Source organism: Geotrypetes seraphini, chromosome 10 (assembly GCF_902459505.1).
Source record: "Geotrypetes seraphini chromosome 10, aGeoSer1.1, whole genome shotgun sequence".
Classification (NCBI taxonomy): domain Eukaryota; kingdom Metazoa; phylum Chordata; class Amphibia; order Gymnophiona; family Dermophiidae; genus Geotrypetes; species Geotrypetes seraphini.
Genome location: NC_047093.1, coordinates 39,659,969 through 39,898,268, shown reverse-complemented (window position 1 = coordinate 39,898,268; position 238,300 = coordinate 39,659,969). Strand labels below are relative to the sequence as shown.

Genomic DNA, 238,300 nt, shown 5'->3' with positions numbered 1-238,300 from the left:
ATGTTGCACTGTGAGGGAGGAGAAATGACCCAAAGAAGGGAGAGATGTCAGACCACTGGAATGGGAAGGAGAGAGAGAGAGAGAGATGCCAGACCACAGAATGTAAGGGAAGGAGGGGAAAGAGAGATGCCAGACCGCAGAAAGGAGAGGAGTGAGATGTTAGACCTCAAGAAGAGGGAGAGAAGGAGAAAGAGATGCCAGACCATTGGAGAGGAGAGAGATTTCAGGCTATGGGAAGGAAAGGAGAAAAATGCCAAATCATATGAGGGGGGAAGGGGGAAGACAGAGATGTCTGACCATGGGAGAGGGATGAGATGGTGCATAGGGATGGGGGGAAAGGGGAGACAGAGGAAGAAGATGGTGCACAGTGATGGGTGCGACAAGGAAGAGATAAGAAATGCTTCTTATGGATAGGTAGGAGTAAGGGAGAAGAAAGAGGGAGGAGATGGTACATATGGATAGATGGGAAGTGAAGGCATGGAAAAGTAGATTTTAAGAAGAAAGCAGAAAAATGGAAGAAAGTTGAATGTTAAAAATTAATGCTAAAGACGGATGTATCCTTATGAATAAGTCAGGGTTGAAAAATATCAAACAAAAAGAAGCCAGAAAAACTTTAAATATCACACCAAACTGGCTTCAACAAATACTAGTCCATAAAGTGTGATCCGAGTGACTATATAAAAACGCTCAGAGATATGAAACTCTGAAGGGAAGGCTGCTAAACCTCCCTAAAAAAAGAGTTCACCTTCCAGTCATTGCAACTTCATAAGTCAGTTGGGACCCCTCAAGTTGCACTTAAAGCTAAGTGAATATAGTGGTGCAGTTCTTTGCTAAGAAAGAGAAGATATGATCTCCTACATGTTGAAGTATTTTAAGAACATTAACCTTCTTTTTTAGACAATTATTCTCAGAGTCTTAAAGTGTGACCACTGACTTATGAAGTTGCAATGACTGGAAGGTGATATTTAAAGACAGATATATGGCAGAAAGTGAAGGAGAGAAAAACAGCAAATGGATAAGGTGGCCCTGGATACACAGTTAAGAGCACAGACAGGACGTGCAGCCAGAGATTGGGAAAGATGGTTTGAAAACCAAAATCACCAGGCAATGAAGGTAGGGGAAATGATTTTATTTTCAATTTAGTGATTGAATTGTGTTAGTTTTGAGAAATTACACCTGCTGTCTATATTTTGCACTGTTCAGGAAGAAATGCATATGTTTCTATTTCTCTGGGGGTTGTACTGCATGCAGAGTCTTGCATCTTAGGGTTTTGTTTGTATATATTAATACTTTTAGTTTAAACATAGAAACATAGAAATAGACAGCAGATAAGGGCCACGGTCCATCCAGTCTGCCCACCCTAATGACCCTCCCCTACCTTTGCCTTCTGAATAGATCCCATGTGTCGATCCCATTTGGCCTTAAAATCAGGCACGCTGCTGGCCTCAATCACCTCCAGTGGAAGACTATTCCAGCGATCAACCAACCTTTCAGTGAAAAATAATTTCCTGGTGTTACCTCGTAGTTTCCCGCCCCTGATTTTCCACGGATGCCCTCTTGTTGCCGCGGGTCCCTTGAAAAAGAACATATCCTCCTCCGCCTCGATGCGGCCCGTGAGATACTTGAACGTTTCGATCATGTCCCCCCTTTCTCTGCGCTCCTCGAGCGAGTATAGCTGTAATTTGTCTAACCGTTCTTCGTACGGAGATCCTTGAGTTCCGAGACCATCCGGGTGGCCATTCTCTGAACCGACTCCAGTCTCAGCACATCCTTGCGATAATGCGGCCTCCAGAATTCCACACAGTATTCCAGGTGGGGCCTCACCATGGATCTATACAATGGCATAATGACTTCTGGCTTACGACGAAACCCCTGCGTATGCAACCTATGATCTGTCTTGCCTTGGATGAAGCCTGCTCCACCTGACTGGCAGCCTTCATGTCCTCACTGATGATCACCCCCAAGTCTCGTTCTGCTACCATTCTAGTTAGGATCTCACCATTAAGGGTATAAGTCTTGCATGGATTATGGCTGCCCAGGTGCATAACTTTGCATTTTTTGGCATTGAAGCTGAGTTGCCAGGTCCTAGACCAGTGCTCTAGTAGGAGTAGGTTGTGCATCATGGTAAAGATGTTGAATAGGATCGGGCCCAAGTTTGTGGTCCTGTATTTGTATAGAGGTTATCTTTGTTCTGCATGTGTGACCAAGGCCAGGTCTTCTGGTAAGAATGAATGTTGAGAAACATACGTAGTTTAATTTTGTGGTTAACCATTATGTATTGTTAATAAGATTATATTGTGTGTATATATTAAAAATGGATGGAATAAAATGGTATTACAATTAGTACTATTATGGGGCGGGGTCTTGCAGATTGTGCACTAATGTTCACATTAGAGTACATAACCCCAGATTCTATATTTGGTGCCCAAAGATGCGCATACAAATAAATTGGATAATGAGCTCTAAATTAGCAATACTTGGGTGCTAACAGTCAATTATTGATGTTAATTGGCATTCATTAAAATTTGCACACACATCTGGATGTGCATTATTCTATAAGGCACAGCATCTAACTCCCATGGTGCGTATCTCAATAAAGTGAGGAGGCCATGGACTAGGGTTACCAGATGTCAAGGAAAACTCGGACATGTCCTCTATTTAGAAGACTGGCTGGATGCCCGGACGTTGCCGGGTTTTGGAAGGCCCCCAAGCTCAGGCTCGCTTCTGGAGAGCCACTGACCATGCATGGATGTGATGTGATGACGTCACATGTATGTGCACATGCGTGTGACATCATCGCATCACATCCGGGCATGCTTGGAGGCCCTCCAGACACAGCCCGATCTCAGGAAAGAGACGAGGCTTTTATAGGGGCAGGGCTGGGGTGGAACAGGGCAGGGCTGGAGGCTGAATGGGGTGGGGCTGAAGTTGGAACAGGCGGGACCACATGTCTTATCTGCAACAATCATGACTTCCAGGGGCAGAAGCCTAAGAGAGCATATGCCCCTAAGTTTGTTATCTGATGCCATGTAGGGTTAAGTGACTTATCCAAGATCACATAGAGGGGCATCAGAATATATAAATTTATGACTCTGTCGTAATAATTTTATGGGTTCTAGAATAAAAGCAAACCGCTTTATTAAGAATAGTGACCAGACACTGCCCTATAAGCAGCTGAATTCCGTTCTGGACTGTCCCAGCCGGCCCACTCATGAACACGAAACTACCGACCCTTCCAAGCAGAAAACGGCGAAAGCCTGCAAGCCCCAGGGTGCGTTGCGAACGGCTGCGCCTGCGCAGTGCGCTGCTGACGTCCCGCCTCGCATGCAGAGGCGAGCCGGTTCGTTCTCTGCAAGCGAAGACGAGCCGAGGGAAGCGAGCGACCCGTGCAACCGCGCGGCCGATGCAAGAGGATCCCGTGGCGGAGGGGATCGTCGGGGCTGGCGCCCTGGGTGTAACGTGCACGATGGGGCCAAACCCTCGTTTACCGTGAAGGATGTAAACTGCAGGCAAGGTCTTGTCGTCCTGCGCTGCGGCTGCCCGGCTTTCCCTCCTCCTGGAGACATGTAATTGCGGAGGAGGAGGGGGGTGGCTGCTGCCTCTTTGCCTTTTTTTTTTTTTTTTTTTTTTTTGGGGGGGGGGGGTGCTATTGGTCCTGTAAAGCGGCAAAACCATGAAGAAGCAATTCAATCGGATGCGGCAGCTGGCCAACCAGACGGTGGGCAGGTAAGGGCTGCTTAGCTCCATAGGCAATTGCCTGTAACCTCTAGCGCTCAATGGCTTTCCTCTTCCCCTGGATTACATTTTACTCGTGCAAAATTTGCAGCCGAGACTTGACCTCCCGAGAAGGTGAATTCAGCGGGAAAGAGAGAGAGGCCTGACGGGTTTAAGATGCACATTGTAGACACCAGGAACAGCTGCAGGGTTTATTTACATGCTTGTCTGCACAATTGGTGCATCTTACTGTAGTCTGCACTTGGGCTGCGATTTGCGAGGCTGCTGCAGTCGCGCTACTGCCGATCTTGCAAAATAAATGGAGTGCTTTACTCTGATTGTTTATTTAAGGGTTTCTTTCCTCCCAAAGGACGGGAGAACGTAAGCTCCAAATCAGCAGAGCCCTTCTCTTTCTAGACCAGCCTAGTCCTCCTTTTGCTGTTATTGTTCCTGATCCCCCGTCTCCTCCTTTTGGCTGTTGACATAGAATCCCGATTTTCCTAGCGAGAGGAACTGCTTGGCCTCGGGGCATCCTGAGCGGTGCCGCAAACACTGCAGAGAGCAAACAGTCAAATGGGACTTTGCCGCAGGCGTTGGAGCACAGGAACCCCTGCGTAACACGGTGCCAGCGCATTTCTACATGCTTGCAGAGGAAAAGTGAGGCGGGCTGTTTCCACGGATTGATTTGGATCTCCTGCCGTGCACGTTTGAACCTCAGTGTCTGAAGGGTTATTTTGAGCATGCAAAGAATCTAAGGAGGGGGGGGGGGGGGAGATTGCAATCGTAAGGATATTTGGGAGAGATCCATTGGTATGGTGGTTTAAGGCAGAAAAAAAACCCCAACTCAACTTTCACGTTGATTTCATGGCATATCTCTGGTGGATGACAGAATGTCAGCAAAAAAGATTTTGAAGTAAAAAAAAAAAAAAAAAAAATAGCTGCTTACAGCCTAACCTCTAAGATATCGAGAAATTTCTTGGGGATTGGGGTCTTGACTATTTGAGATTCTTTTTGCCCTCATCAGTCTCCTAACCAGCCTGTTCAGATGATCAAACCAGATCTTGGAGTAAAAGGCAGAAGGAGGAACTGCAAAGGACAGGAGGATATGGATTTAAGTGAGCCTGACTTCATGTGTGCTCTGGGACCGTGTCCAAATGCATGGTTTTATTTATTGTTGTAGATTTCTCAGCAATTTTGCAATAGCTTTCTTTTCATAAAGCCTGCTGGACATATTTTCTTTTGCTAATGAAATGTGCTCTTGGAGCTGAAGGGTTATGGGAAGGCGAGTAGATGGAATCTCTTTCTGCATCCTGCACATAACAGGCCTCGTACTATCACCCCCCAGAGTAGCATATTTAGGCTCGTAGATAAATATTTCATCTTGGAATGATTATATGTGTCTCATGTTTTGGGGAATTCCATTTTTTGTTTCATTTGCATGTTTGGGGGGGGAGGGGAGGGGGTTAGAACAATTGTCTTCCTAGTTGGTGTGCGTGCATTCTCATGCTTTTGACAGCCCATTCTAGACTTTGGGGTGGGGGTGGTTTGGATCTGTTCCGCCTAGAGTCAAAGCAGTCTTGATCTGAAATGCTTTATCTGCAGCACATTTTAGGCTTTGCTATTAGCCTGTATTTAAAAAATATATACATTTCCTTATCTAACTGGTATGTTGATCTGTCCCGAGAAATGCTTTTTGAGGAAATGAGCAAAAATGGTCTGACTTCAGTTCAAGAACTCAAAAAGGAAGGGCCCAGTGTCCTTTTGGCCCTACCTCCGGCCAGTCAACCCTGTGTTTAGATTATGGACTGTTCGCCTGTAGTAGTTGATATACACATATGATGTTGATATGCACATATTATTATAAATTAACAAATGCATTTTTTTCCTTACAAGATTATACCAATATGTTCTTGGTATGACTCATTGATAAAGGCTGGAAAAATATTTTTGCAACAAATTAATTGTTCTCCATCATTCTTGGGTCTTCATTAATATCTGGCCTTGCGAAGGTTTTCATGGTGGTCAAACGTGCACTGCACACAGTCTACCAGATCCCTAGAAAGCATCTCTGAAATCATGTTTATGAAAGACTAGAGGTTCTGATACCTAGTTTTAGATTGATATGAAAATGATATCCAGTTGGTTGACCCTGAGCCTAGATTATTGGTCCCCAACCTACCTCTAGCCAGTTAGGTGAGGAGGATATCCACAATTGGACAAATTGGCTTACAGTGGAGGCAGGGCTGGCAGATTCATCTCATAAATATTCATTGTGGCTATCCTGACTGGTTGTAGTCCCCCAGGATAGGTTTGGGAACTACTGGTATGAATTCTTTCTTCAGATGAAGGAATGTGGTGGACATTGCTAGTGAATTGAAATAGCTCTTTTTTTTTTTACTAGTTCTGCCCAGAGCAATGAAATTCCTAGAAATTCCCAGGAAGTGTGGTTTGTAAGTTAAAACTATTGCAGCTAAGTGTGAGTATTCTGTATTACTAGTTGGATTCCTGTCCTTGTAAGTAGTGCAGTGTGCTATCGTGACAGAAACCTTTTAAAAGAAAAACAATACTGTGGGGTGGTCAACATCACAGAGACGGTCCTAGCTCTCACAGCAATGGACCTTGGTACCACAGAAACCAAAGTGTCCACAGTCGAAAAAATGTGGAACCAATTCCTGGATTTCGAAGAGTTTTAAAAAGGTGTAGTTTATTAGAAACAATTGCAGATATAAAATCCATAGTGTATAAAAACCAAACACATTACTTGCTGCAATCTGATGACCAGACCCTACATAGGCCGTGTTTCGGCAGTGTTTGCCTTCCTCGGAGATCCTTAAAAACAGCTATGAATACAGCAACTTCTCAGAGACGTCTGTGAAGAAGTCCTCTAATTCTCCTGGTCGTGCCGGCTCACAATCCAAAGATTACAGCAAGTGACTTTATTGTTTCTGTAATGTGTTTGGTTTTTATACGCTGTGGATTTTATATCTGTAATTGTTTCTAATAAACTACACCTTTATTAAACACTTGCAAGTCCAGGAATTGGTTCCACACAGAGACAGAAACAACATGATGGCAGATAAAGGCCAAATGGCCCATCCAGTTCGCCCATCCGCAGCATCCACTATCTCCTTCTCTCCCTAAAAGATCCCACGCTTTCTTGAATTCCACACAAATACCACCATTTCTCTAAAAAAGTATTTCTTTAGATTACTACTGAGCCTATCACTTCTTAACTTCATCCTATGCCCTCTCATTCCAGAGCTTCCTTTCAATTGAGTCTCGCCTCATACGCACTTAAACATCTTTATCATATCTCCCCTCTTTGGCCTTTCCTTCAAAGTATACATATTGAGATCTTTAAGTCCTTCCTCCTGTTATTCACACCTTCTCCATTGCAGATTTTAGTATAATCCGCAAAAAAGGGAATCTTACCTGACACTTACAAAAATGTTAAAAAAGAGCAGGCCCAAGAACAAAACCTTGAGCCACACCACTGGCAACATTCCTTCTCCTCAGAGCGACCTCCATGGAAAACTTTTGATGCTGAATGAAGAGGCAGCAGATCTTTCCACATATTCTTTTCAAACCAGTCACTAATGTGCATATTAAGTCCCAGGTGGTCAAATATTCCCCGTTTCCCAAAAATGTGTGCTTTTCTTCTGTTTCGTCCCAAGTGCCTCAGTTTTTGGTGACTTTTGCAGTTGCTTAGCTCCATTACATGCCTCCATGGTGATTCCTCTACTGTTCTTACAAGGCAACCTACAGAGAAGCCCTTTTATCTCGGAAAGCATGGGGGGGGGGTCAAGAGGGAGGTTGGAAGGAATGGGGGGGTTGGAAGTGGATAAAAACTGTTAATGGTAAGCAGAGAAGGATCAGAAGAAAAAGGGAGAATTTTCAGTGGGACAAAATTTGGCACGGAGATAAAGATGTCCTTAAAGTGCAGACCTATAAACAACAGTGTTTTCAAGTCTGTAGTGAGTAACGGTTGCATGAGTGTGGTTTGTGAAAAGTCACTGAGATAGTGATGTAAGGACTGAGGTGTAGGCTGAGTTGCCTTTCTACAGTCTTTCCCTGCTCTCCCTCGTAATCCTGACATATTGGGAATGAAGAAGCCAGAGATAGTGACTTTTCTCTTCCTGTCATTAGACTGTTGCTTAGCAACAGACTCCATGCCTCAAATTGCACACTGTGGCCTCCTGTGCACTATAAATACTATAGACCCGCTTTACTTCTGAAAAGGTGAAGGTTCTCCTCTGAATAGTGGTTATAGTAACCCAGTTTCAATCAGTCAGGCTGTAAGGTGAGATAAGATTTTCACAGCGATGGTGCAGAATGAGAAGTGATATTGCAGAATGTATCTGTCCAGTGAGCCTGAAAATGGTGGACAGTGTTAGCAAGAATCCATTTTGAAGACCTGTACAATTGTTTGGTGATGCTTTGGAAAGAAGATGAGTTAAATGATAGAGACTAGCCAAGCTGCTGAGAACTTCAAGTTAGAGGTCTGCACGGGAACGGGGATCGCGGGAATCCCCTCCCTAACCCACGGGACTCCCATGGGGGCCCCCCTCTGGCCCGCGGGACTCCCATGGGGATGGAAGGCTTTGGAAGCAGGGTTCATCCATATAATATAATGGACATGTCAGCCTTAGTAAAAGAGGGGGTTTATAAGTTAATTACCTGAACAGAAAACAAAAAAAGGGTTCCACCAAAGAGATTCCACAAGGAAAACAGCAATACAAACACAAAAGAAACTGTGGAATTGATGATCCTGTCAGAAGTAATTGCTGCTTTTTATGGGGACAGGTGGGGATGGAGGTAATTCCTTGTGGGAACGGAGAGGATCCTGACGGGGACGGGTGGGAATGGAGAGGATCCTGGCGGGGACGGGTGGGGATGGAGAGGATCCTGGCGGGGACAGGCGGGGATGGGTGGGATTTCTGTCCCCGCGCAACTCTCTACTTCAAGTCTGTTCTGAAATATACAATGTGAGAAACAACTGTGCTGGTCTAGACCAATGGTTCTTAAACCTGTCCTGGGGGGACCCTCAACCAATCGGGTTTCAAAGATATCCCTAATGAAAATGCATGAGTGAGATTTGCCTGTAAAGTAGGCCGTTGGGCATGCAGATTTCTCTCATGCATTTTCATCGGGGATATTTTGAAAACCTGACTGGCCGGGGGTACCCCAGGACAGGTTTAAGAACCATTGGTCTAGAGCAGGGGTGTCCAACCTTGGCCCTCGCCATGTCGGGTTTTCAGGATTTCTCAAATGAATATGAATGAGATCTGTTTACATACAATGGAAGTAGTGCATGCAAAATAGATCTCATGCAAATTCAGTGGGGAAATCCTGAAAAACCGACTGGAATGCAGCTAGTCTAGAGCATTTACTGTCTTGCGTTGAAGCTGTGGGGAGGGATATGAGTTACTGCTTATTTGATGAATACTTTCCTGCTGGCTAGTTACATGTTAATGTGGAGTGCTGTGTACATCTTGCAGTGCTATGGAAATGATAAATAGTAATAGTTCTTGTACGAATTGCATCATATACTTTTCCAATGATCAGTTGCCTGATGTGGTTGGAGCTAAACAGCAGAGGGCATAATTTGAGGTTGAGGGGTGGTAGACTCAAGAGCAATGTAAGGAAATTCTTCTTTACGGAGAGGGTGGTGGATGCCTAGAATGCGCTCCTGAGGGAAGTGGTGAAGAGGAAAACCATGATAGTGTTCAAAAAATAGCGTGGGATGAACACAGAGGATCTCGAATCAAAAAATAATGGGTATATATAGAAGAACTAAGGCCAGTACTGGGCAGACTGTACTATGGCCATTTGGTTGAGGATGGGCCGGGGAGGGCTGCGATGGTTTAGATGGGCTGGAGTGAGCTTCGACGGAGACTTTGGCAGATGGAACCTAAGCTCAGTACCAGGCAGATCTTTGGGTTCTGGCCCAGAAATAGCTAAGAAGAAGGAAAATTTTAAAGTAAATCAGTAATTTAAAGAGTGGATGGACAATTCGTGTCTTTATCTGCCGTCATCTACTATGCTACTAACATAGTCATGCTGGGTTGCCTTGGACAACCTCTGGGAAGGTGTTTAAGAAACTAGAATAAATAGAAATATAACAGGGGTGGGGGGGGGGGGGGTGGAATTCTTTAACTTGGTGCCATATTATAGCTCTAATTCTGCAATATAATGGCAGATGCACCAAAGCTGTTATAGAATACCAGTGCAAAGCCGCATTGGTGTGTCAAAATTTAGGCAAAACTACTTATGACAGGTCAGTGGTTGGTATAAGTTGCTGCACCACAATGTGTTATGCAATGCATGCAACTGATATTATTTTGTAAGTTGCACATGTTGCTAGGCGACATGCCCGTGCCTGCCTGTCTGTACACCCCTTGCATAGCACCTAGAACGTTTGTGCCTATATCCCTATAATTGACGCCTCTGATGCTGTAGCCCAAGGCAGAAATTAAGGAATGGGCCTCTCAGTTCCTCTCCTCTCTGCCCCCTCCCCTGATTTCGCCACCCACCAAATGCCCTCCCATCTAGCATCTTTCCCTTCATTTTTAGAATCAGCTGCCCAATGGGCTCCTGCGGGCCGGGATGCCCTTCCCTTCTCCCCACCTGGTTCTGAAGGCCCCCCTCACTTGTAAAAATACAAGGAGACCACTGGTGGGGCAGTGTTTCTCTAACGCTACTCATGGCCTCCTCGGTGCTATTCCTCCGCCATGGTCTGTCAAAATGGAAACAGGAAGTTATATCAGAGGGGGGGGGGGGGGGCAAAGAAACGGTGCCAAGGTGGCTGCGGGCAGTGCTGGAGAATTGCTGCCGTGCTGGCAACCTCCTTGCATTTTTACAGGTGAGGCGGCTTCAGAATCAGGTAAGAAGAAGAGAAGGACATCGTGGCCCAAGAGGACCCCTGGAACTGTTGGAGGGTAGCTGCCCCTGATTGCCCTCCCCCCCCACCCCAGACACTGACCTGCCTCTGATGCACATAAATGCTACCATTCTATAAACCATGTGCACTTAGCACTTAATAATAGACACCAAGTTATAGAATGAAGAGGAATATGTGGAGACCATCTAGGACAGGGATTCTCAACCTAGTCCTTGGGATAACCTGACTGGCTGGGCATTCCAGGATACCCATAATGCAGTGCTTCTCCTACTTTTTTTTTTTTTTTTTTTTGCTCCAGCACACTAAGCAAATGTTTTTCGCGGCACATTATATTTCAGATTATAAAATTGCAAAACCAACAAAAAATTAAATTTGAGAGTTCTTTAATCTATGTATGGGCAATTGTAACAACGGTGAAACTAAAGTAGATAGAATAGAATTGCTAATCAGTGCGATAGATGTGCTTGTTTTTGAATGCAAATTAACTCAAAATGCGGCTCGATAGTCGACAAGCCAACACGCATTTCATCATCCACCATCTGCAGTCATTCTCTGTTTTTTCGATTTAATTTCTATCAGAGCTGGAAAAATCCAAGTTTGCAAGGATGAGAAGATCCAAACGGTAACAAAGCCTCGATTGCTTTGTTGCTCAAGTTAGGATAACTAAGGCATAAAAATGAAATTACTTGCTGTTAGCTTTCAAAGTTCAATCACATCACAAAGAATGATGCTAGTCTGGGCGGTTGTATCTTCTGCACACAGACACTCATAATTTTGACAGACTCTTACATATGTGACATACATATCATGAAGGGAATTTTTTAAATATAAAGTAAAATTCTTGAATCTCTCGTAGCCCACCCGGGCACAGTTTGAGAGACACTGCCATAATGAATATGCTTTAGATAAATTCACTTGCATTGCCTCCATTGTATGTAAAACTATCTCATTAATGGTGGATATCTTGAAAAAAAAAAAAAAAAGGAACAGAGGAGCAGCTTGGTAGACAGAGCATCAGGCTGAGAGACTGGGAAGCCAGGGTAGGGCTGCGGAGTTGGTACACCAAACCCTCCAAACCCTCCGATCCTGCCTCCAGCTCCTACTATGTATAGCAAATCTAATAGAAGTTGGATTAATTACAGAAGCAGAGGATATTTATTTATGTACACAATTAGGACTAATAGACTACAAAATATTTGAAGTTTGGACAAAGAACTTGAACAAAAAAAAAATGCTATCAAATGAAAATATGTGGTAAGTTTATGGGCTCCTTTTACAAAGCCGCGCTAGGGCCTTAATTCGCGGAATAGCGCGCCAGCCGCTACCGCCTCCTTTTAAGCAGGTGGTAGATTTTCGGCTGGCGTGCGCTAATCCGGTGTGTGCGCTAAAACCGCTAGCGTGGCTATGTAAAAGGAGCCCTATTATTATTATTTTTTATTTTGAAGCTGGAGTCGGTGCATTTTTACCAACTGAGTTTACTCAGAATTGCATCCAACTCCAGAGCCTTGAGCCAGGGTTCAAATCTTACCTTTCCCACTGATGCTCCTTTTGACCTTGGCCAAGTCACTTTCTCCTCTATTGCCTCGGGCACAAACGGAGAGCCTGACTTACTAAGGCTTCTCTCTCATCCTTTGCCTACAAGGGAAGACGTTTAGCAAACCGGGCTCGTAGATTGTAATTCCTTTAGGGCAGGGAAATTACCTGATTTGTTATTGGTTTTGAGCTTGAGTTTTGGGAAAAGGCAAACAATTTAATCCAGTGCAAAAGCTTCATGAAAGGTCCAAACATAGCTTCATTCAAAGTAGTGGCCTGGGACTAAGAATTTGCGGTCATGGCACAAAAAATGTAAGTCTGTGTTCATTTACCACTCTTTTTATGCAGGGGTGGCTCGACCATCTTTTGCACGTGACCCTGCTGTTGAACCCCTTCTGGCACTTGCTGATGAGACCCTGCAGTGAATCTCTGTCCAGGGCCCCACATCCCTTCACATTTTCCTCTGGCTGCCCTTGTGTTTCTGTAAAGGTTTGATGATAAGTTAGTAATATAGAGCCATATTCCATTCATTTGACTCAAGCCACAACATGATTCTTTCCAGAAGAGCTGCAGTCCTGGCATGTCATTCCTCAGTGGCAGGGAGGTCTGGGAAGACGCATCCATGCCTGAAACATTAAAGACAATGGATTGCAAAATGGTTCATTCTGACATTAGCCCTGGACAATACTGTGATATATTAGCTCTGTAAAGTGCTTAAAGAAAGGTTCGGCAGCCACTGACATAAATGGAGTATTTCTTCCAGTCTTACTGGACAAGAAGCTTGCAAATTAAAAATAAATCAAATGATGACAGGATCCTATTTATTCAATTTAAATGTGTGAATTGATATCTTGCTTTTCTAAGCACAAGATTAAAGCGGTTAAAACAAAGCAGTATAATTATAGAATAACATCATCCAGCCTATATAGCAGGGGTGTCAAAGTCCCTCCTCGAGGGCCGCAGTCCAGTCGGGTTTTCAGAATTTCCCCAATGAATATGCATGGGATCTATTTGCATGCACTGCTTTCATTGTATGCTAATAGATCTCATGCATATTCATTGGGGAAATCCTGAAAACCCGACTGGATTGCAGCCCTCGAGGACACCCCTGCTATATAGTGAAATATTAGTCTCAGTGTGTCTAATGTCTATAGCAGTAGGGTCACCATGTCAAGGGAGTGATTGAATTTTGTTGGCAGCATGAGTTTTTGCTTTTGTCCAAGGGATTATTTTACTCCAGCATGAAAAGTCTTATCCTATACGCTCTCCAGTCGGGACTTTAATCATCTGTTTCAGCTCCTGAGGAAGATTCGAAACGGAGCTCTGTCGAGCTGTGATGAGCTATGACAAGGTTCAAGGTTTAAGGTTCAAGGTTTATTAAATATTTGATGAATCGCTGAATCTATTTACAAAGCGATGTACATAATTAAAAATAGGATAGAATTAAAAAAATACAAAATACATAAACATTGAGATTAAGACAGGACAAACATTAGTTGGAAGGGGAGGAGGGTAAAAAGATACCTCTATTATATTGAGAAAGACAAATAAGGGAAAAAACAAAAGGAAACAGGATAGTTAAAAAAAAATATTATAAAAGTCGAAAAAGCATCTTTAAAAAGGTGTGTTTTCAAGGATTTCTTAAAAGAAGGGATATCTTTTTCGTTTTTGATGTGTTGAGGCAAAGAGTTCCACCATTGGGGACCGATTACAGAAAACATGTCTGATCTTCGTGTACCTATTATTTTTAGAGAAGGAACAACTAATAGATTTTGAAAAGATGATCTGAGTGTTTGAATGATTCTTTGATTATTACATTTTTTAAAAAGAAAAAAAATCTTTTGAATAGTTTTAACATAACTTTATTCTTCTATACCGCCATAATCAAACAATTTCTAGGCGGTTTACAACAGAAGAAGACTGGACAATCAGCGAAATACAATTAATTGAAATACAGCAATTTTCCTAAAATATTCAGTATAAAATTTTAGTTAACAGTAATGTCCTCATTTAGGTAATAAATTTGTCAAACAACTTTGACTTGATTACTTTTCGAAATGCATCATAAGACAACACATCTCCACCAATTCAATTACCCACCAGGACTGCTGCTTACTTGCTTGAAATGCAAGAGTCCTGTCCAAAAAGGTGTTATATCTGCAGCCAGTAATTTTTGGATAGGCAAATAAATTGGAATTCCTAGTTATCCTCGTTGGACTATATAACACAAAGGGCTCCTTTTACAAAGCCGCGCTAGCGGGGTTAACGTGCGCAACTTTTCATCACGCGCTAACCCCCGCGCTGGCCAAAAACTACCGCCTGCTCAAGAGGAGGTGGTAGCGGCTAGCGCATCCGGCGGTTTAGCACGCGCTATCACGCGCGTTAAACCGCTAGCGCGCCTTTGTAAAAGGAGCCCCAAATCAAATAAAAGGTAATTTGGGGGAGAGCCCCAAACAGCCTAAAACAAATGCACAAAAGTTTGAACAACACTCGTGCTTCCACCAGGAGCCAATGCAGCAGTCAATAGTAAGGACTAATATGGTCAATTTTCTTCAACCCAAATATCAGTCGGACAGCCGTTTTCTGTACTATAAGGGGAAGCGTTTTTGAAACGCCTTTTTGTCCCTTCTTTCCCTTCTTAGTTCTTCCGTTGAGTGTTTATTGAGTTTTCTATTTGATATTGGATTAAAGGACTACATGATGCATGGGGCAGGACTTATGAAGGTTTGACAACCTGGTGCTGGTCACCTATACGTTTCCTGCCTGGGGCTTAAACTATTAAATGATTACAAATTTATTTTTATAATTCAATTGTTTGGCCCGTACTGATATGCCTTTTCATTTAAATTTAAACTTGCCAGCTCTCAGCGTATTTGAAGGGTTCTGCCAATTATTATTTTTTGTGTAGATACTTGAAGTATTTTTGGCAATTTTGTTTGGTTCTTTGGTAGCCTAAGGGGGAGGGGGAACATATTGAGTCATTCCTAGCTTTGCCAATTTGCATGCAGGGAAATGTAGTTTATTTGCAAAAAAAAAATTATATTCCAATCTTAGGCAAGTAACATCCTTTAATAATATATAAACAATAAAAACACAGAAATTTTAACATAAAATTTGTACAGCAGTAAAAACACAGACTATACTACAAATGACATTCTAATATCTTAACTAGATAAATAAAAATCTCAACTTCATGACCTAAAATACTTACTGCCTTTAACTAGGTAAAAGACCATGGAAACCTTACTAAGGAGACCTTTTACTTAAATGCACTAACTGATTTAGCACATGCTGAATGCTAAGACACCCATTATATGATTCACTAAGCAAACCGATTGGGTATAGATCGGTTTGCAACCCCTTTGCAACCCGATTTCCCTCTGGCCCGATTCATTAATTTCTCCTGCGATCCGCTTCCGATCCGCACATGCAAATGAGGGGAATGACATGCAAAGTAGGCAGGGACCCGATTCACTAATGAAATCTTGCTGATCAACCCAAGAAGCGACTGCTGGGGACCAGTCGCAAACATCCTTTCCAACTCTCCAGCTCCATTGCTGCCCTGCTTTCTGCACGCCCTGCTCTCTGCTGCCCTGAATCTCTCCTGCCTGCTGCCCCGAATCACCACCCTGCTGTCCCCCGAATCTCTCCTGCCTGCTGCCCTTCTATCCCCTGAATCGCCATCCAGGACTAGCTTGCTACACACATTGACCTGGATTTTCTAAATGGTGCCGTTGTTGGCGGCCGCCTATCACGTGACAACACCATTCAGAGAATTGCGCCTCCGGCAAAGGTAGGCATTGAAAATATAGCCCAGGGTTTTTAAGGCCTACATTTCTGGCGTCTACCTTCGACGTGAATCATGCCTGCGTAGGCACTTTATGGTGCCTAATGCCACTTCCGGAATTACGCCACACTTACAGTGGCATTACGCACCGTTGTTTAGGTGCTGGTGAGCATCTTGAATTTTCTTTTAAGTCCTCTTTTAAATGGCGTTTTGGACTTAACTTAGCTTCCAGTAGGGCGCCTACTGGTGCCTAAGTTAAGGTACCTTTTAGAGGCTATGGGCCTTTGTAACTAAATCAGTTCCTTATATCTTGTTTAACTGTGTAAACATATTGTCACCTCAAACTTGTATTTTAGTTAAAGTTTGTTCTCTGTTTTTACAAATTTGTACACCGCCTAGAAGGCTGATTGGGCAGTATAAGAAATTTTAAATAAACTTGAAACTTGCCTTGAGATTAGTCTCCCATCTATTTAACCTTGCTAACTCTGCACCACCCATCTTGTCCTCATCTAATATCTTCACTTGACCCCTCAGCTATATGATAAACTGCATTGTAGAAATGCATTAGCGTCATATCTGTGTTATTTGAATGTTCTGATTTATGTCATTAGGTATTATGCTGACGTATTACTCTTTTTGAAAATGACCAATTATTTTTTTTTTTTGTAAGTTTCTTGTTGTAATACATCTAGGATAATTCTTTTGTAATCTGCCTTGAACTGCAAGGTAATGGCGGAATAGAAATCCCTAATGTAATGTAATGTATTATATCTCTCATATTTGAATTGCAGTGCTGTTAATAAATATAGTTTGGAACTGTTTCATCGTAGTCCTAATATTAAGTTTCATTTTGCTGATTTTGAATTTACCTCATTAATGTTTATATTTGGTCTTTTTACTACAGTTATGCTGGTAACAAATCTGTAAGCTTTACATAGGTCCTTTTACTAAGGTGCGGTAGCTGTTTTAGTGCGTGAAAAAAAATTAGCACGCACTAAATGCTAACGCGTGCTAACGCGTCTGAATGATATAATGGACACGTTAGCACGCGCTAAAACCGCACCCGCACTTTAGTAAAAGGTCCTGTGAATTGTACTTGCTGTACACCACCTTGGGTGAATCTCTTCATAAAGACGGTTAATAAGTCCCAATCAATAAACCATACAGCATGCCAATACTAAAAGTAAGATATAGATCAGCCATCATCACCAAAGCCTAGCCTGAAAAAGTAAGCCTTAAAACATTATAAAATGATAACAGGGTTGTAATTTCTTGTGGCAATGCATCCCGTAATAAAGGTGCAATTGAAAATATTTTGTGACTGGGAGTCATCGTGCTGCGATTTCATGGCAGCCAATCAGCTAGCGACGTTCCTTCGCGCCTGCGCAGAGCCACCAGCTAATTGGCTGCCATGAGTTCTCGTGGTCCTGCAAGAACTTGCAGCAGCCAGTTAGCTAGTGGGTCTGCACGGGCAGTAGCAAAGGAAGGTTGCTTCCGCCGTAAATCACTGCTAGACCACCAGGGTACTACTAGACCACTAAAGGTACGCGGGGGAGGAGGGAGGAGGATAAAAATAATTGGAATCGACTGGGACAAGAGGCGGGAGGGATCCCTCCTGTCCCGGTCACTGCTGAACCACCAGGTCTCATGGCAGGCCCAACAGAGGCCTGCAAACAGGATCCGGGAGGGGGGAAGGCGGGGGTCAGCGCTAACCTGAATATAAACTGAGACCCCCATTTTTTAGGCTATTTATTTGGCCCCAAAATCTCTAATTATATTGAAGTATATGCACGGTATATCTCCCTACATGCAGATCTGTACTGGGGTCCCCAAGGCCAGTGTGCATGAGATCATTTTTATATAAAATCTCCAATGCATGTAAATTAATCTCATGCATATTCATTATGGATATCCTGATCATCTGAGTGGCTGTGGGGTTCCTAGAATAAATTTGGAAAGCTCTGAGCTATAGGCTGTCCATAATCGCTGCATCCACTCCAACAAAATCATTTTCAATAGATGCTAATCATTTAGTGCTGCCCCTCCTTCAAAGGCTTATGAATCTACAAGGCATTCGGCCTTCTTCTTCGCACCAAAATTGTGGAATGAATTGCCCCACTCAATCAAAGGTCTTCCTGTTTTCATTAGCTTTAAAAAAGGCTTTGAAAACTTTATTTTGAGCAGAACTTTAATTAATATTTGGTGCTGCCTTCTGACGATCCTCCGGGAGAACCAAGCTGGGATATGGTTAGTTTTTAAGTTTAGGTTGTGAACGTGGCTCTTGATTGTCCTTTAATTAATGGAGTTCCTTTCTTCACTGATGTAGGTTGTACACTGCTTTGACCATCTTTGGAGTTGCAGTATAACAAATGTTTACAAAAAAATATAAATGTGGGAGCAGCACCTTGCTCAAATCGCAAAGTTCTGTCCCTTTCCAAAACATTCACAAGTAAGATTTTTAGTTGAGAATAGAAGATAATATTCTGCCCAAGTAAGCTTGGTGCCTCAGTGAGTCCCTTGTTTCCAAAACTAATCCATTTCTTAAGAAGAATTATTTGAACTGGTATAAGAAGGAAAAATAGCGGGAAGGAAAAATAGTTGTGTTTTCAAGCTTTATTTCCTGAGGCTCCAGTTAGATTTTGATCAGACTCTGGATGGTTATTCACAGTGTCTTCCTTTTCAGATATAACCCTCCTCTTGCACTGCTACCACACAGTCTCAAAGGAACTGTGGCTTTCTTGTAATTGCACCTGTTTGTCTCAGAGATAGATAAGAATTGATTTCCTTGGCTGCCATTTTAATGTACTCTCTCTTCTTGGCAAGACGTGAATCAAGCCCATCAGGTCTCCAGTTTGTAAGCAGACTTATAGCTGAGCTCTGCATTTACTCTCTGCTTCGTTTTGCATTTGAGTGTATTTTGTATATTTTTGATCTGGAATATTTTTCACCTGTACTTTTGAGCCTCCAGCTCAATCGGACCTATCCTGCGATAGGCTATGTTGCCATGAACCTTCATTTTATACTCACCATGCAAATGAATTTTATAAAAATCTCTTCCACCTTCTTCCGCACTCTCATCCCTAGCATTGCCAGATCCTTATCTTAGGCGCTAACCCCCAAGGTGGACCCTAGCATCCAATAACTGTGATTTGGGTTGTTCTTCCCAATGTGCATCACTTTGCATTTGTTCACATTAAATTTCATCTGCCACTTGGATGCCCAGTCTTCCAATTTCCTAAGGTCTGCCTGCAATTTATCACAGTCTGCATGTGCTTTGACAACTTTCATCTACAAACTTAAGCACCTCACTCATCGTTCCAATTTCTAGATTATTTATAAATAAGTTAAATAGCACTGGTCCAGAACAGATCCCTGTGACACTCCACTGTTTACTCTCCTCCATTGAGGAAAATTAGTCCTTGGTTAGGGCTCACAGACCACGGTCTCATATAAGCGCGCCCTAATTCCAGCCTGAAAGTGACACTGTTGAGCAATGAGTGAGACAGCCTTTCTTTTCCCTCTTTCACATATGCCTCCATACCATTTCCAGGCCAGCAGGGGTCAGTGCAATGTTATTAAGTGCTCTGAACAAAATTTTAGCCTTGCGTGCCCTTCAATTAACTGTCAGGTCCATAGCCCTCTCCACCTTGAGATTTTATAATTAAACTATACAATCATGATATCCCAAACTATTATTATTATTTAGGTATTTATATACGCCTATCAAGGTTATCTAAACAGTTTACAATCAGGTACTCAAGCATTTTCCCTATCTGTCCCAGTGGGCTCACCATCTATCTAACGTACCTGGGGCAATTGAGGATTGAGTAACTTGCCCAGGGTCACAAGGACTCTCCACCGAATGATCCTGTAGAAACACACAATTGGACATTATACTTTAGAAATTTTCCCCATTTACACAAAGTATATGATTTTAAATATCTTTTATAGCAAAAATTTTATAGCAAAAATTTTCCCCATTTACACAAAGTATATGATTTTAAATATCTTTTATAGCAAAAAAGCACAAAGGACCTCAACAAACAGGGACTTGTCTTTATTAACCCCACACAAGCAGTGTTTCAGTGTACAACATCTGTATCGGGGTCTGCAAAAAAAAAATAGATATATATATATACATACATACAGTGGTACCTTGGTTTACGAGCATGATCCGTTCCAGGAGCATGCTCGTAAACCAAAACGCTCGTTTATCAAAGCAGAGTTCCCCATAGGATATAATGGAGACTCGGACAATTCATTGCTACTGCTGCCAGTGACCGACATAAACATAACAGAACTGGGGCACTGGGCTCTTTCCACAGCCAACCAACCTCACTGGGGCCTTGCATCTTTAACTTCTTTTTCGTTCAGTGCTTACATTCATGCCGGCTTTCTCCTCCTTCAAGCCGCAGTGCTCGTTTCAAGCTGCGGGCAACAGTTCCCATGTTCCCCCCACGGCCGACCCGGAAGCCCTCACTGTGCCGCGGTGCCTACCTTCATGCCGCAGTGCTCGTTCCAATCTGCGGGCAACAGTTCCCATGTTCCCCCCATGGCCGACCTGGAAGCCCTCACTGTGCCGTGGTGCCTACCTTCATGCCGCAGTGCTCATCCAAGCTGTGGGCAACAGTTCCCATGTTCCCCCCATGGCCGACCCGGAAGCCCTCCCTGTGCTGCAGTGCCTACCTTCATGCCGGCTTTCTCCTTCTTGCCGCAGTGCTCGTTCAAAGCGGTGGGCAGCAGTTCCCATGTGCCCCCCACGGCCGACCCGGAAGCCCTCCCTCTGATGTCGCAACGTCAGAGGGAACGTCTCAGGGCCAGCCGCAGGAGGCATGCAGGAGCTGCTTCCGCGGCCCAGAGCGAACACTGCAAGGAGGAGGGAGCCGACAAGAAGGCAATCATCCAGGGGCGGCAGACGGAACAAACGCATTGCCGTCGAGCGGGACGCATGGGGCAGCAGGTTGGACACCCTAAAAGGCAAAACTGAAGTGAAAGAGCATCAGAAAGCGTGCATTGCAAGGTATGGAGAGGGGGATGTGGGATGTTTTACTTTGGGACATGCTCGTATAGTGAGTCAAGCTCGGTTTACGAGTCATAAATTTTACAAATGTTTTGCTCGTCTTGCAAAACACTCGTAAACCGCGGTACTCGTAAACTGAGGTTTGACTGTATATAATTTAATAAAAAACAAATACCAATAAAAATTGATTATATTGTTTTAAACAAATGGAGGGGCATAATCGAAAGGAACGTCTTAAGTCCGTTTTCGTCTAAGTCACAAGTCATTCAAAGTAAATAACAGCTTAGGACACATTTTCGAAAAATACGTCCAAATTTTTTTTCGTTTCAAAAATTGTCTAAGTATATGTCTTGCCAATCTGATCGTCCAAATCGCTAAATCGTCCATCTTTATGCCACATTTTTATCCAACTTTCCATCCAAGTCAAAAACGCCTAGAACAGGGGTGTCCAATGTCAGTCCTCGAGGGCCGCAATCCAGTCGGGTTTTCAGGATTTCCCCAATGAATATGCATGAGATCTATTAGCATACAATGAAAGCAGTGCATGCAAATAGACCTCATGTATATTCATTGGGGAAATCCTGAAAATCCGACTGGACTGCGGCCCTCGAGGACCGACATTGGACACCCCTGGCCTAGAACAAGCCCTGTTGGACGTGGGAGGGGTCTGCAAAGTGATGGACTGAACACCCAGACATGGCACCATGTCTTCATCTCACTACAGCTCCCTTATAGGTCATGGTGAGCCCCCCCAAACCACCTCCAGAATCCCCTAGACCAGGGGTAGGCAATTCCGGTCCTCGAGAGCCGGAGCCAGGTCTGGTTTTCAGGATATCCACAATAAATATGCATGAGATAGATTTGCATCTCAAGGAGGCAGTGCATGCAAATCCATCTCATACATATTCATTGTGGATATCCTGAAAACCTGACCTGGCTCCAGCTCTCGAGGACCGGAATTGCGTACCCCTGCCCTAGACCCACTTATCTACCAACCCAATAGCCCTTATAGCTGCAGGAGCCACTTATATGCCAGTACAAAAGGGTTTTGGGGATGTTTAGGGGAGTGCACATGTTTTAATATCAATGCAGTGATTGCAGGGGCTTATGGGCATGGGTCCTCCTCTCCATGGGTCCCTAATCCATCCCCAAGATGGCTTAAGACGCCTCTGTGCAGCACGACTAGGCTTTCCTATGTCGGGCTGCCAGGTGATGATGTTCTGGAGGCACAATTTTCAAGTTGTGATTAATATTTTTATGGGGTGAGGTGGGGGGGGGGTCAGTGATCACAAGGGTAGTGTGTGGGTGTTTGTATTATGTGTTTGCAGTGCTTATCTGGTTACTTTAGGTGGGTTTTTGTGACTTAGACCATGTTTTAAATGGTCTAAGTCACAACATCCAAGTTTCGTCGATCCTGTGCTGTATAACTTTCGGTTATACATGCAGTAGGACTAAGTCTAAGCCTGCCCATGTCCCGCCCAAATCCTGCCCTTGACATTCCTCCTGACACGCCCTGTTTAGCTATGGTCGTTCAGCAGCACTATGAAGGCCTAGGTCGTTTATAAATACGTCCAAAACCTGTTTTTTTATTAGCACTTGGACGTTTTTGATTGATGATCGTCCAAGTGCCAACCTAGGCCGGTTTTTGGACGTTTGTCTCTTTCGATTATGAGCCCCATGGCGTTTAGAGAAGGCATGAAAAGTAATTCAACCAAAAATTAAAATCATAGCATTAATGGATATCGTTATCAAATGTGAACAGTGTGAAGGAAGACTACTTAAGTGGCGAGTTGTAGAGAATTAGAACTTAATGCAACGATATAAGAGATAAAAGATTTAATGTGATACTCAATGTGAGTGAGAAATAAAGTAAATGTGAGATATGATTCAAATCAATTGTCAGAATTTTACCGGCCAATGAGCAAAATGTGATGATCAAACTTCGTGGATCAGAATTACATTTCATTGGTGTCTTCTACACCGCCAATACCTTTCAGTTCTAGGCGGTTTACAAAAGAATTGGCCTGGGCATTCACAGAGAAATTACATGGTTGATAGTTGGAAAAAGCATTAGGATCTGGGGATTCAAGAAGGTTTAGTTAGATCAATTGATAAATTTCTTGAATAGCATGGTTTTCAGTTTGTTCCTGAAGGTTTTGTAGTTGAGCATTGTGGTCATAAGATTGGAGAGGTGGTGGTCTAGAGTTATAGTTTATTATAGTAAAAGACACATTACCATTAATCCTCCTCAAAAAATACTCCTCCTCACTTTGAACACACTTATCCCATCATTCTTGCCACTTTCTGAAGCAGTTCTTGAAGTCTTCTTTCGTGAGTGTCTTTAGTTGAGTTGTCATGACTGTGTCGATATATTGAATCGATTCAAAACGTTTACTTTTCATGGTCATTTTGACTTTGGAGAAGAGCCAGAAGTCACATGGTGCTAGATCTGGTGAATAAGGTGGATGAGGATGCACCGTAATATTTTTATTTGCCAGAAGCGATGTGTGACACGGAGCATTATCATGATGGAGGATGAAACCGTTTGTTCGTTTCTCAGGTCATACTCACTCGACTTATATTCAAATCTGTTGTTAAAATGTTTTGACCAGAACCATAAGAGATGTTCAGATCCTCAGAAATTTCCCAAATAGTCAATCACCTGTTTGATTGAATCATTTCACTTACTCTCAACATTCTCTGGTGTTTTTATGTTGAAGAACTGGATGGCGCTTGGCAGCAGCATTCACTGTATTTTTTTTTCACACCTTGAATATATAGTTCAAATAAAAAATTGCCAGCTAAAAGGATATATTCCTCATATTTTGGCTCAAGCGTAGTTATTAGGGGAAGCAGCTTCAGCAATCAGAAATAGTGCTTAAAGCTGCCCAGGGAGTCAAAATCATTGGATGTTGTTTCAGGAAAGTGTAAAATCCAGTTAAAAGGTTTAGCTCAAACATTTTCACATTACAAAGCAGATCAAGCAATCTAAACTTGCTGGTACTTACATTAAAGCCCCGTGGAATTAAAAAAAAAATCACCCGAAACACAGATTCAAACACAGTCTACCTTTCAGGGTGGTAGGGGAGGGGGGGGGGGTTTACACAGCTTGAACCATAATAGTAATTACAACACAAAGCGGTCATCAAAATTCAACTGAATGAGTAATCCTTTAGGGTAAATAGGGCTCCCCCAGGAGCATAGAAAACAATCTTAAAGTCCTGAGTTATTTCAGCAGGAAATTGAAAGTAAAAAGGTGGGCATACCTGCTAGTGCAGCAGCCTCAAACTGAAACCCTTTGCAGGGCCACATTTTGGATTTGTAGGTACTTGAAGGCCTCAGAAAAAATAGTCAATGTCTTATTAAAGAAATGACAATTTTGTATGAGGTCAAACTCTTTATAGTTTATAAATCTTTCCTTTTGGCTAAGTCTTAATAATAATATTGTAATTTATAGCTAAAGAGACATATGATCAAGAAACTGTTTTATTTTACTTTTGTGATTATGATAAACATACCGAGGGCCTCAAAATAGTACCTGTCGGGCTGCTAGTTTGAGACCACTGCTATAGGCTAAAGCCCTTTACACCTGCATTGTGATGTCATAGAACTTTATGGTTATGGAAACAAAGTACAAAAAATTGCACCCTCCAAAATACAGGACAGAAAAGTCACCTTTCTTTACAAAAAGGGAGAAAAGACCTCAGTGTCTAATAGGGGCTCATTAAGCTTCCCATGTAGACAGGCTAGTTTTAAACAGAATTTAATCCTAGCAGACACATCCTTGGTCAGAAAAACTCCCAATTAGTAAGTGAACCTCTATTCTAATTTTCTAATAGTTTTATATATTTTCTTATAGTTTTATATATTTTTAAAAAAATTTTTCTTCAAACAACAATTGTCAAAAATAGAAGTCACTTATCTGAGCACTTCAATATTCAGGTGTAGTCCTGGAGTAAAGCAAGCAGGAAAAACTGCTCTATGGAAAAAAGCTATCAGTCAAAACATTCTTCCAAAATATCCAACAGGGGCCCCTGTTTCGCAACAAAATGCTTCGTCAGGGATTTGAGCGATCACACACCCGCTGACTGAGAGATCCACCACCATAGTAAACCAAGGCATTCTGTGGAAAAAGTTCCTATTTTATTTAAATAAAAAGTTCCTCTTTTATTTATTATTAGCATTTATATACCACTTATAGCCTAAGGAGGAAATTCTACTGACGCCTAAATTAATTGAAAAATGCAATTAGAAACGGCAAAACATGGCAAGGTTGAGGCACCTACTGACGTCTAAATAAAAGGTGCCAGAATTGCACCTAAGGCCACCAAATGCCAAAGCAGGGGGTATTTATTTTGCAAAATAATTATGTAGCTATAAATGTCCAAATTTCCTTTCATAATAAAATTGTCAGACCTTCTTAAAAGACCTAAACCTCCCTTGGTCGAATACTGAGAGTGACATCCTATCCTTTGCTAGACCAAGGAAGTATCATCATTCACCATTAGGGGGGAGGTATATGTGTAAGCAGAGTACTGATGTTGCAGAAAGGTCAGAAGCCACAAATGCAAAGCAGGAGAGGCTTTGGGCTATTTTGAGGCAAGCAGTTACCTTGCAGCACCGGCAGGCAAGAGATTGCAAAGGGCAGGGGAGGAGGGCTTATTGCTTATTTTCTGGTTTACAAAGCTCGCTTTCCTCCTCTGGTGACATACGTACCTGGCCATGTCTCTTGTCACATCATGCCAGTCCAAGTGCCATGCTCATCCTGTTCTAAATCTGTCCCCTGCTTGCTGCTGTCCTGCTGAGCAAGTGTAAGAAAGTGCCAGTTTGGTCCTCAGATAAGAACTGTTTAGGCCAGCAAGACTGTCCAGCAGCTGTCTTTGTCTCTCTAACAGCACCTTGGAATTCTGTCATCATTTTGGTTGCTAGAATTTTCCAGCGGGTGATTCCAGGCTCTCTGCCTTCCTCTCAAAAAAGGGGTTTTCCCTCATGTTTCTTTTGAGCCTGCTTCTTCCAGCTTTATTTCATCCCCCTCCCCCCGCTTTTCTCTTTCTGCATAATCTGCTCCTATTAAACACTGTAGCGCTTGCTCAATAGCACAACTCAGTAGGCCTCACCACCTGTGACCTCTCTGAAAAGTGGGTCTGATTCCTCTTAAGCTCCCATCTACTACTTTTATGTGTTATATGCCGTTTTGTTTAATCATTGCTCTCTTTGGCAAAGAGTTGGTAAATACTGATTTTGATGGAGGGTTTCAGGGTTAGGTGGTTTTGGGAGTGCCTAGAAGTGTTGAACTACCCAATAGAAATGTGATGGTGGGGGTGTGTGAACAGATGAGATATAGAATGGAGCGCACAGCTGCTCGAGGAATTAAAAAAAAAAAAAAAAAAAAGACCGAGGTGGATATAAATGCAGGAATGTGAATTCTCTGCCAGGTTTATAGCCGTACCAGCTGTCCTGAGCTGTTTGGCTGGCATGGGATGTGTAGAGAGAAGTTTTAACCAGTGCAAGATGGTATAAGTATTTCTCTTCCTTTTTTTATTTTAGGATTTCCCTCTGTCCAGATTCCAGCCATTCCCACTCTAGTCCTTCAGACTGTAGCTCTCTTTGGAACCTGGTATGTGTGTAGCCTGGACAGGAGATGTCACTGTTGAGCAATGACTGGGGGGTTCTCCTTGTCCCCCTCTCCTCGACGCTATGAGCACTGTCTCCTTGTCACATGCCAAGCTGGGGAGTCCACCCTCATGACACTGAAAAATATTCATGGAAAAAGGGCGGGTGCATGAAACAGCCTCACAAGTTAGATGGTGGAGATAAAAATAGTAACAGTTCAAGGGAGCAAGAGATAAGCACCAAGGATTCCTGCCTGTGAAAAAAAAAAAAGATAAAACTAGACATCAAAGGATAAATTCTATGTATATGGGGCCTACAATAGTGCTGCTATTTAAGCCACACTTAAAGTTAGTCACAGTTTATAGAATGGTGCTAATGATTGGGATCCACAAAAAAGGCTAATAACGTTGCAGAGAGAATTACTTAATAAATAATAATGTTAAATGAAGGAAAAAGATCTCAGAATTGCCACTCCAAGGATCATAATGATATCATCCATTGATGGAATCGTGGTGTGGATATCTTTCATTGATCTAAAAAACCTTCATATTATTAATTAAGAAGATGTAATTCATCTTATTTGTAACAAATTTTTAATATAAATGACTTATTTCGTCAGAATTCAACTACTCAATAATTTAAGTTTCTAAAATTCAAAATTCTATTTTTCTGTATATTTTTTTCTTTTTTTCAAGCAGTGCAAATAGCAGCAGAGCAAAAGAGCATGTGCAAATAGCAAAAATCTTAGTGCAAATTGCAATAGAGAAGTGTGCAAACAGGCAAAATAACTTATAACATGGCGAATATTGAGCCTTAAATAAGTAAAGCCTTAAAACAACACTTATCTTTTTTTTAGGAATGCTCAGGACCCAACCATGCTTCTCCCCCCTTGCCACGCCCCCTCTGAGGCGTGCACTATAATTTGCACATGCTGCTTTATAGAATACACAAAGAAAGTTGTGCATGCAAATTCTAATTGGTGGTAGTTATTACTGATTATTACTGGCTAGTTAAGTGTCTTATCAGCACAATTAAGTTATGTGCGAAGCAGGCAATACGCACAGATTTGCTTGTGCAACTTTGGTCGCACAATACAGAATCGGGTCCATTGTTCATAAAGTATGCATGTACCTCGCAACTCTGCCTGCAACATTGCCCGATGCCTGTGCGCAACCCACATGCAAGTAAGCATGTTATTGTTGCCATGCAACTGCCCATTTTGCCAGTATGAAAGCAGCCACAACAGCAGTAATACTTTTGGGATGACAGATGAGAGGCTCAGGGAATGAATAACCCACTTTCACCCTCAAAAGCACTGGCTGCACCTCACCGAGGTGACTAAACCTTTTAGGCAGGTGCGTCTTTATATGGGAACAAAAGTCTATTTCAGTATTTGTTGCATAAAGGGACAAGCAGTTTAACAAAGCAGAAACTGTTTCAGTTGTGCAGAGAAATAAACCCAACTGCGCTTGAATTGTTTGTCAAACTGGTTGAAAACAAGGTCGAACTTCCCCCCTCCCCCCATCCCCCCATAGTTGTCCTCTTACCAGAGCCTAAATGTGGACCAGTGGCCTTTAAAAACAAAGGACACAACTGAATACTCCAGGGGGATGGGGTGAGACCTGTAACATGGGAAGCCTTTCTCTCTGTTCTTAGGTTTTTAAAGAGTAACATTGGCACGACTCGCTGTTTATGGAAACATGAGTAGATTGGGAGGAAAAAAGTTGGCTCAGGTTCAAAGCTGGGTCCAGAGCAAGATATACCCCACCCAATGAGGGCTGAGAGCTGTTATGTGCGATCACAACAGCTTTCAGGGCAGCTTCTGGCTACGGTTTTCATTCTGTAGTGTTTTAGTGGGTGCAGCTTGGATGTGCAGTGGTTAAAGCTACAGCCTCAGTACCCTGAGGTTGTGGGTTCAAACCCATGATGCTCCTTGTGACCCTGGGCAAGTCACTTAATACCCCCATTGCCTCAGGTAGATTAGATAGATTGTGAGCCCGCCAGGACAGACAGGGAAAAATGCTTGAGAAACTGAAAAAAAAAAATTCATGTAAACTGTTCTGAGCTCCCCTAGGAGAATCTTATAGAAAATTGACTAAATAGTGTGAAACGTTTTAGCCTCTCATAACCTCTGATGTCATAATTCCTCATTCCACCAGTGTCTAAGAGCCAACCTCATCAGTGATGTCACAATGGCTTGATTGCCCTTTACTTGGCTCACTTTTACTATATTTTGATTTCTAGAGTGGCGCAGTGGTTAAAGCTACAGCCTCAGCACCCTGAAGTTGTGAGTTTATAGAAACATAGAGTATGACGGCAGAAAAGAGCCGACGGCCCAACAAGTCTGCCCACTCAAGAACCCTCCCTCCTTCGAGAATCCAGTTTTTTAAGCATACCTCTGGAGCGACCCCACCTGACTGTCCCATCGTCCCTTGAAGTCGAGCGTGGTACTGGCCTCGACTACGTGACGTGGAAGACCATTCCATCAATCAGTTACCCTTTTGGTGAAGAAGTATTTCCTGGTGTCCCCATGAAATCTTCCCCCCCCTGAGTTTCAGCGGATGCCCTCTTGTTGCCATGGGACCCGTAAGACAAAAGATTTCTTCCTCTACCTCAATGCGGCCCGTGATGTATTTGAATGCTTCTATCATGTCCCCCCCCTTTCTCTGCGCTCCTTGTGACCTTGGGCAAGTTTCCCCATTGCCCCAGGTACATTAGATAGATTGTGAGCCTGCCAGGACAGACAGGAAAAAATGCTTGAGAAACTGAAAAAAAAAAATTCATGTAAACAAGGGGTGTCCAACCTTTTGGCTTCGCTAGGCCACATTGGGCAAAAAAATGTTTCTGGGGCTGCACAAACATGCAAACGCTGGAGCAAGACAGAGGAAGGAGCCGGCAAGATGGTAAACACCCGGGGACAGCAGAAGAAAACACTGCATCGCCCTTGACCAGGGCTGCACAAAATACTTCACTGGGCCACATGCGGCCCTTGGGCCGCAGGTTGGACACTCCTGATGTAAACCATTCTGAGCTCCCCTGGGAGAACGGTATAGAAAACTGAATGAATTAATGAATGAATCTTTATTTGCAATGTGTTCTCTGATGGGCTAGTAGCTTGATTGATCAGCTGGTTGCCAGTGACCATTTAACTTCTCTATCTGTATATTGTGTAGTCTTTGGCTGAGTAACATTATTACACTCTCTTCAACCTACTTCAATTTCAGAAAATTGGTCAAAACGAGTTTGTTCAATCGATTTGTAAACTAAGAATTTTTATAGCTCTGCTATTCCAACCAGTAACCTTAAGGACTATATAGCTTTCCACTTCTTTCATTATGTAAGATTGTATTGATGAGTGAATTGTGATCTCTTCGCTGATTGTCCAGCACTTCTTGCTGTAAACCGCCTCGAGCTTCATGACTTTGGCGGTATATAAGAATAAAATTATTATTATTATTATTATACAGATAAGAGTGTAATTTTCAATAGATTGCCTAGTTGGAGCCAGGATGATGCGCGCTAGGTGTGGGTTTTATAACAGCAATTGCGTGCACAGCTGCCATTATAGAATACTAGTGCAAGTCTGCATTTGCATGCCTAACTGTAATTAAACTAGTTCGATGGCTGGTGTAAATGCCCATGCCAACTGTAAGTGGTTAGGTGTGTAACTTACAGTAGAGTAATTCAGAATACTGCTGCAAAGCTGATCTTTGGAAAACGTAAATTTGACCATGTGACCCCCCTTTGCTTCAGAGTCTTCGTTGGCTCCCAGTTTATTTTAGAATTCAATTTAAATGCTCTTGTATTTCATTTAAAATTCTACATGGTATCTTTAATCCTCTTATTCCTTTATTTTGGAATGTTTACCGATTCTCCTTTGCAAGAGGTATCCAACAATTTAAACTCTCCCTTCCTTCTAAAAAATGGATTAAAGGAGCCAAGATCTTCAGTCAGTCTTTGGACTTTAAACTCTCTCAACGCTGGAATGATCTCCCCTTTTTTTTAAGGAGTTCCAGTTCATTTCAATTTTTCCGTAAATCTTTAAAAACTACTCTATTTGCCAAACATTTTGAAAATTAATTCTTTTGAAATTTTGCTATTATTTTCTATTTATCATTTATAAATCATTCCCTGTTTATTTAATTGCTGTAAACCGAGTCCAGCTTTCTCAGAATGATGACTCGGTATACAAAGTTAAGCTTTAGTTTAGTTTAGAGCAGTGTTCTTCAACCTTTTTACACCTATGGACCGGCAGAAATAAAATAATTATTTTGTGGACCGGCATCGGTCTGTGGACCAGCGGTTGAAGAACACTGGGCTAAGTCGTGGATCAGACCCCGCACATCTCTACCCAATCTCCACCCCAGCCCCCGCCCCCATAATAGCACTAATTGTAACACTATTTTTTCCATTCATTTTTCACAGATAAACAATATAATCTTATTAACAACACATAATGGTTAACCACAAAATTAACTACACAAAGCACACTGACAGCAGATGTAAATTCTCAAAATTGACAAAATTCAATCACTAAATTCAAAAATAAAATCATTCCCCCCTACCTTTTTTGTCTCCCTCCCTCCATGCTATGCCTTACCTTCTGGCCTGCTCCCACCTGGCCATTTTATGTCGTCCCCGGTGTTATCTTCAGGCCAGCTTCCTCTTCCTCACTGATGCAGTGCACAAAGCTGTGGGCAGCGGCTCCTTGCGTGTCCCGTGCTACAACTGGAAGCCTTCCCTCTTACGTTGCAACGTCAGAGAGAAGTCTTCCGGTTCAGGCGCCGGACGCACGTAGGAGCCACTGCCCGTGCTTTGTGCACTGAATCAGTGAGGAAGAGGGAGCTATCTCGAAGATAACACCACATAGATCGCATCATGGACTGGCGGTTGAAGAACAGTTTTGGGCCTGATGCAAGTACTGGCCCTGTGGACCGGCAGGAAATTTCTGTGGACCGGCACCGGCCCTGTAAGGTACCCCACTATTTAGGTGGCATGTCTGGGTTTCAGTCCATCACTTTGCAGACCCCCTCCCACGTCCAACAGGGCCTGTTCTATGCGTTTTGGACTTGGACGAAAAGTTAGATGAAAATGTGGTATAAATATGGACAATTTAGCAACGTGGACGATTTAGCAATGTGGACGATCAGATCTGCAGGATGTATAATTAGACAATTTTTGAAAGTAAAAATATTTTGGACGTATTTTTCGAAAATATGGCCTAGGCTGTTTTTAACTTTGGACAACTTGCGAGTTGGATGTAAACGGACTTAGACATCCCTTTCGATTATGCCCCTCCATGGATTCAGTTTTATAATTGGGTGCCTTATTTAGGTGCTCCAAGAGTGTGCAATAATTGCATATTCTAGAAAGAAACTCAGGCACTTAGGTTCTAGTATAGACTTCGAGTGTGGGTATTAATGCACTTAATGTTTATGTGTGTGCCCTTATGCCAGCTCTAGATCTGGATAAATGTGCCAAGCCCCTAAATGCAGGATAAATGTGCATAACTTACAGTATTTTGTAAGTGGGAGCTTCCCCTATGTCCTGTCAAGCTCCTCCCCTGTGCATCCCCTATATCATTCTCCCAAGGGAGCTCAAAACGAATTGCATGAATTTATTCAGGTACTCAAGCATTTGTCCCTGTCTGTCCCAGCGGGTTCACAATCTATCTAATGTATGTGGGGCAATGGGGGATTAAGTGACTTGCCCAGGGTCACAAGGAGCAGCATGAGCTTGAACCCACAACTTCAGGGTACTGAGGCTGTAGCTTTAACCACTGCACCACTCTAGAAATCAAGATGTAGTAAAAGTGAGCCAAGTAAAGGACAATGAAGCCATTGTGACATCACTGATGAGGTTGGCTCTTAGGTATTGGTGGAGTGAGGCATTGTGATGTCACACTACCAGCTCTGGTTATCAGAGGCTGAAAATTTTCACACTATTTCTTTATTCAATTTTCTATACCGTGCTCCCAGGGGAGCTCAGAATGGTTTACCTGAATTTATTCAGGTACTTGAGCATTTTTCCCTAACTATCCCATTGGGTTTACAATCTATTTAATGTACCTGAGGGAATTGGGGGGGGGGGGACTAAGTGACTTGCCCAGGATCACAAGGAGCAGCGTGAGTTTGAACCCACAACCTCAGGTTGCTGAGGCTGTAGCTTTAACCACTGTACCACACTATGTGCTAAGTAAGTTAAGCAGGTACTTGCAGAATAGCACATAGGCATTATGCCAGCTTTTATGCGTAGGAATGTGCACATATGCAAGCACCTATGCAAGTACAATTTATTTTTATTGAAATTACAATCCAAGTATCCACTTGTACAATAAAAATTAATGTAGTTAACAGGTTTCTACTGTCTTTGCCGTTGTTCTGTTGGTTATTTCTGCATTTTCCATCATTGCATATACTCGTTCATGCGTTTATAATTTCACTCTTGAATTGCAGTTCGGTTTACTGTGGTATTTCTTCCTACCAGCTGTGACGACTTCAAACTCTCCAGACTTTTTTTGTACAAAGCGAAAAGACACGGTTGCATTTCCCCATTCCTCACGCTGCTTTTCTGGTGGCCAATACAGTTTCGCACTTGGTGTAAAATTCTAATCATTGCACATACGAGAGTGCATCATTTAGGTACTCTGTCTCCTCCTGACTTTTGTGTCTATTCTGTATACACCATCTCATGTTCTCCGGTCTACGGATGCCCATCGCCGACTCCTGCTTTCACCAAAATATGCCCAACTATGAATCGACCATGAATTTGGTTTACTGTTTTCTGGCACCAAAAATTTGGAATGATCTCGCTCCTATTTGTTGAACACTCTTCTTTCCAAAATCTAAGACAATGTTGAAAATCTACTCTTTTCAGCTTTCATTTGGATCTTCCTTTGTTTACTGATACAATGTCAGGTTATTGTTGTTACTGTTTGAAACTGAAACAGCTTCTTATGCGGTGTATTTTAGAGTGAACATCTTATTTACATTACATTACGGACTTCTATTCCGCCTATACCTTGCAGTTCAAGGCGGATTACAAAAGAGCTAACTGGACATTTCCAGTGAAATTACAACAGTTTTGGGTTGTTGTTTTTTTCGGTTACAAGGGAGGAGAGGTAGCTGGATTAATTCCGGAAGAACTTGCAAATTGGATATTAAATTGACTGTACGTTACTGTGTGATATAACAAATAGATTACAGTTAGAGTGCAAATAAGATTTACTATTTTTATAGAGTTCCATTTAGTCCTTTTATCCCAGGACAAGCAGGCAGCATATTCTTAACGCATGGGTGACGTCACCGACGGAGCCCCGGTACGGACCTTTTTAACTAGAAAGTTCTAGTTGGCCGCACCGCGCATGCGCGAGTGCCTTCCCGCCCGACGGAGGAGTGCGTGGTCCCCAGTTTCTTCGTTTCCGCGGAGCGAAGAAGACGCATGTGTTTTCAACGGCCGTTAAAAAACTAATTTTTGCCTTCCCGCTCGCGTATTTTCTCTCTTTTTTCCTTTTTTCTTATCGGATTCCCTTTATTTTTGTTTAAAAAAAACCAAAAAACTCATCGAGTTTTCTTTATTTTTTCAGGCCGGCCCCGGTGGGGCCTGTTGCCACCATACAGGCCTCCGGATTCAATTTTGCGGAGCCGTGTTTCCCTTCATGCCCCCTCAACCGGGTTTTAAGAAGTGCCAGCGGTGTGCACGCCCGATCTCCCTCACCGACCCACACAATTGGTGCCTCCAGTGCTTGGGTCCAGAGCATCGGGCTGACACCTGCACCCGCTGTGCTATGCTTAAAAAGCATACTTTGAAAAATCGGCAGATCCAGCAAAATATTTTGTTTGGTACCGGATCTGCCATGGAACCGGCTGCGACATCGACGGCACCACAAAAGTCGGCTCCGATGACATCGACACCACCGGACCCTTCCTCGGGGTCATTGGGCCCAGGTAAGCCAGCTAAGAAGCCTCCCACTTCCCTTGAGCGCCCTCCTGCCACGGTTGCGACACCGGCCCTCCCGGCGCCGCACCGGCCCCGCAAACGCTCCGCTACGATCTCGGTGAGTGCCTCATCATCGGCCTCCTCATCGCCGGAGCGTAGAGCGGCACCTATGGTACCGAAGAAGAGAAAAGTGGTACCGGTGCCTCCCCTGGATGACCGCATCGCGGCCATACTCCAAACACAGTTACAGGAGCAGCTGCAACAACAGCTCCAACAACTGTTGCCGGCGTTGCTGGCACCGCACCTTCCGGTACAGGACCGGTCCGAGCCTCACACTGTCCCATCGGTGTCGACCCCCTCGGTACCGATTAATACTTCCATGCCGGTGCTCTTGGCAGAAACACCTACAGTACGTACCCGTGATGCTGCCGACCCTGTCCGGTCCCAGGAACGACATCGGTCTTCCTCACCCGGTACCGCCTCGGTGTGCACAGGCAAATCTCTTTCAAAGACCCGCCATGCCGAGCCCTCCACACCGATGTCCAAACGTACGCACCCCGACGTTAGGGACCCAGATTTGTGGGAAGACTCCCCTCACGGTACCGAGGAGGACGCTTCATCAACCGATGAAGAACCCTCCATGACCGACACCGTCTCCAAACCAGAGCAATCCTCTTTCTGCAAATTCCTTAGGGAGATGTCAGCAGCTCTTTCCATTCCCTTGGAGTCCGACTCTAAAAAGTCTCAGGCTTTCCTCGATGCCCTAGACTTTGAGCAACCTCCCAAAGAATTTCTGAAGTTGCCCGTCCACGACATCTTACGGGAAACTTTCTATAAAAACTGGGAAGCTCCCCTCACGGTTCCTGGAGCCCCTCGTAAATTGGATAGCTTATACCGGGTTATCCCAATCCCAGGGTTTGATAAATCTCAATTGCCCCACAAGTCCCTCCTGGTGGAATCTACCTTGAAAAAATCTCAGGGTTCCAGTGTATATGCCTCCACCCCTCCTGGCAGAGAGGGAAAAACCATGGATAAATTTGGTAAGCGCCTTTTCCAAAATGCCATGTTAGCCAATAGAGCCAACAACTACACCTTCCACTTCTCCTTCTACATGAAGCATCTGGTGCAACAGCTCTCCTCCTTACAGAAATATCTTCCTGAACGTAAGGTCCCTCCTTTCCAGCAACATATTTCTAGCCTCCTCCAACTCAGGAAATTCATGGTTCGCTCCATCTACGACTCATTTGAGCTGACCTCTCGCGCATCCGCCATGGCGGTGGCCATGCGCCGTTTGGCATGGCTGAGAGTCTCTGACCTAGACATTAACCACCAGGACCGCCTGGCTAACGCACCTTGTCTGGGTGATGAACTCTTCGGAGAATCCCTGGACTCGACCACCCAGAAGCTCTCGGCACACGAGACCAGGTGGGACACTCTGATCAAACCTAAAAAGAAGACTCCACCTGCTCGCCCCTACAGGCAACAGTCTTCTTACCAACGCAGGTTCTCGGCCAGACCTCTCAACCTGCCTCAACAGCAGCCACGCCGACCTCGGCAACAACATCAAACCCAGGCTCGCTCTCAGTCTCACCAACCTGCCAAGCCTCTACCTCCGTCAAAACCATCTCAGCCCTTTTGACTCTTTTCTCCAGGGCATAGCCAGTCTCCCAACATCATTACCTCTTCCTCAGCCTATCGGAGGTCGCCTCCAGCATTTCCTCAGCCGTTGGGAGGTCATCACATCAGACCAATGGGTCCTCAACATCATTCGCCACGGCTACTCTCTCAACTTCCAGACTCTTCCACCAGACAATCCTCCCGTAGAGTCTGCTTCTCACTCCTCCCAAACCCCCCTCCTCCTGAGGGAGGTCCAATCCCTCCTTCTTCTCAATGCCATCGAAGATGTGCCTCCGGACCAAAGGGGTCAGGGATTCTACTCCCGCTACTTCCTGGTTCCCAAGAAGACAGGAGACCTCCGCCCCATCCTCGATCTCCGGGACCTCAACAAGTGTCTGGTCAAAGAGAAGTTCAGAATGCTCTCCCTGGCCACGCTTTACCCTCTTCTCTCTCATCACGACTGGCTATGTTCCCTGGACCTCAAAGAGGCCTACACTCACATCCCCATCAGTCTGAATTCAAGTCGCTACCTCCGCTTTCAGATTCAGCACCGCCACTATCAGTACAAGGTACTACCTTTTGGCCTCGCATCATCGCCCAGGGTGTTCACCAAGTGCCTTATTGTGGTAGCGGCCTTCCTCAGGTCTCACAACCTCCAGGTGTTCCCCTACTTGGACGATTGGTTGGTGAAAGCAACTACGTCTCCACTTGTGCTGCAAGCCACTCATCACACCATCTCTTTCCTCCATCTCTTGGGGTTCGAGATCAACTACCCCAAGTCACATCTGCTTCCCACACAGCGACTTCAGTTCATCGGAGCAGTTCTCAACACCACTCTGATGAGGGCGTTTTTCCCCTCCGACCGACACTGGACCCTGCTCCACCTCTGTCGTCAGGTGCTCCTTCATCACACCATCCCAGCTCAACAGATGATGGTCCTCTTGGGCCACATGGCCTCGACGGTCCATGTACTTCCTCTGGCGCGACTCCACCTCAGGACACCTCAGTGGACTCTAGCCAACCAATGGTCACAGACCACGGATCCTCTTTCTCATCCCATCTCTGTGACATCGTCTCTTTAGCAATCTCTTCAATGGTGGTTGAACTCCTCCAATCTTTCCAGGGGTCTACTCCTTCATCTACCCCCTCACTCCATGATCATAACCACGGATGCCTCCCCCTATGCATGGGGAGCTCACCTAGGAGATCTACGCACCCAGGGACTCTGGACCCCTCAGGAGCGTCAACATCACATCAATTTCCTGGAACTCAGAGCCATGTTCTATGCTCTCAAGGCCTTCCAGCACCTTCTCTGCCCTCAGGTTCTTCTCCTGTGCACAGACAATCAAGTCGCCATGTACTACATAAACAAGCAAGGCGGCACCGGACCTCGCCTCCTCTGTCAGGAGGCTCTCCGCATCCGGACCTGGGCCACGGACCACAGTCTCTTCCTCAAGGCTGTCTATATCCAGGGCAAACAGAACTCCCTGGCCGACAATCTCAGCCGCATCCTTCAACCTCACGAGTGGACTCTGGACCCTCCAACACTCCGCTCCATCTTTTCTCGCTGGGGCACTCCACAGGTGGACCTCTTTGCAGCTCCTCACAACCATCAGCTGCCCCAGTTCTGTTCCAGACTCTTCTCTCCTCACCGTCTGGCCCCGGATGCATTCCTGCTCGACTGGACGGATCGGTTCCTCTATGCCTTTCCTCCACTCCCTCTGATGTTGCGGACGCTATACAAACTCCGCAGGGACAAGGCCACCATGATTCTCATCGCCCCTCGGTGGCCTCGACAACACTGGTTCTCCCTTCTGCTTCAGCTCAGCTCCAGGGAGCCCATTCCTCTTCCTGTGTTTCGTACTCTACTTACACAGCAGCATCAGTCTCTACTACATCCCAATCTGTCTTCGCTCCACCTGACAGCTTGGTTTCTCTCGGGCTGACCTCTCCAGAGAATCTGTCTCAGCCTGTCCGTCGCATTTTGGAGGCCTCCAGGAAACCGGCCACTCTTCAATGTTACCATCAGAAGTGGACCCGGTTTTCCTCTTGGTATCTCCTGCATCATCACGATCCCACCTCATTGGCGGTGGAAACTGTACTGGACTATTTGCTCTCTCTGTCCGATGCTGGCCTCAAGTCTACCTCAATCAGAGTCCACCTCAGTGCCATCACTGCGTTTCATGAGCCTATCCTCGGAAAACCTCTCACGGCTCATCCTCTGGTTTCCCGGTTCATGAGAGGCCTCTTCCATGTCAAACCACCTCTGAAGCCTCCTCCTGTCGTCTGGGACCTAAATGTGGTTTTATCAGCCCTCATGAAACCTCCTTTTGAGCCTCTTGCCACGACTTCGCTCAAACTTCTAACTTGGAAGGTGCTTTTCCTCATTGCCATCACCTCTGCCAGGAGGGTTAGTGAGCTGCATGCACTGGTCGTCGATCCACCGTTCACTGTTTTTCACCATGACAAGGTGGTTCTGCTTTTCACCTCATCCAGTCCATTGTGTTTGCGGTCTTTTTCCCTAAATCCCATTCTCATCCTGGGGAACAGGCGTTGCACACGCTGGATTGTAAGCGTGCCCTTGCATACTACCTTGACCGTACCAGGGCTCACCCGCTCGTCTCCTCAGCTCTTTCTGACCTTCGATCCTAACCGTCTAGGTCGTCCTGTCTCTAAACGGACGCTTTCCAACTGGCTTGCTGCCTGCATTGCGTTCTGTTATGCTCGGGCCGGTCTCTCACTGGAAGGTGCTGTCACGGCCCACGGGGTCAGAGCTATGGCTGCTTCTGTGGCTTTCCTCCGTTCCACGCCCATCGAGGAAATCTGCAAGGCTGCCACTTGGTCCTCAGTTCACACGTTCACTACTCACTACTGTCTGGATGCCTTCTCCAGACGGGATGGACACTTCGGCCAATCTGTGTTACAAAATTTATTTTCCTAATGGCCAACCATCCCTCCTCCCTCTCTGTTAGCTTGGAGGTCACCCATGCGTTAAGAATATGCTGCCTGCTTGTCCTGGGATAAAGCACAGTTACTTACCGTAACAGGTGTTATCCAGGGACAGCAGGCAGATATTCTTACGTCCCACCCTCCTCCCCGGGTTGGCTTCTTAGCTGGTTTATCTTAACTGGGGACCACGCACTCCTCCGTCGGGCGGGAAGGCACTCGCGCATGCGCGGTGCGGCCAATTAGAACTTTCTAGTTAGAAAGGTCCGTACTGGGGCTCCGTCGGTGACATCACCCATGCGTTAAGAATATCTGCCTGCTGTCCCTGGATAACACCTGTTACGGTAAGTAACTGTGCTTTATGTGTGTTTCCTTTTATAAAGCTTTATTGTCAACCGTTGTGACAGTATATCATTAATAAACTATAAAAAGAGTAAATGCCAACATTCTAAACACATGTATAACGTGTATAAATGTCTAGGTTATAGAATTAGCCTTTGTGTGCAGCTAATGTGTTTGGAAACTGAATGTAGAGTATATGCTGACCTTTTCATGCTGTTGTTTGAAACTTACTTTCATAGTAAAATGTTATTCCTTTTCTAGTCACAATGAATGCCAGTAATAGCATTTGCGATGCAAATTTTTGTGTTGGTGTTTTAAGACAGCAGCTTCTGACTAAAAAAGGTAGAAAGTAATTGATTCAGATTAGTGCTTCAAACAGTAAGAATTGTGTGCTTGAAAATGGGGGTGTAGTGCATGTGCCGTGCCCTCTCTCTGGCTATATTCTCATTTTTCCAAAAAGCCCAGCTTTTAAAAGATGTTTTCCAGTCTTAAACCCTGAACTTTCCAGATCATAGACTTCTATAATAAGTACATTTCCTGAAGATTCTCATTTGTGTGGGGTTACTAGACTATAAGCTCCATGGAGCAGGGCACTATCTCTTATATGAACGAAAGTATAAGACCAATGATCCCTCTAGCCCAGTATCCTGCTTCCAACAGTGGTCAATTCAGGTTGTAAGTACCTGGAAGAATCCCAAATAGTAGCAGGATTCTATTCTACCAGTGCCAAAGGAGAAATGCTGAATAAGGTATTCATAGATTCTTATTCTAGTGCAATGTGTCTAGAGGTCCTGAAACGATAGGGTTCTGCATCTCAACTCACAAGTTGGTTGCAGAAAACAGTCAATCATGTTTTCAACTCCACCTCCTTCTCAGGGAGCTGCTCCTTCCCCCTCAGTTTGTTTTCTGCAAGCAAGTTGCTCAGAAGTGCTTCTGAACTACTCTGCGGTTTTATTATTTTCAGGTATTTTTTTCTCAGTGTTAGTGTAGAGCAGGGGTGCCCACACTTTTTGGGCTTGCGAGCTACTTTTTAAATGACCAAGTCAAAATGATCTACCAACAATAAAATAAAAAAAAAACCACAAAGCACACTGTATGCATAGAAAATGTTAATCATCATTCCTATTCCAGGGTTTTTCAAAGAGGTCAAAGCAGATGACTCTAAGCACTATCACCTCAGTAACAACCATACAAAAATAGACAAATATACCCCCTCCCTTTTTACTAAACCACGATAGCAGTTTTTAAGCGCAGGGAGCTGCGCTGAATGCCCAGCGCTGCTCTCGACACTCATAGGCTCCCTGCGCTAAAAACTTCTATTGCGGTTTAGTAAAAGGGGACCTTAGTGTAAAATATAGACAGCAGATATAAATTCAGACACATTTTGATCACTAAATTTAAAATAAAATAATTTTCCCTACCTTGTCTGGTGATTTCATGAGTCTCTGATTGCACTTTCTTCTTCTGACTGTGCATACAATCTTTCTTCCCTTCTTTTAGCCTGTATGCTTCTTCTCCTCCAGACCTCATTCCTTCCCCCCAACTTTTCCTTCCTCTTCCCTGCCCTTTCTTTCTCTCTGCCCTCCCCCAAGCCACTGCCACTGCCATTACCATCGGGGACCAGGACCCAAACGCCACCAATAACAGGCCCCAAGCTCTCCCTGCTTCGGCCAACCAGCATTCCTCTCCCCGACGTCAATTCTGCCGTCGGGAAGAGGAAGGCTGATCAGCCCAAGATCGTGATCAACCTATTGGGGGAAATGCTGCCGGGTCCTGCCTTCGCGGAAACAGAAAGTAGGCAGGACCCGACAGGAACAAGAACAAATGCTTCACTAACCTGTCTCCCGCATTAGCCCGTAGCGAACGCTTGCTTCAGGGCTCTCAACATGTGCGTGCAGGCTTCCCTTCTCCCCCCCTTCCCCCCTCCCCGGACATAACTTCCGGTTTCGGAGGGAAGAGAAGAGAAGCCTGCACGTACACGTTAGAGCCCGGAGCGTTCGCTAGGGGCTGAAATCTCCAAGCCGTTTTTTTGGGGTTTTTTTTTAATGTTCAGCAGCGGCAGATGACAGTTGGGCAGACCGCCCAGCTAAAAGGCCCTAGGGAGAACACTGGTGAGGAAGGCTGATCGGCCCGTAGATCAGGACGGCAACACAAGTGCGATCGACTCGAGTTGCCTTCCTGAGCTACTGGTCGATCGCGATCGACGCGTTGGGCACCCCTGGTGTAGAGCCTTGGTGCCCAGAGGTTCCCATTTGTTGTAACCTCTGCCTGGGAGAAGACACAGACTTATATACATTTTATATATTTTTATCACTCTTAGGGCTCTTTTTACTAAGGTGCACTAGCATTTTTAGTGCGTGAAAACCACACGCTAAACGAAAAATACTAACGCAAGCTCTATAGAGGCGTTAGCGTCTAGCGCACGAGGCATTGTAGCACGTGCTAAGCGCACACTAAAACCGCTAGAGCACCTTACTGAAAGGAGCCCTTAATCTATTATTCATAAACTAGTCTTTAAGCTCGATACATTAACGGGTGGTAGAATAGATGTGTGTGTCTGTCTTTCTTTCTTTCTCTCTCCTTGGCCGCTGTCTTTCTTTCTTTTTTTCTTTCTGTCTCTCTCTTTCTTTGGCTGCCAACCATCAGCCCTTGCCTGCTCCCCCTGTCCAGCAGTAGGCCTTCTCCCTTCCTTTTACCTCCCCCCTGTCCAGCAGCAGCCCTTCTCCCTTCCTTTTACCTCCCCTCCTGTCCAGCAGCACCTCTTCCCTGATCCCCCTGTCCCCTTCTCCCTTCCTTTTACCTCCCCTCCTGTCCAGCAGCACCTCTTCCCTGATCCCCCTGTCCAGCAGTAGGCCTTCTCCCTTCCTTTTACCTCCCCTCCTGTCCAGCAGCACCTCTTCCCTGCTCCCCCTGTCCAGCAGTAGGCCTTCTCCCTTTCTTTTACCCTCCCCCCCTGTCCAGCAGCACTCTTCCCTGCTCCCCCTGTCCAGCAGTAGGCCTTTTCCCTTCCTTTTATCTCCCCCCCTGTCCAGCAGCACCCCTTACCTGATGCTCCTGTCCAGTAGTACCACTTCTCCTTTCCCTGCTCCCCCTGTCCAGCATCCGCTAGCCTGGGCAGCCTCTAGGCTTTTGCTAGGCCATCCCACCTCGCATTATTGAAGTGGGACGGCCTAGCAAATGCCCCGCGGCTGCTGTGTTTGCTGGTCCGGGGGTGAGAAGAGGGTGGCAGCGGCAGTGCAGGAGTCAAAATGTCACCGCCGCTCAAATCTTTGCATGCGCTGCAAGTTGTCGTGAGCCACCCCACGCGCCGCAAAACAAATTCGGCATGGAGGCACACAGCATGGAGGCAGGGATCACAAAACCCTAAGCGCGCATGTGCGCTTAGGGTTTTATTATAGATGATACACTGTTTTTAGTATATCTCTTATTCATCATTACTTATTATTTATCGGTCTGCATACTTGGGGGGGGGTGGGGGGCAGGGAATAATGTAGGGGATTTTGAACCCTTAGGGCAGGGGTGTCTAATGTCGGACCTCGAGGGCCACAATCCAGCCAGATTTTCAGGAATATCCCCAATGAATAGGCATGAGATCTATTTGCATGCACTGGTTTCATTGTATGCCAATAGATCTCATGCATATTCATTGGGGAAATCCTGAAAACCCAACTGGATTGCGGCCCTTGAGGACCGACATTTGACACCCCTGCCTTAGGATGAGGGTTTTGAGTTCTGCTCTCTTTTATTTAGCTTTTTATTTCCATTCACTTTTCGCCTTTTCCTCTTTACTTCTCTGTTGATCTTGGCAGCACCTCTGTAGGATGAAGTGGACCAACATGAGAACCCCACAGCCATTACTGAAGTAGCACCACTACAAGTCAGCTTCTGTTCCTTATTTTTACTGCCGCATCTCTTTCTAGCTCTTCTGTTGACTGTTCAAAGGAGCAGATGAGTGCCCTGGTACATATGGAATAATTAATTGAGCAAGAGAAGGCAGAAGCTTCTAAACCCTACCTCCCCCACAAAAAAAAAATCTTATGGGTTTAAACCAATATTTTAAATAAAATTCTCTAATGGACCGACAACCAATGATAATGCAAATATAATGGGGTCACATGATCAAAACAATATATTCTCCCCAACAGATGAATTGCAGTTTGTAATTCTTTGAAGATTGGCGCTGGACAGACTGTCAACACCACATTACCACTGCCTATATAGCATAAATTTCAGGGACCTCATAGATTGCTGGAGATGAGCCCAGCTGGTTTTGGCTGAAGCTTCCTCTCTTTTTTACACCAAGGATATCACTTGTCATTCCAGGGGAGGGTGTGAGAGTATTCCCTTATCTTTTTTCATTTAGAGATAAAGTGGGTTTATGAAGCACTTTTTTCAATGTGCAAGTCACAGTGACTTTTGTTACTTCCATAGCAGAAGTAGAAAGTACATCTCACTGGGGCTGGGAGGACAGAACTTCTCAGACTAGTTTCACAAATTTTTCCCCGTCCCCGCAGGAACTCAATTTCCCCGCCCCGTCCCCGCAGGTTTTGTCGCTATCCCTGTCCCTGCCCTATTCCTGTAAGCTCTGCCTTAACTGCACAAGCCTCGAACACTTATGATTTTAAAGTGTTTGAGGCTTGTGCAGATGAGGACGGAGTTTAGGCATTGGTGGAATGAGGTATTATGACATCACAGTCTGAGCTCTAGAATGTTGCTACTTATGATTTTAAAGTGTTTGAGACTTGTGCAGATGAGGACAGAGCTTAGGCATTGGTGGAATGAGGCATTATGACATCACAATCTGAGCTCTAGAATGTTGCTACTTATGATTTTAAAGCGTTTGAGACTTGTGCAGATGAGGACGGAGCTTAGGCATTGGTGGAATGAGGCATTATGACATCACAATCTGAGCTCTAGAACGTTGCTACTTATCATTTTAAAGCGTTTTAGGCTTGTGCAGATGAGGACGGAGCTTAGGCATTGGTGGAATGAGGCATTATGACATCACAATCTGAGCTCTAGAACGTTGATACTTATGATTTTAAAGTGTTTGAGGCTTGTGCAGATGAGGACGGAGCTTAGGCATTGGTGGAATGAGGCATTATGACATCACAATCTGAGCTCTAGAATGTTGCTACTTATGATTTTAAAGGTTTTGAGGCTTGTGCAGATGAGGACAGAGTTTGCAAGATTGGGGCAGGGACAGGAAAAGAATTTGCTGGGATGGGACAGGAAAATGAGTTCCTGCGGGGATGGAGAAAAATTTGTCCCCCGTGTCATTCTCTACTTCATTGTACAGAGTGCAGCAGCACTTTATATTGATGAAGATCATTATATTTTACACAGAGACATGACTACGAGAGGTCCTCGGAGGCTTGGTGTCCTCTCTTCTTTTGGGCTCAAGCTCTCTCCAAAATTGTGGCGCCGGTTCAGTGCTGGTGGCGATGCCCAAGCCTCACCAGCTGAAGATGCCCGCTGCTTGAGCCTCGCGTTGCCTTTGCATTGCGAAGTTGCCAGCGTGCTTCAGCCACTACAGCCAGCACTCCTGAGCATGCTCAGTTTAGTTTGGCACTGGAAAAACAAAAATCAGTGCTAAGAGTGATTCTATAATAAAGGATGCTGATTCCTGCACCTGACTTTAGGCGCTGAACTTGGGCATGCTGCGAATCACACTGAGGCAGCATTCTGTAAGAACGCACGTAACTGTGTCCCTCCCATGGCCATGCCCCAGCTTGAGTAACATGCCATTAGAATTAGATGCTCTGCCTTTTAGAATAAACAATCAAAAATTTCTTCAAGGATAAAGTGAAGATAGCAGCAGCTGAAGACGATAGTTCACATGCAAATTTATGCCAAAAATAAGGCTAATGTAAATTAAATTGGTGATGGGAGGGGGGGAGTCCTCAGTATACTCAACTACAGATACCAGAAGAACGTCGGTTGTCACTCATGATACTCATATAGAGTTAAAGAGGTGTTACATCCCTGGTCTCACTCCTGTAGTGAATTTAAAGTGCACAAAAGTGCCTCAAAGTAAATAAAGTGTGAAGCTAATAAAACATAATCGTGATTAGCTGGTACTATGAACACGCCTTGGAAAACTGGGACTGTTCACCCTCGAAAAGAGAAGACTGCGTGGGGATCTGATAGAGACTTTTAAAATATTAAAGGGATTTGATCAAATTGACCAGGAAGCAGCATTACTGACATTTTCAGATGTGATGCGGACAAGAGGTCATAGCCTAAAACTGAATGGCATCAGGTTCAGGACAAATGTCAGGAAGTTCTGTTTCACACAAAGAGTGGTGGGCGCTTGGAATGCTCTCCCGGAGGAGGTGGTGGCAGAAAATACTGTGCTGGGTTTCAAACGCAAGTTGGATGCACACCTTCTTGCAGATCATATTGAGGGATACGGGAAATCCGGGTCTCCAAAAAGGAGCACCTAAATGGGCCTCCGCGTGTGCGGATCGCCGGACTAGATGGACCTTGGTCTGATCCGGTGAAGGCGTTTCTTATGTTCTTATGTTCAGCATACATGATTCAAAACAAGCCATGGGTGAAAGAGTCCAAACATTAGAGAACTGGGATTGCTAGTAAAAAAAAATCTCTCTGTACTTATCTTTTTATCTAGCAGTTGATGATCGCTCCATTTATTACAGCTATATAAAAAGATAAGTACAGAGTCTGGCTCCGGACCCTGGCTTTCAGATAATAATAATAATAATAATTTATTTTTATATGCCGCCTAACCAACACTTCATAGCGGTTTACACAATAGGTACTCAGCATACAATATAAAGGGACTGACCCTGTCTTTCCTATTGTCTTGCTGACAGATCCCCTTACAGCAGTGGTCTCAAACTCACGGCCCGGGGGCCACATGTGGCCCGCCAGGGACTATTTTGAGGCCCTCTGTATTTTTATCATAATCACAAAAGTAAAATAAAACAGTTTCTTGATCATATGTCTCCATAGCTATAAATGACAATATTATTATTAAGACTTAGCCAAAAGGAAAGATTTATAAACTATAAAGAGTTTTACCTCATGCAGAATTGTCATTTCTTTAATAAGACATTAACTTTTTTTTCTGAGGCCCTCCGAGTACCTACGAATCCAAAATGCGGCCCCGCAAAGGGTTTGAGTTTGAGACCACTGCCTTACAGTGTGTCTTGTTTTAAAGGGGAAGGCTCATGCTTCACACTTAAGTGCTCATTTTCAAAGCAGATGGACATCTTAAAATGCCTAAAAAGAGGTAATCTGCTAAAAACATCTAAAGCCTGATTTTGGAAAGTTAAAATTTGGAATTTTCATACTGCAGGCCCTCCAAATTGCAAGGAGGTGTGTTGTGGGAATGTTTTGGGGGGACAAGGGTGGGCCCAAAAGTAGGACACTCAATAGCAAATTTATTTCTTTATTCAGTTTTCTATACCGTTCTCCCAGGGGAGCTCAGAATGGTTTACATGAATTTATTCAGGTATTCAAGCATATTTCCCTGTCTGATCCGGTGGCCTCACAATCTATCTAATACACCTGGGGCAAGTCTGACAAAGATGGCAAAACAAAGTTTACAAAGCATGGTAAAAATATAATATGACAAAACATGGTATGTGAGACATGGCATGGCGAGCATAGTTCAGCAAAACATAGCACTGTAAACATAGTATTACAAAGATTACATGACTAGCAAAAATGGTTAGGCAAGCATGCATGACAAAATATATCATGGAAGACATGGAACGGCAAACATGGTATGAGTAGATAGGGATGTGATTCACCAAATAAATTTTGTGCTGGCCGATCAACGCATGAAGCGACTGCTGGGGACCAGTCGAAAATATCTTTCCGACTCTCCTGCTCGCCCCGAATGCTTCCTTGCTCGCTGCCCCATCTGTCTCCTGCCTGCTCGCACCGAATACAGCCATGCTCTGCCCCGCACTACGAGCCCGTGGTTTTAACCCGTGGATTAAAACCACGGGCTCTCTGGGCTACATAAGTAAAAAACAAAAAAAAAGTTAAAATAAAAAACTCATGGCTCACAGGGGTCTTGACACATGTGCAGACCATCTACAGATGATCTGCACATGCACGGGATCGCACAATAGCAATACATGTAGGCCAGATGAGGGCATTCCTCCGAGCGCCCTCATTTGAATGTTTCCATTTTGTGAATTCGTCGGACCTGCTCGGATTGGGCCCGGATTGGGCAGGTTCGTGAATCTAGGCCAAAGTATAAGAACATAAGAACTGCCATCTCCGGATCAGACCCATGGTCCATTGAGTCCGACGATCCGCACACGCGGAGGCCCAGTCAGGTATACACCTGATGTAGTTTTAGTCACCCATATCCCTCTATGCCTCTCGTAAGGAGATGTGCATCTAATTTGCCTTTGAATCCTAGCACAGTGGATTCCTTAATAACCTCCTTTGGGAGAGCATTCCAGGCGTCTACCACTCGCTGCGTGAAGCAGAACTTCCGGACATTTGTCCTAGACTTGTCCCCCCTTAGCTTCAAACCATGTCCTCTTGTCCGTGTCACGTTGGACAATGTAAATAATTTATTTTCCTGCTCTATTTTATCGATGTCTTTCAGTATTTTGAACGTCTCGATCATGTCCCCTATACCAAATATGCTTGAATATAAACTGATCCAAATATAAACCAAGGTATCCTTTTTATCCCTCCAAAGAAGAGGAAAAAAGGCCGACTTGAATATAAACCGAGATTAGAAATTTGTGTTATCCTGGTGAGCCAATCTATAAAGACTGCTCACCCTCCCTATCAGCTACCTTGCAAGTCACTAAACATAATACAAATATCTGTGATGAATATATCCCAAAGCGAACATTCACAAGGCCCCTACATAGGAAAACACAACTACGGGCAACCACAAACTTAAATAAATGTAGACAAAAATCAAACTTAAACCTCAAGAATCCATATGCAGCTCAACACCAGAGAAAAAGAAACAGCACGCTACACTTTGGAAAATAAAAAGAAAGTAGTGTAAATTTACAGTAAAACTGCATTCTCTGTTCATGAAATTAAAAATAAAATGATTTTTTTCTACTTTTGTTGTCTGGTCATTTTATTCATGTTTATCCCAGTTTCTGCTTTCTTCTCTCTTTTCTTAATTTTCTTTCCAGGGTCTGCAGTCTGCCTGCCTTTTCTCTCATTCCTGTCTTCATATCCTCTCCTACATTCATTTCTGACTTTAATCTTTTCCTTTCAGTTTTCCTCCATTTATGCTGCTTGCCAGTCGCCGGGAGTAAGGAGTAGACATAGAATGGTAAATATGGTGTGTAGTAGAGTATAATAGGACAAGAATGGCGAACAGTGTGACAGAGTGTGGTAGAACATTGGATGATAAAACGCGGCATGGTCAGATATTTGAGACTCGAGACAGTGCAAAGTTGGGCTATTTGTCAGAAGGTCCAGGGAATTTGGGTTGGAACATTCTCAAAGAGGGTCAGAGGAAGAGGTGAGTTTTTATTGCTTTCCTGAAGTTCAATAGACCTAACAATCTAGATAAGTAGTTTGTTCCAGAGGCCCGGTAGGTAGTGCGAGTAAGATCTTTTTCAGGCGTTCTCAAGACAGAGGGCATATCCTGAGAGAGTGCATAGTCGCTTTTCTTCTTGCAAGCAAAGCGGACGGTTTGGGGCATAGGGCGGAAGTTTGGAGGCCATATAGGCAGGTACCATGTCGTGGAAGAGTTTGGAGGCCATCACTAGGCCTTTTAATATACATCGTTTGTCAATCAGCAGCCAGTAGGCAGCAAGCCCCACGGAGGTGAACAGGTCTCGTATGCAGAAGTTCTTCAGGAGTCAGATGGCGGTATTTTGTGCTTGTTGTAATTGATGGAGGTTTTTTGGTAGTGAGGCCATTTAGGAACATGTTGCAGTAGTCCATACAGGAGAGGACAAAGGCGTAGAATAGCTGTGAGAAGTGTGGTTCCGAGAAGTATTGTCTGATTTTCCGTAGTTGTCGGAGGAAGTAGAACGAGGCGGAAACTACTTAGGATACATGGTCAGCGTTTCAGATGGGAAAAACTGTCCACATCTAAAAAGGTCGTTTTTATCTAGACCTGTTTCAGTCACTTTGAAGTTACAAAAAGTTGTTGTAATTGAGTAGCTGACCACCGGAGAGATTAAGGCATGGCCACTCCTTAATCCCCCCCAGTGGTTGCTGTCCCCTTCCAGTTTCACTTTCAGGGGAGATGGAAAGGAAAACCAGGATCTATGACTGCTGCAGATTTCCAAAGTATTTAGATCAATGCTGTCTTGTTAAAATGTTTATTTTATTTTTATTTTTCCTCTAACTCTACTTTTCACTTCTCTATTACCCTCCAGGTACTTTAGTTAGATTGTGAGTAGAGAATGACACGGGGAAAAAATCTATCCCCGTCACCGCCCCGTCACCGGCCCACCATCCTCTGCACCGCCCCGTCACCGCCGTTCCCTTCACCGCCCCGTCACCGTCACCGCCATCCCTTTCACCGCCCCGTCACCGCCACTGCCATCCCATTCACCGCCCCGTCACCGTCCCCGCTGCATCCATATAAGCCTTAGTACTGTAATATTTAGCTTATTCCTTTCTTATAAATCAAAGTTCCTGCTGCTGAACTAGAGAAAGAGATGTTCAGCTGGCAGGGCTTTGTTTATAAATTTTTATCAACACAACTAATATACTATTTTATCCTAAAGCAAAAAATAAATAAATAAATATAATTTTTTTTTCTACCTTTGTTGTCTGGTTTCTGCTTTCCACATCTTCTCATTGAATTCCTTCCATCCACTGTGTGTCTTCTCTCTGCGTCTTCCATTTGCTGTTACTGTGCCTCTCCCTTAACCCCCCCCCCCAATTGGTCTAGCACCCATCTTCTTCCCTCCGCTCCCGCATAATCTGGCATCTGTCTTCTTCCCACTCTGTCTTCCACATTTCCCTTGGGGGTCTGTTCCTCTCCACCCTCCTTCAATGTCTGTTCTATTCCTTTCCACCACCACCCTTCCCTCCCTCCTTTACCATCTGTTCCTTTCTACTACCCTTCAGCTCCTCTCGCGTGGCCTATCTACCTTCCTTCCTCTTATTTTCATGGCACGTTACAATGTAATTTGTGCAAGCCACTGGAACCTGCAAGCTCGGTCCCTGTCCCATCCCCACAAACCATCTCGCTTCTGTGCGCCTATTTTCTCCATTTCTAATATCTCCCCTATGTATCTGTCATTGCCCCCCCCCTGTGTCCATATACCATCCCCATGGCATGTCCCCTTTATGTCTCTGTCCCTATGCCCCATGCACATAATTTCACCTCTTTCTGTTACCTTCCTGTGTCCAGATTTCCCCTATCTTCCTCTTCCATACCAGTGTGTCTCTTCTTTTCAACCCCATCTAGCTTTTTTCCCTCTTTCTTCCCCCCCCCCCCCCCTGCTTCTAGCATCTGGCTCACCTGCCAGTCCTTCCCTTTCTTTCCTGCTGTGGGTTTTTCTTTCCGACTTCATCCCCTTGGCCCAGAATCCTTTTCCCTTTCACTCCCTCCTTCCAATTTGAGCCGGGAACACTAGCGATCGCACGGTCCCCGCAGCCACTACCTGCCTGCCCAATCGATCCTAGTGTTTAGCCAGCTCTCTCCCTTCTCCTCACCTTAGTTTATAGGTTTTATTTTTCGGCGACCTGCACGCTTTCCCAAAGAGCCGCGCACGCGCGGCTGCTCAGTGTTCAATCTTCTGCTCTGCTGCAACTTCCTGTTTCCGGTTGCGTCAGAGCAGAAGATCGAAACTGAGCAGCAGCGCGTGCGCGGCTCTTTGGGAAAGTGTGCAGGTCGCCGAAAAATAAAACCTATAAACTAAGGTGGGGAGAAGGGATTGGGCAGGCGGGTGTGAGCTGCGGGGACCGCGCGATCCTTCATGCCTCACTGCGGGGACAAGACCATTCACCGCCCCGCGGGCGGCGAATGGCCTTGTCCCCGTCGCCGCAGCGACTGCTAGTTTTCTTCCCCGTTTTCGGCGGGTGACCCGCGGCTAAAATGCGGTGGCCGCGGGTAAACCGCCACCGTGTCATTCTCTAATTGTGAGCCTTCGGGACAGTAAGGGAATTTTTCAAGTACCTTTCTTAATTCTAATCTTAATGTATATTTTCTGTAAACCGCTTAGAACCTAACGGATGTAGCGGTATATAAGAAATAAATTACATTATATTACATTACATTTTATGATTTTTCTGAACAAAGCAGTAAGCAGGTTGGAGAGAGAGGTAGATTTGTGGTTAGTGCAGTGGATTGTGAACCAAGGGACTCAGGTTAATGTCCCACTTCAACTCTGGTATTAATCTGTGGAATTCACTGGTAGGAGGTATGGGAGAATTGTGATACACTGCACTTAACAGATTTGACCTATCCACTATTGGAACCAATTGTAAGAATGGATTAAAAAAATATATAAAGCAGCGTGATGATTGAAAACGGGTGCTGTTTCACTATTGGTTGAAGAAAAAGCACAGAGAGCTACATTCTAGCCATAGCACTGCTATTTTGAGTATTTTAATGTGACAAAAAGTTACAGCATTTACGTTTAAGAAAAATGCATATAAAAACAGTAAATTGTTTTGGGAATGATGTTTGGAGTATTAAAGATGGAGTGACCAGAACTGCCCACAATACTTAAGATGTAGTTGCATCATGGAGCTATACAGAAGCCCCAAATGGAACTGGTCCTGGCTACCTAAACAACCACCTAATCAAAAAAAAACAAAACCCAAAAACAACACATCAAGACCAATGAGAACACAGGCTCTCTTCACCCAACCCCCAGTAAAAGGCATACAAAGCAAAAAATTATACGACGCACTTCTAGCCACTAGAGCAGCGAAAATAGACCGCCACATCTCCAAGCTATTGACCAAGACGACCAACTACAAAACATTCAGGAAAGAACTGAAAACTATGCTTTTCAAAAAATTTGTAAAACCTTATAAATCCCTTCCCCAGATTCCATCGCTCGTTCTATCCATCAGTTCTTGTAAGCTCATTTTATATGTTCAACTTTGTAAGCTCCCTGGGAATGCCCAGACCAATTCATCCTGTAAATCGCCTAGAACTGAAAGGTATTGGCGTGATAGAAAACAGTACTGTATTTCCCCATATGTAGGCTGCGGCCTATACATGGGTTTTACAAACCCGTGTATGGGGCGTGGCCTAGTTATATGAGGCGGCCTATGTACGGACTTTACATCATCCCCCCGCCCCCGGTACATTTATTGGAGCTCCCGGACGGTGGATGGCGAATCTCCAGCGATGCAGGGCAGCCGTGATCTCTTTGGCATCCAGCTTGCCCCCGCACCGCTTGCTGAGTGACTGACGTCAGTTCTTGCGAATCCCGCAAGAGCTGACGTCAGCCATTCAGCGGGCCGTGCGGAGGCTGGTCGGATGCCGAAGAAATCGCGGCTGCCCTGCACTGCTGGAGATTCGCCTTCTGCCATCCAGGGGGTGGAGGGGATGATGTTAAAAGGCAGGGGAGGTACCGGAAGATAAGCCGCGGCTAATACCATGGGGCGACTTATCTTCTGGTTTTTAAACATAGGCTGCCCTTTTCTGAGGTCTATGCAGAGGGGCGGCCTATATGCGGGGAAATACGGTAATGTAATGTAATAACATTATCACTTTTGTTCTTCATTCTTTTTTTGGAAAATCCCTAACATTCTAGTTGCTTTTTAACAGCCACAACACATACAGCTGAAAATAACCAGCTTGATACCAACAATGGTTTTAACGTCTTTTCCATGGGTGGGGACTCCTAACTCTGAACCCAGCTATTTATACTTATAGTTGGGATTCGGTTTTGCTATTTGCATCTCTTCACACTTGCCCATTTTACATTGAATTTGCTATATAGTTGTCCGGTATTCTAGTCTCACAATATCCATTGTTTGTTCTACAAACCACCATAGTCTTTCCATGTTCTAATGAACATAAGAACATAAGAATTGTCGCTGCTGGGTCAGATCAGTGGTCCATCGTGCCCAGCAGTCCGCTTCCGCAGCGGCCCTTAGGTCAAAGACCAGTGCCCTAACTGAAATTAGCCATACCTGCGTACGTTCTGGTTCAGCAGGAACTTGTCTATCTTTGTCTTGAATCCCTGGAGGGTGTTTTCCCCTTTGAATAATTTTGTCAAATCCAACAAAATACTCTGAAATGACTGGTTTTGACCTCAGCTGGTGTTGCTGCATAAAATCATGTGCAGTCTATCACACCGCACTCTTCATCAGCCATTTTCTATAGTTTAGTGTTACTTTTAATTAATTTAGGGATCCTTTTACTAAGGCACGCTAACCTCTTATGGGCATGGCCTTAGACACATGGCCCAATCAGGCCTTAGGCCCCTCCCTGGTGCATCCCACAATGCACTGGGAAGGGGCAGGCCTGCCTCATTTCGATGGAGGCGGGCCTGCCGGCTGGACAGTAGGAAGACCTGTCTGTTTGGCCAACTTGTAAGGTTAGTGGTGGGTCCGGAGGGGTGTTAGCTGGGGGGGGGGGAGGGCTTCTTCGTGTGTGTGCTTTGTGGCAGGAGGGATTGGGCACCCTCCTGCCAGTGAACTTTGGGGTAGGTGGGAGGGGTGGGGGTCTTCCGGCATGAGAGGTTGGGCACCCTTCTGCCGGTGAACTTTGGGGGGTGGGGTTTTTTTTGGCAGGAGGGGTTGGGCATCTTCCTGCCGGAGATCATTGGGAGCGATTGAGGGGGGTCTTCTGGGGAGGAGGGATTAGGTATCCCTCCTGCCTCATTCATTCAAGGGGGGGGGGCACATCTACTTATAATGTAGTCCAGCATTTTGCTGGCCTACATTGTAAGCGTCTCCCGCTCTACTAGGGAGACGCGTACTGCCACCTACGTTCACCTAAGGTGACTTCTGGGGCAAACCAAACCCACAGCTAGCCTTAGGTGAACCTAGGCGGCCATGCGGGCCTTCCTAGGCTCCCAGAGGTGCCTCCAATGCAGGTGGCCTGCCTGGGGAGCATTTTTTTTAGAAAACGTGCATCCCAATTAGCTGGTTAGATAGCTGTAGGACGCCTACAGCTGCCTACAATTGGGATGCCTTTTACAGAATTTGGAACTATGGCCCTGATTCTCCAAAGTGCATCCCGATTTTAGGCTTACAGCTGTCTAATCAGCCAATCGGGATGCACGTTTTTTTTTTAAAAAAATGCTCCCCAGGCAAGCCTGAAGGCACCTCCGGGAGCCTAGGGAGACCCGCAAGATGCCTAAGCTCGTCTAAGGGCCTTAGGCGGGCCTTAGGCTGAACCTAGGCGGCCCTACGCGTCTCCCTAGTAGAGGATAAGCTTAAAATGTAGGCCAGCAAAATGCTGGCCTACATTGTAAGTAGACGCGGCCGCTATACTTATCGCGGCAAGGGATCTCTCTGCTGCTATAAGTATAGCAGGCTGCGGCCCCCTGACCAGGAGGGTGCCCAAACTCTCTGCCCGAAGACGCACCCCCCCGACACTACCGACCGCCCCCCCCCCCCGACATTACCGATCTCCCCCCCCGACAATATCGATAGCTGGCAGAAGGGTGCCCAATCCCTCCTGCCCGAAGATGCACCCCCCCCCGGCGCTAACCCCCCCAAACCTCCACTCCACCAAACCTTTTCTTAGATGGGTCTTGCACGTCTTGAGCCGGCAGACACGCCTCGTCGAAATGAAGCGGGCCCGCCCCTTCCCGGCACATCCCGCTGAAGCCTAAGGCCTGATTGGCCCAGGCTCTAGAAGCCTGGACCAATCAGGCCTTAGGCATAGCGAGTCCGCCCATCCCCACTTAATCTAAGGCCTGATTGGCCAAACAGACCTTAGACTTAATCTAAGGCCTGATTGGCCAATCAGACCTTAGACTTAATGTGGATGGGCGGACCCGCTATGTCTAAGGCCTGATTGGTCCAGGCTTCTAGAGCCTGGGCCAATCAGGCCTTAGGCTTTGGCGGGATGGGCCGGGAAGGGGCGGGCCCGCTTCATTTCGACGAGGCGTGCCTGCCGGCTCAAGACGTGCAAGACCCATCTAAGAACAGGTTTGGTGGAGTGGAGGTTTGGGGGGGGTGCGTCTTCGGGCAGGAGGGATTGGGCACCCTCCTGCCAGCTATCGATATTGTCGGGGGGGGGGGAGATCGGTAATGTCGGGGGGGGGCGGGCGGTAGTGGGGGGGGGGGTGCGTCTTCGGGCAGAGGGTTTGGGCACCCTCCTGGTCAGGGGGCCGCGGCCCGCTATACTTATATCGGCAGAGAGATCCCTTGCCGCGATAAGTGTAGCGGGCCGTGTCTAATCTAACCCTTTTCTCTAACCCGCATCTGTAACATGGACGCCGGTTACAGAATCGGGGTTTAGTTTAGGCCGATTCTGAATAGGACACCTCTCCCGGGCGTCCTATTCAGAATCATGGCCTAGGTGTCTTGCGGGCCTCGCCTTCAATATAGGCGGCCTGCCTGGGGAGCATTTTTTTTTTAAAACGTGCATCCCGATTGGCTGATTAGACAGCTGTAGGATGCCTACAGCTGCCTAAAATCGGGACGCACTTTTAGAGAATCAGGCCCTATGTGTATATACGTAGGTTGACTGATTATGGCATAAATGTGTCTGTATTGAAAACCATCTCAGAAAATACTAACTCTGTATTGTAACACCATTACAGAATCTCCTATAAACCGCTCTGAATTGACTCCCCAGTCATTAGTAGTGGTATAGAAGCTTTTAATTAACATAAAAATAAACCTCACTTGCCACTTCTACAGATCCTTTAAAAATATGCTAAACCACAAAGGTCCCAGCATGGACCACAGAGGCACTCCACTAGTGCCACTTTAATTGACCATTCAGCTCTATTCTCTGATGCCTCTTTTAACCAGTGTGCAGTTCCCAAAATGGCACAGGGCTCCTGTCTTATGTGAGAAATTTGAATTTTGTTGTGAAAGTCAGTTGGTATCTTTTTTTTTCTCATAGAATGGAAAAAAATCTCTGGTGGGTTTAGAGATAGTTCTCCCTGTGGATCTGGGTTACGTGTTCTCTCAGGGTTTCTGCAGTTGGAATTGTGCTTGTCGTAGGTTTCCAGGTCTCGCTGCATCTTGTCAGGTAGAAACTGACGTTTCAGCCACTATGTTGTGGCTTTCTTCAGGGTATGCTGTGAGGTCTGCAGTTTGTCTTTGTAAATAGTAGGCTCACTGACCTGATTGGGAATAGGGCAGTCCAACAATTTGAATTTTGGCGGGAAAGTCAGTTTCTACCTGACAAGATGCAGCTAGAGCTGGGAATCCACAACAAGCACAATTCCAACTGCAGAAACCCTGAGACAGCATGTAACCCAGTTCTGTGGGGAGAACATATTTAAACCCACCAGAGACTTTTCCGTTCTATGGAAAAACAGACCAACTGACTTTCACAACAAAATTCAAATTTCTAACCGACTGACTTTCCTGCCAAAATTCAAATCGGTGGACTTCCCTGTTCCCAATCAGGTCAGTGAACCCACTATTTACAAAGGCAAACTGCAAACCTCAATGCATACCGTGAAGAAAGCCACACAGCATGGTGGCTAAAATGTCAGTTTCTATCTGACGACGCAGCAAGACCCATAAACCTGCAACAAGTAGAAATTTCATGTTTGATCTTTTTCATGACTTGGTGGTGAATGCTGTCTGGTCCCGGTGATTTGTTGCTCTTGAATTTGCCAGTTTATTCTATACCTTCATTTCCTTTGGAGAAAAACATGTTTATTTTATATTAATAACCACACCAAGTTGATATTCATATAGTTTTACTATCAGAAACAAAGTGCCATAAACTTTTCAATTTTTTGAAAACGGTAAAGACCTCAATGTTTCTCAGGAAAAATCCTGTGAAACTATCTATGACAATAATAATACCGTCTAGAGAGGAATATCCCTATCTAGATAAGACTGGATTGAAATTCTCCAAGTGTGGTGGATTGATACCGCGCTAAATCGAAAACTGCAACTGCGGTGATTTTGTACTGTCAGAAGGAAACATTAAGATAAGTGCATACTTTTCACAAAATCTTGCATGATAGTAAAAAGCTAAACAGAAAAAGCTAAAAAGTAAAAAAGTGAAATAATATAAATAAGTGAATTTGGAACGGTAATACATAAGACCAAGGATGTATTTCTCTATGACGGTATTATTATTGTCATAGATAGTTTCACAGGATTTTTCCTGAGAAACACTGAGGTCTTTACCGTTTTCAAAAAATTGAAAAGTTTATGGCACTTTGTTTCTGATAGTAAAAACATATGAATATCAACTTGGTGTGGTTACAAATTTTGAAGATATTCAGCTTGTATTGTGAATATTGATTATTTTGTATTAATGCCTTTCAGGTATCTCATCAGGTATCTTATCTCCTAACCCCCTCCCCCTCTCCAAATCCACTTGTTTGTGGTGTATATGCATGCAAACGCTGAAAATGTGTGAATGAGTGTGTGTAAGAGAGAGGGATGCAGTTTGTAATGCTTGTCTAGGTGTACATGCTTCTGTCAAAGCTTCCCAACCTGACTAGTAGTGTAATGGAACTTACATGGTAGGTTGTTTTTAACACAATGCATGGACACCTCTCACTACTATAAAGGCTTCATAACAGCTTGGAGGAATAAGACTGTCAAACCAACTGGGAGGTTTTTTTTGTGTGTGTGCATTTTTTTAAAAACAGGATTCAGGATTTACATTTGCTGCCTGGTGTTACATAGGATTTTCCATGCTGGTAGAATGGGAAAGATTCCAGGAACTACAGAGCAGGTGGGAGGGACACACGGAAAAAAAAAAAAAAGCATCTATTCTTTTATAACCAGGGAAGTCAGGGTTCAAAATCTGCTTCTCCCGCTGATATTTCTCGTGTCCTTGGGCAAGTCTTTTCACTCTCCATTGCCTTAGGTATAAAACATAAATGGTAAGCCCTCAGGGACAGGAAAATATCTACTGCACTTGATTTAAAATGATTCATTTTTAGGTCGGTTTGGAAATGGTAAGTGATGGAGTGGACGAGTGACCTGGGTACCAGGGGAACCAGAATTAATTCCCAATGGAGCTCCCTGTGACTCTGGGCAAGTCATTTAACCCTCTGTTGCCCCAGGAAAGTACCTGCATATAATTTATAAACTACTTTGATAGTAACCACAGAAAGGCAGTATATCAAATCTCATCCCCTTTCCCTAATTAAATATATGTAAATCATAACTGAAGGGTAATTTAAATAAGAGTGGTGAAAACATTCACAGTCAAGCTTCTGAGACTGTCTGTGTTTTCAGAATCTCCTGCCCCTCTGCACATTCATCCAATGGCACCAGAAGAGGTACAGATAAGGAATGAGCAGAAAATTCCAGTCAGATTAAAAACTAAACACTATCTCCTCTGCCCTTTCATTGTACATAGCTCTCGGCTTGAAAATGAATATGATTTCCATGCATGAATTATTAAGCAGATGGATATTTTATTTAACAGAAGCTACTGTGTATGCGCTCTGGTGCATGTGTCCCTTGGCCGACCGATTCTGTGGATTTTTAAGGAGTGTGTAGGCATTAAAATAAACCCATCGTAAAACATCGTGGTCACCCTTAACTCATATGTTCCAAAAACGCATGTGCACGCCAGCCTTGCCCAGCTGGAATTTATTTTAAGAATCATAAAAAAGTAATATAAATTTTATGCTTTGTTTTAAACCCAGCTTTTTGTCGCCAAGTGTCACTGGAGAAGAAAATGGTGAACACCTGTGGCAGAAATGCAAAGCAAAAATTTGGGCTCTTGGACAGATGAACAAATAGCTCTCATCCCAGTCCTTTGGGACGGCGTAACTTAACCTCACTTTTTACAAAACCGTAGCACAGTTTTTAGCTTCGGCCGTGGCAGTAACAGCTCCGACGCTAATAGGAATTCTATACAGTTCTCATTTGAAGTTGTAAACCTATGTGCACAGGGACAACAACTCAGAATTTTGTAGACTTCAATCATATGTCCCCTCAGCCGTCTCTTTTCCAAGCTGAAGAGCCCTAACCGTTTTAGTCTTTCTTCGTACGAGAGGAGTTTCATCCCCTTTACCATCTTGGTCGCTCTTCTTTGAACCTTTTCTAGCGCCGCTATATCTTTCTTGAGATCAGGAGGCCAGAATTAAAAGCAATACTCCATTTACTATGTTATAAGGGTTTCCAAGTTTATTTAAAATTTTATATCCTGCCTTAGGGGGAGCCTTCATGGCGGCATACAGTCTAAAACAAATAATAGTAGCAATGCAATATAAAATAGAAAGCGACATCATACATAAAATTAAGGTTCAAGGAACGGAAATACAAAAAACTATAGCAAAGTAAAGAAGGGGGATAACGTTATGGACGTTCTTCTGTTTTCCAAAATACCATCAGCGCTACCTGTTAAACCTGAGAATATGCATCAGAAAAAAGGTATGTTTTCAGATTTTCCTTGAACTTGTGTCAAAGGTCTTTATCTACTGTCGTTTGAACATAAGAACATAAGATTTGCCGCTGCTGGGTCAGACCAGTGGTCCATCGTGCCCAGCAGTCCGCTCCCGCGGCGGCCCATAGGTCAAAGACCAGTGCCCTAACTGCGACTAGCCTTACCTGCGTACGTTCTGGTTCAGCAGAAACTTGTCTAACTTTGTCTTGAATCCCTGGAGGGTGTTTTCCCCTATAACAGCCTATGGAAGAGCATTCCAGATTTCTACCACTCTCTGGGTGAAGAAGAACTTCCTTACGTTTGTACGGAATCTATCCCCTTTCAACTTTAGAGAGTGCCCTCTCGTTCTCCCTACCTTGGAGAGGGTGAACAACCTGTCTTTATCTACTAAGTAGAGAATGACACGGGGACCCTTTACCGTGGTAAACCGCAGGTCACCGCAGTAAATCCGCAGGAGTGGAGACATTTGCAACTGGTTTACCGCAGGAATGGGGCCAAGATCTTTCACCTCCCTGCGGGAATGGGGACAAGACCTTTTACTGCCCCGTGGGAGCGGTGAAAAGTCTTACTCCTACGGTAAAAAAAAATTGCGCCCATGTCAGACTCGGCATCTTCTCCCCAGCTCCTCTTGTGCCTATTTTACCTTCATGAGTCAGCCATGCCACAATGAAGACAGAAGGAACCTAAAACCAAAGCCTGAGACCAATGTGATTAGAAGAATAAAATTACCAGACAACAAAAAGAAAAAAATAAATTTATTTTATATTTTGTGATTAGAATATTTCAGTTTTGAAATATGTATCCTGCTAGAGCTGGTATTAGACATAACTGGGGACTGCAAAGTCTAGACTGTGCGTGCTTCTTTAGCTTCCAGCTGGCTTAGGGCTCTCTCTCTGACAAGAGGGCAGTTGCCCTAGTTGCACTCCCCTAACATTATTCTTGCCATATGTGACTAAAGTATTCTGTTAGCTTGATTTTTCTATGTAACATTCTGTACTAATTTGGTTTGTTCAGTATTAACAATAGTGAAGGGGATATTTGTGAAAGGGAGGAGAGATGGGTTTTGTTGAGCCTTGCTCTATTTTATTTGTGTTTATAAAATGACAATTGTCAGAGGAGAAGCTTCCGTCCACACACACGCAACTGCAGGGCAGCACAGGAAGGCTTCGCCGGCATCAGTTTCTTTTTTAAAGCACCGTGAAGGTAAAGGGGAGGGAGGGAGATAGATTTGGCTGAAGGTAGGGAGGGAGGGAAAGGGGCACACGCACAATCGGTGACCGCGTGCCTTCCCTCCTCTAAGTTTTTTTACGCCACGAAGTAAGGGGGACAGAGGGAGATTTTTGAGCCACTGAAGGGCAGTGAGGTGGCGAGAGGGAAGGATGGATGCTACGGGGATGGGGCGGTGAAGGGACAGCAGGAATGGGGCGATGAAGGCATTGGCAGGTTCGGGGACGGGGCGGTGAAGGGGACGGTGGTCTGGTGACGGGGCCGTGTCATTCTCTACTACTAAGTCTATTCCCTTCATTATCTTGAATGTTTCGATCATGTACCCTCTCAGTCTCCTCTTTTCAAGGGAGAAGAGGCCCAGTTTCTGTAGCTTCTCGTACGGCAACTCCTCCAGTCCCTTAACCATTTTTGTTGCTCTTCTCAGGACCCTTTCGAGTAGTACTGTGTCCTTTTTCATGTACGGCGACCAGTGCTGGACGCAGTATTACAGGTGGGGGCGTACCATGGCCTAGTACAGCGGCATGGTAATCTTCTCCAATCTGTTTGTGATCCCCTTCTTAAGCATTCCTAGCTGTTTGCCCTTTTCGCCACCGCCGAGCATTGCGCGGATGGCTTCATTAACTTGTCTACCAGTACTCCCAAGTCTCTTTCCTGGGGGGGAGGGGGGTCTCTCCGAGTACTGTACCAGACATCCTGTATTCGTGTTTAAGATTTTTGTTACCGACATGCATCACCTTACATTTATCCACGTTAAACCTCATTTGCTGTGCCACAGCCCATTTCTCGAGCGTGTTTATGTCATGTTGCAGGTCTTTGCAATCCTTCTGTGTCTTCACTACTCTGAATAACTTCGTATCGTCTGCAAATTTAATCTTCTATGCTTTCTGCCTTCTTTCTACTAACATGGACCCTTAAGCTCTTCTGCTTGAATTTTGCAATGCATTACATGTTTTACTTTCTCTCTCCACATTAAGAAATATTTAATTCTTATGAACTGGTAGCAGCTTCCCCCCTGAGATCTCTTTTTTTTAACAGGAGGGCATATCTCGGGGGAGTCCTATTTCACAGGTAAACAAAAGCCGCTTTCGAAATCACTCTTCCAGGCGTGCTCTCTATTGCTCTCTGGTTGTCTTTTCACTTGACGTTTACAACACAGGATGATAAACTGAAATCTCAGAAAAAGGTCCTCAGAATTTTGTTGATTTTCAAATCTGGTTGTTTCTAAAGTCAGAGCTGAAAGTGGCTGTGGAGGACCAGGCCTTCCCCACCTCTGTTCTTGATCAGGGATGCCAAATTCTTCTCTAGAAATGGGAGTATATCAGTGCCATGACTACTACGTACAAGCTCAATGCCTGTTGTCAATCAGCTTCTTTTGATGTCTTTTGATTTGAGATTTCCTGTTGAGGAAACAAATTGAAATTATATTTAATTTCTTTTCCTTCTTTTTTGGTTTGAAAGCTAATAACTAAAGCTCTACTCATTTCATTAATACAAGTCATTGTTCAGTCTCCTCATGGCTGCCTCCGGGCATTGATATACGCACACGGAACGTTCTCTATTATGGTGAATGTGCAGGAAGTGTTCAGACTGAGACTGTGGATTCAGTGACTTCAGGAAGTGATATAAACATCAAAATGACGGTCATAAAATGAATGACCCACATGAGCAGAAGGTTTTCACGGGTGGCCAGTGCTGGACAGGCTTTTTAATCTCTTTGGCACATCAACCTAACTAACTCCCTCTTTTACTTTGGTGCGCTAACCGATTCGCGCGTGCTAAACGCTAACACGTCCATAGACTAACATGCAGGGGAGAGTGTGGCGCAGTGGTTAAAGCTACAGCCTCAGCACCCCGGGGTGGTGGGTTCAAACCCACGCTGCTCCTTGTGACCCTGGGCGAGTCACTTAAACCCTCCTCATTGTGCTCATTGTACATTAGATAGATTGTGAGCCCGCCGGGACAGACAGGGAAAAATGCTTGAGTACCTGAATAAATGCATGTAAACTGTTCTAAGCTCCCCCTGGGAGAACGGTATAGAAAAGTAAATAGTGTGAAAAGTTTCAGCCTTTGATAACCAGAGCTGGTATTGTGATGTCATAAAGTCTAAGAACCAGCCTTATCAGTGATGTCACAATGGCTTGATTGTCCTTTCCTTGGCTTACTTTTATTTCTAGAGTGGTGCAGTGGTTAAAGCTACAGCCTCAGCACCCCAGGGTGGTGGGTTCAAACCCACGCTGCTCCTTGTGACCCTGAGCAAGTCACTTAAACCCTCTTCATTGCCCCAGGTACATTAGATAGATTGTGAGTCCACCAGGACAGACAGGGAAAATGCTTGAGTACCTGAATAAATGCATGTAAACCGTTCTGAGCTCTCCTGGGAGAATGGTATAGAAAACGGAATAAATAAATAAAATAAATAAATTTAGCTCGTGCTAATCAGTTAGCGTACCTTAGTAAAAGAGGGCCTAAATTGATTCTGGGGCTACATTGGAATCTGAATGTCTTTTTCCCCATTTCTGAGTATCAAAGGTTGGGTGATCGTAGCCTCACCTCAGTGCCTGTGTCCTTTTCTTTAGCGGAAAACTGGAAGTGATTAATGATAATTGTTCACATTGTTTCTCTCACACTCATCCCCCCACCCTATCCCTGCCAGGCTTCCTTATTTAGACCCCGATGCACTAGAGAGTTGTACGGGGACAGAAATCCCACCCGTCCCCGCCATGATCCTCTCCGTCCCCACCCGTCCCCGCAAGGAATTACTTCTATCCCCACTCGTCCCCATAAAAAGCAGCAATTACTTCTGACAGGATCATCAATTCCACAGTTCCTTTTGTGTTTGCGCTGCTGTTTTCCTTGTGGAATCTCTTTGGTGGAACCCTTTTTTTGTTTTCTGTTCAGGTAATTAACTTATAAATCTCCTCTTTTACTAAGGCTAACGTGTCCATTATATTATATAGATGAACCCTGCTTCCAAAGTCTTCCAACCCCGTGGGAGTTCCGTTGGCTATAGGGGGGTCCCCGTGGGAGTCCCGTGGGTTAGGGGGGATTCCCACGGGAATTGATGATCCTGTCAGAAGTAATTGCTGCTTTTTATGGGGACGGGCGAGGATGGAGGTAATTCCTTGCGGGGATGGGTGGGGACGGAGAGGATCCTGACGGGGATGGGTGGGGATGGAGAGGATCCTGGCGGGGATGGGCAGGGATGGTTGGGATTTCTGTCCCCGCGCAACTCTCTAGCCTTCAAAGAAGATCGCGGTGTTAGCGATGTTTGCAAACAGCTTCGAAGCTGTTTGTAAACATCACTAACACCGCGAACTTGTGTGCAGGCTGCTCTTCAAAGGTAAACGGGTACGGGAAAGCCAGACGCCAAGGGGGGGAAGCGGACGCCAGGCAGGAGGAACTGGACAGCAGCACTTCGCGACTGATTCTCCCCCCTTGCCCTCTAAAGCAGATGCGGCAGCGGCCGGCCAATAAGAGCAGAGCTGATGCTCCTGCTTTAGGGAGGGAGGGGGGAGGGTCAGCCGAATCGGGAAGCCGATTTTTTTAAAATTTTAAATCGATTCGAATCGATTCATCCGAAGTGAATCAGTGAACCGATTCAAATCGTGAATCGGGCAGCACTAATATTTACCCCCCACCCTCCCACCTAATATTCAAATAAAATAAAAACCTTCAAGAAACTATCCATAAATTCCCTTAATCAAATTCCAGTACAACTCCCTTCCCCCTCCCTCTCACCCACCCTGGATGTGTATGTTTACAGGTCAATGAAATACAATCAGTTATCATTCCTTACAAAATTTAGCCAATGGCTCCCAAGCAAATTAGAATTGCTCTTTTAGAACGCCTGAACTTGCGATGAGTAATGACTGGAGAGGATAGAATTGTTCCCAGAGCCTTCACTGGCACCCTGATGCGTTGCTTGATGCAGGGAAAAGAAGTGAAGAGTAGCCAAAGGAAACTTTGATTATAAAGGTATTTGGAAGGTTCATTTTCCTATAGGAGTTTACTTTCAACCTTCCAACACGTTTCCTGTTTTTCTTTAATCATGATGACAAAGACACACAGTGTACTGCTGGTGCAAGGGAAATCTTGCCTTGTGTTTCCTTCCTATAGTTTTCATTCTGGCGAAAGGTGCAGGGTTGACAGTATGAGATACCAGACTCCTCCTCTTAAGACACACAAGTGATACTGTATATCCCAGGTCTTGTAGCCTCTTTTCATGGTTCATAGACATAATCGCGGAAGACAAAGGCGCACGCCGACAACTGAGCGCAAGACGGAGGTGCGCGCCAAAGAAAATTACTGTTTTTAGGGGCTCCGATGGGGGGTTTTGTTGGGGAGCCCCCCACTTTACTTAATACAAATTGCGGCGGCGTTGTGGGGGGGTTTGGGGGGTTGTAATCCCCACATTTTACTGGAAACTTAACTTTTTCCCGAAAAACAGGGAAAAGTGAAGTTTTCAGTAAAATGTGGGGGGTTACAACCCCCCAACGCCCCACAACGCGGCGCGATCTGTATTAAGTAAAGTGGGGGGGTTCCCCCCCATGCACCCCCTTCAGAGCCCCTAAAAACAGTAATTTTCTTCGGCGCGCACCTCCGCGCTGCGCTTAATTGTCTGCGCGCGCCTTTGTCCCGGCGCGCTTTTGACCTGACACCCTTTTCATAGCACCCAAGCAATGGGTAACTTGTGAGAGCAGCAGACCAAATCTCATTGGATAAAAGTTGACAAAGTCATAAAGGACAATCGGAGGATCATTCATAAGAACATAAGAGTTGCCATACTGGGACAGACCGAAGGTCCATTAAGCCCGGTATCCTGTTTCCAACAGTGGCCATGATAAAACAGATCTTATTCTGCTTATCCTAGGAATAAGCAGTGGATTTTTCTGTCCATCTTAATAATGGCTAATTATCCAAACATTTTTTTAAACCTTTCCAAGCTAACTGCTTTCACCATATTCTCCGGCAACGAATTCCAGAGTTTAATTACACACTAAACCCCCCCTTTTATGAAGTTGTGTTAGACTTTTTTTTATTGCCGGCCGCAGCAGTATTAGCTCTGATGCTCTTAGAATTCCTATGAGCATCAGAGCTAATAATACCACTTTGGTCAGTGATAAAAAAAAAAAAGTCTAACGTGACTTCGTAAAAGGTGTGGTGGGGGAGGGGATAAGTGATGAAATATTTTCTCTGGTTTGTTTTCAATTTACTACATAGTGTTACACTGCAACTCTGAAACCTATATAGAAAATCAATGTAGGGGTCCTTTTACTAAGGCACGCAAAACGATTTAGCGCACGCCAACTGATTTTGCGCCAACGGTTTGTGCGCCTTAGCAAAAGGACCCCATAAGTAATAAAAGAGCAAATTGCAAGTATTATTTTCTGTATTTTTTATTGATTGCAATATCTTCATTTAAGGAGGCATTACTTTTCCCTTGTACATAGAATAGGATGGTGGTTAAGGGCCATAAGACTCACCTCATCCTCTTTTTTTTTTTTTTCCTTCTGCGGTGCCATAATCCCCAGATAATCAGTCTCTGCCTTTCCCATCACATTTCAGTTCTTCCTGTGCTTGAAGAACTCGAAGAGCAAGCTCAGCTCATTCCAGGGATCAGAAATTAGTATCTCCAGCTCTGTTTTAGATAAACATTTCCAAAAACTGAGCCCACAACATTTAAACAAATTAATTAATACTGATGAAGGGTAGGAATTTGGCTGATACTGACATTCAGAATGAATAATTGCCGTAACAAGAAATCAGCACCAGTCATGCAAATTAGTTTTAATTACAGCATATAATTAATCATCAGATTTCTTTTCTTTCTGGTTTTTTTTGTTTTGTAGGGGTCTTGCCAGCTCTGTGGAAACATTGCCAAATTTCTACCTGGGAATTTGATGCCTTATGGGGAGTATGTGGCACAGTGGCTAGAGCTACAGTTACAGCTTCAGCACACTGAGGTTGTGGGTTCAAATCCCATGCTGATCCCTGTGACCCTGGGCAAGTCACCTAGTCCCCCCATTGCCCCAGGTACATTAAGAGTGCAAGCCCACCAGGACAGACAGGGGAAATGCTTGAGTACCTGAATGTAAACCACTTAGACCAGTGGTCTAAAACTCGCCGCCTGGGGGCCACATGCGGCCCATCAGGTACTATTTTGAGGCCCTTGGTATGTTTATCATAATCACAAAAGTAAAATAAAACAGTTTCTTGATCATAATGTCTCTTTAGCTATAAGTTACAATATTATTATTAAGACATAGCTTGTGGAGATGGCGCGGTATACAAACCTAAGGTTTAGTTTAGTTTAGTTTATAAAGTATAGTTTTACTTCATGCAAAATTGTCATTTCTTTAATAAGACATTAACTATTTTTTCACATTATACTGAAAACTTCACTTTTTCCCTAAAAAACAGGGAAAAAGTTAAGTTTCCAGTATAACGAGGGGGGTTACAACCCCCTAAACCCCCCACAACGCCAGTGCGATCTGTATTCAGTAAAGTGGGGGGGGGGGTTCCCCACCAACACCCCCATCAGAGCCCCTTAAAACACTGTTTTTCTTCGGTGCGGGCTTCCGCCTTGCGCTCAGTTGTCTCAGCGCGCCTTTGTCGCCGCGCACTTTTGACTGAACTGAAATAAGGCTAGTGAGTGCTGATGTTCAGCACTGTCTGGATAAGCGCTGCTGCATATTAGTGGCTGGGTGGGTACAAGTGATTTAAACAAGCAGAAGGCTCGCCTGCCCATTTAAATCACTTTGAATTTCAGCCATACAGGTTTTTTTCGAATTACGGCACACAAAGGGCCTCTTTTACTAAGGTGCACTAATCGATTTAGCATGCATTAAACGCTAATGCCTGCATGTTACCCCCTCTTCTGTGAAACCACGCTAGCAGTTTTTAGCGTAGAGAACCACGCTGAATGGCCCGCGCTGTTCCCTATGCTCATAGGAACTCAATGAGCGTTGGGAGCAGCGCAGTCCGTTCAGTGCGGCTCTCTGTGCTAAAAACCGCTAGTGTGGTTTCGTAGAAGAGGAGGTTAGTCTTTGGATGCGTTAGCATTTAGTGTGCACGAATTCGATTAGCGAGCGCTAATCAGTTAGCGCACCTTAGTGAAAGAGGGGGAAAGTTGATCATTGCACGTAAACCAAGGGCTCCTTTTACTAAGGTGCGCTAGCGTTTTTAGTGAGCGCTAAACAAAAAATACTAACGCAAGGTTTATGGAGGCATTAGCGTTTAGCGCGCATGGTATGTAGCGCGCGCTAAGCGCGTGCTAAAACTGCTAGCGCAGGAGTCCCAACTTTTACAACCACATATTTTTTCCAAGCCAAAGCAAAAAAACCTCCATTATGACCAATATTCAATACTCATTTTCATAATATATTTTCTTAATGTTTGAATCAAAATTTCAAATGCAAGTTAAGCTGGCCACTTCTTCAGGGGATCCAAGTGCTGCATTTAAAAGTATTAAAAAAAATAAATAAATAATAAAAAAAAAAACAAAAAAAGTATTAAAAAAAAATACTTCATACGCTGAAACGACAGGAATAAAAAAGACACAGCAACTTGGAAAAAAACAACAACTGTGACCTGGGAATCAATGATAAACACTGACCGTGCTGCTCCTCGATAATTTGCAAAATACTGTTTAAGCCCCGCCTCTGCAGAGGAGGAGCTTGCCTCTCATTAACAAAAAGCTGCCCATTCAATGCTGGCATTCAGATTTGTTGGTTCGAATGTATTTGAGGTATAAATCCATTTCTGCTCACGTTGCAAAAGATATTTAGCACTGTCTCTTCCCCGCTTGAATGGAGAAACCTCTTCAAATGTAAAACAACAGTAGTCTTCAAAAGAATGCGGTAATGCTATACTGTGTGCAATTAATGGTTCTTCCAGTCTTTTCCTGGTAACATTTGAGCGGTGTTCATTAATTCTTACATTCAACGGTCATATGGTTTTACCCATGAAAAGTGCATTGCATTTGCACTTCAGAATATAAACTACACAAGAAGATGTACGGGTTGTTGCAAATTGACAATAAGTTTTCCCATCAAAAGGATTCACAAAACTAGATAAGTCCACCATATTGTTGCATGATTTGCAAGCAGCACCATCTATGGTGCCCTGGATGTACTGCACTAATGCTGCCAGAAAAAAAAAATCACAGGTAATTGTGCTGGATTTGATAACTCGGCCACTGAACAAGTTTTCATAATATCCCAATTTTACTTAAGGGTTCTGGCCACCTCTTTCCCTCCCGACGAATACCTAAAAACACAGGTATTAATGATGTCTGACGTGTTGTCTTTGGACAGATTTATGTTTGTTCATCCTATATGTGTGTATTTAGCTCGTTTATACCCTGTACATAGAACTCCTGCAGGATAACCCCCTTTTTTTGTAGATCTAATACAGTGGTCTCAAACTTGCGACCCAGGGGCCACATGCGGCCTGCCAGGTACTATTTTGAGGCCCTCGGTATGTTTATCATAATCACAAAAGTAAAATCAAACAGTTTCTTGATCACATGTCTCTTTAGCTATAAATGACAATATTATTATTAAGATGTAGCCAAAAGGAAAGATTTATAAACCATAAAGAGTTTTACCTCATGTAAAATTGTCATTTCTTTAATAAGACATTAACTATTTTTTTTCTGAGGCCCTCCAAGTACCTACAAATCCAAAATGTGGCCCTGCAAAGGGTTTGAGTTGGAGACCACTGGCCTATAGGAAGAGGAGATGCAAATGTTAAGAGCCTTAGCCAATAGGGAGAGGAGGAGATAGTGGATGCTGTGGATGGGCTATTTGGCCTTTATCTGCCATCATGTTACTATGTTTCCATAACCATAAAGTTCTATGACATCACAATGCAGGTGTAAAGGGCCTTAGCCTATAGCAGTGATCTCAAACTAGCAGCCCGCCAGGTACTATTTTGAGGCCCTCGGTATGTATATCATAATCACAAAAATAAAATAAAACAGTTTCAATACAATATTATTATTAAGACTTAGCCAAAAGGAAAGATATATAAACATTAAGTATTTTTTTTCTGAGGCCCTCCAAGCGCCTACAAATCCAAAATGTGGCCCTGCAAAGAGTTTGAGTTTGATCTAATAGTAATCTTTTGGCCTGAAATTTGAAGTCTTTCTTTTCTCTGCAAATTCTCTTTAGTTCGTAACAACTGAGAGTAGGGGAGACTATTTTTCAACATTTTTGGATGACTTCCCTCATATTGTAGCATTGTGTTACGATTGGTGGGTTTCTTAAATTCCCTACACTCCCAGTCGTGCCCTCCGCTCTTCAAACTCTGGTCTACTTGACCTCTCTTTCCACTTTTCATCTTACAATCTCATGCGAGACTGTCTTTGGGTACATTGGGCCAAAGCTCTTGAACTCCTTCCCTCCACATCTACTGCTACTAGTGAATGTTGTTCATGTGTATGGACTTTATAGATATGCAGATAATGTACGTTGCTTGTGTTTGTTGATTTTATGGAATTTTATGAATGTTTTTGTTGTTAAGAATATAAGAATAACTGGAAGAGGTATGACAGACTAAATTACACGTTTTGGTGGACAAATGTATGTACCACGTATAAATATGAAAAAATGAATACAGAGTGTTTGGGGTTTAGCAGTACATTTAATAGAGTGTGGAGTCCTTTGACTATATTTGTAACATCATAATAATTATAATGTTTTTTTTGAGGTTGGTAGAATTCCTTACACATCCGGGGGAGGGAAAGATATTTTGTTTATTAAAATACTTAATTATAATATTATAATTGCATAATTTGTCTTATTGTAGTAATTTGGTAAGAGGGGGGAGAAAATGATTGTTCTAAGTATAAATTGTATGTTTAATAATGCGTTTTATGAAATATTTATGTTCAGATAATTGTATTGCATTGTCAAAGTTTAAAAATCAATAAAGATTTATATATAAAAAAAAAAAAGAATATAACAATAGCCCCACTGGGGCAGACCAAATAGTCCATCAAGCTCAGTAGCCCGTTTTCACGATGGCCAACCCAGGCCACCAGCACTCAAGAAGCGGAAGCACTCCACATCACCGATCCAGGGCAAATAGTGGCCTCCCCCATGTCTTTCCCAATAACAGAACATGGATTTTTCCTCCAGGAAATTGTCCAAACCCTTCCCAAAACCAGCCACGCTATCTGCTTCCACCACAACCTCTGGCAATGCGCTCCAGAGCACAGCTACTCTTTGAGTGAAAAAAAATTTCCTCCTATTGGTTTTAAAAGCATTTCCCTGCAACCTCATCGAGTGTCCCCCAGTCTTTGCAATTCTTGACGGAGTGAAAAATCGATCCACCTGTACCCGTTCTACTCTACTCAGGATTCTGTAGACTTCAACCACATCTCCCCTCAGGCTAGATTTTAGGCGGTATACAAATGTGTTAAATAAATAAATACTATTTATTATTTCTATAGCCCTACCAGATGCATATAGGCTGTGCATTAAATATGCAAGAGACGGTCCCTGCTCGAAAGAGTTTACAATCTAAGTTATGACAGACACACAGGACATAGAGTGGATCAATATATGGTGCCCATGAATGGACAAACAAGGGAAGATGAGATAGTGAGGGTAGGGGTTACAGAGGGAATGAGAACAGATATACCCCCTCTTTTACTAAGGTGCGCTTGTATTACAAGCTCACCTGAGAAGCAAACTCTCTGTCTACAATTTCAAATCTTTTCTCAAAACCCATCTCTTTCCAGATGCTTTCAATCTTCCACTAACCTGACCCTGAAACTTTTTCCTCCCTTTCCTTCTTTTCTATTTGCTGTTTTAGTATTTTATTATAAACTGTATGGAGGCCATTGTTGGATGTGTTGTAGTAAATTGGTCAATTCCAAATTCGAATTCTGGCTACTTTCCACACATCCAGTTCTTAAAACTTCATTCACTTAATTATTAGCAACACATTCAAATACATAAGATAAGGATCATCAGATTACCACCCAGGTAGTATAACCCAGGCTGGTTATAAACCTCATTGATCCCTATTACCAACCTTTCCTCTCTTCTTTTTACTTAACTCTTATTACTCATTAGTCTTTAACCCGTTACATTAACGGGTGCTAGAATATGTGTGTGTCTGTCTTTCTTTCTTTCTTTTTCTCTCCCTGGCCACTTTCTTTCTCTCTGTTTCCTCGGCTGTCCACTACCACCCCTTGCCTGCTCCCCCTGTCCAGCAGGAGCCCTTCTCCCTTCGTTTTAAGTCTCCCCCTGTCCAGCAGCACCCCTTCCCTGTTCCCCCTGTGCAGCAGGAGCCCTTCTCCCTTCTTTTTAAGTCTCCCCCTGTCCAGCAGCACCCATTCATTCTCCCCCTGCCAAGCAGTAAGTTTTCTCCTTTCCTTTTACCTCTCCCCCATCTAGCAGCACCTCTTCCCTGCTTCCCCTATCCAGCAGTAGGCCTCCCTTCCTGTTATCTCCTCCCCCCCGTCTAACAGCACCTCTTCCATGCTCCCCCTGTCCAGCAGTAGGCCTCCCTTCCTGTTACCTCACCCCTGTCCAGCACAACCTCTTCCCTGCTTCCCCTCCCAGCTCCCCCTCCCTGCTCCCCCTCCCAGCACCCCTTACCTGCTCCCCCTGTCCAGTCCGGCGATCTCCAGCCATCGGGCCGGCTCCTGCAGGGAGTCTCGTTCCTGCCCTGTCCCCGCTGGGCGTGCAAGCCTGCTCTGCCCCCTCCCGACCTGCCAGGAATATTTGAATTGGACCCGACGCTTCCTGTTGAGGGAACCACTCCTTACCGGACTCAGCGGAGAACTCCAGCCATCGGGCCTGCTCCTGCAGGGAGCCTCATTCCTGCCCTGTCCCCGCCGGGTGTGCAAGCCTGCTCTGCCCTCTCCCGACCTGCCGGGAGCATTTGAATTTGGGTGCGCCGGGGAGGGGTGCGCCGGGGGGGGGGGGAGCGACGATGGCAAACTCTGCCAGACATCACGGGGGCTTTCCCTCTTGCTAAATCGCTATAGGCTCTGCCGGTCTCGATCCCGCCCCTCAAAATCAGGAAGTAATTTCAGAGATGGGCAGGATCGAGATCGGCAGAGGCTTTAGCAATTTGGCAGAAGGGAAGAACCCAAGGCATCTGGCTTTGTTATTGGCAGCCGGTTTAACAGGGACAGGACCGAAGGCAGGACTGGTGAGGAGCAGAGGCCGGAGTCGGGCAAAGGAGGAGACTTACGTTTGAGGGACGGCAGGACTCCGCGTTCACTCCCTCTGTGACGGTTCGTCTTCTGACAGTTTCATAGTAAGCACGCATGCGCACTCGTGCGGCCACATCCCGACAGAAAAGGGATCAGGGAACACGCGTCGCAAGTGCGCATGCGCGGGCTAGCATTTTATTATTTAAGATTATAATTTTTTCCTATTTATTATTATTATTATTATTATTATTATTAGGTTCTTATATCCCGCCATACCCAAAGAGTTCTAGGCGGTTCACATCCGTTACATTAGGATCCGGTCTGAACACGGATTTACAAAAATTTTGTCGGAATTGCAGGTAGCGCGGTTAGTTCTTACCTTGATCAATTTCTGTGCTGGTTTTTTTAAAATATTTTTTTTAATATATAAATTGAGAAGCCGTGAACTTAACTTGCAGCAGCACCACCTCATCCTCCAAAAATTATAATGGATAATAAGAGTTAAGTAAAAAGAAGAGAGGAGAGGTTGGTAATAGGGTTCAATGAGGATTATAACCAGCCTGGGTTATGCTACCTTGGTGGTAATCTGATGATCCTTATACCTTATGTACCATATTTTTCGCTCCATAAGACACACCTCACCATAAGAAGCACCCCAGATTTAGAGGAGGAAAACAAAAAGAATCCCATTCTAAACCAAATTGTGCAACCATCCTCCCTCACTCCTTGCAAGACTCTGCATCCTGTCCCCTCTCTCTGCCAGGCTCTGCACCCTGTGCCCCTTTTCCTGCTAGGTTCTGCACCCCATCCCCCCTTCCCTGACCTGTAACCTACCATCCCCCTCACCTCTGGTGGTCTAATGGTAGGCTGGTACAGGAGGGATCCATCCCAGCTGACTAACAATTTTTTCCCTCCTCCCCCCGATACTACTTTTTAAAATACAGAATGCCTGCCAGCCCTTCCTTTTAAAACACCCCCACCCACTCTTCCTTCCTTCCTTTTAAACACCCCCCGCCCCGCAGTACCTTTTTAAGTGCCCCTTAAGCCTGGTGGTCCAGCAGTGTATGGACCGGCAGGAGTGTACTGTCTGCACTGCTGCCTGGGCCTGCCCCACTTTCAGAATGACTGTGTCAGTTCTCGCGGGCCCAGGAAGCAGCGCAGACAGCACGCTCCTGCCGGGGCGGGGGGGATGTTTTAAAAGGAAGGGCAGGTGGGGGTGTTTTAAAAGGAAGGGCCGGTAGGTGGGGGTGTTTTAAAAGGAAGGTTGGGCGGTGTTTTAAAAAGGAACCGGGGTGGGTGGGGTGTCATCTTCGCTCCGTAGGACGCCCCCCCTTTTCCACCCCCTTTTTGGGGGTGGAAAAAGTGCATCTTATGGACTGAAAAATATGGTATTTGAATGTGTTGTTAATAATTAAGTGAATGAAGTTGTAGTATATCGAGCATTTTTAATAAACAAATAAACTCACATCCCTGTTAAGTGCTCTTTGGGGAAATTTGGAGACTGTGGTTGCCTCTTTTTCTGTCTGCCTTCTTCTTTTGATCCACAGCAACGTCCAGTAGAAAATAACACCCGGAACCTGTTTATAATGGGCCTGCGGTCTTATGTATGGAAAGCGGTGTGTGAGCGTGCAACTTCTAATGCAGGGATTGTCTCTTACAAGTTTAATGTATAGCGCTGTGTACGCCTGGCAGCGCTACAGAAGTGATAAGTAGTAGTAACGCAAATGTGATGTGAAAATTTTGCTCTGTGATCCAGGAAGCTAATCATTGCTAAATCTGAAACCCGCAGAACTTGTGCCCTAATCTGTGCAAAGCACACCAATATGTGCGCATTCCTGAAGCATGCACACAAAGTTCGGCATGAAGGGCATGAAGTACATGTCCGAGTAAAATGAAAGTGCCAGCATATATCTGCCTACTTAATAAAATGGTATTGTGGAGATAAATTGTGACGTCAAAAAAATTTTGTGTACATAACATTTTTAAGATGCAGCTTTTTAGATGCAAAACAGCTTTCCAGCAAATGTGCAGATAGATTTTTTTTCTCTTCATACTTCTACCAGCCTTCCACTAGGCCTTTATCTGCCATCATGTTTCTATTAATCTAAGGAAATACTTTTTTACAGAAAGGATGGTAAATGCGTGGAATAGTCTCCCAGGAGAGGTGGTGGAGATAAAGACTGTGTTTGAGTTCAAGAAGGCATAGGACACGCATGTGGGATCTCTTAGGGCAGTGGTCTTCATTGCAAGGCTCATGAGCCAATGGTGGCCCACAGAGACCTCCTGGGTAGCCTGCACATTTGTCTGGGGTTCCCTCCCCCCCCCCCCCCCCCGAAACAGTGGGATCTAACACGTCTCCTTCCTGGTAGTTTGCTCTTTCACTCTTTGGGCCGACAGCAACGTGAGTAAGGTAAACATGTTGCTTTCAGTGACCTGGAAGCTTTCCTTCTGCTACTGCTTCCTGTACCCACATAGTAGGAAGCAGTAGTAGAGGGAAAGTTTCCAGGCTGCTGAAGGCAGCATGTTTACCTCACTCATGCTTCTGGCGACCCAAAGAGTAAAAGAGTGACTGCTGGGAAGAAGGGTGATCGACTACTAGATCCTGTGGTGGTGGTGGGAATCACAGGTGGGTTATTTGAGAGATCCTGAACTGCCGGGATGGGGAGGGAAAAAAAGAAGGGGAGAGGGAAGGGGAGGACAGAGATACCAGAGCACAGTAGGGAGAAGGGAAGGGAAGGAGGGGTACCAAACCACAGGAAGGGGAAAGGGAAGGAGAAAAATGTCAGACTACTGGAGAAGGAGGAAAGGCGAGAGGGAGAGAAGCCAGACCAGGTGAAAGGAAGGAGGAAAGAGGGAGATTCCAGACTAAGGAAAGAGAGAAGGGGAAGGTAAGGACATAGAGATGCTAGACCACAAACGGGGAGGAGGGAAGGGAAAGAGGGGAGATGCCAGGCTGTGAGAAGGAAAAGAGAAAGACGTTGGACCACCGGGGGGGAGGAGGGAGGAGAGAGAGAGAGGAGATGCTACACAGGGATGGGAAGGGAAGAGAGAAGGAAAAAATGATGTTCTAAGGAAAAGATGGGAATAAGGGAGGAGATAGTACACATTGATAGAGAGGAAGGTCAGAGGGAGGGAAGAGATGTGCATGTGGATAGATGGAAAGGGAAGGGAAGACATGGAAAAGTAGATAGATTTGAGAAGGAAGCAGAAAAATTGAAGAGTTCAGTATTAAAAGTTAATGCCAAAGATGGACAGATGAGTATTACTGAAATAAGCTATAATATAAAGAGATTTTAAATGAGAAAAAAAACTGTAAGATATATGAGAAAGGAATAGTAAAATATATTAAAAATATTAAAACATAAAGATGATACAGTATAGAGCTTATGGCCAATGAAGATGCTGCTGCGTTAGTCTGTTGAATAAAAGTTCAGATTTCAACAGCGGTACAGCTGAGGTCATTGCTCAAGTATTTAATTCATTGGAGTTTGAGATTTGAAAGCTTTGAAGTGTATCATACTGTATCATCTTTATGTTTTAATATTTTTAATATATTTTACTATTCCTTTCTCATATATCTTACAGTTTTTTTCCTCATTTAAAATCTCTTTATATTATAGCTTATTTCAGTAATACTCATCAGTCCATCTTTGGCATTAACTTTTAATACTGAACTCTTCAATTTTTCTGCTTCCTTCTCAAATCTATCTACTTTTCCATGTCTTCCCTTCCCTTTCCATCTATCCACATGCACATCTCTTCCCTCCCTCTGACCTTCCCCTCTATCAATGTGTACTATCTCCTCCCTTATTCCCATTTTTTCCTTCTCTCTTCCCTTCCCATCCCTGTGCAGCATCTCCTCTCTCCTCCCTCCTCCCCCCCCCCCCCCGGTGGTCTAACGTCTTTCTCTTTTCCTTCTCACAGCCTGGCCAATGAAGATGCTGCTGCGTTAGTCTGTTGAATAAAAGTTCAGATTTCAACAGCGGTACAGCTGAGGTCATTGCTCAAGTATTTAATTCATTGGAGTTTGAGATTTGAAAGCTTTGAAGTGAATGTTTGATATTTTGTAACTAATGAGATACTTCAGAGACAAAGATAAAGGTGCCTTTGAGAGAAAGATGGATGTAGGGCAAAAAGTGAAGGAGAGAAAAACAGTCCATGGATAAGAAGGCCCTGAAAACACAGAGCACAGCCAGAAAAGATGATTAGAAAAATAAAATCACCAGACAACAAAGGTAGGAAAAATGAATTTATTTTCAACTAGCTGATGCCCCGGCGTTGCACGGGTATTTAATTATAGCAATAACACAGTAAATGGATTGAAATAAAGATACTTTATAGTGGTGAATGAAATTATTTTTTTACAGCTTTATAAAAAGTACAATATTCAAATTATAATGTGAAATATTTGACAAAATGAATACAATACTAACACAAAACTTGATTATAAACAACATTTTTAGTTTCACCTCCAGGAGCAAGAACATATAAATTCATGGGTGAACCCACCCTTGAGCAAGCAACATAGAGTTGTCCATGGGAAAAACAGGGGGATCTTAAATCCACTCCACAGTATGTAATAGTCTGTCCCTGTGATTTGTTGATTGTGATAGAGAATGCAAGTCTCAGTGGAATTTGCAAGCTCTTAAACTGAAAAGGAAGATCTGTTGGAATAAGTGGCATCCAAAAGTTTCAGTATTGATTTAAACAACTCAATATGTGGAAACTGAGGTTGAAAAGAAACTCCATGCAGTTTTTTCCCGGTTCAGAATGGAACCTGTGTTCCTAGTTCAGGATATGTGAGTACTCATGTTATGTAATAACATTATGAACTGGGGTGCATGAAGGAAACAGTTACAAACACAGTTAGAACATACAAACTCTATATGTATGGTGTCCGTGGTAGAATAGAAACGATGTCCCTAGTGGTTATAGTGTCATACAAAGTGTTTTATAGTTGGAATTACTGTGAGAATGGCAGCTTTTTACATTTTTTCCATTGACATGAATGGGTGAAATCTGATTTTATGTTTGTAGCTCCGCCCACGTGTGCAGGTGGGCCGCGAGACCCCCAGAACATATCACCCCAGGTAGTGAGGGGTCTGCATACCAAGTTTCGTTCAAATCGGTCAAGCCGTTTTTGCGTGATCGCGGCACATACACACATACACACCTCCGATTTTATATATATAGATTTAGTGATTGAAATATGTCAGTTTTGAGTATTTATATCTGCTGTCTATATTTTGCACTGTTTAGGAAGAAATTTATTTGTTTCTATTTCTCTGGTGTTGTACTGCATGCAGTCCGGCATCTTAGGGTTTTTAAACCTAAAACGGCCCTTGCTTAAAAATTAGCAAAGACCACTGTTTTAGGACGACATGGAGATAGTGGATGCTATGGATGGACAGACTGGATGGGCCATGTGACCTTTATCTACCATCATGTTTCTATGTTTCATTGTTAGCACACTGCTACCAAAATGAAGCTCTAAATCATAAGAACATAAGGATTGCCTTACTGAGACAGACCGAAGGTCCATCAAGCCCAGCAGACTGTTTCCAACAGGGGTTAACCCAGATCCCAAGTAGTAAAACAGATTTTATGCTGCTTATCCTAGGAATAAGCACTGGTTTTCCCCATGCCATCTCAATAATGACCTGTGGACTTCTCGTTTAGGAAATTAGCTAAACCTTTATTTAAACCCTGCTAAGCTAACTGATTTCACCACATTTTCCAGCATTGAATTCTAGAGTTTAATTTTACTTTGTGTGAAGAAATATTTTCTCTGGTCTATTTAAAATCTACTACTTAGTAGCTTCATCACATGCCCCCTAGTCCTAGTATTTTTGGAGAGAGTAAACGATTCCGTAACTAAAGCACACTGGACATTGGTGCGCTGACAATTGCACGCCGTTGGTCCCACCAATTTAAAGCCTTACCGTTAGCACTATGTGGGGTATGGGGGGAAGCCCCCCAATACATGTAGAAGTCCTCACGTTCCTGTTGGGGAGGAGTTTGGGGGGAACCTCCCCAAGTACACTGAAAACTTCCATTTTCCAAACAGTTTTCGGTACATGGGAGTTTTTCAGTGTAGTGGGGGGGGGGTTCCCCCATCTCCAGCGGAAGCGCAAGGACTTGTATATGTAGTGGGGGTTCCCCCCCTCACTCACACACCCTCGCAGCGCTAACATTACAGGTTTAAAGCGGTGGGACCGGCGGCACACATAGTCCTGCAGGCAATTGTCAGTACGTCTTTGTCGGAGGGCTTTTGTCCTGCGCTCAATTGACGGGTCACAGAGTAAACAAGTGATTCCATTCTACTCAGTATTTTATAGACCTCTATCATATCATCCCTGAGCTGTCTTTTTCTCCAAGCTGAAGAATCCTAACTGCTTTAGCCTTTCCTGATAGGGTTACCAGAAAAAAAGAGGACAAATTGAGATATCCGGGTTTTACTTCCATTGAAAGCAATGGAAGTAAGGAGGATGGATAGATATATATAAGTTTTACTTCCATTTAAAGCAATGGAAGTAAAACCTGGATGTCTCAATCCATCCTCCTTTTTCTGGAGCCATACGATAACCCTACCTTATATCATTTTTGTTGCGTTTCTCTGTGCCTTCTCTAATTTCACTACATCTTTTTTGAGATATGACGACCAGATGGTTCTTACCTCTGTGACTTTTGTCTTACTCCTCAGAATCTTTTCTTTTTTTTTTTGTTTTTGTTCTATTCTTACCCATTTGGAGAATAAAATAATCTACCTTTAATAATGGTCTCCTCATTACCTGTTAAAAAGTCTCTTTTCCTCTGACGTCTACCTTCCAGTTGTTCATATTGTAAATGTTCTCTGCTTGCACGTTGCTGAAGCTTACATGGGCTTGCAGTGAGGATCAGTATTGAGTTGCCCCTTCATAGCCCCCGCCCCCTGCATCTAGATCTAATGCAAAATCTGAATGGTAGGAGGGGGGTAAGCAGCCAAAGATTTCAAACCCTAACAGAAGATATAATAAATCTGTCTATTGGGCTGGTGTAAGGGGATGGAAGCCCAGACTGTAGCTCAGAGCCCTTGTGCTAGAGAGGGTGTTAAATCTGCTTCAAGCTGAAAGCAGTATAGCTAGAAAGTGGGCTTTGTGGCCCCCTTTCCAATTTCTGTCCCTCCTATCTGTGCCCTTCACTTCAACTGCCAACTATAGACTCCGTCCCTTCTGTTTTGCTGCGCCGTATGCTTGGAACAAGCTGCCCCAATCCCTAAGTGGTAGTAGTAGTAGCAACAACTGTCTCTTGAATATTTTAATGTACAGCGCTGTGTACATTTAGCAGCGCTGTAGAAATGATAACCAGTGGTAGAAGTAAAACCCCCCACAGAAATTCAGCGCTGAAGCCCCCATAAGGCCCGGCATTGACTTTCCAGTTTTGGTGCTGGTGGCGAACAAGAAAACGTCCCCTGGTGGCTGAATGTTGGCCTGAGTGTCGTTATTACATTTTAACAACCTACGATTAATATTATAGCGCCATCTTATGTTTAGAAGTGGAGAAGTCAGCAGAGCATCAGTTTAAGCCAGTGGTCTCAAACTGAAACCCTTTGCAGGGCCACATTTTGGATTTGTAGGTACTTGGAGGGCCGCAGAAAAAAAGAGTTAATCTTATTAAAGAAATGACAATTTTGCATGAGGTAAAACTCTTTATAGTTTATAAATCTTCCCCCCCCCAAAGGCCTACATGTTCCCCCCTTCTTTGCAGCATCCTCCAGCTTCCCCCCTGGTCTCACGGTCTTAGTTTCAGCTAATTACCGCAGCCTGCAAAGAGGATCGCTGGTGCTGTAGCGTTCCTTGCAGGCTGCCATCAGCCTCCGCAGCACGTTCCCTCTTCTGCAGTCACGCCCCTCCTCTGACGTCAGGGACAGGACAACAGCAGAGGGAACATGCTGCTGAGGACGGCAGCCTGCAAGGATCACTACAGCAAAGGCAATCTTCTCTGCAGGCTGTGGTAATTATCTAAAGGTAAGAGCGGGAGGCTAGGGGGGAAGCCGGAGGACACTGCAAAGAGTAGGTAGCACTAGAATAGACAGCACTAGTATAGACCGTGGGCTGCATGTGGTCCCCGGGCCGCAAGTTTGAGACCACTGGTTTAAGTTAAGTAATCATTCAGCTGCTAAGAGGAGGCAGTGGAAATAATGCAGTTTCTTTGTACTGCTTTGTAACAACTAATTAAAATGGCTCAGTATTCTAGTTTCTTGTGTATTTGTTTCATTTTAAATCCCGTTCTCCCCAAAGAGCTCAGAACGGGTTACACGTTTACACCATGTTTTGCTATGTGTGCAGAGTTATGGCGTTGTGCATCGTCACACATTTTGCTTAGCGGGAGCCCTGAATGCAACAGATAGAAGTTGGAGTTTCCCAAATTATAAAGGAACTGTGATTTTTAACTGATAAAATTATGTTCTGTATATTTTCATTGACTGGGGAGCAGGGGAAAGGCATAATTTTCAAACCTTTCTATGCCACAATGGGCAGAGCAAGAACAATTCTAATTCATTGAGACATAGAGAAGGATCTGCAGGTTCCGAAGGTGACCAGTTCTCTCCGGGTCACTGGGTACAGATGTGACTGCTCTGCGTTTTCCTTCTCTGCATCGTTGAATTCTGGAAATAACCACAGCTCTACGCATTCCCTGGCTTAGAAATTATTTTTTTCTTTTCTTAAGCTTGTAGGAGCAGTTATGGCAAACCTTACTCTCTAGAACCTATTTCCAAAGGTGAGAAAAAATAGTAAAAAGTCTTTTAGATAAGAAGAGAAAACACGTGGTCTTTCTAATAGCTGCCTGAGAGATAAAAACCAGCATTACATAAGTGTGCTGTACTGAGCAGGATTGGAAATGATTTTCAGGGCATGGTGTGTGTGTACTCCTCACTGCCTGAGTTCTGACTCAGTAGGGCTGTATTCCTTCCCTAATGGATCTCAGCCCTGAGCTGCAAAGCTCAGGGCATTCTGGGACATGGTAGTTTTCCCCAGTTTACAAGTTTAAGTTTCAAGTTTATTAAAAAATTGTTATACCGCTTAATCAAATTTCTAGGCGGTGTACAGAAATAAAAAATATCTTAAAAACAAATTAAAGTTAAAATACTAAACAGAACCGGGTTAGGTTAGTAAATACATGCCAAAACATGTACTAACTACACACAGTTAGGAAAGAAGGGCGAGAACTACCTAATGCCCCCTGCTGCCCAATGGCATAACTGCAGTCTTAGTGAGGGAAAACCCCCGAATCTCATCCATGATGACATTATGAGCATCATGTCTTTGTTATATGAATATTCTTCCATGCTACTATGGTATCATTTGTATTGTACTTAACTTTGATCATATTTCTATTATATGATTGTTTTACATCACTGTTAAATGTGTATATTTCTGACACTACCATGTTAGTTCTAGTATTAGGATTCAATTTACAATCTCCAAGTTATTTTTATGGTTTTACTTGGTCACTTTATGACTGTTAGGCTGTTAACATAATTGTAAGTTTATGTCAAGCTATATGTGCTGTACACTGCCTTGGGTGAATTTCTTTATAATAAATAATAATAATTTATTTCTTATATACTGCCAAAGTCGTAGTAGTTCGAGGCGGTTTACAACAAAGAAGGACTGGACAATCAGCGAAAAGGTACAATCAGCGAATATAGGTACAACAAAGAGGGGGCTGGATAGTTAGCGAATATAAGTACAATCAGCAAATTAAGATACAGTGTATATGGGTAAGCAGGATACCGGTATAATAAAAGGGGGCATAGGTCGGGCATAGAGATCTTAGGTTATAAATCGGTTAAATAGTTTAGCTTTTAGTAATTTCCTGAAGTTTAGGTAGGATGAGGAGCGTGAGATAATATTGTCCAGCCAATTATTAAGTTGACCTGCTTGGAAGGCGAGAGTTCTATTCAGGTATCTTTTGTAAAGGCAGGCCTTTAGAGTTGGATGGCTAAAAGATGAGTTCTGCGTGTGGGTCTGGATTGGCAGTCTAAGATAAAATGGGGTACCAAGTATAAAGGGGCCGAACCAAGGATGGATTTGAAACAGAAACAGGCAAACTTGAATTGCACTCTTGCTTCCAAGGGTAGCCAGTGGAGTTTTTGGTAGTAGGGAGTTATGTGTTCCCATTTTTTTAGTCCAAAGATCAGACGGATTGCCGAATTTTGGATGATTCGTAGTCTTTGAGTGTTGTTTTTTTTTTTTTTTTTAAAGATCCCAGGTAGATGATGTTACAGTAATCGAGCAAGCTTAGGATGGAGGATTGCACAAGTAAGCGGAATGAGGAAGCATCAAAGTACTTTCTGATGGTTTTTAGTTTCCATAAGGCGGTCGGTGCTTCAAGGGTAAGGTTGCGGTCTAGTGTCACTCCTAGAATTTTTATGGAATCTGTGATAGGGAAGACTTGACCATTCAAGGAGATTGATGAATCTTTGATTTTGTCGTTCGGACTCGCCAGGAAGATGTGCATTTATTGTTTTGTCCCACCACCTACATCTGCAAATATGTTCTGTTGTAGCAGATACCTTGCAACACCACATTTTATTCAAAACTGAATATAAATATGTAACATACAGAGGATAAACACCACTGATGCCAAACGGAAATAAACAGAACACTTCTGTGACTGTAGCAGAAGGGGAGGGACTGGAAAAATACTCAGGCTGCATCCATGCCCAAGGATACAGAAGTATAAGACATCGCACTTTTCAGATACCGCCAAGCTGCAGTCAAAAGCCCTGGGGGGGTTCTTCTGTCAATAAATTAAACATCAAAGTCAGGGCAGCGGGAATTCATTTGGTAGACCAAAACTTGAGCTTCTTCTGGAGGGGACAGTGCTTTTGCCCAATTAACACCGCTGTGCTCAGCCTCTGCCCTCCTTTCATCTCCAAAGAATCTCACCAGCCAGTTTCTCTAAAACACTGCATGGGATAAGCAAAGAGCTCTTCCTTGTGTGGAATCCAGGATGATGCCAGAATTCTAGAGGGTCCAAGGTAAAGGCATTGGTCAGAGAACACAGGCCTTGCACTCGTCAGTTAAATACATCTATCTCCATACCCAAACAACTGGATATGCAGCTACAGTGCCGGGTTACAGTTTTCTGTCCCCATTTAAATCTTATTGTGTTCTGCCATCAGGAAGAGAACAGGCTTCCAGGAATTGTGACTCTCAAGTGAGGACGTGGAAATGGAGAGTTCATTACAGAAACTAAACTAAAGCTTAACTTTGTATACCGAGTCATCATTCTGAGAAAGCTCGACTCAGTTTACAGCAATTAAATAAATAGGAAATGATTTAAAAATGATAAATAGAAGATAATAGCAAAATTTCAGAAGAATTCATTTTCAAAATGTTTGGCAAATAGAGTAGTTTTTAAAGATTTACAGAAAAATTGAAATGAACTGGAACTCCTTAAAAAAAGGGGAGATAATTCCAGAGTTTAAAGACCAAAGATTGACTGAAGATTTTGACTCCTTTAATCCCCTTTTTAGAAGGAAGGGAGAATTTAAAATTTTGGATACCTCTTGCAAAGCTTTCTGTGCTTTCAGCTGTATTCATGTGTGTGGCATTTGCACAAAGCTCCATTCTAACTGTACAGAAGCTTTTGCAAAGTAGGACAAACATTTACAAAGAGAAAGAAGGAGACACACATAGAACCAGGGCTGGACGGAATAAAATCAAACTAGGTGTATTCAATGTTTTAGTGGAGTGGGGGAGGAAGAGAAGTTCTGTAAGAACTTGATCTGGCTCTGGTCAGTGTGCTAATTTACCTGAGAGAGCCAGGGTGGCCGCAGTTTGCAAGTGTGTCAAATTTACCAAGTATGGGGTGAAGAGTGAGGCACCAAGAGTCTGAATAGCTTCCCATTCATGTGTCGGTCTGTTTCCAGTCAACAAAGATACAAAATCACATAGAAGGTGAGTGAGACTCTTGTGCAGTGAGATTCTGCAGAAACCATGCTTGTATACCATAAAGCTATATACCTCCCCCTACCATAACCTCTCTTCCAATCTCGTCATCTGTCCAAGACATAGCTCACAACCTGCCACTCTGTTTCTAGTCCCGCAGCTCGATGCTTCCAGTTGATGTCTCATCTAATGATTTTGCTCCTGCCCAGTTGTGGCCTGCATACCGCGACAGTGTGCTGTATTACTCTGCTGCTGTCGCCACCTGCTGGTCTAAAGGAAACACTGGCCTACCAAAGAAAGTAAATCAAGAGGAACCTGGGAACTTATTGGACAGGATGTGAACTAGCAGACAGGCAGGGAAGAGATTTGGGAGGGGGTGAGTTTGAGGAAAAGGGGATGTTATATTGGGATAGTATGTAACAAATACAGTGGTGCCTCGCATAACGGACGCCTCGCACAGCGAACGCTGCGCATAACGAACTTTTTGTCTTGCTCCCTATAACGAACTTCGTTTCACACAACGAAGTCGCCCGAGGGGCCCGGGGGGGGGGGGCGGAACTACTCTCGCCGCTTCCTAATGTGAGCCGGGAACAGCAGCACCCTCACCTTACCTCGGATGACGAGTTTTCCGGCTTTCTTTTTCGGCCAGCCACACGCTTTCAGGGAGCAGCACATGCGCGCATGCTCTGTTGTTCAATCTTCTCCTCTGACGCAACCGGAAACCGGAAGTTGCAGGAGAGGAGAACATTGATCAACTCCAGCAGCTGCGCGTGCACAGCTTTTTGAGATCGTGCCGGGAGCCAGACCCGCTGATGCACAGCAGCAGTGAATATTGTGCAGACAAACTAACCTGCTGGTACAGCCGAAGAGGGAGGAAGGAAAACTGTTGAATTTCTTGGGGGAAAGATGAGGAGTTCTGGCCAGCAGGGGAGGGAAAGCTGGACAGTACGGGGGAGGAGCAGTAGGGAAGGCAAGAGATCACTGCCCTCTCCAGCCAAAATTTTCCTTTTCAGAGGGACCCCGACATGGCAGCCATTCTCACAAACTGCCTGCGGCTGCCCCGAAGTTTTCCCTCTGCTGCAACTTCCCGTTTCTGATAGGGCAGATCGCCGCAAAGGGAAAGCTTCGGGGCAGCTACCGGCAGTTTATGAGAACAGCTGCCATGTCGGGGTCCCTCTGAAAAGGAAAATTTAGGTGTTTAATAAAGAAGTTTGGATCGCAGGGCCCCTTAGATCTATGCTCCCCCCTCTTACGCCAGCCCTGGGACCCTTCTAACAGTTTCGGGCCCTAGGCAAGTGCAGAGCTGCACTCAAGTGGCTAAAGAGCCACATGCGGCTCGCGAGCCGCGGTTTGCCGACCACTGACCTAGGACAACTGGAGGGTCAGGTGATTTGCCTAGAGTCACATGGAGCTGCAGTGGGAACTGACCCAGTTCCCGAAGTTCTTAGCCTCCTGCAGATCGTGCGGCTGGGTGAGGGAGAAGGCTGGCAGGCTCTGCATGTGAGGTGAGATGGAGGGAGGGAAATGTAGGGCTGCAGAACGAATTATTTTGTTTTACAGGTATTCTTATGGGACAACAGGGCTGCAGAACGAATTATTTTGTTTTACATGTATTCTTATGGGAAAACGCGTTTCACACAACGAACGTTTCACATAACAAACTTGCTCCTGGAACGGATTAAGTTCGTTGTGTGAGGCACCACTGTACCTCCACTCAAGAATAGAAACATGGTAGCAGATAAAAGTGAAATGGCCCATCCAGTCTGCCCATCTGCAGTAACCATTATCTCTTCTTCTCTCTAAGACAGGGGTGTCAAACTCAATCACATAAGGGGCTGAAATCTAAAACACAGGCTAAGTCACTGGCTAAATTTTTTATTAAGATACTTAGGACCTCTTTTACAAAGGTACGCTAAGCATTTTAGCGTGCGCTAAATCAACACGTGAGCTAACTGCTAACGCATTCATAGGATAACATGTATTGGTTAGCATTTAGTGCATGATTAGCACACACTAATATTTACCGTGCGCTAAAAAGCATAGCACACCTTAGTAAAAGAGGGGGTTAGTCTAAGTAGAAGTATAGGGTTACAATATCTCCAACCCCACGTCTGCTCTGTGGTGTAAACAAAATAAATAAAAAAGACTTTTCTTCTTATTTAGGTCCTACTTCACACTTGCTATGTAACACCAGCACTGACAGGGCACACATTTCAAATCTGACATATTGTATTCACAAAATAGAAACTGAAATTGTTTGGTCATTATTCAAATCATGTTGGTCCCATGCTCTGGTTTCTCTTTGTCTTTTGATAACTCGCTTGCCAGGGTCTCCTGCCCATTTATTGTTTTCTTCTTTCTTGGTGCTAACCATCCATCTTCCATCTCTGTCCTCCACTTCCGTTTCCCTTCCCTCCTCTGGAGGTCTGGCATCTTTCCTTTTTTTTTTGTCTCCATCCCCGCAGCTGCAGCAATGGACTCCACCATCCCCAGATCCACCATCTCTCCTTTTCTCAACTACCCTTTCATCCAGCATCTCTCCCTCCTTCCCCACCACCCCAGGGTCTCTCCCTTTCTCGTACCAACTACCCTCCTATTCAGTATCTCTATCCCCCTTCCACACCATCCCTTGTGTCCAACTTCTCTCCCTTTCTGTTCATTCCCTCCCTCCATCCCATTTTCCACCATTTCTCTCCCTCTCCTCTGTTTTTAGACCCATTATTTCTTCCCCTCCTCCACCTTCAGTCCAGCATATGCATGTATCTTTGGACCCCCCCCCCCCTTCCCTTTCTCAGTGTACTTTTACACCAGGGCCCACCTATCCCATTCCTTCTTGAATTCAGAAACAGTCTCTGTCTCCACCACTTCTTCTGGGAGACTGTTTCATGCATCTACCATCCTTTCTGTAAAAATGTATTTCCATAGATTACATCTGCGCCTATCGCCTCTTAACTTCATCTTGTGCCCTCTCATTCCAGAGCTTCCTTTCAAATGAAAGAGACTCCACTCATGCACATTTATGCCATGTAGGTATTTAAACGTCTCTATCAAATCTCCCCTCTCCCAGCTTTCCTGTAAAGTATACATAATGAGATCTTTAAGTCTGTCCCCATACGCCTTATGACAAAGACCACGCACCATTTTAGTGGCCTTCCTCTGGACCGAACCCATCCTTTTTAGATCTTTTTGAAGGTGCGGCCTCCAGAATTGTACACAATATTCTAAATGAGGTCTCACCAGAGTCTTATACAGGGTCATCAATACCTCCTTTTTCCTACTGGCCCTACCTCTCCCTATGCACCCTAAGAACATAAGAAGTTGCCTCCGCTGGGGCAGACCAGAGGTCCATCCTGCCCAGTGGTCCGCTCTCGCGGCGGCCCATCAGGCCTAATTGCCTGAACAGTGCCCCTGACTAATTTTGTAACTGCCTCTAATCCTATCCCTAATACCTACCTCTACTTCTATCTGTACCCCTCAATCCCCAGAATCCTTCTAGCTTTCACCATCACCTTTTCAACCTGTTTGGCTACCTTAAGCTCACCACATACAGTCACATCCAAGTCTCGCTCTTCTGTCATGCACATAAGCTCTTCACCCCCTAAACTGTACCGTTCCTTCGGGTTTCTACAGCCCAAGCATGACCTTGCATTTCTTAGCATTAAATTTTAGCTGCCAAATTTCAGACCATTCTTCAAGCTTCAAGAATGGTAGAACTTTAGTGGTCCCCCCCCCCCCTCATATGATTTATAGTGGGGCTGTACAGTCTTCAGTCATAGTTCCTGTGTGTGTATGGGGTCTTATTTCCTCATTAGGATCTTTTGCAAATTCCAGTTCATTCGTGTGACATTAGCTGTGGAGATTAATCTAGTGGTGTTTCCAAGTTCATAGGCGTTTTAAAAAGTATAATACAAAGCGGGGGGGAGGGGGGAGGAATATGTGCTGCATTTGTTTCCTGGGGCTCACCAAAGCATTAATCATTCCCTTAAAATTTCTGTATATTTCCTCTTCTATTGGTGAATGTTTTATCCTCAACTTCTTCCCTGATAGATTTTAACTTTGACCTTAAACTTTGTATTTCTTATCCACCTCTAACAGGGTGGAGTACTATAAAACAGTGCAATAAACCACTGTTTGAAAACTAAAGCTAGGAGGGCACAGTTAGGCACTGTGCCATATACATAGAATCATACTGCAATGATGGGGTAGGATTAGAACCCAGATCGTGGTGTAACGAATCAAAATTCCAGTAAAGGACCATGCACTCTTTGGTCTTGGCAATGAACAAATTGTGCAGCAGCTACCTCCTTACTGTGAGAAAGTAATTTCTTGTGACGTCAACAGTATAGTATAATAATTGCTGGACACACTTGGAAAGCATTTTGAATAAAGGGATTCTCAACATAAAATCATACACACAGTCTTTGCTATGCCAGTAGCACAAGTTTCCAGTGTACAGTGCTATGGTTACTCATGAACCAATCAAATTGCTCTATTTTAGCATTCCATATTAAAATAGGACACTGGTTGGTCTCTGAGGGTCTGTCTTTGATTCTGACTATTCCAGGACAGAATTTGATAGCCCACGCCCTGTAAACAGTGCTATATTTAATTTCAAAAGGCAAGTACTGCAATCTTGTATTTTTTCTAAGGGCTTTTCACAAAATCAGCAGAAATTTTCAGAAACCACCTAGCCCCAGGCAACAGCATCCCCTGTACTTAAGCCATCCTCAGACAGCTGACAAAGAACACTGCTGACTAAGCTTTTCTGCTGCTGAAATCCATTCAGGGCCATTTATGACCCCCCCCCTCCCCCCCCAGACCTAGCATTTTCCAAGCTCAGAAAGTCTTTTTGGCAGTAGGGTGCCAGGTTTCTAGCAAGCACAGCAACCTGGTATGGGAAGGGCCAAAAGGAAAAAAAAAATTCAGTAGGGAACTGGGGGCTTTATGATAGCATACTTCTTGCAAATAATCACTAAAGGGCAAATTCTATAAGAAGCACCCAAAACTTAGGCGCCCTGTTCAGCGTGATTCAAGTAAATTTGGGTGCTGTTTGGTGAATCACCCTGAGCGGCACCTATTTTGGAGGCGCCCATTAAATAGACCATCTCTAGGCACAAAGTTAGGCGTCCATGCGAGTGCTTAAGCACGCTTAAGAGCGGTGATTCTGTAAGAAGGCGCCCAACACGTAGCCACCTATGCATAGCGCCTATTTTTTTGAAGGCCGCCTAAATTTTTAGAGGCGCCTTGTTACAGAATCGCGCTTTCTTGCTAGGCGCCTATGTTTCAATCAGTGCTGATTAAAAAGCTTAATTGAGCTTGTTGTTGAATTTAGATAGGCGCCTATCTAGTTGGGCGCCTCCGAAATAGGTGCTTAAGTTTAGGCGCTGGTTACAGAATTTGGGCTCAACTGTTTGAGCTGACTAGGGTTACTATATGGCTCCAGAAAAAGGAGGACGGATTGAGATATCCGGGTTTTACTTCCACTGCTTTCAATGGTACTTGATGAACTCCACTATGACTTTCATCACCCATACTGAGTTAAAAGCCCAATATTCAAAGGATTTATGCTCCTAACGTGGAAAGTTTTGCTCACAAAATAGCTGCTTTGAACAGTTAGGAAGAACAATGCCTGGAGACAGTGGCTTAGCCAGGATAAGTGGCACACAGGGCGGTGGCACCCCTCTTCTTTGCTCCTTCCCGACCCCCCCCCCTCCTTTCCCCTCCCCCGTACCTTTTAAATTTTTCAGGCACAAGCAACAGCATCAACTTCCTGTCTGCGTCGTGTCGGCTATTCCTCTGATATCACTTTCTAGGCATGGGGCCTGGAAATGACGTTAGAGAGAGGCGACACCCACGGGGGCAGCAAGTTTGTAATTCTGCTTGCATAGCGAAAATTAAAGAGGTAGGAGGGGAGGGGTGCACATGTGTGGCAAGGAGGAGGATGGGTGCCTGCGCCACTTACAAAGACCGCGCCCGGGGCGAATAGCCCCCCCCCCTTATTACGCCACTGCCTGGAGAGTTTGCATGGCATGGTCCATTCATTAACCCCCTGTTTTACTAAGGTGCGGTAACGGATTAGCGCACGCTAATTGAATTAATACACGCTAAACGCTAACACATCCATAGACTTAACATGCACGCATTAGCATTTAGCGTGCGCTAAATTGATTAGTGCGTGCTAATCGGTTAGCGCACCTTAGTAAAACAGGGCCTAAGTTGAAAAGCCGATGAGGAAAATTGCCCTGTGCGAGAATTTGAGCCGAGAAATTGTGCTTTTGAACTTTGCATGTTCGCTTCACCATTTCCCTGTGCGTAATGTAGCGTCTGCACAATCAACTGCAGTTAATGCAAATCAGCTCATTAGCAATTCACTAAGAACTAAATTCCTTGCACAAAATTTTGGCACATACTATGCTACATAATATTTATAGAAGAAAATAAATAGCTTACAACAGAAGGACTGCTAGATTTCTTTGCTGCAATTAGTGTTAATTCTTATGTCTAAATGTATCGGAGGAGAATGTGGCGTCGTTGTTACCAGTGATCCGCAGCTCAGCTTTCCACACTGTCGTTACTGACACTTTAATAGCGCTCGACCCAGAGTGTCCGTGCGCGCTTTGCCCACATTCAAGATGGACTCTTGATCAAGGCACAGACGCCGAAACACTATCAGGGTCGAGTCTTTGAGCCATTGTGGCATATCTACTAATAAAGGGCTAGATTCACTAAGCAAACCGATCATGTACCGGTCGGTTTGAGAGCCCTTGGCAACCTGATTTCCCTCTGTCCCGATTCACTGACCTCTCCTGCGATCCACTTCCAATCCGTGCATGCAAATGAGGGAAACTGCATGCAAAGTAGGTAGGAACGCGATTCACTAAACAAATTTCCCGATCCGACTTGGCTGGCCTATCAACCCAAAAAGCGACTGCTGGGGGCCAGTCGAAAACGTCTTTTCGACTCTCTGCCTTGCTCCATCTCCCGCTTCCCATCGCTCCTAGAACTAGCAACCTGCCCTTAGTGAGTTCTTCTTAACCATTAGTTGGAGAAAAGGAAGCGCAGCTAAATGAACAGTATCGCCTTTCCCAACGCTTTCTCTTTCCCCAATGTTTATCCTGCAACTGGAAACTCCAATTCCTCTCGCCTCCCAGACTGATCTCTGCCGCCTTCCCTGCAGTGCGACCTGCGGGTTTAAAGCGGGGCTGCTCGCCGCAGTGCAGCCCGCTTTAAACCTGTGGGCTCGCACTGCAGGGAAGGCGGCAGAGAGCAGGTGAGTGGGCGGCAAGATTGGCTGGAAGGGGAGAGCAGGAGAGCCAGCCCGAGCGAAGGAAAAAGTTCAAAATTTTTTTAAAAAGTCGCGGCTGGACGGGCATGGTCTGCGTATGCACGGGAATCGCACAACAGCGATCCGTGCCGGCAGATGGGGGACGTTCCTCCGATCGCCCCAACCGGCATATTTTAGCTTGAAGAATTCGTCGGTCCTGCCCAGATCGGGCCCGATCGGGGAGGTTACTGAATCCAGCCCAAAGTGACTTTTTGAACCATACACCCTCGGCTGTCTACTTGACATCTTATCCTCATAACTCCTTTGTTGCGTAGCTGTTAGTGCTACACCCTCAGCAGCCCTAGAGTGCCCCCCTGTTCTGCTGAAATGTCTCCACGGCCACTCTGCTAAAATGCTGACTGCTTCTACCGCCCAATAATTTGTTTGTGTACGTTTTTCTTTTGGACGTTTTGTTTTGGAAAATGGTCCTAAAATATACATGGGTTAAACTCAAAAACATCTGAGAGAAAGGTCATTTTCAAACCCCCCAAAAGTTAGACATTTTTCTGATTTGAAAATGGTCATTCTCTCTACTGGATTTGTGGACCTCTTTTCCTAAAACATCCAAACTCAGACCTAGACGTCCTATCGAGAAAGCACATCCACATCAGTTAAGTACAATATGCAACACTTAAATGGCTATGAGTTACTACATAAAGATAGGATTAACTTTTATGCAGTTAAGGGGGACAGGTTTAGAACCAATGCTAGGAAGTTCTTTTTTACCCAGAGGGTGGTGGACGCATGGAATGCTCTTCCGGAGGTTGTAGTAGGCGAGAGCACAGTAAAAGGGTTTAAGGAAGGTTTGGATAGGTACCTAAAGGATAAAGGGATTGAGGGATACAGATAGAAGCAGAGGTAGGTTATAGAAGTAGAGGTAGATTATAAAGGTCAAGAATTCACTTCACAGGTCAAGGACCTGGTGGGCCGCCGCGGGAGCGGGCCGCTGGGCGAGATGGACCTACGGTCTGACCCAGTGGAGGCAACTTCTTATGTTCTTAACCTGGCTGGTTAAGTGCTGAATATTGGCATTTAACTGGCTAAATGCCGTCTCCACTCCAGAATGCCACTAAAACATTATTTCTTGTGTACGTGATTAATTAGTTACTGCTTCTTCCATTATGAAATCCATACCTCACTCCCTATGTTATAAAGGAGGACAAAGGAGTGATATCTGGCAGGAGACCTTAGGAAGTCTTATCAGCCCTGATTAGCTGCATGCACTCAATATCCAACACCTCCCTTTCCCCCGATTGCTTTTCTAGAGCTTGTGCATGCTCCAGGCTTCAGGACTCTGGGATTTGAGTGCACGGGGAGGGGGGGGGGGTGTTGCCAGCTCCTCTTCATACTCTTGCTGTAGTGTCCACCTACTCATTCAAAATTAGCAGAAGTGTCAATCAGTGAAGGACTTGGCAGCATGCTAGTGCCTCATGGTGTCTGTGTTGTGTATAAAAGTCAGGGAGTTCTCCAGAATGTCTGTGCCAAATACTGTTAACGGCCAGCAGATTATTGCTGCAAGTATTTCTTCTGTTTTAGAGACTCTTCTGAGTTTTTGTTTTCTTTCTTTCTTTTTTTTTTCAGGAGGGTCTCATTTTCTTTTGTTCTCAATTTTTAGACATGTTAGAAATGAAACAAAACATTTTGTGTTCCCATTCTTTATTCGTTTTAAAAGCCAACACAATGTGCAACAGATTAGCCAACAATTGGTACCAGACTCAGCATTCATTACAATCAAATAATAGGATAAGTACTCATCCCTCCCACCCACCCTTCCTGGATGTGCATAACACTCATTCGGAAATCAAAGGGTAATATTGATGGATCAATTCGAACGAAATTTTGTTAATGGATCCCAAACCTCTTTGAATTTATTATAGTGGTTCCAATTGTAGCGAGTTCATACATTCAAACATAAACTTGGCATAAGGTTTCCCACCAAAAATGATTATCCCATTTTTTCCAGTTTTTCGTAATTAGCTGCATAGCAACTCCTGTCATGATAAGAGGTTATCTATTCTTATTTGCATTTATTGGACTCTTGGGCATTGATAGTGTTCCAAACAACACTTACAATATTATATTAATTTGACCCCAAATACACCTCCAAATTCTAAGTATCAAGGGACAAGAAACAAAACATTTTTTAAAACTAATTTTTTTGTTCCATCTTTGGCACAAATAGAGGGAAATCCCAGCATGGTCATGACAGCAAACCACAAGAATTGAGTTGGTAGTGGAAGAAGCGGTCTTTTTGGCACCGACCACGTTTAACACAACTGCCAGCATCAGGGGTCACCAATGTCCCAAAAGAAACCAAGTAGCTTGACCACCATCAGGCTCACCTAATTGACAACATCGGGTTTTGATTGTGGACAATATATTTGTTATTTTGTGTCCAATCATCAAACCGATTTTGTTGTTAGTTGCTTTTTTTTTTTTTTTTTTGGGGGGGGGGAGGAGAAACATGCTCCGATGTTAATATTAATTGATTATTGCCGATAAAGGCAGTTGTGCAAAATTAAACAGAAGATTGTCAATACTTCTTCACAAGAGAACACCCTCTTTGGGGGGAGGGGGGAATTCTATAATTGGTGCTAGTACCGGTGGCCGCCGATAGCATGTCAATCACGAACCAGCACCGATTATAGAATTTTGCTTTTACACCAGCGTCTTAAATGTAAGCCAGTATTTTAGAAGCCTACATTTAAGGCGCCGGTGTTGCACTTACGGAAGTGGCTGGGGGCAACTAAGGACGCCTAAGGCCACTTCCGGCACAAGCCACGCCCATGCCGGCCTTAGACTTCCTTATTACCCCTAAGCGCTTCTGCAAGCGTGACACTGGCGCCATACATGAAGTGCTTCTGGATTGGTTGGTTAGCTGGCAGTAGGGTGCCCTACTGCTGGCTAACTTTCGGCACGTCTTCAAGAATTCCCCCCCTTTGTAATTAAACTGCGGTAATTTTCATAACTATGCAGGTAGTTTCTTCCGCTGATTTTACACTGGTTCTTAAAGGAAACTGAGTGTATTTTTCATTTGAAAATTGCCCAAGGAATGAGTATATGTAGAGATCTGTAACTGTTTAAAAGTTCGGCCCTGCAATTATGCTCTTCTCAAACGATGCTGAGTTATTTTCTCTTTGAAGGTGACTTGTGCGGTGACAACTCGCTCTCAAGCTTTTAGCAATGTCGCTTCTGTTGTCTTGAATCAAAGGCTGAGTGGAGCAATAACATGAGAGAGACTTTGATTAAAATTAAAAAAAATTAATGCACACAAATTGACTTAGGGCTTCTTTTACAAAAGTGCGCTAGCGTTTTTAGTGCACGCACCGGACTAGCGCGCTCTAACCCCCGCGCTACCTGAAAAACTACCGCCTGCTCATGAGGAGGCGGTAGCGGCTAGCGTGCGTGGCATTTTAGCGCGCGCTATTCCGCGCGTTAAGGCCCTAACGCACTTCTGTAAAAGAAGCCCTTAGTTCAAGTTGATGCATGGCTTAATGTGTGTTAACTAAGCCTACTAGTGCCCACAATCAATTTATCATTGCAGGCTACCGTTAAGACATGTAATTTTATCTCTAACCCGTGCTATTTTAGCACAGATCCCGTTTTATGTGGTGAGATCTAGTTACTAGTAAAATAACGCATCTTAATGGTAGTCCATGTTGACAGTTTCCACCTTAAATATTTTAAGATAGTGAACAAATCAAATCTGTGCGGATAAATCCATACCCCTTATGTTCACCTGTACACACACTATTTTATTCCCTGATACAGTCACACCCATAGAATGCCTGTTTTTAATTTGCTTGAATGTATGCATGACATGGAACTTGTGTGTACTTAATCTGCCTTTGAAGTAGACAGGTTTTAGTCAGGTTATTTCACCTAGGTAAAAATATATGGAATAATGCTTTTTCTCAAACTAAACTAAACTAAACCTTAGGTTTGTATACCGCGCCATCTCCGCAAGCATAGAGCTCGGCACGGTTTACAGAGTTAGGATACAAAGGAACTTCAATGAAGGGTTAAAGGAAAGGAACTAAGAGGGTATAGAGGGGCAAGGGTATCAGAGAAGGGGGAGGTGTTACATTTTTGAAAAGAGGCAAGTTTTCAGGTGTTTGCGGAAAAGTTGGAGGGAGCTTGAATTCCTGAGCGGGGATGTAAGGTTGTTCCAGAGTTCTGTGGTTCTAAAGGGGAGGGATATTCCTAGTTTTCCTGCGCGGGATATACCTGTATAGCCCTACAAAAATGTTAGAAACAAGCCATCCTAGATGTCCCATCTTTAGATTAGAGGAATACAGTAATCAAGGATGTTTCGAAAATACAGTACTTGCCATTTGAATGCACTTGTCTATGCTTATTAGCTTACAGTAAGTATAGACTGGAGTAGAAAGTGATTGTCTTTTAATTGTCATCTGGTGGTTTAGTAGCATGCACAGATCTACAAGAAATACTGTTCTCTGCTGTATATTTTATTTATTTTCAAATTTATATCATGCTTCATCCAAAATTCTGGATGGGTTGCATTAAATATACATGGAGGGGCATTTTTGATAGGATGTCTAAGTCTAGAAACGTTCCGGACGTTTTAGAAAAAATGTCCGGAAATCCAGTAGAGAAAATGTCCATTTTCAAAACAGCCAGATGTCTATTTTATTTTTGAAAATGACCTATGTAGACGTTTCAGTCCTTAGTACGTCTATCTTTTTTTAACCATTTTCAAAAATAAAAATATCCACATAAAAATCACACAAAAGCAAGTTTTGCAGACGTACCCAACTTCCTTGTCTGATCACGGCTGGGGGAATCCCCATCACCTGAGCTGGTTTTGGGGATTCCTGCTGGCTCATCTGATGGGAATTCCCCCTGCCAGGATCAGCTGAACTGGCAGGGAGATTCCTATCTCCCTCCCTCCCCTCACAGGCACCAATCCCCTCCAGTATACCTCCAAACTAACCAAATTTTAAAAAAGCCACTGAGCTTACACCCTTCTCCCAACATCCCCCCAACATCCCCCAACATTCCTGGACCCCTCCCCTGCCATTCCCTCCTCACATCCCCCAACATTCCTAGACCTCCCCCCTCCACCCCCGTTACCACTGTACTTTCGGATGACAAAATGGCAGGAGGGAAGCCCATTCCCTCTTGCCTATAGAGCTGCATATTCAGAATGACAGGCCTTCCCCCTCTCAATTTATCTTGGGATGCAGTGAAAGGAGTCTAAGGCCCTGATTGGCTCAAAATCACAATTTTTGTAAATAATAGGAGTGGCCATGGTTGCTATACATCTCAATATTATAAAAATGTATAGTGCTGGAAAAGATTTATTGATGATATTTCCTTAGTTTGGGATGGAGGGTATGATATTTTGCAGAAGTTGTTTTGTTTTACCTTAATCAATGTGATTACAATATAGATTTTCAATCTACTATATCATCCAGAGAATACGTTTTGTTTTGGTTTTTTTAATAATCTTTATTCATTTTAAAATACATTTTATTATGGATGGGGGCAGGGTGGTTTATAAGTTTAAAATATGTCTAAGTGGATAAATGTGTAATTTTATGTTTAAAATATGTAGTGAATTACGGAATTATGATAAATTTATAGATACTTGAATGATAAAGAATAGTTTGGGTGGGGTGGGGTTATTGATCTGTGAGAATACGTTTTTTGGATGTTGAGATTCAGTATAAACAAGAAAATTGGTGTACATCTATTTTTAGAAAACTACAGACCGTAATACAATTTTGCATGATAAAAGTCATCATCCAAGAAACTTACGTCAGAGTATCCCAGTAGGACAGTTTTTGAGTTTGATGAGAATTTATTAATCGCAGGTAGATTTTAACCAACATTCATGCAGAGAGGTTATCTAATGAAGGTAATAAAGCAGGCATACAAGAGAGCTAGATATACGCACAGGGAATGATTGATGGATGAGAACAATAAGGATAGTAAGAACATAAAAAAAGCCTTACTAGGTCAGACCAATGGTCCATCTAGTCTTGTAGCCCATCCTCAAGGTGGCAAATCCAGGTCACTAGTACCTGGCCAAAACCCAAATAGTAGCAACATTCCATGCTACTGATCCAGGGCAAGCAGTCTCAATAACAGACTATGGACTTTTCCTCCAGGAAATTGTCCAAACCTTTCTTAAAACCAGCTACATTAACCACTCTTACCACAACTCTGGTAACACTTTCCAGAGCTTAACTATTTCTCTGAGTGAAAAATTATTTCCTCATATAGCTTTTTAAAAGTATTTCCCTTTAACTTCATCGAGTGTCCCCTAGTCTTTCTAATTTTTGACGAAGTAAAAAATTGATCCACTTGTACCCATTCTACTCCACTTAGGATTTTGTAGACTTCAATCATATCTCCTCCCCCAAGCCATCTCTTTTCCAAACTGAAGAGCCCTAGCCTTTTTAGTCTTTTTTCATATGAGAGGAGTTCCATAAAACCTTAACTTGTGTGTTACTATATTCTAAGCAAGCTATAAGAGTTAGGCAAGTCATTAAAAAATATTGGGGAATATTAGATTTATATCCTCAATTGCAGTCTTCTCCTATGTTTGCTTATACTCATGGTAGAAATTTGAGATATTGTCACCCATTATGAATAAGATTAATGAAAATTGTGCTAGGAGCGGGCATCTTAAATGTGGTAAGTGTGTATAATGTAGGTATGTTTGGGAAATCGAACACATTATATACCCGAATATAAGAAAAATGTTTTATTTAAATACCTATATAGATTGCTCTACTAAGCAAGTGATTTATATAATAACTTGTCTGTGTTCATTATTTTATTTTGGACACACGATCAGACCAGTTAAGTTAAGGATAGCTCAGCATTAAGTAACATCAGACCGTGTAAGGAAGAAGCATCTTTGGGCCTGGGCTTCCTCCTGCCGGTGTTGTCGGGGGGGGGGGGGGGAGGGGAGGGAGGAAGGGGGGAGAGGTTCCAGGGATGTGCCTCGGCAGGAGGGCCTGGGATCCTTCCTGCTGGTATTCACGGGGGGGATGGACAGTTCAGGGGTACCGTCTTCGCTAGGAGGGCCTGGGATCCCTCCTGATGGTATTCGAGGTGTCAGGGGTGCGCCTCAGCAGGAGAGATTGGTCATCTCTCCTGCCAGTATTCACGGCAGTTCTGGGGGAATCGTGATCGCAGCAGAGGGTGGGCAGGTTGCCGGGGCTGCTGAGCTGATCAAGGCAGCCGCAATCAGCTCAGCAGCCCATATTCAGAACTTATACCTGTTTTGACTTGGTCTAAGTCAAAAAGTATAAGTTCCAACTGGGCAACCTCGTTAAACTTTTGGTTATACTTGCTGTAAGACTAAGTCTAGGTCGGCCCACTTGCTGCCCACCTCCCGCCCTTTCCCCTCCTCCAAAAATGCCTCTTTTTGCTCTAGGCGTTCAGAGGCAGGGGAAAGGCCTAAGTTGGTTTTAGATATGTCTAAAACCAGCTTTGATTATCAGTACTTGGACGATCTGTCTTTATGATCGTCCAAGTACCGATTTAGGCCACTTTTTGGACGTGGTTTTGGTTTTTTTTAAAATTATGAATCCCATAGTTTCACCTTCTGAAGTGCATTAGCAAAACAGACCTTTGTCGGGTTGGACAAGAAAAGATTGCATGACAGTTGTGGAACCTCACTTAACAAAATTTTGGATAAGTGATGTAAAGAGAATTGAGTCGGTTCAGAGAACAGCCACAAGGATGGTCTCAGGACTCAAAAATCTTCCATATGAAGATCGTCTGAGCAGGCTGCGCTTATACTCGCTCGAGGAGCGCAGAGAAAGGGGGGACATGATAGAAAACTTCAAATACATAACGGGCCGCATCGAGGAGGAGGAGGAAATCTTTACTCTTCGGGTCCCACGGTGACAAGAGGACATCCGCTAAAACTTAGGGGAGGAAGATTTCAGGGGGACACCAGGAAATACTTCTTCACCGAGAGGGTGATTGATAGATGGAATGGTCTTCCACGTCAGGTAGTCAAGGCCAGTAGCACACTAGACTTCAAGAGACGATGGGACAAACATATGGGGTCGCTACAGAGGTATAATAGAGGATAGTTTCTCGAGGGTGGGAGGGATCTTGATTGGGCAGACTTATTGGGCCGCTGGCCCTTTTCTGCTGTCATATTCTATGTTTCTAAGTTGAAAACAGTATATCCAATTTAAAACAATGTTGGTTGTGTTAAAGCAGCTTTGGATTTTGCCATTCTATGACTTTTGGTCTTTTTTTTGTAAGGCAGCTTGGTGACTGCCTGTGAAGATCAAGTGGATTTGTGTCATTTCCATTGACCTACGTACACAAGAACTGCGATGTATTTTAGGTTTATGGGGGGGGGGTTGGTGAGAGGCTATTTTTGAAATCAAAGCGGTTTTGCATTTATTAAGGGATCCTTTTACTAAGCTGCGCTAGCGGTTCTAGTGCGTTTAGTTTTGGCATGTAGCGCGGGGTTAGCATGCGTGGCAATGTAGCGCGTACAAAAACGCTAGCGCCCCTTAGTAAAAGGAGCCCTAAATATACTTTACAATATACATAAAAACAACTTTTTATACTGTAGGGAAGTATTGATATTATGCAGGGTTAATAAATTTATGATATGTGCAATTTAATGTTGTGAGATTATTTGACCTATTAGCATGTTTAAGTAATTTTAAGAGATAAGGATTTTTTTTCTGTATCACTAATAATAAAACCCTAAGCGCGCATGCGCACTCTTACCTGCGTGATCCCTGCCTCCGTGATCTATAACTCCGTGGTCGGCAGAGAAATGTTAAAGGGTATGGCGCGTGCACACTTTCGGAGCTCACATCGGGGAGAGAAGGAGGCGGCGGCGATCGAGCTATAGAGCTAGGGGAGGGAAGGTCATAACCACTGCCGCTCCCTGGTCGCACGGTCTTCTCCTCTGCCTCCACTCTCCCCTCTGGGTCAGAGCACCGTTGCAGCTCGCAGGAGCCGTGCTCTCTGCTCGCCCAGCGGTGAACCAACACCCCTTACCTCTGAATTTGAGTTTGTTGGGCGGATCGAAGATGAGGATCTATTTATTCGCTGCCATGGCGCTGGAGGCTGGTGGCGCTGCCGCGGACAGGAGGTGGGGTGGGCTGGGGGAGGGAAGGGAGGAGGCCAAAGGAAGGGGAGCGGGGCGCAGGCGGGGAATGGGAGAGAGGGAAAGAGACAAAAAGACAGACACATACACAGACAGCGGCCAAGGACAGAGAGAGAGAAAGAGACAGAAAGACAGACAGCGGCTAACGAGAGAGACAGAAAGACACACAGACAGCAGCCAAGAGAGAGAGAGACAGAAAGACAGACAGACACAGAGAGGGCGAGAGAGAAAGACAGACAGACAGCGGCCAAGGGGAGAGAGAGAGAGACAGACAGACAGACAGACAGCAGCCAAGGAGAGAGAGAGAGAGACAGAAAGGCAGACACACACAGAGAGCGACAGAGGGAGACAGAAAGACAGACAGACACACAGACAGCGGCCAAGGGGAGAGAGAAAGACAGAAAGACAGACAGCGGCCAACGAGAGAGACAGAAAGAGACAGAAGACACACAGACAGCAGCCAAGGAGAGAGAGAGACAGAAAGACAGACACACACACAGAGCGACAGAAAGACAGACAGACACACAGACAGCGGCCAAGGAGAGAGAGAAAGACAGACAGACAGCAGCCAAGGAGAGAGAGAGACAGAAAGACTTGAAGGGTATTAACGTAGAACAAAATCTCTTCCAGAGAAAGGAAAATGGTAAAACCAGAGGACATAATTTGAGGTTGAGGGGTGGTAGATTCAGGGGCAATGTTAGGAAATTCTACTTTACGGAGAGGGTAGTGGATGCCTGGAATGCGCTCCCGAGAGAGGTGGTGGAGAGTAAAACTGTGACTGAGTTCAAAGAAGCGTGGGATGAACACAGAAGATTTAGAATCAGAAAATAATATTAAATATTGAACTAGGCCAGTTACTGGGCAGACTTGCACGGTCTGTGTCTGTGTATGGCCGTTTGGTGGAGGATGGGCTGGGGAGGGCTTCAATGGCTGGGAGGGTGTAGATGGGCTGGAGTAAGTCTTAACAGAGATTTTGGCAGTTGGAACCCAAGCACAGTACCGGGTAAAGCTTTGGATTCTTGCCCAGAAATAGCTAAGAAGAAAAATTTTAAAAAAATAAAATAAAATAAAATTTTTTTTTTAATTGAATCAGGTTGGGCAGACTGGATGGACCCTTCGGGTCTTTATCTGCCATCATCTACTATGTTACTATGTAAGACGGACATACACAGAGAGCGACAGAGGGAGACAGAAAGAAAGACAGACAGACACATCTATTCTAGCACCCATTAATGTAACGGGCTTAAACATTAGTTGAGAATAATATATTAAGCTTCACTGAGTCATGTTTTAATAAATATTCATGAGATAATTTGAATGCATGCTACCTCGTGTTTATGAGTTTGGGCTATCCTGAAAAACTAACAGGTTTGCGGCCCTCAAGGATCAGTTTGGACTTTGGAACCTCTTTTCTAGAGCATTCACCTAGATACGCAGGAAGTAGTTCTTTGCTTTGCATATCCTTTGTCCCGAAACCTTGTAATCTAAACTAGAATATGGGAAAGTTAACCCCCTCTTTTATCAAGCTGCGCTAGATGTTTTTAGCGAAGGCCAGCGAGGTAAGTGCTCCAGCGCGCATAGGAATTCTATGAGTATTTACCGCACCGGCCTATGCTTAAAAAAAACTCTAGCACAGCTTGATAAAAAGGACTGTAAGTGACTTGTTGAAAGTTTAACCATGCTTGGTGGGGCACAGGGGGGTCTAGGTTGTTTCTGATTTATAATTTTTATTGATTTTATTTAAAACTTATACAAAGTGCAAGAAAATATCATAATAACATCGAACAAACAGCACTTTATACTACATCAAATTCTTAAAACAACCCAAACTTCCTCCTACCCAACCCCCCTTACCCCTCCTGGATGTGTGTAAAGAATATGAATAATGCAATAAATAATCTGAATAAAATAAAAGAAACCATCATATACCGCAAGTCTTTAACAAACATATCCAATGGGCTCCAGGTTGTTTCATTGCTGAATCGGCCACGATGAATCTTCCAACCTATCACCAATAGTAGAAGTACCTCCCCCTTGCATTCCCCCATGTACCTGATGTTTTGTGTGTATGCTCCCCTGCCCCTTCACAAGGTGGAGCGCCCAACCCACATCCCCCCACTTAGCTGACATCTTGGGGGACTGTGCCCCCTCCCAAAGTAGAAGCACCCCCACATACACACATCCCCTCCAAGGTAGGAGCGCCCCCCTCTGGCCTGCATACTTGTAGAAACCAAAAGACACTGTGGAGTGACGATGTTCCTGAAATGGACTTTATTGAACATTTAAAAGTTCCAAAAGGCAACGTAAACAATCCACATAAAAGTAAAATGATCCACATAAAAACCTTAAGGACCTAGTCCACTGAGAGCGTAGGACCAGTTCGCGTACAGTAATCAAAATGCACCAGATAAATAGCACACCCATGCCCATTCTCCGCTGCTGACACACCCTCTTCAGACAATAAATAATGGGTGTGCCCTTAATATAATACCACAGAGTGCTTTCCAGGTGTTAGGTCAAACTCTGCGCAAGGTGAATTTCTCGAAATAGCGAAATGTCATCAGTGAAGAATATTTGTGTTTATTGTACATTTGATATCCCGCTTAATTCAGAAGGTCAAAGCAGCTTTATAAATTAAAAAAGAGTAAAACCACATAACATAACATTACAAAATTAATACAATAGGCACATTGAACAACCCTCTCTGTCTCTCTGAAAGACTTTTTTCCTAAGAAAATATTTATCGAGTCAGTGGATAGGGACCACCAGCTTCTGTAACCTCAAAAGCACAGCGGCCATTCAAAACATGCTACTACTACATGACCTGTGAGACAGATGGGGACAGGGGGAAGTTACTGGACCCCGAAAGGGAAGTGAATGCACCCACTACAACGTGTGCAAACAACTCACAAAAACAGTTCTGCAGTATACACTTCCCCCTCCGAATCCGCAGTTTCAGTATCTGCGGATTCGGTTATTTGCGATTTATTTTTTTTTAATTGTTTTTAATTTGGGGGGCTATTTTTAAGCCCTATGAAACTCCCCGGAACCTTAACTGGTGGTCTAGTGGGCTTTCGGGGCAGGAACTATCTTCCTATGCTCCTGCCCCCGTGCAGATCACTGACTACGACGGGAGCTCACGGCAGCCATTTCCTATGAGTGATCTGCACGGGGCAGGAGCGTAGGAAGATCGCTCCTGCCCCGAAAACCCGCTGGACCACCAGGTACGGTTCCGGGGAGTCTCAGAGGGCTTAAGGTAAGGTACGGGATTCCTGGGGAAGGCAGGGGGGGGGGGGGTCAGAACTGGCCCGAATATTATTCGCGGTTTTTTAATATTCGCAGGCCAGCTCTGCCCCTAACTCCTGCGAATATCCTCCGTATCTGGCGAAGGACGTAAGAAGACTTGAGGCGGTCCAGAGGAGGGCGACGAAAATGATAGGAGGCTTGCGCCAGAAGATGTATGAGGAGAGACTGGAAGCCCTGAATATGTATACCCTAGAGGAAAGGAGAGACAGGGGAGATATGATTCAGACGTTCAAATACTTGAAGGGTATTAAAATAGAACAAAATCTTTTCCAGAGAAAGGAAAATGGTAAAACCAGAGGACATAATTTGAGGTTGAGGGGTGGTAGATTCAAAGGCAATGTTAGGAAATTCTACTTTACGGAGAGGGTGGTGGATGCCTGGAATGCACTCCCGAGAGAGGTGGTGGAGAGTAAAACTGTGACTGAGTTCAAAGAAGCGTGGGATGAACACAAAGGATCTAGAATCAGAAAATAAGATTAAATATTGAACTAAGGCCAGTACTGGGCAGACTTGCACGGTCTGTGTCTGTATATGGCCGTTTGGTGGAGGATGGGCTGGGGAGGGCTTCAATGGGAGGGTGTAGATGGGCTGGAGTAAGTCTTAACAGAAATTTTGGCAGTTGGAACCCAAGCACGGTACTGGGTAAAGCTAAGAAGAAAAAATAAAAAAATTTAAATTGAATCAGGTTGGGTAACTGGATGGACCATTCGAGTCTTTATCTGCCGTCATCTACTATGTTACTATGTTACTATGAATATTGAGGGAGAAGTGTACTCTTATTAGTAGAACTTAAGAATAGCCATATTGGATAAGGCCGATGGTCCATCTAGCCCAGTATCCTGCTTCCAACAGTGGCCAATCCAGATTACAAATACCTGCAGAAGTAATCATTTGATCAGTAAATAGCTAACGATAGCTGCTTTAGTTCTATTTCTTGATATGATACATATATGATAATATCTGTAGTTTAGCCTCCTGTTCAAATTCTTTATTTAATTTGTGATTTCTTTCTCATTTTTATAGGGCTGAAAAAACTGAGGTCCTAAGTGAAGATCTTTTGCAGGTAAACCAGTATTCTCATCATTATTCCGAGAGTCTTGTATTGCGCAGATGGGGGGGGGAAATCCTAGAGTGCATTGACCGCATAGGTGTTCCTTACATTGGGGTAAAGTTTTCTCAATAAAAACTTCCAGTATGGACACTTCAGGATGTACAGTATATTTGGTTGGGTTGGCAGGATATACCTGATTTTAAATAAATAAATAAATGTATTGGGGAAGAAAGGTTGATGCTATGTCACGCTCTTAGTAATATGAATAGAATTGTCAAATTTGACTTCGTGATTTGAGGGATATTTTGGCGCATAACGGTGATTTTGTGAAGTCTTATTGGAATGCACTACCCTGATAAATCTTTCTATAACAAAAATTTCTTTTTAAAATTAAAATATAGAACTCTTATATTTAAGTATGTGAGTAATAGGTTCATTAATAGTTATTGAGATTCTGTCTACCTGTCAGTTTGTCTGTCTGTTCATCCTTGTATGGAAAGTGGTTGGTTTTCATATCATATGTGGAATTCTTCCCCCACCCCCCTCACTCAATAGTCAGCCAGCAGTGGGCAATGCTATTATTGTCTGTCACCAGCGTTGAACGTGGATATTTGATGCTAGGCCACATTCAGTCACTGGCATTGAATATCTGGGGGGTTTTGGGTTTTGATTTTTTAAGCTGGCTAGTGCATGTGCGGTAACTTGATATGCGGAGCTATTTATGTGGTCCTGTTTATATGGTAACACTAGATGGTTAGGTCTGAATATCGGGAGCTAACTGGACTCCGCCCCTGAAACGCCTCTGGAATGCTCCCAACATAGCTGGCTTGCTCTTTGGCAGTAACCAATCATTTTCAACAACAAAAAAAACTGGTTAAATGTGGCTGAAAATGATTGGATGGCCGCCAAGAAGCGAGGTAACCCGTCGGCAACTACAGTATTCTACCATATTGTAGAATACTACCATACTGCATTAGTACCAAAACCCTTATCCACACCCTCATCACCTCATGCTTAGATTACTGCAATTCGCTACTCTCAGGTCTTCTGCTCTGCCATCTTTATCCCCTTCAATCCATCCAAAATTCGGCTGCACGACTCATATTCCATGAGAGCTGCTATATTCAACATTACCCCTCTCCTAAAGTCACTTCATTGGAACTACAGCCTCAGCACCCTGGGGTTGTGGGTTCAAACCCCACGCTGCTCCTAGTGACCCTGGGCAAGTCACTCAGTCCTCCATAGCCCCAGGTACGTTAGATAGATTGTGAGCCTACTGGGACAGATAGGGAAAATGCTTGAGTACCTGATTGTAAAAACCACTTCGATAACCTTGATAGGCGGTATATAAAAACCTAATAAACCTGAAACCTCTTACTGTCCTACACATGCATTCACTCAGCTGCCCCTCATTATCTCTCTTCACTTCTCTCCCCCTATGTTCATCCCCCACCCCACGAGCTCCACTGAACTGGTAAGTCCCTCCTATTTGTGCCCTTCTCTTTCTCTGCCTCCAGACTCCGTCCTTTCTGTCTTGCTGTGCCATATGCCTGGAACAAACCGTCTGAATCGCTATGGCGGGCTCCTTCTCTGGCAGTGTTCAAGTCCAAGTTAAAAGCTCACCTTTTTGAGAGTGCTTTCAATTCCTAACTCTTTTATCTTGGGTTCTGCATCCCCAACCCTCTATGTCATGTCTGTCTGTCCAACTTAGATTGTAAGCTCTTCCGAGCAGGGACTGTCTATTTAATGTCAAATTGTAGAGCGCTATGTACACCCTTCAGCGCTATAGAAGTGTTAAATAGTAGTAGTCAGTGGCATAGTAAGGAGGGTGTGAGGAGGGGCGGTCTGCCCTGGGCACAGCCTTCCTAAGGGCGCAGAGGCTCTTCTCTACCCCACCCGCGCACACCCCTTGCCTTCCCCCATACCTTTCCCTGGCATAAGGTTGCTGCCTGCATCGGCATCGGCACGCTCTCTGATGTCACTTCCGGGATCCTCACCTAGGAAGTGATGTCAAAGGGCGAGCCGACACCGACGTGGGCAGCATGCTGCTCACACCGGAGAAGCTAAAAAGGTACAGGGAAGGGGGAGGGGAAGAAGGCAAGGGAGGGGCCACCGCCCCAGACACCGCTCACCCTTACTACGCTACTGGTAGTAGTAGTAGTAGTAGTATTTCCCAGCCGGTAAACTCGCTTTGAATATTTGTCAGATTTCAATTTGTTTCACACATTCCTCTTAATAAAATGTTTTAATGCATGTTGGAATTTCTTTTAAAGTATATCACATTGATTTAGCACACAGCCTGTGGTCCTTTTACAAAGGTGCACCAAAAAAGGGTTTTAGCGTCCATTCCCCTTCCTTGGGAAGGGGAATGGACTTTGAATAAGCTAAGTCTATTATTTATTATATCTATATAAAATAATTGAAATAAGTAAATAGTTGGGAAACAGTACTTGGAATCATGAAGAATCCCACCACCTGTATCTATCGATAAGGGTGGATATCTGAATTCCTAAGATGTATTGCTGTAAAGAAACTGGACTAAGAAAGTATTTATAAAACACTGATATATTATCTAGCGCTATTATACTATTTAAGCTGGAGTGAACTGTTTTGGTGTAAAGAGTGAGATTCTCTTTATATATACTATAAATATTGAAAGATGGCTCAAATGCGCTAATGTTGCCATTAGTCCATGGCCAGTTTTTACAATTCAGTTAACACACTAAATTGAAATTCCCTAGTGGGAAAACTTCACAAAATATTATAAATCAGACAATTCCCACTTATAGTCGAGTGCAAAATCTATTCTGTCTACAGGAGACGGCCTCAGTAATGGAGCCTACGCGTAGTCGTATTCAATGACTGGGATATTCAGCATAGTTGTATTAGCTCCTTTTTCTCCAATCATTGGCCTTACTCCAGTATCTTTTATTTATTCTAAACCATTAAATTCAGCCTATTTTATTTATAAAAGTTTCACTTAACTTATTCTATTTATCCCATTTTTTTGAACCATTTATTAAAATTCAATCTTCTATTATTATAAAGAAAGATAAATGAAAGAATGTGGTCTCATGAAATATGAAAGAGTGTAGAGAGAAAGTAAACGCTGCAAGATAATAGAAGATTGAATTTTAATAAATGGTTCAAAAAAAAATCAAAAAAATGGGATAAATAGAATAAGTTAAGTGAAACTTTTATAAATAAAATAGGCTGAATTTAATGGTTTAGAATAAATAAAAGATACTGGAGTAAGGCCAATGATTGGAGAAAAAGCAGCTAATACAACTACGCTGAATATCCCAGTCATTGAATACGACTACGCGTAGGCTCCATTACTGAGGCCGTCTCCTGTAGACAGAATAGATTTTGCACTCGACTATAAGTGGGAATTGTCTGATTTATAATATTTTGTGCAGTTTTTACAATTACCACGTGATCCTTTACCGCGGTAAGGTCACATGCAGTATCCCCGCACTAAGCATGTGCAGTTAGCATGCGGTAATGTTGATGCTTTAACTGGTTAGTGCAGGAATGCCCATTCTCTGCCCCTCCCCCGACAATGCCCCCTCAAAAAAAAAGTACATTTTGAAGTTAGCGCAGGATGTCTGAGCGTGTCCCATGGTACTCCATATTTAGGTGCGTTAGGCATGCACAATGATGTAGCAAGGGAAGGAGATTCCTGAGGCAGTGGAGCCAAGCATCGCACTGTGTGCCCCAGCACTCTTCCCTGCCGTGAGCACCCCCCCCCCCCCCCGTGAACCCCTTCAAATTTTCACTAGCAGCGAGCTGCCTCTCCTACCTGCTGCTTGTGCCGGCTTCAGCTCTCTCTCTCTAACATCACTTCATAGTCCCACAACCAGGAAGTGATGTCAGAAGGAAAGCCGAGGCTGGTGCAAACAGCAGGTAGGAGAGGCTGCTTGCTACCGGTAAAGATGGGAAAAGGTGGGCAGGCAGAGAGGAGGAGAGGTACCAATGCCCCTGCCAAGACAGCACCCGGGTCAGTCTGCCCTTCCCCTTTGCTCCCCCCTCGCTAATTACTGGGCATGTGTTAGTGCCTAATACAGCTTAGTAAAAGGACCCCTGTGTTTTATAAGGTGCATTAACAAATGCACATCCTTACTGAAGTAGGAGTAGTGGCACTTTGTTGTGCTTCATTGAGCTTTTGGAAGTGGCTGTGCGCTGTGTGTATGTGGGGTGGGGTGGGTCTCAGGTAGGTGAAACAAAACCATCCTCCCTGCATTGCCTGTTCCATACACTTTTGAACTTATCTGTTTTACAGACCTGGTTTTTTAGCATCTCTGGAACAGCTTGGAGGATTTCAGACAAGCTGCCTTTACCCAACAAGATAATCCCTAGGCCTTCCTGTTTCTGATCCCTAAATGTATTTACCAGATATCTGAAAAAAAAACCCAAAAAAACAACCCACCACAATTGCAATACAGACCCTCAACTCTAACCTCTGGGGAGTTCACTGGATTGAGTTGTGGAAAAGGGGTTTCTCTCATTTTTAGTTCATTAATTTCAGTTGTCACAATTTGTCATTGAGATACAGTCAAAACCCACCCACAGGTGATTACCCAGTAAGCATCATTTTCAGCCCATTTCTGTTCGTAAACCAGCTTGTCTCCCATACCCCACAGCTTTTTTCAGATGGTGCCCTAACTGCTCCCTTATTAACCTCTGTGAAATTACAAAGCCTTTGGGAAAGCTTTTTCTCTTCCCTCAAGACTGATCCTTACATTGGTAAAGATCCTCATTGGTTCCCATTTACTTTTTTTAAAGTAAAGAAGAGCTTTATTTGTAAATTAGGTTTTGAGGATCTAGGCCTCTGCTAGCTGAAGATGCCTTTTTCATTTGGAGGCCCACCTCCCATCTTGGCAACGGTACATTTCCTGAATGACTTGGGATTGTAGACAAACAGTCATAATACTTATACAAGAGCTTAGTTTGCAAGGAACCAGGGAGAACATCGTTTTTCTATAAATAGATGATATAACTCTTCTTTATGATTAGTAATCAAGCAAACTACCCACTACCAAAATCTGCTGTTTGAACAAATCAGTAATTGGTGATTAACAGATTAAGGTATGTGACTTAGATATAAAAAATAAAATTGTGTGTGCAGGCTAGTTTGATCAACCTCCAAGGGAGGGTTGTTATTTTTTTTTTCTTTTTTTGCAGATTCTTTATTTAGATATTAGCAGATTACTGTAAACCATTTACAACTGTCCCAGCATTTCCCAGAGCCTGAAGCACTGGTGTCCCACATGCCCATCTTAACAGTGCCTCATTCCTCCACTTATCCCTGCTTCCTTCAGCCCATACAGAACTATTGCGGCCATTTGCTGGATCCGCCGACTGGCGTAGGTGGAGCAGCTGTCTTGTCCCAGAGCCTCTCCATCCCATATGTTTGTAGGAATTAGACGGGCACACACATTGGCAGAGTGCATACACGTGCTGGCGCACACTGCTGGTCATTCAGAGACTGATGCCACCATCATCGGTCATAATACTATCAAAAGTGTGATGCAAATTTTAAATCTAAAACCTGCTCAGAGCCTGTAGTTCTTTTGCAAAAACTATTAGGGCTTCTTTTACAAAGCGCGCACGACTTTTCATCACACGCTAACCTCCACGCTAGCCTAAAAACTACCACCTGCTCAAGCGGAGGCGGTAGCGGCTAGCACGGCCGGCGGTTTAGCGCGCGGTATTACGTGCGTTAAACTGCTACCGCGCCTTTGTAAAAGGAGCCCTTAATTCACACTCCTAGCAACCTTGAAAATTTTTTAAAATATCAGTTTATTGAGCCTCAGCCCTACCACTCCACCACCTCAAATAACTTTCATAGCGGTGAGCTTTATGTGGTATTATCGTCACTGGCTCCTTATTATAGTTGCATTCTACTTAATCAATTTCTTAAAAGTGCACCGTGCTTCGTGCTACATAACTCAGAACTTCTCTTAAAGTGCTTAGTGCTTGATCACTCTATATTCAGTTCATTTCATAGTCATATTCCACTAACTAAATAAATAAATAAATAAACTTAGCTTTGGTAGCAAATTTTCTTTCTAAGATCGATTCATAGATTCATTCATTCATTTAATATAGTAACTCGGTTCAAGAGGGTTGGACCCGACATGTTTCGCATAGAACTTCTTCAAGGGTTCTCCCTATAAAACAAACATTTTAAATCAGTGCTTGTAACTCATCCACCCAAACAAGAACAAACAAACCCCAAGCGCCTAACAACCTTTCAAAAAAACTTCAAAAATTCTTACCGCAACTGCCGGTATCATCCACCCCACTTAGATTATCAGAGTAAAGATGGCCGCGGCATCCTCTGAATGACGTATTTAAGTAGATTTTAAACTAAACAGCCTACCAGCCCCATCATTTGTCAAGCATATTTATTTAAAAATTTTATAGTCTGTTACAGCCACAGTTCTGAGTGGGTTACATAACATTCATAATAACTAATGTCAAACAAATATTCAACATACAATTAAATCATACTAAAATGTACACTTTTCTTGTATTTACTATATACAGAAACTTATTTTTTTTAAAAACCAGGCCTGCTTGCCAAAAAGTGAAGAAAAAATCAATTAATTTATATTCGCTCTCAAATAACTCTATGAGCATCGGGAGCAGCACGGAGCATTCAGCACGGCTCCCTGCGCTAATAACCACTATCGCGGTTTAGTAAAAGGGGGGTTAGTTTTGGGGTTATTTTGCATTTTCTAAAATTGCATCACATCTGAAGACTACTTAATTTCAATTGGTGCAGTATATAGATATACAGTATATAAATAGATAGTTTGATTGATTGTTTTGGTATATTATTATGATTGATATATATTTTTTCATTGTACTTTCTTGATTAAATTATGACATATGCTTTGAATTTGTTCTCTGCTCTGTGCAGGATTTTTCCTGGAAACAGCAGAATATGTACATTAATCTAAAACAAATTCCATATTATAATTTTGGCAGCCTTTTATCTATATATATAAAATCGGAGGTATGTGTGTATGTATGTGTGTATGTGCCGCGATCACGCAAAAACGGCTTGACCGATTTGAACGAAACTTGGTATGCAGATCCCTCACTACCTGGGATGATATGTTCTGGGGGTCTCGCGGCCCACCTGCACACATGGGCGGAGCTACAAACAGAAAATCAGATTTCACCCATTCATGTCAATGGAAAAAAATGTAAAAAGCTGCCATTCTCACATTAATTCAAAAACGGCTTGACCGATTTGAACGAAACTTGGTATGCAGATCCCTCACTACCTGGGGTGATATGTTCTGGGGGTCTCACGGCCCACCTGCACACGTGGGCGGAGCTACAAACAGAAAATCGGATTTCACCCATTCATGTCAATGGAAAAAATGTAAAAAGCTGTGGGACCGATTTGAACGAAAATTGGTATGCAGATCCCTCACTACCGGGGGTGATATGTTCTGGGGGTCTCGCGGCCCACCTGCACACGTGGGTGGAGCTACAAACAGAAAATCAGATTTCACCCATTCAAGTCAATGGAAAAAATGTAAAAAGCTGTGGGACCGCTTTGAACGTAAATTGGTATGCAGATCCCTCACTACCTGGGGTGATATGTTCTGGGGGTCTCGCGGCCCACCTGCACACGTGGGCGGAGCTACAAACAGAAAATCAGATTTCACCCATTCAAGTCAATGGAAAAAATGTAAAAAGCTGTGGGACCGATTTGAACGAAACTTGGTATGCAGATCCCTCACTACCTGGGGTGATATGTTCTGGGGGTCTCGCGGCCCACCTGCACACATGGGCGGAGCTACAAACAAAAAATCAGATTTCACCCATTCAAGTAAATGGAAAAAATGTAAGAAGCTGTGGGACCGATTTGAACGAAACTTGGTATGCAGATCCCTCACTACCTGGGGTGATATGTTCTGGGGGTCTCGCGGCCCACCTGCACACGTGGGAAGGGTGGGTTCACCCAATAATGTATATATTCTTGCTCCTGGAGGTGAAACTAAAAATGTTGTTTATAATCAAGTTTTGTGTTAGTTGTATTGTATTCATTTTGTCAAATATTTCACATTATAATTTGAATATTGTACTTTTTATAAAGCTGTAAAAAAATATTTTCATTCACCACTATAAAGTATCTTTATTTGAATCCATTTACAGTGTTATTGCTATAATTAAATACCCGTGCAACGCCGGGCCATCAGCTAGTTTTTCATAAATCCACTCTTTATATATGAAGGTTGTATGAGAACAGATGATGCTAATTGTGGTTATGGGTCCTGAAGGGAAAAATAAGAAAGAGATGATAATGAGAGGGTCTGAGGTGGGGGTCACTTCATTTTCAAGGTTTAAGATAGTGATGGATTTCCACTAATCAATGAATTGCATCATCTGAATGCCCACGTGAAAAGTACACGCCATTGCTTCCAGTATACTGCTTGGCTAGAAAACAGTCATTTTCATGCGTTCCTTCAGCCTAAAACTAGATGGTTCCTTCTAGAATTAACCCTGTGAAGGGCAATTTCGTGAATTAGGCGCAACATACATGCGGCAGTTGTGTGTGTAAAAAAGCAAGTATTCTATAAAGCACGTGCAAGGTTAGTCCCACGCTAGCGCCCCCTTTGTGACTGCACACAAGGAAATGTAGGAGCTCAGGCCCAGATTCTATAAATAGTGTCTAAATCTTAGGCGTTGTGTGGAAATGGTTGCCAATCAGCTGCTAGGCGCTATTTATAGAATCATGTCTAGCGGCACATAAGCATTCTTAGGTTGAATCCTTAGGCGCACTGCCATTTAGGCCAGAACTTTCTTGACTTAAATGATTGCACCTAAGGTAGGCACCTACTGGCACCCAAGTCAATCCATCTCCAAACTGTGTCCCAAATCTGCCCCTAAGCATGCCTACATGCCAGTAGGTGCCTTGGTGTAGACACCTACCAGCAAATTAATTTTGTAATTGTTTTTAAATTTTTTAAAATTGCTCTTTCAATTATTAGTGCTGATTAAGCCAATTAACCCCCCCCCCCCTTCGGTGGAACAGCACAGAGCATTCAGCACACCGGCCGACGCTAAAAACTCCTTGCATGGTTTTTAAAGGGTGGGGGTAAGTTAGGTGCCTAGATTGGCTAGGTGTACCGATCTAGGTGCCTAAAATTAGATGCCTTTTATAGAATCAGGGCCTCAGTTTACAGCCTAGGGGCCGTAAATCAGTTGCAAGTGGAACTGAAAATTAGCGCCAAAGAGTTCTTATTAATGCCAGTTATTGGTACTCGTCTCCAACTAAGTGCCAATGCAGTGCTAATTACGATATGTTATGCGCATCGCAGACCCTATTTTATAACTGAGTGCTCAATTATTCAGGTGCCGTTTTTAGAATTGGGGGGGGGGGGGAGAATGTCTAAACGCAGCTTCTGTCTTTTTGTCTTTATATTCTGTGCAGTCCAGAAAAGCTTATAGCCAGTCTGGTCAACTTGCCTTCAGTTTGAGAGGACTGATCCTAGGGAATATTACAATGTTACATGCAAAGTATTGGCTCGGTGGACAGCATTTCATCTCACCGAGTTAAATCATCCTGACATAATCTGAAATTGCTTTTGCAGAGACCCGGGACTGAGGCAGTATGGAAAATGAATTAGTAGCACAGGGGGACTTTTGGGAGTGTTACAGATATTCTGCATGTTTAGGGAACGAGCTGTGTAGGATAAATATAATCATGCCTCACACAGTGGAAAGGACTGGGAAATTGAGGCTTTTTACTATTGCAGATTACGCTCACAGCTAGGATTGGCAGTAAACACTTTGGAAGCAATTCTATAAGTGGATGCTCCTTGTTAAGTGTCCCAGTGCCACGTACCGAGAGCCTGTTCCGTTACTGCATCTGAGTCTCCTGGATTCCATTAGCATAACAGGGTCAACAGCACGCTGGAAATCTAGGCACCCACCATTACACCAGTCATAGACCTGGGGTAGCAGTGGCTACCTAAATATGGCAAGGGCCTGCGTATCTGTTTGTAAAGGCAAAACCAATATTTTATTCTTATTAAGTGCAAACCACAGTTATATTCTATCTGAGACCATCAATAGTCAATCATATGACTCTCAAATCAACCATTGTGATTACCATCATCTGGTCCATTTTATAAGAGACAAAGAGGGCCAGATATTCAAATCATTTATGCCCCTAATTTTGAGAGTTATGCTCATAAATTGGGCGTATTGAAAATATATTAGGGTTGAGTGCTTAGATATTTTACTCAAAATTTCACTAAACTCTTATATTTAAGAGCATAAAAAGTGGATGGCATTAGTGGGAGGTGTGCCCATGTCTTGCCTATGCTCCAACCATATGAACACCCACTCTTGAATATGTGCACCGTGCCACTTATGTGCACCCTTCAGAATAGCACTTTACCAGCAAAAGCGCTGATATGCTGTACATTTACATTCCAAGTGGTATGTAAATGTTGATGCACAGCTATAGAATGATCCAGGGACGGCGGGACATCTTTTTGCTCAGAAGGGCCAAACATACCAAGCTCTATCCCTGCCCTCCATTTCCCTGGTCGCTGATGCTATGAGGGGCAAAAAAATAATAGGGTCACGGTCTCTGTGATCCACCTTATTCTTCTGCCTATGGACTTATCCTCCACATGTTTGATAGCACCCTCAAGTCTGAAATCTGCATTTTATGGAGGCCAGGCAAGGAAGACCTGGAGACCAGTAGTAGTAATAGTAAAATAGATAAAATGGAAGTGCAGCGAAGATAGAGAAATCTTGCAGTGCACAGAAAATGCCCAGATTACTCACTATTCTCGATCTCTGTTGAATTCTCTAGGCTAAAGTCAGCTGTTAGCATATAGTGCTAAACTCTAATCAGATGAAGCAAGAAAGAATGTGGGCGGGAGAGTGTGGCACAGTAGTTAAAGCTATAGCCTCAGCACCCTGAGGTTGTGGGTTCAAACCTATACTGCTCCTTGTGACCCGGGGCAGGCCACCTGATCCTCCCGTTGCCCCAGGTACATTAGATAGATTGTGAACCCACCAGAACAGACAGGGAAAAATGCTTGAGTACCTGAATAAATTAATGTAAACTGTTCTGAGCTCCCCTGGGAGAATGGTATAGAAAATTGAATAAGTAAATAGTTTGAAAAGCTTCAGCCTCTGATAACCAGAGCTGGTATTGTGACATCATAATGCCTCATTCCACCAGTGCCTAAGAGCCAACCTCATCAGTGATGTCACAATGGCTTGATTGCCCTCCTATTCTTGGCTCACTTTTACTACATTTTGATTTCTAGAGTGGTGCAGTGGTTAAAGCTACAGCCTCGGCACCCTGAGGTTGTGGGTTCACTCCAGTGCTGCTCCTTGTGATCCTGGTCAAGTTTACCCATTGCCCCAAGGTACATTAGATAGATTGTGAACCCAGCAGGACAGACAGGGAATAAAGCTTGAGTACCTGAATAAATTCATGGTCCTTCCCCTCATACCTCCCTCCCATCATTTATCTGCATCATTTTAAGAGATTATTGAAGTGGTCCTTATTTTGTAAGATGAAGTATGGGAATTTGAGCCCTCTGTGGTATATTTGAGCGCTGGCCGCTGATACGTCTTTTTATGTGTGTTTAGTCTGCTGTGCATGTATTAGTGTTTTTAATATTGCGTATGTATTTGTTGTGACAATAAAAATGAATAAACTAAACTATTAGGAGGGGGTGGGGAGAGGGCTGCTACTCAGTGCAAAGCTTAACAGGGAACAGAAAAAAAGATTAAAGCGTGAATGGGTCCAACTGCATGTTAAAAGCAAAGCAAGGAAACACACTGCTTTCCTTGAACCTTCTAGATAGGGGGAATGGAGCAGTAAAGGAGTAGAGATTGGGAGAAAGGGGAAGGATGGGGAATACAAATATGCCTGCCTGCACTAAGCATTATAATGTTTCTTATGCTTTAGTTAGAACAACTACTGGCATTTTTGAAATAGCTTTGGTAGCCCAGGGCTTGAAGAACAAGGAGCACAGGAGACTCTTGACCATCTCAAGGTCATTTTTTAATTTATTCGTACCAGTGAGCAATGCACAATGAGATACAAATATGCATTGGGTGGGGGGTCCGAAAACAGGTATGGGACCTTAAGGAGTGAACGAGAAGATAATGGTGTTAAAATAGAAATTACTAGAGGCATCTGTGCATGGAAAATTAAGTTTTGAAATCTGATTCCTTCAGGTGGAGAAGCGTTTGGAACTGGTGAAGCAAGTTACCCATAGCACTCACAAGAAGCTGACAGCATGCCTGCAGGGGCATCAAGGCGTGGACTCGGACAAGCGATCCGTAAGTTCCCAATTCCATGTTTTCTTCTGCAGGCTGTGAGAACAGAAGAGAAGCTTTGAACTTGCTTAGGCCAGAAAACGTGGCCATGTCCTGTAGATGATCCGTTGGGAGAGTACCAAGTCCTGTGTTACTTTTCCACATACTGTGCTTGATGACTTAACCATAACAATTTAGGGCTAGATTCACTAAGCCCACCGATCAAGTTCCGACCACTTAGCGACCTCTTTGTGACCCGATCTCCCTCCGCCCCGATTCACTAACCTCTGTCCTGATCACCTCCGATCCGCGCATGCAAATGGGGGGGGGGGGAAACGGCATTCAAATGTAGGCAGGCAGCGATTCACTAAAAAAAATGAGGGACACCGACTGGGTTGATCGATCTCAAAAATAAGCGACTGCTGAGGACCAGTTGCTCAGGTCTCTTCCGTCTGCCTTCTGCCGCCTTGCTCTCTGCCCTGCTTCTCTGCTCTCTGCCCCAATCTCCTGCTTTCTGCCCCGATCTCCTGTTCTCAGCCCTGATCTGCCCTCAGCCCCGATCTGCTCTCTGCCACGATCTCCTGCTTTCAGTCCTGATCTCCTGCTCTCAGCCCCGATCTGCTTTCTGCCCCAGTCTCCTGCTTTCTGACCCGACTCTCCTGCCCTTCCCCGCAGTGCAGTCCCATGGTTTTAACCCACGGGTTTAAAGCGGGTTAAAATGACGGGCTTGCGAAGAAAAAAAAAAGAAAAAAAAGTAGTTTCCTGTTCTGCTGGGCACGGAGGGCCAGCGCATGCATAGACCATCCACAGATGGTCTGTGCATGCATCGGGATCACTGTAGAGTGATCCGAGCAGGCGGTTGGGGGCGTGATTCCGATCATCCTCATTTGCATGAGGGCGATTCATGAATCAGCCCTCCCCAGCCACGGATCCGATCCGATCCGTGGCCTTAGTGAATCTGGGCCTTAGCCTTTTCCCTATTAAACTGAAAACCATGATTCCTACTTTAAAATAATGCAGTATCCAACATAGGCCATGTTTCACCAGGATAACTGCATCAAGGATAATAAGAACACCCGAACAAGCTGGTACATATTACAAAATCCTAAAAAGTATAGGCAGATTGCATTTTCTGTAGGAGCACTTTGGCCCTGATTCTGTAAATGACGCTTAACTGCCTGTAAATGACGCTTAACTGCTAGGTGCTGTTGAGCTGAATTGTCAATTACGTTCTAGGCGCTGTTGATAGAATCGTGCCCAGCAGTGCCTAAGCACTCTTAGGCGCTGGTAGGCGTTGAAAACTTGGGTGCCCAGGGTTTTCTTGGCCTAAATGAGTGTGCCTAACTAAGTTAGGTAGCTACCAGCGTCTAAGTCAAATCACACCCAAAATCCACCTCTAGCCATGGCTACTTGCTGGTAGGCGCCTTGCAGTAGATGCTTACCTCAAAGTGATAGGTGCCTACTGAGTTAGGCGTCTACCAGCTAATTATTTTTTAATTGGTTTTAAAGGTGCTTTCAATTAATGATGAAAATTAAAAAAAAAAAAAATTTTAAGTTAGGCACCTAGATTGGCTAGGTATACCGATCTAGGTGCCTAACATAGGGTTACCAGATGTCCGGTTTACTCGGACATGTTCTATTTTTAGAGGATTGTCCGGACTTCTTTTCAAAATCCAGCACTTAGTCCGTGTTTTGAAGAGCTGTTGAGACGCGGCTCGAAGAGACGAGATTTGCGTGGGGTTGGGGAGCGGAACGAGGCGGGTCCACGTGTCCCCTTTTTTTTCCAGATTCAAACTCTGGTAACCCTAGCCTAACATCGGGTGCCGTTTTTAGAATCTGGGCCTGTGAGACAGAGAACAAAGTTGCTAACGTAGTAGCAAAAAAAAAAAAAATCAGGTATGTATTATTGTGACCAGTGCTGTGGAGTCGGAGTCGAGGAGTCGGAGGAAATTTTGGGTATCTGGAGTCGGAGTCGGAGTTGCCAAACAATGCACCGACTCCAACTCTGACTAAATTTAGTTTGGAATTTTAAAAAAGCAAGTTTAAATGTCCCAAATCACAAAAAGTTATAATTAATGACTTCTCTACTGTAAGAATAAAGACCAACGCAAGCAGTGCCTCACGTAACCGCAAAACGAACACGTGCTTCATTATATGGCACACAACGCACAATTCGGAGCACCAATACTTATAAATGTATTCTCCCTTGTTGTTGTTTACAACTTATTTCCAACGTTCAACAAGGTTTTCAATACCTCGTTGGTAGAAATCACCTGGTGTAGACTCGAAAAATTCATCCCACCATACGCACAACATCTTTTTACGCGGATGAAGATCTTGGTTCACGCGCGGGGTCGTTTGTTTACCGGAGTCGGGGAGTCGGAGTCGGAACATTTATCTACCGACTCCACAGCCCTGATTGTGACTCCAGTAAATCTATTCTGTTTGGACTTTTGCTGTTAAATGATAAACATGAGAGAAGGAAAACAGGTAACTTCTGTTGGTGGGGAGTGTGTGGCGCAGTGGTTAAAGCTACCGCCTCAGCACCCTGAGGTTGTGGAGTCAAACCCATCCTGCTCCTTGTTTAGTGCAGTGAATATAGAAATCACATTACAACAGCGGAATTTAAGGCTCAATCAACACCCCTCCCCCATGAATGATTTTATTCTTTTTTTTTTTTTTTTTCAGAAAAAGTTACCTCTGACCACGCTAGCACAGTGTTTAATGGATGGATCTGCGATCCTAGGAGATGAGTCGCTGCTGGGGTAAGCTGTTCTACTATGCGCTGAGATCCTAACACAGAGGCAACAAGCTTGACTCTGATTCTGCCTCTGCTTGTAGCGGAAGCTCTGTGAGTACAGGATTAGAAGTAAAAGGATTTTCTGCTTTCAAGCCCATTCCTTTCATCCTACAAGCTGTAAGTTGGTAAAAAAAACCCTGGCATACTGTTGCAAGATCAGTTCCACATCTGGGCAGTAGTTTTGCTCTGTTTCTCCTTCGCAAAAAAGTTCTTATTGTACATTCAGTGGTAAGGTTTGGGCTTACTAGGGGTTAGGCCAGGGGGGTCAAAGTCCCTCCTCGAGGGCCGGAATCCAGTCAGGTTTTCTGGATTTCCCCAATGAATATGCATTGAAAGCAGTGCATGCAAATAGATCTCATGCAGATTCATTGGGGAAATCCTGAAAACCCGACTGGATTCTGGCCCTCGAGGACCGACTTTGACACCTGTGGGTTAGGCAGATGCCAGCATGCATCCCCCTAAGGGCCTTCTTGCCAAGAACTCCTCTTATGTTCTTCTTTAGTCCAGAAGTCTTGTGAAAGGGTTTCCAAGTGACTTAGGGTGAGATTACTCTGGTGGAACCTCTCCTGACCAGGATACATTCAAAGACCTCTTCCTTTACTGGGCTAAGGCTTGAGTCTGTATAAGTTTCTTTTCTGTTCTCCAGTCACATCTTTTTCCCTTGTTTTACATCTTATGGAAATTAGGATTCTCTTTGCTTTGCCTTATGGGTCCCACTCAAACCCATCTGGTCTTAGCATATTGTCTTTCCTTGAGGGCTGCAGATCTATTGTATTTTTGTGACAGAATATATACCCCGTCATACCTGGCTTAAGCACAGAAGATCCTTAGCTGCACAGAAATGAAGCCAGAGATCACCCAAATTTTATGGCATTTTAGTGGGAATGAAATTGGGCAGATTAGTCTTGCCAGCTGCTCTAGACTGAATGACTGGCTCTGGGAATCCGGTGTTCTCCAACAGATGAATTTGGGCTCTATAAAGCTGCCCTAAAAATATATGGAGTTCTAGAAACAGAGAAATGTAGATAAATATCATACAGCCTATCACGTCTGACCATCCATAGCAACTAAGCCAGTGTCTCAAACTTTTTTAGCTCCTGCACATTAAACGGAGCAAATGTTTTACATGGCACATTATAATTGAAATTATAAAATTGAAAAAATCAAAAAACATTTTTAATTTGAGTGTTATTTATTTAAAGCTATTTAAGCTATATATGGATAATCATAACAGTGAAGCTAAACTAGATAAAATAGAATTGCTAATCAATTTGATAGATGTATTTGTTTTTGAGTGCAAATTAACTCATAACGCAGCTTGATAGTGGACAAGCAAACACACATTTCTTCATCCACCATCTGCAATTGCTCTCTTTTTTTTCAGTTTAATTTCTGTCAGAGCTGAAAATCCACGTTCACAAAGATAGGAAGATCCAAACGGTATCAAAGCCTTGATTGTTTTATTGCTCAAGTCAGGATAACTACTGCATAAAAAAAATAAAACAAAAATTACTATTAATTATTTCTAGAGTGCTATCAGACGTATGCAGTGCTGTACAGAGTCATGAATGAGACAGTCCCTGCTCAAAAGACCTTACAATCTAAACAGAAAAGACAGACAAACAGGACGCCAGGATGGGGGTACAGTTGGGATGGTTAATCTGCTGGCCAAGATGCTAAGCACTGGGAGTAAGGTTATGGATTGAAGGTTATATCAAACATCTATTTTCAGACAAACTCAGGAGTCCACATTTTCTTCTGAAAATTCACCTAAATTTACTTCTGCTACTCGTTTTGATAGCTCCTTACACTAAAAAAATCAGTGCTAATTTCCTAATCTTTTTTCTCTTTTTGATCTCTACATCCATAACCATTCACTTTTTAGGCATCTAAATTTAGGAACTCAGTCCTAGTAAGTTTTCAAAGGGCCAATTTAAGACCTTAACTCCTAAAGCTAGGCATCTAAAATCTTTGAAAATTGGCCTATAAATCAGTAAACAGGTAAAGGCAACTAGCACGATATTAGGTAGCCTTTGGGTTTGGAAAACCCAATGTCAAACAGCTTTCCTCAGGCCTCAGTATCCTAGGTAGAATTGAAGGCTTCCCGCCTTGAAATCAGGGCTGTTTTTTTCTTTCTGTTCCACATATGCTGCATAACATGAACTTGGGAAGTATTGTTTGGCCACCCCATGTGCTAGGGCAGACATGGGCAACTCCGGTCGTCGAGGGCCAGAATCCAATCGGGTTTTCAGGATTTCCCCAATGAATATGCCTGAGATCTATTTGCATGCACTGCTTTCAATGCATATTCATTGGGGAAATCCTGAAAACCCGATTGGATTCCGGCCCTCGAGGACCGGAGTTGCCCATGTCTGTGCTAGGGCAAGTGCTGATACTTCTGGACAGTCGCAAACATTCACATGAGCTTTTTCTTTTATCTCATTGTAGGAAGATGCTGAAGCTGTGTGGGGAGGCAGAAGATAAACTGGCTCAGGAACTAATTTTCTTTGAACTGGAAGTAGAAAGAGATGTCATAGAACCTTTATTTGTACTCGCTGAGGTAAGAGATCTTGGTCTTTGGGTTTAGAAAGGAGTGCCCTTTGGGCTAGCTCTTCTCTCTTTTTTCTATCTTTCAGATTGTGTGGCAAATTTCTAGATTATCATGAATCAAACAGATAAATGTCTTGGTTGATTCTGAAGAATTTTTTTTCCAATTATTCTATAAGTGTAGATACTTGGTTATTGCAATTTGAATCTGCATATTACATGCAGTATAATGACAGAATAAGAATTTTGGTTGAAAAGGGTTGAGTCCAGGCTCTTGGGTAGAGGAAGCTCAGGTTCGAAAATGTGTATCCACCACTAGAAACAGGGCAGGATTAATTCGTCGAGGGCCCCTAGGCACACAAGTACACTCCGCCCCACCCCACCCCACCATGCGCCCAGACGGAAACAGGAAGCTGTGTCAGAGGGAAGCTTTGGGTAAGCAGCACCGCTTGCACAATTACAGTTCCCATTGCATTTCTTACCCGCGTTGTTTGCTTGTCTTATTTTCTGTCGATAGGGGGGGGGGGGGCCCGAGTTGCCGATCGAGGCTGGAGGGGCCCATCGCCGTTTGGAAAAAACAATGTTGATGCCCTCCTTCATCGGGCCCCCCTGGCCATTTTGGGCCCTAGGCACGTGTGCCTACTTGGCCTATTGGTTAATCCTGCCCTGACCACAAATCAGATTTGTCAAACCAAACATTATTCCCCATACCTCAGTTTTCAAAATTTGGGAACAGCGGGTTTCCCTGACCTGTCAGAATCCTGCTATTGATTTCATAACAGACGTTACTTTTTCAGGGTCCACACATTTGCAACCTTTCCCCAATATTTTCCTTTTTAATGATTTTCATGCCACGAGATTTGTATGGATTCTTTTCCTGAGTGTCATTCTTTCATGTTTTGCATGCAATGAGATTAAAGGGGAGGGGGAGGGCATCCACTACCATAGTTTTCAACTTCTCTGCTCTTTTTCTTTTCTCTGGCCCACCAGGTGGAAATCCCAAATATTCAGAAGCAAAGGAAACATTTAGCAAAATTAGTCCTGGACATGGATTCTTCAAGGGCAAGGTATATAGCTCCACTCTGGAGATGTTTCCCTGCGATGCTGTTTTGCAGGGTTGGTTCAGGGCCTGCACTGTGTGCGCTCCTCAGAGTTTTTAAAAAGAGGTAGGAAATGGGTTTACCAAATCTGCCAGCCGGATAGAAGCTGAGCACCCCGTCCTCTTTTCCTGGAACTTAAAGACCTTTATAGAGGTGGCTATTAAATTGTTTAGCTTAAATTCTCTCTGGCTGATATTTCACCGGAGGCAGTTAGCGGAGGCACCGGCTTTATTCTCACATATTCAATGCCAGGCCAAGTTCGGGCACTGGCATTGAATATCCTTGCATTGGTGGGCAGATAACACTGATTCCGGCAACCTCACGGATTGGATCGCGATCGGATCCGTAAGGTTAGTGAATCTAGCCCTATGACAGCTGCAGATACTATAGCAAGTCCTAGTAGAGCTGCAAGCAAGAATCTGGAGTAGCCTGGTGGGCAAGCCATAAAACGGCTTGTTTTGGATATTTTTAATTTGGACTTTTTTTTTTTTTTTTTTTCAATAATGGCATAAAAAATTAGACATCTAGCTGGACTATTTTCATAAAAATAAGATAGATGTTAACCAGGCCATTTTTGAAAAAATAAGATAGACATCTATCTTACAGGTTCTAAAATGGACATTTTCTTCATCCGATTTTTGGATGTTTTTCTCAAAATGTCCAAAGTCGGACTTAAACGTCCTATCAAAAATGCCCCTCCATGTGTATTAATTGTGGGCCCAACTCACATTGCACCCATGTGTATAACTACCTTCGAAGTGAACTTTATGCCATTGCATTTAAGCATCATTTTATAGAATAGCATTTATGCATATAGACCAGTATTCTAGTCATTTTGTGTACATTTATGGCACCTAAATGTTGGTGCATTCTTTATAGAATTATCCTTTTGAGATCATAGGCAAGTCACTTAACCCTCTGATGCTCCAGGTGCAGACTTAGATTGTGCAGGGAAATAATTCATGTTCCTGAAATGAGGCACTCTTTGAGCTTGGATTTGGGGCAAGTTCTGGGATATTTAAGGGCACACATTGCTTTTTTAATACAAACCGTCCTTTACGGATTACATCCATTTTCACCTTTCTACCGGTAAAAGGATGTACTCATAAGAGATTTTTACATAGGCTGATTTCTTTTCAGGCTGCTAGCTAGGACGTCAAATTTCAAAAACTGTTAACGCTGTCCTCTTCATATTTGCAATTTAGGGCCTCTTCTGTCAAACTGCGCTAGCAGTTTTTAGCGCAGAGAGCCGCGCTGAATGGCCCGCGCTGCTCTCGACGCTCATAGGAACTCTATGAGCGTCGGGAGCAGCGCAGGCCATTCAGCGCGGCTCACCGCGCTACAAACTGCTAGTGCAGTTTGATAGAAGAGGCCCTTAGAAAATTACTGAAATCATTTATTTTTATTAAATTTATGGGTAATTGAAAATCAGCATGTAAACTCCAAGATATATTCACCCGAAGTGGTTCAAGACACAATATACAAAAATGATAACAAATACCACTTCCAGAGAGTATGTATCCAAAATATATTCTCCAATAGTTCTAGCTACTCAGGAAAAGGCCTCAGAATAGGAGCCTACGCACAGTCCTATCACAGACTGAAACTTCAGCGTAGCTGCTCCTTGCTCCAATCATTGGCCAAAAAACCTGAGAGTTTATTCAATACATTTTAGGTAATTTTTGAATAAATATATATAATTTTTTAAACTTTTTTTATACTTTTTCTAAATTATGGGTACATCTCTCTAATAGTTTGAGAAAGAATTTGACAACTGGATACTTATCTCAACGTTGTCATAGTGCCTCAGAGAGTGTAAGAAAAACTGCATTCTATGTTATGGAACAGACTTCAGCCCAGAGCCAGCCCTGGAGAGGAATTAATGGAGCTTGGAGAAGCTGAGTGGCCTGATGAGATGCCTGCATGTCTCTGCCTCTGGCCCTGAAGCAGTGGACCGAGTGTTATGTCCACGAAACGCTGGCCACGTCGGCAACTTATTGGCAGCTAACAGGCAATACATGAACTAACTATGACAGTTGTCAAATTCTTTCTCAAACTATTAGAGAGATGTACCCATAATTTAAAAAAAGTATTAAAAAAGTTTAAAAAATTATATATATTTATTCAAAAATTACCTAAAATATATTGAATAAACTCTCAGGTTTTTTGGCCAATGATTGGAGCAAGGAGCAGCTACGCGTAGGCTCCTATTCTGAGGCCTTTTCCTGAGTAGCTAGAACTATTGGAGAATATATTTTGGATACATACTCTCTGGAAGTGGTATTTGTTATCATTTTTGTATAATTGAAAATCAGGTAATTTTCTATCGCTAGAATTTTGTCCTTCACAAATTCTGTAAATAACATAACATAACATAAAACTCCCTTGTATACCGCACATGCCATTAAGTTCTATGCGGTTCACAAAGACTAGTAATACAAATGAATAAACATCCAATATCTAACTTCCAAAAGATTTCCTAAAAAGATACGCCTTTAAGGCACGTTGAAATTGTTGATACGAATTTGAGACTATGAATATGTGAGTTAAACCCCTAGTCCATAAAGCTGCCTGAAAAGATAGCAGTCGTTCCTGAAATTTCTTATATTTACATCCCTTTACAGAAGGGAATGAAAATAATGAATGCGATTTTCTAGAATGTTTAGAATTTGTAATGATAAAAGATTCCATAAAATACTCAGGAATCACTGTTATTGTACAGCCTCTTTACTTTCTTGTACACCGCAATGAACTGAAAGGTATTTGCCATTTGGAAATGGAAATGGCAGCTAATAATTCCGCTGGTAAGCATCGTTCTTGTATCTGCGCAGGTGGGTGTGCTTTTGTGATGTGGAGGAAGCAGAATGTTGCCACCCAAAAGGACACACCTTGTTTGCTTCATTTGTCCTTCAATTTCCCCTTTTTTGATGATACTTATTGCAGGGAGGTGGGGGGTGGGGAGGAAAATGGTGGGAAGGGATTCAAGCTGTCAGGCTATTGCTCTCTGAGGCTTGTCCTTTGTCTCAGATGTTGTATTTTTATTTTTTTTTTTATTCAATTTTCTATACCGTTCTCCCAGGGGAGCTCAGAACGGTTTACATGAATTTATTCAGGTACTCAAGCATTTTTTCCCTCTCTGTCCCGGTGGGCTCACAATCTTTCTAATGTACCTGAGGCAACGGGGGGGATTAAGTGACTTGCCCAGGGTCACAAGGAGCAGCGTGGGTTTGAACCCACAACCTCAGGGTGCCGAGGCTGTAGCTTTAACCACTATGCTACACTCTCCCCCCTTTTTTTTTTTTTTTTTTTCAATAATGGCATAAAAAATTAGACATCTAGCTGGACTATTTTCATAGTGGAGTGAGTTGTAGCACTCCCCATAAAGGAAACAAAACAGCTGACAAGCTAACTCCTTCCATGCACCGAGACTGTCCACAATATGTGAATGTGGAAAGAGTTGCTAACTGCATTTGTAAACGGATTGATATATAAGAAAGATGCAAAACCAGATGGAGCCCCACCATCCCGTCCAAGATTTGCTGGTATGAGATTTGCCTCAAGTCTTTGGCTGGCCATAGAATCCGTCGCTAAACTCCAGAGACCTGTGAAATGATTTTCTTTTCCTCTGTCCTAAGCCGAGCAATTCTTGGCAAGAGCCACCCAGCTTAAAGTGAGTCATGGGTGTTCGGGAGTTGGTGGTCTCTGTACTGCACAGACACATTTTTTTCTGGTTACCTAACATGTATTGGGCTAGAAGAGAATTAAACCTTTGGAAACTCAACTTTCTGCATTATTTTGGCAGCCATCAGCGTAATGGCTGCCTTTTTGCGCAACTGGCCATCACTGCTTAGAAGAGGTCTAGGATTATGGGAAAGCTTGCGTTGTGGTTTCCCACCCGATCCCAGGCTCCAGTCAATGCTTGCCAACCTGCAGACTCAGGGCAGTTTTCAAAACTGTCACCTATGCATGCAGTTTCTGAGCATTGCTCTATAGGAATATTCCCATCCTGCACTGTTTCTCTCTGACAGTTTGCAAATGCAAAGTCAAGCATTAAACATACTGACATGTTTTGCATCTGCTGTTTGTGCTGGTGACAGAAGAGGGGTGCAAAATACATGATTTTCAAATGCACGTATGCAATGTATGCCCTTTTCCGTTGCTTATACAGTCATCCCTAGAGAATCAGCTGAAAGTGCCACGCTGCTCCTTGTGACCCTGGGCAAGTCACTTAATCCTCCATAGCCCCAGGTACGTTAGATAGATTGTGAGCCCACCGGGACAGAGAGGGGAAAATGCTTGAGTACCTGATTGTAAAAACCGCTTAGATAACCTTGATAGGCGGTATATAAAATCCTAATAAACATAAAAAAAACATAAAAACCTACTTAACCTTTCTGTTATCTGTAAGAAGGGCACTTTTTGACCTGGCTGAATACCTTTGTGAATGGTCCTGTTAGTAGCTTTAGACATGAAGCATGAATGAAGTATCAAAGCAAAGAAACAGTGTGTGATGCTTGAGGGATACAGAAATCCAAAGGAGCTGTATGCCGTAAGGGATGAGATGGAGATATACTTAAGCTAGGAGAGACCTTGGGATTAGAGAATGACACAGGGACAAATTTTTCCCTGTCCCCGCAGGAACTCAATTTCCCCGTCCTTCCCTGTGAGTTTTGTCACTGTCCCCTGCCCCATTGCTGTAAGCTCTGCCTTAACTGCTCAAGCCTCAAACACTTATGAATTTAAAGTGTTTGAGGCTTGTGCAGATGAGGACAGAGCTTAGGCATTGGTGGAATGAGGCATTATGACATCACAGTCTGAGCTCTAGAATGTTGCTACTTATGATTTTAAAGTGTTTGATGTTTGTGCAGATGACAGAGCTTGCAGGAATGGGGCAGGGTCAGGAAAAGAACTCGCGGGGACGGAAAAATGAGTTCCCGCGGGGACAGGGAAAAATTTGTCACCGTGTCATTCTCTACCTGGAATGTACAGTATTCAGTAAGAGGGGCATAATAAAAAAAAACTTCTAAGTCCCCTTTTGGCCTAAGGCCTTAAACGTTGAAAGTAGAAGCAGAGAAAATGTCCATTATAAAAAAAAACGTCCAAAAGGAGTTTTTTTTTGATAATGGCCTGCCTCTACGTTCAGCTGTTTAAACACCCAGACCACTACTACATCTAAACTTATACCATATAATCAACCTAAAAAAAGCCTAAGCCCCAAACTCCAAAACAAGGGCTTTTAGGCGAAGGAGGAGCCAGTCCTTCGCCTAAAAGCTGGATTCTGTAATCCGGCCCATATGCCTAAGGCCCCGCCCACAGGAGGGGCCTAAGGCTCCTGGGCCTATTCTGGTTGGCCCAAGCGCTTCAGGCCCCACCTGTGGGTGGGGTTTGAGCCGCCTGGGCCATTCCGGCCTCATTCCTGGGATGGCTGCCCTGCTGGACGGGCGGTCTTGGCACCCGTCCGTCCAGCCAACAATTTCAAGGTACGGGGGGGTGGGATTGGGGGTGGGGGGTCACGGGTCGGTGGGGGGGGCCGATTGGGGGTTCCGGGGGGCAGTCATGGGGAGATTGCATCGAGGGCAGGAGGGCCTGGGATTCCTCCTGCCCATATTTTAGTGCGGGGTGGGGGTTAGAGGGTGTCCCTAGGCCAGGAGGGCTTGGGCTCCCTCCTGGCCCCATCGGAGGGGGGGTTGGGGTTTGTGGGGCAAGAGGGCTTGGGCTCCCTCTTGCCCCGATGTCGTTGGGGGGGGGTTGGGGTTTGCGGGGCAAGAGGGTTTGGGCTCCCTCTTGCCACAATGTCATCGGGGGGTTTGGGGATTGCGGGGCAAGAGGGCTTGGGCTTCCTCTTGCCCGATCATTGTCGGCGGGGCCAGGAGTGCTTGGGCTCTCTCCTGGCCTGGTGGATCGCTGCAGGAGAGATAGGTCATCTCTCCTGCCGCTTTAGCGATCCCAAGTGCCGTACTTGGCAGCACATGGTGGTATCGCTATCGCGGTAGGGGAGATGAGTCATCTCTCCTGCACCGATGGTTGCGGTTGGGGTGGGGTGGGTAGGTTGCAGGGCCGCTGAGCTGATCGCGCCAGCCGCCATCAGCTCAGCGGCCCCTTTTTCGGCACTTATACCTGTTTTGACTTGGTCTAAGTCAAAACGTATAAGTGCCGACTAGGCAACCTGTCAAAACATTTGGTTATACCTGTTGTACGCCTAGGTGTAGGTTGGCCCACCTCCCGCCCTTTCCCCGCCTCTAAAAATGCCTCTTTTCGCTCTATGCGTTTAGAGGCAAGGGAAAGGCCTAAGCTGGTTTTAGATACATCTAAAACCAGCTTTGATTATGGGTACTTGGACGATCAGGCTTTTTGATCGTCCAAGTAGCCATTTAGGCCACTTTTTAGACGTTTTTTTAAATTATTATTATGAGCCCCTAAGGGTATAAAGAGACTAGAGGTGATCCAGGGGATGGCAACCAGAATGGGATGAGGACTGTACTGAAAGTCATACGAAATGAGACTTTGAGGAGCTACATATGGACTATACTCAAAAGGAGGGACAGAGCATTGAGAAATAGACATGTAAATAGGTATTAATGCACAAGAAAACAACCTTATTCAGAGGAAAGGAAAGTGTCAAACTCGGCAGCATGCAAGAAGGTAGACTCAGGAACGATGTTAGGAATTATTTTCTCATGGGTGGATGTCTGGAATTAAGATGGCGGAGACAAAAACAGTGATGGAATTGACAAAAGAAGTGTGATGCATTTAGTGGATTCCTAAATGGCAAAGAGGACGAAAACGAAACATTGAACGCTTTAGCTCAAAGCGGTAGTCAAATCACTTTTGCTGATTCTAAGAAGGCATCGAATGGAGAATCTGTTGTTTTCTTTTTGAAAATATGGATATGTATTATTCATTTGCTTCTTTGTATTTTGGACTTAAATATGATGTACACGGTTATGTATCCTTAAACTTAAATTTTTACTTTCTGTACAAGTTTATACTTGATGATCAATTATAAAATGATTAAAAAAAAAAAAGAATGGAGAATCTGCACAGAGCGGCAGTCACAACCCTAAATAAGGCTGGGGGTGGGGGTGGTAATTTGCATGCAATTGCAATTACAATCCTAACCACCTCACTGGGCAACTGAATGGACCACTTTGGTCACTATCCACCATTATCTACTCTCTCCGATCCACATCTCAGGGACTGCTAATAATTCCTTCTCTGAAAATTATCAGAACCAGACGTCACGATATATATTCTGTAATGGCCCCTCTAACCTGGAACGCCGTGCCCTTACATATAAGAGAAGTTAAAGATCTCAATAAATTCAAAAATAATTTAAAAACATTTTTATTCAGAGATGCTTTTAATGTTTAAATAGTTCATCTTATTTAATATTTAATGTTTAAATAATTCATTTTTATCAATTCCAATCCCATTCCTCATGTTTTTTCCCTATTTGTTTTTCTTTTCTTCATAATTATGATAAATATTAACATTGTAACTGTTCTCTCTTACTTTCCATCCCCTTATGTATAATGTCTGTTTGTTTTGTTTGTTTGTTTTTAACCCACTTCTATGATGTACAATGAAGTCTTGATCTATCTTATATTTTAATGTTACTCACTTAGTATGTTATAAGCGATTTATCAAATTTTAATAAACTTGAAACTTACTATCCCCTCATTATTAGTTTGTAACGGATACAGATTCCAAGTCTGGGCACGGTGACAACCGATGCTTTCCGCAACAGCCTGGCTGAGGTTGCAGAATGCTCTGGAACGCTTGTCATACTTGGCTCCGATATGACACTGTTTTGTCTCTCACCAAACGTTCAGAAGATGTTGAGAAAGCAGAAGATGCACTCTGTTGGGTTTTTTTTTTTCCCTTGCTTTACAGTTTTTAAATCCTTGCTTTTGTCTCCTGTGCGTCACAGCACAGCCGACGGGAGAGGGTCCTTTCATCTTCCTCAGCACACGGCAACAGCATGACTCACTGGAGTGGTCTCTCAGGCACTTTAGTTAATTGGCTAGGCCCCCGCTGTCACCTGCCTGGTGTGCAAATATATTGATGCTTTCAGTGCTGTCTTGAAAGTGAATCATCAATGAACTTGGTATCAGAGTTTGTTAAAAGGAATGCAACAAAGAACATTTCGTGAAGGTGACGCTTGTAGGCTAGTCAACAAATGTTTTGAGTTACAGGTTTTTTGCCTGAGAGTTGTGTCGATGATCATACTCTGGCAGTGCACTCTTTGTTCTAATAAAAATATTACTTCTGTCAAAATATGAGATTACTTGAGGAGTGTGTGGTGCAGTGGTTAGAGCTACAGCCCCACACCCTGGGGTTGTGGGTTCAAATCCCACACTGTTCCTTGTGACCCTGGGCAAGTCACTTAATCCCTCAGTGCCCCAGGTACATTAGATAGAGTGTGAACCCGCCAGGACAGAGAGGGAAAAATGCTTGAGAACCTGAATAATTTGTAATCCGCATAGAATTGTAGGATATGCGGAGTATAAATAAGTAAAATACTTTTTTTTAAAGTCACATTTATTTTTTGGAAATGCTATAATAGTGCTCCCTTTTAGCTTTCAAGAATAACTTTACTGATATTCCTTCCCCTAAGGCTACAAACTAAAAATGCAACCTGGGGGGGGGGGGGGTAAGCTGTAAATCTCTGTTTCATCTTTAGGTATCCAACAAATTTACATTAAATTAACCTTTATTTTTTGCCTGAAAATAAAATCTGTGTTTCTATGTTGTACATATTAGCATGGGCATTATTGAGGTGTGTGCTCTGTTTTAGGCTGGTTCATAACTTGATGCATTTATTCTCTTCCTATCAGGTTTCAGCAGTCTGCTAAGTCCTCAGGCCTTTCCAGTAACTTACAGCCGGCAGGTGCCAAAGCTGATGCCCTCAGGGAAGAAATGGAAGAAGCAGCCAACCGTGTGGAGATCTGCAGGGTACTCAACACTTATGTCTCACACACTCAGTTCTTCGATGGATAAAGTGCCAGCAAAGGGTTAAGGATCCAAATGAGCAAAGCAAGTTTTAAATAATTTGTTTGGCAGTATTAAGAACAACACTGCTGCGGGCTTAGAGTCTCACTTGTGACAAAGGGAGGAAGAGAAAACTAGGGTACCGGTCCCTGCCAGACAAAGGAGAGGAGATGAAGGTCAGTCTCTAAGGAGACTTCTCTGTAGCCTTCACAGCTTAAGGGGATTTGAGTTGCCCAGGCACGCTGTCTGGAGTCAGGAACTCACAATGAGAGAAAATGATAGGGGAAGGAGGGGAAGCTGTATGGCACTGTACCAAAATGAAACTGGGCTAGACTGGAGTTAAAATTGATGACTGAATTCATCTAGGTCCATTTATGTGGACCATCCTGGAACAAATAATAACTTTATTTTTCTATACCGCCATAGTCAAAGTGACTTCTAGGTGGATTCACATAGAAAGAAGGCTGGACAATCAGTGAATTACAGGGTGTCAGGTCATAAGCGCGCTGGGACAAAGGCGCGCGCAGACAACTGAGCGCAACGTGGAGGCGCGCACCAAAGAAAATGAATGTTTTAAAGGGCTCCGACGGGGGTGGGTGGGTGGTAACCCCTCCCACTTTACTTTATACAGATCGCGCCGCATTGTGGGGGGGTTGTAACCCCCCCCCCATTTTACTGAAAACTTCACTTTTTCCCTAAAAAACAGGGAAACAGTTAAGTTTACAGTAAAATGAGGGCGGTTACAAACCCCCGAAACCCCCCCACAACGCCGCCGCGATCTGTATTAAGTAAAGTGGGGGGGTTCCCCAACAAAACCCCCCGTCGGAGCCCCTAAAAACACTCTTTTTCTTCGGCGCCCGCTTCCGTTTTGCGCTCAGTTGTCGGCGCGCACCTTTGTCTTCGGCGGTTTTGTCTATGAACCGAATTACAGAATGCAAGGAGAAAGATGTTACATAATAAATTGGAGAAACACGGGGAAAGAATACATGAGAGAAGAAAGATGTTACATAATACATTGGGGTTATAAGGGGAAAGAATACCTGAGAGAGGTCATCTGATTAGGCAAGGAGTTTGTCAAATAGAGCGGTTTTAATTGATTTTCGGAATGTGTTGTAGGTCTGTCTGGCTTTATTGATGTGGTTTCCCAGCCAGGATTGTTGTCTGTTTGCTTGGAACATGAAGGTTCTGTCTAGGAACTGCAATACAATCCTTTGATTGACGCCTACCATACTGGACCCATGATGACACAACAGTCTCTCGCTGTCCTTTAAGAGGGTGCACACATCTAATCTATTCATAAATGAGCCATTGTTTTCACTATTTCCTTCCAAAAACATCTCCAGGGACATCCAGCTGTGTGACAGAGGAGAGCAGGACCAGTTCCAAAGAGAGGCATGTAGGCTAATGCTGATTTAATGGCAAATGCAAATGGCACAGCTCATGGGTGGACTAAAGCAGAAAGGCCATTAAGCTGAAATAGTTTCTGTAGTCCCTTCTGACTGTTGCAGTCCTCACTCAATCGGTCCATTCTTTGAAGAAGAACAGGACTTGGGGGTGAGGGAAGGTGCAGAGGGGAAGGAGCATGTGCACCCCAGGAAACATATGAGAAGTGATTCTCATCCCAGTTTTCGGGACATGCTGAGTCAGTCAGGTTTAAGGATACTCACACTGAATATACTTGAAAGAGATTTGCACAGTTGGGGACAGTGCATGTAAATTTATGTCATGCATATTCATTATGGATATTTTGAAAATCTGATTGGCTAGACATGTCCTGAGGATAGAGACATAGAATATGACGGCAGAAAAGGGCTATAGCCCATCAAGTCTGCCCACGCTAATGACCCACCCCCCAGACTTCACCCCGCTAGAGATCCCACATGCATATCCCATTTCTTTTTAAAATCGAGCACGCTGCTAGCGTTAATCACCTGCAGTGGAAGTTCATTCCAATGATCGACCACCCTTTCGGTGAAGAAATACTTCCTGGCATCGCCATGAAATTGCCCGCCTTTGATTTTCAGCGGATGACCTCTTGTGGTCGAAGGTCCTTTAAGAAAGAAGATATCGTCTTCCACCTCGATGCGGCCTGTGATATATTTAAACGTCTCAATCATGTCCCCCCTCTCTCTACGTTCCTCGAGTGAGTATAGCTGCAGTTTATTCAGTCTTTCCTCATATGGGAGGTTCTTGAGTCCCGAGACCATCTTGGTGGTTATTCGTTGAACCGACTCGATTCTCCGCACATCATTTTGATAATGTGGTCTCCAGAATTGGACACAATATTCAAGATGAGGTCTCACCATAGATCTGTACAGGGGCATTATGACTTCGGGCCTCCGGCTGACGAAACCTCTACGGATGCATCCCACCATTTGTCTAGCCTTGGATGCAGCTTTCTCCACCTGATTGGCAGTTTTCATGTCTTCACTAATGATCACTCCCAAATCACGTTCTGCCCTAGTCCTAGCTAAGGTCTCACCATTTAGAGTGTAAGTTCTGCACGGGTTTCTGCTACCAAGGTGCATGACCTTACATTTTTTAGCATTGAAGCCTAGCTGCCAAGTCGAGGACCAATGTTCCAATAAGAGCAGGTCCTGCTCCATACTGTCGGGCAAAGCGTTATTACCTACTATGTTGCATAGTTTGGCAGCGTCGGTTTGAGAATCTTGAATATAAAGAAATAAGCAGCAGGTAAAGACCGCTAGGCTCACCCTCTGAAGGGCTTGTGCGTCGAGCCCCGTCTCTAGTAGTCTTCAAATCCAGGCTGAAAGCCCACTTTTTTCCAAGCTATGTTTAAGTTCTACCCTGGCAAATTGTAAAGCACCCATATCTGTTACCATTCCTCCTACATGATAGTTAAGTCCCTTATATTTCCCACCTAAGTATCATATATAAATTCATCTTTGCCCTCTCTGCCTGTCATAATTAGGGACCATCTCTTACGTGGTTAATGTACAGCGCCTGATAGCACTTTAGTAGTAGTAGGATATTAGGTGCTCTTGGCAATCCTTCAATTTTGCTATCCTGTGGCCCCCCTCTGTCTTTAATAGCTGTCAAGTCCCTGTACCCCCTTAGATTTTGATAATGAAACTTAATTATCATAATTAGCCCAACATCACTCTTCCCAGAACAATCCCGAGCAAAAAGAGCATCATATTTTGTTTTGAATATATTGATATGAGGATGATTTCCTTAGTCATTTATCCAGGTAAATAGGTAAAAGATGTTGATGTTGTTAGGACCTATTGTTTTGCCACCTCTCTAAAGCGGCCACCCTGGCTGACTGCACTCGTAATACCCACCTGTTTACCTTCCCGTCCCTAAAGGGCTGTGTCCACAAGAGGTTCTTCGATAGATCCCTGGCATTCCAAGCAGGCAAATGGAATAAATGTCTTACCGCTTTCATCTCTAGCTCACCCTCCTACCAAACTTTCAGGAAATCAATCAAATCCTATCTCTTTGATAGATTCCTCTGACTCCCCCCCCCCCCCCCCCCCCCCCCCCCCCTCTTGTAACCCTGCCTTGTATCTCCGACATACCTCCGGATTCCCTGACCACTCCCTACTCGCTAAGTTATGCTGACTGACTTATTTGTAACATCACTGTATATGTACAGTCTTACTCTGTTAACCGCTCTGAACTGTTATGGTACTGCGGTATACAAAAATAAAGTTATTATATTATTATTAATGTTTAAGCTGCATCTGCCCATATTCCCTGCCTATTTATTTTATTTAAAACATTTATATCTCGCATGTCCAAAGTTCCAAGCCGGTTACAAATATAACATACATAAATCAATACCATACCAACAGTTATACATAATGTTTCTTCAGTCTTAAACACATTAAACAATCTTGTCAAAACTGCCACTCAGATATGATGAAAAGCTTTACTAAAAAAAATAAGCTTTCAAACTCTTTCAAAAATTTACAAACGTAGAAATACTACATACTGCTCCAGGAAGAGAATTCCACAGCTGGGGACCTACAACATTAAAAACACGGGAGCGAATGCTTGCCTTGGTTACATATCGGAAAGAAGGAACAACCAACAAGTTCTTAGATTGTGACTGCAGTGGACGAGAAGGCATATATGGCAGTGGTTCCCAACCCTGTCCTGGAGGAACACCAGGCCAATTGGGTTTTCAGGCTAGCCCTAATGAATATGCATGAAGCAAATTTGCATGCCTATCACTTCCATCATATGCAAATCTCTCTCATGCATATTCATTAGGGCTAGCCTGAAAACCCGATTGGCCTGGTGTTCCTCCAGGACAGGGTTGGGAATCACTGATATATGGCACCAATAATGGATGCATCACCTTTGGTGAAGAGCGATACAAAACTTTGTACACTAGAGTTAAGATCTCAAATTGATTTCTCCATTCTATATTTCTTATAAACTGCCTGCAAGATATCAAAGTGGTGTACATTCAGGGGTGTCAAGTCAAAAGCGCGCCAGGACAAAGGCGCGAGCAGACAATTGAGCGCAGCGCGGAGGTGCGCGCCAAAGAAAATTACTGTTTTTAGGGCTCCGACGGGGGGGCGTGGGGAGGAACCCCCCACTTTACTTAATACAAATCGTGCCACGTTGTGGGGGTGTTGTGGGGGGCTTGGGGGGTTGTAACCCCCCCAAATTTTACTGAAAACTTCACTTTTTCCCTGTTTTTAGGGAAAAAGTTAAGTTTACAGTAAAATGTGGGGGGTTACCACACCCCAAACCCCCCACAACGCCGGCGCGATTTGTAGTAAGTAAACTGGGGGTGCTCCCCAACAAAAACCCCCGTCGGAGCCCCTAAAAACAGTAATTTTCTTCGGCGCGCGCCTTTGTCTTCCACGTTGTTGTCTATGAACCACATTCAGGTATAACTGACTTTACTCTCACATCTCAGCAACTGTGCTTACCACCTGCTTTTTAGACTTTCCAACCCAATGGAAGTGGGAAAGAATTAAACAAAAGGGGTTTGTCCATCTGCCTGTTTGGGAGAAAGATAACTCTCCAAATATTTAATAGAATGGAATAAAACAGCAATTGGTCAAATCAAACTGGGGGTTTCAAAGAAATGACCTCTCCCCCCCCCAAAAAAAAAATATGGCCCAGTGCATTTCTATGGGACAAGAAGTCCAACTTCTGAATCATGGAAACCTAGAGTGAAATGTAGCAGTTACAGAACAGGCAGGACAATTAATTCAAAAAAGAGAATTCCCTTTCCTTTCAAATAACAAAACTGCTCCTACCCCTTAAAATGACCTCCTCGTAGCTGTCCCACCACATTGCAGACCACTCTGTTCCAAAAGAGCTACCCCCACAATTGTCCCACTACCATGCAAACTGCCACATACCCTAAAATCTCTCCTCCTCCACCCCTTCCCCAACAAACTGTTGTATTCCAAAAAAGAAACCCTACAACTATCATGCCACCCTGCTGTCTCAGTCCCAAAATCTACTGCCTGCAACTGCCCCACTACTCTGCAAAATGTCCTGTTCCCCAAATTTATGGTTACCAGACGTCCGGGAAACCCTGGACATGTCTGGGCTTGAGAAAACCCTGAGCTCCGGCTACATCTGGAGGGCTTTCAGCAATTATGCGTGGATGATATCACAAGCATCCGTGCATGTTGGAGGCCCTCCAGACGCAGCCTGGAGGTCATGAAAAAGAAAAGCATCTTTTTGGAGGCGGGGCTGGAGGCAGAACAAGGCGGAGCTGGAGGCAGAACAGGATGACCCATGCAACCGGGTTTGTCCATCTTTCAAACTGGAAACTCTACCCAAATTACCCTTGCCTCTGCCCCCCCACACACAAAAATATGCATTCCAATTTCCACTGCACCACCAAATTGTCTTACTTTCTAATACTACCTCTTGCAAACAATTTCACTCCAAGAAACTATTCTCCCAACTGTTCTATTACCCTGTAAACTGCCGTACCTCCAAAACTACACCCCACCCCACAATTGCTCCATCGTTCCAAAATTTACCCTACCTACAACTGACATAACACCTCACAGACTGTTCCAACTTCAAACACTAGCCCCCTGCAAACGCCCCACCACCCCATTGCCTCGCCGTCAGAACTAGTCCCACATAACTCCTACGTGCTTTAGGCGGGACCAGATTAAACCATTGGCAACATTTGTACTTACAGGGGTGCCTTGTGAGATATGCTTAGGATTCATGAGGTTAGGATCGCCAACTGTCCAGATTTTTTCAAAAATCAGCAGAATTTTACATGAATATTCAGAAGGTAGAAGGATGGGTAATATGTCTGGGCATTTTTCTCAGTTTAAATTTCTATTTGCATTTCTTTAGTTCTTTCCCCCCTCCCCTTTCCAGTGTGAATGGGTGTGCCCTACCTGCTTCCATTGTAACTAGCAGCAGAGACTGTAGGTAGGATCCAACCAATGGGAAAACAATGGTGGTGAAGCACTGCAAGGCAGCTGTAGTCACAGGAAGGAAGGAGTGATCTGGAGAAGGTTTCTGTGCTGTAGAAGTAAAGTTTCTTCAGGGGGGGGAGAGAAATAAACTCGTAAATGCTCAATTCATTTTTGTGGGAGAAGAAGTTGCAGCTGTTGCAGTGTGTACACACAGATTAAGGAATTGTACCTTTCAAACTGCTTTCCCCTCTTATCTCCTCTCCTGATGACATACAGACAGAAGGCATATACACACATGCAAGCATGCATACACACACACACCCTCTACCTAACACATAAGCATATGAATTTCACATGTAGAGTGGTTGGAAAGAATTCCATGAGCCATGCTCCGCATGCTTTCCCCACTTGTTTCTTTTAAATTTAGATAGCACTGTTGCTCTCATCTTCTATTCTGGGAGGCTGTTTCAAGTATGCATTACTATTTACTATCCAGCTGATGTTCACAAAAGGGTTTAACTGGGCAGGAGAGGCTCCGAACAACCCGACACACGATTATTCACTACTTGGTGCCATTGAATATCACCATTAACCGGCTATCTAACCAGTTAGGTTAGGGGCAGGCAATGAGCAGAGCACCTGTTTATCCAGTTAGAGTCAATTTTCAGTCTGTTAACCAAGTAATCATATAAAGTAGAAAGGTTGTCCTAATTTATGCAGCTAAGTTAATCGGGCTCTTGTCTAAATATTCAGTGCCAGAAGTCGCACATTGCATATCTAGGGTCAGTTCATGTGAGCAGCTCAGACATCGCTAAACACCCAAACTGAGTATTGGGTGGTATGAGACTGAGTCTGCACCCCCTCCAGCCTCATGTCATGATCCCGTTGCCTGAGGTCAGCACACCCTTCATGACTACTCAGCTTCATGGATCGTCCAGTTTAGTGAAAGAGGACAATATACACTTCCCCCTCCGCATTCACGGTCTCACCAGTCGCGGTTTCGGTTATTCGCGGTTTTTTGTTTGCAGGCTCCGCCCCCCAAATTACATCAGAGAAAATCGCTGGGAGCAGTGTTGTACAGAGGAAATGGCTGATCTTTCTTCAAAGGAACAGGTCAGTTATTTGCGGTTTTATTATATTCTCCAGGGCTTTGTAGCAGAAAACCGCGAATAACATACAAAAAGTTATTTGCGGTTTTTCTGTATTCGCTGACTTCTTATTCCCCTATCACCACAAATGCGGAGGGGAAAGTGTACTTTAAGTTCAATTTATTTAAAGAACCACAAATATAAAACCAAGACAAATCTAAGCGGTTTACAATAAAATGTAAAAATAATTTTAAAAAATTGAATTAAAAAAAATAAAATGGGGTAGGAAAAAAAAATAGAGAAAACATGAAATTTGGAGAAACAGTAAGACAACCATAGAAACATTATTAAAGGAAGGAATTGGTAGATAACAATAAAAAATAAAAAAGAACAGGTTGGGGAGAGGGAAGGAATGAACAATGTGGTTAGGGATGGAAAAAAAATAAGGAGTTCTTTCTGCCCCCACTAACCCCCTCTTTTACTAAGGTGGGCTAAGCTTTTTAGCGCGCGTTAAATATTAGCACGCGCTAAACGCTAACACGTGCATGTTATCCTATGGGCACGTTAGCGGTTAGCGCAAGCATAGATTTAGCGCGTTAGGCGCACCTTAGTATAAGAGGGCTTAAGTGAAATAAAAAATTTTCAGAAATGCCAGTGTATGCAAATGTTGCCTGCTACATTTACAAACCCCCTCCTTGACTAATGTGTAGCGTGGGTTTTAGCGCCGGCAGCGGCGGTAACTGCTCCAGTGCTCAGAGGAATTCTATGAGCGTCGGAGCAGTCCGCCGCTGCCGGCGCTAAAACCCGCGCGACGCGTGAGTAAAGGAGGGGGGGAAAGTAAAGAGATTAAGAACAGAAAGCCAAGGGAAAATAGTATACGCCTTTAATAGAAACTTTGCATTATTGCCATGCATAACTATTGCATTTACAAAGGGCGACACTGACCAGGAACTTGCCCCCTCTTTTACTAAGGTGCGCTAACCGATTAGCGCCGCTAAACGCTAACGCGTCCATAGACTAACATGCACGCGTTAGCGTTTAGCATGCGCTAAATCGATTAGCGCACCTTAGTGAAAGAGGGCCTTAGGGTATGAAAGCATCTGTCAAAAAAATACCTCATCTGTAGAGGAGATTTGCTGTAGTGCCAAATACGGGGTTAGAAAGAAAGTCAGGACAAGAGCCTGTGCAAATGCTTTTCCTGCAAAGCAAACAGTCTAAAACCGAATGGCTTCAAGTCGCTTGTAAACTTCCAAAATGACAAGAGCAGTGCTAGGTTTGCCATGGCCACCCCTGACGAATACAGAAGGAATCATTTCATTGTGTCCCTTCCATCTGGAAATGATCACATGTATTATACCTCATGATTTACAGCTTGCAATGGTTTTTGTGCTCTCAACAGGACCAGCTGTCAGCTGACATGTACAGTTTTGTGGCCAAAGAAATCGAGCAGGCAAACTACTTTCAGACGGTAAGTACGCAGAAAGAGAAGCTGTCTGTTTATCTCCTTCCAGCATTTTGCTGCAGAAATCCTGGGGTGAAACTGAGTTATTGTGGTATGTAATGAGATTTTTTTCTCCCTTTTGTCATTCACCAGTTGATAGAAGTGCAAGCGGAGTACCACAGGAAGTCTCTAGCGCTCCTGCAAGCGATGCTGCCACAGATCAAAGCACAGCAAGGTGAGCTCTGCTGCCACCCCTTGGTGGTTCTCCACACACGACAGATTAGGGCGAAGGAGAGAACTGGCTGTCCCTGACACCCAGGCTGCTAACGTCCGGGAAGTCATTTTTAAGGAGGTCTGCAACTGATGTGACTTAAAAGTACTGATGCAAGAATCAGAAAATATTTATCCTTTAATTGTGAAAATCACAACTTGTGCAATTAGCATTGCCTCGGGGGAGGGGGGGAGGGGCAGCATGAAAAGGCCAAAGTTAGCTTAATGATGAAGGGAAGGCACTGGGCTGGAAGGTTTCTTCTCCTGCCCTGTTGGTCCTTGTAGAGCCAAGATGGGGAGGAGAGCGAAAAGCCACCGTCCATGCTGCACTCAGGGATTCAAGTTTTCATTTTGAATGCATTTAGTTTAGTTTTATAGTACAGTTAAGGGTACTATGGGGGTCTTTTACTAAGGCACGCTAGCCGATTTCGCACGCCTTAGTAAAAGGACCCCTATATGCGTTATTTGTATTTCTATATCTCTATTTGTCTTTTTAGATACAGATAATATTTCTCTTAAGGATGTGTGTTTATTAGTGGGCTTTAAAAAAAATCTTAGGTCCGGTATTCAAAGGGAAAACATTTGATAAGTGCAGCAGTTATCTGCATATGCCTTTCACCTGCAGCTGTCTGGGCAGTGGAACTGTTGTGGATGGTGTCAATGAATATCCTTATAGACCACCTCACCAGTATTTAGATAGTGCCAGTGGTGGAACTAGGGTATCTGCCAACTGGATAACACTCTGGATTAAAGTTAGGACCCTCCTGACTTTAACCAGACACTGTTGGGATAGTGGACTAAATATAGTTACTGTCTGGACATTCAGTTCTGGCTCTAGTCCACAAAACATCAATCATATCAGCTGAATATCGGATGGTTAATACGTGCTAGATTAGTTTGTGATATTCAGTTCTGGGCCAGGTCTGGGCACTGGAACTGAATATTGAGAGCTAATTTGGCCAGAGCTGGGCATAATGAGGGAAGGGGGTGCCTGAAGGAGTGGTACCTAGCATCACCACACTGTGCGCCCCCTGCACTCTTCATTACCGCATGCACTCCCTCCTGACGTACCTCTTCAAATCTTCACCAGCAATGAGCAGTATCTCTTACCTGCTGCTGATGCTGGTCCCAGCTCTCTCTGATGTCACTTCATGGTCCTGCAAACAGGAAGTGATGTCAGAAGCTGATTCTACCATGAGCAATGGGTAGGAGATGCTGCTAGTGATCATTTGAAGAGGTGGGTGAACGAAGAGGAAGCGAGATGCCATCACTCCTGCCAAGATGGTGCCCCCCCCCCCCACGCTTCACCACTCACTTGCCTCTGGGACTTATGCAGGTCCCAGCTGATATTCAGCCATGGCCCACATGACAGTTATAAAGCCTCCCCCAATCTCCCTACTGGCCCCTCAACAAAGTCCCCTCCTTCCCACCCCCAACCCTCCTCCCCTACCATCTACCTGTTGTCCCTGGTGGTTTGTGGGGGGTCTATGGGGACAGGAATGAAGTCCATCACTTTGAATATTGACTGGTAAAGTTTTAAGGAACCAGTTGCAAACATCCTGTGCATAACCGTACAAAATAATGCAGAAAAGCATTACTGAAATTTTTTAGAGGATAAAATTCCCAAAGGAACTTTATATGAAAATATCAGTTGATGCCTTCAGCTGAACTCAGTCCAAAATGTGATGATCTTTAGGTGGCCAAACAGGTTGAAAAGGCAACAGCGAAAGCTAGAAGGATGCTTAGCTGCATAAAGGAATGGCCAGTAGGAAAAAGAGGTAACGATGTCTCTATAAGACTCTGGTGAGACCCCTTTTAGAATATTGTGTATAATTCTAGAGACCGTACCTTCAAAAAGATATAAACTGGATGGAGTTGGTTGGTGGTCTTCATCATAAAGCATATGGGGACAGACTTAAAGATCTCAATATGTATATTTTGGAGGAAAGGCGGGAGAAGGGAGATATACTTCCAATAGAATGTTGAGATCCAATGAACAGCATTTGCTAACGATTCCCTCTCTCAAAATTATTAATACAAGACGACAATTCTGTTACGGCTCCCCAAGCCTGGAATTCTCTTCCTGTTTACTTGAGGGAAGAATACAATTTGGAGAAATTTAAAAGTAAATTGAAGAGTTTTATTTTTAAAGACGCCTTTGAAAATTAGTTATCTAGTCAATTTTAATCTGACTCTATTATTTTATTGAAGCTTTTTAACTTCACCCCCCCCCATGTTTTTTCCCTGAATGTCTCGCTTTCTGTCAAATAACTTGTAGTTCTTTCCCTTTTCCCTCTGTTTTTAGTTTTGTCAAGTTTGTTAATAGTCCCATAGGACTTTGTTTTTGTCATGCATTGTTTTATTTCCCCAACACTTTAATTTTTATTATGCACATTGCTTAGAATCAAGATTAAGCGATTAATCAAAAATTTTATTAAACTTGAAACGTGATATGATAGAAATGTTTAAATATTTATATGAGTAAATGCACACAAGGCGAGTCTCTATCAATTGAAAGAAAACTCTGGAATGAGGGGGCATAGGATGAAGTAACTTCAGAAAAGACTTTTTCACTGAAAGGGTGATGAATGTGTGGCATGGCCTCCCAGTGGAGGTGGTGGAGACAAAAAGTGTGTCTGAATTCAAGAAAGCTTAAGTACATTGGATCTCTTAAGGGAGAGGAAGGGATAGTAGATGGCATGGTTAGGCAGACTTGATAGGCCATATGGTCTTTATCTGCCCTTCATTTTTCTATTTCTATTATAATATAGGACAATGACTTCACTGAACTGTTAGATATTTAGTTATAAAGCCAAAATGACCCCGACATTCTTCATCTGGAAGAGAGGAGTGTTGGAATAGCCTTGTGATTAGAGCAATAGGCTGATAACCAGGGAAGCCAGAGTTTAAATTCCAGCAGGTCACTTAACTCTACATTACCTCATGTACAAACTTAGATTAAAATCTCTCTGAGGACAGTCAATTACCTACTGTAGTTTGCCTCGAAGTACCAGTGAAAAGATGGGAGCTAAATCCAAGTACAGAAAGGTGATATATCAATCAAAACTCAAATAATAAAGAATTAAAACAGAACACGTTTCTTATGAATGCCAAAGAGAACCTGATTTCACTCAGTGGTTGGCTTTTCTCACATAAGTCCAAAGTTAAACCCCAGCATGGTTCATGTTTCATTGTAGATGATTATTGGAGGAAGGGGCAGTTAATACAAATATGGCCATTTTGAGGGTCTATCACATTTAAGTCTCTGGTGTGTCATGATTATGGTTATTTTTATTTTGTTATACTGCCTTTCCTCCACAGATATCAAAGTGGTTTACAATACATTGACTAGAATTATCAAGTACTCTAAATATGTCGCTGTCTAAAGTGTCACAGGTATTGTTATCTTCCTTCTGGTTCTACCAGGCCAGTCAGGGTCATCTGAAGGAGATATAAAGTGGCTCCATCAGGCTGCGGGTACAGTTTGATTTTGAGCAGATGGGGTAGAACACCAAGGATGTGGCTTAAAGCTTCTAAAAATACTCTGCCCAGTATTCAAAAGCTGAACCTGCCAGACTCTCTGATAACCAAGAAAGTCAGTTTCGGTACATTTTTGAATAACTTATGAAGATGCACGGTGAAATCCAGGCATGCATTTTTCTCTCATCTTATTTGTCCCCTTGAAGTAGATAAATCAAATCTAGTGCTTCTAGGTAGCTGGAATTTGCAGTTCTGGGGGGGGGGGGGGTGCAGTTTCTACCCAGGGGGATCGTTGGAGCCCTTTTGAGAAATAACCTTTTCTATCCCTCTGTGCCCAGTTTACCTATGTTTGAATGAGATAAAATTGCTTCAGGACGCCTACCCCGAAGGTGGTTTGCCTGCCTGTTTCTAAAGCAGTGAGTTAAACAATGCTTTGGCTTTTGAAGAAAGGAGTTGAATAAATTCAAATTATAGCATTATAATAATAATTATCTGCTGGGAGAATTACAGAACCGTATGTTTTCTCTGGGTATTATACTAAGTAGTTTTGAAACAGGGTCCACAGTATCCTGCATCATTTAACTCAAGCAATTAATAATCCCAGCTGGAAAACCAGTGTCTGGCAGACAGAGAGTTCTGGATATAGGCTTACTTTAACACTATGCTGACAAGGCTCTTTTCCCTTTTTTTTTTTTTTTTTTTAAACAGAAGCTTGGATAGAAAAACCCTCCTTTGGGAAGGCGCTGGAGGAGCACTTAGCAGTGAGTGGCAGGGAGATCGCTTTTCCCATCGAGGCCTGTGTGACCATGCTGCTGGAGTGTGGCATGCAGGAGGAGGTGGGTCTGCTTTTCGGTAGCTGCAAAGGATAGGATGGGAGGAAAAAGGCTGACCGAGTACATCAGCTCCTGATGTAACACTTCAGGGGTAGATACTCAGCTGGAGGTGGTCAGCGTTTTGCTGACTGCCACTGGCTTTATTCCTGGATTTTCAGTGCCTGACCATGCCCATATATTGACATTGAATCTCCAGGCATATGTGGGTGGATAAAACGTGGCTGGTTAAGAGTGACATTCAACATTAACCGTGACAAACTGCATAAAGATAGGACTGTGATTTACGTGATACTATTTATATGGTTATCCTAGTTGGGTAAGTGTTGAATAGGTACTTAACTGGCTAAGGGCCAATTCTACCCCCAGAATGCCCTCAAGGTTGGGCACTAAGGCCCGTATTCTCATCAGGGCGCCAAAAGTTAGGCGGCAATAAGCATCCTACTGCCATCTAACTTAATTGTTTTAATTGGTGCTAAATGACGCGGTAATTGACAGCGTCACTTAAAACAAATTAAAAAGTCATTTAGAAAAAAAAGGCGCCCGTGATTCCCTCTTTGCCGTGTCACTGATGATGTCATCGGTGACGCAACAGAGGAAATCAGGGCGGTAGAAGGCCGCGGAGCAGCGTCTTTAGAGTGCTGCAGCTGCCGACGCTGCTGGAGCTGGGAGGTTTGTCGTTCGTCTCGCGGTGGGAGGGTCGGATGGGAGGGTCAATGGGGGTTTGGCTGCGCCGGTGGAGGGGGGGGGGCGATGAACACAACACTGCTGCCAGCAAATCCAGCGAGGGTGGGAAGAAATGGAGGAGGCTTCCGAGGAAGGCTTTTTTTTTTTTGCGCTCAGGGAGGGACAGGAAGTAATCGCCTGTCCCGTTGTCCCCGCACACAGCTTCGTGACGCTGTCCCTGGAAATGGGACATTTCGGCATCCCGTTGCTGTGTGTGGGAACAGCGGGACAGGGGATCTAAAAACGGGACTGTCCCATTCAAAATGGGACGTATATTCACCTTAGACTACACCAATGCAGCCAGCCATTTTTCTTAAGTGGACCACCCGATGTCTTCTGGCTGGCTCTTTGATTTTTTTGACTTTGAAGAAGGGCTCTTGATCTGAAACACATATATGACTTCAGGATGGTATTATGAGAATGATTTTAAAAGAATATGATGTGACAATTTGAATTTTGTCACTGTTTTTGATCCCACTATATCCAATAGGAGGGTATTTCCAGTTGTTACTCCTAGGTTTACCATCTTCGTCCTCAATTCATTTCATTTAGTTTTTCCCCATCCTGTACGACAGTGTCTCTCAAACTTTTTTTAGCTCCAGCACACTAAATGTAGCAAATGGTTTTCGTGGCACATTATAACTGAAATTATAAAATTGCAAAACCAACAAAAAATTAGTGAGTTATTTATTTAAAGTTTTTTAAGCTATGTATGGGTAGTTGTAAAAACGGTGAAACTAAAGTAGATAGAATTGCTAATCAATGTGATGGATGTGCTTGTTTTTAAGTGCAAATTAACACAAAATGCAGCTCAGTAGTCGACAAGCAAACACGCATTTCATCATCCACTATCTGCAGTTGTTCTCTTTTTTTATATTTAATTTCTGTCAGAGCTGAAATTCCAACTTTGTAAGGATAATTTATTATTAATAATAATAATTTATTTTCTTATATACCACCCTACCAGTAGTTCTGGGCGGTTTACAACAAGAAAAAAAAAAAAACTAACCTGAAACATTTCAGTGAAGAAATACAATTCAATAAAATACTTATACCTATTTAAAATACAACATCACTAATATATTGTTAAAAGTTAACATACAAATTTGTCGAATAAATAAGGATAAGAAGATTGAAATGATAACAAAGCCCTGATTGTTTTGTTGCTCAAGTTAGGAGAACTACTGCATATAAAAGTAAAATTACTTGCCGTTAGTTTTCAAGGACCAATCACGTCAAAGAATGATGCTAATCTGGGTGGTTGTATCCTTAGGCACACAGACGCTCATAACATTGACAGACTCTTGCCTAATGCGACGTGCATGTCATCTATTCTAGTGTATACTTAGGAAGAGAATTTGTAAAAATAAAGTAAAATTCTAGAATCTCTCATAGCATATCCGGAATCTCTTCAGGTCACACGACTGTGCTTTGTGCACACAGTTTGAGAGACTCCTGTAGGAGGAAGGATAGGCTTGGAGGGATAGGGAAGTTAGATTGAGTTGAATACACTCATAGGGGGAAGGTGGAGAAGAAGAAGATGGGACGAAGGACAGTTGACCGCACTGTCTCTTGTTTTCTGCCCAGGGACTCTTCAGAGTGGCTCCTTCAGCGTCCAAACTAAAGAAGTTGAAGGCTGCTCTAGACTGCTGTGTGGTGGACGTGCAGGAGTACACAGCCGATCCACACGCTATCGCAGGTAAGAGAACAAATGGCTTGGAGATAAACAGTGCCCTCAGTGCATCTGAGGGCAGCCCAACTGTTCACGAGGGGTTTTCTCATACTGTGCATAAAATGAAAGGGCCTCATGAAAATAGAGATGAGGCTGGAACCTGCTAATATCTCATGAATAGGTGGTCCCTTTTAGATACTCTCATAATGAATGACATAGGCCTATTAGTTTACAGTAGTTATAATAATAATAATTTATTCTTATATACTGCCAGACCACGAATGGTTCAAGGCGGTTCACAACAAATAATGCTCAACATTCAGCAGATAAACAATTCATAAGAAATACATCAATTGCATAGAAAATGTAAACAGTGCATAAGAATAATAAAAGCATAAGCTTAAGTTACAAATTTATCGAATAGTTAGGTTTGTCCATCTGCTGTCTGTCCTTTTATTGCCAACAATTTATCAGGCACTGCTGTAAATAGTTTGACTTATGAAAACCAATAGAAATCCATTAGTGGAATGTGAAACCAGGCCCTGCATTTTCAGAAAGCCTACGTAGAGTGGTTTATTTACCTGCTCTTTTTTTTTTTTTTTTGCATATATAAAGCAGGGCATGTGGTGTTCCTTCTATCTCTCAGTGTTGCTTAAGGCAGCATGCAAAATATTTTCTAGAATCTCCCCTTCCCCTTACTTGGTTAAGGGCCCATACTGTATACTCTGCTATTTCAGTTTACCCTTTGGCGATATCACAGTGCTAGCCCCTCCTACTTAGTCTAAGACCCTCTCGCTTATACTCTGCTGACATCACAATGCTAGCCACTCCTACTCTGCCTGAGACCCACCCAGTTACAGCCTGTTGATATCACAATCCTAGCCCCTCCTACTCATCCCCAAGCCAAAGTACATTAAGTCTATAAATGGTCAGCTCTTTCTAGGTGAATGCCTAGATGAGAGCCTATTTTATAACAGAAACTGGTCACTCAAATGCTCTTAAAGAATGCTAGTGTAACCTGGTGTCAGCCTGCTTTATATTTACATGGCAGTAGTTTAACTAGCTATAGATCTGGCATTAAATGCAATCCTGTAAATTCTGCAGGGGCGCTCAATTTGTCCTTGAGGGCTGCAACCTAGTCGAGTTTTTAGGATTTCCACAATGAATATGCATAAGATTTGTTTGCATACGCTGGAGGCAGCACGTGCAACTTTATCTCATGCATATTCATTGTGGATATCCTGAAAACCAGACTGGCTTGGCATTCCTGAGGGCTTGGTTGAGAATCCTTGCTTAGAGAGAGTATTAAGTAAAAATACCACAGTAGCATTCAACCTTAAAATAAATAGACTGTGATAAATTGTGAAAATTAGAGAAAACAAAACTAAAAGGTGTAGTTGCAAGTTAAAGTACTGCTTGGGGATTAGAGATTATTCAAATATACCATCTTGGTACCTGCACTGCTATTTTTGGTCAAAACTGTAGCATGGCAGAACCTGGATATTGGGCTGCTTTTGGCTTTCAAAATTTGGTTGGGCTCATGAATGAGAAAAGCCATACATAAGCATTTTAAAAGTGTTTGTTTTGCCAAGGGCTTTACATGAGGGATTAAGAGAGTCACTTTCCTTAATCCCTTGTAGTTGATTTCCTCTCCAAAATGCAGCCTCAATACTTAATTAGCCTGCTTACATGTTGAGGTTTGTAAAATGGAAGCTGCTGAGTCTGTGTCATTCATTTTTTTCCAACATTTAGATTTGTAAATTGGCTTCTTCTTCTGCTGTATGTGCTGGCAAACACATGTACACTTCTACAGGTGTTTTAGAAAAGGCTTCCTGTCAGCAGATCCTTTTCTCAAATACCATCAGAATTGAACATGTCCCAACCTGTATGTCTCCATTTTGATCTCATACACTGTGGACTCAGCCCTACTCAAAATTGATCCACCCTTGCTGTGCTGTGGCAGGGATCGCTAAGCCTCAACAGCTGAGGTTGTAGTCGTTCAAGCTGGGTAGCCAGTCGCAGTGTCCCAGAGCAGCTGCTACCGGCTTTCCATCTACCGTGGGTGCTCAGTTTTGATGCGAAAGCTAAACATGCATGGGGGAGCAGTTGCCACTCCAGGACACAGTCACCGGCTACCCAGCTTGGAAGATTTCTGGTCAGGAGGAAGTCTTCAGTTGGCAGGGCTTGGAGATCCCTATCAGCTAAGATATTTTTTGAGGGGGTGGCAGCGGCATGGAGAGTGGTGGGGGTAGGGGACAGGCTGGATATAAAATTTTTGAAAGACGTTCTGTATAGGACACCAGTCTCAGCAGCTGCTTAAGAAGTGGCTGAGAATCGCACATGAGCATCCTATACAGAATCGCATCTGTCTGTAAACACAGAAGCTGTACCCTCCCCCCCCCCCCATTCTATGACTGGCACCCATGTCACTGGTGCCAGTTACAGAATTGCGCCTGGCTGATTGAGGGATCCCTTACCATCAGCTGATCGTGGCAAGGGAATCCATGATCAGCTGAGCCGGCAGGCCTTCCTGAAGCCGTGGCTTCGGAGAGTTTCACTGGTTCAGGAATTGGAGGGGAAAATAACCCTGCTGCGATCAGCTGAGCTGGCTGCAGTGGGAGATCCCCCCGACCTGTACTGTGAAATAGGCAAGAGGGATGCCCACTCCCTCCTATTGCTGTCCCCCCTAAAGTGGCGACAACCCCCTCCAAATAAAGAGTGGCAGGAGGGATGCCCACTTCTTTTACTAAGGCGTGTTAGCTGTTTTAACGCACGCTAAACGCTAATGCATCCATAGACTATAATGGACGCGTTAGTATTTAGCACGTGCTAAAACAGCTTAATCGCCCCCTTAATGCCCGAAAAAGTGTCTCTTCAATAACTTCTTAAACCCAATGAGATTGCATTGCTTTCTGATGTACAAAGGTAGGAGATTCCATTCCTGGGGTCCCCTACAGGAAAACATAGTCACACGTGAGGAATTCAATCTCTGGTCATTGTGTTGGTCATTCTGTAGACATTTGAAATAGCTCCTTCAGTGCTCCTGGATCTTTGACAGTGGCATGAAAAACACAGGCACATACACATTCTCTCTGTGTCCTCTGTGTTCCCATTCTACTTGAGATCATTTGTGATATCCTTCTGCACATGGCTGTTTCATGCTCCCTGTGTTCACTGCCGTGTCACAAATAGCATTTCTCTCTTCACATGCTCTCTTGCTCACTCACTCTGGCTCCTCTCCCCCCCCCCCCCCCATCCTGTAGGCCAGTTGGACTCTTTCTACATGAAGTCCTTGTGGCATCCTTCTGAACTGGCTGCTTCATGCTACCTGTCTTCACTACAGTGTCGCAAATAGCATTTCTCTCTTCACACGCTTTCTTGATCACTCACTTACTCTTGCTCCTCTCCCCCTCTCCCCCCTTCCTCTTGTAGGCCAATTGAACCCTTTCTACATGAAATAAGTCATTTATAGCATCCTTCTGCACATGGATGTTTCATGTTCCCTGTGTTCACTACTGTGTCACAAACAGCATTTTACTCTTCACACACTCCCACTCACTTCATTGCTCACTCACTCTCTCTCCCTCCTGTAGACCAGTTGGACCCTTTTACAGCGGTTTACATATTATTGTGAACATGGCTGCTCCCAGTGATACAGGGAGGTTACAGAGTGGGGTTGTTTCAGATGTTTTAGGACAGCGGTGTTCAACCCAGTTCTCAGGGACCACCTGGCCAGTTGAGTTTTCAAAGTTTCTGCCACTGGCCAGTCAGGTTTTCAGGATATCCACAATGAATATGGATGACAGAGACAGGCAGCGGTCCCGAGCCGCTCCCTCCCTTGCATGTCAGAGGAAAACCCTGCCGGGACTGGCCATGAGTGGCCTGTGCTCCTGCTGACCGATGAGCTTCGGGTAAGGGAGGGAGGGAGCGGCTCAGGACCGCCGCCTGCCTCTGTCACTTCAAGGCTTGAGGGAGGGAGGAGGGCTTTGTAGCTCAGGGCCGTTGCCGTACTGGTACTTTGGGGGGGGGAGGGTGCGGAATTGAGAGTGTGTTAGACAAGGTTTCTAACACTCTCAGTTAACCAGAAAAAAACAGTTATCCAATATCCACCAATCCCCATGGGTACTGGATAACTGAGATTCTACTGTGTGTATATATATATATGACGGTATAAAGAGAAACCTCTATATATATTATATTAATTTTAGAACTTTTCCCCAATGGGATTATGTAAGTCTATTTAGTTTATTTAGTATATCTTTTTATATGAAGCATGTTTATTTTCTTTTATTTCTTTCTAAATATTGCTTATGTTTAAATTATGATGTTTTTATATGTATATTTTTACCTCTAAATGTCTGAAGCTCTTTGCAGCAAGGAGTGGAGTGGCCTAGTTGTTAGACCTACAGCCTCAACACCCTGTGGATTCAAAACCCTGTACTGCTCCTTCTTAGATAGATTGTGAGCCCACCGAAATAGATAGGGAAAATGCTTGGAGTACCACTTAGATAACCTTGATAGGTGGTATATAAATACCTAATAAACCCCTCTCCCCCTTTCCAAAACCGCACAAGAGGTTTTTAGCGCTGGTCTGTGTGCTGAATGCTCTGCGCTGCTCCAACAGTCATAGAGTTCTTATCTGCGTCGGAGCAGCGCAGAGCATTCAGCACGCCAGTCGGCACTAAAAACCTCTTGTGCGGTTTTGTAGAAAAACCGGGGGGGGGGGGAAGGGGAGAGAAAAATAAATATATTAATTTTGGGGTGTTATTTTAATGCTAAAACCCCAGTCACAGGCTGAAACACGGCCATATCGGACCAATAATAACATTAATAACCCAGAGTGTGATTCTAGTGATGACATCATCCCCCCGACTGTCTCTGCTGTTTCTGTTATCTGTGGAATGTTTTGTTCTTCTCCAGTTTGTCGCCTTAATTTTTGCGCCACTTTATTGAATTACCTTCCTAGTAATAAAAGGTAAATTGTTACTGCTTCTCATATGCGTGTGAAATGCTCGAGTGTGCGGCTGTTTTAAGCAGGAAATGTCCCTGACTTCTACATATGTGAGTGAGTAGAGAAGGGGATGCCTGGCAGAAGATTTGTAGAACAGGGCGAATAGCATTTACGTGGTAGTCACGAAATTCAAATGGACAAATGGTCTTCTCACGAGTTAATTATGTTACTCTCTACAAAATGTTTTTTTTTTTTAGGGGCTTTAAAATCTTATCTTAGAGAACTTCCTCAACCTCTAATGACCTTTGAGCTCTATGAAGAATGGATTCAGGCTTCCAAGTGAGTTGTAATTGCAGTTTGTTATGACAGTGTCATGCGATGGCCCTAAAAAATGTGTGATATTTTCCCAGTTGAGGGTCAAGTGGCAAGGCACTACACTTTACTGTGAATCGTTGTGCATTTGATAATATTGCTCAACTAGTCTTTAAGTCCGTTACATTAACGGGTGCTAGAATAGATGTGTGTGTCTGTCTTTCTTTCTTTCTTTATCGCTCTCTCCTTGGTCGCTGTATGTCTGTCTGTCTGTTTATTTGCTGTCTGTCTGTCTTTTTTTCTGGGTGTCTCTCTCTCCTTGTCCACTGTCTGTTTTGGGTTTTTTTTTTTTTCTTTCAATCTCTCTCCCTGTCCCCCTGTCCTTCTGTGTGTGTCTTTCACTCCCACCTACCTGTCTTTCAGTGTGTGTGTCTCTATTTCTGTCTGTCTTATCAATGTCCCTGTCCATTTTCCCACCTACCTTTTTTTTTTTTTTTTTAAATCACGCAACCGGCATACAGGAAAGTAAACTGCCTCGTAGCTCCCAAAGCGTTGTGTTGGAAAGGGCAACCGGCACACAAGAAAGTAAACCGCCTTGTAGCTCCCAACGTGCGTACACGCCAAACATGCATGCGCCGCACGCTTCCAACGTGCACACGCACTGAACGCGCATGCTCCAACATTTCTCTGCCGGCCATGGAGCTACAGCTGCACGGAGCCACGAAGATTGAAGTGTGCATGCGCGCTAAGGGTATTATTATATAGGACTAGCTCTTTTTTTTTTTTCTGTTTCCTTTCTTTAAACCCTCATACCAATTCACAATAGAACATTGCTCCTATCTGTTTTGCATTTTGGCTTTGATGGGGCAACAGGTGGATGCAGTAGGCTAGAAGGGGGCTGGTTTGACCTGGAGCTTCATGGGTAGTGGAATGCTCTCTACGTTTGGTGCTGGAAGGATATGAAGGTTGTACTTTGCACTGAGCATTAGCTTGTTACCAGTTTTATTCACTCCAGTTTGCGTTAATTCCACATTAAAAATGTTAACGTGGGCTAACACACTGAAGTATACTGGGGAGGGAGAAATTTTCAGTGATTGCCACAGATTAAAAAAAAATTATCCATTATCCATTAGCTGCCTAAAAATTGTCTCCTCCACCAACCCCCCCCCCCCCCCCCCCAATACATAATTCTACAAGGCACATATATTTTACCTGCATTGTACTGGAAGCATGCACAGGGTGGGGAGGAGAATATGTATGCAATTTTGGGTTTTCAAAACTGGGAGGTATATATCTCTGTAGGTATGCTTTTCTCCAGTAGTTTATCAGAGGGAAAGTATTTCTGGACTAACATTTGGGTAAAGTTACTTTAAAATAATGCCACATTAACATGAGCAAATCAATATTTTTAAAGCATTTGGAGAGTACCTGGCTCTGTTCCTGAATGCCCTTCTGTACAAGTGTTACAGGAGATAAAAAGAAAGTAAAACAATTGGATAACAGTTGGCAGGTGGTACTGGGAAGGTCTGCTTTTAACACCATCTAACTTTTTCCTTAGCATTCAGGATCAAGACAAGAGGCTTCAGGCCCTTTGGAATGCATGTGAAAAACTTCCCCAGGTGAATTATAACAACATCAGGTGAGGCAACTTGGGTTTGTTTGTTTTTTTTGTTTCTTTACAGGTCTATAATGCATTCAGTCTGAGAATATTGGATGGGGATTGGTACACACTGGCTGAAGGTCATTTTACAAACCTTGCATGCAATATAATTAGAAGTATTTTATATCTATAAATTGCTGTTTCCATATGTTGACAATCACAGAATTCTACTGTTTACACATGCGGATGCATTAGAATGGCCATACTGAAAGAGGTACTATATAAAATACTCCAGGTATATCTTACAATCTGCTTCGCTAACAGAAGTCACTAATTGTGCTCAGAAAACCGCTGTTGAATAGAAACCGTGCAGTGAACTAGAGAGCCCACCACTAGAATGGCTCGTTTCTCAAACACTACATGAAAGTGCTTCTTTTAGAGTTTTTCTAATTTTGTTATTGCACACAGTGGTTTAAAACTTAAATACAGTGGTACCTTGGATTACGAGCATAATCCGTTCCAGGAGCATGCTCGTAATCCAAAATGCTCGTTTATCAAAGCGAATTTCCCCATAGGAAATAATGGAAACTCGCTTTGATACGTTCCCACACCCCGAGGCCAGCAGCGCTGCTCTATCCCCCCCCATGAGAACCGGCATTGCTCCCCCCGAAGGCCCCCCTGTGATCCAGCACCCTCCCCCCGCGATTCGGCACCCTCCCCCCCCCCGCGATCCTGCACCCCCCCCCACCGCCATAATCGGGCACCCCCCCCCCCCCCGCCGCTTCTTACTGTCATCTGGGCCTGGGCACCGGCACCGGCATGTCCTGTGCGTTGGTGCCGGTGCCCGAAGATCAGACTCCTCTTCTTGCTGGGCCTTGAGCATCTGCGCATGCTCAAGGCCTGTGAGTTCACGTTCTCTCTGAGATCTCCGAGAATCTCGGAAAGAGCATGAACTCGCAGGCCTTGAGCATGCGCAGATGCTCAAGGCCCAGCAAGAAGAGGAGTCCGATCTTCGGGCACCGGCACCAACACACAGGACATGCCGGTGCCCAGGCCTAGATGACAGTAAGAAGCAGCGGGGGGTGCCCAATTTCGGTGCGGGGGTGCCGGATCGCGGGGGAGAGGGTGCTGAATCGCGGGGGGGGGAGGGTGCCGGATCGCAGGGGACACCGCTCGCAAATCGAGGCGCGCTCGGTTTCCGAGGCGCCGATTTTGCGAATGTTTTGCTCGTCTTGCAAAACACTCGCAAACCGGTGCACTCGTAAACCGAGGTACCACTGTAATATGAAAAAGGACTTAACTTAGTTAACCCAAACCCACACTAAGTTAAGGCCTTTTTCATATTATTTAAGTTTTAAACCACTGTGTGCAATAACAAACAAACTTATGAAACAAGCCTTGTTTGTTAACATATGATGGGAAAAAATGTATATAATGAAATAACAAACACAAAAAAATACTTACCCCCTCTTTTACTAAGGTGCGCTAATCGAATTAGCATGCGCTAAACGCTAACGCGTCCATAGACTAACATGCATGCGTTAGCGTTTAGCGCATGCTAATCAGTTAACACACCTTAGTAAAAGAGGGCCTAAATATATAATATAATGTTCAGTCTAAAACACCCATCTTGCACTTGCAGCGCTGTAGCATATAGGTGTTAATTGAACATCATGGCACCCCTCTGCCTACCAACCACTGATGACTATCAAATATCAGCCTAGAACATAAGTTCAACTGCATATATATAAAAATAAGATGATCCCACTTATCTCAATGATGACCAGCTGATGTGTCCTGGTAGTTGAACGTCTTGTCCATTACTTTCCCAGATAGTGAAAACAAAAAAAATCAAAAATATAATTGTAAATGGATTATTTTTACAATTATATTTTTGATTTTTTTTGTTTTCACTATCTAGGACACTGAGATTTTTTGTTTGGGAATTCTACATTGAAACTGAATAATCTCCCGAGCAGTTCTGTTTTTTAACATATGATGGAATAGCTCACATGTGTTACTTACAACAGTGTTTCCAAACTATTGCTGGAAGTGCATCTAACCAGGTGGATTATTTAAATAGCCACGATGAATATGCATAAGAGAGGTTTGCATGCACCAAATCTTTAATGCATGTCATACGTATTCTTTGTGGCTATTCTGAAAACTAGATTGGCTTGGTGTGTCTTCAAGACGGAATAAGCACTGATTTCAAACATTATATTCAAGGCAGAGTGTCTCCTGTAATGCAAAGCTTGAGACTGAATCAGCATATTGGTTCTGAGGGTTTGAAGGTTGTGTTTATAAGGTGTTCTAATACATATCCCATTGCTGGAGAATCTCTGGTTGATGGCAGTATTTTCATATGCAGTGTAGAATATCTTGAGCAATTTGGCCTACCAAGAAAGGGACTTGGGGGTAATGGTGGACATGACAATGAAGCTGATGGCACAGTGCGCAACAGCCGCTAAGAAAGCAAATAGAATGCTAGGCATAATCAAGAAGGGTATTACAACAAGGACAAAAGAAGTTATCCTGCCATTGTATCGGGCGATGGTGCGCCCGCATCTGGAATACTGCGTCCAATATTGGTCTCCGTACCTTAGGAAGGATATGGCGTTACTCGAGAGGGTTCAGAGGAGAGCGACACGCTTGATAAAAGGGATGGAAAACCTCTCATACGCTGAGAGATTGGAGAAACTGGGTCTCTTTTCCCTGGAGAAGAGGAGACTTAGAGGGGATATGATAGAGACTTATAAGATCATGAAGGGCATAGAGAGAGTAGAGAAGGACAGATTCTTCAAACTTTCGAAAAATAAAAGAACAAGAGGACACTTGGAAAAGTTGAAAGGGGACAGATTTAGAACGAATGCTAGGAAGTTCTTCTTTACCCAACGAGTGGTGGACACCTGGAATGCGCTTCCAGAGGGCATAATAGGGCAGAGAACAGTACTGGGGTTTAAGAAAGGATTGGACAATTTCCTGCTGGAAAAGGGGATAGAGGGGTATAAATAGAGGATTACTGCACAGGTCCTGGACCTGTTGGGCCGCCGCGTGAGCGGACTGCTGGGCATGATGGACCTCAGGCAGAGGCATTGCTTATGTTCTTATGTTCTTATGTCTTTTCCAGTACTGAGTTGGTAAGTTCAAAACGAAGCTTCTGAAACTTCTTCTGAAGGGTCCCTCCTTTCCTCTCATGGTTTCTAAACGGGCATTCAGCATCTCTTTTATCTGCCTTTAATAGTTACCAACCTTCATGCATCATCTCTTCCAGATACTTGATCAAATTTCTCGCCAAGCTGACAGAGTACCAAGATGCCAACAAAATGACACCTGGCAACATAGCAATCGTGTTGGGCCCCAACCTGCTCTGGCCTCAGGCCGAAGGGTGAGTAGGAGAAGGGAAAAGGGAGCAAGGAGGAAGTAGAGTGTAGGCAAAATTTTTGCTTCAGAACTCAGATGGCCTCCTACACAGCTTCCATTTGCTTCTCTTAAAACTTGTCTGCAGATTCACCTAGCAACAGAATATAACAAAGAGCAAGCGACAGTCACACTGTTCTTCATTGCTTGGGTAATTGTTGTAGAACCAGCATTAATTTTGATGAACTGCCTTTGCATGAATGTTAATGCAATTTTATTTCGGTTTTGCATTAATTACCATCCCTATCTGTAAACTGTCGGTATCTACAGAGCCTGGTAATTATGCATGAAGTCACACAGTGCCAGGAGATCAGTGACTTAGGCCCTCTTTTACTAAATTGCACTAATTGATTTAGCGCACGCTAACGCATGCATGTTAGTCTATGGACGTGTTAGCAATTAGCGCTTGCTAATCGGTTAGCGCACCTTAGTAAAAGAAGGGGTTAGTTATTCGTAATCCAGTTGACCAAGAATCAGACTGTGTTCCATGATATTCACCCTGCAGGAGACAAATTGAGTTCTGAGCCATTTCTGCTTCACCATTATTAATTGAAAGGTCTTCAGGCTGCAGTGTGGCTGGCACTTCTGTTCTCTGCAGAAAGATGTTTGGGGTTTACGCTGTAGTAGTGGGGTAGAGGAGTCATAAGTTAACCAATAGGAAGAACTTACCAATGTGTGGTCAAATACTTACAGTTACTTGTGGAGGTGGGAGAAATTGTATTATTGTGATATTGTAGGACTTTCCAAGCCTGTCCTGAGGATACCACAGCCAGGTAGATTTTCAGAATATCCAAAATGAATATTGCATGAGATACTGAGTTTCTGGTGCATGCAAATCGATCTTATGTGTATTCATTGTGGATGTCCTGAAAACCCACCAGGCCGTGGTGTCCCCAGTACAGGTTTGGAAAGTCCTGTCCTACAGTATCCTAATAATACAGCTTCTACCACCTCCGTAGGTGACTAAGGTGCCTACTTTTCTTTATGGAATAGGAACCCTGAGCAGAACCTATTGTGAGCACCCTGTTTTAGAAGTGGGGAGTGAGGGAATGTAGTAGGCAGCCATTTTAACTGCCCTTTCGCAACTAAGCTGCTAAGATTTCTCTTACAAATCCCACTAAAGTTGTTTCTTGATGCTGATTATTTCCCTGTGCAGTTGCTCTGTATACACAGGTAACCCTGGTTCTCAGCATCCCAGTGGTGTCGTTCATAGGAAGAGCTGTCTGTTTTAATAAGTGGACACTGCTTATAAAGATTAGGTGGGTCAGCAGTAAAGGGCATCCACTTGGGTTTGCTTTAATGTGTTTCTGGAAAATAAGTGGAGTCAGGCTTCTCAAGCATGTTTGATTCTTTGTCATCTTCATGCAGTACCAAAACTTCTTGTTTTTTCTTAACCCAACTGTTTAAATTTTTAGCTGAACTGTTTAGTTTCCTCGTGTGCCTTCTAGCTCATTTGGAGCCAGTGCTGGGATTCTTGTGTCATGAGCTTTAATTATTCCCATGCCTGTTTTCATAGGCCCAGACTTTCGCTGTTCTTAATCTGGTCATTACACTAAGGATGCAAATGCTGAGAGCTATGTATTGGGTCTCCTTCCAGAGCCCTATAGTCTAAATCCAACCATTAGACTGAGGATTGAACCAGGAACATTATACACAGAAGGGCACCAGCCTATAAAATCTATTTTTAAATTGTAAGAAGCTAGCCAGAGATGTACAGTCCCAGGAAAGTCTTCTGTGTATTTTGCAGGTGCTAAGCACAGATTTACTATTGAGAAGTTCCCTATGTAAGATGACTTGAAAGAGAACTATAAGAGTGCAAAACTGCAGGTGTATCCTACCTGTTTTACCTTGGATTATGCAAGAAATGCAAGGCCTGGTAGCTGGAAGGAGATTTAGTAATGGATTACTTTGTCTGATACCTTCTCTTTCATACCGTCTTTTCCCAGGAATATTACCGAGTTGATGACCACTGTCTCTCTTCAGATTGTAGGAATCATTGAGCCTATAATTCAGCATGCTGACTGGTTCTTCCCTGGAGGTATTAACCATCTCTTAAAAGCATTTTTGGTTCCTATGGCCAGGAGTTAGCGGCACCGATTGACAAGGGTCACATACCGTGTTTCCCCCATTATAGGACCTCCTCCTTTAGTAAGACACCCCCCTTTTTTTCCCCACCTGGGAAATATAAGGCCCCCCCCCGAAAATAAGGCACTATTTGGCAAGCATGTCTTGGCGATCCAGAGCAGTGGCATACCGAGGGGGGTGCGGGGGGGGGGGGCGGTGCGCCCCGGGTGCCAGCCCTAAGGGGGTGCTCCCGGCCTTGCCGTTCAGTCCCCCCCCACCCCCGAAGGACCGCTCGCCCCACTGACCTTCCTGCACCACCTGTGAAGCAGCCCGCAGCAGGATCGCGAAGTCAGCGTCAGCGATCCCTGCGCTGCTTAGGCGCTGCTTCCTGCGCCGCGATCCCGCCCCTCCTCTGACGTCAGAGGAGGGGCGGGACCGTGGCGCAGGAAGCAGCGCAGGGATCGCTGACGCTGACTTCGCGATCCTGCTGCGGCTGCTTCATAGGTGGTGCGGGGAGGCCAGGGGGGCGAGCGGTCCTTCGGGGTGGGTCGGGGCATCAGGCCTTCAGGGTGGGGCGGGCGGGCAGGCAGGCAGGCTTTCAAGGGGGAGGGGGTGACAGGCAGGCAGGCAGGCCTTCAAGGGGGGACAGGCCTTCGGGGGGTGCAGACCTTCAAGGGGTGCAGGCCTTCAAGGGGGGGCAGGCAGGCCTTCAGGGGGGGTGCAGGCCTTCGGGGGGGTGTAGGCCTTTGGGGGGGTGCAGACCTTTAAGGGGGTGCAGGCCTTCAAGGGGGGGGGACAGGCCTTCAAGGGGGGAAAGGCAGGCAGGCCTTCAAGGGGGGGACAGGCCTTCAAGGGGGTAAGGCAGGCAGGCCTTCAAGGGGGGGACAGGCCTACAAGGGGGGGGGGGACAGGCCTACAAGGGGGGGGGGACAGGCCTTCAAGGGGGGGACAGGCCTTCGGGGGGGTGCAGACCTTCAAGGGAGTGCAGGCCTTCAAGGGGGGGGTGCAGGCCTTCAAGGGGGTGGGACAGGCCTTCAAGGGGGGACAGGCCTTCGGGGGGGTGCAGACCTTTAAGGGAGTGCAGGCCTTCGGGGGGGGTGCAGGCCTTCAATGGGGGAAAGGCCTTCAAGGGGGGGAAAGGCAGGCAGGCAGGCCTTCAAGGGGGGACAGGCCTACAAGGGGGGGGGAGAAGCTACAAGGGGTGGGACAGGCCTTCAAGTGGGGGACAGGCCTTCGGGGGGGTGCAGGCCTTCGGGGGGTGCAGGCCTTCAAGGGGGGACAGGCAGACCTTTAAGGGGGGACAGGCCTTTGGGGGGGACCATGATTTAGAAGTACACGGAGGGAAGGGGGTGTTCAAAGAGACGTGCATATGCCAAACTTTGGGGAGGGGGAAGAAATAATGGGTCTGAAAATAGAGGAGAGGGAGAGAGATGATGGACCATGGGATTTAGGGAGGGAAGGAACAGAAAGGGAGAGAAATTGGACACAAAGGATGGTGTGGAGGAGGGATAGAGATACTGGATAGGAGGGTAATTAGGAAAAGAAAGGGAGAGATGGTGGACTCTGGGGTGGTGGGGAAGGAGGGAGAGATGCCGGATGAAAGGGTATTTAAGAAAAGGTGGATCTGTGGAGGGAGATGAAAAAAAGGAAAGATACCAGACTTTCTGGGAAGGGAAGGGAAATGGAAAGGGAGGACAGAGTTGGCAGATGGATGGTTAGCATTCAGAAAGAAGGAGACCCTGGCATGCAAGTTATCAGAAGAAAACCAGAGCCTTGGACCAACAAGATTTGAAATATAACCAGACAACAAAAGGTAGAAAAATTAATTTTATTTTCTGTTTTGTGATTATAATATGTCAGATTTGAAATGTGTATCCTGCCAGAGCTGGTGTTGGACTGCAAACGTGAGCTAGGATTTAACAGAGAGAGGAAAAGTCCTTTTTGTTTCTTTATTTTATTTACACCATAGCGCCAATGTGGTTAGGAGAAGCCAAAGGGGGTGAAAAAGCTATAAAACCCACCAGGAGTTTTGAAAAAAATCACCCAACTGGGCAGGAAAATCGAATTGAAAAACCAATTCAATAGGGCTGAATCGAATCAAAAATTTTTTTCCTGTATCTGGCAGCATTAGTTTGCGCTACTGTCTTAGACTTTAGGACCTGGGATTGGGGAGAGATGGCATCCTCAGTATTTTATAATGCAAGTGAAACGAGGATTTGGTCAGACTTTTGAAGGGTCTGCAGAAAAAAAATATTGTGTAGGCCGGGGACATGAGACAGCAGGAAATGGGAACTTTTCTTCCTTCTATTTTTGTGAATGGAAAGGCTGAGCATGTCAGAGAGTTCAGTTAAAATATGTGCTTTATAAGAAAATATAATAATGTGTTTTATAAAGTTTATAGCATAGCTGGCCTACCCAGTGAGGTGTTCCTAGTGGTGATGGTGGCAGCGTGTCAATGTGTTGAGAGGAAGAGGTGGTCTGGGAAATTCTGCTGAGCAAACTCCGGTCCCATTTCCACCCCCCAGTTAGTCCACTCCACTCAACTGGTTCACACACTGAGTGGGTCTTTGGGTGTTGTTTTGGGATCTCTTCCAGTGGTTTATCTCCTTCTGGTCCAAGGAAGGAAACTTTGTTATCCTTAGCATTGACATACAGAATATGTTTGTAACAGCGCTGCTTGTGTGGCATTAGGCTATGTAGTGATCGAAAGAAAAAAACAGACCTTTGCACATTTTTGCACTATATGGTGGGTGTATAAGGAGATTCACATTTCCTGCACAGCTAAGTCCATGTGAAGTTACCTTGTGCTGTATTTGACATCTAGCAAGGTCTCTGTTTGAAAGGAAAGATCTAAACTTAAAAATGAAGTGGCCAGAAGTTATGGTAAAAGCAGATAGTGTAGCTGGTTTTAAGAAAGATTTGGACAAATTCCTGGAGGAAAAGTCCATAATCTGTTATTAAGACATGGGGGAAGTGTCTGCTTGCCCTGGATCGGTAGCATGGAATGTTGCTACTCTTTGGGTTTTGACCAGGTATTAGTGTCCTGGATTGGCTACCATGAGAATGGGCTACTGGGCATGATGGACCATTGGTCTGACCCAGTTAGGCTATTCTTATGTTATGTTCTCATCTGTAGGGGCCTTTGTTTTCACTTCTTATTTTAATGTATTTTTTTTCTGGGAACTTATCAGTGTTTTTTATAATGGGAACAAAAATGGAAGAGAATTAATGTGTGTGGGATGAGGGGGTAACTAATTTCTTCAGCTAAATAATTCAATCCACTTCAAACAGACATAGGAGAACTCACGCACCATTCACACACCCTCCAACCAAAAACGTCAAAAGAAAAAAAACTGTTCGACAACCTCATAGCCATTCGAGCTGCAACACTCTACAACCAATTGACATCGACCACAGACTGCAAAACCTTCAAAAAGAAATAAAAACCCTTCTATTCAAAAAACACATAAAACCGAACTAACACAATCAGAACTGTCCCAAGCATCACCTGCAACTACTCCATATGTACTTCTGATGTCATGACAATTCAGACATAATTTATATTATGTTATGTTTGGAATATAAGAAAATTTTCACTGCCTGTTTCTATTCTGACCATTTATTCTGTTTCATGGTCATTACAAAAAATATTTTTTTACATAGGGGGGGTGTCAAAAAATGATGGGCCCCGGGTGCCACATACCCTAGGTACGCCACTGATCCAGAGTACTGGTACAGTACCGTATGCGTGGTCACACAACTTCCTGCTTCCGCTGTCCAGGAAAACAAGCCCAGGAACAGCCTCTGTACACCAAGAGCGGAGCTGAACTTACAGGTACCCACTCAATGTTAAAAGCAGCCGGCAAGCTCTTTCCTACCTCCTCCTCAAGTCATCTAATCCTGGCTTTAGGCAGCTGCGCCCTGTAGTTCATTTTCTGCGTAGTTCGTTACCGTACCTTTCATTGCTACGTACTACTGGTATTTACTTGTAGTGATACCGTACATAGTGATGCTGCCATCTAGTGTTTTAAAAGCAAACTGCAAATCTGTATCTGATCTGTACGGTATGTGGAGGATGCTGTTTTCTAACAGATTTGAAAGCTGATTTCAAGTTCAAACTTTACAAGTGTACATTTACCGTGTTACAGACACATTTCCAAAAACGTTAGCTTGCCATGTAAAAGGTAAATAAAAATTGGCATGCAAATCCTTTAAACCAGATTGTTAACTGTAAAATCAAAAATCTGGTTTAAAGGATTTGCATGCCAATTTTTATTTACCTTTTACATGGCAAGCTAACATTTTTCTCTCCATACTGTTAAGATGGTAACTGCCCATCCCCCTGATTCTCTTGTGCCATTTTGATTCCCACCTCTGATGCCCTCTGCATCATTTTAAAAGATCACCCCCCCCCCCCCACCCAGGATACCCTAGTGCCATTTTTTATTCTTTTACCCTTAGGCATGGCCACAAAAAGAAAAAGCTACTCTGTGGAGTACAAGAGGAGAATCGTGGAAGATTCTTGGGGCCAAAATCTTGCTGCTTTCTGCAAAGAAAAAATGTTGAATATACGATTGCTCCGCAAGTGGCGAGCAGAGTATGGTAAACTAGTTGAACAAGTGGAAAAGGGAAATTCTAACAAACGCAAGTGTGGATCAGGTCGGAAACCAATATTTTCTGAGCTGGAAGATCTGATCTGTGAATGGGTTGTTGACAGGAAAACAAAGGCTTTGGTTGTGAATAGGGCTCATATTCAAGAATTTGCCCTTGCAATGGCGCCACAGTTTAACATAGCCTCTGAAAATTTCAAAGCATCACAACACTGGCTGGATAATTTCCTTCAGAGAAGTGAATTGTCTTTAAGAAGATCCACGACATTGTTTAGGCTGGAAGATGCTCAAGTGATTAAGCGAGCACTTGCATTCAAGTCCTTTATTGATGAGATTGACTTCTCTAAATACAAGCTTTCCAATATGATTGCTATGGATGAAACTGCAGTGTTTATGGGCCAATCATCTCAAACAACAATTGAATAGCGGGGTGCCTCCTCAGTGTACATTCCCTCCACTGCTTATGAAAGTGCACGTGTGACCTGTATTTTGGCAATTCGTCTGGATGGCACTAAAGTCCTACCTCTAATAATTTCTAAGGGCAAGAAGGAAAAGATTGAACGTGCTTCAGGAATTTTTGTCCTTGAAACTGAAAAAGCCTGGGCCACACAAGCTGTTATAAGAAAGTGGGTAGATTTAATGCTGCCACTTGTTATGCGAGGAGGTCAAAGAGGTCTGCTAGTCTGGGATGCAGCTAGCACTCACCGTGCTAAAGATATGAAGTCATTTCTTCATGAAAGAAAAATAGATCAAATAATGATTCCTGCGGGAATGACGGCCTATCTCCAGACCCTTGATATTGCAATCAACAAGCCATTCAAGGACAATCTGCGCATGGAAATTAATGACTACATTGAAAATAGAATGGAGAGAAATCAGCGTGGAAACTTTGTGAAACCTAAACTGCAAGAGGTTGTGACTTGGGTGAAGAATTCATGGGATAAAATCACTGACAGTTGCATTGAACATGCATTACGAGCAGGCTACCTTGATAAGAAGTACTCATTTGAGGACACTGCTATTGCTAAACATGAGAGATTTGGTCCACTGATTGTGAAAGAAATGGAGTCCCAAGTAATTGACCTGGAACCTCAGGGTGTGAGTTATTATGATGATGTTCCAGAAGATGATGACTTGATTGTCATTGATTAAATGTGTAAATGTATCATACTGTAAACTGTTATACAGTAAATGTTTTTCTGGTTTGTGATACAGCTTTTCTGGTTTGTGATGACCTGTACCATATACAAGTAATAAATGTCTTTTTTTCAGCAATAAATGTGTACTGTATTCTTCTTCATGGAAAAATAAGACATCCCCCTGAAAATAAGACCTTGTGCATATTTTGGAGTTTTTAAAAATATAAGACAGTGTCATATATTCGGGGAAACAGGGTAGCAGAAAAACCACATGGAAAATATTGGCACAATATTTGCATTTTGAGGAATTGCTCTCAGACAGTCAAAAGGAATAGGGCTAGAAAAGTGATCTTCCATAAAGGAGGCCAGTAGAAGTTCAAACACCAGATTATTGAATAACCAATACAAACAGCTCTCAATGTCCAACAAGAAGATATGACTCAACACAGGGCCTTGTTTCAGCACTCAAAAGCCTGCATCAGGAGTCATGATCTATACATCCAATGAAAGCTACATATAGACAACATACAGTATAATATCTTATAAACTAGCTCTCTTAACATTTAAAATCAAACATTCAAATCTACCGGAATTTTTGGACGGTTCATATACAACGGCGCGAAAGACAAAAGCGCGCGCCGACAATTGAGCACAGCGCGCGCCGCCGCACCGCTCTAAATTACAGTTTTTAGGGGCTCTGACGGGGGGTTTTGTTGGGGAACCCCCCCAGTTTACTTAATAGACATCATGCCGGCGTTATGGGGGGTTTGGGGGGTTGTAACCCTCCACATTTTACTGTAAACTGAACTTTTTCCCTAAAAACAGGGAAAAAGTGAAGTTTTCAGTAAAATGTGGGGGGTTACAACCCCTCACACCCCCCACAACTCCCCCACAACGCGGCGCGATGTCTATTAAGTAAAGTGGGGGGGTTCCCCCCCACGCCCCCCCGTCAGAGCGCTAAAAACAGTAATTTAGAGCGGCGCGGCGGCGCGCGCTGTGCTCAATTGTCTGGGCGCGCCTTTGTCCCGGCACGCTTTTGACCTGACACCTTTTTGGACAGGCTTCTTATTCCCCAGACTACTTCTAGAACTCTAAGATCCTCTAATCAGCATCTTCTTACAATCCCCTCCTTGAAGGTTATAAACACAAGGCGAAACGAAATCTTTTCAGTAACAGACCCCCAACAATGGAATCATCTACCTATCCATCTAAGAGAAGAAACGATACTAGAGAAATTTAAGAGGTCTCTGAAATGCTTCCTCTTTGATGACGCTTTTGGAAATTAATTTAAACGTAAGATTTACAACTTTTCCAAATCTCATTGTTAACTAACACTAACCCCCTGTCTTACTAAGGTGTGCTAAACGCTAACGCGTCCATAGACTAACATGCACGCGTTAGCATTTAGCGCGTGCTAAATCGATTAGCGCGCGCTAATCGGTTAATGCACCTTAATAAAACAGGGCCTAAGGAATAAACATTTGGTTGTCAGCGACCCCATCCCTGATATTTTTCCCACTACTTGCTCTTTTCTTTTAAAAATTGTAGTTCCTCCCATTTGCCCCGCTTTTCTGTTTTGTCATGTTTAAAGTCTATTATATGTTCTACCTATGTATTTTTTATTGATGTACATCGCTTTGAAATTTTTATATAAGCGTTTTATCAAATTTTAAATAAAACCTGGAAACTTATAAAAATACCAAATTGTGAAATATATAAAAGTAAACAAAATATATGACACAAATGCGTGTATATGTGTGTACACTTCCTCCGTATTCAAAGTTTCAACCATTGTGGTTTCGATTATTTGCGGTTTTTAGCTTGCTGGCTCCTCTCCCCAAATTACGTCAGCTTGCATAGAGAAATCGCTGATTCCCAGCACTTTCTTCACCGTGTTTTGCCTCTCCTTCAGGAACAGGCCAGGTCTCCCACCATGTTATTCGCGGTTTCACCATAATCACGGTGGTTTTTAATAGAAAACAGCGAATAACATATGAAAAAGTTATTTGCGTTTTTTTCTGTATTTGCGGGTCTGTTAATCCCTTATCACAGCGAATACGGAGGGAGAAGTGCATATATATATCAAATTCTATAAATATGTATATATTAATTAATTAATAAAAACTATCAACCAATGGTGATATACAAAAATTACAAAACAAATTGTAACATATAGGTGTATACATAAATAAGCCGCAAAACTGATGTTTGAACTTCTGTGGGCTTCCTTTTTGGAAGACCATTTGTCTAGCCCTACTCCTGTTTGACCACTGTAGGGTTTTGTTTTTTTCCTTTTTGGTGTTGACGAATTGCTCTCACCTCCCCCCCTCTGCTCCCCACCACTGCTACATTCTTGTCCTAATCTGGAGAATTCCATATTAGAGCCCGGAACAGTAGATCACTATGCATGTTCCATTTTATTGAGTAATAATACAATACAATACCCATTTCCAATTTGAAAAGAATACAGTGAGTCATTTGGGGTTTCTCCTGTTGTAAAATCCTAATATTCAGCTTGCAGAGGTCAGCTGGTGACAGCCACTGGCTGGATTCAGCTCAGATATTCAATACTGGGCCATATCTGGGAACTGGCATTAAATTCCTAGGTCAATATAGTCATTTGAAAGCTGACTGGGTACAGGCCAATATTCAGACTGGTGCCTGGTTAACTCAGTTGCTGTCCTAAATTTCCCCCTCTTTTACTAAGACACGCTAACCGTTTTAGCGCGTGTACACTAAAACAGCTAGCACGCCTTAGTAAAAGGACCCCTTTATGTGCTTTCTTAACTAATTGGTGGACTGAATATCACTACTAATCAGTTAAGTGCCAACTGTACCCAAATTCTACTCCCAGAGTGCCTAGGCACAATCCGGACAGCACCACTGCTTTGTTCTTCCCTGGAAGTATTACCATCCCTTATAAGTCTCTTTTGCACAAAATTCACTGGTTTCTGATTAGATACAGGATTAAGTTTAAGGTATTATGTCTAGTACAGAAGACTTTAAATCAGGGGTGTCCAACCTTTTGGCTTCCCTGGGCCGCACTGGCCGAAAAAATGTTTCTGGGGCCACACAAACACGCAAACGCTGCAGCAAGACAGAGGAGGGAACTGGCAGACGGTAAACACCGGGGGGGGAGCAGAGGAAAACACTGCATCGACCGGGGCCGCACAAAATACTTCACAGGGCCGCATGCGGCCCTCTGGCCGCAGATTGGACACCCCTGCTTTAAATGGTAATGCTCCAAAACAATTAACATCTCTTTTATGTATTCCAGCTGATTTTATTACTACATGAAATAACACTAGCTTTTAAGTTCCCTGCAAAAAAACACAAAATTAACACTAGCTTTTAAACTTCAGTTTCCAACTGTTTCCAGAGTAATTAAAAAGTCAGCTGGTCCAATCGTTTTGTTATCTGGCAGTTCAGACATGGATTAGTCTTGCTTTAGAAATAAAAAGCTTGAATTTGTATATTATTTTTTGTAAATTTTTTAAGACCTACTTTTTTGATAAATGTTATTCTTGATAGAATTAAGTATGTGTTCCCCTTAATGTAGGGTTCTTCTTGTTGTAATGCGCTCTAAATCTGAATTGAAAATAGCGGAATATAAGATTATTGATTAGATTAGATTAGAGCCAGTATTCAGCAGCACGCGGCATGTTTGAAATGGGCAGGAGCCGCTTAAACTAAGATGAATATCGACTGCTGTGTTTATTTTGTCAAAGAATCATAAGCAAGTAACTTAATCTTAATAGGTTGACTAGGAAATATATATATATATATATAAAACTTTTTAAGCTGTATCTTCAGAATGTGCCTCCCATTTGGTTACTCCTGCATCAATAGGAATGTTGCTCTGCATTCAACATCATGGATCAGCTTAATTGACTTTATATAAAATGCAATGTGAATTTGCATCTAATCAAGCTTAAATCATAAGTTCAATTGCTCAAACTTTAATCCTTTCAAAATAGCTTACCGTATATACTTGAATGTAAGCTGAGATTTTTGTGCCTATCCGCCCCTCTCCCGGACCTATTGCAGGCCTTCACAGGGCCTACTGCAAGACCTGGTGGTCCAGCAGTGGGCTGGGACATGAGGATCCCCCTGTCTACCATCCCAGCTGATTCAAAAAAACACCGCCTTCCCCGTGCACCCCCGCACACAACCCAATGACTCTGCAACTTTACGGTGGACGGGACAGGAGGAATCCCTTCTGCCTCCTGTGCCTGCCGAAATTGAGAACCACACCTCCCTCTCACCTCCCCCACGTACCTTTCGAGTCCCTGGTTGCCAGCTACTGCACAGAGCAGGAATTATCTTCCTGCCCTCCTGCTCCATTCAAGACCACCGGCTGATTGGCTGATTGGTTTTTGGATTCGGCTGGGACGGGAGATGGGGGATTCCTCATATCCTGTTCCACCGAGTCTCACAGCAGGCCTGGTGGAGGCCTGCAAGGCATCAGGAGAGAGATGGAACAGGGCAGTGAGGGAGGGAGGGAGGGAGGGGGGACAGGATGCAGAATCTGGCAAGTAGTGTTGGGGGCTGGGTTCAAAGCCTGGCAGGGAGTGAGGGGGGCTGGGTGCAGAGCCTGGCAGGGCAGGGAGGGAAGGGGGCTGGGTGCAGAACCTGGCAGGGAGTAAGTGGGGCTGGGTGCAGAGCCTTGCAGGGAGTGAGGGGGGCTGGGTGCAGAGCCTGGCAGGGGAGGGAGGAGTGCCGGGTGCAGATCCTGGCAAGTCAGGGCACTTGAATATTAAGCCCCGTCATATTTGAGTCAACCATTTTCCCTCCATTTTGGGGAAAAAATGGGAATCTTGAATATTCGAGTATATACGGTAAATGGCACTTATCTGAGTGTTGTGAAACGTGATGTCAGCTGGGAACTGACTCGTCCGACATGTTTCGCTTATATCGGCTGCCTCATGAAAGGATTAAAGTTCGAACAATTGAACTTATGATTCAAGCTTGATTAGATGTTTTTGATTTATGTATGTTTATTTGGAAACCACTGTGATTCCAGACGGTATATTAAACTTTTAAATAAATAAATAAATAAATCCAATTAAGCTGATCCATGACGAATGCAGCACATCGATTACAAATGTTAATTGACGTTGAATGCAATGCAGCATTCCTATTGATGCAGAAGTAACCAAATGGGAGGCACTTCACAGCTTATAAAGTTTTATATATATTTTCTAGTCAACCTATTAAGATTGTTGTTTATGGTTTTTCGTCAATTGAAAAGTGTAATCAAGTCACATTGCCATTATGGGGTCCTTTTACTAAGGCACGCTAGCCGTTTTAGCGTGCGCTATACGCTAACACGTCCGTAGACTATAATGGATGCGTTAGCGTTTAGCACGTGCCAATATTTAGCATGCGTTAAAACGGCTAGCAGTATTTTCTCAAAGAATATACATGGTCCAGAAAAATAATTCCCTCAATTTTTAATATCCTTTTAGCTCAGTTGATAGAACAGAGAAAATTCAGAGAAATTCTTTCTAGAGGAAAAAAATTATTTTCCTGCATCCTATGCACCAGCAAAAAAATCCCAACATGCTTTGTGTCATTTTTCTACCACAGTTCTACCATATCTATTTCAAAAATTATAAGAAGATTTTGGTGTCGAGTTGGAGATTATCTGAGTGGAAGAATAACAATGACCTTTTCTACCACAGACATAGAATTTAATGTAACTGGGAACTATGGAAGTCCGGTTCATATTAACCACAATGCTAACTACAGCTCCATGCCTTCTCCTGACATGGATCATTCTGAACGGAAACAGTATGACCAGGCCCGCCGTCCTCTCAGTGTGGCTACAGACAACATGATGCTGGAGTTCTACAAGAAGGATGGGTATGCTCTTATTTCAGCTCTCTACCAAATGAAACAGGTTACTGGAAGCTCTCTAGCTTGGGGTGGTCAGTTATCTCGATAAAGGCATTGTGACAGAGTATTTCTATCCTCAACATGGTTTGCTCTTGAAGCTTGCCTTTTCTTAAAGGGGAAGTGACATTATTTGGGTTATGAACTGTGTAAACTTTGAGATGCTGCTGGTCTGTTGATGGCCATATAATTTTTTTTTGGAGTCTGGTTCAGTGTCTGTGGGTATAGGATGACTGGTGGATTGCAATGAGAGCATTAAATAGCATGCAAATTGTGTTGTTTGGGGGGAATGAGAGAGTTATAAGGAGAGGGCCTTACTCATTTGTTCATCTGTAGATAAGTAGCAAATTGCTGCTTTTGATTCCATGGAAAACTAAAAGAATTTATTTATTAAAAAAATTTGTATACCGCCTAATTCCTAAGTGTTTTCCAAGCAGTAAACATTCATAAAATTAAATAACTTTCAACCATCTTATCCACATACACAATACAGGATTTTCTGCAACCAGTATACAAGCAATAACAAACAGCTTGCGTAATAAAGTTTCCAAGAGCTAGAACCTATGAAACTTAATGCAACTTCTACATAAGAACATAAGAAATGCCTCTGCTGGGTCAGACCCGAGGTCCATCGTGCCCAGCAGTCCGCTCACGCGGTGTGCCAACAGGTCCAGAACCTGTGCAGTAATCTTCTATCTATACCCCTCTATCCCCTTTTCCAGTAGGAATTTGTCTAATCCTTTCTTGAACCCCAGTACCGTACTCTGCATTAATGAAGAACTGGCCCCCCCACCCCCCCTTTTACGAATGCATAGTGCGGATTTTAGTGCCGGCAGCGGTGGTCACTGCTTCAACGCTCATAGGAATTCTATGAGCGTCGGAGCAGTTACCGACGCTGCTGGACCTAAAACCCGTGCTATGCATTCGTAAAAGAGGGGGTGCTTTTTTAATAATTTCTTAAACTTAGGGCAGTCTGTACATAGCCTTAATTGTCCAACCAGAGCGTTCCATAAGTTCACTCCGGCTACTGAAAACATTTTAGATTTTGTGGCCACATAGAATACTCCTCTTTCCACAGTATATATTAATTTCATGGCTCCTGCCGATCTCAAAGCTCTTCCAGGCTTGTAAACCTCCCACAGTGATAGAAACCAGATAGGGACCATCCCTTATAACACCTGGTGCTCTAATGATAACACCTTGTATTGCACTCGTTGTTTTATGGGTAGCCAATGTAGTTGGTTTGCAATTGGAGTAATGTGAGTCGTTCTTGGGGTACCACTGATTAATCTAGCCGCTGAATTCATCAGCAGTTGTAATGACTTAATCTTCAAGTTTGTCAGGCCCAAATAGAGGGAATTGCAAGTAGTCTAATTTGGACAAAAGAAGTCCCTGCACAACCACTCTAAAATCACAGGGAGCCAGTAACGGTTTCAGTCTATGTACAATTTGAAGGCGGGAATCAAGCGTCCTAAGCCTGGCATAACTATAAGATTGCTAAATGGCTTCATTATTAGCCACAGTTTGCTTTGATCCCTTGTAAAATTTATGACCTTTGTAATTCTAGTCTGTCTAAGAAAAGCAGGGCTGTAGGCTCAGCTTGGCTTTACTTGACTGGGAGAAATCTGGAATGTTTACATTCTCCCATGAAAATGCCTTGTTTGCTATTCACTGAAGGCTTCCTTATACCTTTAATTTCAAGTCAGCCGTCATGGTGGGAAATGCTGTAACCAGCCACCCCTCACACCAGTCTCGTTTAGATTCATCCGAAATGCATAAGATTTGTACCGAGGAAGGGGGAAAAGAACTTGGAGCGTACACAGGACAAACCCCTCCCCCAAAGAAGTGTGTTCCTCAGATTTGTAATATCGTTGCAATAATGTCTGAGGTAAAAGAAGACATTTATTTTTATGGTTTTAGCTCACACCTTTTTCAATAACATGATTAAGGCTTTTCACTGACTGGATTTAGCCCCAGTCTTATCTCATCCCCTCTGGTACAACAAGATTTCTAATTCAGTGGGTCTAGTAGTCCTGAACTGTAGGGTTACGCATCTGAACCCAGACAAAAAAGCAGAAAAATTCACTCCATGAATGATACGGCCAAAACAGCTGTGCACCAAGTCAGTCTCACAAACGAAAGAAAAAGCCTCAGATAACTAGAGAGGTCGGTGGACTTCATGGTTTGGACTAAGTATTCATTTGAAGAAATATCTGTCTTTGTTTGAACGATTAGTTTTTCCACCTCGCTGTCTTCACACTAACGAAAGTTTGTTTTTGCCTGTGATGTATATGTGGTAGAGTGTGGGTTCACCTCTCCAATTATCTGAGGCTTTTTCTTTCGTTTGTGAGACTGACCTGGTGTACAGCTGTTGTGGCCGTATCATTCATGGAGTGGATTTTTTTGCTTTTTATCATTACAGTGCTCCATGGGTCATTATTGAGATTGAGTTCCATTGCTTATTCCGAGGATAAACAGCATAAAATCTGTTTTACTACTTGGGATCTAGCTAGGTACTTGGAACCTAGGTTGACCACTGTTGGAACAAGAAACTGGGCTTGATGGACCTTCGGTCTGTCCCATTATGGCAATTCTTATGTTCTTAACTGAGGGGGCAGGAGCAGCTTCCTAGGAAGGAGGCGGAGTTCAAAGGTGATTAACAGCAATCCTGCAAGCAGCTTGCGGGTTCAGATACATAATTCTGTGGTTCAGGTCTACTAGGCACATCTATAAGAAAGATTATCGAGGTAAGAACCTAATCTTTCTTTGCTGTGGCTGAGCTCTGTCCATATCATAAAATATCCAATCATCCTTTAGAACTCAAAACACTTGGTTTGTGAGATCAAATATGTCTTTCTGCTGCCTAGAATGGAAGGGCTGCAGAATTGATCTGAGTCTCAGGATTGTATATTGTTAAAGCATTTTATTTTTACCAGTAATGTAAGGGTGGACCTTGCCAGCCTAGTGATCCTCTCTAGCAGGGCATCTTTCTTCCTAAGCCCTTCTCTTCCCCCCACCCCCCTTTTATACTAACGCTTGCTGTGTTTCTGTCCATGCAGCCTTAGGAAAATACAAAGGTATGGCATTTTATTTGATAGGTGGTATTGAACCACTGGCAGAATGTTTAAACATATATACATATATATTTTTATTTTCAATAATGTGTTATGTCCACAGGGGCAATGTACTTTGGGAAATATCGGAAAGAGCAAGGAAAGGAAAGTTTTGACCATCCTTGTTTTCTTAACTTGTACTTTTCACAGGTTTTATGGGGCTGTAGTTATGATTTCTCTGTCCGCAAAGAAGTCCAGAACTGGTTTGGGGTAGGAGTTAATCTGTGGTATGGAATAGTCCAGCTGATCACCCATATCATTACGACTGTCAGATCAATTGATGAACTGTTCAGTGTCATTTTGCAATGTCATAGCTGAATTTACGCACTGAGTAGTCTTTCGCCGATGCCTTAACATCACCCTCTTCACCCTGGCAGTATAGCCAGAAAGCATGCCAGAACAGGAATGCTGTCAATGTGTTCTTCATATCCAACATGTGTAATATTAGGGTAGTCAGTTATAGATCATGCATGCCACGATTCTTGTGCATGGAGGAATGATCCTCTATAATTGATGGCTCCAATATTTTAATTCAAACATCTGGATTCTTTCAGAAGTTATCTGAATATTTGCATTGGATGGGACTGTCTGGGAATATTCAGTGGGACTGTCTGGGTACCTATTGTTGAATATCCTGATAGACCGAATACATTTAGCTGAATCTTACCTCACTTGGAAAGTATCATGTCCACATGACGGGACAAATGAAAGACCTTTAGACAGTACCGAAACTTCATCTGCAGTCAGTTGGTAGTCAGATAAATTAATCACAGCGAGTTGTGTCTCGGACATGCTCAGGTGTTTGTCTGTTTGAGTTCTCAACTTGCACTTTCTTTAGCAACTCTCCAGACCAGCATAGGGTTAATCTTACAAGCGGGTATATATCTCATCATGACCAGCAGGTGGAGACTGAGACAAAACTTGGGAACTGTACATATCATGTGACCCCCCTCCCTAATTACCTCAGTCTGCCGAATAGCCAAGCAGAACTAAGGACTATATACAGAAAAACAAACAAGACTCTGAACAGGAGTATCAACAAATAAAAACAGAAATGCTGTTGGAAAATGCAAAGGAACAAAAGCAAATAGCAAAGGTCCCCACAGCTCGCCAGCCAAGCCACAGCTGCTGTTCTGAATCTCCCCGGCCCTAGAAAAATACTAGAAACCGAACAAAAAATGGAAATCTGCATGCAATAGACAGGGTGGGGTCCTATGCTGGTCTGGAGAGGCTAAAAGAAAGTAAATTAGCAGGTAAGAACCGAATTTCTCCTTGGCTTGACCCCACCCCCCTTGCCTCGAGGTTTCCAATTGGATCAGTTGGTTTGATTTCTTCTCCTTCTTCTGGATTGCCCCTCCTTCTCACTCTCATCATCAAAATGTGCCAATGATAATAAGTGTCTCATTGAGAGAGTCAAACAATGTGAAGTCTGTTCCTGGAGCTATGAGGCATGTATGTTGATTTTAAAAATTCAACCCAGCTCTTTTTCAGTTTGTAGAAATTTTGCAAGCTTTTTTTGATTTTTGAAGATTAACCTAACCTTAATTTTTGAAGATTAACCTAACCTTAAGCACCATTCACTGATTCTGATCCTAAGTATACAGCTTTAAGCTTAGAGCTGTTAATTGTTACCAAGCAATAATTGGCTATAATTGTTGTTAATTCTTGATAAATGGCACTAAGCATATAACTGCCATTAGTTGGTATTCTACAAAGCCGTTCAGCTGCAAGGTTGGTGTGGACCTGGAAGGGCACTTATGCTCGCAGGTTATAGAATACTATGCAGCTATCCCCTTAAATTCTATAAAAAGCACGGAAAATTGCATGTGCAAATTTGGGTACCTACCCTATTTGTGCATGCAATTTAATTGAATAGCAAGCTAATTAGCGCCAGTAATTAGCATTTCAACAAGCAATTATTGGTGCTGATTAGAATCAGTTACGCATATAAATTTAGACACATGTTAACAAGGGGGCACGGAAATGGTCAGGTCAAGGCATTCCTATAAGTTATGTGTGTAGTTATACAATAAGGGCATCCGTCCCTAAATTTATTGGTTTTTATTGGTGCAAATGGTGACGCCAAAATTATTAATAATAATAGCAGTTTATATACCGAAGGACCGTGAAGTTCTATGCGGTTTACAATGATTAAAAAGAATGCTACAATTGAGTAGAACTTACATAGTTGGAGGTTAGTGACTAACAGAATATGAGAGCGGTTGTTGTGGGAGAGATTGTGCGGATCAGCTACCTAGGTAATTCAAGAACAGATATGTTTTTAGGTGTTTCCTAAATTCACCATAGTTGTTTGTATGCCTAAGTAGTTTTTCCAGGTCTTTGCCCCATGATGCTGCTTGATATCAAGTTTCAAGTTTATTAGGTTTTTATATACTGCCTATCAAGGTTATCTAAGCGGTTTTACAATCAGGTACTCAAGCATTTTCCCTATCTGTTCCGGTGGGCTCACAATCTATCTAACGTACCTATGAGAGGAGATGTTGATGGTGTCTTTTAAATTTACATCCTCTAACCGGTGGGGAGACGAACTTTGGGTGTGAGCTTCTCTTATGTTTGTTGGTTGAGAAGGAGAAGAGGTCAGTTATATATTTAGGGGCTAAATCTTATAGTGCCTTAAAGCAGAAACATCCCAGCTTAAACTTCGCATGTGCCTCCATTGGCAACCAATGCAGGAGTCGGTAGGAAGGGGTTATGTGATCGGACTTCTTCAACCCCAAAATTAGCCTAACTGCTGCATTCTGCACCAGTTGTAGTCTCTGCAAGTTCTTCTGGGAGATTGCCAGGTGGGCGATATTACAGTAGTCCAGATGGCTTAGTATAAGGGATTGTACCAGAATTCTGAATGATGAAGCGTCAAAGTATGCTTTGATGGACCGAAGCTTCCAGAGAGTAAAGAAACTCCTTCTAACCAATGAGTCCACTTGGTCTTTCATGGTTAGGCCTTGGTCAAGTATTACTCCCAGAACCTTCATTGTAGGTTGGATAGGGTAACTGAGTTTGTTGATGCATAGTGATGTTTTAGTGACGAGTGGGTATGGCAAGGCTGCAAAGAATTTTGTTTTTTCTGAAGTAAGCTTCAATCTAAATTCAGTCATCCATTGTTCCATCAAATTTAGTACTTCTGTTGCCATGGGGGTAGCTTCAGAGAGAGAAGTGGCGAATGGGATAATGATTGTAAAGTTAGGTGTGGTTCCCGGGCACAAGTGCTAGTCTATAAACCGCGCCTAAATTTGTGTGGCTTATAGAATAGCGCTTTGTTTGGCGCTGACTTTTTAGGCGCCATATTTAGAATTTATCTCTGTATGTCTGTCCACAATTAGGCGCAAACATTTACTCCAGCCATTGAGCCAGTTTAAGTGCTCATGCGTTCTGTATCGGCAATTGTGCATGTAATTGCTGATCTAAAATTCACATTTAGCACACATCATCCTGGCACCTTACTTTAGGTGGTCTGTAGAGAATTCACTTGGAGACAATGCTAGAAACTGGGGAAGCTCTTTTGCAGGTGGATAATTATCTGACTCACTATTAACCCTTGATGCAGTGGCATGACCCAGATGGGCCCAGGCCTGCCCTGTTCGGGTTCAAGCCCACCCAATGGCAGCATATCTATGAAGTGGGAGAAGGAGAGATGGGATCTTCTGCCTACCCAACTGAGGTCCAGGCCTGCACAAAATTGGGTATCTGGCTGTGCCCATGCCTTGATGCAAGTGTTATGGATGTCAAAACATGTTGGGCTGCTTTTACAATTGGTTTTGACACCTAGACATATATAATACTTGGGACCACCTTTTTATTGTTCAATGAAATTTCATATGCCTTTTAAGCTGCCACACTATTCCTTTTGTTCTTGGGAATATATAGGACACAGATTTGAAATATTCAGGCATACTGAGGGTAATTCTATAACAGTGGGCCTAAATATAGATGCCCAGAGAGTGCCTGATTGGTGCATATTCTATAAAGGAACATCGGCGTCTACTTTCCTTTATGGAATATTGACTTAACATAGTATGCCAGCTGTAGAGCTGATTGTTCACACCTAGGTTCCGGTGATATGCATATAACTTACATTGTTCTTAGCACATAGGCAGTGCATGGGAGCCCAGGGCCCTCTTTTCCCTTCAAAGAAAACTAGGTGCCCACTTAGAGGTATTTTAGTACAGCAGCAATTGTGCTACATTAATACCAGACCAAACTCTTACTGTTCTTATTTAGTTATTTTGGAGATGTAAGTGTGCAGTAAAGCTTTGATGAATTTATTCATAAATGCCAGAATTCACCGGTGTATTTTGCTAATGGAGTTGGACCTCTTAGGGTTTCATTCTATTTAGACCTGTTTTTAACATAAAAGCAGGTAGCCAAAAGGCTACATAGCCCTTAGCACTGCAATTTTAAAATGTTGCCATTGCAAAACGTTAATATATGTGGGCATTACATCATCTCACTTATAAAGAGGGTGGATGGGCTAAATTTGAAGCCAATCAGAGCTGACAGTTTTCTAATTTAGAACTGACCCTTGCCAGTCCAAACAAGAGCCCAAACTTGAAAAAGATTATTTTTGTGTACAATTGTAATTTATGGTTGAAAGGCCCACTTCAGGACATCTCTCTAGAGGACACATATCCTAGTTCTTGGAACTGCTGTGGCAAATAGCCAGGCTTAAGAATGACTGCAACAAGTATATTTCCAGACAACATCCGTGACATTCCCTGAGAAGCAGGTTAACTAAACATCAAAATATATTGCTGAGACCTGCCACTGGAAATGGCTTTTGCCCTTAAGTCCCACCAGAATCCTTGGGTGCTGCCTATGAAGGACCCTTGCATGTTTCTGAAGTATTTGTGAGTTTGCATGGCTTTCCAGTGAGGACAATTTGCAGTGAAGCAAAGGCAGGGGGGTTGTCAGCTTTTTACTGTGTTATTGCTTAAAAGTTCCCATTGCTGTTAGAGACAACAGCTGTTTCACAATATGGGACGTTCAGGAGTGCTTGAGGCTGAGCTCCATATAACTGTGAAGACTAAAATATACAAAAAGGAAAAAAAAATCTTTCTACAGGACATACGTTTTGAGGTTGCTGGCATATAATTTTAACAGCAGTAACATGACAAGATAATTATGCAGGGTTGATTTGTTGGTACAGTTCCAGGCTTTCTTCAATGACCAAGCCACATTGGGTCCTCAATGTGTTTATGGTGCTGAACAAAATTTCCTTAGGCTTCCTGGGGATTCGTGTTTGAAAATACAGCTGAATAAGCATGTCTCCAGGAGAGAGATGGGAACCACAGGCAGGGGGTATTTATTAAGGCATGTTATGGCCATATTGTGCATTATTTTTTCCTTAACATGTGTTAAACAGCAGTAATGTGTTATATTACTGTAACACACATTAATATTAGTGACTGCAGGATACATACTAAAGAGATGTAAAAAGCTGGCTCTGTGCTTCCGGGCCACATCTTAAAGGGGCCAGGCAATTTAAGGTAAATGACCCCTTTCTCCAGTGCTCCCTCCCTCATTATTTTACCCCCCCCCCTTTTCAAAGAAGAACCCTCATCCTCCCATTGACTCCCCCCCCCCCCCACACTCACACTCCATGCCTACTGTCGAAATCCATGGAGCTCAGGAAGTATGGAGCAGGAATGATGCCCAGTAATTCCTGCCCCTGCAGACCTGGGGTTCACAATGGCACCAGTGACCTCTAGTGGTTATACAGTATAATCTGGTTATAACGTACTTGCTTATAACGGAACTTCGCCTATAGCGGACAAGGTCCGCTGGTCCCGGCCGAACATCATTATAAACAAACAGAAAATCATCGGAAATAGCAGACTCGCATATAACAGACTTTCAGATAGAACAGACAACTATTTTGGTCCCGAGAGCCACTTTTAGCTGTACTTTTCTTCGCCTACAAGGCGCGTGGCCTGCCGGTGATATAGGGCTCCTTTTACTAAGGTGCGCTAGTGTTTTTAGTGCATACACGAAATTACTGCGCACTAAACCGCACAGTACGCTTCTAGAATAACGCCGGCTCAATGCTGGCATTAAGGTCTAACGTGCGTGGCAATTTAGCGCACGCTGATCCACGCGTCAAGGCCCTAACGCACCTTAGTAAAAGGAGCCCCTAGTATCAAAATGCAGCCCAAAAGAAAATGACAGAGTATTTTACTTTCCAGTACAGTATGACATAATTCTTTAGAACATCTTTTAGTGTTCTGGTTTTGCAATCATTTCATGCCATACTTTTTGCTGAGTTTTGTTCTTGATGTTGCTGATATAGTTGTGCAGTGACTGTTGTTCATTGATTGAATGTTGTTTCAAGTTGACCTCAATAAAGTTTTTAAAAAATGCAACTCTGGATATAACGGACCATTTTTCCAGGTCCTTTGAAGTCTGTTATAACAAGATTATACTGTACCTTGAGACTAGCGCTAGGGGCTACCAGCACCATTTTGAATCTGACATAACATAGTAAATGACGGCAGATAGGAGGGAATCAAGATGGCGTCGGAGTGAGTCGAGCTATTAGGTGGCTCCTGCTCTGTTCGGCAATTCTTCAAGTTTTCTACAAGAAATTTACCTGTTATGCCCAAGCGCAGGGGAAAGCAGAGGAGTGTGCTTCCTGCCTCCTCTTCCACTTCATTGACTCGGCAAGCGGCAATAACATCTTATGCCATTCCAGTTGGTGAGGGCGTATCTGCTGACCGAGGAGGGCAGACCTCGGTCTTGGAAGGCGACGTTTCGCTTAGCCCTTTCGGGCCTGGAGTACCTCCGCGTCCCGGGATGATGTCGGGGACACCCTCAGACGTACAGGAAGCGCCAGAATTGACGTCTCTGGCGGCGCTGCAGGTTTCACCCCTGACCCCGGATGGGAATTACAGCTTGCTGACTCTCTTGCAGTCAGCATTGAGCTTCGGAGGATCTGGAAGTCAGCGGGAGGCTGGGAAGGTGGAGGCGGATCCCTTGGTGGAGTCCCCCGGAATAACTACCCCTGCTCCCCTGATTAAACCAGCGGTGATTGACATGGAGGCATTATGGAGTGCTATGGAGACTTTACACAAGGTATGCTCCCAAATTGTACTTTCTACACAAAATACTAATAGTAAACTTAATACTTTTGAAGAGAAACTTCAGCAACAGTCTAATAGAATGGACAAATTGGAGAAATCTGTGGCAGATGGGAAGATTACCACTAATTTACAATTCAAGGAGAAAGCTTTACTTGCCAGGAAAATTGAGAACTTGGAAAATGCTAATAGGAACCTAAACTTGAGATTTTTAAACTTTCCTATTTCCAAGTTTCAATCTCCCAGGGATCTATTTCAGTCCTTTTTGAATACCGTCCTGAAATTTCCTGAAAACAATATGCCACCATTACAAAAGATATATTACCTAAATTTACCAAAGGAGGACAAAAATAAAGGGAATGCTATACCAGGAGAATTGGATCTCACTGGTATGCTGGAGACATCTCAAGAAGATATAACGAATAGAGCCACTTTATTGGTAACTTTTGTCTTTCTTCAAGATAAGGAAGCAATTCTTCGCCTATTCTATAGGACTGATAAGGTGGAATTTCATGGATTAAAAATTTCCATATTTCCTGATGTATCTAAATGGACACAAGCCAGACGTAAGAAGTTTTTGGCTTGTCGTCAGTCTGTTTTGAGTTTAGGGGCAACCTTTCAATTACATTTCCCCTGTAAATGCTGTATTACCTATCAGAGTAATAGATATATCTTTTATGAACCCGATCAATTGCAGTTTTTTCTTGAAGGTAAAGTAACTACAAGAATTCCAGACACCTCCATGGAATCAGCCCAGCAGGCCATTAGTTAAATAAATCCAACTGCACTCTGTTATTTGTATTAATTTAGTTTATTCCCTGGAACCAACTACCCTTGGAAGTGATTGATTCCTTCTCCTCCCAGATTGTGGACTTTACTCATAGATACTATGTGATATTATTTTATAATTAATATTTGTTTTTCCTATTGGATTGTTAAATTTCCTTCAAGCATTGATTGAATGTTAACAATAAAAGTATAAATAAAAAATTATAAAAAAAAAAAAAAGTAAATGACGGCAGATAAAGACCTGAATGGTCCATCCAGTCTCTGGGGGAAGAGTCTACAGAAAGGTGAGGAGCATCAAGAAGTAGGTGATGATGAGGGAGAACTTTGGGACCGGTGGGGGGGGGGTAATTTACTGTAGATTGTCTGTTTCCTTTGAGATGCACTAAGATGCAGTAAAAACCCAACTTTTACTATGCCTTGAAAACTGTCCCCCTAGGTTTTTTAATCCTTGTTCCCCCCCTCCCCCCCATTTTTAAACAAATCTAATAGAAGAAGAAGACAGCCTACCATCATCCTTTATGTCTTTAAGGAAGTTCTGCTGTACAAAATTACAAAGAGTTATAGAACAATGTTTTCAGTTGAATCCTAGAGACACTCACTTGGATTTGCTGGGACACGACAATAGTTGAGGAGGAGATTTCAGGCAGTATGCAAACAAATAAAGTAACATACACCAGGAGTAAATGGTGCCCAAAGTTAGGTACCATTATGATCCGCGCTAAGGTAATATTCTGCAAAGGTATTCTGCATTGAGCGTCTTTTATAGAATACTAGCGTGATGCACATGAGCACGTATGCCTGATGTAAATATTCAAGCCCAGCTCATGGCAGTTATATGCACAAATGCAGGCGTTCTACAGTATAACATTGCTTCTAGTTTCTGGCAGTGCCTCTGACCTGCACATGCTCCTCCCATGGCCACACCCTGGAGTTGTGCGCGATGAATTTTAGGTGAACATGTTATAGAAAGGGTGTAGGACAGATCTACATGTAACTCCTAATTGCTACCAATTAAGTGGTCGTTAACTATACATAGTAACATAGTAAATGACGGCAGATAAAGACCTGAACGGTCCATCCAATCTGCCCATAAAGTTAAACCCATTTAAAAAAATACATGATTAGATTAACTTGTCTCTTCTTTGATATTTCTAGGCCATAGACTGTAAAGTCTGGTATTGTCCCTGTTCCAAATGTTGAAGTTGCCTTCCAAGCTCACTCCAGCCTATCCAGCTATCCCGTTGTTTGTAGGATATTTACCGTATAAAGTCTGGCCAGTTACATCCTCGTGTTCTATATTAGTGGAGTTCCCATTGATGCCCACCCCAGTAATTAGTCTGCACAGATCTGGGATCCATACTTAAATTTCTGCAACCTATACAGAATCCGGGGATAGGTCTCTAATGTATGCACACCTCTCTCTCATTCTTATTCATTACTGATGGCCAAAAGTGAGCCTGGTTAGCTTTGCCTCCAGGACAGAGTTGGGAAGCATCAGCTTATACAGTCAAATCCAATTTAATTTTTTTAAATTAAAACTGGAGTTAAAGACAAGTGCAAGTATTTATGTTTGTGATTAACAAGCAGTTTGAATTAGCTTTCTGATGTACCTGAGATTTTAAGACATCATATTTGTTAAGGATAATCCGTTTACCTTTCCCTTAAAGACAAATTAGTTTTCATATTTAAATTTTATCTTAAGAGTCAGCTTTAATGATTTGCAATCATCTTCATTTCAGACTCTAGTGGTGCTTAAGTAAGGCACTGCTAGGTGCCTACATGGAGGACGCCTAACTAAAATTTGTACGCAACCCAAATTGTCTTAAATAGCATAAATGACATGGCAATTGACAACACCATTGAAGTTAATTGAAAAAAAATTAAATACTATTCCATATGAGTCGCCTAAAGTTAGGCCTAGTTTATAAAGTAACGCTTATGCCAGAGAGATGTGCCTAACCTTAGGCGCAATCATTTGCACAAATGGAAGCCTGGTGCGTAACTTTGAGGAACACCCCTGATCCACCCATGACCCTTCCATTTCCACCCCCCCCCCTTTTTTGGTGTGACGCTTAATTTTAATTTCAGGTGCAGATCCCATAAATTTAAAATGAAAATCAATTAATGCTAATAATTGGCTCTCTTTTGGTAGGGCATCCCCCCCCCCCATTTGCGGCTCAGGGCCCCATCTGGAGGGCCTTCGCGCATGCGCAGACATCGATGCGATGATGTTTTGAATGCGTGTGATGTCATTGCGTCGACAGCCACACATTTCTGGATGCCCTACAGCTGCGGCACAAGGTTTATTGTGCTGCGGCTTCCGGAAGTTTGCGAGGCACTGGCTCAAACACTATGGAAGATCGAAGACAGAGCCTTATCAAGCCTCTGAGCATTGCAGTTGAGGGGCAGTAGCCTGCTTGGAAGAGCTCAGCATTCGTAGAACGTGCATTGTTTAAGATGGTTCATAGACAAAAGCGCGCACCGACAAAGGCATGCCGAGACAACTGAGAGCAAGGCGGAAGCCTGCGCCGAAGAAAAGCAATTTTTTAAGGGGCTCCGACGGGGGGGTGTTCGTGGAGAACCCCTTCACTATATTGAATACAGATTGCGCCGGCGTTGTGGGGGGGTTTGGGGGGTTGTAACCCCCCTCATTATACAGGAAACTTCATTTTTTCCCTATTTTTTAGGGAAAAAGTTAAGTTTTCAGTATAATGTGGGGGGTTACAACCCCCCAAACCCCCCCACAATGCCGGCGCAATCTGTATTCAGTAAAGTGGTGGGGGGGTTCCCCACCCCCCATCGGAGCACCTTAAAACACTGTTTTTCTTTGGCGCGGGCTTCCGCCTTACGCTCAGTTGTCTCGGCGCGTCTTTGTCGGCACGCGCTTTTGACCTGTCACCGTTTAAGATTGTAATTTTTTTTCCACCCTTCTCTATGCTTATTCTGATGTGTTTTGAGTTTCCATGGAGGAGCAGATTTCATTTGGTGGGCTTGGGTTTAAGCAGCGGCTGGAATCTTAGAATTGGGCACTGGTAGGTGAGGCCGGTGCTGCCTTGATACGCTTGACTATGTGTGCTTTTCTTTAACCTGTCTCTTTGAAATGGTAATAAAGAACAAGGGAAAAATCTGCCGAGACAATGTACAAAAATATACACTATTCAATGTCATTTAGCCTCTTTAATTCCTCGCTATAGTCTATCAGGGCTTCAGATATGCCATGTGGTCACCAAACATTTTCCATGGTTGCCAAATGGAAAATGACCAAATGGCATATCTGAAGCCCTGATAGAATATAGCGCGGAATTAAAGAGGCTAAATGACGTTGAATAGTGTATATTGATGTGAATGGTTTATCAATGTCTGACTTCTGACTGCGGGATATACTGAGACAATGTACAAAGCACAGGATCTTTTTTTGAAGTAGATGCGATATAGTCATCCCAATGTTGGTGTGTAGCAGCAGGATCAAATTTTTTGGCACTAGTTGTTTTAGATTTGATGTGTCCTGTTCTGATGCCCGTGGTTCTCCATCTAAGAGATTCTTTCCATTCCGGACCCCTGAAGAAGGAGTGTTTCTCCGAAACACAGACCCTGTCGGGTCCTGCATCTCTATATATGAGAACCAACATTGGGATCACTGTATTGCATCTACTTCAATAAAAGATCCTGTGCTTTGTACATCGTCTCTGCAGGTTTTTTTCCCCCTTGTTCTTTATTGCCCAACTTTTTACTGCAGACCAGTTGGATTGTTTTCCTTGTTTCTCTTTGAAATGGTAAGAAATTGTCTTTGTGTTCCTCTAGCATGGGTGTCAGGGTGATGGACACCTCTTGGGTGGCCCGCAGAGGCTCCTCCTTAGTTCGAAAAACCTCCTCTACCCCGCCTACCATGCAGCCCCCTGCGCCACCTTCTGATCTGGCTGCTACGCCTCAGTCACCTATTGCTGAGCAGGTTCTCGATAGTGTGGCTCCTCCCTCCCCCACTCCTCCTCACATGGCCTTACAGCCAGGGCCTGAATATACCAGGTAAGCATGGGTTGCAGCTGCTGTTGTGCCCTCTCTCTCTCTCTCTCTTTCAGTATAGAATTTCTAAGTAGGCATTAAGACAGTTTCTGCAAGTCTGTCTGGGTTTTATCCTTTATTTGGCCTGTATGAGTTGTGAATCCTTCCACAAAATATAGATTCTAATGTTATCCTCTAAGTCTGAATTGCCAAAAACAAGTACAAGGGCTATTTCTAAATGTCATCTTTTAATACAGCTTTTGTGGTGGTGTTCATGGACTCAGTGGCGTACCTAGCATATGTGACACCTGGGGCCCATCATTTTTTGACACCCCCCCTCCATCTGTATGAAAAACATGATTTTTAGTAACAATCCACACGTCACACATGAATATCTAGGAAAAGGCAGCATCTTACATACTGCAGTGAGCAGTACATCAGTAAACCCATTGTAAAACTAAACAAGCCAGACTAGTACAGATCAATCCTTCACAGTCAATCCTAACAGAAAACTATGTCTTTTCGAACACACAAAACACCTTCGCCTAGTATGTAATCACAAACTAACTCCTCCCCCTTTTACAAAACTGTAGTGTGGTGTTTAGCCACGGTGGTAACAGCTCAGATGCCAATGCTAAAAAACCCCCTACAGTTTTGTAAATGGGGAGATAGAATAAAAATACATAGTCAAAGATTAAATTGAAGCACCAAGAAGCTGGACTCTGCATACAATGCAACATCACAGAAACAGCGATGCATCTCACCTAAAGCAAAAAAATAAATAAATAAATGGAATTTTTTTCTACCTTGTCTTCTCTGGTTTCTGCTTTCTTCATCTTTTTGTCACTCTCTTCCTTTCATCCACTGTCTACCCTCTCTCTGCCCCTTCTATATGGCATCTTCTCTCTTTCTATTCCCGTTCTAGAAACTATGCATCCCCCTTCCATTTCTCCCTTCACCCCCATTAGTCTGGCATCCATCTTCCTCCCTTCCCTCCTCCAATGGTCTGGCATCTCTCCTCTTCTTCCCTTCCCTCTCCCACACCCACAAGGTCTGGCATTTCACTCTCTCCTCTCCCTTCACCCCCCACTTCCATAAGCATCTGCTCCCTTTCTCTCCCTCCAACCCAATTCCATGCAGTATCCTTCCCCCTTATGTCTCTTTCCCTGCAATTCCATCAGCATCTGTCCCTTTCTCTCCCTCCACCATGCTTCCATACCACCCTGACCCCCTTTCTCACCCTTCACCATGATTCCATACCATCCTGACCCCCTTTCTCACCCTTCACCATGATTCCATACCACCTTGACCCCCCTTTGTCACCCTCCACTCCCTTCCATACCACCTTGACCCCCTTTGTCACCCTTCACGATTCCATATCACCCTGACCCCCCTTTGTCACCCTTCACCATGATACCATACCACCCAGACCCCCTTTGTCACCCTTCAGCATGATTCTATACCACCCTGACTCCCTTTCTCACCCTCCACACCCTTCCATGCCACCCTGATCTCCTTTCACCACCCTACTATGCTCCTTTCTTTCTCCATCCCAAAGGTCCCGCGATGACTGCTTCTGCTCCAGATGGAAGAAGTAAGTGATGTCGGAGGGGGCTGGGCCGGCAGATGCAGTTAGTTGTGGCAAAATTCCACGATGACTGCAGATGCCGGTCCACCCCCCGACGTCACTTACCTCTTCCGGAACAGAGGCGGTAGACGGCGTAGTCATCGCGGGACCTTCGTTCACTTCAGCGCGGCTGCCGACTCTGCTCTAAGTACAGCAGCTGTGCTGAGGTGCCGTTTGGAGCAGCGCGGGAGGTTCTGGATCCGGCCGGCTGTGCACCCCCTTCGAGCGTGCACCTGGAGAGGATCGCCTCCCCCCCCCCTTGGTACGCCACTGCATGGACTTAGGAAGCGTTTTGCTTTGCAGAATTTGAGGAACATAGGTTGAGCAGATGTCGTTAGGCACACTAAAGCATTTTATTCAGTCTATTTTTAAAAACTCTTTGTAGAGCATTTATGGTTTGTAGCACAGAGTTAGGCCTAATTTCCATTTATAGAATTGTCACCACCCCCACCCCCACTTACGGTAGCTTTCCAGTAAAACACATTTCTTACTTTCCCACCTCCCCTCTATCAGCTTCTCTTTACTGCGTTCTCAGCTCTGCTTTGCCCGTTCTATCCCCTTTCCCAGTTCCTCTATCAGCACCTTTCTCAACTTGCAGACCACAGGCAGGGAACTTGTTTCCCTTAGAGAACATCCACACCCTCCTTCCCCTGCAGCCAGTTGTTCAGGCTTTCTTTACCAGCTCATCAGTTTGGGGGACAGTCACATAGGAAAAAGAATCCATCCCTGCCTCTTCACCACCCTATTTACATAGTAACATACATAGTAGATGACATAGTAACAAAGTAACATAGTAACATAGTAGATGACAGCAGATAAAGATCCGAATGGTCCATCCAGTCTGCCCAACCTGATTCAATTTAAATTTTTTATTTTTTCTTCTTAGCTATTTCTGGACAAGAATCCAAAGCTTTACCCTGTACTGTGCTTGGGTTCCAACTTCCAAAATCTCTGTTAAGACTTACTCTAGCCCATCTACACCCTCCCAGCCATTGAAGCCCTCCCCAGCCCATCCTCCACCAAACGGCCATATACAGACACAGACCGTGCAAGTCTGCCCAGTACTGGCCTTAGTTCAATATTTAATCTTATTTTCTGATTCTAGATCCTTTGTGTTCATCCCACGCTTCTTTGAACTCAGTCACAGTTTTACTCTCCACCACCTCTCTCGGGAGCGCATTCCAGGCATCCACCACCCTCTCCGTAAAGTAGAATTTCCTAACATTGCCTTTGAATCTACCACCCCTCAACCTCAAATTATGTCCTCTGGTTTTACCATTTTCCTTTCTCTGAAAAAGATTTTGTTCTACGTTAATACCCTTCAAGTATTTAAACGTCTGAATCATATCTCCCCTGTCCCTCCTTTCCTATTCAGGGCTTCCAGTCTCTCCTCATACGTCTTCTGGCGCAAGCCTCCTATCATTTTCGTCACCCTCCTCTGGACCACTTCAAGTCTTCTTACGTCCTTCACCAGATATGGTCTCCAAAACTGAACACAATACTCCAAGTGGGGCCTTACCAATGACCTGTACAGGGGCATCAACACCTTCTTCCTTCTACTGGCTACGCCTCTCTTTATACAGCCTAGCATCCTTCTGGCAGCAGCCACTGCCTTGTCACACTGTCTTTTCACCTTTAGATCTTCGGACACTATCACCCCAAGGTCCCTCTCCCCGTCCGTTCATATCAGCTTCTCTCCTCCCAGCATATACGGTTCCTTACGATTATTAATCCCCAAATGCATTACTCTGCATTTTTTTGCATTGAATTTTAGACCATTCCTCTAACTTTTGCAGATCCTTTTTCATATTTTCCACTCCCTCTTCGGTGTCTACTCTGTTACAAATCTTGGTATCATCTGCAAAAAGGCACACTTTTCCTTCTAACCCTTCAGCAATGTCACTCACAAACATATTGAACAGGATCGACCCCAGCACCGAACCCTGAGGGACTCCAAATTATTTCTGTAATTTGGAGCTCACTTTTCTCTTTGAACTCCTCCCAGGCTTATGTAGAGTGCAAGAGACGCCAGCTAGAAGCAGGAGACTTCTACCGAATGGAAAATACAAAATTTATGTGTAAGACCACCCAAACCACATCCTCTTTGAATCTCTGCACCTCTGAGCAGTTACATATATAAATTGCAAACAGCAAAAAAGGCAAGAGAGATGTCCTAACAACCAAATTATATCAATTTATTCTTTAAAAGCGTTTCATCCCAACAAGGATCCAATTTTCGGTACAAGGATACGCCTTCATCAGGGGATACCGAGTCTTGCTGCGCTGGATCAACAAGCAGACAGTTCTTTGGCAGTTCTTTCCAATCCTATTTATGTTTCTCCTCTGCAGTCCTACTTCTGGCCCTTCATCCTGCTGTGAGAATTCACTGGGCTTTCCTAGTTTCTTTAGTGAGCCAGACCTTGGAGCAAGAACTGGCTTGCCTTCTAACAGGAGCCGTAGGTTATTTCCCTTTAGCTGCAAACTGCAGAAGGAATCCACTCCGGATTTTTCACTCTGCCTCTATAGTACTTCACTGGGCTGTTTAACTCCTTCTGCTGTTAGTACCCAAGCACATAGAGTCATCCAATACATGTGAAGTAGAGGCAGCTGTAGCAACAGGCTCAAACTACCTGTTCGGCTCAATAGTTCACTCAACATTAAAGTTAAATGCCAACACAGGCTTCAAAAGAGAAACATATATACAGATTCTTCCCAGCCCTCAAGAGCTGACAGACATCCAAGAATCAGCTTGGAGAAAAATAGACAGACTGAAAATAAACAGATGCAGGAAGGACAGAGCAGGAGTCTAGAATGTCTCACCTATTTACTGGAAAAGAGCTTACCAGGGTAAGGACATAATCTCCTTTTCCAGCGCAATAGGTGATACATTCTAGACAGTAGGGATGTACATAAACAGTCCCCCAAAAAGCTAGGGTGGGCCTGCTGCGCCAATCCGTAAGACCGAGGACCCAAATGCATAGTCCTGTCTTGCTGCCACTTGGCAAACATGTGAAGAGAAGACCACGTTGCCGATCTGCAAATCTCCTCAGGGGAGACAGCTCTAGCTTCGGCTCACAAAGAGGCCCCACTTCTGGTAGAATGCGCCTTGACAGAAACATGAGACTGTTTCCCAGCAAGAATGTAAGCTGACAAATGACCCTACAGATCCATCTGGAAATTGTGGCCTTGGAAGCGGGAGCACACCGCTTAACCAAATGAGTCCGCACAAACAAATGGTCAGAGAGATGAAACTTGGTGACCTCTAAACAATGCAGAAGAACTCTGCGCACATCCAGTTTCTTCAGCAGGTGGTCCTGTACCTTGAAACCTGTTGGTTGAAAGGCAGGCAAACACACTTCCTGATTGACATGGAAAGCCGAAACTACTTTTGGCAAGAAAGAAGGAACCGTCCATAGGGAAACCCCCATCTCTGAAATACGATGCGACGATGTGATGGTGACCAGAAAAACTGTCTTGAGCGTTGAGTCCAAGAGGGTAGCATCTCGCAGGGGCTCAAAATGAGCCTTAGTAAGGCTAGACAATACCAAGTTAAGGTCCCAGGAAGGGAAAAGGTGCTTAACCGGTGGTCAGTCACAAAGAGCCCCCTTCAAGAATCTAGTGACAGGATGAGATGCCAAGGAAGACCTATGCTCCCAGGATCTAAAACAGGAGAGCCCGGTCACTTGGGCCCAAAAAGAAGCCACAGTAAGGCCTTTATCCAAACCAGTCTGAAGAAAGGCAAGAATTAGCAAGATCGGAGCTGAATTAGGGTCCACCTGGTCCTGGGAACACCAATGTTAGAAGGTCTTCTACGCCTTAGCATAAGCCGACACCGTAGACAACTTCTTAGATTTCACAAGAGTATCAACAACCAGGGCAGAATATCCCTTATGCTCTAAGGCTGCATGCTCAAGAACCGTAAGATCAATGTGACTCGGATCCGGAGTGAGAAGGTCCAGATAAGTGCTCCGCTGAATGCTGCGACTTTTTCGCAGCAACATCAGGAATAACAGCCAGTTCCTGCTCCAAGGTCTGACTCACTAAAGAAGCTAGGAGAGCCTGGTGAATTCTCACAGCCAGATGAAGGGACAGGAGTAGGACTGCACAGGAGAAACATAAATAGGATCAGAAAGAACTTGTTGATCCAGCGCAGCAAGACTCAGTGTCCCCTGAGGCATATCCTTATGCTGAAACTTGGATCCTTGTTGGGAAATACTTTTAAAGAATAAATTGATATAATTTGGTTGTTAGGACATCTCTCTTGCCTTTTTTGTTGTTTGATCACTACAATAAGGCAAGATTTTCTCTTTGTTTGCTTGGATTATATATAAATTGCAACGATCTGAAATTACTATTTCCAAGTGGATGTAAACACATGTAATTGCTGTTCACACTTGCTAAGCTTCAAAAATTGCCCTCAAAATATGATGAACCATATCATCAACCTATCATCATTATATACAGACCTAAACAAGAAATTACATATAGTTGGTACAAAACTTGAGGCAGTCCCTATATGAACAGAAGCTGATGGTCTCTCCAAGGTGCAAAACTGAACATGACATTTTTCTGCAAATTTTTGCAGGCATAATTACTATTTACTTATTTTGAATCTGTAAAAGAAAAATATTGCAAATATGACAGGTATGAAAGTTGAACACCAGTAATATTTAAGGTTTATTGATATGATTAACCTCCTTTCATCAAAGGCAATAAAGTGGTATCTGACTAAATGAAAATATAAGGGGATAAACACACACAGAACGGCAGATGTACAACAAATATACAACAAAGAAACTTAAGGGCAGCTTATTCATTATTATAAGAGGTGATAAAATCAACATAAAATGATAAAGGATGCAAACAGAAGACTTGCTTAATCAGAGGAGTAGGGCAGACACTTGGGTAATGGTTACTAGGGATGAGGTTATAAACATGAGGGCAGATAAATGGGTTAATAATGAATTAAGATAAGTGCTGTATTGTTATGTTTATTTTTATGAGACACAAAAACTGTTTGAAGGTTTTTTGGCCAATGATTGAAGTTGACTTTGGGCTGAGCTCCGCTATAAGATTCATCTTGGCTTTCTCCCCATTTTTCGCTGAGGTCTTTTTTTCTCCATTTAAATAAACAAACAAACAAAAAATTTGACATGTTATTTAAGATAGTAACAATAAGCCGCTGAGTTCTTTTGAGTCTATTGTGGTTCTACTTTATACTTGTATTTCCTACCCACTTTTTTGTGATTAATAATGGAGTCAAGAAAAGTAGGGCCAAAAGGGGAAGAGGCCTGAAGAGGTCCAATTTTATTAAATAATAGGTTAAAAGAGGTCTCATTGTCCACCACAAAGCTGCGACGTGTTTCGGCACTTAGAAGCCTGCATCAGGAGTCATAATCTTATGGTAAATGCACAGTCATATAAATATGAAGGCCCAAATTCTGTAACTAGCGCCTAAAGTTAGGCACCTATTTCAGAGGTTCCCGTCTAGATAGGCGCCTATGTAAATCGAAGAACAAACCCAATTAAGCTATATAATCAGCACCGATTGAAACATAGGCGCCTATGAAGAAAGCACGATTCTGTAACAAGACGCCTCTAAAAATTTAGGCAGTCTTCAAAAAAATAGGCGCTATTCATGTTAGGCATGGTTACATGTTAGGCACCTTCTTACAGAATCACTGCACTTAAGCGTGCTTAAGCGCTCGCATGGGCGCCTAACTTTTGGTTGTACCTAGAGCTGGCCTATTTAATGCGCGCCTCCAAAATAGGTGCCGCTCAGCGTGATTCACTAAACAGCACCCAATTGTGCTTGAATCGCGCTGAATGGTGCCTATATCGGCGCCTAACATTTGCCCACTTCTTATAGAATTTGCCCCAAAGTAAGAGCACACAACCTTGTAAATACAAACAGGCACAAACATTTGTGTCTGTAATATCAACACTGTTGTTACAACCCAGCCACATTTTGCGCAGGAAAGATTTAGGCCTCTTACTAAGGTGCGCTAACCGATTAGCGCGTGCTAAATGCTAACGCGTGCTTGTTAGTCTATGGACGCTAATTGGTTAGCATACCTTAGTAAAAGAGGAGGTTAATCAACATAGATGGATTGTACATTTATGTACACTTCCCCCTCCCCATTCGCGGTTTCCCTACTCGCGATTTCACATAATCACAATTTTTTTTTGGGGGGGGAGGAGGGGAACCCCCCCCCCATATTTTTGTCTTTCCCCCAGGCATCCTGGCCTTACCTGGTGGTCTAGCTGGTTTTCGGGGCAGGAGCGATCGTCCTACGCTCCTGCCCCATGCAGATAGCCATTAGGAAATGGCTGCACGGGGCAGGAGTGTAGGAAGATCGCTCCTGCCCCAAAAACCAGCTAGATCACCAGGTAAGGCCGGGATGCCAGGGGAAGGCGGAAGGGAGGCGGGGGTGGGTCAGAGCCGGATATTCGCGGTTTTTCGCCATTCGCGGTCCGGCTCTGCCCCTATCCCCCGCGAACAACGAGGGAAAAGTGTATATAGATTCTAGACTCCAATGCATGTTCTTTTGCAATTTAGGTACGAGAATTTATACCATCTTTGCGACTGGTGTAAGTGATTATGCCTTGATTCTAGGCGCTTAATTTTCTTATAGAATTGGTCCAATCAAGCGTGTTGTAGACACTCCTTTGTAGAATTGTCCTCGCAGTATTCAGCTCTTCTTTACGGAGGCTGGTGTGTCATCTCCCAACTTGAAAGCATTTATTTTGTGGTCATGGATTCACAATCAGTACTGACAACTTTTAGCAAAAAAAATTAATTAATCCTCTCAAACTGACCTGTCTTAAGAACTTTCATAGGAGAAGCTCAGTAGCAGACAAGCACAATTGATTATTTTTTTAGTTTGCTTCAAGTTCTTTGTTGCAAGTATGGGATCCAGCTTCTGATGCCACTGCTTGTCATCCAGGAGGTTTTAAAGACACATACATCGGTCGCATGATAACGTTTATCAGAAAGATGTGAATTCCTGTGTTTTTCATGTCAAAAATCATAATTTTAACCAAAATAATCCTAGTCTTTAAAAATGTAACATTAGAATTCATAAGACAAACCAATCGCTCCAAAAGCTTTCACTAGTTGTAGCCGCCCATAATGGCGTGAAATAAGTTGGCAATGCCAAAGCATTTTTTTTTTTCATGTACAGTCGTGTTCATGTCAGATTGTTGTATATTTTAAACTGTCAATAAAGATGATTGAACTTAAAAAACAAACAAACTGATGGATCCCAGAATTTCAGAACCCTACTTCTTTCTGAGCCTAAGATTATGCACATTGAAAGATTTCAAGGGAATACATTCTAGTAGGTTTGCTTTTTTGTTCTTAGTTCATCATTGGAGATACTCCTTCATCACGTAACCTACCCTTGCTGCAGGTCGCTCACAGCTCACTGGAGGCTCCCGATTATTATCTGGGACTCTTTTGTACTATCAGTCACTACCAATAAATTGTTCTATTACTTATGACCCATGAATTTAGAGGGTTGTAATGTGCAATTGGCCTAGTTGTCCCTGCTTGAAATTTGAATTCGGTGCCTTCCTCCATCTTTGACCTTGTTGCCATGATGACTAAGATGTTCTCGTAAATTCTGTCAGATAACATGGATTTGAAAGATCGGTGCAGTCTAGTTTTTTCTTAGTTGCTTTTTAATCCCCAAAAAAGGTCAAATATGGAGATACGTATGACAAAATAACACATGATCCTTTCCGTATTTCAAAAACCAGTTTAGCAAAAGTGACTTTAAGAAAAATGCATGTATTTTGTTACTTGCGGTTGATAATCTACCAGCTAAAACTGTTTACCGTATTTCCCCATATATAGGCCGCGGCTTATATATGGGTTTTGCAAGCCGGCCCAGTGGGTGTGACTTGCAAATCTGGGGCGACCTGTGTAGGGGTTTTTAATCATCCCCCACCCTCCCCTACCTCCCTCCCCTTACCTCCCTCACTGACTGCAAAGTGATACAGGACGCAGCACGTGGCTGGCCTGCAGCCGCAAACATGGCTCCTGCTCTTCAACGCTGGCGGCACGATTTGACGAGGCCGCCACCAGCGAGGGAGGTGAGGGTGGGGGGATGATTTTTAAATGTAGTATAGGCCACCCAGTTACTGGCGGCTACAAAAATGGGGCGGCTTATTTACCAGTTTTTTAACTCTTCTAGGCCTTTTTTGCGGCATATACAGGGGGGCGGCCTATATGTGGGGAAATATGATATATTGTCTGTGAAGCAAAAATGATATTTTGTGTTCCCCCTGCTTTTGACACCAGTAGTCTTCACAAAGACTATTTTACGTGATGGGGGTGTGTGATATGAAGCTAAATATCCATATTGCATATTGACTTCCAGTAACCAGAGTTTCAAGGAAGCAGTTCTCTTCACTTAGGAATTTGAGCAATTGGTAACTCAGTTGTTCACAGTAATGTGGTACACAATGACCCGTCAAATGCGCGCCGGACATTGGTGCGCCGACAATCATGCTCCGACATTTGTGTGAAAGGAGAAATGCGCACCGCCGCCACCTAAAGCCACTCTGGTCTGACCCAGCAGCAGCAATTCTTATGTTCTTATGACCGTTCCCGTTTGCGCTCTGAGGGTGTGTGTGGGGGAACCCCCTCCCATTACACTTACAAATCCTCGCGCTCATGTTGAAAGGGTGTGGTGGGGGAATCCCCCCTCCCCAATACACCAAAAAGTCGCACTCTGCTCCTGAAAACCGGCTCTACCGCTCTGAGGGCGGGTGTGTGTGTGGGGGAACCCCCACACTACAGTTGCCCTCTCGTTTGGGGGATGCCGACACTGTTTGAATTTTAACTTTGCCCAAAAAAACCCAACAATGTTGCCCCGAAAATCCCGATTTCTCCTGCGCGCAATTGTCGGAGCACTTTTGTCCTGCGCTAAAACGTCGGTGTACCGTGGTACACTGATCTTGTTCCAATCGAGAGATTCTCCAGAGTCCCAAGAGGGCTCTAGGAAATGGAATATGCAGTTTCATCAGAAACCTATGCATGCTCCATGCACCACAGAAAATCCTCCATCCCATTAGGGCAAGGGGAGGAGTGGGAAGAGGCAGAGAGGAGGAAGGGTTCCCCCGCCAACATGGCGCCCGGGGAGGACTGCCCCCTCGCCCCCCCCCCTCACTACTCCGCTGAGTACACATTGTTTAGAGAGCATACCATGTAAAGTTAGCGCATTTCTATAGTCTTAGACTGAGATATCATTGAGTACTATATGGTGAGCTCAATGCCTATGGTATACCTTCATATCTACAAGAAAAAGTGTAGCCTCAGCCCCGTTGGAAATGCTTTTGAGGGTAATAGCAGCTAACATTTGCCTAGTAGAGTATAGAACTCCCCAAGATGAAAGTACAGTGGTGCCTCGCATAACGAACGCCTCGCACAACGAACGCTGCACACAACGAACTTCGTTTCACACAACGAACTTCACACAACGAACTTCGTTTCACACAACGAACTTCGTTTCACACAACGAACTTCGTTTCACACAACGAAGTCGCCCGAGCTGCCGATGTATTGCATCCTTCCGCGCAGTCACTGCAGGCAGTCGTTAGTCACTGCGCTTAACTGCCCTCTCTCACTGTATACAGTCGTCCTTTTAAGATAAACTCAATATTTTTTATATATCATGGCTTCTAAAAAAAGCAGGAAGGTGATTTCTGTTGAAATGAAACGGGAAATAATTAGAAGGAGTGAATGTGGGGTAAAACAGTGTGACCTCGTCAAAGAGTTTGGCCTCAGCAAGACCACCATTTTCACCATTTTGACAAAGTTATCTTTTTTTATGTCATCTTAGCATATTTTATGCTGCAGAACGAACTATTTTTTTTAACATGTATTGTTATGGGAAAACGCGTTTCATATAACGAACTTTTCGCATAACAAACTTGCTCCTGGAACGAATTAAGTTCGTTGTGTGAGGCACCACTGTACCACAGAAAATCCTCCATCCCATTAGGGCAGATGCATGTAGCAGTGCCTGGTCTGAGAACAGGCGGGGGTAAAGGGAGTTTGATCTGGTTTTCTAATCATTCATTCAATTAGTGCAAAGATCGTGACACCGCCTGGTGATTCAACTGCCTGTGACATGTTTGGTTCATTTTGATTTATTAGTTGAAGTAGTCGTTCCTTTTCAGCCACTTACATTTTGTATTATCTTTAGGGCTGCTGATAAGTGTTCTGCTGAAGATTCTGTGTTAAAGCTGTTTTCATGTGTCTGTTTTCATTCGTCTCTCTCTCTCTCGTGGGGGTTTCTGTACTTCTCCTCCTTTGTTTGGTTCCTCTGTGTGCAAACATTTTTGCTCTTTATTTCTATTTTGTTTTTTGTTGTTTCCCCCCATCTACAGCGCAGATGACGTGTCCTCCCAGTGGTCGGAATCCTGTTACAGCTATCCATCCCCTGAGGATGACAGGCCTCCCCCTTACCCCTGCTATCACCATTCCCACCATCACCAATCCAAGGCTCAGTCCTCAGCTAGGCCAGAGGCCCCTTCCCCTTACAGGTGGACGGGCTACAGCCAAACCCTGCCTCCCTCCCTGCACCAGCTTGACATTAACTCCAACCCTAAACCGTGCTTCTTGCACCTTCCCAAGCAAAGCTCCCTCACCGAATCGCATGCTCCCGAAACTAACGTATCACCCCTGTACATCAAAACCCCCCTTGTCTTAACCAAACCTGACCTATCTGGCTCTCCTTATACCCCTCCTATGTCAGCCTCTGCCCAGTGGGTCACCTGTACCTGTACCAGAGACAGAGGAATCGGGCTGACTAGGTAAATAACTCTTTGTTTGACCATCAAAATAAGCCTTTGGCATTTTCATCCTTGTGTTCAATGTTCTGCTCTTTCAGACGTATGTACACATATTGAGAAGACATCCAAACACCGCAAGGCAGGCAGTGGAGCTGCTGTTTATGACTCGTTCATAATAGAATCACAGTAAAGTCAGTTGTGTAGCGAGGGTGATCCCCCTGCCGCGTTCACCCCTCCTGCCCTCCCCTAGTTGCTCACCGCCACGAGTAACAACTTCAGCAGGCTCCTCGCGACCCCAGCCGCTCTCTCTCTGTTGTCACTTCCTATGTGCAGTACCCGGAAGTGACGTCAGCGGGAGAGCCGACACGGTCACGAGCAACGTATTGAAGTTGTTGCTCATGACGGTGAACAGCTAGAGGTACGGGAGAAGGGAAGGGGGGGGGGTTCGCATGGCAAGGGGAGGAGTGGGAAGAGGCAGAGAGGAGGAAGGGTTCCCCCGCCAACATGGCGCCCGGGGAGGACTGCCCCCTCGCCCTCCCCCCTCACTACTCCGCTGAGTACACATTGTTTAGAGAGCATACCATGTAAAGTTAGCGCATTTCTATAGTCCTAGACTGAGATATCATTGAGTACTATATGGTGAGCTCAATGCCTATGGTATACCTTCATATCTACAAGAAAAAGTGTAGCTTCAGCCCCGTTGGAAATGCTTTTGAGGGTAATAGCAGCTAACATTTGCCTAGAAGAGTATAGAACTCCCCAAGATGAAAGTACTCAAGGCTGAAGGAATTATTTATCTTCGGGTGATATTTTAACTCTTAGGGGCAGTTCTTTAACTGTCATAATACTTACCCCCTATTTTACTAAGGCGTGCTAAAAATACGCACGCTAACGCGTCCACAAATTAACATGTAGGCATTAGCGTTTTAGCGCACACTAAATCGGTTAGCGGGCCTTAGTAAATGGACCCCAAAAAGAGATAAAATAAGAGATACAGGTATAGAAAAGGAATAATGAAGGTAGATCTCAGCGGTTCATGATTTCACAGTGGGGTTTTTTTCCATTTTGTTTATATTGTTTTTGGACCACGTGGTCAGACAATTGTACAACTTTATTGGTTATACATAGATTTTATGCAATCACAGTATCACCAAAACTCTTAGGGCTCCTTTCACTAAGGTGCGCTAGCGGTTTTAGCGTGCGCTACAATACCGCACGCGCTAAATACAAACGCCTCCGTAGAGCTTGCGTTAGCATTTTTCAGTTAGAGCGTGGTTAGCACTTAGTAAAAGGAGCCCTTAAAGAATTTCCTATACTCTTACTTCAATTTACACTTTTATCTCTTATTCAGAGCCTTACCACTCTCAGGAGGTAGTTTTAAACCCCCCCCCCCCCCCAAAATAAAAAAAGCGAAATAAGATTATTAAAAATATTATACAGACTATAATATAAACAATCATGAAATTTAAAAAAATAGCAGTTCTTGAACAGAATATGTATACATCCACACAAAGCTAGGTATGGTCTGACCACATGCTCACTACTACAGTACTGACTGCAAGGAGAATTTGTGACCAAAGCAAGAGGTTAATAATGCCTTTGGCTGCCACTTTTCCAGCTGGAGAACTCAATTCTAGCAGCCGGTACGTATTTTGTAAAACCACTTTGAATAAAAAAAAAATAGCAGTAAAAGAAATTGAAGTTACCATGGCAACTGTTGCCTGCTACAGAGCTATCAACCAGTTTAGAAACATTTGAACAATAACTGAGATTTTCTGCATTTGAAAAGTGTATTCCCCTCAGTATTTCTGTATCTGTGCATAAAACCCAAGTACTCCAGACTTTATTGCCTGTGAAATTGTGATGTGGGCTGATACAAAGAGGTTCTTCAACTAGAAAACACCTATTGTTCACTGCAACAGTAATTTGGTGTCTATCCTTCCTCTCCCCTAATGAATATACACTTGAAATCTGTATATGCCTTAGGACAGTAGTTCTCAAACTTAGCCAGTTGGGTTTTCAGGATTTCACAATGAATATGCATGAGAGAGATTTGCAGGCCAATGAGGCAGTACGTATAAATCCACCTCATGCATATTCATGGTGAAAGCAGTTAGCTTAGCAGAGTTTTAAAAAAGCTTTGGATAATTTCCTAAAACAGAAGTCCATAAGCCATAATTACGATGGACTTTGGGAAATCCACTGATTATTCTTAGGATAAGCAGCATAAAATCTGTTTTGCTCCTTGGGATCTTGCCAGGTACTTGTGACCAGGATTGGTCACTGTTGGAAACAGGATACTGGGCTTGATGGACCTTCGTCTCTTAAGTTCTTATATCTCGAAATCCTGGCTGGCTGAGTGAGCGCTAAAGACTGGGTTGACAAGCACTGCTTTAGGGAATGGCCACAGTTTATTATAATTGAATGCATTTTGTAAATGGATGAAGAAAATGGGCAGGACAATTATACTGCATTTTGCCAGCAGAAATTGTTGTGGCAACAGCCATCAAATTAATTTAGAAAGCAAAAAAATTGAGTTTTTGATGTAGAGAGATATTGGCTTGCATAAAAACAGGCCTGTAGATGAGGATGAATACTAATTCAGGATTTCCTAGCCCAATCATATTCCAGGGAGAATTCTTGGGAGTTGCAGTTTGTCAAATATGTTAACTCTGTGATATCCACACGAAAAACATCCTGACTCTAACATAGTAATATAGTAAATGATGGCAAATAAAGACCTGAATGGTCCATCTAGTCTGCCCATTAGTTATTCTCATTAAAAATACATGATTAAATTAACTTGTCTCTTCATCGATATTTCTGGGTCATAGCCTGCAAAATCCACCTGGTATTGTCCTAGGTTCCATATGCTGAAGTTGCCATCTAATCAAGCCATTGTGACATCACTGCTGAGGTTGGCTCTTAGGCATTGGTGGAATGAGGCATTATGACATCACAATCTCAGCTCTGGAATGTTGCTACTCTTTGGGTTTCTGCCAGGTAACATAGTAACATAGTATATGACGGCAGATAAAGACCTGAACAGTCCATCCAGTCTGCCCATTAGTTATACCCTTTAAAAATAGATGATTAAATTAACTTGTCTCTTTGGTATTTTTGGGTCATAGACTGTAGAGTCCACTTGGTATTGTCCTAGGTTCCAAATGCTGAAGTTGCCATCCAAGCTTAGTCCAGCCTATCCAATCATCCTGTCTGCAGGATATCTACCATAAAGTCCGGCCAGTACCATACTCATGTTCCAAGTTAGTGGAATTCCCATTGATGCCCCCTCCCCAGCCCATCCTACACCAAATCATCACATATGGGACACAGGTACTACAAACAATTTTATTGACAGGACTCTGATGTATTTCAGCCCAAAGCTGACCTCTTCTTCCACCTGTCACCAGGCCACAGTACTCCACCCTAGAACTAACACCATTTCATGTTTTTCAGCAGGTAGCTAAAAGAAATTAATTTCTTCAGAGAGTCTGCCTTTTTTTTTTTTTTTCTTCTTTCCTAAGAAAGAGTTCCATTTTGAGAGACTGCCACTAAAATAAGATTTTAAATTAGCATTAGAGAATGACAAGGTGATAAAATTCATCACCGTTCCCGTCCCCGCGGATAACCGCAGGAAATAAACCCATGTCATTTTCTAGTGTCTATTTCAACCTCAGTCCTTTTACACCAGCATTCTTCAAAGCAAAGCTTGAGGGTCAGTGATTGTGGCCATTCATGCTCTGATTCTTATTTGAGCCAAGTATAAGATAATGAAGCCATTGTGACATCACTGATGAGGTTGGCTCTTAGGCACTGGTGGAATGAGGCATTATGATGTCACAATCTCAGCTCTGGAATGTTGCTGCTCAATTTCAGCATTCTTCAGTGCAAGGCTTGACGGTCAGTGGCTGGGCACATTCATACTCTGATTCTTCCCTCTTTCCTTAAAGAATGACATGAAGATGGTTTCCCGCGGTTATTTGTGAGGACGGGAACGGTGGTGAATTTTGTCATTCTCTAATTAGCATCATACTTTTTTTTTTTTTAATACTGGAACTGTCCAAGCCATCCTCATTAAAATCCAAAGCGGACTTCAAACTGGCACCTAGGCCTTCTTTTAATAAGGTGCGTTAAGCATTTTAGCACATGCTAGATCAACGCATGCGCTAACCACTAACGTGTCTGTAGCATAACATGCACGCGTTCATGTTTAGCAGGTGCTAATATTTAGCAATCGCTAAAAAAGCATAGCGCACCTTAGTAAAAGTGGGCTAGTGTGTGCAATTTTCAAATGTTTTCTTGAGTAAACAAGGGTCACACGTGCAACCTCCCCCCCCCCCCACCCTTTTGAAATTTCCTTCCCCTCTGCCAGGAAAACATTCATGCTGTTAAGAGCATATGTACTTTTCCCTAGAGGGGGAAGCAGCACAGTTAGAACGGGCTGGATGGGGTATATTTAGGGATTGCAAAAACAAACAAAAACCTCAAACCTCCACTAACCAAAGGGAGAGCAACAAACTCTGGTGTCCAAAAATGCCAGAATAGTGGAGTAGCTGAACCAGCAGATCCCAGTTAAAAAAACACAAATAAATAATAAAAAAAAATATTTAAAGCAATGCACACAATAATCTAAGATAATAATATCCTTAGCACACATGCACACTTCAATTTTTGTGGCTCCGTGCTTCCGTCGCACTGTGGTCGGCAGAGAAATGTTGCAGAGTGCGGCGTATGCGCACATTGGGAGCCAACATCGGGGACAGAAGGAGGCTGCGGTGGCAACCGAGCTACGGAGCTAGGGGAGGGAAGGCCACAACTACTGCCGCTCCGTGGTCGCAAAGCCTTCTCCTCTGCCTTCACTCTCCCCTCTGGGTGAATTTCCGGGTCAAGGATGAAGATGGGCTGCGGGGGCAGTCAAAGGAAGGGGAGCGGGGCGCAGGCAGGGAATGGGAAAGAGGGAAGGAAAGAGACAGACAAGACAGCGGCCAAGGAGAGAGAGAGAAAGAGATACAAAGACACAGCGGCGAAAGAGAGAGAGAGACAGAAAGACACACAGGCAGCGGCCAAGGAAAGAGAGAGAGAGAAAGAGACAGAAAGGCACATAAACAGCGGCCAAGGAAAGAGAGAGAGAAAAAGACAGAAACATAGACAGACAGCAGCCAAGGAGAGAAAGAGATAGAAAGACAGACAGACACACAGACAGCGGCCAATGAGAGATAAAGAGACAGAAAGACAGACAGACACACAGCGGTCAATGAGAGAGAGAGAAAGAGACAGAAAGGCACCTAAACAGTGGCCAAGGAGAAAGAGACAGAAAGACAGACACACAGCGGCCAATGAGAGAGAGAAAGAGACAGAAAAGCACATAAACAGCGGCCAAGGAGAAAGAGAGAGAAAAAGACAGAAACATACACAGACAGCAGCCAAGGAGAGAAAGAGATAGAAAGACAGACAGACACACAGACAGTGGCCAAGGAGACAGAGAGACAGCGGCCAATGAGAAAGAGACAGAAAGGCACATAAACAGTGGCCAAGGAGAAAGGCAGAAACATACACAGACAGCGGCCAAGAAGAGAGAAATAGACAGAAAGACAGACACACAGCGGCCAATGAGAGAGAGAAAGAGACAGGCACATAAACAGCGGCCAAGGAGAAAGAGACAGAAACATACCCAGAGAGCGGCCAAGGAGAGAGAGAGAGAAAGAAAGAGACAGAAAGACAGACACACAGCTGCCAACGAGAAAGAGACAGAAAGACAGACACACAGACAGCGGCCAAGGAGAGAGACAGACAGACAGACAGCGACCAAGGAGAGAGAGAGAGACACAGAAAGACAGACCGGCCAAGGAGAGAGGGAGAGACAGAAAGACAGGCAGAAAGAAGCCAAGGAGAGAGAGAGAAAGAGACAGAAAGACAGACACACAAGGATAGCGACAGAGGGAGACACTACAGAAAGACAGCGGCCAAGGAGAGAGGGAGAGACAGAAAGACAGGCGGCCAAGGAGAGAGAGAGAGAGAGACAGAAAGACACACAGACAGTGGTCAAGGAGAGCACAGAAAGAAAGAAAGACAGACAAGACAGTGGCCAAAGAGAGAGAGACATAAAGAAAGACAGCGGCCAATGAGAGAGAGAGAAAGAAAGACAGACAGACACATCTATTCTAGCACCCTTTAATGTAATGGGCTTAAAGACTAGTAGTAGTATATAAATCCAATAGAAACAGTAACCCCCTCTTTTACAGTGCGCTAAGCTTTTTAGCGTGCACTAAATATTGGTGCACGCTAAATGCTAACGCGTGCATGTTATCCTAAGGACGCGTTAGCGGTATAGCGCACACATTGATTTAGCGTGCACTAAATCCATGCTAAAACGCTTAACGCGCCTTTGTAAAAGAGGGCCTGAAAGTTCACAATAAAAGAAGGCACTGGCTCTAAAATGTAAACCAGAGTCCCAAATGCTGTGCCAGTATAGTCAGTAGACAAGTCCAAAATGGTGATGGCAGAATGGGAATCCAAATATAGCGAATCTGATGACAGACGTCGTAGCCTTATGATGGGCTTCAGTTGATGATCTCAAGCGTCGGAGCCCACACGGTCCGTGTTTCCGTAAATATGTTTTGAAATCCCTTCATATTGTTCTATCCTCAAGCTTCAGGTAAAAAGAATCCTTATGGCACTGACTGCTACAAATTTCAGAACAGGAAAAATGACAGGGTGTTACTCTTTGAAATCATCCTGCAGGCCCAAGGATATGAAGCACTTGCAGGATTGGACGTCACGGAAGAGTCTGGAAATAACCCTCGTCAAGCCTAAATGCCACGTGAATAGCGGAAAATCTTCATTCCACCTGTTAAAAAAAAAAGGATGGAGCTCTAAACACACCCCTTATAATCCTTTCCTCCCCCACCCCCCTAACAAAAAAAAATTCTAAACACGAGCAGCTCAAATTATTAGGATATAATGAAAGGAGTTTTGAGAGTCGCCTCAAAAGAATAAACATAATCAAAGTTGATCCAAGGGATACAACTTCCACATCTGTCCAGTAGTTGTGTGTACAGTCCCAGAGAACTAGTTCATCCAGTCTTCTGTTCTTCACCTTTTTGTTCAATCTTGGTAAAGGGCAACTTTCCCCTTCTTTTACTAAGGTGCGCTACAGTCAAACTTCTTGAGATTTTTCATATTCCAGTGGAGGGGAGAGCTGCCATTGGAGGACAAAAAGCATTCTTTTTTTTTTTTTTCCTTTATTGATTTTCCAAGCATGAATAATGCAAGACACAAATATATAACCTATCATAAGTCAATAAAAGCACAACTTACACATGTACGGAACCAATCATTTTATCCCCACCCAATATTTAATCAATAAAACAGAAACATAGGGCTCCTTTTATCAAGGTGCGCTACGGGGGTTAGCGCGTCAGACATTTCATCACGCGCTAACCCCTGCGGCAAGCCAAAATACTAACGCCTTGTCAATGGAGGCGTTAGTGGCTAGCGCGGCAGGCAGTTTAGCATTAAACCCCCTACCACACCTTGATAAAAGGAGCCCATAGACTTTTCCAATAACCTTACCCTATTCAGATTAATACTATCTTCACACTCTCCCAAATACTCAAAGGTCAAAATTAGGACAAATAATAGCCCCCCCCCCCTTCCATGGATGTGTACGAAAATTAACTCATAATCAAAGACCTAGTATAGTGAAGTAATATAAAATGTCAACGGGCCCCAAACCAATTTAAATAAATTACGGTGCCCCAAACTATTGGCATTCATTTTTCCATACCTATAGCTGGAGCACAGATTTGCCCACCAGAAAGGAAAATTTAGGCAGTCTTCCGATTACGGGTTATCATCTGCATGGCTACCCCGGTCATGATTAGGAAAAGACGGCATTGATATTGATCCATAGGGGGCTTAACATGTAATAATATTCCACAAAAAGCATTCTTATTACACTATTAGATAGTAGGCTTATAGCATCCCAGGCATACTTGATAGCATATTTGTGCCCTTCAGTAGAACTGCTTACCCAATCTAACATCACACCCAGCTCCTATACAAAAGACAGATTCACTCAGCAGTCGAAAGAACCTAATCTTCCAGCCAGCTTATCAACAGATTTCAGTATATACAGAAAGTCATTTTGAGCAATGTGTTTAAAGAAGTGTATCGTGAAATGGGTTTATACGGTAAAAGAAACCTGAAATGAGATAACATTTTGTAATAAACTACAGATAAAAAAAACTCCACCATCAGTACTCGACTTTGACCTCTACTGAATGTATTGACATTCAGCTTCATGAATTTAATTAGAAGGCATAGAATATTTATATCTTGATCACAGCTGCCACTTGCACAGGCAAAATTACCATTATAATTTTTCACAGTTATGAAGAAAGCCTTCAGATTTTGTTTCAACGGTTTCTAGTCTTTGTCTTCTCTCTCCTTCTTTTTTGATCTTTTTTGGACCATTTTGTTTATTCTTATTACTACACATTTAAGAAACAAAAACATTTCATTCATCAGAACAGTATAGTGGAGTTCTCATGCTTTACTAGGTTAAAAACTCCATCATATCCTACATTGATTTTCAACCTTTTCTTACCTCAGTTCATTTCAATAGAAAACTAGGACATCTCTCTCCAGATTTTCTTAATCTCAGCACAGACCCCTGGGGAACCCCACTATTTATAATCAAAACCCTGTACCAGCTAGAAATTATATCACTCAAAATATAAGCTGGATCAGTGCATTATAATCAACAGAAGCAACACAGAAACAATTGTTCAAGGAGGAAAAGCCTCAGACCCCTGTGGAGAAAACCTCTTCTAACTTAAGAGGATTGGTTAGCATCACTGGCAAAAATCCTCTTGTCCACCTGTGTTACAGCTGCTGAATTTAAAGGTTTTTCCATAGGGGTCTGAGGCTTTTTCTCCTTGAACAATTGTTTCTGTGTTGCTTCTGTTGATTCTAATGCATTGATCCAGCTTATATTTTGAGTGAACCCCACTATTTACCCTTGTCCATTGAGAATATTGACCATTTAAACCTACTCTGTTTTCTGTATTTCAACCAGTTCTTAATCCATAATAGGAGATTACCTTCTATCCCATGACTTTCTGATATCTGCAGAAGTCTTTCATGAGCTACTTTGTCAAATGCCCTTTGAAAATCCAAATACACAATATCAGCCAGCTTACCTTTATCCACGTGTTCATTCACCCCTTCAAAGAAATGCAGTAGATCGGTGAGGCAAGATTTCCATTAACTAAATCCATGTTGGCTTTCTCTCATTAATCCATGCTTATGTATATATTCTGTCATTTTGTTCTTTATAATAGTCTCTACCATTTTGCTCAGGACTAACTTCGGATTCACCTGTCTACAATTTCCCAGCTCACCTCAGGAACCCTTTAAAAAAAATTGCCATTATTTGCCACCCTCCAGTCTTCCAGTACTATGCTGGATTTTAAAGAAAAATTACTAACAATAGCGCTGCAATTTCATTTTTCAATTCTATCAGCTCTCTTGGATGTATACCATTCAGTCCAGGTGATTTGCTATTGTTTAATTTGTTAAATTGGCCCACTGTACCTTCCAGTGTTACAGAGATTAGTGTGAGTTTCTCTGATTCATTAGAATTGAGTACCATCTCTGGCACTGGTAACTCTCCCACATCTTCCTCTGTGAAGACCAAAGCAAAGAATTCATTTAATCTCTCTTTTTTGGCCTTGTCTTCCCTGAGAACCCCTTTTATCCCTCGGTCATCTAGAAGTCCAGCTGATTCTCCTCCTGGCTTCTTGCTTTTAATATACCTAAAAAAAGATTTTACTGTGATATTTTGTTTCCAGCGCAATTTTCTTTTCAAGGTTACTGTTTGTCTTCCTTATTAGTGCCTTGCATTTGACTTGCCATTCCTTGTGCTGTTTACAATTTTTTTCAGTCAGATCCTTCTTCCCCTTTCTGAAGGATTCTCTTTTAGCTCTAATAGCTTCCTTCACCTCACTTGTTAACCACACTGGCTGCCATTTGGTCTTCCTTCCTCCTTTTTTAATACATGGAATATATCTTGTCTGGGCTTCCAGGATGGTATTTTTGAATAACAATCCATGCCTGATATAAATTTTTGACCTTTGTAGCTGCTCCTCTTAAGTTTCATTTTTACCATTCTCCTCATGGTATGTCTCCTTTTTTAAAGTTAAATGCTGTTGTATTGAATGTCCCGTGTGAACTTATTCCAGGTATTATACCAAATCTGATCATGTTTAAACACTGTTATCAAGTGGCCTTAGCACCATTACCTTCCACACCAATTCATGCACTCCACTAAGAACTTTCCCCTTCTTTTAGTAAGGTGCACTAACCGATTAGCGCGCGATAATCGCTAACGTGTCCATAGACTAGCATGCACGCATTAGAGTTTAGCACGTGCTAATTGGTTAGCGTACCTTAGTAAAAGAGGGCCTAGGTTTACTATTGCTTCTCCTCTTGTCAGTTCCTGAACTAGCTGCTCCATAAAGCAGTCCTTGATTTCATCAAGGAATTTTATCTCCCTAGCATGCCCTGATGTCACATTTACCCAGTCACTATTGGAGCAGTTGAAATCAAGAAAATAGCAAGCGCTACTCACTTCCAAAGAGGTCAAAAAGAACTGTTGCAATCAAAAAAAGTGGAGAAAAAAAAGACCTCGGCAATGACAGTGCTCCGATACAGCAAGCACACCTTCAGTCATTGATCAAAAAGAACTTCACATCTCAACACAAACAATCTTGATTGCCAGTCTCCTTGTCTGACTTTGGGAAATAAATGTACTAGTCTCTCAATTTAGAAAAGAAAGCAAAAATAGCTCTAATACTTAGCTTATTGCTGCATTGCCAGTACACCCAAAAATGCAACCACAGTCCTGCATCTTCAATCCCAACAGGCATACCCCGTTTCACAGTGCATCTTCAAGGGATATCCCAATGAGAATCCAACGTCACAGCTGTTGTACACATCGTTAGTAGTTGAAATCACTCATTATTATTGTGTTACCCAGTTTGTTAGAACTGTTAGAAGTTGATTTTTGCAAAACGCAAATTCGAACTCTCTCCCCACTACTTACCAATCTTTACTGGCTCCCAGTGCTTTCCAAAATTCATTTCAAATGCTCCTGTCTGGCTTTCAAGATCATTCACGGCATCCTTCCGCCCCTAATCCCACTATCTTTTAACGCCTCAAGGCCTGCTACCACCAGATCCGCCCACAGACATAAACTATCCTTCCCCTCTCTGCACGGTATTCTCTACGCGGGCAAACTGGGAAAGTCCCTCGTCTCCAAAATCACGGGCCTTTGGAACGATCTCACTATCCCGCTGCGGAACCTGGGCTCCCTCCAATTATTCTGCAAACAATTGAAAACCTGGCTCTTTCCTAACATATAATCATTTTTTCTAACATAAGATCATTTCTTCTCCTGTTTATATTCCTTCTACTCATATATATATACTCTTGTAAATCATTCTCCTCTCTTCTTATATTTTTAAGCTTTGTAAACCATGCCGAGCTCCACTTCCGTGGAGAAGATGCGGTATATAAACCTAAGGCTTAGTTTAGTTTAGTTTAGTTAGCCTCCCTAATTTCTAATTTTCTTCTCTTGGTTTTCTGCTTCCCAATTTGGGAGCTGATTTCAGTGTTCTGGGTAGGGCTCAGCTGCTGTCCCATCCATGTGTTTTCCTGAAAGAATCTCTGGCAAATCTTCAGAACAAAAGAAGTTACTAGATTGAGTTTTTTTCTTTGAAGGACCTACCAACTTGGCAGTATGTGTACAAAACAAACGTACATAAATATTGCCATATTGGGTCAGATCCAAGGTCCATCAAGCCAGTTGTCTTATTTCCAACAGTGGTCAATCCTGGTCACACAGTATTCAACATAGAGGCATGCTTCCATGTGGCCTACCCCTAGGGGTGAGCAATGGCTTTCCCCAGGTCTACTTTATCATCTGCTTATGGACTTTTCCTCTAGAAATTTTTACAAACTTATTTTAAGCCCATTTATGTTAACTGCTTTTATTACATTCTCTGACAGTGAACTACAGAGCTTAATTATGCACTGCATGGAAAAAAATGTTTTCTCCTATTTGTTTTAAATGTATGTCGCATGGTCTTTGTAATTTTTAGAAGTGAAAAATTAATTCACCTTTACCCATTCCACTCCACTCAGATTTTATAGGCCTCTATTATAGCTTCCCTAGTTGTCTCATCTCCAACCTGAAGAGTTCTAATCTCTTTATGTTTCCCCTCATATAGGTCATTCCATTCCTTTTATTATTCTGATTATCTTTCTCCATACTTTTTCCAATTCTGCTCTATCTTCTTTAAGATGGGACAACTAGAAATACACCCAATACTCAAGGTGTGCATTCTTTATTCCTTTTCTAATAATTCCTAATATTTGGGTTTCTTTATTGGTTGCCACCCCAGATTTCAATATATCGTCCACAGTGACACCTAGATCCATTTTTTTGGGCTGAAGAAATGGGAACACATAAGCCCCTATTATCAAAAACTCCATTGGCTGCCCCTGGAGGCGCAAATTCTGTTTAAGTTCTCCTGTCTGTGTTATAAATCAATATTTGGTCTGGCCCCCACTTATCTAGTTTCCCAATTTAAGCTGGCAAGTTCTATTAGGCCCACACGAAGAATACATCTATTCACCTAATCGACAATAAAGACCTGCCACTACAAAAGATTCCTGGACAGAGCCCTTGCCTTCCAGGCAGGCAAATGGAACGATGCTCTCTTCAACCTACTTCAATTTCAGAAAATTGGTTAAAATGAGTTTGTTCAATCGATTTGTAAACTAAGAATTTTTATAGCTCTGCTATTCCAACCAGTAACCTTAAACCTTAAGGACTATATAGCTTTCCACTTCTTTCATTATGTAAGAGTGTATTGATGACTCTGAATTGTGACCTCTTCGCTGATTGTCCAGCGCTTCTTGTTGTAAACCGCCTCGAACTTCATGGCTTTGGCGGTATATAAGAATAAAATTATTATTATTATTATTATTTCTGGCTGTGGATTCCTAATGTGGAATCTGGCATCGGGTATCTGTAATTGGGTTATTCCATGTGTGCATCGCTTTGCACGTGTCTACAATGAATTTCATCTGCCACTTGGATGCTCAGTCTTGCAAGGTTCTCACAGTCCACATGCGATTTACAAAATAATTTTGAATCATCTGCAGATATGATCACCTCCCTCGTTCTTTTTTTTTTTTTTTCTAGGTGGTTAATATGCATTAATTTGACTGTTAACTGCTTAACGCACTTTAGTAAAAGACCCCCCTAAGTCTTTCATTAAGACAGGGCTGAAATTTAGGAGTTCTTGGAGAAAGATGTTAAGGTGATTCCCCACCCCCCCCAACCCCCCCACACACCTATGTTGCTTTCCCTAGTTTCTTCTGCCTGAACTTGAAGCAGCAGAATTAGTGCCGGAACAGTTTGCATCTCATTCGACCTGTAGTATATTTCAAATTAAAATGGTCCCATTTCAGTGAGCATGAAGTTTAACGAGTACATATCTCTATTAATTACTGCTTTGTAAAAATTGTTGCTTTTACATTAGCAGTTCATGTCTGATAGAAGTTCATAGTCCAGTACACATACCCTCTCTTTTAATAAGTTACGCTAACCAATTAGCGCTCACTAATTGAATTAGCACACACTAACACGTCCATAGACTAACATGCATGCGTTAGCGTTTAGGGCGTGCTAATTCGATTAGCCTGTGCTAATAGGTTAGCACACCTTAGTAAAAGAGGACCTTAGTGTCGAGGTAGACTTCCCCGAGTTCCAATATGTTTTAATACATTTTGGTGAGACTTAAAGGGAAGACTGTAAACACAACTTCTCAGGCAGACATATAAGAGACCTGCTGGAAATTTGCCCAGGAAATGTGCCCTAGGCAGCAGGGGGATAAGATGAATACTGGGATAAGCAGACTAAAGTGGGTGTCCTGTAACTGGAATTTTGTGTCCTATGAACAATGATATTTCTAGGATCGTGCATGGATTGCTTTTAAAAAGTTTTAAAATTTGAAAAACAAGTAATTGACCTTGTTTATTTCCCCTGCCTGTTTGCTTCCTTTCTAGTACTTTGAAAAATAAAGAGCTTTCTCCAGTGTCTGGGTTAAAAGGAAGCCCAGGCTCCAGTCACACAATGTCCTCAAGTGGTACCCAACAGCCTGTATGCAGCTTACAGCAGCCCATGGATCAGAGTCCTCATGCACTTAGAAAAGGTACAATAATGGATTCTTATTGGATGTCATAGGTACATAGGTCTTTACTGAGTATCTAGATGCAAGAACATGGATTCTGTGAGAGAATGAAGAATATGTCTCTTTTCACACATGTAGCAACCATCTTAGTATTCTTATCGAAAATATTTAAAAACCTGTTTTCTGAGGAATTTAGTTAAACTTTAGGTTAAAATGATCAATGGTTATGTCAATTTATTTCGTAGTTTCCAAATTTATGTTGGTTGTCAGATTTCCGGTAAGCCATCCTGAACTGTAAGGGATTTGGTGGGATAAAATCATTCAGAAAACACTAGAATAGAACAGGCAGTTACATGAGCGTAGAATTCCATAGGTTCTTCCTTTATTTGATCCCTTAGCCCAGGAGTAGGCAATTCCGGTCCTCGAGAGCCAGAGCCAGGTCAGGTTTTCAGGATATCCACAATGAATATGTATGAGATGGGTTTGCATGCACTGCCTCCTTGAGATGCAAATCTATCTCATGCATATTTATTGTGGATATCCTGAAAACCTGACCTGGCTCTGGTTCTCGAGGATCGGAATTGCCTACCCATGCTTAGCTAATCAAGTTGGATTATAACTGAGAAAGCACAGTAGCCTAAAATACAGTATCCTAATACCCAGTCTATTGCTCAGTGGTATAACCAGGACTGATTTTTAATAGGGCCTAAGGCTAGTAGGTATTGGTTATACTTATACTCTTATTGACAACCCTCCTAAGACCTCTCCTCCCCACCAGTGGCTCTCTCATCAAGGGATGGAAGGGCATAGAGAAAGAGAGAGAGATGCTGGGGAAGGATCTCTCTCTCTTGGAGAAGATGTTTCTCTTTCTCCCTTTCCATCCCTTGGTGAGGGAGTCACTGGTAGGGAGGAGAGGTCTTAAGAGAGAGAATGGGCAATGAGACTCATTCCCTATCCCCTATCCTGTCCCCAGGAGTCTCTCTTAACATCTCTCCCCAGCAATCCCTCTCATTCCTTGTAGTCCTCTTCATTCCTTAGTAATCTCTAAGGGCTCCTTTTACAAAGCTGTGCTAGCAGTTTTAGCGCGTGCTAAATTGTCACGCGTGCTAGACGCTAACGCCAACATTGAGCTGGCGTTAGTTCTAGCCGCATAGCGCGGGTTTAGCGTGCGCTAAAATTCTGCGTGTGCTAAAAACACTATCGCAGCTTAGTAAAAGGAGCCCTAAGTCTTTTTCTCAGTCACCACCTTCCCCATCTATCCCCAACATTCTCACTCTCTCGCACCCCCCTCCCATCCCACCTCTCTCTTAAGCGTGCCACTGAGTCGTCCCAGAAACATGCCTAGTTATTTAAAATACTACGACCCATAAGCCCCCGCCAAAATATTCATAACAGAGCTGATGCTAATCCCTTTTTGACTAATCCCATACAATCCTGTGCTCTGTAGCTGCTGCCTGTTTTTCATCACACCTGATGGGGGTTTGCAGGGATGAAAGCAATGCTCCTACCTCTCGTTCATTATGTCATCATGAGATTCTTTTTTGGACCCAGTTCCCTTGATTCGTTAGACTTCCAGTTCAGTCACTAGGATTGCGATCTGGCAACTTAAGCCTTCATTTTCCTGGAAATTAGTTCCCTGATTTTTTTTTTTAATCCCTACCACTCATTGCAGTGGGGGGCCAAAGGCCCTGTTGCTATGGCTATGTTCTATGCCTCATCCCCTCACAATGAGACACTGCACCAGCTCATTAAGAGCAGTCATTGATTATACTTCTTAGCATCAAAAGGGCATTTCTCAGTTAGTGGGAAAGATGTTTTGAAAAACTGGTTTGTCCTTTATAAAAGATGTATCATACAGTTGTGGATATTGTTCAGGAGTTTTGTTCTATTTTTTTTTCCCCTCCCAGTTGCAAAGAAGCTTGCACCTATACCACCCAAGGTATCCCTTGGCCAGTCTGCGGGTGTGTCGGATCCGTCTACGGGCCAGCCGTCTCCTGTTAGCCTCTCACCCACTCCTCCGAGCACTCCGTCGCCCTATGGACTGAACTATCAACAAAGCTACTCCTTGCCCTCTGGGCAAGCATCGCTGGCTACTACACCATCCCTATCCTCACCCCCTTCCTTAACCAGCACTTTAAGCAAATCTAGACCCGCCCCTAAGCCAAGACAGAGGCCATCACTGCCGCCTCCACAGCCTCCTACACCAGGCCTACCTGGGTCTAGTCCTCAGTCTGCGGAGCACACCATTTTAGATGGCCTATCACCAGGGGAAAGCATGTCTACAGGTAAGCAAAACTGTTTTAATGCCATGATTTATTGACAGTTCTCTGAGGACAGGCAGGTTCACTGATTTCAAAAGTGAGTCTGAACAAATTTTACAAGGCTTTCAGCTAAAGACTAACTGGCAAATTCTATATCGTTCACCTAAAGTTAGGCACCTAACTTGGTTAATGGACTTAATCGGCTCCAATAATTAGCACTTAACATCTCATAATTGCCTTTAATTGGACTTAATTGACCACTAGGGGTCACTCGGAGAAATTGAAAGGGGACAGGTTTAGAACAAATGCTAGGAAGTTCTTTTTTACCCAGAGGGTGGTGGACACATGGAACGCACTTCCAGAGGATGTGATAGGCCAGATCACTATACAGGGGTTCAAGGAAGGTTTGGATAGGTTCCTGGAGGATAAGGGGATTGAGGGGTACAGATAGAACTAGAGGTAGGTTATAGAAGTGGTCAGAAACCACTTCACAGGTCATAGACCTGATGGGCTGCCACGGGACCGGACTAGAGAGTTGCGCGGGGACAGAAATCCCACCCGTCCCCGCCAAAGTCCCACCCGTCCCCGTGAGGACTCCCACCCGTCCCCGTGAGGAATCCCTCCATCCCCACCCGTCCCCGCGAGGAATCCCCTCCGTCCCCACGAGGCATCCCCTACGTCCCCGCGAGGAATCCCCTACGTCCCCGCCTGTCCCTATAAACTACAGAAATAGTTATTTCATTTAATTATGCTACTGAATTAAAGGCTCTGGTAGAAACCCATTTAAAAATAAGCAAAAAGGCTTTATTAATTTGGAAATATTAATTGGGAAGAATACATACTTTGTAAACGGGTTTCTACCAGAGCCTCTAATGTTTATAAATTTTTACCAACACAACTAATATACTACTTTATCCTTAAGCAAAAAAATAAAAAAAAAAATGAATTTTTTCCCTACCTTTATTGCCTGGTTTCTGCTTTCTTCATGTTCTCATTCAATTCCTTCCATCCACTGCCTCTCTTCTCTCTGTGTCTTCCATTTGCTCTGTTACTGTGCCTCTCCCTTTCTCCCCCCTCCCAAATTGGTCTGGCACCCATTTTTTTCCCTCCGCTCCCCCCATAGTCTGGCACCTCTGCCTTCTTCCCTGCCAGCGTCTTCTTCCCATTCCCTCTTCTCCATTTCCTTTCAGTGTCCTTCTCCCCCACCATCTTCCCCATGTCCTGTCAGGCAGCATCCTTCTCCCCCCTCTGCCTTCCCCATGTCCTTTCAGCGTCCTTCTCCCCCCTCTGCCTTCCCCATGTCCTTTCAGAGGCCTTCTCCCCCCTCTGTCTTCCCCATGTCCTTTCAGCGGCCTTCTCCACCCCTGTTTTCCCCATGTCCTTTCAGTGGCATTCTCCACCCCTTTGTCTTCCCCAGTGCTTTCAGGGTCCTTCCCCCTCCCCTCCTCCCGTTTACCCCATATCCTTTCAGCGTTCTTTTCCATCCCTTTGTCTTCCCCAGTGCTTTCAGCGGCCTTCTCCCCCCTTAAGCGTCTTTTCTTCTCCACTCCACCTTTCCTCCCTCCCTGCCTCCACCTTTGTGGTGCTTTTGCACCGGACCGACAACAGAACAGGCCTGGTCGGACAAATCTCCCTGTCCTGTAGCCGCGAATCTAAATTACCTTCTTACAGCAGCTGGAGTAGTGAAGCTGCTGTAAGAGGTAATTTAGATTCGCGGCTACAGGGCAGGGAGATTTGTCGGCCGGGCCTGTTGTCGGTCGATCGGGGGACCTGACCGGCTGTGCACATTCTCCGGGGCGGACCGCCCCCTCCCCCCTCTTTCGTACGCCATTGCCTTCTCCCTACCTGCCCTGCCGCACACAGCCGACCGGAAGTCTTCCTGATGTCAGCGCTGACATCGGAGGAAGGGAGGGCTTTGCTTAAGCCCTCCCTCCGACGTCAGCGCTGACATCGGGAAGATTTCCGTTCGGCTGTGTGCTGCGACAGGGCAGGTAAGGAGAAAGAGACTACCCTCGCGGCTCGAGTGCACTGCGATCCAACCCCGCAGGAACCCCGCAATCCTCGGAGGCGTCCCCACGGGATCCCCGCGACCCTAGGGGGCGTCCCCACGGGATCCCTGCGACCCTAGGGGGCGTCCCCACGGGATCCCCGTGACCCAAAGGGGGAACCCGCGTGATCCCCGCGGGTCCCGTGGGATTCCCGTCATCCCCGTTCCCGTGCAGCTCTCTAGACCGGACCGCTGGGCGAGATGGACCTCTGGTCTGACCCAGTGGAGGCAACTTCTTATGTTCTTAGGTGCCTAGCTCGAAAAACGCGATTCTGTAAGAAGTAGGTACCTAGTCCAAAGCGCGCCAATTAATTTTAACAAGAGCATTTTTATTCCGCTTAACCTACTGGCTGAAGGTGGATTATGGTGAAAGATGAGAGAATAATGAAACAACAAACCCAGATTTCTAATGCAAAACGTCACAGCTATTATTTTGTTAAATATAAAGTGAAAAGGTAACCCTTAACTGCCTTCTGAAATGCATTATAACCTGAAATATTTGTGCAGTTAAATTTAGGCAACCAGGTAGAGCTCGCTAAGAACCTTGGATTATACGGGATTGAAATTTTATAAATAAATAGAATAAAGGAAAGTAGGCATGGAGATGGTGAGATGTACACACCTTGTGGCAGGTGATACACAGGTTTATTTATTGGCATTTGATATACCACCCTATCTTAGATACGTTCAAGGCGGTGTACAAACTTTTTTATTAGGTACTCTATGCAACTTATAGAGTATATAACTGCCCCGCCCATGTGTATGCAAATTTGCACAAAATGCTATAAAATTTAAAATGTAATTGAAATAAAATAAGAGGAGGGTAAAACTAAAACTATGACAAATTAAGACTTATTAGAGACAAAAGGTACTGGGGGATAGGGAAGTTTTAATTATAATATGTAAATAAAAATAAAAAGGAAGGATAGAGGAATAGGGAATAACGAGAGGAAGACAGGGATGGTGCTTCTTAAAAACTTTTTTTCCCCCCACTTATTGATAGGCATCTTTAAAAAGAAATGTTTTAAGATTCATTTTAAATTTATTTAGGGAATTTTCGTTGCGGAGATAAAGTGGCATTGAATTCCAGAGCGAGGGTACGACTACAGAAAAAATGGAATTTCTAGCGTAGTATAGGTCCTTAATTGAGAGTACTGTCAATAAGTTTTGATTCATAGATCTAAGGACCCTAGGAGGGGTATGTGGAATGAGATATTTGTCTAGGAAAACAGGGAGGTGGGAGGTCTTAATTTTAAAAGTTAAAAGAAGAATTTTGTATGTAGTTCAGTGGGAGACTGGTAACCAATGTAACTCTCGAAGAAGCGGGGTAATGTGATCATATTTTTTGGCCTTATAGATAAGTATGATTGCGGATTTTCCAGACAATTGCGTTTAATGGACACCCCTCCCCCCCCCGAGCAGTCCAGACACCCCTCCCCCCTACCACCTCCTCTTGAGCAGGCGGTAGTTTTTCGGCTAGTGCCTGCTAATCCAATGCATGCGCTAAAAACATTAGCGCACCTTCATAAATGGAGTCCTTAGTCTTTAGTAGAAAGCACCAGAATGGTTCTGTTTGGTGCTGTGTGTGATCATATGGCCCATCTGTGTGAGCCTGTGTCTACAGAGAACATCAGTTACAGGTAAGCGGCTTTATTGTAGTATATTAATACAAAAAGTAAATTCTGTAATAACCCACATTTTAGATGAATTGAAGATGAGAGGCATTAGCAAGCGGTTTTAGCCGTACAAAGCTTTCACTGTACGTAATGCAAGCCATGGGTCTGTTGCAGCATTTCTGTGTCAATAGGGTATGCCTCTACGTCTCTAGATGAGTGGGAACTTCTGAACAGCAAAGCAGAAGTCAGATTGTATGACATTAATATTTTCAATCAGAAATATAGTGCTCAACTCATTTCAATAATGAAAACGGTATAGACCTCAGTGTTTCCCAAGATAAATCTTGTGAAACAATCTATGCCAGTAAACATACTAACATAGGAAATACATCCTTGGTCTAATTTTTTACCGTACTTTTTTTTTCGTTACTAAGAATCATTGAAGCAGTAGCTCATGTTTAAATTATAATCCCCTGATGCAGCCGTAGGGCGAAACAGGGCCTGTTGGGATATTTACCAGTTGGGATATTTACCAATTCTGAGACTGATCGTAAGCGGTGTATATATATACCGCTAAAACTGCAACTGCGGTGGTTTTGAGTCATCAGAAGAAAATAAGATAAGTGCTCACTTTCCTAAAAAGTTTTGAAATAATATTTTTAAAAAAATTTTTGGACATAAAAGTACGGTAAAAAATTAGACCAAGGATGTATTTCCTATGTTAGTATGTTTACTGGCATAGATTGTTTCACAAGATTTATCTTGGGAAACACTGAGGTCTATACCGTTTTCATTATTGAAATGAGTTGAGCACTATATTTCTGATGGTACTACTATATGAATATCAACTTGTGTGGTTATAAATTTAAAGATATTCAGCTTGTTTTGTATATAGTAACCATTAATATTTTCAATACATGCTTAGATTTGTGTCAATGAAGCTCTTCTGGTTAAATCTGTATTCTCATGTGGTATAACTATTTAATATAAATAATTAACTCTGCAGAGCAGAAAGAGAGAATAATTGTCTATTTAACTAGATGTTCACCGTCACCTCATATTACCATGCCATTGGCATCCTTTCCAAAGAGAAATTGTTGTCTTATTGCCTCCTTTAATATGTGAAGAGAAAATTAAGTATTATATTGTAGACCTGAGGCTGAAACTAACAGAAATGCCTAGTTACTGGCCCAAAATTAAAGCAGTGGCCCACTGTGCAGTTTAAAATAGGGGAAACCCCTTCGAATATGGGATATTTACACCTATGTCGAGGACATGCTGTAAAATGTCTTGCTGATGATGTTTTTGCAACAGCTAGCTGCAAGGTGGCCATAAGCCATGAACTCCGGACTTGTGGCGCAGATATCTTCCATTTCTATATGGAGAAACTAATTTCCTCCTCTCTGCTCCAAAAATAGCCTTCCAAACAGTTTTTACTTCTGTTGTGTTCCAATCTCATTCTTCTCCAAACCCTATTATTGAATCCTTGCAGCTGTTTGACGCGAGTGATGCAATATTGGATAAATGTGAGGGGGAATTTCAGGGTAAGCTCCAGCAAGAAGCTCCCCCCATCTGGCTTTTCAGCTAACTCTGGACCTCAGCTGCTGCCTGTATGAGACGCCACCCACTAACTCATCTCCTCTCCAGCCTTCTGCATGGGGCTGAAACAGACTTTTTGCATGGCTTGAGATTTCTCCCGCCCCCCCACCCACAAGTTCACAAGAGTCTCCATTTCCCAATCAACTTGTTTTGCTTTCAAGCAGCTGGCCCTTATTTTTTTGCATCCAAACCTAAAAAGCTGTGCAGTTACCAACCTCCTCACCTCCCCTCTCCATGGCTTCAAACTTAACCACTTTTATTTTTTTTTTCCATTTCATACGCCAAGGGATGTCATGATATTTCTTAATGTACACGTAGTGTTAATGTTTCTTAATTTAAGAAAAAGAAAATTGTAAAAGTGTGGTTATTGTTCAGTGGGGAAGAGAGACTTCTATCTCTTCAGAAGGAATAGGGAATATAAAGAATGATTTGAAGACGTCAGTAAAAGTCAATAAATTAACCCCCTCTTTTACAAAGGTGCGCTATGCTTTTTAGCATGTGGTAAATATCGCACGCTAAACGCTAACACATGCATGTTATCCCATGGACACGTTAGAGGTTAGCGCATGCATTGATTCAGCGTGTGCTAAATCCGCGCTAAAACGCTTAACGCGCCTTTGTAAAAGAGGCCCTAAGGGCTCCTTTTACTAAACCGCAGAAGAGCTTCTTATTGCGGGCCGGTGAGGTAAATGTTCTGATGTATCATTGGCCTGTGGTAAGAAGGTTTTCCATAGTTTAGTAAAAACCCAGTGCAAATTAATAAATGAATAAAACTGACAGGATTGATGGAGGGGGTGCTTTTGTTTTGCAAGAGTTACTAATTATTATTTATTTTTTTTAAGCCCTGGCTTCCTGAATCAAGTGTAACTTTTAGAATTCATTGCCATGCTTAGGTAACAAATTGTAAACAAAACCATCACCTTAGTCCTTATGTTAAAAAAAAAAAAAGCATTAAAAACAAGTTATCTATTTCTAGCAGAAGGCTTTTTAACCAATTTCTGGGGCTATCTTTCTTTTCTTCACCTCTAGAAAGAGAGGCCGTCTGTACCTGCGGTTAAAAACTGCTTTTTCTGGCTATAATCTTGTGCATTGTGGACAGCCATAGCAGCATGACAAGTCAATCAAACTGGAATTCATTTTTCTAATATTTAGCTTTCATATGTAGTAGCTGATGTGACTCCCTTTTTTTATATATATATACTATATAAGGATGGCTTTGATGACTTAGGGTCCTGCTCAGTTAAATCCTACTGAACAAGCCAGCAGCCGATATTCAGGGGATCTTAAACAGGGCCCGATTCCGGAAGCAGCACCTGCCGCGGTAGGCGCCTGCAAAACGGGTGTCTACCTTGTGTCAATCACTGGTAAGCGTTGCGTCCAGAATCGCATCTATTTTACGTACAGATTCCTTAAATGTAGGCCAGCGTTTTACAGGCCTACATGTAAGGCGTCTGACTCGCGCCTAAGGACACCTAAGGCCACTTCCAGTATAAGCCTGCCTACACTGGCCTTAGGCGTGCATAGGTGTGAGTCAGATTGTAGGCAACGTTTGCCGCATCAAATTTTTTTTTTAAACTTGTTTCCCGATTGGTTCATTCAGGGCCGCCATCAGGGCAGTACCACCAGTCCTGCATTCAGGGGCCCGGAGCTGACAGGGGGCCCGGGCTCCCCCTGGGTCCTAAGCCACAGTCTAGGGGGAGGGGCGGTCCGCCCCACGTGGACAGGAGAGAGCTGGACGGGGGACCCGCGGAGTTCAATACATCTCGAGCCGCGAGGCTCGTCTTCTGTTCCTACCTGCCCTGCTGCTCACATATAGCCGATCGCAAGTGTTCCCCGATGTCAGCGCTGACGTCGGAGGGAGGGCTTAAGCAAAGCTTGCCCTCCGACGTCAGCGCTGACGTCGGAGAATACTTCCGGTCGGCTATTTGTGCGCGGCAAGGCAGGCAGGAAACAGAAGACAAGCCTCGCGCCTTGAGCTTCGTTTTGCTGAGAAAGTTGCAAAGATGGGCTGGGAGGCAAACGCGGAACACAAAAGGGGGGAGGGAGTGCGTTTTGGACACAAGGCATGAACTTGGGAGAGAGGAAGGGAGGGAAAGAGATGCTGAGGTGGGGGAGAGAATGGGTTTTTGGACACAGAAGGCATGGACTTGGGAGAGAGGAAGGGAGGGAAAGAGATGCTGAGGTGGGGGAGGGAATGGGTTTTTGGACACAGAAGGCATGGACTTGGGAGAGAGGAAGGGAGGAAAAGAGATGCTGAGGTGGGGGAGGGAATGGGTTTTTGGACACAGAAGGCATGGACTTGGGAGAGAGGAAGGGAGAGAAAGAGATGCTGAGGTGGGGGAGGGAATGAGTTTTTGGACACAGAAGGCATGGACTTGGGAGAGAGGAAGGGAGGGAAGGAGATGGTTGTGTACACGGGGAATAGAAGAAAGGAGAATTTTTGGTCATAGGGAGGGAGTGAGGTACAGATAGTGGCATACCAGGGTGGGGGGGGCGGTCCGCCCCGCCCCGGGTTTACGTCCCAAGGGGGTGCACAGCTGGCCACCCTCCAGTGTTCTCCCTAGGCCGGCAAACTGCGGTTCTTTAGCCACTTGAGTGCCACCGCCACCATCGGGAACAGGCCGGCGCCAAGTTCTCCCTGCTTTTCCTTGTGGGGCTGGCCAACTCTCGCCACTCGCATCAATTCTGACGTTGGAGAGGACGTTCTGGGCCAGCCAATCGCTGCCTGGCTGGCCTAGAACGTCCTCTCCGACGTTAGAATTGACGTCGGGTGGCGAGAGTTGGTCGGCCCCGCGGGGAACTCGCAGGGCGAACTCGCAGGGCGAACTCGGCGCCGGCCTGTTCCCGATGGCAGCAGTGGCAGCCTATTCCCCAGTGGCGGTGGCAGCATTTTCCCAATGGTGGTGGTATAGGGGAGGGCAGGGAGAAAGAAAGAAAGGGGGGACAGGAAGCCAGAAAGAAAGAAAGGGGGCAGAGTGAAACGAAGAAAAATGGGGCACGGAAAGAGAGAGAGAGAAAGACAGACATACAGAACGAAAGAGGGTGTGGAGAGAGAAAGAAGGGGGCAGGGTGAGAGAGAGAAAAACAGACATACAGAAAGGGGGTATGGAGAGAGAAAATGAAAGAAGGGGCAGGGTGAAACAAAGAAAAAGTTTGGGGAGGGAATGAGGTCTGGAGGAGAGGAAGCATACAGGAGGCCGAAAGAAGGGAAGAAATATTGGATACACAGTCAGAAGAATAAAGTGCAACCAGAGACTGATGAAATTACCAAAGGTAGGAAAAATGGTTTTATTTTCAATTTAGTGATCAAAATGTGTCTGCTTTGAGAATTTATATATGCTGTCTATATTTTGCACTATGGCCCCCTTTTACTAAACCGCAATAGTGTTTTTTAGCGCAGGGAGCCTATGAGCGTTGAGAGCAGCGTGGGGCATTCAGCGCAGCTCCCTGTGCTAAAAAACGCCATCGCGTTTTAGTAAAAAGGGAGGGGGAATATTTGTCTATTTTTGTATAGTTGTTACTGAGGTGACATTGCATAAAGTCATCTGCCTTGACCTCTTTGAAAACCTGCGGAATATAAATGATAATTAACATTTTCTCTGCGTACAGCGTGCTTTGTGTTTTTAAAATTTTATTGTTGGTAGATCATTTTGACTTGGCCACAAAGGTAAGGGGGAGGGAGGGAGGGGAACTGCTGAAAGACATCTAGTAATCCTTGAAGGCTTGACTGTGCAGGGAATTATTTTTGTAAAATCATGTTTTGTTATGTGACTGGCATTATTTAGACTTTAATTTCTATGAATGAATAGAATGAAAATGATATAAATTACTTGCTTGTTTTTATGTGCGTGTGCTGAAGGAAAGTGGAGAGAGAGTGGGCTGAGGACGCTGAAGGGAAATGGGGAAGAGAGAATGGGGAGAAGACGCTGATTTATAAATTGACAATTGTACAGAATATTGTTTCTTTTTTATATTCATCCATAGCTGCATGTTAATGATGTGCTCATATGCACTTATTTATCATCATAACATATACATCATCATTAACATGCAGCTGTGGATGTGTAAGGACAGGCTGAGGAGGATGGATGGGAAGGAAGGAAGGTGCACATATCAACATATCGTACATTTTTAACATGCATGATGCAGCTATAGGCAAGCAGAGGAGGATGGGATCATACAGATGTGTATGTTCAGATATGTGCTCAGATGTGTAGTTTTTTCTGATATATTTATTAAGCTTACAGTATTTATAAAAACACATTTAATACTTGTTACAAAAAATATTGTGCAATTGTGATCTACTTCTGGCCTACAAAGGTCAAAAGAAATCCTTAACTGAGATTTTACATTCAAAAGTGAATTATAGCTACTAGCACTATTATTTATTAGTTATTTATTATGCAGATGTTTGTTAGTTTGTTATTAGTTCAGTATTAGACATATGTTAGTTTAGAATAGATAGGTATAGATTAGTTTAGTTTAGGTTAGGTTAGGGCCCTGCTGAAAGAGTCTACCTTGACGTGGTTGCAGGCTTACAAATCTTTTGGTCAAAGAGTGCGGCGACAGAGAAAAGTATGTGTGTATTCGGCCCATGGAAGAAGGGGGGGGTCGGGGAGGGGGGAAGGGGTGCGTGGGGGCCCAATAGGATTGCTCAGTAAGGGGCCCAGAAATTTCTGATGGCGGCCCTGGGTTCATTACACGGCGGCTGTATGCCTACTGCCGCCTACAATCGAGATGCCGTTTTCAGAATCAGGCCTTAGTGCTGCTGAATATGTCCCCTAACTGGCTAATCCTTAACCGGATAGGTTAGGGGTGGGCCAGGGTGGAGTTAGGGCACAATTTTCAGCCTGCTAACTGGCTAAGTAACCACATAAAGTTAGAATAGCAAATCAAAGGTAACTGAGCACTGCTCTAAATGCTGGCCGCTGTCTGGTTAACTTCCAGGTCAGAGGACATATGTAAATAAATGTTCAGTGTCGGGAGCTGCACATGCCTTGGGCACTGACTATTTGGGGTTATTGTGATCCATGAAAATCAGGGCCCTATATTATACCTCTCTTTAGAGTATGACACAGATGCACTCATCCAGTCACCCTTCATATTCACCACTTGGTGGAGTTTGCTGGTGTGCAATAATTTGAACCTGGGAAATCTAGTTGAAGTACGGTGTTTGCCTTTCGGTTCTTACGTTCTCACGGCAGGAATATCGATTGTTATCAGTCTTTTAGAAAGGTAGTGTAAAGCTATTTGTTCTCTTTATATTGATTGTTAACCCTTTCAGGACCAAGGGACATATTTGTCCCATAACTTTAAAATCCTATAAATTTTGATTGGGATAGTCTACAGTTCTAAATTTGATATGTACCGATTCCATATGATACTGCCTTTATGTAAACAAACTGGTTCCGACATTCATTCATTAGCGTCGTTGCCAGATTGACGAGAAGATTCACTTGCCACACTGTCCATAAGCCAGAAGTGTGATTTTTTAAAAAAAAAAAAAAATGATATTTCACAAAAAAAATCAATTTTTTGGCATCTGCAAGCCCTTTTTACCATAAAAATGTCGTCAAAACCACAAAAATTGGCCTACGATCCTTATGGTCCTGAAAGGGTTAAGTAGCTTTGCTCTGTTTGGAAATTGAAGATATGGTTAGTATTTTGGGGGGTACTGAGTGAATTATTGTCACAAATCGTCTTACTGTAATCCGCCTTGAGCCATTTTTGGTTAAAGGGGAATAGAAGTGTTCTGATTAGATAAAATCCAAACCTAAAATGCTAAGAGACAAGGATACAGAAAGAGATTACTAAGCCCAAGATGCACGAAAGTCAGCGATCGTCGCTAAACCTGTTTTCACATTACGGAGCTGGTTCACAAAACGACTCACTGCATGTTTTTCCCCTCGATCGCCCATTTTCTGATCTGGCCATGCAAATTAGCTAAACCCCATGCAAAGTAGCCAAGTGATTGATGCACTAACATCTCTTTGCTATGCAAAAAAAAAAATAAAACGGGGGTTTTAGCTGTCGAAAAAAAAATGTCTTCCATTCTGCTTCAACGTCTCTGAGAAGGTGCGGGGGATGACGGGGTACCTCTGGTGGCAGGAGGGAGTGGGCATCCCTCCTGCTTTTTTTTCAGGGGGGAAAGGGGGAGGATAGAGGATGTTTGGGGGGGGCACAGGAGTGGGCCTTCGGTGGCAGGAGGAAGTGGGCATCCCTTCTGCTGCATCATTTCCAGTGGGAGGGCAGTCACATTGGCAGGAGGGAGCAGGCATCCCTTCTGCCATTTTAGCTGCCATGGGGGGGGGGGTGCGGTGCCCTAACTGCTTCCCCTGTCACTGCTGTTAGGTCTCTGGGCATGTGTCAATCACTCACTGAACGATTGATCTGTCGAGTTTGCATGCAAATGATTTGCAAATCATTTGCATGCAAACTTAGTAGTGCATTGATCGCTAGTTCAGAATTGGCCAGAAAATCATTCAACAATAATCCAGTCTGTATTACCGACTATGTTTAGTGCATCCAGGCCTAAGGAGTTGATATTCAATGTTAGTTAGGTGAGTAGGAGAGACTGCTATTCAGATAGTGCCATAAAATATCCAGGCAGACCACCATGGCAGAGACAGTGGACATGCTATGATGGTCTCATTTGCAACTGGCTCCGTGAAAAATCACTAGAGTTCAGGTGGGTCTGAGCGTTCACTTAATAGCACTTTTTGAAGCCGGTTTGATAGTGTAATTTTACTATATATATTATATTCATTATTATCTATTTAAGGTGATCAGTGATAGAGTGGTTAGTTTATCACTATTTGGTAATTTGAATTTCCCTAATATATAGTGTACTATCGGATTAATGCCAGGACACGGAGCCAGAAGTTACCTGGTCACTGCCGATATTTAGAGGCAGACCTGGATAACTATCAGATTAATTTAGGAGATAAAAAGATTGTCCCAAATCAGTGGTATTCAACCCAGTCCTCGGGGACCACCTGGCCAGTCGGGTTTTCAGGGTATCCACAATGAATATGGATGAAAGAGATTTTGAAAACCCAACTGGCCTGGTGGTCCCCGAGGACTGGGTTGAATACCACTGTCCTAGAATAACTGGAATGAATTATCGAGGAATTGCCTCTGAATGTTTCTATTCCTGAGTAACTCCCAGCAGGCTGCAAAGTACTCAGATAGGGAGTGGCATTGAATATCAGAGCATAATTCAACTGGTAGCTGACAGCTGAATATTGACTGGCAATTTTTTTTTTTTTCTTGCCCCATTTTCAGGTGGATAATTACATTACATTACAGATTTCTATTCCGCCATTACCTTTCGGTTCAAAGCGGATTACAAAAAGAGTTATGGAAGAAGGGTTACAACGTTAGATCAGAGAAAGTTTCCAAGAGAGGGAAAAGTAGGATCTGGGGTTAGGGAGGGGATGGTAAGAGGGGGGTTAAGCTTTATCATGGTACAGTGGTGCCTCACACAACGAACTTAATCCGTTCCAGGAGCAAGTTTGTTATGTGAAACGTTCGTTGTGTGAAACGCGTTTTCCCATAAGAATACATGTAAAACAAAATAATTCGTTCTGCAGCCCTGTTTTCCCATAAGAATACATGTAAAACAAAATAATTCATTCTGCAGCCCTACATTTCCCTCCCTCCACCTCACCTTATATGCAGAGTTTGCCAGCTTTCTTTTTCACCCAGCCGCACGCTTTCAAAAAGCTGTGCACGCGCAGCTGCTGAAGTTGATCAATGTTCTCCTCTCCTGCAACTTCCGGTTTCCGGTTGCGTCAGAGGAGAAGATTGAACAACAGAGCATGCGCACATGTGCTGCTCTTTGAAAGTGTGTGGCTGGCCGAAAAAGAAAGCCGGAAAACTCGGCATCTAAGGTAAGGTGGAGGGAGATGATGGAACACTGCATTCAGACAGGAGGGTGCTGCTGTTCCCGGCTCACATTAGGAAGTGGCGAGAGTAGTTCCGCCCCCCCCCCCCCCCCCCCCGGGCCCCTCGGGCGACTTCGTTGTGTGAAACGAAGTTCGTTATAGGGAGCAAGACAAAAAGTTTGTTATGCGCAGCGTTCGCTGTGCGAGGCGTCCGTTATGCGAGGCACCACTGTATTAAGCTTTATTAATGGATTTCTTGAAGAATTCTTATCTTTGAAATAAAAACTATATTTCAAAGATAAGAATTTAGGGGCCTCTTTCACAAAGCTGCCATGGTAAATGCACTGAAGCCCGTAGAAATTGAATGGTCTTCGGTGCATTTACAGCAACAGCATCAGTACTGCAGCTTTGTAAAAGGGGCCCTAAGAGTTGTCCTACTGGGCCATACCATCGCCCAGATCGCAAATACTTAGCAGGATCCCAAAAAGTGGTAAGACTCAGGCTGATTATGCAAGGTTTACGCAGTAGCTTTCCCCAAGGTCACCTGACCATGGCCTGACCCACTGTTTTGCACTGCCCAGCATCATCAACTGGGAGACCTGTGGGGGTAGAGTCAGAGGCTTGAATGTTTGGCTCTCCCATCCAAATATATGTTTTACCCCTCTATTGAGTGAAAATAACTTTATTGAATATCCTCTAGACTTCCTTTTTTTTCTGTAGGAATAAAGGATCAATTCACTTTTACCAATTCATCTCTTCTCATATCATATCTCACACCCAAAGCTTTTGTCAAAGGTCTAATTAATATTTAAACAATTTGATGTGCTTAGTTTGTATAAAATAAAGGTCTGGAGGAATTTAAGCTGCCAATAGAGTTGCTCATTACTTTTAAAGCCAATCTTTTAGCCTAAAAAACCCTTTCCACTAATGAACCTCTATTCATTAATAAATTACTTATCCCTTACAACACGTCGCGTTCTCTCCGGTCCACTAATCAAAAGCTCTTTGAAAGTTATTGGAACTCGACGACATGATATGTTTTCAGTGATGTTTTCAGTGATGGCTCAGTAACTTTGGAACACTTTGTCTCAGCATGTAAGAGAGGAAAATGATTTGAGTCGTTTTAAAAGTAACTTAAAGAGTTTCCTTTTTAAAGATGCTTTTAATCTTTAAATTATGTTCAGATTTTACATTAGTTTCCTTCCAGGTTTCCACTTTTCCCTCCCTAATGTTATTTCCATTTATGGTTCTCCTCTGTACTTTAAAGCGTTGAATTGTAGTTCTGTCCCTTTTTACCTTGTGTATTGATTAGTCTGTAAGTCTGTTGGTCTAACCCATTATTTTAAATTTTAAATGGTATATCTAAATATATGCTTATATTTTTTTTATTAATGTTATATCTCACTTAGTAAAACTAAATAAGCGATTCATCAAACTAAAATAAAACTTGAAACTTTCTTATTTTATCAATGAGACACTGAGAATGCTGAAACCAAAGAATATTTAAACTTAGCTGTATAAAAAGTAGAATTTACACATCTGGATTGCATACAGCTGGAAATTGCAGTTTTAGAAAACTGCATTTGCCTGTGTACACCCCACGGGATGTATAGATTTTAAGGTGGGGGGAGTTGGGTGTTCCTCCAAAATAGGCATGTACTTCCTGTTTTATAATGGGAAGCCATACCTGTATTAAAAAGTTTACACACCGACTTTTGCATCTGAGACATGCACAAGCATGAGCTCACAGGCTAGACTTGGGTCTCAGGCAACGGACATGTGCAAAGGTCACAGAAACCCCTCCTCTTTAAATCATTACTTACTGCTGACATTTGAACATCCAACCCCAGATACACCCCCGTCCACCAGAGACTCTCTGGTGGTCTAAGAAGAAGATGAATGATCCTCAGTTGCTCCCATTCCATCAAGGGTCTGGCATCCTAGTGGTAGTCTTGTAGAGATGGAGCTTTGGCCAGGTACTAGTGACCAGGATTAACCACTGTGAGAACGGACTACTGGGCTTGATGGACCTTTGGTCTGACCCAGTAAGGCTATTCTTATGTTCTTATGTTTTTGTTTGGATTATATTAACATTCAGTGCCCCCTCCCCACACAATGGTAACTGTACAGACTTTTGCAAGGTCCTGAGTAGAAGAAAATGTCTAATTGGCTGGTTAACACCTAGTCTGTGCAGAACCCTCATGAACAAGCGAGACAAATCTTATACCAGAGCTTCCCAAACTTTGGGTTAGGACCCCAATTGGAATTAGAGAATGACATTGGGACAAATTTGCCCTCATTCCTGTGGGAAGTATTTCCATCCTATCCCCATGAGTTCTGTCCCTGCCCCATCCCTGCAAGCTCTATCTTCATCTGCACAAGCCTGAAACACTTATGATTTTAAAGTACTTGAGGCTTGTGCAGATGAGGACAGAGTTTACAGGGGTGGGACAGGGACAGAACTTGTGGGGACGGAGATGGAGATAGATCCCAAGGGGATGGGGACAAATTTGTCCCTGTGTCATTCTCTGTTTGGGATCACTACCTAGATGGGCTCTCCATAGGCACATCATAATTCTGTTGAGTCATAGAATCTTATTGACTGCAGTCATGGGACCACAGCCACAAAAAAAAATTGATGAGCAACTATGAGTTTTCTGCCCTGTACTCAATCTACTGAAAGCCTTAGCCTTAGTAGAAGATGGGGATAGCACAGCAAGCATCCAGGAAAACTTTGCAGGTCTGTTACACCAAAATCAATTGAAAGCGCTATCACCAGAACCAAGTACCGTATTTGCCGGCGTATAAGACGACTTTTCAGTACCTTAAAATCCTCCCCAAAGTCAGGGGTCGTCTTATACGCCGGGTACTGTTTAGAGAGCTGCACGGGGACGCCCCTAGGGTCGCGGGGATCCCGTGGGGACGCCTCCGAGGGTCGCGGGGCTCCTGCGGGGCTGGATGCTCAGTCTTCTGGATGTACGCGGCTCTTCTTCTCCCTACCTTCTCTGCTTGCAGCACAGAGCCGAACGGAAGTCTTCCCGACGTCAGCGCTGACGTCGGAGGGGAGGGAGGGCTTAAACAAAGCCCTCCCTCCCTCCGACGTCAGCGCTGACGTCGGGAAGACTTCCCGTTCGGCTCTGTGCTGCAGGCAGGGCAGATAAGGAGAAAGAGAGTAGCCTCGCGGTTCGAGTGGCTACCAAAGGAGAGGAGCGGCCCGCCCCGCCCCGGTTGCAGCACAGCCGGCCAGGTTCCCTTACTTTTGTGGCACTTCCCCGACCGACCGATAACAGCCCGGGTCCGACAATCCTCCCTGCCCTGTAGCCGCGAATCTAAATTACCTTCTTACAGCAGCTGTAAGAAGGTAATTTAGATTCGCGGTTAAGGGCAGGGAGGTTTGTCGGACCCGGGCTGTTATCGGTCGGTCGGGGAAGTGCCACAAAAGTAAGGGGACCTGGCCGGCTGTGCTGCACCCGGGGCGGTAGAGAAGGTGTGCGGAAGAAGGGGTAGTCTTATACGGCGAGTATATAACAAAACTCTATATTTTAACTAAAAGTTGGGGGGTCGTCTTATACGCCCAGTCGTCTTATACGCCGGCAAATACGGTACTTTGGAGAGGTTCCCAGTCCACCGAGGCAATTTTAAACTGCTCATAATACTGCAAAGTTCGTGCATACTTTCTACCTTCATATCAGCTTTTAAAGGAAATGTATGCACCCACTTTCACTTTGAAAATTGGTGTGGATTCAAAGTATGCATGGTCATATGCACTGTCTTTTTCTGTGAGTATCTCTGTGGTGTTTAAAAAAAATAATAATAAAAGCAGAAAGACATTCACAAGATTTAAATGCAATCTCCATACCTGCTTTTACTTCCTCAACCCGCACCCACCCCCAGCCTTTGCCTCCGAATGTAGCCAGACAAAACACACAGGAGAGTCTAGCAAAACATAGCATCAGCATGTCGTAACATGCTCGCTGCCTGCTGAAGTTCTGGGGAGCCATCCTTAAGTTTGTCATCACAATGCAGCATGAAAGCACACAGTTGGCCAGCGACTCAATGATTAAGCTATTTGTTCACAATGCAGAAGACTTCATTTTCCTCTCGCGCAGGCCCAAATTCTAGTAAAAACATTGAAAGCTGTTATTTAAGCAATTAATCCTGGTAGCAATGCATTATTATCAGATTATATACACTCCAGTGGTATAGGCACTAGGCTTAACTGTTTGCTTCTACTTCCCAAATATGGTTCACAGACAAAACCGCCAAAGACAAAGGCGCGCGCCGACAACTGAGCGCAAGATGGAAGCGCGCGCCAAAGAAAAAGTGTTTTTAGGGGCTCCGACGGGGGGTTTTGTTGGGGAACCTCCCCCCCCCCACTTAATACAGATCGCGGCGGCGTTGTGGGGGGTTTGGGGGGTTGTAACCGCCCTCATTATACTGTAAACTTAACTGTTTCCCTGTTTTTTAGGAAAAAAGTGAAGTTTTCAGTAAAATGTGCGGCGCGATCTGTATAAAGTAAAGGGGGGGTTCCCCCCCACACACACACCCCCGTCGGAGCCATTTAAAACAGTCATTTTCTTCGGCACGCGCCTCCACATTGCGCTCATTGTCTGTGTGCGCCTTTGTCCCGGTGCGCTTTTGACCTGACACCCCCAAATATATATAATCTGTGGATTACTCATGTCTGTGATTAGAATGCTTTATGTTTGCAGAGGAAAAAAAATCAAAACAGAACACATTAACAAGATAATCTAATTTTTACAAGTTCTCTTTTGTTTCCCACTGGAGATGGTCTTTTAAGTCCTAAATTTATTCCATCAGGAATTTATGGCAGGAAAACTAAAACCCTTCCTAGTGCAGTGACTCACGCTCCTTAGTATGGGTGGAAGGCAATAAATATATTATGACATCCCTGTGACATTAATATGTACCAGCCTCAGAAATACACGCTGCCTTTAGGTTTGCTTGATGGTACTGTATGTGGTTTTATATGTCTTGAGCAATAATCCCGCTTAACCATTTTTTTTTTCCTTAATGACCTTTTACAGATCTTGCCCACTTTGATATCCCTTCTATACTGATCGAGATAGATGCTGCCCTTCAGCGAGACTCAATGGAACAAAGGCAGAAACGCTCCTTGGTAGATAAAACAGACTCAGAAGAGGAGTCGGAAAGTACTGCTCTATGACATCGGACCCCCACATGGTGTCTTGTACATTAACATGATTCTGTACAATAAACTACTGAAGGGGGTGTGTCCACCACTGTTGCCAAGCTTATCTCCAGTTGAAGCGATGTCTGTTGACTGCCAACACCATTGATAAGCTCTCTGTGACTTAGGAAGCATCCTGTGGCAAGCCAGTTTGGGTGTGATCTAAATATATTTTTTTTTAATCTTTATTTGGTGCCTAACATTTATATTCTTAATCTTCCACCACCCCTTACTCTGCCCTTCCCCTTTACTCCCAAGGAAAACGAATTAGAGCCAAAGAAGCCAACTGGAACACAGAAAAGTGGATTTGGCAGTACAAATATGATTTTTTTTTTGTCGGATAATGAGCTAGTTGTGTCTGTCCTCCCATCCCCCCCTTCCCAAACTCTATGACTTGGATAAAAGGAGATATGGCGTTACTGAAAGAGATCATGTTTAAGGTATTTGTTTCTCCTTGCTCACTGGAACAAGTAAATATTTCACATTCTATTAATATACTAGGTTAACGTGTTAATCAGAATTTTAGTCCTAGGTCATCAGACAATCCAAGGCAGAGATGTGCAAGCAAGCCTTTTGTTAAAATTCAGAATGAAAGAGAGAATCCCAGGGCTATCTCCTCATCCTCCCTGATCCCATTGGGTGTTTTCAATTAGAGAATGACACGGTGACAAAATTCATCACCGTTCCCGTCCCCGCGGATAACCGCGGGAAACCATCTTCATGTCATTCTTTAAGGAGAAAAGGAAGAATCAGAGTATAATTGGGCACAACCACTGACCCGCAAGCTTTGCTTTGAAGAATGCTGGTGTAGAAGGACTGAGGTTGAAATAGATACTAGAAAATGACATGGGATTATTTCCCGCGGTTATCTGCGGGGAAGGGAACGGTGATGAATTTTGTCACCGTGTCATTCTCTATTTTCAATGACACTTCTGCGGAAGGAGGCATTCAGGACACTAAGGCCCTCTTTTACTAAGGTGCGCTAACCGATTAGCACGCACTAATCGAATTAGCGTGCGCTAAACGCTAGCGCGTGCTTGCTAGTCTATGGACGTGTTAGCGTTTAATGCGCGCTAATTCGATTAGCGCACATTACTCGGTTAGCGCACCTTAGTAAAAGAGGGGAGTTAGTATTTCTCCCACGCAGACCTAAGTCTCTGCTAAACAAGTCACATGAAAACTGAATGGGAATACAGGAGGTGTATGGGGGTGTTTTTTTGTGGGGGGGGTTTGCCTTGTTTTTCAAAAGTGCTTTATTTGAGCAAGTTAAGCTCTCAGGTGAATTTGGAATAGAGTTTTTGTAGTTGCGCTGTTGGCATCTTGAAGATGTTCATCCTAGAAAATGTAGGCAGATGCAATCCTATTCATCCCATCATGCAATAATATTTGTCCCATGATGCATTTGTGTACTGATATTTTGATTTTCACGCCTTAATTGAACGAGCTAGAGAGAAGATCATATAAACCAGTGGTTCCCAACCCTGTCCTGGAGGACCACTGGCCAGTCAGGTTTTCAGGATAGCCCTAATGAATATGCATGGGGCAGCTCCATTATATGCAAATCTCTCTCATGCATATTCATTAGGGTTATCCCGAAAACCCGACTGGCTGGTGGTCCTCCAGGACAGGGTTGGGAACCACTGATACAAACAGCGGAATGCCATCAGCAGAGGGGTTTTTTTTCTCATAAATATCACCATTATCATATTTTAAAGATCTTCAGTTTTCTAAGGCTCTGGTTAGCTTTGTGTATTTATTTATTGTCCTATCAAATTACCATGGAGAGCCATTTAATAGTATTCTCATGTATCATTTTTGGGCCTTCTTTGGCTAAAGGTTAGAATCAGGGCTTTTGGGCTGAGACTGACACACTGTGCAGTAGGAGTGAGGGGAGAAGGGAAGAGGTGTTTTTATGCTTTGTCAGTCAACTTATCAGGGACATGGAAGTATTTGGAGCCTGGTCAAGCTAATAGGAATAAATCGATCATCAAAAAGAAAAAAAACTGTAGAAACCATGAAATAGAATTTTTAATGTCTTTCTTCAAATTATGTAGTTGCGGCTCAAGTCTTGTATTTTAAAACGATCATGTAAAAAGATCTGTGCTCTCTGATATAAGAACATAAGAAGTTGCCTCCGCTGGGGCAGACCAGAGGTCCATCCTGCCCAGCGGTCCGCTCTCGCGGCGGCCCATCAGGCCCACTACCTGAACAGTGGTCTCTGACTAATTTTATAATTTACCTCTAATCCTGTCCCTATAACCTTACCTCTACTCCTATCTGTACCCCTCAATCCCTTTGTCCTCTAGGTATCTGTCCAGACCTTCTTTGAAGCCCCGTAGCGTACTTCTGCCTA

The 238,300-nt window shown here is 43.7% G+C and overlaps 1 protein-coding gene and 1 long non-coding RNA gene across 8 annotated transcripts; one reads left to right on the top strand and one right to left on the bottom strand.

The window, feature by feature from the left end:
• The first annotated feature begins 3,350 nt into the window (after positions 1–3,350).
• ARHGAP44 (Rho GTPase activating protein 44) lies at positions 3,351–236,135 on the top strand. Of its 7 annotated transcripts, XM_033961794.1 has the most exons (22): positions 3,351–3,726; positions 105,976–106,015; positions 118,241–118,345; positions 121,010–121,086; positions 123,570–123,681; positions 124,659–124,735; positions 133,606–133,723; positions 142,627–142,695; positions 142,822–142,903; positions 147,127–147,254; positions 149,562–149,673; positions 154,855–154,936; positions 156,468–156,548; positions 159,784–159,897; positions 161,876–161,967; positions 173,427–173,607; positions 188,432–188,653; positions 200,655–201,080; positions 215,202–215,347; positions 217,234–217,611; positions 222,743–222,794; positions 235,784–235,921. In XM_033961794.1, the coding sequence occupies exons 1-21, from the start codon at positions 3,674–3,676 to the stop codon at positions 222,748–222,750; spliced, it is 2,703 nt and encodes a 900-aa protein (XP_033817685.1). In that variant the 5' UTR covers positions 3,351–3,673; the 3' UTR covers positions 222,751–222,794; positions 235,784–235,921. The 7 variants fall into 7 exon arrangements, with proteins under 7 accessions (XP_033817685.1, XP_033817686.1, XP_033817690.1 ...); XM_033961793.1 differs by lacking the exon at positions 222,743–222,794 and having other exon boundaries at positions 3,352–3,726; positions 235,784–236,135; XM_033961798.1 differs by lacking the exons at positions 3,351–3,726; positions 222,743–222,794 and adding an exon at positions 99,702–99,709 and having other exon boundaries at positions 235,784–236,135.
• On the bottom strand, positions 12,021–25,734 carry LOC117368288. The gene is made up of 3 exons (XR_004540940.1): positions 25,672–25,734; positions 19,743–19,803; positions 12,021–12,774 (listed from the first exon to the last, which is right to left on the bottom strand). It is a non-coding gene; the product is annotated as an uncharacterized LOC117368288 (long non-coding RNA).
• Positions 236,136–238,300: the final 2,165 nt, after the last annotated feature.

Excerpts from the sequence above, each read along its gene's own strand:
- ARHGAP44 (XM_033961793.1), top strand. The coding sequence starts at position 3,674 with ATGAAGAAGCAATTCAATCGGATGCGGCAGCTGGCCAACCAGACGGTG. Across the intron at positions 3,727-105,975 it reads GCCAACCAGACGGTGGGCAG|GGCTGAAAAAACTGAGGTCC; the intron begins GTAAGGGCTGCT and ends TCATTTTTATAG. Across the intron at positions 215,348-217,233 it reads TCCTCATGCACTTAGAAAAG|TTGCAAAGAAGCTTGCACCT; the intron begins GTACAATAATGG and ends TTCCCCTCCCAG.